The sequence below is a fragment of the Stigmatopora nigra genome, chromosome 12 (genome assembly GCF_051989575.1).
Source record: "Stigmatopora nigra isolate UIUO_SnigA chromosome 12, RoL_Snig_1.1, whole genome shotgun sequence".
In the NCBI taxonomy this organism is placed as follows: Eukaryota; Metazoa; Chordata; class Actinopteri; order Syngnathiformes; family Syngnathidae; genus Stigmatopora; species Stigmatopora nigra.
In genome coordinates this window covers 9,926,899-10,205,052 of record NC_135519.1, presented here as the reverse complement: position 1 = coordinate 10,205,052, position 278,154 = coordinate 9,926,899, and the positions used below count along the sequence as shown (strand labels likewise).

At 40.0% G+C, this 278,154-nt stretch overlaps 14 protein-coding genes and 1 long non-coding RNA gene across 44 annotated transcripts; 8 read left to right on the top strand and 7 right to left on the bottom strand.

The window, feature by feature from the left end:
- Nucleotides 1–25,836: 25,836 nt before the first annotated feature.
- On the bottom strand, nt 25,837–32,152 carry rtkn2 (rhotekin 2). 2 transcript variants are annotated; one of them, XM_077729984.1, is made up of 13 exons: nt 31,968–32,152; nt 31,136–31,335; nt 30,901–30,947; nt 30,729–30,782; nt 30,511–30,628; nt 29,788–29,988; nt 29,535–29,629; nt 29,158–29,264; nt 28,763–28,894; nt 28,346–28,517; nt 27,952–28,059; nt 27,136–27,325; nt 25,837–27,090 (listed from the first exon to the last, which is right to left on the bottom strand). In XM_077729984.1, exons 1-13 carry the CDS (start codon nt 32,142–32,144, stop codon nt 26,694–26,696), a joined length of 1,998 nt encoding a protein of 665 aa, XP_077586110.1. In that variant the 5' UTR covers nt 32,145–32,152; the 3' UTR covers nt 25,837–26,693. The 2 variants fall into 2 exon arrangements, with proteins under 2 accessions (XP_077586110.1, XP_077586109.1); XM_077729983.1 differs by having other exon boundaries at nt 25,837–27,325.
- Nucleotides 32,153–33,489: 1,337 nt separating this feature from the next.
- On the top strand, nt 33,490–58,736 carry cep170aa (centrosomal protein 170Aa). Of its 5 annotated transcripts, none has more exons than XM_077729978.1 (22): nt 33,490–33,649; nt 40,176–40,313; nt 41,626–41,715; nt 43,094–43,175; nt 43,290–43,345; nt 43,407–43,623; nt 45,167–45,298; nt 46,932–47,078; nt 47,474–47,779; nt 49,856–50,206; nt 50,931–51,220; nt 51,350–51,439; nt 52,371–52,488; nt 52,596–54,137; nt 54,241–54,291; nt 55,469–55,754; nt 55,857–56,067; nt 56,564–56,731; nt 56,813–56,901; nt 56,987–57,080; nt 57,154–57,205; nt 57,440–58,736. In XM_077729978.1, the coding sequence occupies exons 2-22, from the start codon at nt 40,209–40,211 to the stop codon at nt 57,706–57,708; spliced, it is 4,746 nt and encodes a 1,581-aa protein (XP_077586104.1). In that variant the 5' UTR covers nt 33,490–33,649; nt 40,176–40,208; the 3' UTR covers nt 57,709–58,736. The 5 variants fall into 5 exon arrangements, with proteins under 5 accessions (XP_077586104.1, XP_077586103.1, XP_077586106.1 ...); XM_077729977.1 differs by having other exon boundaries at nt 33,491–33,649; nt 55,836–56,067; XM_077729980.1 differs by lacking the exon at nt 54,241–54,291 and having other exon boundaries at nt 33,496–33,649.
- Nucleotides 58,737–58,970: 234 nt separating this feature from the next.
- Nucleotides 58,971–60,018, bottom strand: hint1 (histidine triad nucleotide binding protein 1). The gene is made up of 3 exons (XM_077729614.1): nt 59,850–60,018; nt 59,277–59,381; nt 58,971–59,197 (listed from the first exon to the last, which is right to left on the bottom strand). The coding sequence occupies exons 1-3, from the start codon at nt 59,958–59,960 to the stop codon at nt 59,033–59,035; spliced, it is 381 nt and encodes a 126-aa protein (XP_077585740.1). The 5' UTR covers nt 59,961–60,018; the 3' UTR covers nt 58,971–59,032.
- Nucleotides 59,963–65,004, top strand: lyrm7 (LYR motif containing 7). 3 transcript variants are annotated; one of them, XM_077729615.1, is made up of 13 exons: nt 59,963–60,126; nt 60,249–60,321; nt 60,655–60,725; nt 60,809–60,890; nt 60,981–61,483; nt 61,847–62,438; nt 62,610–62,695; nt 63,816–63,887; nt 63,953–64,109; nt 64,173–64,329; nt 64,394–64,550; nt 64,614–64,770; nt 64,835–65,004. In XM_077729615.1, the coding sequence occupies exons 1-5, from the start codon at nt 60,109–60,111 to the stop codon at nt 61,049–61,051; spliced, it is 315 nt and encodes a 104-aa protein (XP_077585741.1). In that variant the 5' UTR covers nt 59,963–60,108; the 3' UTR covers nt 61,052–61,483; nt 61,847–62,438; nt 62,610–62,695; nt 63,816–63,887; nt 63,953–64,109; nt 64,173–64,329; nt 64,394–64,550; nt 64,614–64,770; nt 64,835–65,004. The 3 variants fall into 3 exon arrangements, with proteins under 3 accessions (XP_077585741.1, XP_077585742.1, XP_077585743.1); XM_077729616.1 differs by lacking the exon at nt 63,953–64,109; XM_077729617.1 differs by lacking the exons at nt 63,953–64,109; nt 64,173–64,329.
- A 636-nt stretch (nt 65,005–65,640) lies between these two features.
- LOC144205752 (uncharacterized) lies at nt 65,641–67,189 on the bottom strand. The gene is made up of 3 exons (XR_013328197.1): nt 67,059–67,189; nt 65,826–65,887; nt 65,641–65,743 (listed from the first exon to the last, which is right to left on the bottom strand). It is a non-coding gene; the product is annotated as an uncharacterized LOC144205752 (long non-coding RNA).
- Nucleotides 67,190–67,413: 224 nt separating this feature from the next.
- Nucleotides 67,414–70,234, top strand: dync2li1 (dynein, cytoplasmic 2, light intermediate chain 1). The gene is made up of 13 exons (XM_077730228.1): nt 67,414–67,504; nt 67,606–67,741; nt 67,824–67,858; nt 67,929–67,998; nt 68,219–68,307; nt 68,376–68,574; nt 68,646–68,714; nt 68,797–68,874; nt 68,946–69,025; nt 69,235–69,305; nt 69,393–69,490; nt 69,552–69,644; nt 70,098–70,234. Exons 1-13 carry the CDS (start codon nt 67,491–67,493, stop codon nt 70,158–70,160), a joined length of 1,095 nt encoding a protein of 364 aa, XP_077586354.1. The 5' UTR covers nt 67,414–67,490; the 3' UTR covers nt 70,161–70,234.
- Nucleotides 69,092–82,339, bottom strand: abcg5 (ATP-binding cassette, sub-family G (WHITE), member 5). Of its 2 annotated transcripts, XM_077730225.1 has the most exons (16): nt 81,902–82,339; nt 81,583–81,698; nt 77,124–77,314; nt 76,781–76,902; nt 76,155–76,291; nt 75,125–75,223; nt 74,640–74,772; nt 74,087–74,226; nt 73,674–73,803; nt 73,388–73,601; nt 72,717–72,922; nt 71,563–71,701; nt 71,324–71,397; nt 71,133–71,244; nt 70,675–70,787; nt 69,092–70,602 (listed from the first exon to the last, which is right to left on the bottom strand). In XM_077730225.1, the coding sequence occupies exons 2-16, from the start codon at nt 81,598–81,600 to the stop codon at nt 70,418–70,420; spliced, it is 2,013 nt and encodes a 670-aa protein (XP_077586351.1). In that variant the 5' UTR covers nt 81,601–81,698; nt 81,902–82,339; the 3' UTR covers nt 69,092–70,417. The 2 variants fall into 2 exon arrangements, with proteins under 2 accessions (XP_077586351.1, XP_077586353.1); XM_077730227.1 differs by lacking the exons at nt 69,092–70,602; nt 70,675–70,787 and adding an exon at nt 70,897–71,098 and having other exon boundaries at nt 71,185–71,244.
- On the top strand, nt 77,136–82,362 carry abcg8 (ATP-binding cassette, sub-family G (WHITE), member 8). Of its 2 annotated transcripts, none has more exons than XM_077730224.1 (14): nt 77,136–77,399; nt 77,480–77,660; nt 78,179–78,280; nt 78,361–78,508; nt 78,755–78,993; nt 79,136–79,268; nt 79,335–79,604; nt 79,678–79,828; nt 79,901–80,005; nt 80,078–80,277; nt 80,582–80,658; nt 80,943–81,210; nt 81,592–81,719; nt 81,854–82,362. In XM_077730224.1, the coding sequence occupies exons 1-14, from the start codon at nt 77,395–77,397 to the stop codon at nt 81,989–81,991; spliced, it is 2,145 nt and encodes a 714-aa protein (XP_077586350.1). In that variant the 5' UTR covers nt 77,136–77,394; the 3' UTR covers nt 81,992–82,362. The 2 variants fall into 2 exon arrangements, with proteins under 2 accessions (XP_077586350.1, XP_077586349.1); XM_077730223.1 differs by having other exon boundaries at nt 79,898–80,005.
- Nucleotides 82,363–82,850: 488 nt separating this feature from the next.
- On the bottom strand, nt 82,851–125,686 carry lrpprc (leucine-rich pentatricopeptide repeat containing). Its single transcript, XM_077730062.1, has 38 exons — nt 125,478–125,686; nt 124,499–124,701; nt 124,208–124,330; nt 123,489–123,610; nt 123,277–123,335; nt 123,075–123,161; nt 122,487–122,613; nt 122,262–122,406; nt 122,000–122,157; nt 121,815–121,920; nt 121,632–121,739; nt 116,226–116,344; nt 115,563–115,653; nt 114,689–114,758; nt 112,901–112,928; nt 112,192–112,249; nt 111,407–111,513; nt 110,898–110,975; nt 110,600–110,671; nt 110,408–110,521; nt 110,066–110,196; nt 109,705–109,790; nt 105,833–106,040; nt 100,714–100,838; nt 100,201–100,307; nt 95,730–95,798; nt 95,554–95,644; nt 95,180–95,322; nt 93,292–93,415; nt 92,792–92,918; nt 90,799–90,887; nt 90,517–90,721; nt 89,135–89,262; nt 88,938–89,053; nt 85,952–86,026; nt 85,483–85,567; nt 84,349–84,491; nt 82,851–83,060 (listed from the first exon to the last, which is right to left on the bottom strand). Exons 1-38 carry the CDS (start codon nt 125,654–125,656, stop codon nt 82,992–82,994), a joined length of 4,275 nt encoding a protein of 1,424 aa, XP_077586188.1. The 5' UTR covers nt 125,657–125,686; the 3' UTR covers nt 82,851–82,991.
- A 360-nt stretch (nt 125,687–126,046) lies between these two features.
- Nucleotides 126,047–128,288, bottom strand: znhit2 (zinc finger, HIT-type containing 2). 2 transcript variants are annotated; one of them, XM_077729673.1, is made up of 2 exons: nt 128,173–128,288; nt 126,047–127,687 (listed from the first exon to the last, which is right to left on the bottom strand). In XM_077729673.1, exon 2 carries the CDS (start codon nt 127,630–127,632, stop codon nt 126,088–126,090), a length of 1,545 nt encoding a protein of 514 aa, XP_077585799.1. In that variant the 5' UTR covers nt 127,633–127,687; nt 128,173–128,288; the 3' UTR covers nt 126,047–126,087. The 2 variants fall into 2 exon arrangements, with proteins under 2 accessions (XP_077585799.1, XP_077585798.1); XM_077729672.1 differs by lacking the exon at nt 128,173–128,288 and adding an exon at nt 127,868–128,072 and having other exon boundaries at nt 126,048–127,687.
- Nucleotides 128,289–138,635: 10,347 nt separating this feature from the next.
- Nucleotides 138,636–147,005, top strand: ppm1ba (protein phosphatase, Mg2+/Mn2+ dependent, 1Ba). 6 transcript variants are annotated; one of them, XR_013328071.1, is made up of 7 exons: nt 138,636–139,060; nt 141,306–142,222; nt 142,718–142,835; nt 143,051–143,198; nt 143,538–143,595; nt 144,580–144,596; nt 145,117–147,005. XR_013328071.1 is itself a non-coding variant. In XM_077729745.1 (7 exons), coding segments are annotated over exons 2-7 (1,197 nt in total). In that variant the 5' UTR covers nt 138,637–139,060; nt 141,306–141,334; the 3' UTR covers nt 145,118–147,005. The 6 variants fall into 6 exon arrangements, 4 of the variants coding, with proteins under 4 accessions (XP_077585872.1, XP_077585871.1, XP_077585870.1 ...); XM_077729745.1 differs by having other exon boundaries at nt 138,637–139,060; nt 143,051–143,165; XR_013328072.1 differs by lacking the exon at nt 144,580–144,596.
- Nucleotides 147,006–147,498: 493 nt separating this feature from the next.
- On the top strand, nt 147,499–151,503 carry slc3a1 (solute carrier family 3 member 1). Its single transcript, XM_077729742.1, has 10 exons — nt 147,499–147,939; nt 148,094–148,273; nt 148,345–148,490; nt 148,549–148,674; nt 149,075–149,194; nt 149,436–149,560; nt 149,691–149,892; nt 149,961–150,143; nt 150,841–150,966; nt 151,032–151,503. The coding sequence occupies exons 1-10, from the start codon at nt 147,564–147,566 to the stop codon at nt 151,461–151,463; spliced, it is 2,016 nt and encodes a 671-aa protein (XP_077585868.1). The 5' UTR covers nt 147,499–147,563; the 3' UTR covers nt 151,464–151,503.
- Nucleotides 150,688–156,876, bottom strand: prepl (prolyl endopeptidase like). 2 transcript variants are annotated; one of them, XM_077729740.1, is made up of 15 exons: nt 156,394–156,876; nt 156,170–156,289; nt 155,975–156,041; nt 155,551–155,698; nt 155,408–155,469; nt 155,192–155,318; nt 154,737–154,953; nt 154,367–154,558; nt 154,081–154,293; nt 153,533–153,702; nt 153,251–153,467; nt 152,971–153,120; nt 152,615–152,741; nt 151,841–151,923; nt 150,688–151,625 (listed from the first exon to the last, which is right to left on the bottom strand). In XM_077729740.1, the coding sequence occupies exons 1-15, from the start codon at nt 156,565–156,567 to the stop codon at nt 151,548–151,550; spliced, it is 2,145 nt and encodes a 714-aa protein (XP_077585866.1). In that variant the 5' UTR covers nt 156,568–156,876; the 3' UTR covers nt 150,688–151,547. The 2 variants fall into 2 exon arrangements, with proteins under 2 accessions (XP_077585866.1, XP_077585867.1); XM_077729741.1 differs by lacking the exon at nt 155,975–156,041 and having other exon boundaries at nt 156,394–156,872.
- On the top strand, nt 156,621–271,650 carry camkmt (calmodulin-lysine N-methyltransferase). Of its 14 annotated transcripts, XR_013328074.1 has the most exons (17): nt 156,621–156,747; nt 156,850–156,952; nt 157,871–158,049; nt 158,119–158,183; nt 198,707–198,767; nt 199,501–199,552; nt 201,874–201,937; nt 205,118–205,184; nt 207,316–207,390; nt 211,627–211,690; nt 214,057–214,188; nt 218,516–218,611; nt 228,257–228,337; nt 236,458–236,534; nt 238,175–238,350; nt 246,553–246,648; nt 262,926–271,650. XR_013328074.1 is itself a non-coding variant. In XM_077729750.1 (13 exons), exons 2-12 carry the CDS (start codon nt 156,857–156,859, stop codon nt 218,600–218,602), a joined length of 942 nt encoding a protein of 313 aa, XP_077585876.1. In that variant the 5' UTR covers nt 156,621–156,747; nt 156,850–156,856; the 3' UTR covers nt 218,603–218,611; nt 233,698–234,448. The 14 variants fall into 14 exon arrangements, 7 of the variants coding, with proteins under 7 accessions (XP_077585876.1, XP_077585875.1, XP_077585881.1 ...); XR_013328078.1 differs by lacking the exon at nt 211,627–211,690; XR_013328073.1 differs by lacking the exon at nt 228,257–228,337.
- A 2,689-nt stretch (nt 271,651–274,339) lies between these two features.
- six3a (SIX homeobox 3a) lies at nt 274,340–277,864 on the top strand. Its single transcript, XM_077729756.1, has 2 exons — nt 274,340–275,443; nt 276,723–277,864. Exons 1-2 carry the CDS (start codon nt 274,752–274,754, stop codon nt 276,913–276,915), a joined length of 885 nt encoding a protein of 294 aa, XP_077585882.1. The 5' UTR covers nt 274,340–274,751; the 3' UTR covers nt 276,916–277,864.
- Nucleotides 277,865–278,154: the final 290 nt, after the last annotated feature.

Genomic DNA, 278,154 nt, shown 5'->3' with positions numbered 1-278,154 from the left:
ATAACTGGATGTCATATTTAGTAATGCTCTTATATTTGCTTGGAGCAAAACAAGCATAGAAAGGAAACGGGGGAATTGAAGGAACCATAAGATGGTGCACATTTTTAATGGGAAACTGGAGGTATACTGAATTAAACATTAGAACCAGTATCATGCATTGAGCCTTTCTACCTATGTGTATTATAAGTAAGTGGATGTATGTGCAGGGTGTTTCAGGCCACACATTCACTATGGAGCAACCTTTCAGTTTCATGAATATTGATGACTTCTGGTGAGAAATTCCCAAAGTAGTTGCCCGAATACCGGTGGTCTCTGTGGAAAGTGATTAAGGATTTGACTTGATCACACTTTATAATGGTTTCTGATTTTCAGAAGAAAAGTTGGAAAAGAATTGAAGTATTTTCTACCCAAGGGCCTTTGATTCCCTTAGCTGGTTAATGGTTTTACTAGATTCGTTCCTTAAATCATCTAAAGTCCAGTAGAATGATCAATAAAGGTTACCTATACTTGTGTTATCTTTTGATGCACAGAACAAGTGCAGTAGAAAAGCATTGTTAATCATTTTAATGTGTCAGATTCAGAAGAGACAATCCCATGCTTCTCCTAATGTATCTCTCACTGTATTACATATGGAGATGGTTGCCAACTGCAAAACCTCTCCTTCTCGTAAAAGCTTTTCACTGTTGCTGCTACAAGGCTGGAGAGAAGTGCTTTAATTAAAATGCTGAACTGACACCTCCACTGTGACAGGCCCAGAATGTGTGTGTATGCCTGTGTGCGTGAATATGAAGTCACAATGTGTTTGCATGTATCAAGCACAGGTGGGCTATCTTTTGCATATTAATGTCGATGTAAGTGTAAGAGTTTTGATTCATTGTGAACGCTGTGGTTGTGGGTATGTGTATGTGTGGGTGGGTGTGCCAGATTTGGCCATGAAATAATTATTACAAAGAGCAGGCACCATCTAAACCAGTTTCCACCATCTGCAGACATAACACGGTTCTTTGCTCCTAATAAAATTTGGATTGACTAAAATCTGCTCATCAGAACTTTTCAATTAATGAGAAAGTAAGTTTCTGGTCTTAATAGTCTTAGCTGGAGACTTAATGTACTTTCACAAAACTAGGGGGAAACTAAATTTAGTTTTTGGGAAAGAACTAGTGTATTCTTAAAATCTAATATTTTTTTTAGATTGTCATTTGATTTAATCAAATGCTGATTTATTTGGATTGATAGAGTAATTAGGGAAGAGTGAAAAAATAAATAAAGTCTATATATATATAGTCCCTATCTCTCTTCTGGACATGCCCAAACCATCCAACCCTGGTCTCGCTGCCCTTGAAATACTTAAAAGGAGTGCTTGAATTCTCAATAAAATACAACTTAACATTGAATTTACATTGTATGTAAACAGATACATAAGTGATCCAAAATCCAAATTCAAAAGCATCCAAATTCCTCAGTTCCGAAGTCAACTGTATATAAAGTGGGTGAGGGAAGCAAGGCAGCATTTGGCCTAATCCTGTATGTATCTGGGCCTCTACTCAGGAGGGGAACAGCCAGAGTAATAAGTATGTCTGTCATTTGACAGCTACATCTGATGTCCCAACCCCATGTGACTGCTGTCATCTTGACAACCACAGCCGCCGAGAACCAAAATCTAAATTTGTAACACACACATACACGAAAAACTACATGACCAAACCCTAGCTATTGGTAAATCTAAATTTGTAACACACACACACACACACATGTAAAACTACATGACCAAACCCTCGCTATCGGTAAAATTTGTTTGTCAAAGCCAATAGGCAGATAGTCAAGTCCTCTGTCTCCTTCTCAATTCCCAGATGTACTTTGAAAAGATTAGAAATGAACATTGAGCATGACAAATTCATCCACGCTGGGATTCAATCCCGGGTTCCTCTGCACGCGGTGGGTGTGGCTACGTCCTTCTCTCGCATCATACCTGAAGTTGCTCAGCTACTGACACACAATTTAAGCTCCTGGGAATCACTTTCTCTTCGCTAGTGGATTTCCTGACCTTTGCCTGTCTTCAACAGTTGCCATCCAGAAACCTGTAAATATATTTACCCACTATTACTCATACTTTTAAAAGGTAAACTTTCAAAACGAAAAACATATTGTTTATTATGAGCGTTGTCAGTGGCCTGTAACAAAGATAGATCATGGAAGATTAAATCCTTGAAAAGTAGATCTTGGAGAAAAATAGCGTTAAATTAAATTTGAAATTAAATAAAAATGTAAATAAAAATTGTTATCTCTTCATACTGTTAATGTGGAACACTTTACTCTGGTATTAAAGTTATCCTCAACCAAACGTGTTTTCCCCTCACAAGACGAATAAATAATATACAAAAACTATAGATATGCATGTAGTTTAGACACTATATATTAAGTTTTCATTCGTGCCCACGTGCCATGAAATAGTATGCAACAAAGTCTTGGATAAAACTGAAATGCAGAAAAAAAAAGACACAAATTCAATTAAAAGTTTCAGCTAAGCAGAAAATTACCTTTGCAGGGACATTAAAGCAGCAGTTTGCTTTAATGGATCAGCGTTATGGAGGAGGAAAAAAGTGAAAAGTGGTCAAGCGGTGAAAAATTGACCATGTTGTACAGCATTGATATAAAAAACATTTGGTCAAAAACTCTAAGGTTTTTTCAAGCCTTAGTAAATAGCAAAGATCTACTCAGTCCCTTGACAAGCAAATAGTCTGATAGCCTAAAAACCTTTATTATAAAGTTGTCTCATTTGGGCCCTGGTCTGTACTTCATGATCCATGCTACAATGCAGTGTTAAATTGATTGCAACACTAATAACACCAGCTCACTAGGGTCATGTCAAAATTCAGACATTAAATCTTTCCAGCGTGAAGCAGTTCATCCTTTTAATGTGCATAGGGTTGCATGGAAATAAATGATTAAAAACTAAAGTTAATTTACCATTCTCTTCATCTAATGATACAGGGCATATCATCTTCTCAAACCAAAGCAGTTAAAACCATGAATGAAGCAGTCTATTAATAAGGCACAGTTGTACTAGTATATTAAAGAAACTCAAAATCACTTAGCATTCACTCAAGGAGGAAAACGCTTGTCGATAAAGTCGATATGTCAAGGTCAAGGTAGCCGGCTTCAAACTAGTGAAGCAGAATTACTGGTACTGTCAAGTTGTGCTGCTGGCCTGCTTGTGTTTTTTCCCATTACACAGCCCAGGTGTGTGGCCGTGGGCAGAGCTCCCTGCATCAAGCCTATCTTCCAGCTCGTCAGCACAGCATTTAAATACAACCAGCCAAGAGAAGAGTGCTGAGATATTGCATTGCCAGTAGCAGCTTCATATTAAATCCCTCTGATTGGCTAGCAACCAATTCAGCATGTACCCTGCCTACTGCCCATTGTTAGCTGGGAAAGACTCCAGCACACCTGCAACCTTTGAGGAAAAGTGAAACAAAAAACGGATTCATAATTAAATTATGAAAGTAGAGATGTTCGGTTACAGATACCAAAGTGTTATTAATTTTGTAGCTTGGTGGCATTGAAAGAAACCTGAAGGACACCATATGGCTTAGGATCTGAAAACCTGCAGGTGGGTTGACATCTATGCAGTTGACAGTTTTCTTATGAGTGTCACTTTAAGGATGTCAACACAGCTAAGCAAAGTCAACAGAAGAGTAAACACAATTTCAAGCACGCATTAGTCACTCTCCCACAATCTTTTGACAGGTGGCATCATGCATCAGTTTACAGTCGTCACTGCTGTCTTAGGCGTCCCACTCAGTAATATCAACGGAACCTACTTGATTATATATGAAATATAAATTAATACACTTGTTTTTAATTGACCACCATGGAAGTGTTTCTTCATATGGTTGGTTGAATATATCCAGTCAGCCGTAGGGCAGACAGGGAGAGAGACAACCATTTACACTCAATCATACCGCCACCAGCGGGAATCGATCCCGCACCTGCCCATAACCATCCATCTATGACTTTCCTGTGTGGATTATGCATGTTCTCTCTAAGCTTACATGGGGTTTCTGTGTGTATATATACAGTAACCATGTTCATGTGCCTTTCCTTTAATAACTGTTTGGCAACAAACTAGAACAAATTAATTCTTCTGAAATACGGAGCTCATTACTCCCTAGTGTTCACATTTAGCTCTGTCTAGCAATCTATGTTCAACACCTGGGCTATGCCACTTTTGTTCAAACAATTAGTTATGCAAGGTCGATAAATGAATTCAAGACGGAATTGTCTCTCGAATGTGTTGACCTCGTCTCGGCTTGTTGCCTCGCCGCCGGGTCATGATGGGAATCAGGTGACAGAGGTCAGCTTTGAGACAGCGGGATTAGCTCCATCAGGCTGTCATCTCTTGATAAGACAACACTCCACCCCAAAGGATCATGTGATCAAGCGGAGGCTTTTCCGCATAATGCACGGACATCCCAAGTGTGTGTACTTTGAGTAAGCCGTTCCAAATTCATCCTGGCTTGACAGTGACCTCGCTGTGTTGCCACCTGTCTCTGCCTCCCCACAGTTTGAATGTCAGTGCTGTCAATTAACCTCACTACCACGTCCACCATTGCTTTACTTCAGGGACTATTCTAGCGACATCCCCGATGCATCAAAATGCAGCTGCTGTGATCGATTCTGTCATTAGAGCTGCAAGACTGTAGTCTTGTATGCATACCTTAGGCATGACTGTATTTAAAAATATCCTCCAGGCTTTTTACTTTTCTTTTTTAAAAGCAGCCCTGAGCCAAGCAATACTTTGAAATAAATTCTACCGAATGTGTACGACTGATTGGCCACCATTTGCCTGAAGTCAGCTGGAAATAGGCTCCAGCATCCTATGACCTTGAATAGGATAAGTGGTGTTGAAAATGAATTAATCTACAGGAATCCCAATTTACAAAAAAATCTGATTTATTTTTGTTTTCTAGTTACTCTTCGTATATAGAAAACAACTGACAATTATATGATAACCTAACAAATTTGATTTAGCATTATTATAGTCTTTTGTAATTCTTCCACCATTTTTTGCATCCTTTACTCTAAAAATATGCGTATAACATCAATATGTCAAACTATTCTATATCAGAATATGCAACTTGTTTTTGCATGCTTTTCATTTGTAATCCAACTTGTTTCCCCCTTTTTTTGTACACCAAAGCTGCTAACAAACAGTTTTGCAGAAAACACAACTTCCTGGGGAAGTACAGAACAGGTAAATAAATACGGGAAAACACACAGCAAAAAGCCATCTTGGAGGGGGTCGATCAAACATTTAATTTTGCTCTGGTTGCTGACAGAGGTCTCTCACACCGGCCACAGAGACTAGCAGCACTTTATCGACTGGTGCGTAGAGTGGCCCAGCAGCTATTACAGCAGCCATGAGTGACTGGCCGAGTCAATAGACTTTCTATTAGCATAGTACTCCCTCAGCCGCATGTCAGCACACACCCACATACACACACACACTCACACTTACATCAATGGACACTCACAGGCCATCGGAAGGTCAACATTAGGTATAAACCCATCAGGCTAATGTGTCATATTAGTAAAACAGAGGACAAACATTGGATCAATAATACATCAAATAAACTCCACTAAATGTACAGGACTTGACTCCTCCTCACTTATCATGACACAAAAAGAGGAAGAAAAAATAGGGCAATTTTGTCCACACCCATAGTGACATTTTTGGTACACTTTTTCAAGGCACCTTTGGGCCAAGTGCGCTGTGCAGTGCTCATGCTGTTTCTCTCCAACAGAGGAAATAATTGCCTGGGCAAAGAGCCACATTGGTGCCAGAATATTCTACACCCTTGCAGTCTTTATCGTTAACGATGGCACAACATTTAAACAACGATTATTTTATATCATTGCATATCATAAATACTGTCGAGGAAGCAAGTATTTTAGGACCTACAATTATCTACGATTACACAAACATCATCAGATATGAACTAATACCTGCAATGCTGGGAAAAACAACAAATAACAGTGTTTATCTATTAAATAATCTCTTGTCAATTGAGGCAAAAATAACATGAGACATCATGTTAAGCAGTTCAAGCTTGCAGGGATGAAATCAACAAAACATTTTTTTTATGTACTTGGAGGGGGGGAAGCAGTTTTAAACACATAACATCCTCGCCCAGCGTTGACATTTTCAATGAATATGTATTTACTTTGAAGGGCCTCGCATGTTTCCTGCACACATAATGGGATAGGGCAGCAGCGGCTGAGCACAAGGACATAGCAAAAGAGAGTAAAATTGGGAAAGACAGAACAGTCACTTGAATTCATTGTGACAAGAGCTGCACGATCTGAAATCACCCAAATAAAATCTATTGTTTATCCAGTGTAATACTCTTTTACCTTTTCTCACGTAATCTCCTTCATATTTTCTATAACACTTGACCTCATTAAATAATGGATCACCACTCTGAACTGGTTAAGAGCCAATTGAAGGACACGCATTGACAGTAAGCCCAGTTGGACTCATCACGCAATCGACAGTTTAGCTGCTACGTACATTACTTACAGTTTTATGTGCATGGACATTTTTTTTAATAATCAAGCTCTCATTTTTATACCCAGGCTCCTACCCCCTTATATTTAATACTAATATATTCCAAATTATTGACACTTTGACTTTATAGATCGCACTGTAAGTATTTCTGCTGCATTTTCTTGTAGAGGTGCCAATAGAGTTTTAATAGTCATTAAAAATGACCATAATGTCATTTAATGTGAAGCTCAGCTGGCAAGGGAGGATAATGTATTTTGCTACCGTCTTACAACCCCACATGCATGACTCTGTAGCATCATTTTAGACATTAGGCTATAATTTTAGCTAAGCATAAAGCAATACCTTGAAAAAAAATGAGTCAAAAGCAAAACCTTTGTGGGAAATTTTGGGGGAGGAAACAAGCAAATGAGACCATAGAAGCATTGCAGATTGTTTGAAAAAAGAAATCTTAATTTAAAAGAAAATTCGGACCTAATTTACAGATTCAATGCACCAGGGGATGCACAAAAATCCACATCCAAAAACATTTTCATGCCTGAAACTGGTCCCTGGTGCAAAAAAAAAGGTTGGGGATCCCTGCTCTGGTGCCATTGCGTCTTCTTGAAAAGTAAAGGGCAAATCAACATTGGCATTTACAAATGAGGAATACGCTGACAGACTTTTTCAAGGTTGTCTTCATTCATGTCACATTATATTGATAGAAAGTGCTTGCAAAAACACTGCAAGCGCTCCAAACACACTAAACAGCTGATGGCAGCTAAAATGCTATTCCCAAGGAATCTACCTAATTTTAGGAAAAGCAGGATGTTGTTTATTTATGGATGTTCTTTCTTTCCATATTCTCGCTCGCTCGCTCGCAGTAAGACATTTTTCCCCCCCGCGGGCTGCACAAAAGCAACAACCTTGTGACGTCTTAATCATGCAAGCGGAAAAGTGATGAGAAGGACACATCAGGAACATTGTGGCAGACACTCACATAGTCTGCACAGCATATGTTATGTCTTTTTTATTCTTCTTTCAAGGATGTCATCTTTTCATCTCATCAGGCTGGGCATTGGGATTTGGGGGTAGGAAGAATTCACTGATTTGCTATGCTCTCAAATGTTTTCAGGCAAGGAAAAAGAAGAACCAAGAACATTTAAATACATAGCAAAACATGATTAGATTTTTTTTTTACTTAATGTTAAAGTGAAGAATCCAATGTAGTAAATTGTAGCTATTATTGATTCATTGAATCATAATTTAGAGCAAAATCGCACCTTACTATTAACTTCCTCAGCCACACGTGATATGCGAAAGATGACTCCTATTAGTGGTGACGGCTAACATTTGCAAACTTGAGCCTTTAAGTGTATTTAATTGGCTGTGTCTTAATGAATTAGAAGAGTCATCGGTCATGTCCAGACAGTTGGTTTGTTGTGTTCCTGTATTAAATGGCACAGCTGAAGTACAACTCATCCAAATGTAGATCCTTATCTGAAATGGAAAAAGAATGTACTTTGGTTGATCTTTATCGGCGTGGAAACAAACCAAGTGACACAAACGAGGTTTCACACTAACAAATACTAAAGGCTCAAATCTGTCCACGAAACAGCTGCCAGTGTCCTATCACAGAGAGCTGGAGCAAAGTGAAAATCCCTCCACATCACCTCTTCTTTTATTCAGCTGCTCTGGCGGATGGCTCAGGGAAGACGAGTGTAATTGTTGTTGGTTTGAGGTAATCCTTTGCTTTTCCAGCCAATTTCCACATCCCCGAAATGGCTTGGCAAAGGGAGAAGAGTATCAGGGAGTAGCTGGGATGGTGTGCAAGCCCATGAAAGCAGAAAGAGAGGGAAGCGAGACCAGGGGCACTTTGACTTCTATGCAGACTAGCATGACAAAAGTAAAAGTGGAACAACCGCAGGATGAAGCATGGAGGTGAGGAGAAATAAGGAACATGCATGAGAAATGGGCCTGTCATCCAGCGCTGGTGTTTATGTGCACCAGACTGGGTAAGCCTCCCTTTATTAGCAGTCAGGATTAAGGGGACAGCTCCGACACATGCACATTCTCGGTCTTAACGCAGTTCCACACTTGCTCACGACTGGCAGGGGATATCCGAGAGGGAGGAATGGAGGGAACGGTTGCTGCACACACAACTTAAAAAATGGCGAGCACATGCAACAGCTCATGTTGAAAGGTCCGCAGCGGGATCAGAAACGGCGACAAAGACGGATCCTAATACGCTGAGCGAGACACTTTGAAGGCCGACACATGCTAATGACTTTTCCAGAAGGCCAGTGTGCGATTAGCAGCAGGATCATGCTGAAACCTCATAGCTTATGACAGGCGACTTTGTTCCCATTTTGAAAGTTCTATTTGGAAATGGAAATATTTGCCATTTTTCAAAAGCCTGGGACAATCATTACTGATTTTAAAATGTGACAGAATCTACACGAGGAAAAGGAAGTTGTCTGTTGCATTTCTTGTAGTGCATTTTATTAATATTAGTATTTTTTAACAGTATAATAGTATGTCACTAAACAATATTGATAGGGCCCTTATAGTTAGTAAGGTAACCTTGAGAAATCATAATAAAACTAATGAATTTATTTATTTGTGTATTGCGTGGGGGACAAAGGCAAATGACTGATTATGTTACTCACTTGCAAGAAGCATCGTTGTCACAAAACCAGAATAACTTTGAAAACGCTGTGCAAGCCTTACTTTTGCCTGAAGCACACATTCATCTGTTGTCCTGATTCAGTTTGACCATGACTTCAGTGATCAACTTGTCTGGAGGTGTCTCATCCCACTAAGGAGAGGCAGCTCAAGGCTCTTTCCTGCACTGATTTTCATTTAGTTACTTGACTTTTGGAGCACAACACTGCCCCCATGTATTCTATGCACACACACTTTGCAAACAGTCTCGTGACCTACATATAAAATACAGCAGCGAGTCTTTCAATTAAAATTCCAAACAATCTCTGTTCTATCTATTACTGGTGCTAATCCTCTTTGATTAGCACATTTTCCCAAAAGGTGTTTAAGAAGGTTGTGTCCTTCAATTGGAAAGTTAAACAAAGATGTTTTTTTTCTAGGAGTGTTCCCCTAGATTTACAGCTGATCAAAGAATGCCTTGCAGAGTGAAACATTTGGGAGGGTTTTGAGTCTGAAGTCCTGCAATACATTGGATTGGAAACTGCTGCCACACAATCTATTCAGTGTATATATAAAAAACTGACCTTGGGCAGGTGTTTTCTATTTTCCTTTGGACCTGTTGTGACACAACTGACATGAAAAGAAGGCACACAATAAGTTTTATAAATTAAGCAGACTTAATGTGAGTAACTTAGCTACTTACAATATCTGCAAGCAAATCAAACCTTTAATTGGTCTTATTTTTTTAATTGTTTGGATATAGTGTGCTTCTTTTGGGTTACAAACTCAGATAAAAACATACATTAAAAAAAGAGCTTGATTTTTTTAATAATAAGAGGTTTATTTGTATATTTTTCATAAACATCATAAGATGTTTCCGGTCCAGACTCGTCACAATGTTGGAGTGGTCAGCCCACTGAAATGTGGTAGTCCCCACTTAAAGTGCAGAGTTGTTAAAAAAACAAAGAACTTACTTTATCCTCCATACATAACATAAAGGTTAACTGAGGCAGAGTTCCTTTAGCCCACCCCCAGTGTACCTGCCACCCATCTTGATTGACGATGATGACAGCAAGTCAGATCTTATCACGTCGCGTGATGCATACAAAATTAATCGCTACTGGCAGTTTTACAACGGGATCTTCATATTTCTGGGTCAGAAAGGGGAAAAGTATTAGAGCAAGTGCCAATTTAAGTAACTGTTCCTGTTCTCAAAATGAATATCAGATTAAATATTATAATAATAACACTGGAGCACTTTCCGACATTTCTTGACACGGTGACAAAAACTAATAGGAGAAAACTGGCAAACCTGTATGCAAATAGAAACACATAACACATTGGATACGCTGTCATATATCCAGCTAAAAGTTACAAGGCAGTATTTAGAAAGAATGCAAACCTAGACTAATAGTGGGCAGCTCTAAAACAACATATTTGGATAGGAAAATGGGTACATTTAAGAGGCTACAGTATTCAACATAGACAATGATGATTTGTTAAATAGTGACAGTAAGTAACCAACTACAGACCAACTAAAAATGCTCAAGCCAGGAAAATGTTTGGATCGAGATCTGTGAAAATGTCCTCGACCGAGCACGATGAAACTCACATCGAAAGAGAATAAACATATCATGCTATCCCTTAGTTCTACTTCCATCAATCACATCCCCAGGGAGGGAAGGCAAGGAAACACAACTATAGGTAAAATGAAAAATGTAAAGTAAAAACTGTTCTCTGATGCTCAGCCTTCTCCTGTCACATCTGCCAGTGATGGTATAACGCCAAGCTGTCCCTTTGCACTTTTCCTTCAAGGTTGCTGTCACTCTTATAAGATAAATTATTCAGAAATTCAGATTTTTCTTTTAAGGTAGATTTTCAAAACCAAGGTAGTGCAAACTTGATTTGACATTTTGAAGGATAGTTACCTCCCTTTATGACTTTAAGGACATCAATTATAACTCCAATCAAGGTAGATTTATGTGGAGATTATTATAAATTCTTTACTTCATTGCATCCAGGTGGCAATGTAAACTACTGATCTTAATAATGTTTGATTATTTTGAATTGATTTGTTGACGAGCAAACAATAGCAGACAATAGCTTCATTATGCGCATAAAATGGGAAAAAAACAGCAGAATCACTCACTGATGGGGACCAAGCATAGGTATAGTAAAAACCAGGCAGACATGAGTCATTCAAGTCAGAAACAGAGCCAGATTTCGAGCTCAGGGATGAAAGGAAAGTGAGTTATAAGGAGGTCGATAAGGAGAGCAGATCAGGAAAAAACAGAGTAAACACACTGGACACCATCTGAAAGACCCTACAACGTCATTAGTGTATTCCTCACTTCCTTTAATCTTATCAAAAGAAAAAAATAATTGCCTTGCAAATCGATTATCACTGTCTGTGACACCCTAATCTAGTATAACTGTTGAAGAACAAGAATAAATAATATTGCGCTTTTCTGTCAAAAGTTAATTTGTTTTGAAATATTAAATTGGACAAATCATTGCAATTATTGTACATAGTAAAAACAAAACCTTCTAGTTTACAATCTGAACATATTGTATAGAAGTTTGTACCAAATAGTTTTGAGTGTGTAAAGTCAACGGCAGACTGATTTTTTTATAGCATCCTTCCGATTAATTTCCCAGTTGCACAGCCTTTTGAGTGTGCATATCATGAATGTTGGTTTCTTGTTGATTTTCTGAGACGTTACTGCACCTAATGGGAGCTTGTTTGACATGTAGCAATATAAAAATATACTGAAAATGTTGGATTAATCTGGTTAGTCAGATAGAACTGCCATTATTTTGAACACTACTGGAGGACACCATTTAATGACCATGAAAAAAAATCAAAGTACAAAGTTGAAACCAGTTGAGAAAGTATGATTTCGACCTATTAATAATGGTCTGAATATGGTACTACCTTAACAGTGCACAACCCATTAAAAATAATTGCTGGCAGTGGCCAATGGGCAAATGTTGACGTGAGCTGCACATAGAAATGGTCTAGGTCATCCAACTATCCATTGTCTCCTGAAAAAATATAAAATTCTAACCCTGAATTGAGATGTATGTACTTCTCCAATTTCATGGAATTCATGTATATGAAAACAGCATGCTTTTCTTCTATTTGGGTAAACCAGCCTACCTGCAAGCCCAGGGAGAACATGCAAACCCTCAATCTCAGAACTGGAAGGCAGATCTGCTAACCACTTTCCCACCTGGGGGCACCTCATGTAAGGTCAATGCTTAAATTTCTTCTAAAAGGACAGATATTTTTGCCATTGCCCTTTAATGTATCACAGCTGATTTTGGCTGAAAGACGGACCATGCCATGGACTGCTTCCCAATTTCCACCACATTTAAATAGACAAATATTTGCAATCACTCTTTCACAGCCACTGAATGAGAATCGGATTTGTAGACAGTTGAACCACCAGAGATTCATAATCCAGGGCAAATAAATGGCATTTAATTTCTTCATCTAATTTTCTATGTCGTCGCAGTATTTTGCGTGCATTGTTTCTTACAACGTCTCAAAAGGTTCCAAGTTGTGAGACACTTTTTCATGTATCCATTTGAATGCTGTCATTAAAAAAGGATGTAAACATCAGAATTGGCAGTAAATCTGAATTATGCCCTGAGCTACTTGATTGGGCCATGTGGAACTCATTACCATTGAGGTCATGTAAGGGACATAGAGTATGCAAATGAAAGCACTTAGAAGGACTATAGTATACTACCATTCATAACCCTCCTGTAATGAGTGTGCATAGACTACACATTTACACCACACCAGTTTCTTCATCCTTGCCCAGTTTTAGGAGCCTTTTAGGGGGCTCAAGGAGACGGGGGTGTTATTTACTGTAGTTGCAGAGGATTAATGAAACTCTGCTCATCTAATCCTCATGTCAAGCATCTGTCAAAACAAGAGCTTTCACGTGAACTCACAAAGACCTCCACTTCTATCGCATACGTGTGCACACATGGATGCAGGAGAAACATGAAGGCCATAGCATACTTACTGGATTGAGATGCTGGCCTGTGATTATGGGCTTTGCAGTAGAGAGAATAAGCTAACTATAACGATCAAATGGGAGCAATAGTTCAAACCCACATTTGTAATTCAACCACTCTTTCAGCTGACCTCATTGACGTTTCCTCCTACTATAGCAAGTGATGCGTGTTCATTATCTAATGATATTTCTGTCTTCCAAATGTCAGTTTTTGGCAGGCAAATTAAGGAAGAACAATGGTGAATAAATTACTTGAACATAGCGTTAAAAAATAAACATCATCCCATTTACCAAAAGAACACTGTACAGAAAAATATACCTGAACAATTTGAATCACCTTTAAGGTTCTAACCTATGTCAATCTGGGATAAAATCCATTTCACCTCAATACATTAATGCAAGATGAAGGCAAATAAAATGATAGTAAAAGTTAATTAAAAGTTATTTTTTAGGTGTTTTTCAAATGTATCAGTTGGAGAACGAATGGCAGACTGATTTCATGACTAAAATAAGTCTTCTCCAGATGTTTTATATATAAATGAGTCATTTTAATCAATAAATCATCTACTCTCGGGGAAGAGTAATGAAAGCCTGTGAGACAGCCGTGATAGCAATGATGCTAAATACAAGCACATACTGGCAGGGGACGGAAACTAAGATATTTATTTAAATGTTTTTTTTTAGATTTGCAAGATTCAAATATTTAGCAATGTTTTAAAAAAATAATGACAGAAAATATAAAGGAGTTATTATTATAGGTTTTTAGAATATATCATTAGAATAAATGAAATATCTTTTTGTGTTTGAACAATCAAACACTTACCATGTGAGCACTAAAAGTTTTGTTTTGAAATAAGAATTCAAATGAAAGGAATACAAAGACTTCATGACATAATAAAAGAAAGATGACAAACAAAACCTGCTGAAGTCATACAAAATATTCAGCTGGGCCCTCATCAAAAGTTCATTGATTTGCATCTTTTCCCTTACAATACTTTCAGAAAGAAGGTGTAGGCGAAATCCAGAATAATCGACAGGAAGATGAATCACTCAGAAATATAGGAAAACAAAGAGCACACTCGCTGGAGCAAGATGAATGAGACAGAAACCTGACAATGACACTATCACAATAACAACCTCAGAGAGAGAGAGATTTGTTGTTGTTTTTGTGAGTTAAACATTGCTGAAAAAGTGGATTGCACTTGAATAGTTTCATTAGGTGCAATAGAAAATACAGGGATAGAAAGCTCAATAACAGCATTTGGATTCAAAACAGTTCATTATCGATGTTGTTGATTCATATTTAACAATCGTTAATATTTGCTCTTAAGTGCAAAAACAGAAATAGTTAAAATTTGAAACATTTTTAACAGAGTTGTAGAGTACATAGTAAAGCAGAGGTTTCATCTTTGCTTTCTTCCCGTTATTTCACTCTGTTGCTGATATAATTGCTGTATTACTTTAGGGCAGGCTTAAAAAAAATGTTGCTTTAACTCCAATTTGCAGAGTTCAGAGAAGAGCCATATTCTGAAAATTTTAGCTGAGGAAAGAGTCAAAACGACCTACAAATGTTGTCTGGATCAGATTTGAAACTGTCTTTTTCCATGCAATTTGGCCCATTTAGACAGCCGGAAGTAAAAACTAAAAATGTATTGGGTTTACATGTAGTACTAGATAATTTCCATGAGTACACAACCGTTACTTGGAGTGTGGTCAACTTTATAAAGCCATCAAGTGCACGAGTCGGAGCATTGGAGTGTTTCTCTTCCCGTCTCGGGAGTGGGAAGAAAAAGTGGCACATCTCGCCCGACATCTGCATCCCTCTCACTCACACCCTTACTTCCAAAACGATTGCGCTGTCAAATCATGAATATTTCATTTTTGTATTTCTGAAAAGAAGTATGCATTTTGTACTTGCACTTTTCTGCACACTAACGAAGCTATATCTGCTCTAAATGGGGGAGGATGATGTGGGATGAAGATCTGGTGAAGCCTAATCAGCAAAATATCTCTCAAAGATAAAGTTCTATTGTATTGCATCAAGTATGATGGTTCGAAACCAAAAAGACAGGTTTTATTCACATAATACGCTAGGAATGGAATAAGGGCTAAAATTTGCTTAGACATAGCAGATTCACTTGTCAAAAATGTCCTATGGAGATCCTGATGTATGTAGCCTCTCCGCTAAGAAATTTTGCATTTTTCATAATACAGTCTTGACCAATATGAGGTAATGCTTTCTTTTCAATATCTCGTCTACCCACATTCCTGAATATGAGTTTTAGTTTATATGTGTTTGCTCTATAGAGGGCGAATGTGGTGTGTTGCTGAAACGTAAATCTCTCTTGAACACTTAATTAAACTGAGGATTCATTGGTCCAAACTCATTAATGAACCAAAATACATTAACATACACACACTTTTATTATGCACACAATATCCCACATTTAAGATACCAATGCTGAAATACATCTCATCAATGACTACTTATTGTGAACCACTTAAGGAGGAGAATTGTTTCCAGTAAGCATTAACTCGGTTGTTACCGATTGGGCTTTAAAATTTAAATAATAGAATACAATAAACTAACCTGCATCGTTTCAAAGATAACCTGAATTCTGGCTAAATAGATCTTCAAATGACTGCGCAAATCCCTTTCTAAAACACTGAAAATAAATTGCAAATGCAGCTGTCATCCTCCTAATCAATTTTACTTCCTCAATTGAAACTGAAATAAATTTGAGTGCCAGAGGAGAGGACATGGACAGTATGAATGGATTTGTCATTTAGCTCTACTACATGTGTAATCATGTGTATTTGTGTGTCAGCGCTGCAGGAAACATTTGCCCCTCGAGGAGGCCACACAGATTGGTGTGAAGCTGGGAGCCAGCTCAGATCTTCTTAGCATCGCCACACGTGTCACATCGTGTCGGGCGGCGCCAAAGTTAAATGGCCATCACGTTAAACATCAACACTGTGACAAAGGCAGACGCCGCCCTTCTGTCAGATGGGTCAGAGGATCCACTTTGCCTCCTGTATCTTGACACATACAGTATAAAATAGCATGTTGTTTCAACCTACTCAAAAAGTGACTTCAACTGCACAGTCAAAATATCAGCAGAATAGAATGCAATGATAGCAAAACTTAAAAAAATAAACTGAATTCCTGAAGGCAAAATGAGATAGTTGTGTCATGGGATTTTTGCCAATATCCATACTCATACTTTTTTTCATTAAAGTGTGTATCTCCTTTGCATATTTTTATAGTGTTTAGGATTCTGTGCTTTTAGGGAACCATTCGCAAGTAACAAAAAATAGACCCAAAAAATAAACTTTTTTGATTTTTTTTTTTTTACCTCACTCTTTAATTGGTTACTTTGTAGCGAATTCTCTCAAATGAGTTGATTAATTTGAAACAATTATTATACCTCCAACACACACACACAGATTCTTAATCCTTAGATTTCCCAAAAAAGCAATAATAAGAAATTATGAAGCAGTGATGTTGAATCAGGACTTGAAGATGATAGCTGGATAATATCAGAGGGGAGAAAGAAGGGAATGTATAAGTAGATTAATGTGAAAGAAATAATATTGGATGGAAAGAGAGTGCGGGTGGGCAAGCCGTCATTTTATTGTTGTGCTGACTATTCAGATATGGACAGTAAAAGTTATAGAATGCAAGAGTCTGAAATGAGGAGACATCCTTTGCCGCAATGCAGGGAAACCTGGAAGGTTCGAATACCTTATTGAAAAACATTTGGGGCTCACTGGGCCATTATTTTGGAAATCTAAAAGTGATACAGTTTGGAGTATTTCTCAATTTTTAATCTGTGAGCATCCAATACAATTTCATTTGATTTGATTTATATTCACCACAAAGTACTTATTATTATTATTGTTGGCACAAGAAAATGGTTGACTAATGATAACCAGCAAATTGGAAATGGAATTTACCAAACTTGATACAGTTTGGGTTAATATAAGCTCTACATTTATCAGTTAAAAAAAAAAAAATAATATATATATATATATATATATATATATATATATATATATATATATATATATATATATATATATATATATATATATATATATATATATATATATATATATATATATATATATATATATATATATATATATATATATATATATATATATATATATATATATATATATATATATATATATATATATATATATATATATATATATATATATATATACATATGTTAAGAACTCTCAATGTTAAAAACAAAGATGAGGAAAGTTAAAAGGTGGGATGAAGATGTACTTGATTAAATTAAATTTGACAAGATCACAGAACGTATGGAGGAAGAGCATTTTATCCTTGCCTGACTTTCAAGATACCTGGCCATTTAATTAATCTTCATTCCCCCTTGGCGATTTGAACAGGAATGCAATCAAAGACACCTACAACTCCAATAAAATGTCAAACCTGAATAAGAAAAACCTCAAGCCAATTGTTGACACCAATAAGAGAAAAAGTAGGTGTTATTATTATCATCAACCTGATAGATAAACACCTATGCAGTGTAACAATTCCAGGACCAGTATCTTCACCTTCTGCATCTGCATCCACCAGTAGAAGCTAAGCTGAATAATTTAACAAGGAACAGAAGATTCATGAAAAGCTTAGTTTGCCAGAGCGCTGTAGGGAAGCCAGGGGGGAGGTGGCAAGAAGCCAAAATGCTCCATGGCGATATTCTCAAGGAGCTGCGAGAGGAAGCAACAGACTATTCTATACTTTCCATTTCATCACATTCCCTTTTTGGTGTGCAGAGTCAACCAGCAGGGAGCTGAAAGGAGCTTCAGCTTCCAAGTTTTCCATTTTAAATCTGTACGACTACAGAAACTGATTTGAAAAACTTTTTGTATTACACAGTGGCACGCTGACTCCATAATTGAAGACATGCCATTTTGTTTTTCATTCGGAAAATTGTTGTCAATGAAATTTCATTTAAGGGTATCTACCCACCCATCAAGCATGCCAGAATTGATTGTGAGAAAACATTGTATCAGGATATAATGCTGTTCTAAATTCGGAGGGTAATTGAGATTGACAAAGTCATGTTGATCATCACAATGGGTAATGTAAGAAATGTGTTAAATTCCGAATTCAAATTAAAAAGCACTTAGTCACTCAAAATTACCAGGAGCTGCTCTGATTTGTCGTCAGTTAATTTCTAAAGTCACTTATTTGCAGTCTTTGTCCTCTCTTTTGACCACTAGTACAAATGCCAAGTTAATTTAATATAATTTAATCCTTTGTGCCTTTAATACGTTCTACATATATAGTGCAATCATTTCTATTTTGTGAGGTCGCTGTCATTTCATAATCCTTCACAACTCCATTCTTTTATCTTCTTTTTTTCTCAAGGTGCGTCAATTTAATGCATACCATTTTCTTTCTATCCCCTTTATATTTGTGGTCCAAGACATGAAATATGCTCGCTATTACTCGATCAATGCAGCGTGTCATTTCACTAATTGTATTGTGTTCATCAGCTACTCCCTTGTTACTGTATGAAAGCGACAGTTTGTCATAAAGTGTGGGCAATCATTACAGTCTTTCATCACAAATGACATTGAGAATTACACATCAGTTTTTACCGTAGGTGTATTTTTAAGCTATGTGGATATTTGGCAGTAAAAAAAACAGTTATTGATTAAAATGGGCAGAACACAAAAATGACCTTTTTTTAATATAAATGAAGACGCTTTAAATGATGCATTTGTGATCCACTGCTGGAAGAAGATGATTTTGTATAATATGGTGCGGTATATATGGTGTGTCATGGTACATTTTTTTTACAAGAAATATATCCTAAATTCATAGTTGCGATTAAATATTTAAATTCTCATCTAATCTCATGAATATGATGACATGCTCCAATTTTTAAAAATCTTTAACGGTGATTAAGAAATAATGTCTGAGTGATGCACTTACACTGCATTATATACAGTATATACTGTACACGGCAGAGTTAATATTAATGAATGTTTCTATAAATGCCACATGCTAATAATGTCAGTCATTATTAATACACATGCTATTAAGGCCATCTTCAAGTGTCTAAAGTTGGAACTGTGACAGGCACAATCAATCTTATCCAATCAACATGATGTGCCATTTTTGAGAAAAAAAGAAGTGTAATTTTAATTGGACTGCTTGTCATGCCACCCTCAGATACTGTTCCTTAGTTTATTCTGAGCAATAATTCATATGCTTGTTCATTCTTTCACTACGTATTTTGAAAGTTCCCTAAGACCCTTCAAAGACCAATCAGTAAATGTGGTGAATGATCTTAGCCAGCATGTTACGACTATTCTCTTTGATTTAACACACAATAAGGTGTTCTGATCTAAAATCGCTTTTTGTAGACACAATTCAACCCTGCCTCTCCAGACTTAAATACTACACTAACTCTAGCACTAGTTTAAAATATTTAGTATTGCATATTTGTGTCACTTAGGGAAATAACATCCATAGAGTTAAAAAAAATATCACTTTCTGTTTTTAAATGCTGTCTGTCAAATGTCAATACGTACACCATTTTTCTCTAAGGTTTAGGTGAGTTTCAACCTATTCTGAAGCATCATATTCCTGTGTGGTAGTACTCAAATAAATAACGGCTCCTAATGTGACAATACCTACAGGGAAGTGTTCCAACATTTGCATTTTAAACATCAAAGTATGCCTTTTGAAGAAAGACTGAAGTAGAAAGTGATGAGGGGGGACTGTAGTTCATTTGAGCTTTTTTTTTAATTTTTTTTTTTACCGCTTATCCGCGGGAGACGTTCTTCCTGTCCCTACATTCAATGTCATGGTGGTTGAGGTTAAAACATGGGGAGGGGGTGCGCGGTAGAGAGCTTCGAGGGCGTTTTTTTTTCTATTAAGAATCTCATTCGTTTTAGCACCCTGTCATATCCACCCTTAGAAGTACAGGCTGACTTCAAAGGTGTTACTGGAAATGCTCTTAACAGGGTTCTATACTTGGCCTTCCAGCCTTTTAACTGCTGCCCTTGCATTTCTATTTCCCTGTACACTGGAATGTTTTGCTCACGTCATGAATTGTATGGAGGCTGGATAGTCTGTATGGACAGCAGACCAAATTAATTGCAATGAATGCCATCACATGACTTTTCGTGGGATTTTGCTTCGTACACTGATATTGAAATTGGAAATTTCTGCGAAGTTGTAAAAAAATTGTTGTAGTGCAAAAACTGAGAGGAGTCAGGCTTGATAAACATTTCATCATAAAGTTTCATTAATTTTGAACCTTAGGCTGATATGCACAAAATATTTCTAGGAGACCATTGGGATCCCATTTGCTGTAGGTCAATAATGAGTTTAAATCATTTTTAATCACAGTGGATGTTGCTCCAAAAACTTAGATTTTCACAAAACAAGTTGTAGAGAAAAATGATATATAGATTTTTTACATTGTAATGGCTTCAAAACATGAAGTAGTACTAATGTCCAAAATAAGTCAACTGATGGTAGTCACTCACCTGACTTTGGCGCGGAGGAAGCATGGAATTGATTTACACTTGATGTTAGTAGTCTGATTGGGTGCGCAAATTATTGTCTGTCTCTTTGTGTGCCCTACGGTTGACTGGTCACCAGACTACTGAATATGAAACTAATCTCACAATGTACTATATATGTGTATGTGTATGTCCTATGTCTCAAAATCACCTTCTTCAACCTGTATTTATTGGGATGATTCAACAGAAATAAAGAGTTTATATTTTGTTGTAGTAATATATTCCTTTTTTTGTGTTATTTTACATTAAATGGGAACAATGTGAAAATTCAATTCTGGAATTGCAAAATGGTATAGATTCAAATCTTAATCATTCATCTTCTGTGCCGCGCATCCTCGGAAGGGGGGCAAGGGGTGCCGTATCCTGTCCCAGCCGACTTTGGACGAAACCCAGAGTACACCCTAGACTGGTCGCCAGTCAGCCATAGGGCACACAGAGAGACAGACGACCATTTGCACTCCCAATCTTACCGGCGGCAGGTGGGATCGAGCTGGCAATGTAGTCACTACACCATCAGGCAGCTAGAATCTAATTATAGAATTTAATTATATTATTTGTTAATTATTTATTTAACTATTACAATCTTATTATTTTAAATCTTAAATCCAGAAATTATATACAGAAACTTTAAATGAATTGAAAATTAATAGGAATCTTTAACTATATTGCGAGGATCACTGAAGTTATTGGTTGTCTTTATATGAAGTTGTCCTATTTTTTTTTTGGAAATCAAAATATGGTCACCCTAGCTTTGCACTTAGCGCATCCACTCATGTAGAAACGTGATGAAAATGTCAATGGTTGACACCATTCTTGCACTTTTCTCTACGATCTCACGTGCTATAGCGTGCTATCACGGACCCAAAGTCTGCATGCACAGATGTGTGTGTGTGTGTGTGTATGTATGTGTGTGTATGGGGGGGTTGTAGTTGCGTGCAAATTTGCTCATTAGCTCAAGGTTATGCTCTGCATACTGTGTCACTGGCTCAGAGGTCTGTTTTGAACTGAATTATTAAGATGTGCTTTTCCTCTTTAGTTCCAACTCAGTGGGAACATGTTAATGTGAATTTGTCCCACTTTAGCCTGCTGATCTTTATGTGACGCACGCTGTTATCGACCGTCACAATAAAGCAGTTCTAAATGCAAGCAGATTGCTGAATAAATTATAAGAAATTGTGGGAGTCAGTGGGAGAGTAAATTTTACTCACTATAGGGTTTTTCCCCCAACCATTCTTCCCATAGAGACGAGGCGGCCAATTGCAGTGAAGGTATTCAATGGAGCTCGAATGGAGCTCGAATGGAGTTGACATTTACGTAGAAACAATGCTGCTGCCACTGTTGAGAGTGATAGCTTACATGCACCAATTAAATATTTAGAAGGTTTAAAAAACAGTTTAACAGAGGCAGATCAGCATGACCTTTATCATCCGGCATCATGTTGTGTTAAAGGAAGATAAAGGTATTGTAAATTGTAAGTGTAGTTTTAAAACATGAAACTACAAACACCTTATAATTAAATAAACTGCACCTTTATGTAGTACGGGGATATATATTGGGGTTGGGGTTAGGATTTATTTAAATGTACATGTGGTTGAAAACCTCAACCAACCACTCAGACAATCTTTGAAATTTTAGCCACCAAAAAATGCATTATTCTCGTCATGGGTGAAATGAAATGGAATGGAAAATACATAATATGATCTGGGGTTTTACAATACTTCAAATTCGCTAAATACATCACTCTTTTAGCTACAGTCCAATGAAATCAATTTGACTATAAAACATCGATCAACATCATTTTTATGTTTCATTAATAAAAGTGTCACACTATTTTTGGGGTAAAAAAATCTAATTGTTTCAAGTGTATAGCTATAAATGTATTGAATTGAAGGCCTTTGAATCCAATCAATATAAATTGGATGACACTTGTAATATCGGTATTGTTCAAATGATTTAGTATATTGTATGGTGTTATCACAAAATCGGTATTTATACCTTTAGCTGTGACATCCACAATGGTGTAGGATCACTTAGGCAAAAGAAAAATGAAGCTATTGGCTGAATGACCTCATCTTTGTAACAAGTCCACTCTTATCCTCGACTCACCTGAACGCATTGTGAGCAGTGTAATATGATGCAATGTGAAGTTGGCCTAACATGTCATTTCTCGGCCCAGAACAAGCCCGAAGGCAGCAAAGCGTGAAGGCGGACAGGGAAGGTTTCACATGTGGATAGGAGTTTGACCTTCTGTATAAGGACGAGTGTACCAGCTAGGCAGTCCTGTTTTATTGATGTGACAACCCTCATTGGTGACTTCGCATTAGGGTCGAGATGGGAGTTCGACCCACTAGTTTGCACAGAAAGATTCATCCACTTACCATTTTCAGCTTCTTTTTCTTCAAGGTCATTTCAAGGTTCAAGGACTGATCGGCACTCAATTGCAGGGAACATGGATAGGAGAGAAACAAAAACAGATGGTAGACAAACAAGTAATCATTGGACAACATTGGAGCAAAAAAGAAAAACAACTATGTTTTAATTTAAAATTTGCAGTGATATAATTCCAATGTCAATCGTGTCTGTTTCTGCTTGATTTATTTTCCAAGCAATAAGAGGCTTGTTAAAAGTGTATAATGAAAAGGCAAGAAAATAACTCACGTCTGTGGGTCTAATCAATGTGATTCATACCATCGCTTCGGATTATTATTTTTGGTACAAAAAGACATTAAATACAAGAATGTATCAATAAAAACAACCATGACTTGAGTTTACATAACTAATGAGACACTGTTAGTCACTTTTCACTATTTCTGTCCATTTATGGGATCAACAAGGTTTCTAGATATACACTAGACTATTTTATATTTCTTTCAGGTTCTGAAATTTAAAACTCCTGGATCATATGACTCTACCCTAATTTTCCTGAAATTTGCCAACTTATAATTTTCACCTCTGAAAAGCCACTTCTCTGCTATTCCAAGCCATTGAATTGAAACTTCAAGAGCTCCTATCAGTACCACAGTAAAAGTGCACGTGGGTTCAATAGGATCAACTTAAGTGTCCTTTTGTGTGAGTCCCTTGAAATGGCGCCAGGAGAGGGGTGAAAAAAGGTGCTCAGCTCAGCAGGACTATTCTTCTGTCTCACATCTGGTGCTTACCTGAGAGACGAGCATGGGCATATTTTTGTTATTTATGTTTTTGTCTGGGACCTTTAAAACCAGCAAGCATCTGAACTGGAAATAGGAACAAAGGCACACAATGGCACAGAGGAAGGAACAACGGAGTGATGTGCTGTTGTGCTCAATTACGTGTTTCCACGAATAGACACAGAACCAGTGTGCACTATATATATATGTGTGCGTGTGCACACTGCTTAGCTCTTTGAATTATTATCAGAGTATGAATATATCAGTCCACTAATTACCACTCGGTGCTCTAATCACGATGCAATGGGGACACAAGCAGACTAAGATCTGTACTCATGCATAATCTCTATGCCACTTTCCTTGTCAATCACAGACAGAAACACACACACACACACACGGAGCAACATAAAGTGTATCACTTCCTTTTCTTTTCTGTTTCCTCTGCTCCCTTGCACCTGTCATTCCATTCTGACCTGGAGTCACATTGCATGTTGAGAAAAGAAAACACTCTTAAAGAAGAAGTAAGAACATCAAAGTATGAACTTTCACATTTTGGGGGTAGATGTACAAAAGAGAATACTCACAATGTCATAGGCCAAAAAAAGAACTGGTGCTGGAAACAAATCCTACCAAACTGAATGAACAGACTTTAATTTGCCAAAGATGCAGTTACCTCCATGCACACTTCCATTTGTCTTATTTGTTCTTAATTTGTGTAGCCTTGCAATATCTGAATCTTTCCAAGTGTCTGTAACTTTTTTCTGGCAACAACAGTGAAGAATAAGGCGGAGATTTAGATGAAGCTTCATCCCAGTGCCATCATCAGTCAAAATGTCATGAGTAATATTTAAAGCATCCAGCCAGCGACTATGCGACAGACTAAGAGTCTGCATCCCAAGTTAGGGAAGTTGAGAAGGATTACCTCATAGGCAGGCTAAAGTATTCAACAGTTGCCTGCGTGTCCCCAAACACAAACAGCAGACATTGGAAACTGAACAAAGTATAAATCGTCTATCTGTCCTACACTGCTACCAGGAGGCCAAGAGGGGAAGCATGTGCTTCCACTTATTTATTCCTCTCGCCCCTTCAGGATCGATAACTAAAACCACAGTTTTGTCATGAATTGAGTGCTGTCCATTATTTTAGAATTCAAACACGTTTTAAAAGGAAATCAAATGGGCATTGAGGAGAAACAGCCATATAGGCCACTATTACATCTGCATATATGACTTCTAATCATGTTCCCAAGGGTGAGTATTCATTCATTTTTCATCTCACATTTCCTCTTAAGGGTTGTCAAGGCCCTGGAGCCCATCCAAGCAAACTATAGCCAGTGGACAGGGGACACCCTGAATTGGTGGCCTGCCAATCACATGGCAAAAGCAAGCAAACAACTATTTACGCTCACACTCCAAAGCCAAGGATGATTTACGGCAGGGGTTGGCAAATAATTCCACAAAGGGCCGTAGTGGATGCAGGTTTTCATTCCAACTCATAAGAGGAAACTATTCCACCAATCTGGTATTTTAGATATACGATCAGTGGATTGCACTTCAGCAGAAATCTAATTGGTTAAACTGTCTGTGTTGGATCAGTTGGAACAAAACCTGCACCCACAGTGGCCCTCAAGGACCGGACTGCCCACCCCTGATTTCAAGTGCCCAATCAGCCTACTATGAATGTGGAGGAAATGATAATACCTGAAAAAAAACCCAAGCAGGCAAGGGGAAAACATGCAAACTCCACACATGAAGCTCAAAAAACACCGACAATTGAGCCCCTAATCTAAAAAATGTTAGGTGAACGTTGAGATATAAATGAAATTAGAATTTTAAAAGCCACCATTATATAAAGAAACAAAAAACTATAATAATAATCGGAGTATACATTACTTTAATTAATACAATTAAGATATTCAATTATTAAGCAACCACCTGAGCCAAAAGCAATACATTGACAATTGGCTTTACAGATTCACCTCACCCATAATACTTACTATAATACATAGTATAAAAATTTGATAAAAATGTTATTAATACAAAAATACTAAACACTATATTACGTAACTCAGTCTTTTTACTGTTCAGCCTTATTTCAATAAATGCCTAAAAAGTGGGTCACAATTGTTTCTTATATTGTGAAAATTACAGTATTTTCTATGACATCTCCTATCCTATTGCAATGCTCACATTATCCACGGCGTTTTATGAAAAAAGTTCATCAGTCGTAAAGTTTCTCTTCTGGTAGAAGATTCTCATTAAATCTTTAAAAAAGTTCAAACCATCTGTCAGCACACTGCCCTCAAAGTATCATCAGAGATTCCAAAGGTACATGCAACAAGTTAGCAATTAATTAATGCACATTGAGAATTTTTAAAAGCTCTGAGAATTCATTTTACATTATTCTAATGTATCCACCAAATTTCATTCCTTTCTGACACACTCGGTCATTATAGTTGGTGTCCTCAACAAAATGACATTTTGAGCTCTCCCTCCAAGCAGTGAACAAATGAAATGTGGTCATGACAAAAAGTATGGCTGCCTCTGGTTAGACTCCTTGTAGTGTCATCTGTGCTACGCTGAGCTCATTTAAATCATCTAAATGCAACTTCACGTTGTTATTACGGTTTGGCCCTGTTAACTAATTCACAGTAGAAAATGTCAAACGTCTGAAATTGAAATGCCATCCCCCGTGGCACAATCGACAGGTTAATGTGGTAATTACCATTCAATATCATATGTTGGCTTTGAAGTTCATCCTCTCTCTAAACGACTTTCTCAAATTGCTCCTCGGTGCAGGAGCATCAGTGACTTGATCGTCAACCTGAGGCAAGGCAAGTGGTGCGTTTTTACGTCCCAGCGCGGGAGCTCCGTGTTTGTTATTGTGCTGCAATTGCTGGATGATGGCAGAGAATTTGGCATCCAGGGATGGTCGTCCCGTTTTGGTTTTTGGCCGTGAAGTGTTTTCTTTCCCTAGGTGTGAGAGAGGAGGAGGCCGGGGAGGTCTCTCAGGACGGAGAGGAGGAGCAACTGTGGTGTATGGGCTCATAGGGGGAGGTGGGGCACGGCGTTTCTTCCCACTATTGGGCGTGGAGCTAGAACATGGCTTGGGGCTTGAACATGGGGTGTAGGTTTCACTCTGTGACAGAACATTAGCACTTGCCTTTTGTGGGTAGGTTTCACTCTGTGACAGAACATTAGCACTTGCCTTTTGTGGTATAATCGTGTGGGTGCCATCAAACAGAGTGGACCACATAGGAGGTTGCCTGGCCTCTTGGTGACCAATCAGGAACTGGCCGTCAGTCTCCTCGATCTTGCTATGGATGATGTCGGTGATGCTCTCCAACTTGCCTGGAGAATTGATACCTGAAATAAACAGCAATGCCTTGAAATGTGAAAATAATTGGTCATGTGTCAACTGCCACTATCCTATTATCTTCCCCACCAAAAATAGTTTCATAACTATTGTGAGTCACACAATAAACTGCTATTACAGTCATTTTCCCAAAATAATAAAGAATGATTTCTTAGAGTAATGTTGGATTGTGTTCCTTCACATATTAAACATTTTTTTAGGTTTGCACTTTCATTCATTTAGTTTTGTCCAGTAGCATTTACGTAATGGCTTGAACTAAGAGAGGTACTAAATGTCTCATGACTAAACCCACAAAAGGGATTTACTTAAAATGCATCTGTGACAGCAAGAATAACTTTTAAAACATGATAGTTGGAATTTAAAACATGCTAAATGTATTCAAACTATTAAGTTGTCAATTGTAAGTTTGAAAGTCTTTTGGGGGTAAAAATTAACTAATGCACACAGGTTTTAACCAAATAAATTAAAAAAAAACTCATAATAAAACAAGAATGGCACATGTAAAACCATTGTCACTATAAAAATCATGTGAAAAAGATATTCCAACAAATGGGTGCCGTTTGTTTGCAGCACTTTCTATAAATAAACAATAAGGAATTAAACACAAAGCACTCACTGAGCTCATCATAAACAGAGTCAGCTTGTTTGGTGAGGAAGAGAGACGGTTTCCGTGGTGACACCACCTCGATTTTCATGAGCTTCTGGCAGCAGTGCAGCCACTGACCTGGTGTTCAATACACAATGTTGAGAAGTGTTTATTTGGACACACTAGTGCATACATTAAGAGGTATCACACCACTATTTTATTTCCTTTCCTACCACTGAACACACACACACACACAATAAATTGGTGTCTTAAATGCAGTAAAATTTGTAAAGGAACAGTATAAATGCATTCAATATGCAGGGTAAACAACTGTAAGCATTATTGTGGATTTTGAACTATTTGTTGTGGGTCAGCAACACATCTTTATGCTGTAAACAAGCATCACCACAATAAGAATACTCACTCTGATCATAGATATGCTGATGAAGCGCATCCTGCCACTCATCCAGCTCCTCCCTAGTATCTGCTGTGAAGACCTCAATGTGGTATCCCTCTACTGAAGGATTAATGATGGAAAGACTCCTGGATGATTTTTTTCCACCTGACTGCTTTTCCATCACTCGGATGCGGGTGTCCTGCAGGAATCACACAAATAATTAACTTGTGCTGCAATTAGATAGTAGCCGAGTGAATGATAATCACAGGGTCTAGTAGCACTTTGTTGAAGAGCTCTTACGAATCATAAAATCTTTTTTTTCTTTTCTCAAACCTGCTCCTTCATTGGCAATATTGCACTCATTTTTAATGAGCGTACAACATCGAGCATGAAATTAAAAAGTATAGTGTGTTGCATGTGAATACCAGGGCTGTATTTTATCACCTTGTTTATTGCCAGGCAGAGCGTCGGCTGAACTTTGGCCTCCACCTCCTCGGGACTGAAGTAGCATGAAAAAGTACTGGCACTCAGGATGCAATAGAATCTGCAATAGCGCTCAAAGCCCTCCATACTTTGCTTGGGGACCCAGTGGAGGAAAAGTGAAAATAAGCAAACAAGTTCTTTTTTTTAATATATATTCTTAATCAAAATATTATAGGTACTCAACGAAAGCTTCATGGGCTTAATTCAGTCTGCCACAATATATTATGTCTCTCTATTATCTGCTTATACTTCCGATTTCTTGTTAAATCATTACATTGAAAAATAAGTCATAAGAAGCAAGTCAGGTCTAATCACCAGGCCAAACTTGGAAGAAAAACAAACAAAATAGAGGTTACCTTCTGGTTAAGATATCCGGTCATCACACTTTGCGTCATACACACAGGCTGGGCCACCAAGCGGCAACACAGGTTACCATAAAGTGGAAGCCAGGAGGACCAATCAGCTGATAGGGGGAAAAATGGCAAATGTGTCAATTGAACCCCCAAAATATGGGGAAAAACTACATATTCATAACTTTGCTGTATAGAAGTAGCCTTTTTCATCCATCATGCAATACATGACAAATCTCTATTAAACTGTTTTGACTCATAACTAACTCATTGGGCAAAATGCAAGACAGATTTTATTAATCCAGGTTAGATACAAGTATTGGGGGGTTGAAATAGATTTTAGGTATATAAATGAAAACAATTTGCATATTTGTATTTCTTACAATTTTGGAGGACGACCAGTGAATGAGACTGAAAGCTGCCTTCCGCCTCAGGCAGTCTCATTGTGGAGTAGGCCAGGAGGGTGTACTTTGCTCCTCTGGAAAAGAAAAACATAATAAAGCTATTCAACACACTTGTTGTCATTCATTTAAACAACCTTGATGAGCAAACTGAATTTGTAAAGCATGCATATTTCTGAGATCTCGTTCAATGTAGGTTTGACAAATAAGACAGTATTTGTAATACAATACATACACCGGCACTGGGTTGGACTGGAGGAATGTGTCAGGATCAGAAGTATCTAGCAGAGGGCCGAGCTTCTTGCCTGCACTCTTCCCTAATGAATTCCGTAGCTTCTTAGCCAGCTTTTTTGGCGTGTTGACTAGGTTGAGCTCTTCCTCCAAGGCGCAACTCCACAGCTCTACTCGCAGCTTAAATCCAGGAACTGCATCTTGACTATCAAAAAAAAAAACGCATTTTATTATGCATAGAAATTATTCAATATTTTTTTTGTATTTAATTGCATATGAGATGAAGAGTTGTGCACATGTGAATACTGCAACCAAATGAGTGTAATACTGTTGAGATTTGTAAAATCTGGAGTGGCTATTTTTCCACAAAGAACGATCTTTATTTACTTTTCTCCCTTATTTCATGCAATATGCTTCCATGTTGCATTATAGTGTGAAGTGTGTTCTCTGTATGAGTAAAGCAAGCTTAGCATATTAATGTGGCCCTCAACAAAATGAATAGCTCAACAGGGTTAAGTTCTTAAATGTATATTCTGCCATCTAGTGACATTTTAGTGTAAGTGGCGATCAAATTGCTGCCATATAGATGGTTGAAGAAAGATATACAGAAGTATTTGGAATGGGTATTGGAGTATATAAGAACCGCAAACTACACAATTGTGTACATCTATGGATCATTTTGAGATATAAGATTGATGGATTAGTATAACACACTACAAGGACTTACAAGATAGCGACTTCATCAAAGCAGACATCTGTGATGGTTCTGTCCACCACTGCCATCTTTGTATCAAACACTTGGGAGCCCATCTTCATGAGACAGAAGATGGCTACACGGCGCGAGCCTAAAGCAAATCAGCACAATGTTAATACACAAAGATCAGAACACAGTAAAATCCAGAAATAACTATAAAATAAGAATGAGAACAAGAACAAAAACCTCACTTCCTCTGTTGTTAAAGTGATCTTGATCCTTCCACATCAAGGGAATACGAAGACCTATCAATGAGAATAGGCAATGTATTGAATAATAACTATTGTAAAGATTAAATGAAAAATGTGACTGTCTATTAAATAAGTTAGCGATGGCAGAAAAAAGAAGTGACATTTAACTCACCAGACAGAGCAACCGTTCCTCTACAGGGAACACGTTCCTCTATATTTCTGCAAAAATGCATTTATTTCCCATACAGATTATTATAACTTCAAAAATAAGGTCATAACATTACAACAAAACAAATAGGTTTGAAGAGTAAAATGCACCCACCTAAACTACAAAAATAACATTTGCCGTATTTTTAAAACCCAATCTTCACCTATTGGAACAAATTATTTATTTATTTACTCTGTACCTGCTGACTTTTCCTGCCATATCCCACTCCTCGTTTGTCTTCTGCATATGACCCATGTATGCTTTAATTCTAGCATTGCAGGTCAGCAGGTTCTTGGAGGCGTTGAGGATTTGTTCTCTGTTACTGCAGGCCAACAGCAGCTTGTAGGCGCCCTCTCGCATTCGCAGCTCAAAGTCTAACTTCTTTTCAATGCTGGCATTCTTGGAAGAGAATATTTGAAAATGTATTGATGTGGGAAAAGATCACTGTTGGGTTACATCATATTGAGAGAAATGTGTTTCCTCAGTCCCCAACAAACTAGAAAAAGTCATCAAAACATTAGAAACAGATTTCCGCGCAATTATACTGATTGCATATTAAAAATAGATTTGATTGGTTATGGTCATCATCATATGTGAGAAATGGCTATATTTCCAGGGGGATCTGTATAGATAAGTGATTTTTTTTATCTTTAAATCAACCATCAGCATTTTTCAAGCAGCTAGATTTCATTATTATAGCTCGTTTATTTAGTAAAACACATTTCTTTGCATATTAAAATAAGGGATTTCTTCAAGTAGTTGAGTGTTCAAAGAACACTATGGCAGGTACTATAATGCATTGCTTTGAATTCAAAATAGGGGTGGGGGGGCATTCTATCAATAGCCGGATTTTTACGTTAAACACCATATATAAATCCGTTCTATTGTTTTGCAGGTTTTAAGGCACGGACTTTTTTTGTTGTTGTGTGTTTAGGATCTATATTTTAGATCAATTTAAATTCGGGCGTCACCCGACATGTCAACGTGACTCGATAAGATCAGCATGAAATACTGGATCATCACCATCTTACCTCGTTTTGCTGGAATAATGTACTTTGTCGAATTTTCTTTCTTTTGATCTCCATGGCCACTGCTGAACTACCCGATAAATCGAGGATGGAGTTTTTGTTTCGTTTAGGATTTTGAACGTCCCGCTGATCATCCATGTTGTTTTTCATTCGCTGCTTGAGGGGGCGTGTACATTCCATACAGCAACTTCAAATGCAGGGAGATGTTCGATTTGCTTTACCGTGGCAACCGTAAATTTAATAATAAATACTGAAACAATGTTGTTGTTGTTTTTCTCTTAATATATCAGACAGACGGTGTCTATTTACTATTATTTGTTGGATGACTACAAGTTTTACACGTATACATTCAATTGATTTTGAATGTTTTTAATAACCCGTATCGAATGGCAGATAGATGGCACACTTAAACTACCTATGTGCACGTAATTTTATACACCAATTTTGAGAAACATTATGCAATGCATTATTCTAAAATACGTGTTTAATGTTATTCAACTATAGTACAGTAATGAAACGACCTGACCTTCACGCCGGCACGTACAAGTCAACACAACAAGTACCTTTCTGCTGACATTGTCTGACGTCATTATGTTAATGTGAAACAAAACTACTGATATCCCAGACTGACTGTCAGTGTGCGTGTGTGAGCGTGTGTGAGCGCGTGTGTATGAGCGTGTGCGTGCGTGTGAGCGTGTGTGCGTGTGTGCGTGTGAGCGTGTGTGCGTGTGTGCGTGTGAGCGTGTGTGCGCGTGAGAGTGTGTGTGCGTGTGTGAGCGTGAGGTAATTCTTTTATAATCACCTCCTACTTTATAAATGATTAGGCTCAATTACTAATCGTTAGTTGTTTTGTATTTGTATTTTTACATGCATATATATTCATCCTTACGTCTTTATCTGTTGTAATTATTTTTACAAAGTTGACTTGGAAAATGAATGATTCACGATTTTGAATTGACGATTTTATTGAACAAATTTGCTTCAGAAAATGTTTTTAGTCCTTTTATAATACTCTTCTTGGTATATATTTAACACACGTTGCATGGTACTTTTTCTTATGTTTTGTTATTTCATTTAAAACATCAATTGAAATGCACTTAATTAAACTCATTAGAATCTAATGAGTTTAATTAAGTGCATTTCAATTGATGTTTTAAACTGATGATTTATCTAATGATTAGATACATCATCAGTGATGCATCCCTGCTCCAGACCCAATACTGCAGGGATGCGCAAGACTAGTCCATAAGGGTTTATAGATATTCTTACGAAACTTCTGGTCGAGTTACAGTCCCTGATTATCGTAATTGACCTTAAAAAAATACAAAATGAAGAAAAAAAGAGTGGGGGGAGTTCCATGGCTGAAAGTGTTGACGCAGACTCTTGCTGAGGGAGGAGGATGAAAAAGCTGCATCAATTTACATTCAAAACACAGGAAACCGTAAGGTGTGACTTTCACAGTTAAACAAAGATCCAACACTTCACATGTGGGCTAATCGAGCTACAACGACTGAAACATTTGGGAGCTCAGTTGGATTTTATTTTGAAACCAAAAAACTCGGAATTTCTCTCCCATTTTGTTGACGTCTTCGGGACGCCTCTCTCCGGTGGCTCCCGGTTTCGCAGCGAGTTGGAGCCGCGCGAGAGGAGGCCGGAGCCTGCGAGACGTTACTGCGGCAGCAACGGTAGGGCTGGGCACAACTCCCTCAAACACAAACACAGATAAGAAAACGAGCCACATCATTGAAAAAAACGCATCGCTTTCCATTAAGCGTTAAAAGAACACATTCTGGGACGGGTAATATCCAACAATTAACGGGCACGTGAAGTTGACTATCGCGACAACGAGAAGGCGAAGACAACGAAAGTCTCCTCGTTGATGCTCATCTATGACGTCATTTACATTATCAGTGCTTCTACCACTTCACATTTTAAGCGCAGTAAATGTTCCGATCGTCCGCAAAAACATTTTTTTCCAGGTTTGGACTCATATCTAAGCGGGGAAAATAGGTTAGCTAAATGAAACCCCGTGCGATGGCCGACGATGGCGAACCCAAAGCGTCGCCTTTTTGTCAACGCTTCTCATCATTCACGCAACAACAACAAAAAAACACTAGCTATTATTGGTACTACCGTGATTTGTCCAATTCAGGGTCAGCTACGCAAAAATTAAACCCACATCATCCATAATTTGTGAGAATTGAAACACGATAGTCCCCATAATTGCCTTTGTATATCTATGTCTATTCTGTCATAATAGGTATTTGCTGTAGGATGCCCCCTCCTATAGGAGGAGTGCTTTGTTTTCATAAAGCAGATGGAGATGCCAGCCTGAATGCAACTCCTCATTGTGCTCATGTTTGCTGTCAACACTCAGCATTTTCACTAAACAGCAACGCAGTATACAGTTACAATATTTAAATTGTGATACATCATTTACCATGTGTTTTTTAACAGTGCTGCATCGTGATAACAGTGAATTTGTGAAGTGACCACTACCCAAGTGCATTATTTCTTTAAATTCAGTCCTGCATGGTTGATGTTTATCTCTCGGATCTGCTATGTTCTCCTAAAAAAAACCTCTAAAACCAGCAAGATTGTAACAGGACTATTTATTTGCCCATTGGTGCAAATGTTCCTTTGTTGATTCTTGGACTCATTGTCATAGTAAAAAGTAAAATTGCATTCCCTTTTCAGATGAGAGGTCAAAATTGGAATTCTTCAGTGGAGCCAGCAATGACAGCACAAAAAAAAAAACAGTAGTGTATATAGCTAATGTGATGTCCTTGTGATGGGAAAATAGTGAACATTCAAGTGTATTTTTAATTCAATGTCTTATAAACAAATGCATTTGTTGGTTAAACTTTATAAGCAAGTATTACTCATGAATGTTTTTGTAGGACTTTACATTGCATAATACTGACTACTGTGTGCTGGAAACTTTTTGGATGGGTGCCGTATAATATTGAGAATATGCCATCCGTATCTATTTTTTTTTTCTTTCTGTCCTTTCTGCAAACGTTGTCATTTGGTGGACTGGGTGACTGTGATGAGATATTACATTGAAAAAAAAGAAAAGAACATGGGTAGTAACTCACCCTATAATTGTATTCTTATCGTGGGTCATCTGATCTCAGACCAGTTTAGATGTTGACTGTAAAGAACATTCGTAGCTGAAGATCATGTGCAAAGGTCAGGTTCTAACACAAATATTAGACTTCTGCAATAACAATTTAGTTTTTCTGTATAGGAGAACTTCATTTTTGTGTGACTTGCCCACACCATTGTGTAAGAAAGGAAGTTTGGGAAGTGACTTGACTGTTGCTAGTTTACCTCCAAGTTATTTGAACTTCACATTTCAAATAAGAAATAAATGAATTACATTGTGCTACGCTTTAACTGTTATCATCATAAAATATAGCAGAACTACTAGCAATACAGTACATGCATTCGGGACATTTTATGCTTGACACCATTTACAAAGCATGGTTAGATTTTTACCATGTTATAAAGTATAAGTGTTGGGAGCAGCATAAGACTCCTCATCAACTGGAGTGAAGCATTGTGGTGACAGTAGGGCTATTTTTCCTTTTGCTGCAACATGGATATTAGACATAGGTAATATGGTCATTTTTTTAAAAATAGCAGTCAGTTTTAGCACAAAAGCCTTTGGCAAGGGAGCAATATATTTCCAGAGGAGCCCCTAAGAAGAGCAAATTTTCATTTTGAGTTATGTAGAGGCACTTTTAACAAGTAACACATGAAATATTTACTTAGCTGAGATTTTGTGATGTTTGACAGGTTTTACTTCAGGTTATTTTTGACTTTTTGGGGTATAGTTGAAAGAGCTCATAAGCTTCACCTCCCAAAATGAGTGTCTGGCACTAGAATTGTTAACTTTTTGTTTTTGTTTTTAATCTGCGGTGTGTTTTCCACAACCGGATCAATTGGGAAGTGAGCAGTGTAAAATATTTTAACCGCCCTTGCTTTGGAACATCATGGGTGTTTCTCCACATTTTTCTCCTGAATTTAACTTAAAAAAAACAAATAACGTCAATGACTCTCACAGTCACATCTGTTTCAGGGTGTGACATGATCCCGTCCTACTCTGTTATTTCTTTTCCCTCAGATATTGATCTTGTATCCATACATGCCATGGTTCTGGTCTTATTCTGATTATTATTATACAAATGTTGACAAAGCCCAATAATGTGAATACTATATCTTTACAATATTTTCATTCCAGATTTAGCTCAAGGCATCTCAGATACTTAATGTCTAAACCCTCGAGACATATGTCACATTACCTTTGTTTAATAACTCAAAAGTAAAAAGAGTAGGGCGAAATCTACTATTGTTGTTTGAGTATACTGCATGGCAAGCTACTAAACCCAACAGAATAACTGAAGTGATAATTTGTCACATCACTTCTCTTTTCTTAATGATGTTCTGCATCAAACCACGTCACAAACTGACGTTTGCGATGGGGCGGAGGGCTGCTTACTCCTCCAGAGTTCCTCATCCGTTTTATTACGTGTATTTTATGAGGCAATTTGCAAAACGGTTCACATAAGTGTTTTGTACATGTGGCTAATACTCCGCCTGATATTTTGGGATGTAAAGAGGTATCAGTGTGATAGTCTGTGGAGCTTCATGAGCTGGAAGATAATATGATCATGTCAATGAGGCACAGTGATGGGATTCTGCACAGTTAATAATGAACGGCTTAGTTTCCATATGTGGGGTGTGGGACTTGATGTAGGCAAATTTTCACTGAGCATGTGGCACAGTGTCTTGTAACCTCATTGCCTATTTTCTTTCCGTAGTATCATGGACCAAGGGAAATAGGTGCTGGCAAAATAGAGTTGCATGCTTGTTTTTTTCCTTTCACCAAGTGCTCATTATACTCGACTGCTTTTTCACCCCACATGGCTATTTGAGACAACTTCCATTGCTATATTTGTAACCCGCAAAAGAACACCACTGCATTACATACTGTAACATGCACACCAAAAACGAAATGCTAGAACTGCAGTGGTTTTTTTTTCTTGCACAAATCTTCACAACATTTTTCACTGAGACATTTATTGATCTTTTTGTGTGTTGTGTGTGTGTAAGTTTTCACCAGGTACTCCAGTTTCCTCCCACATCCCAAAAACTTGCCTGTGCAGTGCCTGTAGTTAACCGGGATAGGCTCCAGCACCCCCTGCGGCCCTTGTGAGGATGACTAATTTATAAAATGACTGAATGGATGTCTATTATTTCACAGTTTGATTTTGATTTAAAAAACATCCAAAAAAAACACTGAGAAATCACTGTTTTATAGGGAGTCTTCATCTACAAAGTTTAAAAAAGGCAAACTATAAATACAAAAATGTCTTCCAAAAATCTCTATAATTTGATAAACTCAAGGTCAGCAACAAAATTATGGACATCTGAGTTCATCTTACAGGCTGACCCCTGACAGTGATTGATTTTTCTTACCTTCTTAAGGCAATAATAGATCAATTAATCAATTTTATACAGTGCATCTTGTAATTAAAGGTCATGAGTACTGACACTTATGTTAAAAAGAATACCCCTCTGACAAGTAAAACACTTTTTTACTTGTCAGAGGGGTATTCAAGATGCTATGTCTCTAGAAAAAGTTTTAATTTTGCATCTTGTGTTCTCTTCTATGGTGTGCATGTTTACCCAACAAAATGTTCACTGGGGTTAAATGCCTACAAGCTTCCTAGCTGAGTTATTATTTTGTGAATCACTGTAATTGTGGATTTTAGATAGAATGGTGGCTTGTACTCTTGCCAACTACGCCCTTATTTGAGGGAAAAGTCTGGTGAGTCTCAGTACTGTGTGATTTAGACATTCTTCCTCCTAAATTTCTCTGACTCCAATTGTCTGTAGTGAGTGTGTTATTCGTCAACTTTGTGAGTCAACTTATAATGGTGCTGAATCAAATACCCTGATATTCATCATCAGAGCAGACTGCTTGCAGAGCAAGAAACAACACACTGTGCTGGAAAGCTGTTAAGTGATTGTAGTAAATAAATTCCCATGTGGTATTTTTAAGAGGACACAGATTTCTAGATGAAGAATAATACAAATATATTGTATAGCAGCTTTCGGAGCGCAAAGTCCTTAAGTCGAATCAACTATACCGAGTTTGAAAATATAATAGAAACACTAACTTTCTATGATTACATTTTATATTTACATTTCTTGTATGACTGTTGACTGGTATAGTTGGCCATTGATTTTAAATTCCAAAAGCTCAACAAAGATTAGTGTCCCCCTTCATAGGAAGTGGACTTCTTACTTCCTGACTCCCCAGATCCTCCACACAAAGAATTCAGTCATCTCGGAATAATCTCTCATTCATTCACCAGTGTGTATCTTGGGGTGTGCACGTGAGTGTTTTTGTGTTTGAGATGGGAGAGGAGGGGGAGAAACTATTTGTTGGGTTCTGTTGGTTAAGGAATTCCTTACAAAAGCATGAGATTATGTTTAATTTTCATGGGCCCTATAAAACTGTTGCTTGTACAGTTGCAAAAAAATGGAAATGAAGGACTATGGGATAATAACAGCTGTTAAATTAATGTCACAGCATAATTTGTTACAATAATGGTTTATACATATTTGACCAGACCTTTGTTGAATTCAGTCGAAAGAGGGATAAATGGTGAAATTTAAGTCGATCATACAGTGTAATCCTCTGAAACAAAAATCCAGCTGTGCCATGTGTTCATGTGTGGTCGCCACTAGTAAATGAGGGGCTTGGGTTAATGAAGCCGCACAAAGCAGGAGAACTTACTTCCCATTCTGCCTACTTAGTGTATGGATTCTTGGTAATTTGTCATTTTTTTTGTCTCTTGCAGGCTTGGGGGAGGAGTCCGTAAACTTTATGCCATTGCAGGAATCTGTTCCCCTCGCGATGATTGTTTTTTTTTTTTGTCTTTGTGGGTTAGAATTGACATATTTTTATACATACTACCTATTTATACAATAATTACAGCTTTTCACTCTACAATAACCATTTTAGTCCAAGCCCCTCAAACAAACACTCAGAAACCAAGTGCTTGTTTCGGTTCTGCTGATTTTGTGCAAGGGTTCCGGTTGATTAAAAAATGTCTACCCGAGGGATTATTGATTTGGTATACTAAGTACTTATGAGGTCAAGTGAACACGGTCTTAGCTCAGTAATCGTTAATTCCTTTTTTTGACGAGCCTTTCTTGGCACATTTACTGTGCATACACACGAGCACTCTTATTCGATTATTTCTTTAAAATATAGAATAATTCTCAGGATGGGGATTTAAACTAACCATGGATCTGACTTGTTTTCTTCCAACTTTTTTTCACCGCCATCTTGTGACACAGCCACAGATAATTTAATAACGGGGAAAAAAAAGTCCTTTCATGTGCCTTGACTGCAAAGAGATGACTTCAATTAAACTCATGGTATACATGATGTTTGATCTATGATCACAGAAAAATATAGATTATTGTTAATCAGTCGTTGCACAAAAGGCTGTGAAACCTTTGCGTTATCTTGCCAGTCAGCGGGTTTTTGTTTGACCTCCTTTCTAGCTAATGTGAAGGAGAGAGGCGGTGGTGGGAGGGAAAATAACTGTCCTGCTGGGAAGGCCAGCCAACATTCCTACATCACTTCCTCTCTCGACATCTGGCAGTGATCAGGGCAAATGCAGGAGAGAACGTGAGGATGTGTAATATAGGCTGGATTGTTTTTTGCTGCTGAGCTGGGCGTCATATTGCAGCACTGCTCAATTTCATTCCACCTACTGGCCAAGCATATTGGAAATCAGCAAGTGTACTAGAGAGAAATTTCTTTCTAAATATTCCATCTGTTACCTTCTTCAACTTGACCCGTGTTGCGATTTTTCTTGTGAAAGAGTAACACTGGCTTTTTTCAGCTTTCACAGGACAAATAGAGGGAGAATAATATTATATTTCAGCCATTTTTGCACTTTATTTATATTTGTGATCAACCTTAAATTGTTTTTTAATTTAAATTTGTTTTGAACCTTGTTTTTATTTCTTTTTGTCTCCTTAAAAATTATGGGGTCAGGAAATCACATTTTGGTGAAAGAAAAAAAAATATTTTATTTTTTGGCCGCCCCTATTATTACTGATTATTAACTAATGATCACATACTATGGGCTAATGATATATGTATTTTTTTCCCCATTTTAGGTGTGTAGCACAAGCAGCTGCAGCAGTGCAGACATGAGCGTTACCTCCTGGTTCCTGGTGAGCAGCGGGGGGACTCGCCACCGACTCCCCCGCGAAATGATCTTTGTCGGGCGGGACGACTGCGAACTTATGCTGCAGGTGACTACAACGTTTTTAGACTGGGATTTAGCTATTAAGCTTGCTTTTCATCTACACAGGCAAGGATTACGGATACTAATTTGAGGTTTCGTGCTTGTAACATCTTCATTAGCATGAAGACTGAGTCAGGGTTCACTGATGGAAGCGAGACATTGCCAATGAGCTTGCAAATACCTCTCTCTGGTCAGTGAACTAATAATAGAAAGTGGGGCAGATATTTATCTGCTGCTGGGTAAAGCTACAGTACTTTTTGCAATGACTTTACTTCAACTTTAGCACTACCAGTGCATGGGTCTTGGAAATGTTTCCCTGTTTATTTAATTTTTTTAAAAAAAATTCACTGCCATAAATAACATTGTGCAGTGGTGGTGCTGGAGACAATCCGATACTAACCAAAATGATCATACTTTTTATCAGATATCTTAACTACACTGAAAAAACATGGAATTGTAAACACAACAAATGTCTCGAAAATGTTCATATTTGAATGGAAAACTGAAACAATAATATAGTTAACACTGTAAATAAGTTACTTGGAATGTATTATTTACAAGGCACATTTGGCTGTTTTTAATGAGCACATTTAACTGTCCACCTCTAACGTCCATATAACAATACACTTTCAATTCTGCTTCCATCAGTAGTTCACTCATTGCAGATTGCGCAGATAGACTCAGACCTGTTTTACAAGAGACCACAAACGTTAATGAGTTTGTTTGCTTCTGGCTATACAAATGCTTGTGAACGTGTTAGGCAGCTGGCAACAAAAGTCGTCTTAATCTAAGTGTGAGGTCAAACAAACTGTTCAATCTGCCTCTATCCCATTGATCCAGCCTAATCTCGCTAAAGTAATCTGTATTTTGGTTGGCTTGCTTGAGGTGCTTCCCTCAAGGCCTTCTTACCACCACCACGTTTTTGTGCTTCAGGCAATGCTGGCTCAAAAGGTTAAACGATGGCAAAAATCAAGATGTGAGTTTTACATGCTGGTGGGAGTTCCTCAAAGAACATAATGTGTATGAGGAAAAGCAAATCTCAAAATGTGTTTTTTCGTGGCATTGAGACCTGATGGCATTTTTTTATGTAACCTCGGCATACCCTAAGAAAAATTAATGGCATTCTTCATAAAGTTCCCTAAAAAATAGCTGGATGGGAGAATGCACAGCCTTCATAGTTTATGTCCAAAATTGTTTTCATTTCTCACTCATGCAGATTCATCACAACTGGTGAAGAATCTGCACTCATCAACATGATGAAATGATTGATCAGCCTGTGATTATAACCTCTGGGCCATGTTTTATTTCTTCACTTACAGTCACGTAGTGTGGACAAGCAGCACGCCGTCATCAACTACGAGACTGGCTCGGACGAACACAAGGTCAAGGACCTCGGCAGCCTAAATGGGGTGAGTGCCAAAATTTATATGGAAATGAAACTGGACAGATTAACTTGTTTTCAGAATTTCAATTAAACCTACTAATTGTCTTTTCTTAATCAATTAGACCGGAGATCTTATTTTATTTTACAAATTCGAACTCAATTATTATAATCCCCAGCAATCGATTTGGTAAACCCACCATTTTACAGACAACCTTGAAACCAGCATTGCTATTGATTGCCACTATATGGAAGAGACATACTAAAGTAGGAATAGGAAAATATGCCCGAATTTATCTTCATATATAAATTAGGTGTTTACACTTGTACAAGAGTATTTGAATAGGTATTAGAGTGTTTTTATTGTCTCAACTGCATACCTGTCAACCTCGAACCATTTGTGATCTTACCAAATTTTGTTTTCGCCCTTACATATATGTATAAATACATGGAAAATCTTACCACTTTACTTTTTTGTAAAAAATCACGAACAACAAGTAGAAAATGTATGTTTATGTGTTTATTGCTTTCAAAGTTCCACTACAACAGCTTCCTACAAAAATTGTTCCAATACCTGGTGCATTCAATAATATTTTAATGTGCGTTCAGGAAACGGAAACGGAAATCACATGGTGAAAGTGTTACAAAACGAAATGTTTATCATGATCTTTTTTTTTTAGCCAATCAGAGGCGCCGGTACATATATCACTTGGCAGACATGCGTTTCCGGGAAGAAACAATGGCGGATGGTGAAAAATGGCTAGAAAGTGCCTTAATTTATTTTTTTTTCTCAAAATCACCGTTTAGCGTACCATTTTCATGTGTACAGCGTACCAATATAAAAATGGGCTTTCAGTTGTACCAATTACGGCGAGAACGTACCAGTTGACAGGTATGCAACTGTAGATCTGACTGGCTCACTTGTCTTATGTATAGATTTTTTTCAAACATCAATGGTATTTTGTCAAAAGCAAACTAAATTTTCTCAAGTTCAATATATTAATGTGTAGATGGTTCCCACATCAAACATACTTTATTTTTTGTTGTAATGTTCACCAGTATAAAATGAAAAAAACTAACTTTATTGTAACACATGTGGTGTTTTGTCATGTGCAGTGATTACACCCCTTCTAATCCTCCCAGTAGGGAGTTATGTGTAGCAGACCACACATCTTATACAGATTTTTGACAGGAAGTTTGAGTCAGAGATGCTTCCTGCTGTGTGTGTCATCCACCTCTGACTTGTTTGAATGGATTGACGGGGAAATTTCTGGGCTGCTGACTCAGCAGATTTGTAGAGTCTGTTTGGGCCATTTTCTGTCCGTTGTGCCTCATTTACTGTGATGTTAAGAACAATTATTTTGCGGATGCAAAGTAATGGATAATCTACCTTGTTCTCCCTGCAGACCTTTGTAAACGATGTCCGCATTCAAGAGCAAATGTATATCACCCTCAAGTTGGAGGACAAACTGAGGTTTGGCTATGATATCCTTTACTCATACCCTCACATCCGCCTGCCGATTCATAATTTCATTTACATTACCGTGTAAATTGTCTGTTTATATGATAACTTGCGTATCCTTAACCTGCGTCCCTCACATACCAACTGGTTCACTGTGGAGAAAGGCGAGCTCACCGTTCCCGAGGAGGCTCTGAAGGTGAAAAAGGCAGCATAGTTTCGCTTTCTTTGAAGAATCTCAATCCATTTTCAATTTGCAGCATGAAAAATTCACCAGTGGCCTCCAGCTGAGCAAGAAACCGGCCAAAGGTGAAACCACCACGAGCAAGTCTCCCATTAAGACCCCATCAAAGACACCAAAATCTCCCAGTGGCGGCACCCCTAAGCCTGGCCAAACACCAACAGATGGGGTCTCTCCCACTAAAGAAGCCCCACCCAAACCAGCAGATTCTCACAAAGCGGAAGAAAGGATTAAAGGTAAGAACAAAAGAAAATATTGGAACAAACTCGAAGGGAAGACCTCTTCTAACTCTTTGTAACACAAATGATTTAACTAAGAATTAATTCAATAATTACTGAGAAATTAAAGAAAACCAGTATTGTTTTTGGGATATGCTCCATAATTAATAATCCTAGAGCCAAAAGATATCCTTTTTTTTAATTGCTTTTCTATGAAACAGGGAGCTGTTGTTTCCCAGTCGCTATTATTGATGTACTATCAATATGAAGTATACAACAGTTTTATCACTTGGTTTCAACTATAGCATAAAAAAATCCATGAATATCTGACATTAATAATATAGTGAAAAGAGATTTTATGCTCTATAAACTTTTTAGATGACTGTGTAGTATTGAAATCTAGATTTTTTTTTTCCTTGAGGACACAGAGAGTTTATCTAAGTGGGGGTTTCATGGTCACCAAGGGGGGGGGCTTTCCCCCTTTTCCAACGTGCATTTACGTTGTTTCAACATGCGTATTTCCATTCTAAATCATAGTGATCACTAATCAGCAGGGATCCTTTTTAAGATCCAGATGTTGAAGCCACATGTCGAGGCTGCGTTATTATTTGAGATTAGGCAATTCTAAGGCTATTATAAAATTCAAATTCATATGCCACTAATGCTTTTTATTCACATGGTTTCAGAATCACAGATGCACACATAAATGTTTATGCCACAATACCGAAGCACACAGTTTAATGTCTGCCCATCTGCAAAATAAGAGGCTCTTGTGGTTGTACAGACCTACCATGTTATTGCTTTAATGAATGCCTAAGGTAGGTTTTAAACCTTTCACGAGACATTCAATTGTTTTTAGATAGGCCAGTTTGCAACATATAACTGGCAGTTTGGCAAGCAACAACTATAATTATCCAGGTATACAATGATTAGTAGAAATGAGGGGCACTAAAATAAAAAGGATGTAAAATGTAAGGATTCAGTTTAAATAATAATCATATTATATTAATCAATTTAATACCTACATGTTTTAATTCATTCATTCATTTACAGGTAAATCAGTCATTTTATACTTGGCATTGATGGCAATGATTATAATAATTGTAATATCACAACCTCATGTTGTAAAAATACAACTTTATATGTCAATCTAAAATGTCTGCTTCTGCCAAGACTATATATTTTTTTCTGAAAAATAATATACATAGATTTCCGACCACATGACAATTTTGTTCACTTGAACATTTTAATTTATGAAACAACATTATTATATATAACAATATTAATTTTCCCTACTGCTTTTTCTCACTAACTAACCCTGAATTTGTTGCCAGCCAAATGAGTTAATTTGGTAAATATTTAAATGACCATAGAATTTAAAGTTGGACATTGGATCTATGTTTAATTGTCGTTAGGATTTACTGGGCCCCTCAAAAGTAATTCTATCTCCAATGGTATTCAGCCACCATGAACACATTGTGGATGATACCCTTTTAAAATATGACATTAAAATTTGTCACACATTCCAACCCGGTTTAATAATCCATACGCTGTCTTCCAGTTGATGCTGCAGCCCTGCCTCGCGGGACCCCCCTCTACGGCCAGCCAGCATGGTGGGGATACAAAGAAGTGGATGACAAGAACTCTTTGAAGCAGGAAAGCAAGACATCAGGCAAAAAACATGACTTCACAGGTAGAATGTCCACACTTAACCTCGTAACATAGTCTGACATTTTTTCAAGTTATAGTTTATATAAGGGTAATATATATGTGTGTATGTGTGTATATATATATAAAGCAATGCCTCATCTGCCCTCTTGTTTGTATCCACACAGACTGTGTTTGTGTCTGCACATAGGTAATGCACATTCAAAGTCACACAAAGAGCTTTTTCTGAGAACTAGCTATATATGTGTGCTTGGCCATCTGATTGTAGGGTCACATTAACTGATGTTGCCTAGCCAGAGTAACAAGATTAGGAATACACCAATGGTAAAAGAGCTTAGTGATATCAAATCAGTTTGGCCCAGGCTGGTTTAGAGGGTAAGGGGGGTGGGTAGGTTACCCTGAAACAGCCTTAAATCTCTCATTTCATCTGAATGGATACTTTGCCGACATCTTCAGCAGCCCGGCTGATTTTAAAGGTGGATTCTCTAGTGATTTTAGCCCTTTTTTGTTGCTTTGTGATGTAAAGAGTGATAGTATCCAGTCTGTGCAGACGAATGGGATCGACAACGTCTGTAATAGAAGTGGGTGAGTGAAGTTGGCTTAATTAGTAAGGCAGCATTTATCTCCAGTGATTGTCAAAAAAAGTGTGTGTCTGTGTGTGTGTGTGGGGTGGGGGGCGTGTTCTGTTGTATTGTGTGTTCGTCCTTTTCTCCTTCGGTAACGTTGACGGAGCTCCCTACCTCTTGCTGCCTGCTTTGCTCGATTGGTTTACGCTGTAGCTCAAGGAGCTTCCCGTTATTACCATTACGCATACACGCACACAAGTCACATGGATTTATCTTTTTGGATCATAACCGTAGCATGTGGTAATACATCAAGGTATAACTTTTAAACCCTTTTCTATCCAGAGTTTTTACATGTAATAGGGGCTTATATGTTGGTGAGATTTAAGGCTAGTGCTAAGTAAATTATTGTTTTTATAGTGCTTTGAAAGCTGAGCTGTTTCATAACACCATTTAAGAAGAGAAAAATGGTTTCAGGAAAAATAACAATGCATCATTGAAAAAAATAAAGATACACTCATGGCCAAAGGATATTACTCTGCTGAAATGCATGCCACCAGATCAGTTCCAAACTTTCAGCACACCATAAACGTACACCACATTGGTTCAAATATTAGTTTAATTTGATTGGTTTGTTTGCCATGTAAAGCCCCCATCGCTACAGTGCCATAAATGCTCATCAGCATAAAGAAAATGCCCCCTCAAATTTTCTTACATGATCTATTATCATATATAGATCCTGCAGCGGTTTTCTTTGTTTCTACTAACAGAATTACAAGCAGATTTTTTAAATTATCCACCAGCACGTCTCTCTCAGCATTTCTCACATTTGGTTGTGTTATTTATTTGAGTCACCCAAGGGACACCAAAGGCTTATTTTCATAGACTAGTAGATGGAAACTGGATTTGGGATGTTTTCTTATAGAAGTCATTATCTCAAAACGGAGTGTATAAGTCATAGAGGGGTGATCCACCTGACAGTAAAGGCAAGAGAAACCATACAGTGATTAATGCTTTAAGTATTACTATACTAACTGCATTTTTAGTATTGACAACAAAAACACTTACTGTCTTTATTTTGTTCTTCATTCGCAGATGGCAAAGAGGTTCGCCGTGGAGAGGAGAGTCACAATCCAGGTTACACAGAGATCCCCACCAAGGAAAATCCTCTTGTTGCTACCAATGGCATCCATGAGATACCCACCAAGGACACGGAAGAGACAGGCTCTCAGAGTAGTGCAGGTGAGAATGTCAGTCTTAAATTTGGATTCTTGAAAAGCTGAGATACAATTCCAAAATCTAACGACCCAGACCGAACACAACAGCTTTAACCTCTTTCCTCCCTTACCTGGCTGGTGGAGGGTCATACCAAGCAAGTCGTTTCAGTTGATTAAAATGTTTACCAAACAACATCTTGGGAACGAAGGCAATATTCAGCCACAGATTAAAACCGGAGCCCTCAAGGTGATGTAATGCTGAGCAGGAACTACACCTATGCCTTAACTGACATCTACAGAGTCGATACTGTGGCAAAACCATAGGAACACCACACGTCCTTGAAAAGCAAAATTACGGGGACAAAGCTGGTACACATTATTCATTTTGAGTGAATAACAAAAACTGCCTATGCTTCACAGCTCAAGGCCACGCCTCCTTCACAATAGAGTTTGACAACAATTCTTCTGGGAGGGTTACCATCAAAGACCATGTCTCCAAGTTGATGCCCAGCCAGCATAGGTCTCGCACCAAGAGGAGTGGCCCCAGCAGCGGTGGGACGGGAAGCAGGGACCTGAGCACGTTGCAGGTGGCCATGATGGCATCAGAAAGCAAGGTCGCTGATTGGCTGGCACAAAACGACCCCACGATGATCCGAGGCGAGTCTACAGAGGACGACAGCAAGAGCAACAAAAGTGACGTGCCGGTGCATCTCAAAAGGCTGAAAGGTGAGAAATTGCGCAGTATGGAGGTCAGTCAGTAACAAGCTCTGAAACGCTTCAACTGCTCGTCTGAGTTACTGCAGAGAGCTCATTTAATTAAATGGAGGCCAATTTTATAATGATGCATGGGGGAGGGGTTGTCCGACACAAGCTGATGAAATTGGCTTGAGTGGAGAATAGGGATGTCCATTCCACAAGGGGGGGGTTTACATCATGCCACCCATAGGTCTGACACAGAGTGTGCCATTTAATTGGTGGTTATATTTGATAACCGATTTGGGAACTGTTAAATACTCCCCAAAAAAATTTAGCTCCAAAAGATGGTTGAACTAATGAAATGAATTTGATTGGAGGAGGAGACAAGCGGAGAGAAAACCTTGAATATTGCTGACTGGATCAAGGGGAGAAAAAACGCGGTCAATGGACCTCCCCACAATGACTGTCTGCTGCTGCAAGAACACCAACGCTGATTGGACAAAGATAGGAAGTAGAGCGGGGTTAGTCACCAGGGCTGCCATGTGGTAGAAAGAGAGGCAATTCAGCAAGTGATGGGAAGGTTACACCGAATGAAAGCTACATTAAAACATTGACAGATTTGGGACCGTCTGGAGGTAAGTCATTTAGTAGCCGATGTAGGGCACCTGTCAATCATTTGTTACACGGATGTTGGCTATGCAGGAAAGGAGCAAAGGCAGCTCAGGCGGAAAGAAGTGATGTTAGAACTCAGAATAGCTGCATTTTTTTATTATCTCAGTGAGTTTGATTGTTGTTTGACGTGAATTGTTAGGATCTACATCTGTTGATGTTGTCAGGCGAATGTCTGAATAAGTAGGCAGAATTACTCCTGAATGGTTAAAGCTCAATTGACCCAAAACAATGGAAGAACAAAAATAACATGACCAGCTCCCAACCCAGAATAATTTTAAATTGTGACTGTTTGCTAAAGAGATTTTTTTGGCTCTGAATTGCTGTCCCGAATCTCTCTTTTTGCCCCTCTCATTTCACCTCCAGATCCATGTGCATGTTTTTTTTGAAGTCTTTTTAAATTTAAGTTGTGATTTGTATTTGATAGGATACATGGCGTCTGCATATTTTTGTTCAGCCAAGCATTTACAGTGTGTCTTTCTGGGTTAGTACAAGGATTGACAAGGTGATATGTCCGTTGTGTCACTTCTCATTCAAATTCAGGACAGCCAAAGCATTCAGAGGTACCAAAAACTGGCTTTGCATTTGAAAAGCTTAGTTGATGTTAGCTGCTGTTTATTTTTGCTGTACACGTGTATTAGTATTTGTGTATTATGAATGTAGGCAGACACTATCATGACTCATGTGGTGGCAAGCAGTGCAGAGCGCCCATCTCTCATAAGTGACACCTCTGTTCTCTACAAGCAGCGTCTTTGTGTTGGGGGACAAAACAATAAAGCCATTTGTTTATCTACTCAATTGGCTTACCTATTATACTTTTTTGCTTTGTTTTGAATGAACTGGAAACATTTTTTTCACAAAAACATAAATCATAACTGGGTTTTCAGATAGACGTAATGAAAATTTTTCTTGGATTAAAATTTTAGAACTTTACACTAAGCCCCCTCATACTAGCCTTTTCTAATGTCTTAGCCCCAGACATGTCCTCCTTCCTTCGCATTCCGCCCTCAATCTTCCCTTTTCCAATCTGGTGGCACCACCCCCTCCATTCATTTTTATCCCCAAAGCTTTTCCTCCCCCATTGCTTCTGCGGCCTCCTCATTGTCATCCCCCTCTATTTCTTTGAGGTCGTAGCCATGTGCTGAGCTACCCTGGCACTTTGTCTACCATGGCACATCTGAATGTAAATTGTAGAAAGAAAAATTTGGGTTCAGAAAACCTGAAAACCGCACATACGACGTCAAACCACCAATATATAGATGTGTGCATATACCACACAGTTTACGGGGTATTATTTTTTTAAGGTAATATTGTTAGATACATTCGAAATCAATAGATAGACTTTTTCATAATTTGTGGCAGGGCTTATTGGAGTATAATATATCTTGCAGGATTCTTCTTTCATAATGAATCTGTTTCAACTTCTCATTCTCTTAGGTAGTAAACATGAAGATGGCACTCAAAGCGACTCGGAGAATGGACTGGGCTTGCGTTTCGCCAGCCGGCGCCACGCCCTCGAGGAACGCTTGAAAGCATCGCACTCCCACGCAGGATTAGGAGTAGGAGGGGCAGGAGCAGTTGCGAGCGGGTCTCGGGGAGGCAGTAGCCGGACGGCCTTTATGATTGAATTCTACGACGAGGAGAACCCCCGCAAGCGCCGCTCCTATTCGTTTTCTCAGACTGCGCCGCTGTTGAGTGGAGCCTGCGGTGAAGGGCTATACCCGCAGCCCCCATCTCAGCCCAAGGTGTTTAGCATTTCCACATCGGCGACAACAACCTCAGACTCAGGTAACTGATTTGCCCGGCTACACACTAGTGGTGATGGATGCTAAACAGTACAGAGAAGAAGGATGGGCTTATTTCACGACTGCAAGTCAGAATGTTCACATTTTTATTTACTCCCACATCCCAAAAACATGCATGATAGGCTGGTTGAGCCCTCTAAATTGTCCCTAGATATGAGTTTGAATGGTTATTCAACTTCTTGTGAGCTGTGGTTGGCTGGCAACCAATTGAGGGTGTGTTTGTGCCCCGCCTACTGCCGACAGTTGGCATGTATAGGCTCCAACACCTAGTATGGAACATGGATCAATTCATTTCACATTTTGTAGAGGATGAAAGTACAACATTAAATACAAGTGAAAGTGTAAGGTTTAAAATTGTACTCAACTTTTATATTTGTGGTAATTTGTGAAATAATTATTGGAGGATTGAATTATGAATTATTTTGCAACAGCATTTAACACAATACAGCAAGTTTATATGTGAGACATTATCATTTTTGTAAATACAGAAAATGCCCATCTCCTATTCTGCGAAAGTGAATGCAAAAATATGCACTACAGCAATAATATTACAGCTTCTGTCCATTTGTTTTTGCTTTGATGTGATGTCTTGGCATCGTTGTTGCATCACTGCTTTCTGTGCATGATATCATAATTGATCTTCTCTTTTAAAATATCATGCTGACATTCTCTTCTTTGTATTTTTATATTGTGGTTATCCTCCCTAGGTAAAGTCCCAGCACCTATATCGGCGACAGTGGCTGCTGGAGCCCCTACAGCGGCCCGCGTGCTCCTCAAACAAAGGTCCGAAGACCCGAGCATTGGTCGAAGCTCAATCAGCACGGGGCTGGCGACGGGAAGCCCTAGTAGTCCCAGCGAAGACACTTCAATTGCAGGGCAAGCTGCTGTGGCAGCAGGTAGGGAGGTGGGTGACAACCAGAGTGATAACGGGACCTACACCATTGAGCTGGAAAACAAGAACCTAGAAGAAGAGGAGGCTAGGCGCATGATTGATAAGGTAGGGAAATGATCTATAGTCACTTTTATGGCCCCTGTTTACTGTTATTGTACAATCTAAGAAGTTATTATCAGCCTGTGTTCATTTCACTAGAAATAGCAAGTTTTATGTTCATACTTGTGTTCTTAGGTGTTTGGAGTGCAGCAGAAGCAGGAAACCTGCATATCAAATGTGCAGAGCGAAGGACAAGGAAAGGATATAGCAGAGAAAATAAATGAGGTAAAACTGACTGTTTATTTTTTGATGGCAACTCAATTTGTGAGATGTATATATTTCACTCATTTTGTCCTAGATTCTTTTCAGATTTGCATGACATATCATTTTATCATTAAACAATAAGCACTTGAAAGTTTTAACCCAAAAAAATGAATGTTTGTCCAAGTTGTTTACTAGCATATAGTTGGAAAATGTCGCATTTGTACCGTTCAGATATTTGATTCTTAGTTAAAAATGACAGCAACAATTGCTGCCACTTTGGCTGAAAGGGTTAACACTTTATTATTAGGGTGTAAACCACACTGCAACATGAAGCTCTTTCTTACTCTTTCATTGAATACCCCAAAGCAGACTGCTATATTTGCTTCGTAACTTTCTATTATGCAGCTCTCCGATTGGATCTCATGAGGCTTGTGTTTAAGTAAATAGCTCAACGAGTCATGGTGGAGTCTATAAACGAGTGTCATAGTCGCGCACCCACGGCTGTATGCCTTCACTCTCCTTTCCAATCCATGGGAGTAGACATACCCTACCCTGGGAATGACCTAGATCACACTAACACGACCAAAGTCTTTCTGCCCTGCAGGCAGTTGCAATGAAGAAGAAAGGGGTGTGGGGGTGTATATGAGCCTCAGTATTTTGTATTTAATTTTTGACTAAGGAGAACGAAAAGCCATTTCATAGTTGTCATTCCAGTCCCCCAGAGGGAGAATTTGATCCCAAATTGACAAGAGTCAGTTTTGTTTAAATATAAGATGGGAGTCATGTTCCATTTTATTCTAACAAACAAGCACATTGTGTGAGAGCACCCCTATGAACAAGTACCACATTATAAATGAATGTTGTTAACACCACTCACTATCTGTGCAGAAGTATTTGCTGTTGGTCCACATTCTGACATGGACAACTCTTCTTTTTTTTTTTTTTTTTAAAGGGTCATCCAAGAGACTCAAGTTGGGTCTCCCAGTGGGCAAGTTTAGCTGCCAACCACACCCGGACCGATCCTGAAGGTTCTGGAGCAGAGACTGCTGCCTTTCTGGACAAAGAAATAGGTACAAACGTAGACAATAACCTTGCGCTATAGCTGTCTCACCCAGCTCTTTGTTGTGTCTCCATTTCAATGTCCCTAAAATGCTACTTTCTTTCATTCTTTTTGAAGAGGATGCCTTAAAGCCAGACCCACCCCTCAGCCGAGGTGAATCCTCGTCAAGTCTGACCGACCGTAAGCGCAGGACCCTCCCCCCTCTCCCCGTCGACTCTCGCACGAAACCCAACTACCAACCAGCAAAAGCTCAGACTCTCAGGACAGAGATCGGAGAAAAGCAGGACACAGAACCCCAAGAGAAAGAGAACAAGGGAGACGGGGAATCCCCACCGCCTCCCATGGAGAACGGTGTCATGTCTAGCAAACGCAAGCCAAGCGCCACCTCTTCTCCGTGTAAGGCCACCCAACTGCGCTCTGTCAGTGCTGAGCGCCGGAAAAGAGCCGAGAAAAGAAAGGAAGAGGCTGAAGAAAGTGGGGACATGTCCGGAAAGCCCCTCGTGCGCCAAGGCAGCTTCACAATCGAGAAATCCAGCAGCAGTGTCCCCACGGAGCTCATCCCGCGGATCAACAGAAGTGGCGCTGCAAGCCGGGAGCGCAGTGACTCAGTGGGAAGCATGGACACTGCCACACTTCTGAAGGACACGGAAGCCGTCATGGCCTTCTTGGAGGCCAAACTGAGGGATGAAAACAAGCTCGAATCGAAAACTGCAAAAAACAGCAGCAGTGTCAGCAGTCAGATCTCTGGCTGCGGCTTTAACCCACGAACCGGCTCCGTTTCCCCGGAGTCTGACGTGGACACAGCCAGCACCACTAGTCACGTAGCTGGCGGGGCCGAGGGAAAGGCCGGCGGCACACACAAAAGGCGCTCCCTAAGTAGCATGCACCGAGAGAAGAGCAACATAAGCACGGCCTCCAAGTCTAGCGTTTCCGCCAGTGCGCGAGACCGCTTGGAAAGGAAAGCCAAAAGTAAAACCGCCGAAACAACGGGTCGGACAGAAGTGCGTCGCTCGGTTCACGGGTCTTCCAGAGGACGTCAACCGTCTCTGGATCTCACTGACGACGACCAGACTTCCTCCTTCCCCATTTCAGACATCCTCTCTTCAGACCAAGAGACCTACTCTGGCTATGGATTGGATACCAAACATGATAGCCGGTCTGTAAAGAACACCACAAACAGTTCCTCCAGAAACAACCGTACTCTCCAGACCGCTGCGTCGTCCCCAGCGCACAAACAGGCCGCGCTTCCCAAGCCGCGGCCCACCAGAGCTTCCCTTCTTCGCCGAGCCCGACTTGGAGATACATCTGACACAGATTTAGCCGATGCGGACCGCGTGTCAGTGGCATCTGAGGTCTCCACCACCAGCTCCACCTCCCGACAGACCTCCGGCCGAACTGGATTGTCACGATTAGACATGCTGGCCCAGCCACGTCGCAACCGGGTGGGCTCCATGTCTACAAGGAGCGACTCAGAGTGCACGCCAGCTCGTAGCTCCACCGCATCACCGCGCCTCTCGACTGAAACGGCTCTGCGTCTGGGCTTGCGTTCGTCCACACCCAGCGAGGGCAAGCTGAGCCCCAGGATGAGGGCCAACAGCGTGTCTAAGCTGAACGAAGCTAGAACCAAGACTACCACATCTGGTTACTGCTCTCCTACAGGTGAGCAGGCATAACTTAAACACACTTTTGATGTTGTTGGCCATTTGTCTGTTGTCTTGATCATTGTGTTGTGACAATGTTTACGCTGGTTCTCATCATCCAGAGAGCTCTCCTCCAGAGCCCGCTGGTGCAGATACAGATGAAGAACTTGTTGGTACTGTACTGGTTCTGCAAAATATTCTTAGAGCTGTGCTAGTGTGTGTGTTAAGATCTGGATCGAATCAACAGGAACACCTTCATTAAGAAAGGGTTTCCACTTTCACAATTAATGTGAGAGAAACTTACAAGAAATCCTCACAAGTCACTTCAATGGGTACATTTTTTTCCCTAAGTGCCTTAGTTGGGTACACACTCTAAGGCCCAAAAATTAGAAATTCCTTATTCTGATCTCAGTTCAAACTGAAACGGCATTTTATTTTCCTGCATCTGGGTTTTCACCGTCTCTCTAGTGCAACAAGGTGAATTTCCCGAATACGGGAACAATAAAGTTTAATCTAATCTAATTATGTTAAATTATACCCTTTCTTCCTTGCTACTATCGGTAGCATTTCTGAAAGTAGAATTTACCATTCATCATATGTAATTTTAAAAATCTAAATCTTTTTTTAATTTTACATTTTAAAAATAGTTTTTAGGATTTTTTTTTATCTTTATTTTTTGTCATAACGTTTGAGGGGGTTATTGATTTTTTTTAATATATTTTTGCATTGATACAACAATCTCGTTTTCTAAAATATTCTAGTATTAATAGTTTTTTTTATTATATTTTGTTCTTGATGCATTTATCCACATATTCTAGGATTTTATTTAAAAAAATATTTTGTGAAAACTACAACCACAATTGATTATTGGGAGCGTACCTAATGAAGTGACCAGATTCTAACCAAGGTCTGGCATTCTGCTGCAATGAATGTCCTCCTTAATTCATCAGTTTAAAACTGATGAAGGTCCAAAATGAGATGAGTATGAAATGAGTTTGGAGTTTTCTGTATCAGACATCACCCGCCATTATCTCATCTTGATGAAGGCGGCATCATTAATATAGTTTTTTGCTATGGCTTTCTTGTTTGTTTGTTGCCGTGTGTGGTTATTTTAAGACTGATTCCATAACGCTTTGCTTTACTGAGCTGCCATTTTACAACTATTTTTATTTTTTTCCCCAAGAGGAAAATAATAGATACTAGCATAGAATTTCTTAGTAGTATTCTAGTTCCACAAATATGTAACAGACTCCCAAGCCTGCTTTTTTATTAACGTTATTAATATGACCTATTTTTGAGTGATGTAATGTCTTTAAGTTAGACTAAAACTTCTTTTTTCCGCTTTGCCAGTGTCCAGTAGCAACCGCTGGAGACGTCTGCCACCTGAGTACGCATCCACCTCGGAGGAAGAGTTCGGCTCAGGTCGCAATTCTTCCAAGCACGGCGGACGCCCTCACACGCGGCCGCATCACATCGTGCCGGCTCGCGGTTCAAGACCCGGTACCACCGCAACGCCGGGATCCGGATCTGGATCCAGCGCAGTGCCAGGTGTGGGCGGAGTGGTACTAAAACACCGTATGAAGGAGCAAGACGAGTACATCAGGGATTGGACGGCGCATAGCGAAGAGATAGCCAGGTATTGATCTGTTATTCAATGCATATTTAATGTTGCTTGTGTTTGATGATGTTCTAAAGCACCTTATCTGACGGTTAACAGGTTATTCCCATGTGTGCGCAGGATCAGCCAAGACCTGGCAAAGGATCTAGCCACCTTGGCGCGCGAGATCCACGACGTGGCCGGTAAGATCGACTCGGTCAGCTCCTCCGACACGGCGCCAAGCACCACCGCCAGTACGGCCGCCACCACGCCGGGTTCGGCCATCGACACCCGTGAAGAAGTTGGCCCAGCAATTCCCACGCGGCCGGACTTGCAGGAGAGCATGAGACAGGTGCCCAATTTGATGTTTTTCTTCTCCTCACTTTTCCACTCACTCATTTCTTATTTAGCTGTGCTCCTTTAATCACGTCACATCTTCTCACAGTCAAAACCAAAAATTGTGCTGCACCTTAAAATATGTGCAATGTACAGGATAATTTTCATACTTCTACATTTTTTGTACATATTTGTATTTTTTCAAAAGTTTGGAACGGGATTTTCCCTTTCAGCTAATCAGTACATTGGCTGAAAAAGTACTCCGAAAATGGGAATATCCCATCTCAGCCAACCTAAGACTAACTTCTTAAAGCTCTGGTGTTTTGAATTACACATGTATACAACTATGTACCAAACCAAAGCTATTTTTATAATATTCTAATTTTCTGTGCACTTTTATATGTAGTTGTTCTCATCCAAAATACATTGCATTACATTGTTCTTCTTATTGAGTGCATTTTGTCTCTCAATAACTTTTCTCTTCTTTCACGGCTGCTTCCTCACGATTCCAGCTGGTGGATCGAGTGTTTGACGAGAGCCTGAAATTCCAGAAGAACCCTCCCGTTATCGATTCAGCCAAGACAACGGAGATCAACGGCAGGCCGGTGGAGCTCCGTCCCCGCGCCCACGACTCCCACGAAGCGCGTGCGCTCAGGAGACGCACGTGGAATCGAGAAGAAGTAAGAAAACAAGAACAATCGTGCACATAGCACCACCGTGTGGCAAACATCTTGCATTGACACTTTTCTCTGTCCACACAGGCCGTGTTGGACAGCCTTCTGATCCATTCCGTCTCTCAGCTATCCACCAAGATCAGACACTCTACTGACAAAACCGCTCGGAAAATCCGGTAATGCACCTTTCATGAATATAACAACAGTATTCCTTATGATTATGTGTTAGTATTTCTTACTGATGTATTTAATACTTTTCAGGATATTGTTTAAGGATCAGGATAGGAACTGGGCGGACATTGAGAAGAAACTGACATCTGACAGCGATGTACCGCTTTTAAAGGCATCCAATAAGGTATGCAAGCATCCAAAACAATTCGCAACTGAACTAATAAAGGTATGTAAGGCAACTTACCGTGTTTTTTCAGGAGATCTCCTCTGTGCTGCTGGAGCTCAGAAGAGTCGAAAAACAGCTTGAAGGTAAAACACTATTCCGTCTACAGATACTATGAGGAAGATTATAGGGGGAAAAAATTTAGTAAATTAATATTTGTTCCAAACAATATTAAACTAAAAGACATTCAAAATGACCAAAGATGAGAATCATTAAACATGATACTTGTTGTCTCTGCAGGTGCACTCAAAGTTGTGTTTACAAACACAAAAGCTAGTCAAGCAAGTCCAACTCTTTCTGTGTTTTTGTGTGCGTTTTAGTGATCAACCTGATGCTGGACCCTGACGGGACTCTGGAGGTCACAGCCGGCCCCACCTCGCCCACCAAAGCTCAGAGCGTCAAAACGCCTCCTGTTGCCGGACTCCAGCACCCAGCCGCCAAAGATCCCCTGGCAGAGATCCTCCCAGCGTCCGGAGATTGCGCCGGCGTTCCACCGGACGTCTCCGTTGGTCTCGGCATGGCTCCAATCTGCGGTCTGCCTTTCGCCCGCGTAAGGCCCAGTGGGAATGAGGCCCTCGTGCAGAAGTGAGACAGTCATCTGTGTCTCATTTATTCTTATCTCAAGAATGAATGCCACACAGATTCCAAAAGAAACCACTAGTGAACTTGAGCATTTCATCTAATCCTTCTCTTCCTTCCAATGTTCAAACTCTTCTTCACTAAGGTCATGCCTTAAAAAAAAAAAATCCTCTCTCTAATGAGACTCACCCATGTACTTTTCAGACCAACAGAATGCAGATTTTCTTTTTTTCTATAGTTCAATCTCAAACAACTGCCGCCTTATTGTGACACTCCAAAACAGATACTTTATACAAAAAGTGGTCCCCATGTTACATTTCAACCACTAGTTTTAAACAAACTTTTTTTATTTCTTTAAAAAAACAACGCTTTTTTATCTGACCCAATAGTTGGACCTATAGTAGCAAGTGAAGAACTGAGCCTGGTCTCCCAAAGTGTATTACCCAATGTGCAGGTTTTGACTTGGATTCTTGCTGCCTTATTTTTATTTGGCCTCCTAAATATGTGCCACAAAGCTTGTAGCAGCATGGAAGTCCTATGATTTACAATTACTTTTTCTATTTCAATTTTGGAAGAAAAAACAAAAGTATTAACTTGGTATTTTATAACATTTGGATACTGGTGTTGTTTTGTAGTAACATTAGTCACTTGCTCCGTCCATTCCTTCCCCTTTTTCTCAATATGTGGCTTACTTATTATGTAAAGATTTACATTTTTGTGTTCAACAAGAAGAGCCTGCTGCAGTTTTTGTCTACATTGTTTACTTGTCCTAAGATATCACTTCCAATCCTGCACGCTATTTTTATTTTCTTTTTTTACAAAAAAAAGAAAAAAACTATTTGAAGTAAAGATTCGGTAGGTTTTTGTTTGTATTTAACGCTCCTTGTTTGGTCAGTTGGTTTTGTTTTACTTTGTAAAGAGAAAGAAAAAGCTAAGTTTTATTTATTTTTATCATTTGTTTTGTGAATGTTGTGTATTTTGTATTTGTTCAAACATAGGTTTTAATGTCAATAAAACGAGCCGTCCGACTTTCCTGAATGTTCTAGTTTCTGTTTGATGATCGCAATGCAGTTACATTTGGATTTTTTTGTGGCATAATAGATGGTTTCCCTCTAAATAATAAGAAAGTATTATTAACAAGATGAAGTGTAATTTACAGGGGGAAAAAAGCTAATAATTCCTTTGTATTATGAGTACTTAGTTTTCCTAAGTGTTGAGGTACCCTAAGAACCGAGCCAAATGTATTATTAAATAACCAACAACAGTCCCTCTAGGTGGATCACATTTTATTACCACTATTGAACAGCCACATTTGGTTTGACTTCATCCACAGCTTAGCCAGGGGGCCACTTCATGCCACGACCACCTAGTACATGGACGTGGATATGATAGACGGATTGGCCGCCGTCGGGCCCATCATTGATGACAATCCTGTATCCTTTTTCTAGACCCGCCTCCTGGGCACATTTCTTGGCCACAATCAGTAAGTGGCCCAGCAGCTGCAAGAGGGAGAATTCAGGTGGTTAAAATAAGCATGGCATCATTTTGCATTTTGGATAGACCATAATTCAGCTTTACATCAGCATCAGCATCCTCTGCTTTGGAAAGTTGGACAATGGGCTTCTTCGGGACCACCAGGATGTGAGTGGGCGCTTGGGGAGAAATATCAGGAAAGGCCACACACTAAACAAACAAAAGATTACTAATTGAGGATAAAATTAACTTGTTTATAGAGCCTGTGATTGGTTTTGGTAGTTGAAAATATACGTTATTTAAAAATATATATTAGCGATTACAAAGAAAAATACACAATTATTTTTTTAATCTAATAAGGAGACGTAAAAAAGCACACGAATGTACAAATATTTTCTTTTATAATTATTACGCAAATAAACCTAAGTGAAAAGAATGCAGTTGGCTTTAATGTCCAATTTAGATAAGTGTAATAAAGCAAATCCCTTTCCAGATCGGGGACATATTGATCAGGTTTCTAATCAAATATTTGATACAGAATATGACCTTTATACATATACACTTCAATAGTACTTATGAATTCCATTTTTATGCACAAAGCTAACATCAGCACGTTTATTCTCAAGCCTCGCTGCAGTAAATGTTTGGAGAATTGAGGGACGTTTATCGAAGACCTACCTGATCGTCCTCGTAGAGAAGGTTTGCAGGGATTTCCTTTCGAATAATTTTGCCAAATATTGTGTCTCCGCCAGCTTTGGCCACTTGCGCTTTTGCTGTTTCGTCAGCCATGTTTGCGCAGAAGCACGTTGACTGAGAGGTGGGGTCCAATGCGTACCAAAAAGCCGAAAGATGATTGGGTTACAGATGCGCAACATTTGCTGATTGGTCAACTGTCATTCCATTGCGGAAGTCAGAAGCAACAACAGCACAAATCAAGATGGGTACTCGAGTGAAGGTGAGCTGCAAGCAAGTCTTATTGCAATTTTAATGTTTTACACTTTATCTCGTAAAAAATATATATGTTTATATGTGAGTTGACATTTTGGTTAGTTAAATACATGATTTGCCTTTTTGCAGGTCCTGAATGTGTTCAAATCACTACACAGAGCAAGGATGACTGTGTTTAAAGATGACGAAAGAGCACTGACAGGTCAGTTTGTTTACATCACAGATCAAAAAAGTTGTCTGCCTAAGTAGAAATAGAGTGACTTTGTCCAAGTTGATCTGCTTCAATCAAAACAACTGGGAAAGTAGAAGTATTTTTATCAAATGCTCCACTTGTGTAAAAAGCAAAATGTACAGACTGAAAAATGCACCTCACTCTGATGCATGTGAGGATAAGCAATACAGAAAATGAATGCTATCTGAGTAGAGTATGACACAAATATTGAGCCAGGGTCCAAAATGTTTAGGTGGCAGAACAGGTTTAAAATGGTATTACATAAATAAAGCTCAATTCCTAACTTGTCTTCTTATTTTACAGCGGCAAGATCAAAAATAAATGAGGAGTTCAAAAAAAATAAACAGGAAACATCAAAAGAAAACATTGATAAGGTTATTATTCCTTGTTTGCACCCAAATGTGCAACTGTTTCTTTATTGCTTGAGTCAAGTCAATGAAAATTGTGTTTATCGTAGATGATCAAAATGGGTTCAGATGTTGAAAAAGTCCTACTTAGGGGTGTGCTTCAAATGGAGCATGTCGGCGACAATAAGCTTTGTGAGTTGATTATTCTATTTTGGATTTCACACCAATGTATATCTGAGTGTTTTTTACTATTCAATTGACTTTTCTTTTATTCTTTTACAGTGATTCGACCAAGAAAGGATCTGCTATTAGAAAATGTGCCCTATTGTGACCAGCCCAGGAAAACGTCATGACGGCATGCAATTTTTATACACAATTCCTGTGAGATGGGACTGAATTTTGTTTGACCTTGATCTGGCCCAGTCTCCACTCCGGTAACCTCAAGGGTGTACTGGGCAGGTCCGAAAAGCTGCAAAGTTGGGTTAACAATTTTAGTATAAATTATATTTTGTGTGAAAACGGAACAATTACAAATAGGAAATGGGTATTTAGCACTCGCCGTGAAAATTATCATTGCATACAACACACCAGGAACTAAGTCATACCTCTGGATGTCATTTTTGAGTGAGTCATTACTCAGCAAACTGTCTGTTGATGTCTCGGTTTTGTTTGATTAAATTAAAAGGCTTCAATAATGAAGAGAAAATGGACAACATACTTTTGAAGTCAAATGGCAAGCATCATTGTGCATGTCCGGTGGGGGAAAGGAGCCCAAACTTAAACTGGTGGGTGCATTGACGTAACTCCAACTTTTTTCCTTTGTATTAGTCACTCATACTAATAATTAGTGCAAATAATGAGTAAATTATCAATATGTTTATTAACAGAATTTTCCTTTTACAATATGAACAATATATTATGAACAAGAGAATAACATAAGAACATAAATAAAGTATTTGCAATTTTAACAACACTTTTACACAGTTAAACATATATTTTAGTGTGTTGTACATAAAACTGATCACAGAAATAGTAACAATGTCTTGCTTTCATGTTGTCTGTACGTACTAAAACACTGTGCCCCCTAGTGGATAATACAAGAACTACACATTTAAAAGAAAATTCATTTTTTTTTATATACAATGCAGCTTTCTTCCCCGGGCCGTACCAAACCACCAGACGGGCCGGATCCGACCCGCGGGCCGTATGTTTGACACCACTGGTCTAGAAGTAAAAAAACAAACACCAAAGTGCATGTCATCACAATGTTCATAATGTGCAATACTACTGTGTTTTAAAGGATTAAAGCCCAACCAAAAAGTATTTACAGCTTCTCCCACAGACGTTAGGATGAATACAATGTATTTTTTTAAGTATGAAAGCCCATCATCACGTATTTACAGCCCCGCCCTCGCCCCACCCATTGACTAATGCAAGTTATTAAGAAAACAATGTATTTTTCTTTTAAGTATTAAAGTCCAACCAAAAAGCATTTACAGCCCCATCCACACAAACATATACTGACTAATGCACGTTATTATGAAAAAAAATATTTTCTATGTGACCTTTTTTTTAATAGGCGTGGCCAGGCCGGAGTACAAATAGCCGACGTCAAACCGCAAAACCCCTGATGAGCCAGGCGGCAAGATGGACGTTGGCGTGCACTGCAGAGCAACGCAAATGTGACAATTTGCGGACGAAATGCTGCCAAACTTCTCACAGAACGATGCTGCACATTTGGTACGTTGTCATTTGGGGATTTCTAAACCCCAGTTCTCGTCTTAAGAGTGATTTTTGACGCGATGTAGCCCCATGTGTATGCAGACAGCAAAATGTTTGCAAACAAGTTGGCTACATTACGTTACCGATCGCTCCTTGTTTAAAAAGAAATCATTCCATTGTGTGTTTCAGTCACTTGGCGAGCTCGGACTGCTGGGAAACATCAAGAATGTGGCCAAAACGACCAGAAAGGAACAGCCGGTCGACGCCATAACAAAGTGAGTCATTTTTAAATAGTTGCAATTTTCTCTGTGTGTAATATTTAAACCCCAGCGTTCTGTGTTCAGGGCTTTGCGCAATTGGCTCGATTTTCATCATGATACATTCAAATAAATGTAAATAACGAAAACTGGATACGTCACCCGCATTCATTTTTTTAAAATAACAAAAAACTGCGGATAAGTCACCCACTCAATTGTAATTAGTGGATGTGTAAGGAATAAACAGTAATCCCTCGATTATCGTGGTTAATGTAGACCAGACATGGCTGTGATAAATGATAAACCGTAAAGTAGGCTCATCCATAGAAGTAAATTAAAAAAAAATACTGTAGTGCCAAGTGAAGGAGTAGCTTCTGCTTGTGAGTTTCTGTGTTTTTTCACATCTTTATGAACTTACAAAAAATTTGCCATGTAGTGGAACTGAACATAAATAAATTATAAACTTTCAGCCCCTTAACTTTTTCATATTAGTTTTAAATGTGGTTTTGACAAAACAGATTTATATAATAATTGTGCAGGTTTCATTTTTGACTATATCAACATAATGAGAAAAACAGGAGCTCTTTGTATATTTATTTTTTAAGAATGAATGTATTTGAAATAATTGACAGAAAACTTGAGGCAGAAGTAAGATTTATTTTAACCTTGTAGGCCCCTGTCCAGTGTTTTCAAATTTCCCACCACATGATCCTGATATATTTTCGTGGAGGAAAACAGACGGATGTTTTTTTTTTAGTTTCTACAGTAGACCGTCTAATATTGCCTTTTGATGTTTTATAGAAAAAAAGCTAAATGGGGGTAGTTTTGTCAAATTTTGACGTTTGGCACTAGTCTGTACTTAAATTTAATCTATTGTGGTTTCCTGCCCATGTACAAATGGGTTCAGGCACAGGGCAGAACCAATTGGAGTTTTTTTCCATTTAACTGTGTATTGACCCTTTTTTTTCCAGAAATTCTGAAAAACAGCATTTCCAAGGTCTTACCTTTTATTTTGAAAAAAAAACTTGATTTGTTCTGCCTGAGCATATGAGGTTTTTTTTTTTCAAAATAAAAGGTAAGCACTTGCAAATGTCTTTTTAACTAACTTTGTTCCTTAACACTTTTTTTTGTTTTCCAGAATTCTATAAGGGGACCTGATTTCTGCCTATGAACAGATAGGCTCAGACACCTTAATTTTTCAAAATAAAAGGTAAGCCCTTCCCATTGTTTTTTTTAATATAACTCTGTACTGACCCCCCTTTTTTTGTTTTCCAGAATTCCACCAGGGGGCGGAGGAGAATTCATTTTTTACGATGCTGGAGCACCAACGGGAACCAGTCTATGAACTTTTTCAAAATAAAAGCTGGAGCTTTTATTTTCCAGATTTCCTGCTGGTGACAAGAGGAACTACTTCATCTTTTCAAAATAAAAGGTGAGCTGCACTCAATGTTTTTTTATTTAACTGTGTACTGACCCCCTTTTTTTTGTTTTCCAGAATTCCACCAGGGGGTGGAGGAGATTTCATTTTTTACGATGCTGGAGCACCAACGGGAACCCGTCTATGAACTTTTTCAAAATAAAAGCTGGAGCTTTTATTTTCCAGATTTCCTGCTGGTGACAAGAGGAACTACTTCATCTTTTCAAAATAAAAGGTGAGCTGCACTCAATGTTTTTTTATTTAACTGTGTACTGACCCCCTTTTTTTTTGTTTTCCAGAATTCCACCAGGGGGTGGAGGAGATTTCATTTTTTACGATGCTGGAGCACCAACGGGAACCAGTCTATGAACTTTTTCAAAATAAAAGCTGGAGCTTTTATTTTCCAGATTTCCTGCTGGTGACAAGAGGAACTACTTCATCTTTTCAAAATAAAAGGTGAGCTGCACTCAATGTTTTTTTATTTAACTGTGTACTGACCCCCTTTTTTTTGTTTTCCAGAATTCCACCAGGGGGTGGAGGAGATTTCATTTTTTACGATGCTGGAGCACCAACGGGAACCCGTCTATGAACTTTTTCAAAATAAAAGCTGGAGCTTTTATTTTCCAGATTTCCTGCTGGTGACAAGAGGAACTACTTCATCTTTTCAAAATAAAAGGTGAGCTGCACTCAATGTTTTTTTATTTAACTGTGTACTGACCCCCTTTTTTTTTGTTTTCCAGAATTCCACCAGGGGGTGGAGGAGATTTCATTTTTTACGATGCTGGAGCACCAACGGGAACCAGTCTATGAACTTTTTCAAAATAAAAGCTGATATCCTGTTTTTCCAGATTTCCACCTAGTGACAAGAGGAACTACTTCGAGTTTTTCAAAATAAAAGTTTTGAAATGTATACTTGTGTTGGTCTTTATCTAACAAAAATGCAAGTCTCAGTCAAAGTAAAAAAATGTATTTACAAGTAAACATTTGAACTTCTGCATACTTAAAAAAACATTTGTAGATTAACAAAAAACAGCAAAACACTTAGAAAATAAAATTTGGAAAAAGTAGGGGGGATAAACACTTAGAAAAAAAATCTGGCAAAAAGCAGGGGGGATAAACACTTAGAAAAAAAATTTGGCAAAAAGCAGGGGGGATAAGCACTTAAAAAAAAAATCTGGCAAAAAGCAGGGGGGGATGAATTTAGAAAATAAACTATGGAAAAAGTAGGGGGGATGAACTTAGAAAATAAAATTTGGAAAAAGTAGGGGAGATAAACACTTAGAAAATAAAATATGGAAAAAGCAGGGGGGGATAAACACTTAGAAAATAAAAAGCAGGGGGGATAAAATTAGGAAAAAGGAAGGATCATTACTCAGAAAATAAGGCTTTAAAATTGAGGATAAAAAAACTTGGAAAATAAAATTCAGAATAAAAAGCTTACCACTTATAAAATTAGAAGAAAAAAATACTGCCTCCAACATTAAATGACAACCTTCTTACCTTAAAGATCTAGTCAAAAAGCTGTGGAAATGAAGGGCCAGTGAAATGTCATGATTTAGGCTTTTATTGAATTTGGATTTTCAGAAATACAGAGACACCATATGATGCAAGAGAGACATCTTCAAGTGGGCAACCAAGATACCTCAGGCCTGTTGCATGCAAGAAAAATAGCAAAAGTTAGAATATATAGAGACTGGAGATTCAACTTTTTTTTTGAGGGGTAAGTTTTACCTTGATCAGTCCCAGTCTCCCCTTCTGTAACTTCTAGGCACACAGAAAGCTGCATCTTGGTGCTAAACAGAGAAAAATTGCACACAAAAAAAGGACAAATTAGCATATATACAGCCTGGAGATTCAACAGGTAGGCCTAGTTTTTTTTTTTTTTTAAATGGGAAGTAGTTTTATCTTGATGCTAAAAAGTGAAAACTTGATTTAACCAAGGCATTTGGAGTTGCCAACCAATTATAGCATAGAGAAATCTTACAAGAATTTTAACCATGAAGATAAAGAATGAAAATAAGTTAGCGAGTGCTATTTCCCCTTTTCCAGACATGATTAAATATACAGCCTGAAAACTTGATTTCACGCGAGCTGTACTATTTTTTTTTAAATAATTATATTTTTTTCTATTTAAATTGGATTTAAAAAACTGCATCGAAAGCCCTAAATATTCAGTTTTTTTATAGATCTAAAACAAATGTTTGAGCTTTTTTTTCTCTTCATGAGGGAAAATATCTTGGAATAATTTGTTTTTCATTTCAAAAGGAAACAAAATATTTTGGGGAAAATGTTGATTAGCGTGGAAATAATTTTTAAAATAAATTGATTTTTAGATTTTATAATATGCTTTTTTAACTTAAAAACACAAAAAGTAAAAAATTGATTAAAAAATACAATTATTGATTTAAAAAGGAGGAAGATGAGGTAAAATAATATACATGTATAATCTTCATTTAAATTTGATCCTAACAGAAAGTAAGCACTCATGATTTACTTTCTCAGGCCGCACAAAATGACCGGGTGGGCCATATTTGGCCCCCGAGCCGCTTCTTTGACACCAGTGAGCTAGGAGAAACTTGGCTTAAATTTGGTATACGTGATTTTTTTGCAAAAACTGAAAAATTACAGAATGAAAACGATTACATACAAAACAACAGGAACTAAGTTGTGCCCCTGGATCTCATTATAGTTGCTTGATTAAATTTAAAGTCTGGCTACACGACTCAATAATGGAGAGAAAACAGAGAACATGCTTTTTAAGTCAAATCGTGACGCCAACACTAATGCTGACTAGTAACATGTGGCACAAAGCCGGTCGAGAAAAGAAGCCTATACTTAAATTGTCGACGGTGTGTTAAACCTGGCATTAAACTAAGATATTTGTTGGCGTTTTGGGCTCATTTAAAAATCTCCCGATCGCGTGATAAAAACGCATTTAGGCCAGTGAATTGCTCGATTCCTTACCTGGCGTGTTGGTCCACCATCAGCGCGGGGAAAAAGCGTTCCAAAAGGAAGGGTTACTGCGCATGCACTCAATTAGTAACTACTCTACGTCGACAATAGGGGCGTAACCACGCCCATATTGTCCCGATATATTGAAAGTGGAATAGATGGTGAGTTGCTTTCCGCGTCTATGTTGAGAAGGTGACCAAGAATAGTCGTGAGTTGTGTGGTCTTGATGTTATAAAACACTGTAAGGGTGTATTATATTTTGATTATTCTTCATTATTTTGTATTGATGCTGTAACAGATAATGTCAACATTTGAATTTTTAAAAATCGAAATCAAAAAAGGCGGAAGTGCGTCAGTATTGTGCGTCGGTTACTATGACAACGTTCACGCGCCTTCTTGTCTTGCTGGATCAATGTTATCATCTGATTGAACGTGCCCTCTACAATGGCAAAAACATAGTGAGAAAACATTTTTGATAGTTTGTTTTGGTCTGTCTTCTGCTCGTGTATAATATGCTACATTTGATTTTAAAATGACTTGTTTGTGTCGTGTATCTCAGCACTGACAAGTTATGGGAGCTTGCAGCCGCCGAGGTCCTTAGTCAAGAGAGCGGGGACGGTGAAGACACCGGTGATGCTGAAGGGGGAGAAGCAGCCGGAGAGAGGACCGTCTTTCTCATGGGAAGCAAGGCTGGGGTACGTTTTTCTTATGTTATTTATTAAGTTTTTTGGAGCAATGTGTTGCTCATTAATCAACCGTGATCCTTCTTATGGACAGGGTAAAACTTCTATTCTTCTCAGATGCCTCGACAGGTTAGTACTAAATATTATTAGTACATGAAATTACGCATTGACATTGTTATTTACTTTCTCTACACGCCAGAGATGAAGCAGCTAAGCCCACTTTGGCTTTGGAGTACACGTTTGGCAGGCGAGCAGCAGGACACAACACGGTTTGGAACACTTTTTATGCAGTATATGTGAAAATCACCTATAAGAAATGATGACATGTGGATTAAAAGAACAAAAGAGGCAATGTGGATAATTAAAATCAGCTTTTTATACGGATATTCTGGTTCATGAGTCCAAATGCTCAATACAAAAAGTCAAGAAATGTTTTTTGCTGTCATCTTTTTTTTTTATACCTGGCTTTTTCACACATAACATGTTTAGCCCAAAAACATAGCCCACCTGTGGGAGCTGGGTGGAGGAACCTCCTTATCAGATCTGGTGCAGATCCCCATCACTGCTACCAGCATCAGGTAGCTCACGCAAACACTCCAAATAAGGGCATGCCGGGATAGACAACCCTCACCTTCCTTTTTCACAGATCACTGTCCGTCATTGTGGTGGTGGATCTTTCTGCTCCATGTGCTCTGTGGGCCACATTGGAAACACTGCTGCAGGCAGCACAGTTCCACGTCGAGCAAGGAGCGTCTCAGGCCCGACAAGTCGGGAAAAGCCGAACAGGAGCCAAACATCGGGCACCCGCACCCTTTACTGCACGTGTCTTGCCTAAAGACTACCCAGTAAGCACATGCAATAAATACTACAACATATATCAATACTGCTCATGGAATGACACTAAGTGATTGGATAGGACCGAGAGCTAATCAGCCCGTTTCCGGTCCCTCTTCTCATCATTGGAAGCAAGTATGACCTCTTTCAGGTAAAATGGCTAATTATATACATCATGTCAATCAGTATTTGGAAAGAAATAGCAAAAGGCTCATATTTTGAATCTATTGCAGGATTTGCCGTCGGACAAGAGGAAAGTGGTGTGCAAGACTTTGCGTTTTGTCGCTCACTATCACGCCGCCTCACTCGTCGTAAGAATACTCATCACGTACGCGGCAGTCATATTGCAGTATTTCATTTTGCGGTTTGTATTGCTCGACAGTTTAGCAGCATCAAGTCTGAGAGTCTCATGTCCAAGACCAAGAGCTTCTTCTCCCATCTGGCTTTCAACGCAGATATGGGGTAAACTTCTTTTCTCATACAACTAATGTATTATTTATGATGGCATATATTTTTAGGTTAACAAAAAGAGCATATTGATGCTATTCTGGAATCAAAACAAGAAAAGGAAAATACAGTGATTGAATGTTTAACTTTTTTTTGACAGGAGAAAATGTCCTTCTTAAAAGTTGTAGTAATATACAGAGTTTTTTTGGCTTTGTTCTTTCCAGAAAGACTGTATCGTTCGACTCCACTAAGCCCTTCATCATTCCAGCTGGCTCGGACTCCCTCAGCCAAATCGGTTAGTGTTGCAGCTAGGGAATGATTAGGTGTCATTCAATAAAATAATTTGATTTATAGTAGTACCATACTTTTTCCTCTGTAAAAGGCTCTCCTCCCATGACGGATGTGGACATCACTTCTCTACATGCAAGGAACCCTAAAGACCTTTGGATGAAAGTCTACGAGCGCATCTTCCCTCCAGAGGTATGATGTCTATCTGCCTAAACTTAAAAACAATATCCAGTTTTTTTTCCTATGCTTGTAGAATACTAGTGAGAAGAAGGAGGTAAAAGATCCAGCCAAAGATCCGCAATACAGCGAGCAGCAGATTGACGCCATGCGGGCACAGAAAGATCAGGTAACAACACAAGTAACTCTTTTTTTAGGATAACAATCTCATAAAAAAAGGGAAAATGTCCAAAAGAATGTTTGTGGAGGATTAGCATAATGAGTCTCGACCTGTAGTTACTTCTCTGAGTCACGTGATGCTTACCTTTGACTTCCTCAGGCCTCTTTATGATACTCATATCGGATTAAGTCATTTGTAACATTACTGGCTGGATTCATTATTACCAAGCCTGCTTCAACAACATTGTGGTAAAATATCAAACTGGTGAAAGAAGAGTGAAGAACATAAATATTGATGAAAAAGGAAAAAAAGAAAAATGTCTGTCAGACCTAAAACGAAAACAGGGATTGGGATTTGCCTCAGATCACCAATTAGTGAATCTATTGAGGGCATGAGAAATTGTAGGGATCCACAGAATATTTTCACTTTTTTGGTTCTTAAAACTGCATTTTGTGTCTGCAGGAGTTGGAAGAATACAAGAAAAATGCAACAAAGTCTTGGAAAGGCCTGGAACTGGACACATAACACAATTAAAATAACTGTATTTACTGTATATTACTATATTTGTTCCTTTTTTTAACATAAAGTGAAATTTCAAAGATTGTGTTTTCAAGTTATTGATCATGTGTTGCAAATATATACAAAAAAATGACATGAAGAAACATCAGGAGCTGTTTGTAAGCATTGGAGTACATATTGTTCTTTGCTCATAACACACATCTATATAATATATATTTTTAAGTCATTCTTTTGCACTCAAGTGTACCTTAAGTTGTGTTCGGTCAATGGAGCGCCAGTCTGTCTCTGATCTTGAACGTGATGACGCCCAGCAGGAGGAGGGCAGGCAAGAAGGAGTAGAGCAGCACAAAGTCCAACGTGTAACGGGTTAATGCACCCGGGTAGCCTTCATCCACGATTTGATCGCCCTGTGTGATAAGGCATTGTTCTGGGAGGAGACCGGAGTGATCTGTGGAAAACCAGGAGAGCAACTTGACAACCAGAGGACTAGTAACGATAATTGCGCCTGGGCTCAACTCACTGCACGTGAAGTGAAGACCGTGGAACTCTGTGACGATGAGCAGTTCGCAGCTGTACTTCTGGAACGTCAAGTAGCTCAGCCATTGGAACACAATCGGCATCTGAGCCGTGCTTCTGTTCACATAGAAAGAAACACGTTTTGTTGAAAAGAATGAAGCATTACATCTAAAAATGACAGAGAATAGACAAGAAAAAAATGATCATATCAAAACAATTAATGCAATAAAGCATCTCACACAGAACTCACTATACACTACAAATCAACCTCACCTGATTTCCAAATGAACTAAGGGCACTCACAAAAGATAAATAAATATACAAATAACACCAAAACTCTCAGAGGGAGTGCTGGTTCTTGGTTCAGCTGAACCATAGGACCCCTTCCCACTAATCCGGTGTCTTAATCATTTGATTGCAGTCAGATGCTGTACACAAAATGAAAAAGCACTTTTATCGTACCGGAGAAACCCAGAGCCCACTAGAATCCCTGCTATGTTTAGGAGAGCCACACCAGTGTTGACCATGTTAGGATCCTGGACCACCCCCAAGAGGACCACTGTCAGAAGCTCTCCTGGAAGACACAGCCATTCTATCAAAATTAGAATATGGCTTTGGGGAAACAGATGCCAGCGTGGATGTAATTCTGGGACCTGTAATGTGAGGAACCATCACCACGGCTGTGAAACACAAAAAGCGCCACGTCTCTGGATGCATCCCTACCGTCCTAAAAAGGAAAAGAAGTTGGGTCAGTGTGTACCTCATTTATTATAGACTCCAATGGAAAGTAAAATAACGTATTCCCTCAATAATTAAGGACTATCATTAATTTTTAGTATCAATGAGTACATTTCTAGTATAGAGTTTGAGTTCTTTCAGCAGCTCGCCATACCAGTAGAGGAAGGATGTGAAAATGAAGACGCTGATGATGCTGAACGGCAGAATGTGGAAGATGTAGGCCAAGAACATTTGCCATTTGCCGTATAAGCCATCCTGACTTTCCTGATCACCAATGGCACGCAAGGCGGGAACTACAAAAAAAAAAAAGGCAACAGTGAGATCGTATTAGAAACTAAATACAAGCCTGGCTGTAGTGACAGTTTTTTTTTCCTGCCCACAAATCCAATGTATAAGCACCACATCCTCCACCAGCCTGTTTGGGTGAGGGTGAAGTCTTGTTATCTTATATCAGCAGTACCTGACTATGTAGTTCACTGATAACAATTATTCTTCAGCTGATTAAGAGTTTAAGCAAGGTTAAGGAAGGCATAACAGAAGCATCACGTCAAGAGAAGCACCACCAATTTCAATCATACGTAGCTGGGTATGGTGACAATTAGGCTTTTGTCGAGTCAATGATAATGACAAAGCCTATGTCTGATTATTATTATTGATTATCAAATAGCAAGACCCTATGAAGCGTCTTTACTGATATACAGGAATAGGGGATGCATCTACAGTACTGTCACATTAATATTGACCTTTGGATTTAATCTATTGTATTGAATCAGGCTCACTGTCCAATGTTATAATCTGAGGTTACTTCAGTTCACAAGGAGCACCATAAAAAGCTAACCTTGTACACAGTAACTCCGGCAGGCTCATATAGTGAACAGACATTGATAACGCAAAAGACATACGTGAGAACTGCATAGAAAGTGTAGGTTTCTAGGTTAAAAAGGTGCTGAGGTTCGTCGTTTATATCTGAAAGCATGCAGCAAGCACTTCTCAACTGTAATGTCTATATTTGGACAGAGCAATATATATATAGCATAAATGCAGGTTCTACAATCTAATGTTTTTGGAGTCCAAAATGAAAAAAATATGAATGAAATATATGGAAGTTCATTAGCTACATTGATTTTTTTTTTCATAATGAATACATAATGACTAGCAACTGAAATGTGTTGTGATACATTGAACTGCATCTATTTGCAGATATTCTCATCAGGCTTTCTATCTAGAAGCAGTCACAATTGAACTTTTGATTGACTGCGCCATGCAACAAGTGATCATCAACAGGATGCGATTATGGCCATTTCTTACATAGGGCGACGGCGTTGAGCATCCCAGTGTAGGGCGAGGCACCGACACTCTGGTATATGATGCCGATGCGGTCCTGCACCGCGCCTTTAGCTACATCGTCGTCCAAACGCATGACGAAAAAGGCTACGAAAAGGCCGTAGATGAGATTCTGAGAGAGACGCATTAGGATCCCCATCCGATCTCTGGACAGGTTCCTCATGGTCCGCCTGTGGAAAACAGAAAAAATATAACATACTCTGCGTGTCTATCTATATATGCATACCGGGCCCAGTTTTTGTTTTTAGTTATTTGATCATAACATTTTCAATATTTGAATATTGATACAATATTCATCAAATACTTTGAATGGTATCAAAATCCCATTGAAAATCATTGTTTTTTTTTTCTTCCAACTTTTGTAGGACCTCTTAAAGAAGGACTTAATATATTGTGTATTAGGCTTTCATTTTGTATGATTCTGAAGTCAACATTACCCGTTTTCATTGATTGGCTGGTAGTTGATTGAATTTACCAAATAAAACCCAAGACACATACAGTAGTAGCCTGTGGCGAGTGCCACAACAATATATTACTACATTTTTGAATAATTCATGCTTATTAAAGCTGCCATTAAAAAATTGAATCCGACAAAAGTAGTTACTATAAAAGGAATCGGGTTAAAAGAAAAATACCTGAGCAGTACGGCCAGCTTGGCAACGCCTCCAGGCGACTCTTTGCTCTTGAAGGGGATAGCAGCCTTGTTTTGGCCATTTAAAGTCTCCTGCATCTTGGCCAACATGGAGTTGTAGATGGCCGATGTCCTGTAGGAGCATGTGATATCATGCATGCGGCGGAAGGTAGCTGCCTCGCGATCGCTGTTGCGTGTGTCCACAGAAGTGAAGTCAACTGTTTTGGGACGTAACCGTTCTTATTTTTACAATGTTGATCACGGCACGTACGAGTCTACTACATACGTACCGTAGGTATCAAAAGGGTTGCAGTATTCCGGACATTCGTAACCGCACTGGCTGAAGAAGTCCACCATTTCATTGGGTTGGCCACAGAAAACTAACTCGCCACGACTCATCACTGCAATCCTGCTGAACACCTGCACAAATGAATGATGAGAGATCGGGCATGAGACACCATACCACTGTCTAAGAAATGCATTCTTTTTGGCCCTGTGACCTTTGACCTCATGATGCGAATAGAAAATGCCACTCATTCGCTGCAAAAACCTCCTTGGCAAAATTGATTGGACATTTATCTCCATCCACAGAACATAAAAAGCCAATGTAATGCCAGCCCTCCCATATATATATGAAATTGACCATTATTATTAGAAAATGATGTTTTTAATTCAACTGAGAGACATTAGACAGTGTTTTTACCGTAAAGAGCTCCGAGCGAGGCTGATGAATGGTGACGATGACCACACGGTTCCGTCGGGCCAACTCGGCCAACAGCACTACGATCTGATTGGCCGTCATGCTGTCCAAACCGGTGGTGGGCTCGTCCAATAGGATCACCCCTGCAGATAATGACATCATGCCAGGTTGAAACTTTTAAACTTGAGTCGCTGTGGATAAGCCCTCATGACCCTTCACGACTTAATTAGTTTAATGAGGACAATTAAAAGATTGTCTCGCAAAATACAATTAAACAGAGATTAATTCATTTTCTGCTTGATTGCAGGGGAAGCGAATAGGAACTCCTCACACAATGTGTGTGTGTGTGTGTGTGTACGGTATTTCTAATCCTGAATGATGAGGACGAGGGCCTCCGTCCTCGGTGGAGTTCCCCAGACAAGATAAAACCAGCCCTGAGCTCTCTGGTGCTTTTTCATTCTGCCTTTTGATAACTGTGGACTTGATTTTTTCCCTGTCCACTTTATGGCATTTCTAAGTGAGCCCCCTGACCCCTTTTCCCTCAGCGCTGACTTACTGGGGTCCTGAAGGAGCTGGCTGGCGATGGAGACCCTTCTCCTCTCGCCTCCGGAGATTCCAGGAAAAACCCGTCCGCCAATGACACTGCGGGCCACGTGGGTCAGACTTAGTTCGGCCAGGACTGCTGAAACCTTTAGAAACATGTGAAATGCACCCAAACACCATTCCATATTAGTATGTTTATACTGCATGAGACTAGTATATTTTTCCTTGTATAACTCAATCACTGATATTGACAACAAACAACATTTAATCCTTGGTGAGTCCAAAATTGGAATACACATTTATTGTCATCAAAGGTAAAGCTTGTGAGATTTAACTATTGTTTTACTTAATTTCTTCTACTTGTTTTTAAGATTGCTGACTAGACAGGGACCTGTTCATTGCCTACATTAAATTAACCAACATGTGATTATATTTAACAATCGTGAATATTATATTCTAAGTCTGATTTGGAATTCATTTGTACAAAATTAGTCAAACCTTGTTTTGGATTGCTTGGGCAGAATGCTTTTTGAGGGCCAGCTGGGCTGTGTAGGTCAAAGTCTCTTCCACGGTTAGATAACTCAGAAGGTTGTCACTCTGGTATTAAAAAACAAAAAAACAAACAGAATATTTCTTTAAAACACAGTGACTCTCACTTTGTTCATTGACAGGACGACTACATCATTTGAGAACAGAACTCACCAATACAAGAGCAAGAACGAGAGAAGTGGACTCTGGTGCCAGTGTGTTGTGTGACTTTACAATTTTTGTAAACGGTGCATCACAAGAGATTAAATATGTATGGATGAAACTCTTTAGGGATGACATGACAATGTATGTTTCCTCAAAGGATGTGAAGTCAATCAACAGGAATAACTTGTAGTAATGTGATCTTTGTGTAGTTAGTCTTTTTAATGTTTTTATTTTGGTTAATGAATGTGGTAAAAATGTCATTGCAGTTTTTCTCCATTTTTCACTTGTTGAGGATCCTAGGATGCCAAAATGTCCAGAATTTCAATGATTTATGATATGGACGTGTTTGATGGTGGTGAAGTGCATCATGAAATGTGTTCATGTCATGTAATGCATCAACATAGGGTCTTCACATTGAACACCCATGTTGCTGCAGCCTAATGCCTCCTTCAATTAACACACAGTCCAATTGCGTTCTTCCACAGAGTCTCTCATGTGAATGACTTTAATATCAGGTGCTCATATCGGGCCCTCATCTGCAGCTTAGCCGTCAAAGTTAATGACAAGGCATAAGAGTCAATGAACAGCATGTGGGGTGTGCGTCTGTTATCAGCAAGCGGGAAGATAATTTGAAAGGGGCTGTTTTAAGACCGTTTTTAATTCAGGCTTTGGATACACTTGAGCACCTCTCACTGTGAGATTGGGAATATGAGGAGGCCACGGAGGATTTCAAAGTTAATTTAAGTATTGAGGAACCCTTGGCGAGACTTTCTTCGAGAAGTTTACTAACCCAAATATATATAGAGTTTGTTCAAATGTTTATGGCGTGCATTACCTGCAGCACATAAGAGAAGCAGTCCTGGTACTCTTCTCTTGCCAGTTTTCTGCCATTAACGAAGACTTCACCCAAAAGGGTCCCAGTGTTCCTGATTCTTCCCGAGACAGCATCCAACAACGTGGTCTTTCCAGAACCTGTGAAATACACAACCACACACACTTCAAAAAGAACACTATTTTTCTCATCAATTTGCTTCGGCGGCAAGATTTTGAGTGCCCCATCAATTCTTGCCAGCTGAAAAGTCAGTGAAAAAGATATTCACATGCTTAATATTCTTTTTAACTGCATCCAGCACGAAAATAGGACACTTTTCCATCACATGGGTCATCAGATGTAAGAGTTCTAGTGAACTACGAGTCGAATAACTATCAAGGGTGGGCAAACCGGTCCTGGAGGGCCGCTGTGGGTGCACGTTTTTGTTCCAACTGATCCAGCACAGACACTTTAACCAATGAGATTTCCACAGAAAACCACTGATTGCACTTGTAGGACACCAAATTGGTGAAAAAGTGTCTTCTTATGGGTTTGAATGGAAACCAACACCCACTGTGGCCCTTGGTGGAGTAGTTTGACCACCTCTTTTGCTAGCATTACCATTAAAAAAATTGTACCAGGAATCCCACCTGAGTTGCCTAGGATGCCCATAATTTCTCCACTCTCCACGTGGAAGGAGACGTCGTTAAGGATTTGCCGAGTCCATCGCTTCCTGTAAGAGGGCAAGTCCCACCAGGGGCCTATTCGCTCACTTCAAGAAAGCAGAGAAAAGAAAATATCAGGTCAGGACAATCTGTTGATGGAAATTTAGAAAGGAGGGATAATGGTATGACAATGGTTAAAATGGCATATTGTAAAGCAAACTAGGCTTAGGGTCAGCTACTATGGTTGGGGACTTACAGGCGGAGTTTTACAGACAGTATGGGTAGACAACTAATAGTGACGTTAGAAGTAGACCACTGCAGCGCTTACCTGACCGTGTAAGTGATCTTGCTGACACTGAGGGTGCATCGAGGCTCACCCATCTCCTTTCTGCCATCTTTCATGGACTCAGAGGAGAATTTAAAGGATTCAATGCCTCCGCGGTCCTGGTCGCGACGCTCCAGCTGCAGCGATTGCCGTCGATTCATCGTCAACCCGCGTCCACATGAGCTTGCTGCATACTAAACACAGAGAGCCATAAACATCTCTTGGGCATGCATCCTTATCACAAGGAACTTTGATCCAAGCTGGCATAAAGCAGATGAGGTGAACGGTGTGTCCGTGAATGCACCATGGAACAGGTGAGCTGAGGGAACATTGTTTTGTAAGAGACTTTGCCTTGGCAGGACGCAAGGAAAACGGGACATATCCTTACGAGTGGAGAAAAAGACCAAAAAAAGAAGGGGAAAGGCGTGGAGTTATTGCATAGCGGGTGCATTGACCATTTGGCCAGACAAACATCAGCCCACATCTTGCATCATCATGGAGACAAATAATAGCCCCACTCGCACTAACGGAACCTCACAGGTGAGTCAATGACACTAATTGGACAACCCTAACAGAATTCATGTGCTTGTGATATTGTTTTCTTTTTATTGGGCTACTTACTACTTGATCCATTCACAACGGGGTTAGAAAACTCCATCGGGTTTTGGACCAGGGGATTCAAAGGTTAAAGAACTTGAACTGAAGTTACAAGTAGATAAAGACATGTTCATGGTAAAATTGTGACCACCTTGATGTGCCTGTGCTTACCAGGCCGGAAACGGAGTTGAGGGTGTTGTATTCTGTTACTGTTGATTCTTCAGATCCAGACTACTGAGGGACTGCGTGTATAATCTTGGAATTGTGATTCTGCATATTTAACCTCAGTCGCAGTTTGCAGAAGGTCCACCTTGTGGAATTCCTGTGTAAAACTCCAGTTTTTTTTTTTACCTAGGTCAACAATGTCTTGTGTGTCTGTCTTGCTTATGCAACCAAGGAGATTTCCCGAATATGAGATGACATAAAGTTCTAATCTAATTTAGTTTGTTCCCCTGCGGCAGCATCCAAATACACAGTTGTTCTCTTCAGAGGAGGACAGCAGCCTCTACTTTACGTACAGAGGTGACTGCAACCAGCTGGAAGTGAAAAACCTGCACTACGAGGTGACAACACCAAGGTCACTCAAGTGCGTGCCTGCTGTCTATACTGCAGGATCCAAGTGTGTACTTGTCTGTGATGACAGGTGGACACAGCAGCACAGATTCCCTGGTACGAGAGGTTGTCAGAGTTCAAACTGCCATGGGAAATTAAAGGCGACAGGCAGACAGCCATCGATAAACTGAGTTTGCGTGTCCGCAGCGGCCAAATGTTGGCCATCATCGGAAGCTCTGGTAATAATTGACAATAATCTCCTTTTAAATGGCCATTTTAGAAATTATGTTACCCAAGTAAAAAAAGATAACTGACATTGTATGATTTGAAAGGCTACGGTTTTATTTTACATCATTAGTTTTCAAATAAACCTTATTTTAATTTTTTTTTTAAACATGACAGAAAATGACAAGATTAGGCAAACCCTCTTGGTAAAACTACCAAATTGTACCTCTAATTCTAAATGTTTGGCTGATTTGCTGCAGGATGCGGTAAAACGTCGCTGCTTGACATCATCACATGTCGAGATGAGGGTGGCGGTGTGACCTCTGGCCAGATTCTGATAAACGGTCGCCCCAACACGGCTCAGCTAGTAAAGAAGAGCATTGCGCATGTGCGCCAGGACGACCGCCTTCTACCACACCTCACCGTGCGCGAGACCCTCGCCTTCGTGGCCAAACTCAGACTGCCAACACATTTCACACAGGCCCAGCGAGACCAACGGGTAACATGGGGTCAACCAAGTAGGGCTGAAATAGCATAATTTCGGATTGGTCGCCAGTTTAATCACAGAAACATTTCACATTATTCACTTAACAAGAATTCCATTCAGGCCTGACCCAATTTTGGTCGTTTTGCTCTCTCAGGTGGACGACGTCATTGCTGAACTGCGACTGAGACAGTGTGCCCACACCAGGGTGGGGAACGAATACGTAAGGGGAATTTCTGGGGGCGAGCGGAGGCGGGTCAGCATTGCAGTCCAACTCCTCTGGAACCCAGGTAAGAAAACCCTTTCAATCTCTGGGTCTCAGTTATTAGACAGAAACCAACCATGCAAGGCTTCAGGTATTTTGATTCTGGACGAGCCCACATCAGGCCTGGACAGCTTCACGGCCCACAACCTGGTCATTACGCTGTCGCGCCTGGCCAGGGGGAACCGTCTAGTTTTGCTGTCGCTCCACCAGCCGCGTTCCGACATCTTCCAACTCTTCGACCTGGTGGTCTTACTCTCTTCGGGCTCCGCTGTGTACTGCGGTGCCGCTCGAGACATGGTACCGTATTTCACCGCACTGGGTCACCCGTGCCCGCGTTACTGCAACCCCTCAGACTTCTACGGTAGGACAAAGTGCCTTCTTCACCATGTAAATTCAAAGCACCACTGACAAGCTACTTCTTGTGTACTCGGCAGTGGACCTGATCAGTATAGACCGTCGTAGTGCAGAGAAAGAGGCCCAGGGTCTGGAGCGAGCTCGGGTATTGGCAGAGCAATTTTCAGAACATGTCCGCGATACCGATGACCACATGTGGAAGAGCAGCTCCCCAATGACACACTCGGACAGGTTGCTTGGTTCTTAGCATTTAATCAGCCCTAATTAGAAATCAATCTGACAATAAAATCTGTTTTATAGCAGCAGTTTGCTGCAGCCAGACAAGACAGACGGTGACCAAGCCGTCGTCATCTCTAAAGAGAGAGAGCGACTGCCAGGCAGAGTCCAACAGTTTTCTATCCTCATAAGGTAAGTGCACACAGGCATTCCTCTCTAGCAAAATTTGGGGAAAATATCTCCAACAATCTCTCTGATCACCAGGCGTCATATGTACAATGACTACCGAGACCTTGTCACTCTACTGGTCCACGGCATGGAGGCCCTGCTCATGTCCCTGCTGGTGGGATTCCTATACTACGGTGCCGGAGACCAGCCTCTGTCCATCCAGGACACAGTGGCACTGCTCTACATGATCGGAGCACTCACTCCCTTCGCTGTGGTGCTGGATGTCATAGCCAAATGTGAGGATACACATGCAGAACTTTGGAATTGAATGCCTGATCAAGTTTAAAGTTCAATGTCATTCAATGCCCTCAGGCATGCCATATAATTTAATATAGTTATCAGTTTATATTCCACTTAAAATGATACAGTTGATTGACTGTTCAGATAATGACTTGAGCAGCCAGCATGTCTTGAAATCCAAAGTCCATTATCAACCTTGGTAATGGAACACGACCAAAAACCTAGACGTAATAATATTGTCAAATATCAGATAGGTGACAATATTGTAAGGCTATAAAAGTTTCTAAATGCTCTTTCTAGGTCACGCAGAGAGAGCTATGCTATACCATGAGCTGGAGGACGGCATGTACTCAGTCACCTCATACTTCTTTGCTAAGGTGATCATTCTTTTTTATTATATTAATAATTATCAGTCTGTATAAACATGATTTAACTGTACACAAAGCACACAATGCCACAGCTAGAGGGCAGTCTTGCCACATGCTGGACACAGTCTGCATACACCATAAACAGGCACTGAAAAATAAAAGCTGTAACCTCAAGTTGAATTTGAATTATACTTTACTAAAGAGCTAATTTTAAAAGTTGAAATTTAATTTGACTTGATTTAAAATGGTCAAATTTGCTCAGCTGTGAAAATATCCATTTGCATTCTCTCCAGGTGTTGGGGGAATTGCCTGAGCACTGCGTGTTCACTCTGGTCTATGCGCTGCCTATCTACTGGCTGGCAGGCCTGAACGAGGCTCCGGATCGATTCCTCCTCAACTTCATGCTAGTGTGGCTGATGGTGTACTGCAGCCGGGCAATGGCGCTCTTTGTGGCTGCCGCCCTGCCCACCTTGCAGACCTCTGCCTTCATGGGGAACTCGCTCTTTACGGTCTTCTACCTGACCGGAGGCTTCGTTATCAGCTTGGAGAACATGTGGTTGGGTACGCAAACGTAACAAATTACATTTTTTAGTAAGATATGCGCTCCACCAGGGGTGTCCAAACGTTTTTTTTGTCCGTGGACCACATTCAGACAAATCAAAGGATCCGAGGGCCAACTTTAAATCCTTATACGTTCATTTTTTTTAAATAGAGGTTCGGAATCCGATAAAAAAAAACGTAAATATGGAGACAATGACCGTCGACATTAACAAAAGCTACTCTGCATGTCATATTTAATATTTTCAGAATTTGCTGCAGGCCAATACAAACTGGGCAACGGACCAGAGTTGGCTCGCAGACCGTAGTTTACACACCACATAGCTAATGGTTTCTCAAATAGCCAGAATGAAGATGTTTAAAATTTGGTATTACCTCTTCCAGTGGCTTCATGGCTTTCTCACGCCTCCTTCATGCGTTGGGGCTTCGAGGGGCTTTTGCTGGTCCAGTTTAGAGGAAACAAGTATCCAATCTCCATTGGCAACTTCACCCTGCAGGTGGATGGAATATATGTAAGTGCTATTAAAACTCTTCTCATGTTAATGTCGTCATAAAAGTCATTAAAAAAACATACAGTATTTTCATGTTATGTTTGTAAATGTGCAATCCAATCCATGTCTCAAGAGAATTATGTGTATTCATTCAGGTGGTGGAGGCTATGAAAATGAATCAGTATCCTCTGTACTCATGTTACCTGGTGCTGCTGGCCATGTGTTTGGTCTTCATGGCGCTCTACTACCTCTGCCTGAAGTTCATCAAGCAGAAGTCCAGTCAGGACTGGTGATCCCCACAATCAACTCATCGCCAAAACAAAGGTTTAAGAATTGCAAAATTAGCCAGCTTCACCTCTGTGGAAACCAATCTATTGGAAAGAAACAATGTACAGAGTTAGTAACAGTGGACAACTGCCCAGTGTCCATAATTAGCTGGGATAGAATCCAGCACCCCCAGCAAGCCTTGTGAGGATAAGCAGTTCAGAAAATGAATGAACTTGTTAAGTAGTGAAGCAATAACTGCCATATAACAGTCTACTGCTTGGTGGCAGCAAAGCACCACAGTAACAAGAGAAGCCTATTCCATTTTGATGTGCTTGGCCCAAATTATTGTTTGTATACAGTATATGAAGGCTTACTAGTCTTTGTACTGTGCATGTGATTAAAAATAAATGAGACTTCGTATATATCTATTGATTAATAAAATATGCATATATTGAAAATAAGTGTTTTGTGTGTGTGTATATATATATATATATATATATATATATATATATATATATATATATATATATATATATATATATATATATATATATATATATATATATATATATATATATATATATATATATATATATATATATATATATATATATATATATATATATATATATATATATATATATATATATATATATATATAAATACATTCAGAAAAACATTTAAAGAAATGTATATTTTGGTCAACCTCTTACCAATGAAATTAATTTAACATTACTTTATGTGAGATTTTCAAATTGATTGTTCTTTAGTGTTAGTTAGATTTGAAAACTTCTTAATTTCAGTGAAAATTACACTTGAATTTTTTTTAAAGCCATATTCTCTATTTACATACAATGACTATTTGAAAATACTCACACAAGAATATTACTTCCTAACATCATTTATTAGCATAAATACTTCTGTACACAGTCCTCAATGTCATATCGAAAGCACAGGACAAAAGTGGAACACGTTACATAATGTATAAAAAAAAAACACAAAAAAGGAAGGATGACAACAGTGACTTTATTCTTCAACGGGTTGCAGTTTGATATTCCTCAGTTTCAATTTGTCGGCATAGAACTTGAACGACTCCTGCACACAGAAAAAAAGGAAAACAATAGGTGGGCCATAAATCCGAAATGGCGTTTGCGCAGGTGATGGAGGGCATTGTGAGTGCGCCCTCCTGGGAGTGTTTTAATAGCCTGCGCTCTCCAAACAGGTTTTCTCGTTTCATCTTTAAATACCCATTAATACGCAAAGAAGGGATTTAAAGCCCTCACACCAACACACACACACACACACAAAGATCTACACACACTGCTGGCCCCCTCTTGCTTAATTAATCAGTGTTTTGATCCACTCAAAGTGTTGTAAGTTTTTTTTTCTTGTGTGGCTGCACATTGGGTTTAGTGAAGAGTTCAATGTTACCGTAGCGTAAGATGTTCAGAATTTTTAGTGAAAAATGCTTTTTGCTCAGTGTTAGGGTCTTTAGTCTTACATTATTATATATTTGCTTGCAATGAAGAAAGTGCTTCGCTTACTACATATAAAATGCCTGCATGCAATGAAGTAAATGCTTAGCATGTTTTCTATGACCACCTGGCCTTGTTTAAGTCAATATTTAAATTCTTTGTGCAATTTTTACTCAATTTCTCATTGAATAACACACATCCTGAAAAGAAATGTCAGTGAGGGGAACTGTGTATTAACAAATTTGTATTTGAAATGACAAGATTTGAATTATCGGGACATGGTGGGAGTCGGTGAGTGTCATTTGAGAGTTTGGGAGGAGGTTTTATCAAGGCGTTCACATTTGCTTCCATCCAAAAGGCCAAGCGTCACCTAACTCCCCTGACGTGTGTTGAATAATATAAGAGGCCCTCTTTACTTCATCCCGCAGGTGAGTCAGGCTGCTGGTCCACCTGCCCCCAGGGGTCACAGCAGCAACATGAGAGCCTTCTCTAAGTGTGCAAGTGGATATCTGTATATGTCTGCCTAAAAATAGTCCTACATCAACTTACATAATGTGTCAAGTGCTAAAAGGCTAAAAAGTAGCAAAAACAGAGAGACAACACACATTGATACTATCTCACAGGCAAAATATGAGGAGAAAAATAAAATAAATTTAAAAAACAATACAAGCACAATAACAGTGCTATATTGTATTGAGCCCTACATGTTTGGTATCAATGTATTTGTTGCAACTATGACGATCTGACGATAGCATTAATGTTTAAATTCATGTTTTAAAATGTAATTATCCGAAAAATAAATGTTTGACTAAATTGTTTTTTAGGTTTTAATGCATTTTTCTTAATTAAGGGATGACACCTTGCGGACCAATTTATAGTTATTATGTTGAGTGTAAAGTGGGACTCACCGGAGGCTCAGCAAAGGGTGCATTCTCTCCAACTTCGCGATACAATACGGCCATACGCTTGAGTGACAGCTCGTCCACGTCCATCCCTTCCTCTTGCATGCGGTCGTACAGTGCCTTGGCCGAAGCCAGGTCTTTGTCATTGACTGCCACAAAAGATCAAAATATATTTGCTTAGTATGTCACAATTATGTAATTACACTTTAAAATGCATTTTAAAAGGATTGTAACATTCTTAAAGACAAATGTGACTTGATTATCAAGCTTTTCAAAAACCTTGTGCTGTACTGTGGATATTAAACGAACGTATAACAACAATAATAGACTAATAAAATCTGCTTCGTAATGAAGAAAACTATAAGCAGACCACGCTTTCTCCAGATTCCTTGAATATAGCAGAAATAAGAATTGAAATTACAACGAACCCTTTACAAACTCAGAGTCAAGAAGTTTTTTTTTCGATATTAATTATCATTTCAACTGCAAAACATTGTCTTTGTCATGACAAACTAAATTATAAAACAAAAAAATTAAATTTATCTTTTCTTTTTGCACACAAGAATGTGTTATGAGGTTGTTTCTCCTATTCCTCTATCCATATTTTATTAATAAAAAAAAAGAAGAACAAGGTTCTGACTATTGAAGAAGAAAGATGAAACCCAAGTGTACGAATGTTTCTTCTATGGGCATCTTGTTTGAGCTGCTGACTAATGCTAATGAAATAGTCATGTTCGCTAGTGTTTGCTGGGCAAATAGAGGAAATTTGTAGGAACTCTAGCCAAAAGATGGTCGGTCGTCATGTCGGACAAAAGAAGTACCAAATGGCAGGCCATGTAGAGATTAGAACGCAAGGCTAGACAGGGCAGCTAAGTCATTAGTGGGCATGTTCTTCAAAAAGGTCTGCATGTTCTACTTACTATGACTCCACTCATACGCGTATACACAAAGAGAACATTCACAATTCACAGGAGTTAAGGACCAAGAAGTTATCTTAATAGCAAAAATATACAAATGGAAGCCTGCTATGAATAGTGCAGTTGGTTGCAAGTAAGTATGGTTGCCAACTGACTGATTTTTTTTTAAATTAAAAAGTGACACCTCATTGGTAGAATTGAAAAAGTATAAAATTGCTCTTACCGTGACACTTCATTATATACGGGTAAAGTATTTCTTTCTCTGCAAAGTCAGGGATCAGAGCCAGCAAGGTATTGATTTTCTCTACCTGTGGAGTAAAACGTGAAAACAAATGTCTGTGAATTGTCATAATTATATCCAATGGTCATGGCAAATTCAATGACATGGCCAAAATAATTTAACAACAAGGCATATTTAATGTTGTTTCAGTGTGCCCTATGTTGTTAAGTTAAGATGTTGTCTTTCATAATAAAACAACTTGTGATTTACCAAGAGTATGTTTGGAATTTGTCATAAATAACGTTTTTTTATGGCTGGATGTCATTAGATTACAAAAGGTGCTTTGCCTCCATGGGAACACAACCCAGCATTTATATAGTATGTACAAATAAACGCAAAATGTACTTCTAAGAAATATTTCATGGCAAAGAAAACTACAGGGATTTTGAAAAAAAGATAAAGTGAAAAGGACCTGTCCAGGCCGCTGAGACGTTTTCGCCACGTAGGACAGCAGCGCTTCTTTCTGCTCAGCCAGGGCGTTGACTCTCTGCAGGAAGAAGTTGAAATGTATGGTAAATTAAGATTTAGAAGAAGAAAAAAGACCAATACTACTCCATTTAACATCAATCAAAAAAATAAATATTTGATGAAATAAAAAGTATTTAGTCCCCTGCCTTGGATTAATCTTAAAGGGCTTGTTTAGACATAAGCACATGGATAAAGATTAAACATGTGACGTAACAAGATTTGGAAACATACATGTTCTTAATCCAAAAGGAAAAGATTGTTTAATGTGTAGAAGAGATGCAGGCATTTACAGGAAATGTGGCTCTAAGCGCCTATTTCGCGTTTCTGTGCTCAGTGAGAGTATGTGTCTACTACTGAGAGAACAGCAGTGACACTTATAGTCATTGGCAAAGCAATGCATTCTGGTTTTATGGAATTCAAAGCAGGGTGCCTGCGAGGCTTAAAACACCATGCCCGCAAGCGTAGACTTGCGCATATAGACACACACAAGCGGAATGATGTGAGCACAATCAGGCAATTAGGGCGACACTATGGGCATTGGCTCCATCCCTGTTTATTTATTTATTTCATTCCCAGCCTTCCCCCCAAGTGACGCCAGAACTGACCCGGCGGCTCCTAAAAGCTCCGGATGCTCCCAGGGAACGTCTCATCTTTTCTCTCTACTTACATGTGTTCCTAGTTGTACTTCCTAATGACTTCACGCTCACCTCCCATTTGCCCACCCGCCGCCTCTCTTGATAGGCTCGTCACGGTTATTGTGCGCGTGTCTACTTAAAAGCTTTTCGGAGTTTTGTCGCTTCACTTTTTAAAGGGATGGCCCTGGTTGCTTTACTTTGCAGCGCAGCCCTCCACTGAGGCCTAGAAAAGACTACATACGAGGGATGTTAGATGTAAAACCCAAGCATTGGTAATGTTGTAATTTAGCTGAGTGCATTGCATGACTTTTTCAAGGCCTCATATTTGCTTACAATATACATATATTTACAGGAACGAACAATTTTAACCATTTATGATGATTTCATTGTTGAATCCCCTCAGTATCATTAAAAAAAGTGAACAAAAACATACAATTGGCAAACCAGAAAAACAACACTAACAAATTGTGGTTCTGTAGTAGAAAATATTTAGGAATGCATTATGGATTATACACAAAGACAATGTCTGCTATCATAGAGAACTAAAGTTATCTGTGACTATTTACTGTTAAATGGGAATGCAAATCAAGGATGTATGTAATGTAATCCACAGTTTGTTTAAATAGTGATGAAGGCTGAAAGCTATGAGTAGTAATGTATCTATTTTTAACTAAATTTAACTGATTGTTGACAATTAACTAATTTCTTTTGTTCCTTAAAAAAAGAAAATATACATTTAATGTCTTGTTAAGTGCTTGTTTTAGTTGAGGTAGATTAGTGTTTAAAGAATTATCTTAAATATGTTTTGTCTCTAATGCTGAGTTACATTCTAATTTAACAATGAGAAGTTTTCATGTACTGTATGTTAATTTGTCTCCTTGCCCCCAACTTTTTCTACCATCTTTCTATCACTTCCTGGTCTCTTAATAAAGAAATAAAAGGTGGCCATAACCAACGGCTGGGGAAAAGGCTGAATTGTAACTGATGTCTGTCTAAGAGCCTTCTAATTAAAAGGAATTATATTAACTTCTGCCTACTTTTTAGCTAGATGATGCTTAATAAAACTGCCAAGTTCACCTTAAATGTGAGTTTAAGTATCAATTGAGCACCAAATCCAATATTGCCCCCACTCCAAAAAATATTTTGTGTATTCCTGTTTAATTAGTGATAAAAGACGGAGGAAACATTTTCAGTACTATGAAGTCATAAAAAACTTGCACGCATTGAAAGGTGGGGTGGTCGCATAAAGTGAGACGAAATTACAATGAATTGCCATCAAGTTTCTCTAATTTACAGGCCTGCAAATGCAATCTCTGCGCAATTCTGTCAGTGTCTCGTCAACCCAGCTAGAGTCTCTTCATACTTGTGTTCATTTCCCAAAGCTCAAAGCAAAGCCAGCTAGCTGTAACGCATGAATTGCGCGTAAATAAGTTAAGTTGAAGTCAGAGGCGAGCAACCACAGACCATCAGACTCGAAGGGATGTGGGGTCTGGGACCCAAATGCAAGACAGATAAATTAATCAAAAACTGTGGTGGGTGAATGCATCCAGCTGTCACAAGATTTTGATGAGAGGGCATGAGGGACTTGTGATGGACTTTAAAAAAAATAAATCAACACTTGCTATTTTGTTTTTGCGGTCTATGTTTTTAATTGCCATTGCACAAAAAGCAGCAAGGCAAAGTGGTGTGTTTAATAAGGGAGGTAAAGAAGTCCTAAATACAAGTCAAGAGGAAGGCCATGAGACTAAATAAGTTATAGTGATCTATCATCAAAAAAAATAACGTGATCCCCGAGACAAGGCCCTGAAGAACACCAGTTTAAACGACTCAAAGATATGCAGAATAATGAGAACCACCGACAGAAGACCAGGTGTAGAAAACCTTTTTGACAGAAAACTCCCCCAAAAATAAATGAAAGGTCATTGAACGTAAGCTATATTGCTTGTTCTTCTCGCCCTTTTGTGAAGAATATTTTTATTATTGTTTTTGAAGGCGTCATCCGGCCCACCGTTAGGATAGTTTATGGTATCTGTGTTCTGCGATACAAAGGTGGAACTAGTTTCATCAGGGGGCTGAGAATATATGCATTCCCTGGACCGCTTACCAACCAGGAGGTGAAGATTGAATTAGATATTTAGATGGACACGGTCTGAAACAAAAGCGTAAAGTGGCATTGTGTTTTTACTTTTGGTGTTGAAAATTGTGTGCACATGGAGACACAAGAGTGCATGAAACTTGTAGTAAGCATTTTGATTCAGGGCACATGGTTAGTTATTAAAATTAAGACAGACTTACAGCCAGCATGAACTTGGCATCTTCTACTTTGCCCAAGTCCAGAAGATTCAGGAAGAGATCCGAAGCTGGTCTGTAACATGCAAAGTGGTTGGCCAGCCGCTCGGCCATAGAACTCACTGAAAAATACATAGGCACCTTCCGTCATTGAGTGTTTCTGGTAATATTTGTGATTGTATATTGCGTGTTTTCTGTCATACATTTGTCGATGGCTTTTTCATTGTCTTCCTCCAATATCCTCCGGAACACATATGACATACTGGGGTTTTTGCTGTCTTGATTGGTGTAAACTTCCTCCAACATCTCCACTGCTGACTCCAAATTCCCTCTAGGGATGAAAACAAGTGTTAACGTCAGAAAAATGTCTTTTAACTGTGCAAACTTCTGCGGCTTTGTTCGAGTGGTGAAATGTTGGTGCAAAATAGCATGAAAATCGAAAGCTCTACAGATATCTGCCAACTTAATCTGGCAACCTCGCCTGGCCACTACACTTAACTGTGCCTGCCTCCTTCACCGTCGCTATTGTGATGAATATTTAACTGCGGCGGCATGCGCGCAAGTATATGTGCGAGTGTCCAGAGGTGGGTGAACATATCCACCCTGATTGTTGCGACTGGGACCATGTGAATAATTCAGCGAGAGCCCCCGCAAAATGCGTCTCTCTTTGCTTTCCTGCCCCACTCGCTTCCCCACCCGGGCTCTTAAACAGTCAGGTTGACTCAAGCACGGCGGGGACACATGCGTCAGAGAAGCTCAGGGCACCGCTTCCTGAGGTCAAGGTTCAAGCTGACAGGGCCAAGCAACAATGGCTAACCGGGCGTGAGGCCGTCTTGCGATTTCTTCCACTTTTTGCTGCGCTGCCGAGTTGGCACGGGGACGCCTGTCGCGCTAATGTGGCAAATGGTGTGATGAAAGTTTGATGCACAATGTGTTTTATATTTTGTTCGCTGTTGTTTGAGAAGCTATGCAACAGCAATGGAGGATGGGTGTTTTCATGACATTAAAAGGAACCCATGAATAATCCTTTTATGCCCGTGTCTCCTATTTGTTCTTGATGTAATTTTCTCGCTAAGCTTTTATGCTAAGAGTGCGTCATAGTATGTCTTGTCACGTACTTGCCTGGCGGTAATGTGGTTAAAATAGTTCATTGTGATTTTGCCAGACTACGGTTGATTCTTAGTTTGTTCAACAACAAGTTGACAAGTTGGGATATATGCAGAAGCACTGGTATACAGAAGGGATTATTATTTGCTTATTTATTTAGTAAATGTAAAGATTAAAAAAAAATGCTACTACTGTGAGGGGTTTCTTCTTTTTCCAAACACATGAACTTGAAGATGAAATAGGATTAACATGAAGTTTAAACATGCATGGTAAATCAATTGAACACTGCCAATAGTAATGATTTACAGAAAACTTTTAACTTTTAACCATTACATTAACATTCTGTATGTTTACTTGCTTCATGGTTGGAAAATATCGACAAAACATTTGAAAATAAAAAAATACATTTTCACGGCAGTCAAGAAATTAAATGTGCCAATTGTAGGATTTCAATGACGGAATGGACTCAGTAACTTACTGCTGGATGTGAGCCAGGACTTTGTTGTTGGTGAACAGCATGGTGGACAGGTTGAGATCCGTGCCGAGACTTTCCATGAGAGTCTGCACCTCCATAATTCCAGTAATGTCCCCTTTGCTGCCAAGGGCCTGCACCAGTCTGGTAATAGAGAGTTGTGAGGGTATCTGGTCCTGCTGCTGCATTGACTTCAGGGTGGCAAAGGCCTCTGTAGGTGAGAATAGTGCAATCTGATATTATATTTGGCTAAATCTTGTATATGTAGAGTGGATAGAGAATTCTTACCTTCAGTCTGGCCTCGCTTGCTCTGCGTAACTATAAGCAAACTGGTTGCAATTTCACTAAGATGAAACCCAGGGATTTGAGTCTGGGAACTGAAAGAGTTGATAGATTTTTAAACATAAATTTTCAAACAAAGAAGATCACATGCAATCCCTACCGGGCACTGTTCCTAATTGTTTACAATTGTGCATGTACCCTACAGAAGTTCAACCGAACCGATGTTATATTCATGTACACGCAGAGCAGCCAAAACCTTATGGTTATCTGCACAACATCATCCGTTTTGACTGTAATTGTCAGAAAAGCACAAGTATTTTGTTATAGGGAAAATAAAATTGCATTAGGATTCTCAAAATTAACCTTTGTTGGAATACAAATAATAATTCTCGTTTTTTATTGCAACCTTTCATACTAGTCTTTACTTGTATGAACACTGCTTTGGTACATAATGGGTGGTGATAGACATGGCACAGTCAACTGACAGCATTATGATAAATATGGACAACCGCACTACAGATGGAGGTTTACCAGTCTAATGTGTATCGTGGGAGCTCAACCGGACAGGCTGCTGACTTTCAACAAGATAGGGATTTGTCGACATTGAAAGCAAATCTTTTTATAAAAACTGGATCGAGACTGTTAATATCTGTCTGTGGTGTCTTGAAACTTTGCAATATTAGAAGGCATTGCATTTGGGAAAACTAATCTTGTACACAGAGTACAGACAATGCAAAGTCCATGATGGGTGGCATGTCTGAGCCTCTTATGTGACCCTGACACTAATACAAACATGAATGGCATGATTGATGCCTCTCTGCATTAAATGTTTTGTTCTTCTTGAGCCAGAGTGCACGTGACTGGAGTGTCATTTATGAGATAAATGTTCTCCAAATCTCCTCCACATCCTCATACTCATTTCTCCTCCCTATTTCTTTTCCATGAAAACCTCAATCAGACTAACCTCTCTCTCTCTCTTCTTTTTTTATACTTATTATGAAAGCCCTGCAAGCAGATTAATCTCTGTGCTCGATTAAGCATCAGGCAAGGCAGTCCTTATCATCAGGACGACACCGGGGGCCAAGCGGCATCCGGGAGCCACATGCGACAGGGTCACAGCAGGAACAAGGTCAGTTGGTAGGATCTGAATTACTCTTATCAGGTTAGAAAAAAACCTCAAGAGGCTCTCTCCCGCACATACACACTTTCCCTGTGCCTGGCCCTTCCATGCATAGTATATTTGCACTTCAGCCAACATCTTTCTTATCATCACACCCTCAAACCCTTAATCTGGCCATAAATGCTCCCTTTCCAATACTCAATTCTGTTCAGATTATCCCAAAACAAATGCTCAAAGAATTAATGCCTATAGCGTCTTCATTAAACTTCTTCCTGATTAAATCTAGATGTCCTCCCCGTTTTCCCCCATTTCTTTCCCCCCCACACTTAGCTCCTTTTATCTCCTTATTCCGTGCCATTATCACCTTGCCCAGTCCATCTCTACTCTCAGCTCAGTCACCTCCTCAGCACGAGCACAGATTAAAAAACACATAAAAAGAAGCCTTCACGCAGTGCAGTGCAGGCTGTAAACTAAGTTTAAATGAGCAGATATTGTATTCCGTATTGTGCATGTTTTTCTAAGCACTGTAGTGGAGAAACATGTAAGCCAATAAAAACACAAGAGATGTTTTTTTTTTTTTCCAATCCTGTGCAGATGTGAAAGAGCCTTACACATTAAGTGGTTCCTTGTTTTCATAAGTAGTAGCTTGTTTTCCTCTGAAGTACAAATAGCAAAATAAGAGACTTAAAAAAAATGGTAGGACTAAGCTAAATCTCTAATAACGCTCTACATGCTCCTACACGGCCACGCAACACAATACATTACTATTACTCTACTGGACTATTTTACTTAACAAGTAGACAATGTTACATATCCACCCATGAAAAAATAACAATCCAGAACACGGTCATTTTTGACAGTGTCAGTTAGGCTACTTACATGTCTTTGACTGCCATGGCCTCATCAAGAGCTCCTGCAGCCAGCAGGGAGCGGATCACATGGTCGTATGCAGCAGCGCCCAAAGCTACACCTTGTTTGTTCGCTTCTTTTATCAGCCTGTGGGCCTCTGACAGTGAGAACAAAAGCAGTTATATTGGGCTCAATACTCAAATGAAGATAAAGTACTTCTCCTTTTAGTCTTAAACTAAGTTTAGATCCCACAAGGCATTATGCACAATCTTTGATCTTATTTTTCTCTTTTAGGGTTGGTTAATTTGGTTAGACACATTTTTTTCATGGATTTCATTCATATACGTCAAAATAATTTTATTTACCGTTTTATCTGATTATCTTTTCTCTACTTTGAAATATTAATACAGCTTAATAATAATTAATAAAGCTTAATTTGGAAGGGAAAATAGTCCCTCTTTCAATCCAATTGAAAAAGGAGTTCAATGTAAATTCTGGGCTTAATTAATAATTGACTTTGTGCATCTTACCGTTTGCTTGTCCTTTCTTGCAAAGGGCTAAAAGTCGAACTTCATACTGTGAGTTACTTTCCACAGCTCGATATGGTGTTTCTGGTTTGACATGCGCTGTGTTAGCAGCTTGTTGACACCACGTCTGTAAAAAGACATACACAAACACACAAGATCAAACGCAGGCTGATGTTTCCATCAAAACACTGCAACACTCTTTAGGCTCTAACAAGTTGCTACACATATTCAGTTTGTGTATGTGATGTGGGGCAGCCAGGCCAGGGTCCGCTGATGCTCACTCACCCATGTAGCAGCAAGGGGAGGGGGTTAAGCTGTATTGGCTGGGGGCAAATTAGGGCTAGTACCCAGGGGGGGAAGAGTGTGTTAAGAGTGCGGGGACCGAGGACATCAACTGGAGTGCCCCTGGGGTCATCTAGTTCAACGCTCGGGGCAACAGTGATCACTTCCTGTCTCGTCAAGGCTTGGGGCGATGGGGAGGAATGAAAAGAATATTTCATACTAATTGTTAACCCTTTTTTTCACTGGTTTTATTGTCCAATTCCATCCCTTCATAATTTTATCTTTTCAGTGAGCATGTACATCCGAGAGCAAGATAGAGAAAGAGAGACATATGGTGGCATTTAGCTGCTGGCTTAATTAGTTAGGCATTAGAGATTTGAACACACATCCAGCTGTAACTCATTTCACCAGTCACCCGTTCTGTTTGACCACACTACAATCCTGTTTGCCTTGCTCCATGTAATGAACAGAGGCTTACAAAAGTGGAGCATGGCAGGCACCCACAGCAGTTGATAAGAGTATTTCTTACCCCTCGACCTCCATTTAAAAGAGGTCGCTGAATATAGAAGAGGGGGTGAGGTCAACATGCTCTTAAAGTGATCCGGTTAACTGAACGCTAATTATGCATCTTTATAGTTGGATATTTAAATGGGCTATTATGACACAGATCGATATGACCACAGTGATGAGAATAAAAGGTCTTCATTCAATTATCTGCTACTTTTTTAAGTGACTTTCTACTTGCATCGAGCCAACTGAAGGCAATGACTGGCCTTACTGTCTTAATACAGCTAAAGCCCAAATATTTAGTTCAGCATTTGAGTTAAAACCCATTTCCAGTATTGGTATTCAGGCCGGACTTCCATATTTTTAGCAAGCCAACTATACGCGAGTGAGTCATTTAGACAAAAGTTGTGATTTGTGGCCATTTTCTAGATAGGGAATGTTAAACCTTTTTTAAGTCAATTATATGCTGATGTTCACTATATAAAAGGTAGTGCCTTAAGTCCTTAACCCGGGTGGAAAAGGGGTTTCTCTATATATTATTTTCTATTCATAAACTATGAATTTTATGATTATTTTGGCCTTAGTGCAGGTTAGTGTTCCTCTGTGCTGCCCTGCTGTTTTCACCAACCTGTTTATTTTTTTCTATTTCAATATTAAAAAACTAGTCCAGCCTCGTTCTGTCTTGAAAGATATCTGTGACAAACTGCCTCAATTTTAGCTGTCATGATAAATGTCCATTGAAATGGCAAAGTGAAGTTACATAATTTTAAGAGCAACAACTGGTTACATATTTTTTGTGATGCAAGTCTCTAAGGCACCTCAAGTCTTATTGGGAAAAACAGCTCTAACCAACCAAATCAGAGGAAATTGCATTAGATTATTTATTTGTCCTTTTCCCTTTGGAATGAATGTTTACCGTGCTGGTTACGTGTCACATTAGGCCTGAGGCATGTTTAAACTCCTCCTGGGAATCTCAAGATTTCTCTGCTCCATCGCCTCCCTTCCCCACGAGGAGCCTTCTGGCTATTTTTCTTCTGAATAATCTCGTTATTACAGTTAGCACGATGTGTAGGCTCTATCACACAGCAGGGTTTTTTTTTACCTCAGGCACCTCAAATGGTACCTCCTGGCCATTACTCTTCAGGACTTCAGCCAGCATTCGCAGTGTCCTTTCCCGGGGAATGATGTTTTCTTCCTGGATCTTGGTCCACACAGCTTCAGCCTTTTTCCAGTCATTTGTTTCCTCTAGAGGAGGGATGGAATAAGATTTATTTTGTGATGAAGATTACCATACTTTTACTTAACAGTAGAAGGCAAATCTGATCAATTGACCCGATTGTGTCAATCCCATCGTATGGAAAACATTGGTAATATTGAAGTTTGACAATCAGGTTTAATTGGTCCAATAAACATTGATGCGATCACATGATGGTGCTCTGTGTAGGTCCCAAACCCAATAAAACTAAAAGTACTTACTGCAGAGAGTAAGGATGTAACAGTACATCTCATCACGGTCACACTCAAATAACTTGGATGTCATTTCCACCATTTGTTCCAGTGGCTCCATCTATGAGCACAAGTATTTTTAGGCGGGGGACTTTCATTGACTTTATTTCTCTGTTGTACATTTTTCAGTGCAATGCTGCTAGTACCTGTTGGTTAGAGATGCATTTTTCAGCATACCACTGCAGTCGCCCAGGTCTTGCCCTAATTCCAGGGGTCTTTGAAGGTAAAAAAGAAAAAGGAAAAAAGGTAAATAAAATATGTGATCATGAACATTTTCGTGGATTTTGCTATTTAGCTTGGATTTTAAATACCAGACTTAAATTCCAGTTTCACGTGATAACCTGTACAAAAAGGTATATGTAATGTGTATGTAATGCAATTCTATTCAAATGTAAATTGATTTTGGAAATGATATAATTATGCAACTAAAAGGAACAAATTGACAAACAGATTACATTACTAAAAAGTTAGGTTTTTTTAGTCTTTTCTTATTTCATTATTTTAATCAGGAGACCCACAGTTAGGAAGGTAGAGATATTTATCTTATTTGTTTATGATTTATTTGTTTTAAATGATTAGCAAATGAAGATGTAAATAGGTCCAGTATTTTTTTTCCATTTCCCAAGGCAAGTAACAAGATCTTTGAAATATCGAATGCAAAATGCGCTTCACAGTATTCTGTATTTGGAAACTGTTGCGCATTCAGGCCAGAAAGATTTTGACAGAGGCCAACAAGCTGTCAAATACCAGCTGACATAGATTGATCTAGGGGCTCGTGTAGCACAGATTTAGTCTGATACGTGGAGTGACAAGGTGATTATTACGAAAGAACAGCGATCAGGATTTCATCTGTCTCATGGGACTTGGATACAATCTGAATAAGACTAGGATTGAGAGATCTCGCTCTCGCTATGTGGTAATCTGAGACGGGGGGGTAAAATAGAAGAGAAAAAGAACGAGCCAAAAAGTTAATCTGAAAGACGGAGGGGATCAACGGTGCTCAATCCCCGCTGGCCCTTTTTGATGGGAGCAGAGTCAAGAAAAGACTGGCTTCATCCCCCACTGCTGTTTCCTTTTCCAATCTCTCTCAATCCTGGCCTCTTCCTACAAATCTCCCCTGTTCCTTCTCCTCTTTTACCCCTAACTCAACCTCTCCATCCCTCCACCCATCCCAGGCGGAGGCATTATGCGCTTACCCGAGCAGCCAAAGGGACAAATTAAAATGTGTTGCACTCACTCTCTCCCTCAGTCTGTCTAATCTTCTTAGAGACCAAAGCCTAGTGCAAATTCTCCCATCTTTCCCTCCCATTCAATTCCTTTTTATTTTGTTTGTAAGTCTCCCTGTGCAAATACACCATCCATGCACATCCCCACGCATACCTCTATTAGAATCCCTGAAGGCCCACAGCCCTAATCTTAGTGTTTGAAAAATGTTGTTTTTAATTGTACATATCACAAAATAAGCACGGAGATATAGCTAAATCTCATTTTCTGAACCGCTTTATCTTCACTAGGGTTGTGGGGGTGCTGGAGCCAATCCCAGCTGTCTCTGGCCAGAGGCAGGGTACGAGCAGAGGGACAACCATGCACACTCGCACCCATACCTAGGGGCAGATTAGAGTGTCCAATCAGCCTACCATGCATGTTTTTGGAATGTGGGAGGAAACCGGAGTACCCGAGTAAACCTACGCAAGCCCGGGGAGAACATGCAAACTCCACAGTTGGATCGACCTGGACTTGAACCCAGCACCCCAGAGCTATGACGCCGACGGGCTAACCACTCACTCCACCATGTAGTAAAATAGTAGATAGAAAAAGAAATGCATGCTTACAAATCCATTACAACATTTAGAATTTCAAAATATTCACCACTTTTACATAGAAAAAAATGATAAACAAGTTTTCTGAATGGTTGTTTTTGAAAGGGTGTGTAAAAAAAAAAAAGTTAAAACTGAAATATATTTCTTGCTTATATTTTTAAAAAGAATACTTAACTCCACTCAACAATCAATCTCCATCTCACTTCCTGCTTTAATGCCCTTGATCACCCCGACCACTTAAATCTAATGACACGCACAGATTTACACCCATGCACACAGCAACACACAAGCATGGCTGAACCCTCTCCCTAACATAAAAACACAATGATTCACTACTCTTTAGCAATGCTACCTAACCTGGACCACATACACAGACACCAAGTCGTCAGCCATTATAATGGCCCCCACAATAATCTCCTACCTAACCACGACCATTTAGCACCAAATTGGCCACCTTTTTCTATCATTACATTTAATTAGCTGTGATTAATCAGCTGCCAATTATACCAAACACAGCCTAAAGAGAGTCATCACTCACTGGGAATACCACTTGAAACCCTTGACGCCTGTGTCTTTCTGCACGATTATTACTTTTTATGCTTTAGTGACTGTACCACAAATATCCATTATGGTCTCAAGTATTAAAGATATTACAGATGACAGCAGTGAGGTCAGCTTACTTGACTGGAAATTTTAAAAACTTATTGCAAATGGGTGACAGAGAGTTATTAATTGAAAGGTGTTAGCTGACTCATTTGTGAGCGATTTAACCAGAGTGTGAATAGCTTTTAAGGAGATATTTTTAGAGCCAGCGGCCTCAAAATGTCTCACTTTGTTCATGTTTTATCAGGAGAATAAAGGCAGGGATCAATGGAGCTTTGCAGTAAATATTAACCTCCCGGACAAAGTAAGATGAAATGGTTATTTGGGTTCAGTATGTTATTTCTAGGTGGTCCGGTGGGCAAATGCGTTCTTAGCATGTTGGCTTCAGTTCTGGGGTTGAGGGTTCGATCCCTTTTTGGTTCGTGGACTTTGTTCTCCCTGGGTTTGTGTGGGTTTTCTCAGGCTACTCCGGTTTCCTCCCACATCACAAAAACATGCATGTTAGGATGGTTGAACACTAAAAATTGTCTCCGAGTGTGAGTGTAAACGTGAATGGTTGCCCATCTCCTTTTGCCCTGCCTTAACATGATTTTGGAAGGGTTAGACTATTTAACTCATACTCAGACAAATACAAGGTAAACACGCAAACTTGAAAGAAGATAAAAGATTACAGAGAAATAGAATGATTCCATGTCATTCACAATGGTCCCAAACGACGGCTCCCACTTTAAGAAATGACCTTCATTCTAGGTGCAATGCATTAACTGACGCTGTTACTTGGCAACTACATTATTTAACAAAAAGGAGGACATACAGCACATCTAAAACAATTAATGTTTTAATGTATGTTTCTAGGCTGCCTTTACTGATTGTTGAAGTGAGCGGAACAAAGTCACTGTATAATTTACAGTGCTACATGTTTCAATACCCTCTGAGGGACAACTTCAGTCTAACATATGGAAAATGTCTGTTTTTATGTGTGCTAGGGGCATTTTTGACAGCTCAAAACACACATCCTTGACTGTAATCTGTAATAGGGCTTTTCCCCTAGAACACACTGCTGGCATTTACAGTAGCTGACACCGGTGTAAGAAGGATGAGGGATGTACAGACACAATAACATGTCGATAGCACTTCAGAGAGTTGGAAAATCCTCAAGAGGCCCAAATCCCTTTTTTAGTACACACGAGACGGATGAACAGGGGCATCCTTTGGCTGAAAGCAAATAATGGCCTTGTTATCTCTGATGTCTCATATTCTGATCTCTTTTTTCATCAATCTCCCTGTGCTGATATGCATATCCTTGCCACTCTCTTTTACACTAATCTACAAGCCCATTACAGGGCAATGTTTTTCTACATATTTCTCTGTGGAACATGTATGCTTGATTGTGGATTGATATTAAAAGTAGTAGCAATACGAAAGTCAAAGCAGGACACAGAATGACCTAGAACAGTGATTTTCAAACTTTTTTGGCCACCGCCCCCTTCACCGCCGGGCCAAAATGCCAACGCCCCCCTCTTTACCCCTTTCCAACGAACGAAGCTTAAATAAATAGAAGACAGGCGCCTCAGATATTATTCGCTAATTTCGTTTCTTTTAATAGACCAATGCGCAGTTCACCTCGAATCATAAAAATTGATAGCTGATGCATTAAGCCGGTCGCTGTGCGCATACGTCTGTGGTTAAGCGTTGCCGGCGCGCTATTGTGTGCTCCTCTGCGGCTGACTGGATGGTGGTGGTTTCCCCAGTCGCCTGCATCGACGATAAACTCGCGACAATTAGTGATATACGGTATATGCGCGCTGCTCGTGAGCGCTCGAGCAGACAACGTTTCTTGTTTCAATAAAGCTTGTTTTTTTGTCGACTTTTTATTACAGACAATCAATTTTTCCGGTCTTTCTACAAACACCAACGTCACATTTTACTGTAATTGCTCCATCGCCCCCTTCACTATTTCAACGCCCCCCATTCGCCTGTTTATTCGTCAGCGCCCCCCTGAAAGTTCACACCGCCCCCCGGGGGGCGGTACCGCCCACTTTGAAAACCACTGACCTAGAATAAACAAAACCCCCTAAAAATTAAAAGAAACAAAGCGTACTATTTTTATTTTAAATTTAAAGCTATTTTTGTTCAGTCAGTGGTATCATCTGGTGTCCCCGTATTTAAGATGTTGTATTTTTAACTTTATTACCTCAATGATCTTGCGAGCCTCACGGTAGCGGCCTGTCTGCAAGAAGGCGAAGAACAGGTCGTACAACATGGTCATCTCCCCGCGCTCTTGGCTCACTATGTCCATAGCTGAGGGTGATTACAACAAAGATAAAGGTTAAAAACAATCTATAGTTGGACTAAAATCAGCTTGATATGTCCTGTAATTCAAATAAAAATATATAGCAATTTTTTTAGTGTTAAAAAAGGTCTAAAGGAACACTAAGGTTACAATTTATTTGGAAAAACAATTGCTTTATGAACTATAAATGGGCAGGACTGATACAAAGATATTGCGAGGACATCAAGGCATGGCTGAAAACCAAATACAAAGAACACCCCATGCTTTATATGGTGTGACGCATAGTAGTTATCAATTCAGTTTTTTCTTTAGACTCTCCACATTTCTTATCATCAAAGAGAGTAGACGATGAATTAATTTGTTCATCACTTCAATTCCCACAGTAAAAAGGTAACTAAAATGGTACATTGAGACCTTTCTGCAAAAGCTCCGTGTCTCCCTTCTCCACCAGGCTGACAATGATGTCATGGATGCGTGGCAGGTGGTTGTAGCGCTTCTGACACTCCAGCGCTGCGTCGAGAGCTCCGGGGAGGTCATTACTGTCAGCACGCCATCCAAATCACACATGCAAACACAAAGGGAAAAGAGAGAGAGTGAGCGAGTTAGATGTGCAATCAGTTAGCGTTGTATGGGGAGAAAATACAGAGCGTTAACCTCCTGCCCTCGCATTCATCTACAATGACCCGCTGCAACAATACGTGCCGTTTAATGTGTGACAGCACAACTACAGGTGATGAGGCCTTTTGACCCCAATACATCATTGTCACACAATCGAGCACTCTTTCTCCCCATGTTGGCGTGCAGGGGGCTAATGTCTCTCTGGACAAGCTTTTATGGGAGCTTGATGCAACACAGTAGAGAAAAGAGTCAATCTTTAGCCTCCATGCTCATATTTTACTTCTATTGTCCCGTTTGGAAACTTTTCCTCACCTCAACCTTCTATCCCAATTGCCTCTGACCCTCCACCTTCTATTTGCTTGGACATAAAAAAAGAAATCATCATAGGAAAGAATTTGTTCCAGTGACAAACTGACTTCTCGTCAAACCAGAACTTGATATTGTCAACTACGACACAAGTGTTCATAAAAAATGTTGAATTCTATGAATGTAATAACATTACTTTTTCACAAAATGTTCCTATGCGGCCTACATTTTGCCTTAAGTTGAGATATTCATTCTAACGGGCTACGTCATGTTATGATATTCAAATACGCATTTGTCTGGATAAATTATTGATAGTAGTGGAGTGCAAAAAGCACATGGAGGAAAGAGATGTAAAGACCAGTGCTAAAACAATAGTGTGGACTTATGCGTTGCAAATTTAACAGCAAAGAAATTTGCTAAAGGCGTTTGAACAATGGCGTGACATCACTTTGAAGATAAATGTGCGATACTACTAACCTGTGGTCCTCAAACTCTTGCATGTTTTATGCCCAACTTTCCTGCCTGTTTTTTGTTTATTTTTGCAGACATGCAAGTTGTATGTACTTAGAACAGTACGGTTGTAATAAAATATTAATTGTGAAGGAAGTCATTCATTTTGGCATATTTTTTTTACATTTGTGACCTACATTTTTAAAACATGTCTAAAATATTATTTATTATTCTTTAGTCCTATTATTATCAATATATGATTTTACTTTATTCTAAGCTATAATATTCACCATATCATTATAATTAATCAGTTGTAGCTCTAGCTCATATATGCAGTTTTTCAAGGCATGCTTAGAAGTAAATAAACTAAAAGCCTCCGTCAGTGTTTCCTTCTAAATATACTTTGCATTTTCCTTTTTCATCCACTTGGAAGTTATTTAAGAGATTTCCCAGTTTTTATATCAGTTTTACAAATTTAATTCACAAAATGCCTATTATTAAAAAAAACTTCCTGCTAAAATACTTTGGGTAACCACATAATAATACCTATTAAAATCTACACACCAATAAACAAAATACCGCAATATGCCACGGTACATTTATTTACAAAACTCATGGCCCGGCAAAAGAACCTTAGAGCCAATAGCTGCGTTGGTGGGAGGAAACGTGTGTCTGACGGATTGATAAAGAAACTGTAAAGCTGAAGACTAGTTGAGGGAAAGAAAGGGAGCATGAGAGACTATTTCACTTCAATCCAGAGTGTTGTGACAGCGCCGCTGTGATTGGGTAATTACCATGTCAATCACACAGAGGGCAAAGCACAGAGGTCTTGGACGGTGAGTGAAGAGAAAAGTTAAATGTTACGGCAATCATAGTTGACTTTTTTTATACGATTTTTTTATAGGCAGTCAATAAACATTCACTTTTTGAATACAAGAAGCCAAAAGATGAATGTTTTTTCCTGTAAATTTCTGAACCATGAGCTAAAAAGGATACCTATCCTTAGCCAATACACTGAAGGGACTGACAATAAAGTGTAGTATTCATTTTTCGTATACTCTTAGTTACTTGGATACATTTGCTGAAAACTCAACCTACCAGACTTAAATTCTATAAGAGAAAGCTAAAAAAGACCCATCACTTGGCCTGGCATTGCAATTACCCCTCCACCCCCACAAAAAAAAGAAGCCAAGGATGTCAAAAGATGGATAATTTCCCCTTGGTACAATTTAAATGTCACTTTGCATTGCCATTTACTACAGTACAGCCCTGTTAATGTCCCCAGCTTTGCATGTCAGCCACTTTCCAACCAATTAAGTCCTGAAAAAAATATATAACCAGGGGCTTTGCTACAAGAAACCTGAAGGATTAGACAAGGAAGCTAATTGTGCCTCATCTTTTCTCTGATGCCCTCTTTTGCGTGACGAAGACGGACAGGCCTGTTATCAAGCCACTGTCCCCGTACGAGGGAGGACGGGGGATGTCTGGAAAACACAAATGATACGCTGATCATGACACCAGTAGCCTGCTGTTATGTGTATGCAAGAACGGCATTTAGTTACACTTACACTCTAAATTATTCAACCCCATTGCTTTGAAATGTTTTAGCAAATTTGAAATCCATTTCTATTCATATATATCATTAGATATGGACTTTGTGATTTTCCCAAATGGGAAATCACAGAGAACAAGTTTCAATCAAGTGAAAGAAACGGTTGTTGACGTCAAAACAAGCAACAGGCCTCAAGTATGCGATTTAAAATGATGGCAATACTCTGGTCAGACAATTACAGCAACATGTTAACACACATTTTCATCAATTATTTTATAAATGAAAAGCAGATGTATGGAAGAGGCTTATAATGAAGCGAATAAAATGCCGGCATGTTAGGCTTGCCAACTCTCTGAAAAAAGAAGATAGGGGGACGCCTGATTGGCAGAGCCAGGCGGGCCGATCACTGTGACCCTTTGGTTATTATTAGTAAAACCCTCATTTAAATATCCACAGCTTTAGGCATAAACCAAATTTTGGAAAGATTCCTATCTGCTTCCTATAAAAGTATAACAACATTTCCAAAGATTCTTCCAATATCTTGAATGAGTTATGTTAAATTGCTCCCAATTGTCCCGGAATGCCTTGCAATGGCAGCCGCACAACTGACCACAGATGAACCAAGTGTGTTTCAATGGGTGAAACAGATTCAATCTAAAATGCTTTAGGCATAGCAAAAAACATTTATATGAAATCTCTATACAACCATTTTCCATTTATGTCCCTCCGAGTTTCTCTGCACTTCGCCTTTGGATGCCATTTGAAACTCTTTTTTTTTTTTTAATTATCATTCATGTGCTGCCATATTCCCACTCGATTTCTGTTGCTAATCACTTTTAGAAACAAGTGGCAGCCGCCGGCACTGGCTGCCAGGCAGAGTGGTAGCAGGTTACTTCAGACAATACGGAGCGGACGGGCGGGAATGCTAACGGGGCGGCGCATATGATGGGCTGTCAAGGGCTAATCTGCCGCAGAAGTGTTCATTAAGTCATTAAGCGGCAACGCAGCGGATGAGACTGGCGCGGGCGAGACTGATGCCTGCTTTGTCCTCATGTATCGGCGTGCTTCCTCCACCTCCTTTCAACAATCAGTTTGTCCCCTGAGTGACGGAATGAAAACAGATGAAGAGGGGAAGTAGACTCTCCTGTCAAGGAAGTTGGAAGCTGATGTCTGGCAATGGATCGGACAGGCATCAAATCTTAAACATGTTTGCATTATCAAGTATTTTTGCCAGTATTTCATCCAATTACCTAGAGTGCCACTAACATTGTACACACTGGCAAAACGAAGTACAGATTGGTGAGGTTTGAAACATCTGTAATCCAAAATAATCTGTGTGGTGAGCCTTCTACTGCTACCACCGATGTTCATTACAAATATTTATGGTGATTGTCTTAACTTTGGGCCAGAGGCGATGAATTGGGTGCCAGCTAATCGCAGGGCAAAGGAGGCAGACAACCCTTCATGCTCACACTCATACCTCAAAATGTAAACAAGATTTTTATAAACTACAATTTTAGAGCCACATTAAACCATGGTGAATTGAAAGACTTAGTTTATTGTATATGGGAAGATTGGCTGGCTACCAATTGAGCCTTGTGCTAGTAGTTCGCTGGAATAGGCTTTTGCACCCCCCACGGAGGATAAGCAGTATGGATAATGAATGAACGAACATACTAAAAGTCGATCTACCCACAATAGGGTGCCGAAAGCCGTAAGAACAGAACTCTGTTGAATACTGGGCACCCCCTATTGTATAAAACCAATAACTACTGTAGCATCATTTGATGAAACCCCAACTTGCATTTACTGGGTACAGACAGAGACATTTAGATGCAACGCGCTAATGTGTGTTTATGCATTGGTATACCAATGATGACCCAAGAGTAAATTAGTCGGCTAATCTCTCCAAGGCAGCAATTAACAGGTCAACTTGGCAACTGCTTGTGCCAGAATTACTATAAAAACAAGCAGTGGCTGGGGAGAACCTGCAAAGTAGTACTTTTGAGGTAAACACAGTATGAAAGAATGTGTACTGTGTTTATGAATCCCCTAATACCATGGCTGGGCTAAATCTGGCAATTAGTGGTCTGTCCATAATTAACATGCTAATGAGTTGATCTACTTAAAATCTCCTCTGATAAGTAGAGCACACATACGTAGGCATACACACAGGAGTTGAATGGCACATAGGCATTGAGGAGGCAGCCTGATATGCGCGACATGCGGCCAACGTTTCATAACACTGAACTGCATTTTGGATAAACAGTGTGCCACACACGCAGTCCATACATCGACACACACCTTGGGAATATAGCAATGGGCGAGTAGGGGTGGAGTTTCATGAGAGAGATTGCAGCTGCTGATTCCAAAACAACAAAGCCGCACGCACCCGGGAACAAAAACGCACACAAATGAGCAATTTGAAAATCCTCTCTCTCTCTCTCTCTCTGAGCCACTGAACCAGAATGTAACCTCCGCTATGATCACAGAGAGGGATGAAGGACACGCCCAGATATGCACTTAGATGCATCAACACCTGCCAAATGGATGTGGCTCAACAATACACAGCAACATCCTTACATAAAAAGGGCAAATTGGTGTTACCTGTTCAAATAGGCGCTGACTAGGGGCGCACACATATTGGAGGTAGGCTTGGCCAGTCCGAGTGTGAAGATGGTTTCCTGGAGGCGCTGGACTGTGGCGGGACCGCCTTTTGGTATGGCAGCATTAAGAGTGTGGAAAAGCATGGAAACATGACTGTCGTTCAGCACCGAATCTTTCTCCTTCATCTCTTTCAGAACATCCACGGCCTCTGAAGAGAAATTAGAGAGAAAGTTGCCAGTCAACACACAATATAACAAATAAAGACAGAGAACTAGTAGAGTAGGAACAAAGTTGGTTGTGCGAGTGTTTTAATAAAAAGCCCTTTTACCTAATTTGACGTGGGGAAAACAAACCCATATTAAAACAGCATTTTGCTCTCAGCAGGGGATGGAAATGCAACTCTAGATAAATGCCAACTCTGTGCTAATTGCTATGTGCGCTTTTCTAAACGAGACTACAATTACCAGACCCCTACAACGAAGTCCATCCATTTGCTTTGCCCAGGCGAAAAAGGGGTGTAGGTAGACTAAATTATAGGTATTGCAGCCACATGGACTAGCCATGGCCTCGATGAGATCTTCGTAAATGGGATGAGGGGACCCCCCATTTTCCATGGTAATGGAGGGCTATTTACCTCACCAAGGACCCATCTGGCCAACACAAGAGAGGGTTGAATGGTGTCCACATGTGCTTGTGCGTATTACGAGGATAAAGTAATTAAGAGGTATTTACCATCTATTTAGACAACTGCTAATGGGTTGATAGCGATATAGCTGCTTTGCAACACAGATACTAATCTATACAACATGACTGGAGGGCATAATGTGAATGTGCGCCAAACACAGTTCAAGAATTGAACGTGCAGTTGAAGCAAAACTTTGTTTTTGTGTAAAAAGTTCTACATAATGTTGGAATTATAAATTTTCTACTTCAATAACTACTTTTATAAACCATATGTGAATGATTACTTGTGTACCACCTGTATTGACTGTAAGTCAATTAATTTTGTGCACCACTTGATAGACTACAGTAAAAATTACTTGTAGTAGTCTGATGTACTCCCAAAGACAGTAGGTTCCATGCGGAAAAGGTTAGGCTTCTACTCTCAACTACACTGAAAAACCGGAATATGAACTGCATATTTTAGCAATAGTTATAGGAGAATAACCACCTTGATTAACATCTCATGAAAGTGTTAGTGTACAGGATTACATGAATAACTGAGCCAACAAATTTAGTTGGATGTACTAGTGTACCCTTGAATTTCACCTTAATTTTCATGGCCAAGTATGTATTCTTGGTGGATAAAGTCATTCAATCATCACCTCCATCCCAGTCTCCATTCTCCAATTCAAAATCTCCATCACCCTGTGACACACCCGTTAATCACTGAGGCCAATGGCTCGGAGTTGATTTGCCCAAATGGAGTGGTTGTGCTGCCATTCAAACTACCTTACACCTCCCAGCATCCATCACTGCTTTTACCCGTTCGTTTAGCCAGTATGCATATCCATCAGCTCAACCAAGCATCGAGGCCAGCTCAGCGAGCCAGACCTCTCTCACAAACACACACACGGGCAAGCAAACATCAAGAGACAAGAAAGAGGACAAGTCAGGCAAACAAACATCACACACCCCAGTGGTTCATCTAATGTTTCATGACTCGGCTGCAGGTGAAAACATACAAAGAGCACCTACTCACAGCATCTTGCTGAAAAGACAGATGTAACGGTAGCCAAGGGCAGGTCAAAGAGACAATTGGTGATGGAGAGGTATATTTAAAAAGAGACCGAGATAGTTACAGTGTGTATAGGAGGTTCCTTATTAAAATGTCAGGGTTTTTCAGGCGTCTACCCCAGTGTCTTTGAGTTGTTTTTTGTTTTGGGGAAAATATGGTTACTCCACCTCTTTTGACAGCTGGCAGTGGCCCAAATTTTTCAGTGCAAGTTTTGCAATTTAATCATCCTTATGTGATATGGGCCATCTTAGGAAAACTCTCACATCAATCATCCAATCATTATACCCTTAATGTACAACAATAAATAAATGTCATAAATGCAATGTGTAGTGTATGTTCTCTGAAAGATGAGGGAGGGGGGGGGGGGGGTGACTTCTGCAATTATTTTAAAAAGATGCATGGTTTATGTTTACTTTGATTTCCGTTCAGTAAATACATGAAATCCATGTAAAAAAAACTATAAAAGGGTTAAATGAAAACAGTCTGATTAATGTCCACGGTATGTTTTGTAATTATACCATATATCAATTTTAGTTGATCGATGAACTGCAATTAATTTTAAGCACAAGCGATTGTGCAAGAGATCAATTGGGTGCTTGAAAGGGAGTGTCAAGTGTTCTTACACTTGAAAATACTAAATTTACACAATGCACTATACAAAAAATTGTTTTTTGTCACGGTGTGACAAGAAATCATACTAAACCTTTCGTATCAATCATGATTTGAAATATACGATGTCATATGATTTTGAGTACAAAGGACAGACCAAGACGATTAACAGATGTGAAGACAGATGTAAAGACAGATGAAGATTAAAGGGCCGAAACAGACATGGCAATTGAGCAACAGACATAACTAATTCAATAAAGAAATATCAAGTGTAAAAAAGTAGGGTTATAGGCATAACGGAAGCAAATTAGAAAAACAAAAAGTAAATAAAGCCAAACATAAAAATCTGCAAGGCCAGTCAGCATTATCCTCTGGGGGCTGGTGTGTGTGCTGTGAGCCGCACAGATCACCAGCGACTGGGTGGGGGGACAGGCTAACATCAAGGTTAGCCAAGTGTGCTAATGTGGGTGACAAGCTTCTCGCCCAGTGCATGCACTCTGGCTAATGGGGAACGCTTTAGCACTGCCTACGCGCAAGCCGGTACACACAGACGGACGCACCAACTGTCGTGCCCAACAAATGCTTTTTGCTTGAATTCACATGCAAATGCACACGTGTGTGTGTGTGTATGGGGGGGTGGTCTACTGCTCAGGCACTTCGGTGGGCATGATCTGCCATGAGCATCAAGGCGGATTTCAATAATTCCAGAAAAATACACACAGTCCTGTAATTTTCCCCCTCTCATTTCTCACTGATGCAGGGGTGCGTGCACATATGCATGCCTATATGTATCTGGGGATGTCGACAGCCAGCCCAAGGGGAGGACAGGAGAAAGGAAAAGCACGGGGAAAAATGTGGCTGTCATAGAGTGCAAAAACAAAAAACAAAAAAACTAACACTTATGGTAATTGGCTCCTCGACAGACTAAAGGAAATCCACCGTAGTATTGTGAAAATGGACATCTAATATGCTTTGAGAAAGGTAGACAAACTAGTAGCTCAAACACAGGAACACACACAATTATCAACATTTTTCCAAATTGTTTGATAGCGCCTGTAAAAATATCTGGTCTTTACATTATCTATCAATTAAACTACGAGTAGTGTTTTTTTTTTTTTTTTTTTTAAGATTCATCAAACAATTTCACCTCAGCAAATCAATCCATGGTGAAAGAGCGCAATATGGTTACTTTGAGTTACCCCTCTCCCATTTTCTCTCTTTTATATATCTTAAAAGTACCTTAAAATTGCCCAAATAAATTACTTTCATATGTATTTATACACATAAACATCAATTTGTTTTCTTGGCTGACGACTATTTTTATCAATTTTTCCATTCACATATTGTAAAAAAACAAAAAATCTAAACCTCTAAAAATTATTTAAAGGTTTGTTGTGTGCATCCAAATGCGAGCCAAAACCTTTACTAGTATCAAATTGGGGGAACATTTGTCGTTTTAGTTGAGAACCCTTGTTCTTCCTGACATAATGAATGGTACCCTTACATCATGTTGACAACTGCTTACCTTCTACTCGGCCCTCCTTGGCGAGGATCTTGACAAGTCCAATATATTTATTGGAATCCAACCCCACTGATGAGTCTTGACGATTCCTGTAAAAACAACAAAGAGACATAGTGGATTAATATAGTCCTATTTATTTGACTAACAGTGAAGCAACTCATGTGATTGTAGTCAGATGCTGAGAGAAGGTGATGTCTAAAAGAAACATGAGTGTCTCTTGTGTTCGACGCAGCCAAAAGAACGAACAGGCTCTTGCATTAACGCCTCTCCTAATACAAGTCAAGTTAAAATTTAATGGCGTCCTACAGGTTGCAACGCATGTAAAGCAATCTGCGTGAATGCGAGTGCATCCTGTTCCACTCACATCTCGCTCTTCAGGTTGAGCGCCTCCTCTACATTGTTGTGGCGGCAACAGAGGTTGATGAGGACAGCGTAGGCCCCAGCGGTCATCTCGTCCTGGTGTTGCTGCTTCAGCTCAAGGGCGCGCTCCAGGTTCTGCAAATAGTTGAAAACTCTTGAGACTAGGCCGACCAATGAAAATACAGCAGAAACTCAAAATCCTAGCATGCTTATGTAGGAAAAAGGGAAAAGGTTATTCAAAAGATAATTAATAGCCCTTTAAAAGGCAAAGTGATGTATACAATTACCTGCTTGCTTCTTTAAGTATGCTAGAATTTATTCAAATAATAATAGAAAAATAGAGTACCTCCTCATTTGCAAGGGCTTGGATGATTTGCTTCAACGTTGATGACAGAGGTTTGTTTTCTGCTTTTAGCTCTGCCAACTTAGCTTCCAGAAATGTCACTTTACCCTCGAGTCCCTAAATGGTGAGCAAAAGAGTAAAGATTAACTCAAAGTAGAGGATACTAAAAAGCAAAATGGTATTTTCCTCACTTACAGCTGGACGGGGGGTTGTTGAAAAAGGTCCGTTTGAATTCGGCTCGTTTGGGTCCACCAATGCAATGACATCCTGAAACAAAGAGAAGTTAAATAAGTAGAGCCAACGGTGAAGTTACCATGACGTGTTTTGGAGTTCTGTCACATGTGTACATTTACTTATTGACAGTGTGTAATGCATGAAAGAGTCTAAAAAACTTTGCATCTCTCAAAATGTTGAAGTTAAGACGTGGGAACTGCTGTAAATTTAAACAAACACACACAGATTATTTTCTTTGAAGTTTTTCACATGTTTGCACCTTGATAAGCTCCGGAACGTGGCAAGACTCCAGCAGGTTTCTTATGCCTCTGTAGATATTTGCAGAGATGAATATATTCTGTAAAATACAAATGATACAATTGATCACGAACCTGTTAATTTTCCATGCTTATTAGAGTATCAAAGAACTGAAAATAATGAAGCCATATGAATGAAACAGATAAGTTCATCATAGTGTTAATTTATATAGGCGAAGATTGACAATTAGAGGCTGTCACGGAGCCTGCATTTGAATTAATACATAAACGAGGATGGATATTAAAAGTTGAATTTAAGTGCTCTTGGGATGGCCGACAAGAAAGACCATTCAAAAAGAAAAACGAAGCAGTAAAATCGATTGGGAAATTCAAACCTAATCCTAACCCTGCACTTTAATGACTGGGAGAAACTCCACAGAAGCTTTCAAATCTACAAATCTTGCTGTTTTTTTCTTCTCAGCTCCCATCCATATATCTGGATTAATATAGGATTAAAATCAGATATGTATACCTGGGCCTTCAGCCTGTTGAAGTAATTGCGTAGTTTGTCTTCCTGCGATTGAACATCGCTCTCAGCCATGCTGTCGATCAGATTGTAAAGGAAGTAGGAGACCGTATCTAGATGTGAAAACACACACACAGTCACAAAGGTGTACTGGGAATCGATTTCATTTGCCACCACGTCAGTCAGTGCATCTATTTGTGTGTTTATGTGATGTTTCTGTTTGTTTCCGTCCTACTGACAGAGGCTGCTTTGGGGCCGAAGTGTAAGTGAGTGTGCAACGGCTGGCGGTGACAACTGTGCCTTACATCAAGACACACACAAACAGAGTGGGGCTCGCAGATGTTGTCTAACGGGATGTGACACGGATAACAATCTCCATCGCTAGCACCAGCAGACACACCAGTTTCAGCACTGGGACATACAAACACACATACACACACGCTGACACAGAGCGACACTAACACCTCAAAAGGCACGTCGTACCGCAGACATTTTACGCTCTTTACACGCTGCACACACATACTTTTACCACTCAGCGCTGTGTCAGCAGTCAGGCTCCATTTTTGCAAATGGAGAAATAGGACTTTTTTGTGTACTCTGTAGCTAAAGTGCATACATGCATTTACACACATGAACATAAACGTACAAGGTTTCATGGCGAGCAGAGGCACAGTCAACATTCTAGTGCCATAGAGACTGGAAACTTGCAGATTTAGGTTATTCATGTCTTTCAAATTAAAGTAAAAAGAGGCTGACGCTTTAACCTTGAATGCAGAATGACAAAAACTTACCCGCAAGCTTGGTGTTGGCTTTTGAGAAGCGTTGGTCCTCATACAAAAGCTGAGTTATCTGCCATAAGACATAAAAAGCTGTTAGATCTCGCTAATATATATAGGTTGGGTTGATATGCACTGTAACAAATCAATTGTTATATATTTATTTTTATCAACTTGGGAAACTGATTTTTAGTCATACATCATTTATTTTCTATCAGTCTTGTTTAGTGCAGAATGGTCGAACTTTATGGCATATAATTCTGGAACAGTTTTGCTGAATAGGGGGAGAGTTTATTATACACTACTCTAATCTACACCATTCATTCAATGTGGAAGAGACCTGACAAGCAGGAAATGGAGAGAGAACAAAAAGAGAAAGGACAGAACCATTGAACCAGACAGTGCTCAACTATTAATAACCATTTGTTCCATTCATACCTTTTGTTTTCCAGCTGGCATTTAATCATTTGCATGTTCGCTGTGATGTGAATAATTCAAGAAAAAGCAGCAGATGGCCATTGTCATGTCAAATATTCTCACTAAATATATCTAGTTAAAGCAGGCAGCATCCGGTAAAATAATAGCTGGCTATTGTAATATTTTCTTGCAATGCTTCATTGAGGTTTAAATTTGGAACTTTCTCTTTTTCTTAATTTCCTCACAGCAGGATAGCTTGTGAGTATTTAATCACACCAGAAAAAAAATTAGGACATTTGGCACTTACCTTCACCATACTCTCCACGTCATCAGACCTACAGTAGGGGGCAGTGGAGGACAAGGCATTAGATACAATTCCACACATGCATGACAGACCACATAGTTTAATTTATCAACCCACAAAACAGTAAATGAAGTGACATGAATACTATTGGGAAAAAAAGATCCATTCAAATCAGTGATGTTACAACCATCCTCACAAAATTCCAAATATCTGACCTTGGTAAACTACGTTAATTGAATGAAATTCTCAAACATTTTTGGTGAAACGGCCCAACTTTTTAAAAAGCAATGAGTTAATTGACTACTTTTGCTGACTGCACAGCACTGTCAAATCACCCAACAATGAAGGCATGTTGCTATAGCAACAAAAGTGACAAGTATGACATAAAACACGACACGTGACTGGGAGACAAGACTTGACGCCCTTTAGCACACAGGGAAAGAGAGATGAGACGGTAGTACAAAACCACAGAAAATCACAAAAGACACAAAATCACACACAAGCTAAATGACGACAACACGTGACATCTCTGGTACTGTCAGCAAATCGGAGAGAGGAAAAGAAGAGGTCTTTAATGATTAAATTATCCCTTGACCTTGTCTTTGACAGGTCCCGCACCACAATGGTACGCACACATAAAAACACACAGACACTTCCCATATGACGAGCCCAATTATGACCCTGTCAAGGAGGTTCATAGAGTGCACGGGTGAGTATGCACGCAAGTAGGTGAGGTAAAAAAAAAAAATCTAATTTCAAAATGACTGCCAAAGATTAAAAAAATATGCAGAATGTAAAGCTTTATACACATGAACAGTCAAGTTACCACTGTATACTCCACGTTAACAGTTATTTTTACCCATCATGTCATCTTGTTTTTGGTTTAAAAAATGTTCTCATTTGTAAAGAAAATAATTTTACAAATTGCCCAGAGATGAGCTTTAAATTAATGAGAAATGCAGTTTCACGTTATGTATGTTAAACTACATCACCATAAAAAATGTAGTCCAGAAAACTATGTAAGAAAATGTGCAACAAGGCTTTATATGGAAAAGTACCTCACATTGCAAGGTATTTAAAGTAACTTTCCCAGCAACTTTTAGATTTTACATGTTGAAAATCAGCTGAACTTCTTTACATTTTATCTTTTTTTTTGCCTTGGTCTCAGTAGACAAGTCTGCACTTAGCTAACTTTGCTCCAGGTTTGCACACAAAAGTATGGGGGTAGGGAGCAGGAACACTATTTGTGTGCATCTATGTAGTGTTAAAACACTAAATATTCATTAAAAACTCAGTTTCAACTGAAGCCTGCAGGTCCGACGGGGGTCCTGAGGCTAACACTTGGAGTCTTTGCATGCATGCTAGAAAGAAACCAAGGGAGACCACTAGACTGGTTCAGGCTATTTGGGAGGAGGGGGATGTTTAGGAGTTAAGGGCAGCGGTGGGCATCTGCTTATTTGCATATCTCCCACGGTGCTTTGGGGTGAAGGCCAGTGGCTGAAGCCTCCATATGCATGAGGCAGCCGTGTGTGTTTGCTGCATTTCTCCCTGCAGCTGCGCACACACAAATACTGTACACGCATAAACACACACACGCAAAGTCTTTGAGTTGGTGTGATAGGCAACACATGTTGTATGCAAAACATACTGCTGCGACCTCCAGAGTGCTATGGGGCTCCCTAAAACACTAGACCGGTGTTGTGAAGCTAAATATGGAGATGTAGTAACATGCATAGTGTAGACAAATGCACAAAACACACACACACACGTACACGAGGTTAATTGACTCACTTTCTGAAGCCTTGGATGAGGCTGGCGCGGAAAACGCCCAGGTCCATTGGGGGGATGGAGGGGTCTGACACTGGAAAAGAGGGGGAATGAATAAATGTTTATGCCTTATTTAATGGGCACTGTTGATTCGTTTTACAATACACATTTAACTCTTCTTTTCTTTGTTGTCCATTTGTATAGATTAGCCTCAATAATAACTGGATAGCACACAAAGTTGAAAATTATGTTCTATTGACAAAACCTCTTGCCAAATAAAATCAATCATTTTGTTTTACATGTCGTTTTTTTTTCTTACACTTGCTACCATAATTCTCCAAAATAATGTGGATTGTAATACATGTCTGGAGCTGGCGATAATTTTATAGTGGAATTTGTTTCTTGTTTTGCTTTTTCCCATTTCTACCCATGCCAGGTTTTACAGGTTGCACTCAATGATTGGACACTAGGCATTTAGAGATTAAAATGACAAGATGGGGTGATGAAATGTTGGGATCTATTTAAATTAAAATTGATAATATTCTTAAAAAACATTAAATACAAAAATGAGCAACAGACTAAAACACAGTAAAAAGACAAACACTGGAAGCGTTATCCATTATTTAACTGGGCCCGCTTTACTTTGTGCACTTCTGCCTGGCTGAGGTGCCTCCCGTCCTTCGCTCTTTACATATTCACACACACTAATCTCTTAAAAGGACTGATGAGCACCGAAAAGTGTGTGTGTGTATGTTTTTTTTTTTTCGATAGCATTGGGCCAATTAGCCCGCAGGCGTAGCAGCAATTTTCATAAAGACAGGAGCTTAAGATGCAGGGCAAGCTTGGTTGGAGTGTGTAGAAGAAGTGTGTCAGGATGTGTATCTTTGTGTGTACCTACACATTGTATAGAGTTGAGCCAAGTTGGTATTAGCAATCAAACGAATCTCCGAGGTTATGAAACCCTCAGAGTCCTGCGAGATGCCTGCTTCCTGAAAAAAAATGGAACATTAAATCTAGTTTCCTATGAAGAGGAAAATATAAGAATCTGCAAGAAAGTGAGCATAAAAACCTAAAATACATTTTCTCCTCTACCATATGCTTTAAACACACAAACTAACTTTAATACACCAACCGCATTTTCTACTTAAGTCACGCTCTTTTCCAATAGTAATTTTTTTTTTCCTCTTTGTTGCTTAATCTTTGGCTGATGTGAAATATATCGTGAGCTAATAAAAACACACTTTTTAAAGTATTCCTTAATGCCTGTTTCTAACTTAATCGCTTCTAATAAAAAAGAAACGTGAAAACTTTTCTCTGGGAGAAGAAAAAAAGCCATTTCTGACTTGTAGTTCAAATTTATAATAAAACTGGTAACTCAAACAGGGGATTACACATTATGGAAGCGAACAATAAATAGGTAATATAAAACACAGTATAATTAATCTAAAAATTGCCTACTGCCAATACGTTACTTTGACTTGTCTTTATGCATCTTATATAAAAAAAACCCACAAAAACTACAGTGCATTGTGTTCAATATCTAAACAAACATAAAAATTACCTTGAGGGCATGTCGAGCTGCTTCAACACTAGGAAAGACTGGATGGATGTAGTTGGATATAGTGTCAAGGTCCGGGTGGACATCGAGTTCCTGCATGCCCTTCAAAATCTCCACCACACCTTCAAATAAAAAAACAAAACATTAAACATCATTGTCAAAAAATATACACAAAACATAACTATGTAAAAACTTTTTTGCCAACAAAAAGTTCATGGAGGTTAACTGCTCCAGCTTTGACTACAGTGGAATAGACAAACACGCAATTGGCCTAAAGTGGACTCTTGTAACCATTGCCTTGTTCGCCAGCAGAGCCCTAAGGTCCTGCCCCAGGGTAGTGAGGCCTAAACAGCCACATGCATATGGAAGAGCCCCAGTCACAAAGAAACACACATGCAAACAAACTTGGGGGCATGTGTCTGTGTGCACATCTATCAATGTGTGTCCATTTGCATGGAGGTAGCAACAGACGCAAAACTTTGCATATATCTGCAAGCCAGGGCGAATGAGTCAAATGATTACTAAAAAAAAAGAATATACCATGTGTATACATAGTCACTTTAAGTGCGGTTTTGTGACAAAAATATTCTTCCATCTATATGATCACACAGAGCACATACCACCCTCCCATGTGGCCTTCTGCAAACTGCCTAAAAGTGCTTGAGTTGGAATACCTCAAGATGTCGTGTGTATTTATGCTCCACACTCAGGTTTCACAACACACACAAGGACACGCACACCCGTATTTGTGAGAGGTCCGTTTCTGTATCCTCCTGGGATGTATGTGCTCACCTGGCAGTCTCGCTCTTTAGCTCAATAATAGATGAGTGCTAGGCTTTTATACACCATTAAACCTGCAGCTGCCTTATGGCAGGTATGGCTACCTGAACTAGCTCAGTCCATTTATACGCCTCGGTCCATATCGCTCAATCATCTGGCCCTCTCACTATCCATCTTCTTCACTCTCAACGCCATATTTTCATGAAAAAAAAGGTAAACAAGTGATCTTTTTACTTCTCAATGGACTATCTCGCCATTCACCCACCAGCACATCCATTCTTATCCCTCACCTAATCGCTTTCCCGCCTCTTTTTTTTTTTATGAAAGAGAAGCACTTCCTGCTGAATAATCCATAATCAATTTCACCATAGGAGCAAAACAGAAAACAAGTGAATGAGTGGTAGGAGAATAAGGTAAGAGTGCCCACACAAGCCATTCCAGTCATAAGCACTTTAAAAGGAGGTAGTTGGATACTCTTAAGACCACCATAACGTTTCATAACAGAACATTTATATAGGTATTTTTCTTCATAATTTGAAATATGTATATATTATATGTTAGTTTATGCATCGCTCATAATTTTAAAGATCATTGAATTAAATAAGGCAGGTTATTATACAATTTACACTGCAATGAGTATAGATAGTTTCTTTGTGAACAATATAACTGAAAAGAACCAGGGACTTTCACTTTAAATTTCTATTAATCACCTCCTATGATTAAATGTGGTGGTATCGATCTCACTTGTTTTCTGATAATCTTGTCAAGTGAAAGGGATTTTCCTTTGTTTGGTGGAAAGAAAAATGAAAGAGAAAACAACTACTGAAGCATCAACAAGAGATCTCCAACTGAATTGGCTAGAACAAGACCAGAATACTCCGAAGAAATTAAAAAGCAGATGAAGACAGCACATAAAATTGATTCTAATATCACGTAGCATCTAGATCTTAAACAAGTGACACTCTCAGCTTTAGGCCTTGTCTGAACAACTTAAATTTTGACAAAGGGCCTGGGAGTGGAGTGGAGGGAGGGAAGTGTGGTGAAGGGGCCTCTCCAGGTTGGTTAGTGTGAAGCCTGACACAAATCCGGGAGAGAAGTATCAAAGTAGCGAGTTACGGAAGGCAGCGGTCACAAGATATCATCATCAGCTTCATGTCTGCAGGTTAACTGTCAAAAGATGAGAAGTGTGCGCAGATTCAGAAGAGCAGCAGCAGAGTGGAGCCAACTGGTAACGGTCGTCTATGTCCGCAACCTTGGACATGAGTACCTGTCACTTCACCTCTTTTGACCCCGTTAAGCCACGCCAACGCCATCTCACCATGTGCCCCATTCACCCGTTTCACTGGGTGCGGCACTAGACAGATGTACTCACTTTTGCAGATAAGCAAATGTTGGCATGTAAACAACAAGACCGAGACCAATTGCTCTGTTTTAGACAAGTTTTGGGTCAAGGCTAAAGTAGATCAATTAAAGCAGTAAAATGTTCCTATAGGTTTAAATTCTTGCTCTCCTTTTGCTGTGTGGCAACTTCATGTTCTAGCACTGAACAATATACATTTTCCATAGCTCTTATGTTTCTTTATACAATCTGTGACTTATGATCCCTAATCAACTAGGATTGACATTAAATACCAAGACATCAGGTTGTAGAGTAACTAAGTATTTGCACTTGTTACTTTACACAGATGCTTGAGCACAAGTAGGCGAAATTGCTAAGTGGAAATTAAGATGGACAGAATAAGAGGGTTCAAGGTGAGGTCGGACATGCAAGCAGGTGCATACCGGACAAAACAGAGACAGAAATCCCCCTTTTCCTCTTCAGTATCCTGAAACCCTCTCCCCCCCATGTTCTACTATGTCAGAAGTGATAAAAAGTGCACCGTGTCGCTAGTTCTGACAAGCGATGACTAGCTGGCGGCAGGTGGGCAGTGCGAGCCGGCATATGCTTCCGCTAAATCTACCAAATCCACACCTCATCAAAATGCACCCCTCCCAACTGCACAGCCCTGGATTGCTCTGCCCGCTAGTGACACCTGTGGACAAAAAGTGACACGGCGCTTAATATTTCATAGGCCGTGCACAGTGGGGCGCGTAATCCAAAGTGAATTCCCTCAGAGCGCTTGCATTTACATGAAATCAAGTCACTCCGCATCAGTCACATCACCTGCAAAGCGCCGGCCCCGCTTCCTCCCTCTGTAAGGCCACCCTCCCTTGCACATACACACACCTCCCACAGCCGGGAAGTGTGTGAGAGTGAGCAGAGGGGAAGAGGCTGAATCATTCATGAGGGTTAAGGCCAACCAGCAAGTGAGTGAAAGAGCAGTTTCTCCACTTTCTCTCCTTCCGTTTTACACAAGGCTGACTAAATGGAAGCCGACCCTGAGTTTTTCAAGATGCGGTTAAGCCAGAGTAGGCGTGTGTCTGCGTGTGCGCGTATGTGCATGTATGTGTGCATGTGACTTAGTCATGCCAAGTTAGGTGCCTAGGCATCACATCAACGATCTGTCTCGACCGCACAAGAAGAGTTGATCCTACGGAGAAGTGAGCGCTTCCTCCTCCCTGTCAATTAGCTGACAGCGGCAAAATACATCATTTATTAATCACAAAAAAAACCAAAGAGAGCGGAGAAAGACAGCGCTTGGCAAAAATAAAGCACTTAAAAGCCAAGCCGCCGCAGATGACATTCATTTGACAGCAAGACCGCTAACGAGTGGTGCATTTTGACAATGTTGACTATCTGTCACTGAGACGATTCCACCACTACTCCTGCACACAACCCCCCCTTAAGCTCATCCTTGACAAAAACACATGGAAGGCAGAAAATAAGCATCAAGTAGGAGTGGAAATATTACTTATTTTTACTCAATTTCTGACTGCGATCCAAATGCAATGAATTCTCCAGGTAATAGAGGAATTATAATCTCTAATTTTTCAATGATCATCATTACTAAAATATTAGCACCTAGACTCACATTTGAAATCAAAGGTGCCCTAGATGTCAAAACCCCAACTTTAACATTTTTTCTGTCAACCATTGTATGTATTTGCTCCCTACATTGTAAGCGATGTTTATGGCCTTCGGTTTAACCACAATACATGTATTTCTTTTAGCCGGGTTAAGCACTGGTGAAATAGAATAAGGAGACTACATTCACAGTTAACATTTCTCAAAAGCCAAGTCTTTAGTGGAATTGGAAAGTTAAGCTCTCCTCTAACAACTTTGCGATCTCTTCGCAGAACCCTCAAGAGAGTGCACGTGTTTGGTTCATCTCCTCTCGCTCAAGTGCTCTCACGCGGGGATCGGACCTCTTCGCCCTTGGTTGCCCCGGTCCGGTGAAATCCGTCCCAGTTGGCATTAATATTTGAGCTGAAATGCTCCTTTTAAAAGCTCTTCCTGCTACAAAATACCTCTCATAATCCTTTTCCTCTCCATTGCAAAAATAACACAAAATGCTCTTTCAAATGGGTTATATGGTCAGCTCGTTTGCAGGTTTGTGCCTATCTTTGACATTTTCAGGGTTTCACAGCAGCACCTACGTAACTAATGCAATCAAACAATACCTCCCTTCTAAAAGTTGAACCATAGCAGTATCTTTTAACTAGAAGTAAGACATTAAATTACGTGCCAACTCAAGAGTAGATGGGAAATACAACGGAAAAATGCCCTAATATGCCACAAGACGGTGCCAAAGATCTGGCAAACAGGAAAAATGTAGTCTTAGGTCCTGTGCATGCAGATGACTAAACAGATGCAAATTAGCAGCACTGATGCACTCCTTGCTATTTATCTTCCAATAATGTTGGCTGTGTTACAATACAGTACAAACCAGCAGCGCAAAAACATCTCACCAGAAAGCTCGGTTTTTGTCCGCAACGTGGTGTGAACCAATTCCGAAATCACATCTTTTTGCCTTGTGTAGCCACGGGCATTTTGGGATATGTTGTTTGGTTAGCATTAAAGCGCTGTGATTTGTACTACTTTATTTGAACATGTCACCCTGCCCAAACGTTTTGTCCAATGATTGCACATGCATGGGTTTTTTTTTTTGTCAAGTCTTGGGACACTTGCAAAAATTGCCATATGAAAAAGCCACAGCAAACCAAAAAGGGTCACATGTATTGAGATGCAGACCAAAGTGAATTATGGATTTTGTTAGTGTGAATATACCCCAAGATAGCTTTCAACATGGCACATATTTTGAAAAATCTAATTGGCATGTAGTGAGGGCATGTAATAATTTGATAACAGTAAAAGAAAAGAAAAAAGGCATTTCCCTTTTACCTTCATTAATTTTGACAAAAAATGTCTGGGACTTTATAATTGAGACATTAAAAGCGCTTTTAAATTTTAGAGCAAAAAATGGTCATTTGAAATAATAACAATGTCAATAATAGCAATGTCGCAAATGTACACAATTCAAAATAAAGCATGATGCAGTACTTCTGGTGCCTTATTATAAAATTACACTGAATTAAACACACTATTGTGAGTATTTTAAAGTGTTTGAGTGTTTGCAAACTCATTAAAACAATCTTGTTTAAAATGTCGAATGCATCGTTCCAACAATGTCTTCCTTTTACATTAATGTGTGTGTGTTGCAGAGAGCATGTGTGCGTGCATACACATACCTGCTGCATTGTTGTCCTTGGTGTATTGAGTCAGCAAGGGCCAGAAATAGTGGGGTCTGACGGGCAAATTCTCATCTTTCAGCATCCTCATTAGGTTCAAAGACAGATCTTCAAAAACAAAGTTTTTATTAGACATTTTTGGCATATTATTGTTGACAACATAATCTGTGTTGAGTGGCATACCGATCTTCTTAGCATCCAAGGCACACGACAGCGTAAAAATGAGCGACGATGAGTGCAAGTTGGCGTCCTGTAGCTCCTTACAGTAGTGTGTGATCTTCTCCAAAGACTAGTGAAAACAGAAAATGAATCAATACAATGTTGAAATGTAAAATGCAGATATTTCATCATTTAGAAATGTATGGTACCGTGTCCGTGTTGACGCAGTGCCTCAGGAAGAAATTTCCTAGGTTGGCCGAGTCGGCATTGAAGTCATCCGTCTGCAAGCTGGGAAAGGTTTTCAGGATGAGGAAAGCTGTGTCATCATGACCTTGAGTGATTAGGCTAAGACACAAGTTCATCGCATCTGCAAAGACAAAGAACATTGTTCCACCATTTTTCCTCAGTAACTAACAGAACTTTTGCCAGAAAAGTAGATGGAAAAAGTGGTTGTTGCATACACAGACGAACCTGGAATGTAACCCCTCTCATGCCTTAAGCGCTCAACCATTTCAGGGATGTTCTGCTTATGTCCGGCCCTGGCCAGCGTGAAGATCACCTCCATGACATCTCTGTCCATCAGGCTACAGTCAGCACTCTCCGCATCCTCCAGGGTCTGGCATGTTCCAATAGTATTTATTAGTTAAAAAAACAAAACATTTGAGTAGTGAATGGACCTTTTAATGAAGTTCAAACCTTTTTCAAGCTATCCATGTCTCCCTTCTCAGCATGAGCATTCATCAAAGCTATAAATGTTTCTGGACCAGGGTCGATTCCCGTTCCCCGCATGATAGACAGGATGTTCTTTGCACTTTCAATGTCACTACAACACAAAAATAAATTCAAATTGTAATTGAAGTTGCCAGATATGTGAAGTTGCTGTATATTCACAAATGTATTAGAGAATATAATGAGCAATGTAATCATGCAATAAGTAATTGTTGAATCAGGACCATAGTTGTTTCTGACATTTTTGATAGTCAAACTATAAACCAAGCAACATTTGAAATATGATTTCAGTTTCTGAGAAAATCAACATACTAGAAGTGTTAAATATGGGTTTAAGCAAAGTATATGCGTTTGTGATGAGGCAGAAAAAATAAAGAGAATGAGCCTACATTTGCACCCCCATCCCAAAAGAAAAATTATGTGTCCCAATCATTTTTTGTGTATTGAATCATTGTTAGCTAATTATGTTTTTTTTTTAAATAATAAATAATAAAAAGGAAAGTGTAATAACACGCCATTCTCAATAAATAAAATTTCTAAATTAGTAGTGCTTACCCTGCACGTGCGTGGCCCGTAATCAGAGCGTTGAAAACAGCTTCGGTGATGGGAAGGTCTTTGCTCTTCATAAAACCCAAAATTGTGCTAGAAATAATGCCAGTGAAAAGCCATTACTGGTGATCAAGTAAAATACTGAATTTGGAAATTGAGAAATTGTACATGTCTCTTGATTGATTAGAAAATACTTTCAAAAGCTCACCTGGCACCTTCAATGTCTCCATTTTGGCAGTACGCTGCAATAAGTCTCTGGTAGGTAACCTATAAAGAAAAACGACTGAGTTGAAACAGTGTCACATGCATTGAAATGTGTGAATTTCAATGCACTTAACAAAAAATAACCACAATTATAAGAGACTGGCAGAATGAAACAATCTAATATGTGCTTCACAGGTTATATTTTCTATTTCTCACTCTGTTTGGCAGTGTGCTGGCTGCCTCCATCTTGGCCAGGAAGTCGGTGGGTGAGAACTTGAACTCATTTTGCAGGTAGACCTTGAGTAAAGCGTTGTAGTGACTCACATCATATTGTGCACCTTTGGGGACAACAATAGAATTGAGTTTAATGCTTCCTTTTTCATTATACGAGTATAATGAGATTTAAAGCTTCATCACCAACTCCACAAATAACATTAAACAAACAGACAAACAAATAATCAATACATAGTAACAATAGACAATAGTGTTCAATAACATGACTATGAATATGTTCATTCATATGTGCTGTCCCTTATTAAAAAATAAACTCAAACAAATAATCAATAAATAATAATAATTAAAAATAATAAATAAGTAATAATAATGAGTCAACATAATAAATAAGTAACAATAATAAGTAGTCAACATAATAAGTAATAATAATAAGTAGTCAACATAATAAATAAGTAATAATTATAAGTAGTCAACATAATAAATAAGTAATAATAATAAGTAGTCAATATAATAAATAAGTAGTAGTCAACATAATAAATAAGTAGTAGTCAACATAATAACCCTTTGATGGAGGTTTGCTTTTCAGTGTCTTTTGTCTTTAAAAGTGTCTACTAAGTGGTTTACAAAGTTGCAGAGGTAGTTAGAACACATTACAATAAACTGAATTTCATTAAAAATGTACAATATGTGATTTCACTCACCGAGCTCCTGCAGTTTATCCCAAATGCGGTGGGCCAGCTCGGAGCGCTCCTCAGGAGCCATTTCTGGGAGGAGAGAGCCACAGCTACGCAATAGGAGAAGCGCCTGGTTTCCACTTGGACAACCTGTAATAACCCAGTGTTTTATTCTCATTAGTTCATATGAGAATTATGAAGTGCCTCTGAAGTCATTAACAGAAGAAGTGGAAAAAATACAACCTTCACCCTTACTTCTGCTTACTTCTGTATTTGATATTATTAAAACATGGGTATGTATATATATGTCGTACTTACCCGTCCTACAAATGTCATGGAAGATGCGCAGCAGCAGGGTCTTGGTGATTCGACCTGTCCTTCTCACTGAAGTATCCAGCTTGTCCAGGGCCCAGTCAAACTGTTGCGCCTGTTTGGATCGCACCGCAACACTGGGCTCATCATTTTTCATGTCGGCGATGGCGTAGCTGCGCACAGATCCCGTAGCATGTGGCCAAACAGAACTGGGAAAGAAAAGCAATGAATACACCAACAATTACTTTTGTTAAATGTTTACTTTCAACAACCTAAACCAATCTGATTCCCTATTATGGACATTTTGGATCAGTGATAGAAAGCACACTGGAGTGCTGAAGAGGTCTGTGTTGCTGAGGGAAATTAACAGTTTTCCCTTAATTGGAATAAAAATGACCTCTTTCATTCATGTTTCATTTTGCCTATACTCACGAGGATCCCGGGGTTGCCGGAGCATATCCCAGCTAACTATTGGGCAATTTCTGGGGTACACTTCATGACAACTAATAAATTCACCAGTAGTTACAAGTAACTTGTGCATCACCTAGTTGGCATTCATTATAGTCTATTCATAACAGTAAAAGGTTGCGATCTTCAGGACAATTGAGAAGTTTACCAGTAGGTACAGGTAAATTGTGCATCATCTAGTTGACAATCACTATTCAGCAGAATAATATCGTTGAAGTGACCCAAATAGGCTTGGATTTCTGTCAGTCTTAGTAAATGTTTAATTACTGCAAAACAATGAAGGCATATTGCGCAAGTTTTATTTAACCTGGTGATGTAAAAGGGCATTTGCATCTTTATTTTATTCAGTGGCGTGATCAACAGGGTCAAACAAGTACTTTCATCAGGATATCATTATAATAACATGACTGCAAGTCAAAGCTCAAATCACGCTTTTTTGTAACTGTCATTGAACCTCAATGACATTTGCGCATCAGGCTAACTCGCGTGGATAGCGGCGAGCGCAGCTAACCCTTACCTGGTGACATTTTGCACGATCGGGCGCTTATGTGAGCTCCAAACGCCCGTCCTACAAACACCAAGACATCCGCCATACAGCCTACTGGGTGGCGGTCCATTTCTCCTTGTCCCGGCGATTTGGAGCAAGCCCGAAGGCGAAAACCTGAGGAACCGGGCTGATCTCAAGAGCGCAGCCATGTTTCCTGTGTCGCAGGCGTGAATGGAGAGCGAGACTTCTGCACCACGTGACCAAAGTACCGCGATATTTAAGAAGTATTTTGGTGAAGTTTTTTTTCATAGTAGTGGACTGCTCAAAAGGTTTAATATGATAATGTATTGGTACACCTATGTGATTCTATTGTTATTTTTCTTAAACTGAACATGAAAGTAAAACGTCTTTGGTAATGACCTAGATATACATTGGAAAATCTGAAATAAACAGGCATATTTTATATTTTTGAAACACTTTATCCTTACAAGGGTCACGGGGGTGGTGGAGCCGATTTCAAGACTCCTCAAGACAATTATATTGAATAATAATTATAATAAAATAAGGAACAACACAATTGTAAAGCCTTGACTGACTTTATTCCACGTAAAATAGGGTTATGAATATTGGCACATTGGTTTTAATTAATTTCTTGGATTAACATACTATTTCTCCCTTTTCCCTTTTTTAATTGTTCCTCAACTAGTCTCTTGGTTTCCTCCACACTTTTCCTTTCGCCCTCTCGACGACTGTGCTCGTTCCACAGCTCCAAAGCCAACTCGCTACAGCGATGCGCCTGATCCAGTGTCCAGGCTTGAAAGAATTCACACTTTTTCAAGGCCTGAAAGTATTTTTGCCTCTTAGTGCCTTCTTCACCCTCTTTTGAGAGCGCAGTTCTAGCTCGGGAGAGAGCCAAACGGATCTGACTCAAGGCAGACACGCTATATCCTGTAGCGTTGTCCTTGTCTCTACCCATCAGAATGTGAGCAGCAGCTTCCACTGCCAAGTCTGTGGCACGTGATTCTTGTTTGCTGAGATATCCTCCTTCTAAGATGAGTGTCTCTCCACTGCAAATGGCCTCTTGAACAGAATTGAAAACCTTGCAGGAGCTCAGGGCCTCAGACAATGTGATCATCATGTCACAGAACTCAAACAGGAGCGTATCAGCGTCACCGTTGAAAAGCTGCAACGTAAAAGTATAGCAATATAGAGTGTTGATTATGCTGTAGCAGACCAAAGGAGACGGATTTGGACACAAAGAGCTAAGTTTGGGGATTTTAGCAGAAATGACAGGCACAGCAGAGATGCTCAAGTTGCCTTTTGTATTCCTGCTTTGAGTGTCTTTGACTTTTTGGTCTGGATTCTGGACCTCGTTCTCCATCACCTCTACTAGCGTTCTCTCTTCCTTGTCGTGGTCCTCCCACCACGGCTTCCACACAGGGATCAAAACATTAAGTGCGCCGCCTTTCAATAGAGCAGTGAACTTCTCCTTCTCCCGGCTGTCAAGGAGTGCCCACAGCTCCTCTTCTGACAATTTGTCAAGGTCGAGCTCGGACATGTGTTGGGCCACACTTTCTAAAGGCTCCTCATCTGCTTCCTGGCCACCGAGATCTTCTAGCATTCTCATTATGTCCTCGATCTCATCCACGTTATCTCCTTCCGACTCCTGAAGTTCAGCCAATCTGGACAGGAGCTCCATTGCCTCCACCGACTTCTCTTCAGCTATCCCCATTTCTGTTAATACACTTTTCATTCCACCATTTGTCACCCGCGCCTTTTGTCTTAGCCCGAGAAGAATGTCCTGCATTTTTTTCCTGCCCTCTAGGTCAGATTCCCCCATGTTCTTCAGCTCCCCAAGGACAGACTCTTTGTAGAACTCCTCTGAGCACAAGGAGTGATCCGGGCTGCGGTAGCAAACAACGCCGCAGTAATGCAAGTTGCACCGCGGGCAAGTGTAGCATGCTGGTTGGCAGTTGCAAAGCATACAAACTTTTGGGTTGTTCTTGTCAGATTCTGTGATGAATTCCTCTTGTACTGAAGAAGCCCCTCTCCCAGGTAGCAGTATTCCATCCCTGCACACTGACGAGGCATCATCTTTATTTTCACACTCATCCTTGGGACCGATGTTTGTCAAAAGACTCCTCACGGACGGAGGTAGTAGTGTCCTTCTAATAATTGGATTCATTGGAAATGATAAAACACAGGAGAAACAAGCGTCTGTCTTACTTCAAGCCGAAAATCTGAAATGTAAAAAAAAACAAAAAACAGGCTTACATCAGATACTCAATAACACGAACAAAAACATTAATTTAAGGTCTTAATAACGTCACTTTCAGATTTCCGATGTTAAATGATAAATATGTTTTTTTAAATAACGTATATTAATGTATTTGTTGGGAAAACGTTGATATTTCGCTCACTTATTTGCATCAGGAGCCGCACATGAGCTTGTTTTCCACGGGCACAGATATCACATACATACGGCTAGATGTCTGATGGGGCTGTGAGTCAAAAATGACGGAGATCGTCAATTATTAGCCATTTTGCAACAGAACCTTTAAAAATACTTTAGTTAATGGTTTACTTTGAAATAGCAGTGGATTTCTCAATTTCTACACATTTATTTCTCATGAACCTAAGGGATATAGCTATGATAATGCCGATTTAAAAGTATTTATTATTTTTTTTTTGCAATCCAGCCTAAAGCACTATATTTGTTACAAACCATTTGTAAATGTGTCAAAGATTCAGGGGGTTAATAGCATTTAAGGTCGGAAAACAACATTTACGTCAGGTAGCGCCTCCAAGAGAAGCCCACCGACACAAGATGACCGCTGCTTATTTAAGACACTAAATCCACTTTCAGTAATCTAGCCTTATATATGTGTTATCTATTGTCGCATGACGCAGTCTTAAAGTCGCAGTGGATCTCTAGGAAGGTATTGTGATAGGTAAAAACTGCATTTAATTTCTTGACTGAATGTTCATAGTTTTTAGTGCAACAGCAGTACAATGTCTAAAACAGGTGGGTAGTTCATTGATAGTTTATAATTTTGTTTAAAATTATGTTTTATGCTTATTACATAGTTTATGTTCCATATCCATATTATTATTACAAAAAAATAGTACACATGTCTAATTGGAGCTCCTCAATCAACAAAGACACAGGATGGCTGTACAGAACTTTTCTTTTCTAAATGAAGTTTCTTAACTTATTTCATCATACATTACAAAACAACAAATAACCAAGTACTTGTGCTTTGACAAAAAGAGAATAGATGAGCAAATGACTTAATCAGTTAGAAATCAGACTGTCTCCGGTAATTATATATTTGAGTTTATTTTATATGTCTCTCTTTTGAGTCTCTGTGTGTCCACACTCCACAGTCCCATAGGCCTGTTTATTTTGAGGTGATTGTCCCCTGCGGAGGAGTCAACCACAGTAAAGGTCACACAGGTGGGGAGTTGTCACATGGTTGGCCACCCCTCGCCGGGCAAACGGGTCCCTGTGATGCCTGACATGCCCTACGGGGGCAAGATGGAATACAACAAAGGGGTCTAAAGTTGACGTGTGCCATGCTGTCTTGCACCCCTCTTCCCCTTTCTGTGCCCCTGGCTGCTCTCCTAGCATTCCTGGGCAGACTGCAGCCTTCTTGTTCATCTTCTATCCCAACATGGCGTGTCCTGTGACATCACATCTCGCTGGGATGGACAACACGCTAAATAACTAGTAAAAATATATCATCCTGGTATACGTATATTAGAAAGTTTTTCTTCCAAGACAGTTTAATCTATGAAGTTTTGCGGAAACAAAAAATACCCATCAGTTGGAATTAGTTGGAGTTTGGAAAAAACAATAAACTTGAACATGAAGCTATCCATTTCCAGGAATAATGACACAGACCAGGAAATGTATTAATAATAAAACAACAGGACTGATGCATTCTTGCATAAAGCCACAAATAGACAGAAAAGTCACACACCACATATAGTACACATAAAATACACATCTTCCTATGGAGTGGTAGTCATTCATTCCTTTTCTGAACCACTTTATACTCACAAGGGTCGCGGGGGGTGCAGGAGCTTATCCCAGCTGACACCCATACCTAGGGGCTATTTAGAGTGTCCAATCAGCCTACCACGCATGTTTTTTAAATTGTGGGAGGAAACTGGAGTACACCCATGCGGGCTCAGGCCTGGAGTGGTAGTATCATTGAGTATTGTTGCAAAGTGTGTAGTAGTCAGCACGACCTCTTTCATTCCCATTTCACCCTATTTTTTCATGAATGAACCCTGAAATGTTGGTTCAGCTCCCCCCGGCCTGAAAGCATCAATGTACCATATCAATAATTCAAACACCCAGATCCATTATTTACTTAATAATTGGTACTTCCTCTACTTTCATAAAAACATCAGCACATGGAGATACTGTACATCCTACAAACTGACCCAAAAGTGGAACAGGATGTTAAAAATAAAATAAATGATGATCCATCATCGACAGCACATGCTATAGTTTCATTCATTCAATCTAACATTTAGCCTAGAGAAGAAACTGTCTATGATTTTGAATGATTGTTTCATTTATGTCATTTTTCAGTTCTATTTTTACATTATTCAATTCATCTATATAATTTTTCATTTTTCTATATTTTATTTCTTTTTTTTTTTTCAAACCAAGCATAATTTCTTTATCTTCTCCTGGGTTACTTCCATGTTTTGCTTTCTATACTGCTCCTTTCATCCCTTGCCACTCAATCACAGCATTTTTGAAGGATCTAACCATAGAGTACCAGTTTATCGGTGTTTCTCTGACCACCTAACCTCCGGTCATCCCGCTGCCGCCTTCACGCAAGGTGGAGGCAGAGAGAAGCTAGAAAGCGAGAGAAATGCAGCTGAATCCCAGAGGATCAGTGTCTGTCTTTCCTCATCACAAAGTGAGAATGTGATGGTGCCACAGTCGTGCAAAGGCCGTGTCAGACGACTGGCCCTCAGTGAACTGAGGTGTCATATGTGTGAAGATCACAGCTTCACGCTACTGGCAAGCGGGTTTGATGCTCTAAATTGCTGAAATGCTGCAAACAAGTGTGCTGTGATATGTTCTGTGTCTGCTGGGACTCTAAAAGCTTCCTGTTGGCTGAATTCACATTGCGCCTCCTTGTGCACCAAGTCCAGTTTTTGCTGAAAGCCACTACATTAATTTGGTTATCTCTGTTAGCACTTATTGTGTGGTTTGGCCTGGACCTGAACCTTTTTACCCTCAAGGTTCAAAAGACAGTGTCAGGTTTGCCATTAGACATCCACAAAAACATGCATAAATATCAAAAGGAACGACAACCTTCTGTGCTACAACGCCATTCTGCCTTTTATTTTATTTTGTCTAGTTTTATTAGTATATTCTTAAGCCCTGATTACATGGACATCCAAATTGTTGAACTCCTGGGTGAGCAATAGTCAGTTCTCATTTGATTGTACTTTCTAGGAGGCACTATTGAATATTATTGTCTAGCGTATCACCTTGACGCTGACACCCATGAAATCGTACACCATAGCTTTCACTCCTATCAAAAGAAACCATAGGGAGTACCCTGTGTTGTCTCCTCCTGTTTGTCATCCACTGCCTCTCGTTCCCCCCATCTACCTTGAACTCTCTTTCGGGAGGTGTGAGTCATGAGAAAATGTCCAGCAGATCAGGCAATACACATGTTTGCATTAGCAGGGACAAGCTTTTCACGCTCCAAAGCCCACCTGTCTCTGCCGTGTGCTTTCGCCAGTGTTGAGTTTTTGTGGTAACACATTTGTGGCGCATCAGTGTGTCGACTCCAAACTGTCAAGGCCGTACGTTCAGTTATCATCAAAATCTATTCGGAACTAGCTCTTGAAATGTGGAATTTGAAACTTTTTTTTAGATCTCTTGCCAACTTTCCTGGTCAAAATGTGTTACAGGCTTTTCTAACACAACACTCCAAAACTCATTATGGAGCACCATGAACAGTTAATCATTTGATTGAGGAACATGAAAGTTGTTATTTCTATCACCATAACACTCTGAAAACGAACCAAAGAAAGGCATTTTTTTAGGATTTGTGAAGCATAATGTGTTGTTAGTGCATGTGTATTATTGCTGATACATTTGATTGATAAATCATTGGGAATAAAAGAAGAATTTAATTATAATCTTACTTTTTTTTTCATTACGCCCAATAAATTTGCTTGAATGTATCATATATAATAATTAAGTTTCTCTGAAATTAGCCAAAATATTGTATTCTTGTAAATGAAGTATTTTAGTCATTGGATTAACATAGCAAAATATTCTCAAGGTTCCTAGTTGTTTTTTTCAATTAATACATTTCATGAAATCATTTATGCAATGATGTATGCATGAAAATATTGTTGAAACTGAAATATGAAATATTATATTATTGACAGTGAATTACAAATAAAAAATAAAAATGAACAGGATTATTGAGCATGCACTAATTTCAGCCCTATTTGCAAATTATGCTTTTTGTTTGTTTATAGTTTTTTTGTTCATTTCAACCAGTTTACCCTGCTCAACTTTAAAGGGTATATATAGGGTTATGTAGTGCGAAATCGAAAATAACCGCAAGGTGAAATATGGCAGAACAGCTTTGGAAAATGTTTCTCATATCCTAAGTGAAAAGATCACACGGTTTAGCCTCACAATAGGGGAACCGTGTGATTATTTTGGGAGAAACAGGGGAGCTTTTGGCATTTTTGGGAAAGGGTGGGTGGATTATCGTTGGAATAATCCCAGACACTTGCTGCCTTAACGTCGTCGGCTCATAAAGGTTGCGCGTTAGCTTGTTTGACAGTGTTCAGGCCCTGGCTGTGATGTTGACGTTAGTGCATGAGGACACATCACCTCTGCTTTGGGAAAAAGGCCTACAGTGAGTTTGTACCTCCTCCAAGCGTGACAAGGGGGGGTTCTTCTGCTTCCCAAATATTCTGTTCCAATCAAGTTGTGCTTTCACACATCCAACCTGATGGAAAGAACAGATGTGGACGGCTAAACCCAAACAAATGAGAACATAGGTGAACAGCTGTCATCATAAGTGACCTCATGTTGCCCCCATAGAAAATAATGAGTGCCTTGCTGTCGTATTTTTGGGAGCTAGTGTGTGTCAGAGTTTGGAACGTCAAAATACCGCCTGCCATTGTGCTCTAACGAAGGCACCTACCTACACATTCTTTTCCGTCACTACATTTTTGGCACCTTTATTTTAAGAAAGTCATAGGCTGGGAATAATGCCGAGTTATTCGGAATCGCTGTTCATAATTCTTCATTCCAAACCCACACCATAGGTGAAAATTAATGAGAAATTGTATTTAAAAAGAGCTTAAATATGTGACCCATGTACAGATAAGAGGTATGGAAAATAAGCGAATGCATATTTGTAAAAGTCTGCATCTTGCGTTATACATATTTAAACTTACTGGTAGTACTTCAATAAATAGCAAACTACAGAACTTCTTCTGCCTAAACCATCAGTTTCAAGCACTGCTGACAAGAAACAGGCCTTTTTTTTAAATCTGGGACATTTTGACTATATCTTGAATACAAATTTCACCTATAGGCAGGAAGGTTCCCACCTTACGCATAAGTAACTAGTATCAATATGATTTTATATTTTGTCTACCAGTATTTTCACTCACCAAATTTGGAAGTTGAACATTTTTCGAGGTCATATTGGTTGAGATTACCAAATTAGAGAGATGGCTCAATCTAAATTGAATTGTATTGCTCAACAAGATTGTTGTAACCATTTATATCCATAGAGACCTATGTTCTGGTCTTCAGCCTGAGGGCCAGTCCTTCTCGGCTTGATCCACATCAACCCCTCCCTTTCTTGTTGAGCCAATCCTTTTGATTGTCAGCTGACTTTTTGACATCCACCAGGCTTTTGATGTCTTGTCCATCTGTGTATCTGTCTAGTCTCTGACCCCGAGTCGCTCCATCCTAACCTCGCTTCTTCGTCCTCTGGCCTGCTGTCAATGAGTGCGGCTGCAAAAGCTGCCATTTGCTATGTGTGTGTGGGTGGGGGGTGTATAAAAAGAGGGGGTGCGAAGACAGCTATCATGCTGTCTCAGGATCATATGATGGCTGTCAGACATGTTGTAAAGTAACTGAAATTCTACAACCCAACTACACCATCGGCATTTCCTTATTCTAGAAGAACATAGACATGCAATTTTATTTACAAATCATAATACAATTGTATTACTATAAATATTATGATTATAATTTTTACAAGAAATGGCATTCAATTAAAAGCAAGGGATTAAGTCAATCATTTTATAATGACCAACCAATTTATGACTGACGAGGTTGTCTTTCTTCATTGCCTGCCTATTACTAAAAGGACTGAACACATCATTGATCTATTTTGTACTATTCTTGTTACCTTCTGGTTGGCGGGTCTTTGTCTGACCCGGCACAGCTGTCGTTTCGAGTTAGAACACTTTCTGAAGGGAGCTAAAGGATAAATAAGTGACGAGGCCACATATTGATTCATGTTATTTGGAGAGTGGAGAAACAACCACAACTGGGTTCTTGTTTAGGTCTTTATATGACAAAGTATATGACTTGACTTATGCACATAACCAAAAACAGGAGACCTGCTGCATTTCACGCTGAGCTTCTAATTACACACACACACACACACACACACACACACACACACACACACACACACACACACACACACACACACACACACACACACACACACACACACACACACACACACACACACACACACACACACACACACTAGGTCTGTATCTCTCTCTCACTTAGACCTCCCCTCCAACACACACATACACACACATACAGGACCCTGGAGAGAGGCCTCAAACCTGCCTGTCAGCTGCAGTTAGATCACAGATGAACGGGGGTCACCACACATACACCCCTCTACAAACACACACCTGGTTCAGTGTGAAGTTGTGCTTCACATTCATAATTTATTTTCAATAAATTGACTAAACTGTCACAAATCAAATATAATCACAGAGGAGTTCATGTCAAATACTCAGATACATTTGGTGGGTCACTGGGTAAGTTAAAAGGTCAGTATTTATAGGTAAGTCAGTGGGTACAGAAATGGGAGGGTTGTGTGGGTAGATAGGTAGGGTGGTAAAAATGTAAAATGCAATAATAATTATAATAGCAACAACAAGATTTGCTATGTCAGTAAGTCTTTACTATCAGCTTGGAAAGACTAATGAAGCAAAACAATTTAACCATCCATCTTGAAGCCTCCATTGGGAGTAAAATCGACTTGAGATGCTGCCAACTCAGGCTTGGGTAAACAGAACAAGACTACGATGAGAAGGATGAGAAAAAAGTGGAAAGCACAGTGGCCTTCTTCATGCCTGCTCAAGGAGAAGATCGTCCTTGCTTTGTCAAAAGATTTGTTCCAGCTGAAGCCTGCCTTCTAATATTATTTGCTTGTACACTATTGTTATTCCCCAAGTCACCTTGGCCTATAAGGCTCAGGCAGTCTGTCAATCAATGCCTCTTTATTGCCTTCTCACTAGCTAAGTTGTTAACCACTTGCTACTACAAAAAAGCTAGGATTTTAAGGCATTTATTGCTGGGTTATGCAGCAATGCACACAAATATACTGCAATATGGCATACAAAGCCAGGAAAGGTAATATTGCCTTTGTATATTCTAAAATCAAGGTTGAGCGCTTGAATGGATCCAATGTGGGTAAAGAATGCTTATTTTTGGATAGTGTGTGAGCAAATAAAGCATATAGTTGCATAAAGTGAAAATATTTTGGGTGTGTATGTAAGGTGGGTGAGAAGGTGAGTTAAGTAGGATAAGCTTTAATAAAAGAAAGAAATGAAAAAAATAGTTGTATTATATAAGTATATTTCCTTTTTGGGTTTATTCTAAATGTCGGCCCAGTGATGCGATTGGTCAGTGTGTCGGCCTCACAGCTCTGGGGTCCTGGGTTCAAATCCAGGCCGGAGTTTACATGTTCTATCCGGGCCAGCGTGGGTTTCCTTTGGGTACTCTGGTTTCCTCTCACATTCCAAAAACATGCATGTCAGGCTGATTGGATACACTTACTTGCTCCTAGGTATGGGTGTGATTGCGTCTCCTTGTGCCTTGCAATTGGCTGACCACCGATTCAGGGTGTTCCCAGCCTCTGGCGTGGAGTCAGCTGAGATAGGCTCCAGCACCCCACGTGGCCCTAATGAGGATGAAGCAGGTCAGAAACAAATTTTGGAATGGAATGGCCCATTGTTACAATTTTGAAATCAGATGAGGCCTATTTTTTCCACAAATGTTCTCATTCCGACTCCACATAATAATGTAAAATACAGTTGAATAGTAGTACGGCTTTCTGGCACTAGATGGAAGTGTGTTCCCACTATTGCCAGTAACCAGTTAACCCCCGACCCAAGAACAGCAGGTGCACTAAACCAGGACTATTTATTTACCAACTCAGGGCGACCTATCTTTGCTGCAGTATTTGATAGCAGTGGTGTAATACACCTAAACCTGTAAGGGGTTGGATATGATAGTATATGTCTTAAGGGCATATCTGAAGGGGGAGCACTATTACTGGAATCCAGGTAACCCCAAAATATTAAGCACCCCAAAATAGTATGGCACACAAAGGCATAATATTGCTATATATATTATAATTGTGGTGGAAAGTGCTAAATTACAAAGATTCCTTAATTTAGGCAAGTGTGTGGAGATATAAAGTACACACTATGGATGACTGGCGACCAGTCTAGGGTGTAGTCTGCCTTTTGCCTAAAGTAAGCTGGGATAGACTCCAGCACCCCCGCAACCCTTACAATAGTACGCAGTATGGAACATGGATGAATGAATAGTTTAAGAGTACATTTCATACAAATTGGTCAGTTAGAACGTGAGGAGCCAACGAAAAATTAAAAAATATATATTTTCTGTAAAATACTAGCAGCTGTGGTTGCTAGAATTGGACCATTATATAAAAACTTGAAAACAAACCACCGCAAAAATAACTATATTTATAGATGTTGTTTTACAGAATAAAAACTAAAAAGTATGTATGTGCAACCAGTCTGATGGTGGTGAGGTCTAAGTGCTGTTGTGAAAGCTAGGGCGAAGAAAGGACGTTGGCTATATGAGAGTAAAACTATCGATCTACAAGTAATGCAATTCAGTATTATTATCTGTATACATTCAAAATGTTATTAGAATTATATATACATAGTTCTTCTCACCTAAATAAACAGTTAGTGATGATTTACTGCAGTTTGACCCATACAGATTAATGTGTATGCTACCCCTCTTCTTACAACCAGTAAAGGCACACATCCACACCCATACATTAGTCAGAGTGGCTTCATAAAGAGCAACAACAAAAATTATTCAGACACAAATTGACATGCAGATCAAATGAGCATTGTAGTACATTTTGACAACAATTATTGTTCCGACTCCTCTCCACGGTGGACAAAAGCTACGAGCCCTCTGAGGAGGCAGGAAATCAGTTTTTCAAGAGCTCTTGTGCTTGAAAAGCGAAAGGGCAAGGTGAGGCGTGATTGCTCAGTGATTGGGCCGGCGAAAAAGGGAAGACTCCCAACTGTGTGTTCCACCTCCTTTGCACACAGACTGTATGATAAACAAAAAACGGCACTTGACTCTGTTGATCCACTCAGTTGTTTTTAGACAAACATCATTAAGAAAATTGATCTCACCCCTGCTGTAAAAGTAAGCTTTTTGCAGCCTGCTTCTGTACATAACAGTTAATTAACGTAACAAAGCTAGCAGAGCATATACAGACTCTTCTCTTGGATGTCGTCACTCTCAATCTGTGTTAAAAAAATGCTTATGTCTTAATTTTCAATGAACCCATGGACTATTGATTAATCCGATTGGTTTATATAAGAAGTCCTGTGTAGTTCTTTCAATGTATTATGTGATAATATTCATTCCTTTTCTGTATCGCTTATCCACACAAGGGTCATTGGGGTCCTGGAGCCAATTCATTTGCTACAACCAACTAGTCGGTATTTTACTCGAAGAGCCCGGTGGCCCATCGGATAAGTGATTAATACGCGGCCTCACAGTTCTCGGGTACTGGGTTCGAATCTAGGTTGGTCCTCACTGTGTGAAGTTTGGATGTTTTCCCTTGACTTGTGTGGATTTTCTCTGGGTGTGCTCTGGTTTCCCCCACATCCCAAAAACATGCATGTAAGCTGGTTGAACACTCTAAAATTCCGCTGTGATTGGGTGGCCACCAATTTAGATTTGCAAACAAGACACTCAGGCGCGGACACAGTTCAGCTACATTATACAGTGATGAGTGTCAGTTAATGATCTGAGCACCACATAAGTGTATGTTTATGAGCATGAGTGGGGAATATAACTCTAATGCTGCAGCAGATCATTATTTTATGTGCATTTGCTTTCTGTCAGTCATCCCGCTCATGCAGAAAGGACCACTTATAGTTAGCTTCCCAGTGGGCTAAGAATAACTTGGATATGTCTTGATGAGGTATCTCACTTAGATTATAGAACTACCTATTGCATGCTGACTGAGATAAAAAAAAATGGAACATACTGCCATTTTAATAATGTAATACCAGGATGCCTAAATACGAGATAACTTATACTGGAGCCTTTAGGGGACTTTGATTTAGCTACATTTACAGTCAGATGCCACAACTTCCATACACTTGCACAATGTATATGAATATATATGTGGGCAGCCTGGTGGGAGAGTGGTTAGCGCGTCAGCTGACAGTTCTGAGATCGAGCGTTCCATCCTGGGTGCGGATCTTCCCGTGTAGTTTGTATGTTCTGTGACCTGCGTGATGGGTTTTGTCTGGGTATTTCGGTTTCCTCCCACATCCCCAAAAATCATGAATGGCAGGCTGCATATTACCCGTACAATGAGTATATGTGCGTGCGTCGTCAATTAGTCTCCATGTGCCATACAACCCGTCGTTGGCTGGGATCGGCTCCAGCAACCTCGCGAACCTTGCTCGGAAAATGAATAAATGTATGAATCTATAGTACAAATGGTTTTGTACACGTGTATCTAATGAAGTGTCCACACACCCACTAAAACAAGCACGCCAGATGTCGAGTGTTTACAGTGCGTCAGAGGAACGATGAGTGACATACCAAGCGGCCATTCAAAGCGCAATCTCAAATCAGTGTTTGTGCAATCGGAGACGACGAGCGAGCAGGTTCCTCCTCCTCTCTCTGGACGTTAAAAAGAACGTCATCTGCCTCATACATTTAACTTAGCTTTAGCCAATATTAGCCGATCGGTTACGTCGTGTGGCCAAAAAAAAGTATCTTCAATGTCAACCGATAGCCCTACTGTATCTGACATTGCTTTCAAATATGCCTTCAACAGACTTACCCCGATACGGAGATCTACGGAGAAAGGAATTGACTGGCTAGCTTTCTCTTCATGCTAGGGGGCTAGCGGCCGCTGGACGAAAGAGCCTAATGTTTAAAGAACGCTAAGCCCATCACACCAAGCCCAGCTCCTTTAAACACAACCTGCCTCTGTGCCACCTAAACAACGACGCTCCGAGTCCCAGCATCTCCTTAAACAGTAAGTACACATCGGGGTTAGACTACCTCGCACGAACGTGTCATGCCACTCTCGTGTGTAATATACAATTTGACACTTCTTAAGTAAGCCTCGTCTAAATCTGTGTCCATTCCAGCCAAGGGATGATCAATGGCATTTTTCTACGATCAAGTAGTAGTCATCATATAACGCTTTTTTGTATGGTTAGATAACTGTTGATTTTGAGGAATTGGGTAATTCAATAATTATGTGGTATGAGTGACATCCTTTTTCATGGATGTTAGTTGCAGAATCTGCTTTATCCATGCTAAGAAGGCCTTTTACCCGTTTGTTTTTTATTTCGTTTATAGATGTGACGTCATTTGGCGTCAAAGGCAGTATTTTGTAGGTGAGCTGTGATTGGCTGCTTGATGACATGCCCCCATAGCTTGGGCTGCATGCATAGTAGTAAAATGATATTCACTGGGAAACCCCAAAACAGCTTACAAGAAAATATCTCATCTCATTTTCTGAACCAAATTATTCTCATTAGGGTTGTGAGGGGTGCTGGTGCTTATCCCAGCTGATTCCGCGCCAAACGCGGGGGACACCCTGAATCAGTGGCCAGCCGAGCACAAGGAGACGGACAACCATGCACACTCCCACCCATACCTAGGGGCAATTTAGAGTGTCCAATCAGCCTATCGTGCATGTTTTTGGAATTTGGGAGGAAACCGGAGTACCTGGAGGAAACAAAGGACATGCAAACGTCACCCAGGTGGACCAACCTGTATTTGAACCCAGGACCCCAGAGCTGTGAGGCCGATACACTAACCAATCGCGCCACCAGGCTGCCCACAAGAAAATAAGTCATCCTAAAAAAAATAATTGTGACAGGCCTTAGTGTGAAGATTACACATGTCGGAATTATGATTCCATATAAAGCTAACTGCACCTAGATGGGAGTGAATATATCGAATGATAGTTGAATATATCGAATACATTATCTCTGGACAATTAGTATTCAGTTGCTAACCATTCACCTTTGTTCCACTGAGATGTACTTCCTGTTTCTATCATCTGCTAAACACCCGTCTAGTTTCATTTGACATTCCCAACGGTGCTAGGCTGACCATGACTGACGACGTCTAGATACAAAGTGCTCCCCTTCCAGGAAATTGACCGCTTCAGTTGCAACTTATGATGAGTCATCAACCAAAGAGGGTTTACGATATTCTTGGCGAGTCCTCTTTGCAAGTAAAAGCCTTAAATATGTACTTTGATTTGATTATTTGTAATGGGCCTAACTATAGATGTAGCTGGGTAAAGTCCAATTTCCGAGACCCCTAAACTTAATGTGCTTAATCGTAACAAGCATTAGAGAGACCTGAGTATATGGATTAGACGCATGTGTTCATCTGCATTTGACAGGCTGTTCTCAGCCTCTCTGAGCGCATCTCATTCACCAGCAAACTTTCCAATTGACTTAGCTTGTTAAAAGAGCCCTGCTTGTATGACTTCACTAACCCTTCTTTATCTCGGTGGACCAACTTTCAAACAAATCTTGGATTGACATGTCACCCACATGAATCCTACGAGTACTGTGAATGTCGCTAGATATAAAATATTCAGGTTACGAAAGACCCAAGAACACTTGGGATGAACAAAAGTGCTTCATGTAAATTGTGTCTATATACTTTTACATGACTTTCACTGTGAAAAAAATTCAAGTTATGAAACCACTTTAGGAATGAATTAATTTTGTAAGTAGAAGTAGCACTGTCCATGGTACTGTTTTTCAAAGTTTCCACTCCAACCTACATATCTATGGATTTGGTCCTAAATTATCAATAGAATTGGTTTAGTAAAAGTTTGACATCTCACATGCATATTGTTGACAGTTGATGATCTTATTATAGAGTATGCCAGATAAGAAGTGCACTCTTGATAATTCTAACGGTGTATATTTAGCTAATGCAGTTGAAGAATAAATGGACCGGTAATAACTACAACATTCAACAGAGTCATCTTAACATCCTGTTGTGCCAAGGAAGCGTTTAAACAGATGTCTCTCTGTTTAAGCATAAACAAAAGTGTGGGTGTTTTTTCATCTTTGAGGGATTATCGCTGTAGCTGGGTTAAGGTATGTCTTTAAGGCTTTTTAAATAACTGCTGAGGTAAACTGAGCGAGGTGTGATCTATTCTCTTTGTAGCAGTGCCAATGGCACTTTGTGTACATTTTGTTTTCATATTTATTTGATCCCCTCTTGTTTGTCTTCTCTTTTAGGCAGCTGTGGGTCTCTACAGAGCAGCACCATGGGTGCCTTCCTGGACAAGCCCAAGACAGAGAAGCACAACGCCCACGGCGAAGGGAATGGTATCCGTTATGGGCTAAGCTCCATGCAGGGGTGGCGAGTGGAAATGGAAGATGCTCACACTGCTGCACTGGGGCTACCTGCTCCCGGCCTTATGAACTGGTCCTTTTTTGCAGTCTACGATGGGCACGCAGGGTCCAGGGTTGCCAACTACTGCTCCAAGCACCTTCTGGAACACATAATCAGTGCTAGTTTTGGGGCCGGAGGGCAGCAGAACTCACTAGCTGGTTCAGAGAGCAATACTGATGCCCCTATAGCAGAGGTTGCCTCCACAGTGGAGGCTGTGAAAACAGGCATCCGGACAGGCTTCCTGAGGATTGATGAGCACATGCGCAGCTTCTCCGATCTGCGAAATGGCATGGACCGTAGTGGCTCCACAGCCGTGGGTGTCCTTTTGTCACCTGAGCATTTCTTTTTCATGAACTGCGGCGACTCTCGAGCTGTTTTGTACCGAAACTCTCAAGTGTGCTTCTCAACGCATGACCACAAGCCTTGCAATCCACGCGAGAGGGAGCGCATCCAGAATGCCGGCGGGTCCGTCATGATCCAACGGGTGAATGGCTCGTTAGCTGTCTCCCGGGCCTTGGGAGACTACGACTACAAGTGCGTGGTTGGCAGAGGCCCCACTGAACAGCTTGTGAGTCCAGAGCCCGAGGTTTATGCATTGGTTCGGACCCCAGAGCAAGATCAGTTTGTGATTCTGGCATGTGATGGAATCTGGGATGTCATGTCTAACGAGGAGCTGTGCGAGTTTGTCAAATCGCGGCTTGAGGTGTCTGATGACCTGGAGAGAGTTTGTAACGAAGTGGTGGACACCTGCCTTCACAAGGTGAGTACAAGTTACTATATTGGCTTCTTTTTATTCCAACATTGATCAGTTTTTTTCTCCGTTGTACTTGATAGTAATTACAAACAATCCGGACATGTGTATTTTAGATGTTTTTTATTTTGATCATTATAACTGCCAAAATTAGTATCTCAGAAAATGTGTGTGTTGCTTATGACTTAGAGATACGTTGGCCAACTACTCCACTCATCAGTTTTTAAGGAAATCCCAGCTTCCTTTAATAGTGGCCTTCAGGTCCAGTTTTGCTTTTTGAATGGAATTACTATTTTCATGATATTCACATTTGTTTTGTTCTTTTCATTTTTTAAAAACATTTTGGCTTACTACAATAATATATTTTAATGTTGGACTTGATGGTAGTATTCGAAGACATAAGTGTACTTTGTTGTTTTACTTGCTCTATGATGTTTATATTGTACAGCATTAAATGGATCTTTATAACAATGACTTATAACTCTTCCTGCTTTTATTGCTTAGGGGAGCCGAGATAACATGAGTGTTGTGTTAGTGTGTCTGCCCAACACCCCCAAAGTGTCTGAGGAAGCTGTGAGGAGAGATGCTGAGCTCAACCAATACCTGGAGTCTCGCGTGGAAGGTGAGGGCGATGGTTTTATTGTGTTATTAACCATCTTTTTCTGCTTAAAGTTGCTCCATTCTCACGCCCAATACCCCAACATTTTTTAAAAAAAAAATCAGGCCAAAAATATTAGCTTTGGTAATATAAATTCTACAAAAATTGCCACCAATGAGTGACACCTGAGATCACCACTTAGGGACCAAATGTAACGCACTCTCCGCTATTGTTTTTAGCGATGCTGTCCCGGCCAGCTGACGAGGGTTTTCCTGATCTGGTGACTGTAATGAGGACCCTGGCCACTGACAGCGGCATGCCAGCTCTGCCACCGGGGGGAGGCCTTGCCAGCAAGTAAGAGCCCCCTCCCCCCTACGCCACCATAAGGTGTTTTAATCACTGGGCAAACCTCAAACACGCCACCACGTAATGGCTACATATTACAGAAAATAAACTTGAATTTCCTTTATCCAATTAGTTGCACCCTTGGTGTACATGCCTTCAGATGAAGTTTTAAACTAAACCTGCTTCCACAAAAGTGGCGGCTTGGGGTTTAAAAAGCTATATCTCAGATTGTTTTAGGTTTTTGCATGTTATTACATTGTTTACCTGCAGACATTTTTCATGTATTTTGAAACCAATCATTAAAATGAATGCACAGTCAGTTTGAAAAGTTACACTGCTTGAGAGAAAACACTGGGTTTAATTTAATTGTTTTTCTTGCAGACAAAGCGTTATTGAAGCAGTCTACAACAGCCTAAGTCCATACAGAGAAGAAGAAGGGGTCAGTATCCACCGTGCTATCCAAGACTTTGTATCTTCTACATTTGACAAGTCTAAGTGATTTGGTCCCATATGGGTGATGACATTGTGCCATTGAGCCAGTTCCACTTGGAAGTTTGGTGTAATGTTAGTATGTATGTGTCTATAAAAAAGCATGTTTGAATTTATTTTGCTGTTGTTGCTTCAAACAGTTGACTCAGATCTTACACCTTTGGAATATAATTCAGTTTCATGTTCTAAGGTATTTCTTTAATATTTTAGGCATATAGCACACTGCCATGTTGAACTTATTTGTGTGTTTGCACTGAATGTGTCACTTTTTGGACCTCAACCCAGGTCAAAATATCAGGCCCCCTACACTTTGCAATATAAAAGTTAGGTGTTTCTAAAGAATGTGTTTCTGAGAAAGTACAACATACTCACAAACATACAAACAATTGAGTTTTCTTCATGGATGAATACAGTTTACATTAAACCCATTGTTTTGGATGGCTAGATGGTGTTGATTTCATGGTAAAACATAGAAGCCACTACGTTCACTCGTTCGGATATTTGGGTTTTCATCAATTGCTTTCGTCAACTCTAATACAATACGTATTTTACATGACATTTTTAGAACAATCTATCCATATTTAAAATTAGACATTTAATATGCCTGTTTCAATTAATGTACCACATGAAAACAACCTCTTACAACGTCAACAGAGGTTGGTACCGGAAATTCATAAACCCCCAAATCTATGTATCTACATCGCATATAATGGCTCTTCCATGAGGCTGACTCTTTTCTGTATTTGTAAAAAAAAAAAATAGTCAATTTAAATTAATTCTATTTATATTTTATAAGTGACGTTCGCTGCATTTGAATAATCTCCAGATTGCATTTACCACAAATATAAAAAAAGGGCTTGGAGTTTCAACTAATTCAGTGTATATATACATCAAGCCATATTGTCTAATTGTGTTCACCCTCTGATTAATGCAGCCCTCCTGTTTCATTTGGTAAGTGATCGCATTATGTAAGTGACCCACCTTGCCCCCCCCCCCCCACTTTCTTTATTCCCTCTGACTTTCTCTCAACTCCACACATACGACCTCACACAGTTTTACAGGCATGTCGACCGACCACCTCTGTTGACTCCCCTCTTCCCATCAGTGTTCACTCAACAATAGCATGCGGAGGCGCGTCTTGTGCGTCTTCTGCCGACAATGAAGTCCCCCCCCCCCCTTCTGACTAGCCCTGTGCGCTCAAACATGCATGTACAGCCCCATCACAACAGGCTGTTCTTGATCTACATGCACGCACACAACAGCAGTTTCTGTCACTTGCCCTCAACAAAACCAACATCCTCTGCAGGCTGAAGAAAATTTGAAGTGTGTTGAGCCTGCTTTGTAATTTATTTTGTGTTCAGGTTGCTCACTGGAAGCTCTCTAAATCTCCTTTTCCTCCCTCTGTTTCTAATTTGACTTCTCCTCTGTTTTTTCACCTCTTTCTCCTCTTTTGACGTCTGTCCTCTCCCAGAGTGGCGCTGACTTGGAGTGTCACTGGTAGAAGTTCCCGATCTCCTTGATGGACTTTAAAACGACAAAAGAGCTCCAGGATCTATACTTAAGTTCTTGTGCTACTGGTTTCTGTACCCTTTGCTCCACTGAGATTTTACAAGAAGATGATGATGATGATGCAGGCTTAAAAATAGGAGGATTACTGATAGGTTAGAGGGAAAACAAGCACACTACTTTGTGCTATCTAGCTAAATTTCTTATGCGCCAAAGCACTACCACTTCTTGAAGACTATTTGAGAAGTGTGGATCTTATCACATGTCAGTCAACGGTCTATAAAGCTGCTGGACTCTGAACCGGACTGAGGCTCTTCACTCGCTTGAAACACAAAAATGTTTGATGAACTATTAAATGCCATGCCTTTTATTTTATTTAAATTCAACGACAAACACACCTGATCACTTGAGGGAGTTTACCACAGTGGGACAATTTAGAAACTGCAGCCCAAAATGAGATCAGGCCAGTGTGGTTTTATTTTGGGTGAATCTCTCTTGCACGTGCTTTATACAGTTCTGTGGTAGTCATCGAACCCCACACATTTTGTCATGTGGGATAACTGTCATCAATAATAATTCCTATTTTAATTCTTGATTAATATAATCCATATAAAGGCACTCTATTTTGTGTTCTTTCATCTTCTAACAAGTTTTGTGGCCTAATCGGTGCATATGTGATTTCTTTTTCGTACATACGTGCTAATCTAATTGTTTTGTTGAACAGAAATGCACAAGGTTGTGCATGGTATTCCAAGTTACCGTTCCAAAGAGGGTGTGTGTGAATAAAAGGAGATTGACCTTTCCTTTTGACATACACTCAAATCCTGCTTGTGCTGCCAATTACATTTGTGATTTTGATTTGTAAAATCAAATTAGAAAAAAAAATGCCAAAATGTCAGTTTACCTAGTAAATGTTGGTTTTGTTACCTGACTCCTTCCAGTTGAGGTGCCATTACAGATTGAAAATCTGGTGATTAGTTTTTGGAGGTTTTTTTGTTTTTTTGTTAACTAAGGAAGTTTTTTTGTGTCAAATCTGCTGATATAGTTACGATGAATTTTTATCATCCCATCATAGCGTTTTTTTTGTAGAAAAAAACATTTCAACTCGATAATTCATAAGTATTGCATTTAAACCATGTTAATACTAATGAAAATGAAAATCAGACATAGGCATTGTCGTCATCATTGACTTGATAAAAAGCCTCTTAGTCATCATACCCTCAGCAGCGTATGACGAAATTGTATAGTTTTTACATTAACAAGCTCCACAAAATGTCCCTAGATGCAAAAACGTAGCTTTCCAAGGATTCTTTTTTAATTTAAGTTTTTGATTAATACTGTTTTGTATAAACCTGTCTAAATTATGGAGACTTATCAATGATATATGTGAACATACATTTTCACAATTTGGTTACCCTCAAAAGCCTTTTTTTTTTTTTGAAAACCTTAAGACAATACTGGCTGATGTTGCAGCAAATCAGCCAATGGGACATAGTATATTTGTTTCCTGTTTCATTGTGTTACTTGTGTATACATTTTAAATTAATAGTTTTTCTTTAAAAAAAAACAATGAATTTCAGAGTAATTTATTGATTTCACCTATTCTGGCATGACTGGTAGTAGTCCAAAATGACCCCACAGATGCATGTTTGTATACATTACAAGGTTTAGCAGGCAGATAGATGGACACAAGCTCTCTACAATGTCACTTTCTACACCGGTACATTATTTGATAAGACATTACACTGCTTAAGAGTTGCAGTTTATCTGGGTGTGCAATGAAATGTCACCAAATCCCCAGGTTCTCTTGTACCTGATATTGTGACTAAATGTAATAAAAAGATTTTAATTTCAAACAAAGCTTGATCCTTTTAGTCAGTCGCAATGACACTAAATGAAACCTAGATCTATGTGTTGCCAAATTTTACAATGCTCAACATGATCTGGCCATATCATTACAATACAATGTAACTAAAAATGTATGTATTTAAGTGGCTGCTTTAAGAAAATCAAACTTGTATATTAAAGTTATTAGAATATGTTATTACCCGTTTTATGGAATTACATTATGATTAAACAAACAAAATCCAAAAGTACCTGAAAACAACCCACGGTTTCTACATTATGGCAAGTCGTACTCACCCAGGTAAATGTGTTAAAATTTCATTTCACAATTCTGCAGTAAGTGCTGAATTATCAATATACAACCAAATAACATAACACACTGACTGATCCAAGCCCTTTTTCCTGCGACCAGTCAGTCTAATCTCTAACCAGCCCCGTGCATTCCTCAGGTTGGACTAGCAGTGCGCATGTGTGTAATAAAGATAAAGGAGAGAACCCTGACTTTCTCCACAGACACACGCACACCAAGAAGCAACACAACTCTTGCATTCGGACATTAACGACGATATGGAGCTGGGCACCATGAATCCGGCCTTCCAGCAGGTGGAAGAGGAAAAGCCAATAGCGGACAAAACAACCACCCCCGTGGAGTTAGATGTGAAGTTGATAGACTCCCCCGCCGAGGAATACACGCAGATCAAGCCATACGCCGGCATGCCCAAAGAGGTCCTGCTGCTACACTCCTCGCAGGCTTGCTATCGAGTCCCACGTGAGATCCTCTTCTGGCTGATTGTGGTTTGCACACTGTCACTAGTGGGCCTCACCGTTAGTATGGTGGCATTGTCACCCCACTGCCTCAGCTGGTGGCAGGTATCCCCCGTTTATCATGTGTATCCCCGCTCCTTCAAGGATTCCAATGGAGATGGAGTGGGAGACCTAAAAGGTAAGTTGGCAATATTGCACTTTTATGAACGTGTGTTGGTAGAATTAAAAGAAAGTGACACGCTCTCATGAATATAACAGCTAATTAAAAGAAAATTTGCGATAACTTGGTTGTTTTTGTGGCGGTTGATGCTTCGTCTGCTGCACTGGGTAAGGCATTCAAGAGAAGTTGGGATATTTTGAGTACCTGAACATCAAATCAGTGTGGGTCAGCCCTTTCTACCGCTCTCCCATGAGGGACTTGGGCTATGATGTGGAAGATTTCCAGGCCATTGACCCACTTTTCGGCACCATGAAAGACTTTGAAGACCTCTTGGCTGGGATGCACAAATTAGGTGAAGCCCTTTTAAACTAAACTTTACAGTGGCAGCACACTTCACATGATGTTTGTCTCTGCTTGTACCAGGTTTGAAGCTGATCATGGACCTCATTCCAAATCACACTAGTGATAAGCATCGCTGGTTCAACTTAAGTCGCACAGGAGATCCACATTACAAAGACTATTACGTCTGGGCTGACTGTACTGCCACGGGACCCAAGCCCAATAACTGGGTAAATTGAGTTTAGGACTTCACAAACTGACACGGTTTACTCCATCTTCTTCTTTCAGGTGAGCGTGTTTGGGAACTCTTCGTGGACATATGATGCAGTTCGAGGACAGTGTTACCTCCATCAATTTCTCAAGGAACAACCTGACCTCAACTTTAGAAGCCCCCGTGTCCGCCAAGAAATGTTTGTAAGCTGAAACCAGAGAGCACCATTATTGTTGTTTTCTATGGTTACCTTAAGTGAGCAGTGCAAAAGTGTGAAGGTAGAGAAAATTCTGCTATAACAATGTGTCCACTCAATGACATTTGGGGGAAAAAGATGTCAATGCACACGGGAAAGTACAGTGAAAATGGGATATATATATATATTTTTTTCTTTTCTTATATATATGTATATATATTTATATTTAGTGTAGGCCCTCACTGAAATCAATTCCATCATATGATGACTTGAGAGATTCAAAGTCTGCCTTGTTATGCCTGACAATATTATACATTAACTTAAGTTTATGTGCTTTTAACAACAAGAAGCTCAAAGTGCAAGTGACGGTTGTGTCCATTTTAATAGTTTAATAACTTTTATTTCAGGATATAATTAGCTTCTGGCTGGACAAGGGAGTGGATGGCTTCAGGATGGATGCAGTAAGGCACCTGCTGGAGTCCACACACTTGAGGGACGAGCCTCAGGTGGACCCAGACAAGCCTCCTGTGAGTTTTATTACCATAAACGCTTTGTATAAGACTGGCATTCTGTCACAAAATCAGCTTTTTCTTGGTGCCGTTAGATTGGGAAGATTACAGGCATACTTTTGTCAGATAATTCACTGTTCTAAATCACTTTTAAATTCCTACAATATTCTACTCACAGCCAATTTCCACTTAATTCGAGTGTGATGGCTTAAAAGGTGCACATTTGTACAGTTGTGCTATTTGTTCCCTCTTCTTCCAGGAGTTGATTACTTCAAAGTGGGACCTCCACCATGACTTTACCACAACTCAGGTGGGTCTGCATGACCTACTGAGAGAGTGGAGGGCTCACATGGACGTCTACAGCCGGGAACCTGGCAGATACAGGTAGAATTATCGCTTTCTGTTACGTGGCTCTTTGTCAGGAATATTTCCCTTGCAATGATTGGGGGTTTGCTGTACAGTGTTTGCATTATAGTTAGTTTTTGGACAACTAAATGTTGCTTCTGCACTTTAGGTTAATGATGACAGAATCAAATGATGGACCTGAGGTGGAAAAAACCATGATGTACTATGGAACACGTTTAGTGAAAGAAAGCGACTTCCCCATTAACTTCTACCTCTTGGATCTGCCGCACAACAACAGTGGATTGTGGGTTAACCATCTGGTGAATCTCTGGATGGCCAACATGCCGACAGGGCATTGGCCTAACTGGCTGGTGATTTGCATTACTGACATATTATTGCTCACAACTGAAACACTAATTAAGCATTTCCCTCTGATCAGGTTGGGAATCACAACACGCCCCGCGTCGCCTCAAGGGCTGGTTCGCACTACTCGCGGATCATCAACATGCTTCTGCTGACTCTTCCTGGTACGCCCACCACCTACTATGGCGAGGAGATAGGCATGGAGAACATCAATGTGACAGAGAGTCAGATTCAGGACCCAGCAGGCAAAAACAACAGGGTAAAATATTTACATTACAAAACACATAACATGTGAACTGTACACAGTGAGGACCACGCTGGGATCAAAACCTCAACCTCAGAACTGTGAGACCGATGCATAAACCACTTATTCAGTGGACATTTACATGATAATGTAAGATATGCCATCGCACAGGATGTATTTTTTTCTAATTCGTGGAAGAAAAATATTGTGTGCCTTACACTACTCATTTGGAGGCCAAAGTGCATATAAAAGAAAAAAATCATCTTTTTTTGTGCAAATGGAAAAAGGTTATTCTGATGGATAAGAGGTGTTATTCATTCCTTCAGTCATCATCTGTGCTGCACATCCTCCCAAGGGTTGCTGGAGCTTTTTCCAGCTGACTTCAGGCGAAAGGCAGACTACATCTTAGACTGGTCGTCAGTCAACCATTCACTCGCAATCACAAAGCACAAATCGATCTCATGCTTGCCCCGAAGTCAGCAAAGTGAACCACTACACCAAGCGGTCTTATATTTGAATGGAATTTATTTCATGTAGAAAACCATTATTTTTTTGACATAATTATGTGCACACATTAAAAAGACATATGAAAGAAACTAATACACTGCAGCAATACAACAATTAAAAAATATATTTTAGTATCTTTTTAAAGGCAAAATTCTTGAATTAGATCTAGACGATGTCCATTTACATTGAAATGTGTTTAATGCAGAGTGCCAGTCGAGATCCTCAGCGTTCTCCAATGCAGTGGAGTGATGACCTCAATGCAGGCTTCAACGACAAGACCAATGTCACTTGGTTGCCTGTGCATCCTAACTACAGCAATGTCAATGTAGAGGTACAAAAAATAAAAAAATAAAACGTATGAACAGCACAACAACTAATCCACACGTCTTCTTTTAGGTCCAGAAGCAAAACGACAGCTCTGTGTTGTCACAGTATCGCTTCCTAAGCAAGCTACGTCAGACTGAGCTGGCCCTTCAACGGGGCTGGTTTTGTTTCATTTACACTGACGGCAGCGTCTTCGCCTACTTGCGAGAGTTGGACGGGCTGGACCACGCTTTCCTCATGGTGCTCAACTTCGGCCGTGAGTCGACCGTGTCTGACCTCTCCGTGGTCGTGGAGCTGCCCGAGCGTCTGCGGGTTCTGATGAGCACAAACCCGGTAAACGACGGTAAAATGGTCAGCAAATCTCGGATCCCCACTGAGGCCGGAGAGGGTTTAATAATTGAGTTCTCTGCACATGTTTCCTTTAACGCCAACCCACTGAGGTTGTGTTATATCTCTGAGAAGGCCTGTTATTTGAGTGCCTTTGACATTCTCTATACATGCTAAGAAATAAACTAATGCATGTGTATTTGTCAAAAAGAAACTGCAGTTATTCTTTCTTGTCCCGTTGTTTGTTTTCTAAAACAACTTTTAGATCTTCTTCCTATAGGGAGGACGAGGAGGCTCCAAGTCCAGCTCGTTGTAGAGAAACGCCAGTTGGAGGGCTTCCTATTTCAGGGAGGAAATGCAGTTAGAGTTGTATTTGTAGGAGACAAAAAATGGAAAGACTGTTAATGTGACTAATTCAATCTTAAAGCTGAGAAGTTTAGCATAGCTTGAATTTAAGACTCCTGTGCGGGCCATATTCAATTATATTTTCCAAATGGTTTATATTGAACACTTTGATTCACCCATTCTGCCTCTTATATGTATATATGCTTTACCTCATCCAACATGGACTCCCACTCATCTGGTCCCACGTGACTAGATCCAGGTTGGATATTCACCACTATATTTGGTTCACCATCTAGGAGATTTGAAATGGCAACACAAAAGCCAAATTAAACAATATCTCACCTGCCTAACTCTCCCTAGAGCCTGACTCCACCACTGAGTCTCTTCTGTCTCTCATCCCTCCTCTTTTAATTCAGAAGATCTTTCCCCCCCAGTGCTCTCCTCCACCTCCCCATCTCGGCGGTCATGGCTGTTTCACAAGCACGGTCTTGACCTTGACAGCTCCCAGTCTGGCGTCTAATCTGTTGCTCTGAGACACTATCTCTTCACCATGCTAATGGGTCTCTACCGCCCGGTCTCTACGCCATCAGCACTTTATCAAATAGACTCAAGAGAGCCGAGATTATGCGCACGTACGGACAACCCCCCCCTCATGGTCTGCCTTGCGCCGCTATGGGCGTATGAACAACTGAAGCCGGGTGATGTGATGCGGTCCGATTAGAAACGAGAGGGAGGAGAGAGCCCGTCTGCGGGGAAATGAGTGCAATTAGCGAGCACGCGCATCCACATAATACCGCAAGGTGACCTGCACTATACATTGGTTGTGAACTTAAAATGACTCACATGACAGACGGCTGTTTTCAGTGTGCTGACATGGACGGAATGGGATCTAACAGGGCAAACATTCCCTTAACAGTATATGTAATGGTACACTCTGCTGCACCTACTGTTCAAGTTAGTGCAAAAGAGCTGTCTGATTGTACCTGATTCGGACGTCACATTGGAGTGAGTTTGTACAGCTTGCTTTAGCTTCTTGACATACTTAAGGACCCCCACCAGAGGTGCCCTGTTGTCATCTGCGTAGGCTGTAAGCAGCATTGACGGGTAGCGCTAAAATAGGGTTGAGGAAGGAAGAAACCACGTTAAAATACAGACTCAAGCATATTTTTTTGGACAACTCTTCACATCATAAAGTGTATCATTGACTGATTCACAATACAACTCACATGCATTGCTTCCATACCTAAAGAAGTTGGATCCTGTATTTCTTATGCTTTTCAGCAGTATTCAGTGCAGTTTAAATATGAATGGGTCAATAGGACAGTTGTAAGGTGTCTACCTGAGGAGTGATATTGTAGACTGGGCAATAGGAGGCGATGGTGATCCTCTGTTCTGGGTTTTCCATGGGATTCCCCCACTCTTCCCTATCCTCCACTGTTAGAGGCAGTTTGGGGTCCTCCATTGTACCGAGTACATCCAGGAAAGGGCTCTGGCATAGCCATATAATGAAAAATGCCAGCATGTTAAAAGAGTACAGTGCCTCACCATATGGCATCTATGTAAGAATCGACATATCCACAACATGATGTGAAGTGATTATCTTTGGAATGCAAGTGTACCTGCAGTGTAACTGCCCTCATCATATCTGGCCATACGTTACACAGAGCCCCAACCGGCACGGCTCCGGCGCTGCATGCGGTGAGGGCGGTCCGCGAAGGGCTGGAGACTCCCGTAGAAAAGAGGTAACTGAGGCAGGCTCGAAGATCTTCCACTCCTCTGTGCTTCCCCTTGACGCGGGCTTGTCTCTGCCATGCCAGCCCACGCTCTCCACCCCCTCTACACGACATGTCCATTAATACAAATGTTTGTATCCGTTGATTTGCAATCTTGGTGAAGGTTACCTTATATGGCAATATGCCAGAGCCCAGCCTTGCTCCAGCAGAAGCCTTTTTACCGGATTGAACTGCATGTTGACATCCTCACCGTAAGCTCCATACACGTGCACAAGCAGAGGTGTGTCTCTTTTGCAATCCAAGCTGTGGAGCAGTGTTACTGGTACTAAGGTACCATCCTATACCATGGAAGTGATTTGAATTAAAACCTCTAACAGCATTCTAATCCATGTTAGAAAACCAATGCTTCCATTGAAAATATAAAAAGCCTCCAATGTAGTTGGCCAATGCAGGTGTCCCCTGCCTGGTGCCTGTAGTTAGCTGGGATAGGCTCCAGCACCCCTGTGACAGTTGTGAGGATAGACGGAATGGAATATGAATGAAAAATGAAAAAAAGTTCAATATATTTTTTATGGATCTTTGCGAGTCTTTATCATGGCTTTTTGAATACCTTTAAACAATTGTTCAATTAGAGAGAAAAATTACTCTGACAATAAGACAATTATGATTTTGTATTAAAAACACTGTCTTACCAGATTCCACTATAAACTTCTTACCTCACTGCAGGCCGTCACACGTGTCGTGATATAATTCCTCTGCTGCTTTTTAAAACGAGAGGGCATGTCTCCTGATGAAAGATGGCCTTCCTCTGGGTAAAGACAGTAGGCTACTGGAGGGCGGACTGGAGAGGAGATCAGGAATTCGAAGGTGTTGAGATGGTCTTTAAGGCCAGGGCGCTTTGTTTCAATGACACATGCCCACATGGGGAGCTTGAAGTATACAAACCAGAGTGTTTAGCATTGTAAAAGTTGTACAGAAACTGTGTGTGGTTTTATATTTCACCTGCAAACTATATGCTTCCCTTGATCGCGACAGTGGAACGACAATCAGTTCAAGCTCGTTGTTTGCCGTCATCGCAACCAGAATGCAGTGTCCACCAACCACATCCATATCTTTTAGCACAGTCCCAGGAGACGGAGTGAATACTTTGTCCCATGAGACCATGGAGGGTTTTGAGAGGGGCGCCATTACCACCTGGACAAGAGACTTATATTAAACTAAGTCAAAAGTGATAAACCGTCTAATCTTTCTAATCACTGATTGATCAGCAGAAATATATTCGATATTTTTCTTGAGCTAATAATTGAAGTAAATGGCACTCAACTTCCACTGGACTGGGACAAATTTTGCATCTATTTGTTTTTCACACTACCTGATATTCCTGTCCTAGCCCAGTGTTGGCAAGAATGATCAAGTTCTGTCTCCAGTGTTCCACATGATACAAAAGCTCAGGCTGGCGCGCCTGAACAAGGATGGGCTTCAGACGGGGGTCCGACAAATCTACGAGATACACCTCGGAGCTGCTCCTGCTGCTGCAGGTGATGATCAGCACTTGACGGTCCCTAGAGAGGGACACCTCTACAAACACACTGAGTAGGAAAGAAAAGCACTTGCGTTAAAGGCATTTGGGAAATTACCCTATCACACTCATATATGACTGACTCGCCCTCCTTTTTCTGAGCCTTCTGGTTATAAGATGTATTGATTTTTTTAAATTTTGGCAACTCTAAACACCAATGGGATTTTTAAGGATGCTGAAATACTATACTTGTAAATGACAAGTGCTTTGACCACAGAAGTGCAGAATTAAAAATGTTCAGTACTCACTCCGGCTCCAATTCCTCGTACACTGTGCAAATGCCACTTCCATTTTTAGTCAAGTCCAAACGATACACTTTTTGGCACTTCAAACTTTCCTGGATGGTGTAAAAAAACACCTCATCTGTGGCCCACTCTTAGATGAGACAATCATAATATGTGTTGCAATTGCTATTATGATTTTTTCATAAATACAGTTTTTAGTATGTGTAAAAAAAAGCTCACCAAAGCTCAAGACGTCTTCTAGAGTCAATATATCTCTTTGGTCAAGTGTCACAATCACACACCTGGGTTAAAGGACACATCACATTGTTGTTTATTATGAGTGTAAAGAGAAATGCAGAAATGGGCTTTCCTACAACATTAACCTTAATTTTTCTGTGTCATTTTTCTTCAAGGTGGCAGCAAGACGCTTCTCCTCAGGGGAGAGTCGTATTCTTTGTATGGTCCACCTTTGCATATCCTCATAATCTGAGATGCATCCAAGGTTGAGAACCTGCTCTGGTTCTGTCTTACCTGTTGACAAAATAATTGTAAGGCATATAATGTTTTACACAAGGAAAGTTGTCATGGATAGGTTTAATAGACGTATATATAAGAACACACAAGATGATTGAATGATTGATTGATTCATTCATTAATTTTCTTTGACTTTCCTTAGAATAACAACCACTCATGCTCATACTTGATGAATTTTAGAGTGTTCAACCATGCATATTTTGGAGATGTGGCTGCAAACCGGAGTACCCAGAGAAAACCTATGCAGGCCCAGGGAAGAATCTCATTGCTTACGCTGTCTATTTTTCATTCTGTAGATGCCATCTCCTTCCACAAAGTAAATATTTTGACGTCCATAAACCTATGTGAAGACAGAATCTACATCGTTCATTTCCACTGACAGAAATATACATCATATGGATATTAAGGACGGTAGCTGGCATTGAATGATCCTTATTTTAGTACCCCCAAACCTGGGAAAACACTTACCACTGAGTGGTCAGGTTCGTTTGAGAACCTGCTATATGTTGCCCTTAGGTGTCTCTTGAATTGAGACTGTAACTCCTTGTACTGTCCGAGACCACGATCCGGGAGATCCTTGTGTATATCCTTCATAAATAAAATTGTTGAAACTTTTTAAATGTGAGAAAACAGTACATTTTACAATTTTATTATAGTCATTAAACGCAGCATCAAATATCGACAACGCTTACCTTAGTGTAGAAACGACATTGGATGCGCCTGCAGATACAGTGCAAGAGGAAAGTCCCTTTTAAATGTGGATGGAATTCCACTAAACGTGCAGGTAATCGAAGCACAGTTAATGCAGCCATTCTGCATGTCATTCTACAATGACACCATTGAGCCACTACGGAGATGTTCACCATGTGAGATACTTCCTAAACAAAGCCAGTTGTGGATGACGTAGATTCAAATTCAGACAAAACTAATCAAAAACAGAGTAAACCTCAGCACAATTCACCTAAAAATCCAGATCGGTAGTTTTGCTATCTACTGATATGTCTCGGGCATCAAAGGATACGGAAGAAGCAAAACTCCTTGAGCAGGTGATCATACTGATTTTGTATTGTAATGAAATAAAACCCATCCTTTTTATATCACTTTTATCGAGAAGTCTTTCGCAAACGCGCCGGTGTTTTTTTTAACAGGGGAAACATGAACGATGATCCGTCTTGTGCCGCAAATGCCTCAAAGTCTCACGATGGTGTCACTGCCGACGTTGCACGAGCCAGGTGGACGCTTCTCAGACAGGTAATTCATCCATTCATTTTAGAATCGCGGCCCAGTGAGTGGTTAGCGCGTCAACCTCACAGCTCTGTGTTCCTGGGTTCAAATCCAGATCATGTCCATCTGTGTGGAGTTTGTATGTTCTCGCCAAGCCTGCGTGTGTTTCCTCCAGGTACTCCGGTTTACTCCCACATTCCAAACACAATCATGGTAGGCTGATTTGACACTCTAAATTGCCCTTAGGTATGGATGTGAGCGTGCATAGTTATCCGTCTCCTTGTGCCCTGTGATCGGCTGGCCCCCGATTCAAGGTGTCCCCTGCCTCTGGCCCTGAGTCAGCTTGGATTGGCTCCAGCACCCCCGCGACCCTAATGAGGATAAAGCTGTTCAGAAAATTAGATGGTAAAGAAGGAAAATGTAACAGACTAACAGCACTCATCGGTCCTTGGCAAGAGAGCTCCATTCCTGAATTTATTGTTTATGGCTTTGGGTTTACTGATTTTAATCATTTCACACAAATACAAAGATGCTGCTTAGTGACACTTCTCCAATTTGCCTGGTTTTAATAATAGTGGTTATTTATTGTATTTGAAAATCTTGAGTGTGAGCATCCAAACTAAAACCAAAATTTGGGTGCCATGCCCACTCTGAAATGTAATATCTCGATATATCACAGAATCAATTTTTAAAAACACCCTCACACTATATGCAGATTTACCAAATTGTGCATGGGGATCTGGCCTTTGATATTTGCTGAAGAAGGTGCAAACACTATTTCGTCAGTCCTTGTATAAGTATAAATAAAATGTAACGCAATTTTTTGCCAACCTTCCAATAATTTTACAATTGAATTGGATGTTTATAAGTTCATTCTTTTAATCTCATTCCAGGTCAGCTAAAATGCTGCTTTTCAAAAGGAATTAATTTTTTCTTCTTATTCAGGTTTTACGTAAGAAACAAGTAGACAACCCGGAGGTCAAACAGGCTTCCGTCCGCAGGTTTGCGACATTCAACCTATTTGAAAGGACAAGGCCTGTGTGCCACGACTCTGTTGACACTTCAGAGGAGCATTGGGTCGAGTACACAAGTGTCTTCTTTCCTCAGTACAGTGCCTTCTTAAGGTGCGCAAATTGTCAATATCAATGTGTGCTTGAATTGAAATCTGATCAGGTTTATGTTCCATGTCATAGAGACAATCTGGGACCTCCACAAATTAATGAAGTGCTCAACAGCTTTGACAACACCGGCAATGTCTGTGAGTACTCTTTGACTTGCTTACTTTATTAACTGTCATGTGTTATTATACGCTATTATCTACCTGGCACCTTGTCTAAACCTCAATGTTAAATGAGCTACATGCATGTTCAACTAAGCAAATGATTGACACTTTGATGTTGTTTGGTGTATCATGTGCTCCACTTCAAATGGCTTTTTCCACAGAAGTAGTCAGGATTTATTTATTTTTCATTCAAGTGCACAACGCTTGTACTCCACTTTAAATATGGAACCATTTTCATACATCCAATCTGTTTTCCGATCCGAATGGGGAGGATCAAAAAAGTCTCTTAACACAACCAACCCCAGTGAACAATCAGTCATGATAATCTAAGCCTTTTCTGATTTTGACTTAGTTCTGGTGTTGGCAGAAATGAAGTCTCAATTGTCCCTCAAAAAATCTGTAGTTTTTTGCATGTTAACTTTGGTTGAGATTCATTTTAAGATGTAAACTCTCCTCACTTCCAATCGCGTCAAAGTGCAATTTTGCTTGATAGGCTCCCCTCACTTGCGGTCCATTGATGAAATGCCTCCTTCTGTGCCCAGCCATGCTTAAAAGCCATGCCATGTCAAAGATTATATAGGTTAGCGTTAACCAGCCAGATGGCACCACAGGAGTCTGGGTCAAGGGTGAATGCCGTGGCCAGAGGCGGGTTCCCCCCTGAAAACAACACCAGCCGTCCACAAAATGGTTCTGTTTTACGTTTAATCTCTGCCAAGGAGACAATACTCTCAAATAAAAATACAAATGTCATTGTGGCTCTTAGGAGTTGAGGGCAAATCTTATAGCATCATCTCGCTTTTAGTATTCCGGTGTGTTTCTACTTCCTCTCAGCTGGTGTTATGCTTGGACAGATGGGTGAGTGAGTTCCTCACTCGACTGGTGGATTAGCACAGCCGGAGATGGGAGCATCTATTGAACAAGGGAGAAGAAGGCTGGGTCGGTGGGGGTGTGGGGGGGACATGCCAGAGGTGATTCGCCTTTCTTTACCTCTGCATGGACGCATCACTATAGCGAAGTCATTTACAGATCCGTTTAAAATTTGGTTGAGAGCACATCTACAGTAAATTACTCCAAATGCAAGTGGATGTGTGTTAATTAGGAGTTCTGGAAAAAGCCCACTCCTAAAACCCCTTTAATAGAAATTGGCACCCAATTGGGAAAATTTTGGATGCACAACATTGGCAACATAATGCTTGAGGGTAGTTTTGCAATGATTATGTTATTTTATAATGCTCAGTTTAATGGCAAGTGGTACAGAGTGTAATTTTACGTTTGTCCAAAAGAAAACTGACAGGCTGACATTATTACCATTTTTCTGCTAGAAGTATTTAAAACAATGTTGTTTGTCTGCACAGACAAACGGAGCTCAGCAAGATGTTGTAAAGAAAGTTTCTGTATTGGCTGTCGTATTGTAAAACTGCACTGCCCTCTCCTGCATGTCATAGACACTATCTATTCATGCATGTGGTGTCGTTTGAATGGAGATCAAAATCAGGCTCTGGTCACGTGCTCGAACATGTTTGCTGAACATTTGAACAATTCAGCAAAAAGATGATGTTGTTTCATAAAAATGACAGAATCCATACTTATGAATAATTCTAATTGTCTAATTTTCTCATTGAAGACTGTGTTGTGTAACTGATTGCTTTTTGACAAAAAGCTTTTTGCCTTCTCTATTTATCGTGGGTAGTTGAGGTGACTAAGTTTGATGACCATTTCAAGTATTCGGCATGAAAAAAGAAACCTTAATTAAGCTCCTTCACAAGATCATATCTGTATCAAACATCAAAGAAAACAGAGCTGACCATCCACAAGGTTCTGTTGAACCAACTTTCCATTTGGTGAAAGCACTCTTAGTTTAAGATGACGGTAATGCACCATGTTAAGGAGGGTCCTCACACCTAAATGCCCATGTATGTATGTGTGCGGAGGAGATCTTGTTCCTCAGACAATGAGCCAACCGTGTCCCCCCCTTGCCTCGTCGTCATCCCATGTTTGGGACTAGCAATGCGTGAGATCAATTAGACCTGGTTGAGAGGAGGCTCTGAAAAGACCAGAGGTGACCCTGTCACAGCCCTGGGGTATGCTTGTGTTTCTGCTGGAAATAGGAGAGGAACCCCTCTAAGTACACACATACCTCCTGATCTACACCCCTCAGAATGACATGCACTCTCCCCCTCCATCACAAAAAAAGTGTCACACATCTACCAATTCATCTGGTCTACCTTCACCACCTTCCCCTTCTATCTTGCTAATCCCTCACCCCTGAGGTGTGGACAAGCCTGGATCCTTGGGGGTCCTTGTCCTGTTCAATAGATGGCTAAAAAGCTCGGCCGGATTAACCCACTACCCCTAAAATGCCGACTCAGCTTTAAATTGCCACCCCCTGTCGACATGACCTAGTCTCTCTCTTTCTCAGTCCTCTGTGCTTTTGTGTTAATGCCACTACTGGGCATGTATGCTAACAATATGATGTCTTAGCTTACAATAACCCAAAGTCAGTGGTTTCAATTCCACACATGGAGAGTTGACGGTGAGTTGCGACCAAAGGCGATCGAAAGGGTAACATCAGTTTTGTGAAGGATTAGTTGTTATTGATCTGCTTGACTATTTATATGCATATTTTCATGCATTTTTAAACAAATGGACTACCACAGTACATGACATCTTTTTAATTTCCCTACCATCAAAACAATATCACTCATAGAGTAGTTGGAGACATTCACAGGATTCAAGATCAAACTATGCTTTATCATGGAATTTCAATTAAATAAAACTTTGTATTACATTTACTAATAACACTGAATAGCAGTAATCAAGGAAGAAGAAATTGATTATACAATATGTAATAAATACAACCATAGGCATCACTGGAAAGCTTAAAAAATCATTTTAGTCTAGGAAAGAATTTTAATTAAGTTTAGAAAGCCAATCCTGATACTATTTTTTGACTTGTGTCGTTCCTTTAATATACCAACAGCTGTGATGTGGTACTAAAAGAGTGGAGAGAGTGACACAACCACCTGCTGATAGGTTGATTGGATAGTTTCTTCTGGTTAATAAAAAAATAAACTAGCAATTGGATGAAACTCAGTGGCCTGATGGCTAAGTAGTGGGCACGTTGGCCTCACAGTACAGTCAATGGAAGCACAGTTTATACCGATTAATGGGTAAACCAACATCACGGATTCAAAACTTTGAAAAAAAGTTACATAGTTCCCTTGAATGCGAGTTTCAGTACTATGTATACTTTGTATTGGCAGTCCTGTGTTTGTTCCAAGAAACTATTCAGCAATTGAAAACTCCTATAATTGGCATTACTTTTGTAGCTCATTACCTGTAACCAGCTGGAGGGTCTTTTTTTTCACCGTGTTGATCACATAGAACTTTTTGAACTCTAATGAACTCTGAACTTGTGACCTCCCTCAGCTTTCCTGGCTGTCAGTGGGAGCTTGTGATTGTGTGTGTGTGTGTGTGTGTGTGTTGGGGGTAGTCTGTTGTTCAATGGGTAGTTTTAGGTGTGTTTAGTTCCTGCGACTGGCTCACCCTAAGGGCTTGGACCACAAAGAATACACTACGGGTGTGTTTGTGCATCTGGATTTGAGAGAAAGAACCTTGTTGATGTAGCAAGGCTTTTGGTCAGGAAGACCTGGGTAAGGTTTGGGTATGACCTCCATCAAAGATCAAAAGATTAGTAAACATTTGCTCTTTGAAAGCAGTCACAGGAAGCCAGTTGTCCAATCATATAGTTTCCCTTCTATTTTCTTGTTGTCACCCATGATCTTCATAGGTTGTCTCACAATCTTTTGAAAATTAGAATTGTCTTAGGCCTCGAAATACACACCATCGCTATGGCCTCCACAATTTTACGCATTTGATTAAACTGCACTGTAAACCGGATGAATTCAGTAACACGAGTGAATTGTGAATCATCCAAGCGTGAAAATTATAATTTGATTCAAATTCTCCTACGATATTTATTTTTTTAAATTTTATATCGATTGTGCATGAATCGTATTCACTCCTGATGAAAATATCACATATATACGTATATCCATTTGCGATTTCTCATGCACAATCATCTTGTTTTTAATGTTATCTGTCAGGTGTGACTTCACCCATCATGTTCAGAAGTACCTTGTTTGCATAATTATGTCGACTCACGGTAGCTCAATGCTAATTATACCTCGTTAGATAATAGTACATGACGGGGAGCTGGCAGATGCACACTTACATACGCCCCCCCCCCCCCTCCACACACACACACACACACACACACACACACACACACACACACACACACACACACACACACACACACACACATCTACACACATCTACACACACCATGACACATTCAGACAGTTGTGTCATTGACAAGGTTTTCGCTCCCCTGTTGCGCTGTTTATAACACGTTCTCTATAATAAGGGCTTGTGTGCTGGTGGTTTTCATACAACATGTAAAAAAAAATCCATGCTCAACAAGAACTTCCTGGTGCTACATTTATTCGACAAACTTGTTTAGCACATGTCAGGTTATTTTCCTTATTTTCAACATCATAATTCTCATGGAAAGTTTCCAGTACAGAACACCGTGCTCTCCAAATAACATTATATGGCTATTTATTGAAAAAAAAATCCATGTGCAGTTTTCAAATTTCAAACGTGTCAAAATGAATTCAATAGGTATTGTTTATCATTATCAAGCATGTTTTTTTTTTGCGCACACATGTCGGAGATCGTGGCATTATGCTCTTGAAGTGAGGCTCTCTAGTGCAGTGTTGCTGCTCGGGGGCACATTGAGAAAGAGTTGCCTGAGTTGACTTAATTGAAAGTAATTGATTTTCTCCTCAGCATCGTCCTCACCGGAGGCCAAAATGTTGAGGGGCAAGGACTCGCCTGACTGTGGTGGTGTGTTGTCCTCATGCACTCTGGGTTGTTAACAGTTTAGTGCTGAATGCAAGCTGACGGGATGAAACCACACACACTTAAAAAAGTCCCTGCAGTAAATCACCATGTGGCTTTGAGCACAATAGGGATTGAAGGTGAGCTCTTGGGTGTAGCTTTGCCCAGGAGGCCCCCACCAACCCCATTAGACTTGATAGAATACATGGTTGTGTGTGTGGGTGTGTACGGGCATTATTACCAGCAAGCAGCAGGGAGTAAGGTCAGGAAATGAGTAGAGCGTAAAAAGGGGGGCTTCCCTTCTCAGCGCTGTTGTATTGTGACCGCCGCTAATACTAGGCTAATTACAAGGACATACTTTAACAGCAAGCATTTCTCCTTCCTTTTCTTAGACCCAACATCAAATCCCACCCCCACTCTACTCACCGTGGAATTAGGTGATGGAGAAAAGCAAGAGTAATAATTACAGGTCGATCCCCTTTTTCCTCCTAAAAGCAAAGCTGGCCTTCCCTCCGGATAGTTACAATTATTGGATTTTTCTCCATTTCAATCACCCAAACACAGTGTTACCTCAAAACCTATATATTACCTGTTAGGTTTTAAAAGTGAAAAGCCTGTGTTTTGCATTGTGCATGTCTCACAAAATAGTTTGCCTTCTCATAATCATTTAGAGCAGGGGTGCTCTAATTGCAGTTCTTTTTAAAACATGCATTAATTATGCGCTAAATCACAGTTTGTAGATGAGTTTTGAACTGTAGCATTAGTGATCCCCAAAAAAAGCCTATCAAGGAAAATTGCATTCCACTGTGCTTTGTGCAAACATCAGAACAAACTTAAAAAAAACTCACCGAAATTTTCTGTTTGAACCTTAAACACTTGTGTATTCCGGCTCTGCAAGGTGCAATATGGTTTGAGAGTTTCTTTTTTTAGAGGTGAAATGTATTACTTTTGTGCCTTGTGAGGACAATAAACCAAGTTCTCTTTATTACTGAATAAGGATTTCACTCACACCCACACCCACACACACCTGTTCATACCACACATGCACAGTTGCAGACTTCCTCCTTCATTTCGTTCATTCTGTCTCCATCTGCCCACAGCAGGTGATGGCGCCACAGACCTTTTGTGTTTGACCATTGAGTATGAAAACATGCACACAACACGCACCCTTACACTCATACGTGCAGACCCCCGCCAACTTACACACACACACACTAATTGCACTAATATTGCCTAATTATTCAAATGGTCAAGGAATGTATGGTTTCTGCTCGAGGAAAAGCATAATGTCCAATAATTGAGGTAGAAAAAAACAATAAACAGCTATGTGTGACAATATTTCTCAACACTTGTTTTTCTTACAATTTCCTATGACACTTCTATTTTATATACTCACTCTGGATCAAGGATTCACTCCCACGTTTGGGAGGGCTACAGTATTGACCAAAAATTGCTGCAGCAGTTATACGCAAGTAAGCAACGCAGGCAGTGTTGATTTTAGTATGGAAACCGTAAATGTGAGCTGCCAATGCCTGCCAGGCTGCGGTTTGCACAATTCTGGCGTATAGTATGTACTGTATGGTGTACAAGATGTATTTTGAATTGAATCACCATTTCACACTTGTATTAGTACTGGGACAACTTTGTTTAATCAAGCAATTAGGGTATTACTACTATAAGGTTTAATGGTCCGGTTATTGTTCTTGTAACAAAAAATAAACAGAAGGTCTGTTTGGGAATTATTACTGCAGGTTACCAATGTCCATTTTTCTCTTTCTGTGCTTGCTAACTCCTCCGGACGCTTGGCACTCTCTTTCAGCAGCCCTCTTCACCATCCACTGGTGATTGCCACTGAAGTCTTCCCATCATTCCTACTACAATCACGATAACGGCAGTCTGTGCCAATCTACTGCTAACCCCAACACACACACACACACACACACACATCCTGGAGAAGAAACACTTTTTAGGCTTTTACGTTGTATTCCCAAGTGGTTGTTTTTGAATACAACCACAATGGAGGGCCTAATGCGGATTTGTTTAGAGAGCTGGTTAATTGGAGTGGGATGCTCTAATTGCCCCTCTTTCATGGCATGTGCATGGGTGCGTTTGGCCATGGCTCGTGTTTAGGTGTGTGTGAGAGAGCCCGCATCACCTGGCCTTTGCACTGTGTGTGGGACAACATTTGCTTGGATTTAAACTGTCTCATATGAAGTGTGAAATCACAGTTTGAGCGTCAGAAACAATGCTCACAAGCACGTTACGATGATCGTGATAAAAGGTATCAGCATCCTCCTAGCTCGCCTTGTTTATGTAAATACGCACCTGCCCCTGCGCACGTGTGGCCCGTTCCCCAGTGGGGGGCACTCTAAGTCTGCATTTGAATATGACTCTTGTGTTTGTTTCTTTGAAACATAACCCTGACAGTTGGTGTAATAAGGCTCTTGTGGTTGGTTATATGGTTGTCATACCACTTTGACATTATTTAACTTATTGACCCACTCACAAACACATGCATATTGCGCCTCAGGTTTTACGTGTCAACTTGTGTGTCTTTAAATTGATATTTGAATTTTAGTGTTGTGTTATGTGCAGAGCCATGCCAAATGAAATATCGTTTGATCACAACAAATGGCGTTCTAATGGAATCGTTCTTGGATTGCTTGACTTGATAAAAATGCTTAACCCGTTTAATGCAATAGTAGTGACAAATTTTCTTTCCCCAGACTAAATATAATATTCAACGCACCTGCAATACAAAGCACAACAACAACAAACAAGCAAAAATGGGCTTTATTGGCTTTATTCTCAAAAGAGAAAGACAGCAGCACACATAGATAACCGCGTGGGCAGACCATCAAACAATCATAGATGTTGCAGTCAAAAAAGCACCCATATGCATTTCTACTTTACCCTATACTGTGGTCATTGTGGACAAAAATGAAACTTAAGAAAGTCATTAGAAAATTAGATAATATTGAGCTTTGTTTTTGTATGCGTTGCTGGTAAATGCCACCAACAAAAAGGCTCACCAAATCTGAAAATTCTCTTCACCCACTACAAAATGGCCTTTCTTTCATTGCATTCCACTTGTCAAGAGGAGGGCTTACTAAAGGGATGACTATGAGTGCTGACATGGTTTGCATTTTCAGTTGCATTCTGAGTGGCATCACTCTTATGTTATGTTTATTTGTGAGAAGCCTCTTTCATTGTCAGCATTGCTGACTGTGATTGACTTTATTCTTATATATTACGTCATCATTTTACCTATTATACATTCCAGAATGGAAATTCTTTAGGGCTGATAAATTGTTAAATATTACAGAACTTCTTCATCTTATTAAATTTACCTTTTTTTCACTTGCTTTAGACTAAACACCATTTTAGACTCCCGGAGAAACATTCAAACCATAAACGATTCAAACGAACACTGGCGGTTTGACTCCCTCGGTAGTGTAAAAGAAGGCGGGGACAGCAGAGGGTGATGCTGCGCTCTGATTTGGTGAGTATCTCAGTGCTTACATTTGAGGCATGGAGTCTGTGCATAAGAAAAATTATCTGTAGTTCGTGGGGCCACAATTTACCTGTCTGTGCGCTATTGTCATTTTGAATTTAATTATTTGTTCATTTGAGAAGAGAGGCAGAGCTCGACTCCAAGGTGGCCTTGTATGTCTATGCACCTGTGTGAATGCAAGTGCATTATGTTCCAGGTGGGCCTTTGGCCTAAGTCTAATCAATCCCCATCATATAGCCCATCATCTAGACTTTTTCTGAAGTGCTGCTTTGTGAAGATGCAAAAGTGAAAGTGCAAATATCTACCAGAAAGTAATGCTATATCATCACCCTTTCAGATGTGTCATCTTGTCTTACTATCTGATCTGCTGTGACATGGTTTTGGTAGTAGAAAATAAATGTCTGCACACATGCTGTGTCTCCAGTGGGGCTGTAATAGTGGGTGTGAGTATATTAGTCACTGCAGTCTAAGTGTTAAGTGCTGGCCTGGTGTGTGAGATCGATGACAGATACACCCACACATTAATACATTCTATACACACACGTACACTCACGCAAACAGGTCGGTAGTGAAGTGTTCCGTCTCTCAAACATAAGTGATGTAACTTTTTTTAATGTGTCTTCCATTGTTTGTATATATTATAGTTTCGCTGTCATCGACACAAACATGGACGCGAGCACACACAAAGACACACCCCCCTAGACACACCCCAACAGCTAGTATATGCCCACCCTGCTCTGTGGCAACAGGGTTTGGCCGCTGTCAAGTACTGTAGTTCTATTGATACTCAGTAGGGCACTAATGCCCGCTGTCTGGTGATGGACCTTGGCCTCCCTCCAGGGACCATTAGAGAGATCGAGAGAGGGCGAGAGGGAGAGATGGAGGGAGAGAGATACAATTTCAATTGTAGAAACAGTTACAAAGTTATGCTGGAGTATTTTTGGCCTTACTTACTCATCATCATTCAGGGATAACCTTATACTAAAATCAAGTATTCCGTATATATTGTGTCCTAATGGTAAAGTGACCTGTGGGGCTTATACACGTGCAATTGAGCATAAAATTATAATGGGAATACAATAACACAGCACAGGACACATGCTACTATGTGGACTGCAGTACATAAATATTTATACAAGTGAGAGTGAATGTTTCATGTGAGCAAGACTCATCAATTTGCTAAAAAACAAAACCTCAGTGATCCAGATCCTATCCTATCTCTAAAAAAAATAAATCAAGGTCTCAGAAAAGTAGCAGTTTCTTTATATTGAAGTTAAATGATTTGAATCATTAGAAACTGTATTGCTTTCTTATCCCAGAATAAAAGTGAGTAGCAATTTAATTAAAGCCATGGAGTAATTACAGCTTAAGAAACTATCCAAAAGGTGGTTGTCAGCAAGTTAAAGCAATGCTTCTATCTTATTTTCTTTGATTCCCTCATTAGACGACTAATTACCAGCACCAACAATGGTTTTCTTTCTTTCTTTCATTCTTTATTTTAGGCCCGCTTTCATTTTCTAAGAGTCCACAGAGTGCAGAAAAAAAATAGTAACATAATAACATGAAATGTGTCACTAATAAAGCCACAGATGTTATTTGTACTAATCCTATGTTAGAAGTTGACATCTTTTGTTTTCAAGGTGACAGGCTTTGTCGCTATAGCGAACTCCATTTATCGGGTCAAATTATTTCTAGATCTACCTGCCTCAGTTTGTTGAGGAAAAAAAAAAAAAAAACTAAATCTACCAAAACAAAATGAATGGGTAGGCGGTGGTGTGGCAGAAAGGAGTAGATGCAATAAAAAGGAGAGTTGTGATCCACAAAGTGCAGATGTAAACAAAGTGAAGGACGTTGGGCAAGCAGGGTGAACACAGGAGGACACCTTGAAAGGAATAGATGAGAGTGAGATGGGCCTTGACAGGAGCTAGAGAAGAGCTCTGTCTACACATTCGCCCGCATCGGATCCAGGCGCCTGTGGGCATCATCAAAACGTGCACACACACAAAACCCCGTAACCTCCCCCCAACACACACACACGGATGCGCCGTGATAACCCATCAAGTGTTGTTTAATCCAACCTGACTTGCACTCGACAGAAAAAAGCAAATTCACTTCCACTCATAGTCTGCAAAACGGAGCACTCTTCACATAAATGGCAGTGCTTGGAATTACTCCTGTTTGTGTGTGTCGCTGCATACGTTTGTGAGTGCGCACACTCCTCAGTTTTTGTGTAATCATTTTTTTTGTTGTTGTAGTGCTGCTGCATGTATTGGTGGTGACAGCCTACTGAGCAGCCATGTGACATGTAGATAGCCGGGCTGCTCTGCTATCTATTGTTAGGAAGCTGTCATCAAATCCTGCTCGTGTAGCCATTTATACCCTCTGTGGGTGGTTTTGCTTGTCTGCATCATCATGTGAGCTAAATGCACCCAGACTTACCATGTTTCTTGCCTTAAAAGTATTGAATTAATATCTGTAAAAGTCATTAGGACAATGTAAAGTCAAGTTGATGGTTTCCTTTTCAATATAGGAAATCTGTGTGTCAATGAGAACAAGTGAGGTCTGAATTTCTGAGTTAAAGGCAGAAACTCTTTTGGTCTGACATTTTAAGTTTTGGAGAAATGGGTGTTTAAAATGCCAGCGATTGTCGACACCTTTTCAAAAAGTGGCGTTACTCTTTGTGATCTGAATAACATGCCAGGTTGTAAATTCAGTTGTCATCATATCGAACTGCTTTACAGTTAAGTCCATTCCTCTGCAAATACTAGTCAGCGTCCCATAATTTTGTACAGAAAATGAAAACGGCTATCTGAGCAGTTTTGCAAACAAATTGGACGTGACAAAAATATGTTTTTTGCTTTGAAACATTGTCTGGAGTTTGCTCAAGTAAACCAAGAACCATTCTTCATTCTGATGAATAATATTAAAATACAAGTCGGGTCCGATTTGCAAGCTGTTTATTGTTAACATCCATCTCTTATTTTAACTATGGCTCCACATTAAATCCCTAGTGGTCACATAAAAAGCTTCATAAAAAGATCCTTTTTGCATCTGTTCATGCTTTCATGCTTTGTGTCATTTTGAGAGCATTTGCGTGTTTTGATTTGTTTACTAGAAAGGAGAGATGAGAGGTTTAGGTATTGTTTGATACACTGAGAGTTGAACACTACACTGTAAGCTGGGCTCCTCGGCATTGTTATGCCCACTTATCATTAAGCCCTTGTTGGCTGGCCCAAACGTGTGTGAGTGTTCATCGCCCACCGTATTGCCATTTGTGAAGGGCAGGACAAATGTGCACAGGAGGCTGTGAGCGGATGTTGCAGATGTGAAAAGTGACCCCCCCGCCTCCCATCCCCCTCTATAACCCACAGTGCTGGACTCGTTATTAACATTCACACGGAGTCCTGTTGAAAAGACTCAAGCTGTGTTGAAAAATAGGGGAGAGTCGCGCAGTGCTAGGCGAGTTATGGAGAACATTTTGCACACTTTTCAATAGAATTAATCCGCCTCGGGAATAGATTGTTCATCCAGCCTACCGTGCAGGTTTCTGGGAAGTGGGAGGAAACCACAGTACCCCAAGAAAACCCACACAAGCCTAGGGAAAACATGCAAACTCCACACATTGTGGACTGACCTGGGATCAAACCCTTGACCTCAGAACTGTGAGGCCGATGCACTAAACACTTGCTCACCAGTAAACGTCATGTATCAAATATTCTGACCCTTTTGTGAGTTTGTAGTAAATACAACCTGCTTTGAAGGAGAAATACACAATTTTTGTTATGCTTCCCATTGAAGAATAATTATTTTCAAACTTTTTACTGACAGAATTCTGGATATATTGATATACGCGTGAGACGGACATGCTATGGTGCGCATATGCGGGTGGCTTCTCAAGCAGATAATGTTTCGTAATAAAAGAAACATCGACACATTCACAGGCCGACAAGCCGGTGTCCTCAGTTCGATTTCCTGCGCCGAGCAGGAAATGGACAAACATTTGGCGTCATGTCCTGTGCAGGACAATCACACAGGAACAGGCTGGGATCCACCGAAAGTTTCTGTCACAACCATAACAATACTCAGCACCAGAAAGCACCTTTACAAACAGCTACAGAAACATGGCAATTGTTTGGTCTGATTGTCGATAAGATCCGTTTATTGACAGAAATTTGAGGCATTGTGTCTGTCAGTTTGTCATTCAGGTCTCTGAAAGTTTCTAGTCATGCTTCTTAGAAGATAAAAAAACTAAATCTGACAGACTATAATGGATTTTAAAATTGTTACACATACACATATATACATATACACATATACACATATACACATATACACATATACACACATATACACGCATATACACATATACAAACATATACACATATACTCATATACTTATATACACATACACATATACTCATATACGTATATATACATATACATATATTATTGGGTTATATTCAATTCCCCTCTTCTGAATGGAATGTTCATGAAGTGACTCCAATAAAAAGGAGGGCTGAACACTTGATTACACATTGTCACCCTTGATATAGTCACCTTTTGATTTGCACTCTTAATTGATTGACCTCTCATTATAGATTGCCATGCACCTCCCCCTCCTATCCTTCAGTCAATACCACCAGGCCTCAAAATTCCTAGGTGGGAAAGATGTGTTGTGCGTGCGTATGTGTTTGGTTGAAGAGGCGGAAGATATTGATCAGGTTGCAGTAGTGTTCCTGAGTTTACCCGACCTTCCAAACTGCTGGCATCATCAGCCGCACATGTCCTGCTGATGCCGCTTTCTTCGTCCTTTTTCTTCTTCTCGTCACTTTGTCCTTTTTTTCCCTGATTCCTGCCTGTCTGTGTGTGTGTGCACGCGTGGGTGTGTGTGCGCGTGTGTCTGTTTATTTGCATGCTTGAGCTGCAGATAAAGCCTAAATTGAACTGTTTTGATTTTTCAGCGGTAGTGCCTGCAGCACATGGCAGGCCCCATAGCGGAGAAGCACACACATACACGTACACGCACAAACACTAGACTGTAAATTTTATTGTTAAGTGGTGTTGGCAACAGCGGCGGAAATTCTTTTAATTACTCGTCAGAAGAAGTCGATGTCTGCGTAAACCAGGCAAGCCATTTGCTCACACTGCATACACACACGCACGCACACTCTTGCGCGTTTTAATGTCTCAGCGCGGCTAATCTAGCTTTATACGTCTTGTTGTTCCAGCCAAGATTAGCTGCAGGCCTTTTATGCAAGGACCTCCCCATGCAGCCATTTATAGAGACCTGAGAGATCATGTTGTGTAGCCAGAGTCACACTGTTCATGTTACCAGAATAATTACTTTAGTCTGTTTTATGTTTTAATTGGAAACAACACGTATAGTATTTGTATTAAGTCATTACTCGGTTTGAGAGACTTCATGAAAGAGAATGATAATCATAAGTTTATATACAGTTTACATTTGTGTGATGATTTTAAATATTGAAGCAGAAAAATATAGCAATTTGAGAGAGAATTTCTACTTTTTGGCGTCTGCCTGATAGTTTCATGATAGATACACTATTAGTTATACCAGACATTACGAGGAAATTGATTTTATTTTTTTATTTTTTTAAAAGCAATTCAATTCAATTGCTGCATTATGCAAGTAAAAACATTTTTGAAATTTTCTTTTTAGAATTGTACACAAAGACCTTGGACCTTGTTGAATAATCTCACTTTATTTGTCTGAAGGCACTCTGACATTACATCTTTGCATTATTTATAACATGCTTGGGTGACTTGACCCAAACATAGAAGTCATTCCCATTGAATGCAGTGTGCCTTCAAATGCAAATACTTACAACTATAACTTGACCCTTACTATACAAAGTATGGCCTAATGGCAATGACAGAAATGAAAAAAAAACATTTTCTTTTTGTACCTGATCACAACTCCAATGATACAATGCAATTATCCAAATGGGCACTCAAAAATCAACTGCAAACGATTTGGCTCACAGAAGTTGCTTGTGTCCTTGTCCTCTCTGCCCAAAATGTGTGGACATTGTTCTGTGGATGGCATAAACATACACGCACACTGGGGATGATGTCTGGCGAGGTGGATAAAGTGGTGCTATTGTAATTCGATAGATTGCTTCCCCCTAGATAATCTGCCTTAAACAGATGATCATTTTGGGACTAGATTTGATTGATGTGGGACTGGGAGTGAAGCAACCAGAGAAGATGTGTAATTTCAGGCTCTCTTTGGTTGTGTTTGAGCAACACAGGACACTAGATAACATTTGAAAAGGCGAGCATGGTGAGAAACATCATTTCCAGCTGGCTGAGGAACCGATGTATGTATTGCATTGGAGGTGGGGGTCCTCAACAGCCACAAAAACTCATACATTTTTGCAAATATATAATTCCTGGTCAAAATGGATGTCTTTTAGGAATAAAAAAAAAGTTAGAATGTGGAAAAAATAACTCAATGAGGATTCTAAAGAAACAAGTCAAACATGACTGCAATCAACCGATTAGACTTGTGAAGCACCAAATTGGCATTTGATGGACATAGCTGTTATAATAAGACATGAAAAAGCCCAAAGGAGACATAGCCATACATTTTTAAAATTTATTTATTTCAACTAAAGTTAAAAAAAACACGTAGGAGCAATTTTATTGATTTAAATGAATTGCCTGAAAAAGTTGACCCGAAGAGGTTTCAAATAAGCTCCAGTCCAAATGAGTATACTCGACAGCTGGGTGATCCTAAATTGCAAAGCATTATCGCCTAAGCCGTTTAATGTTGACTCCATCACACCAAATGTATATAATTGGTTGTTGTAAATGTATTATCTACTGTATTGTTTTGATGATCATTCTCTCATATTTTTAGATCTTCTTGTGTTTTGCTTCTCAGACAGAGCAGTATACGTTTACCCAAATATTTTGCTTGCGATCAATGCTCACCTTGATCATTGTCATGCTTCTTTCTCTCTCTTCTTCTCTTCTCTTCATTTTCTATCTCGTTCTTTCTCTTTCTCTCTGTATCCCTTTATTTCTCCCTCTCTTTCTCTCTGTCTTTCTCTCCCCTGCTTCTCTCGATCATTCGCTCTCAATCACATTCTCTTTCTTGCTCTTTTTCTGTCATTTTGTACTGCTGTAATCCTCAACTCGACGGGCCAGGTTGCCGTAGAAACGTCAATAACATTCCTGCTTGACAGCATCTTAGTGCTTCAAAGTGCTCTCGGACAAAACTGTTAGCCTTTTCTGCCACAATGGATGACATAAAAATGGCAACCATTCCTGCAACTAAACACAAAAGAGTTAAATTATATTTCAATAAAAGTATTTAGTTTTCAGCGCACATGCAAAGTTTCTCCCCTGTAAACGCACAGTTCTGGAATACAATGATACAATTTGCTGTGGGATAGTCACTTATACCTACGTTATCACATAGTTATGCGTTAATTTTCAACCGTAATATTTTAGTCATTTCGATTAACTGAAGACCCTTTTTATGGACCTCAGTTCTTTCAATCAATGGGGGCCGATTGGTTTCTATAATGACGGATGGGCGATGCCTGGTGGTGGAAATAATTGGATTTTTATCATATATATTTTTAGCGCAGTTATTCTAAGGGCATTTCTTGACATATTGTTTAAAAAATATAACCTTTTTTCTGCTGCACAAGATGCACCCGCCCACCATGTTTGCTGACCTTGCGATGCATAATCTCTAAATAAAGGCGGCTAAATAGACAGGCAGTAAAACAGACAAAAACATTCCAGTGAATTACATTATAAAAATGATGATTAATGTGTGCTATACCCCTTACCAAGCAATTGATTTTTTTACTGTTATCCTCTCAAAGGCAAAGTAAAAATTGCATATCTAAATTGGTTTGCAAATGAGTAGAAATAAAATGTCTAGTCAGCAGTAGGAAATATGTTGGGTCGTGGGGGGTGCTGCAGACTATCCCAGCCAACTATGGGCACCAGTTGAAAGACACCCTGAATTAGTAGCCAGCCAATCACATGGCATTGGTATTACATGCAACTTTTTTTAACCACTTAGGAATACATTTGTTGGAAAAAAAGTGGCATTTTATGTTCAGATTTGTATGCAGGTCTGATTACATTTATTCAAGTATGAACATTATCATCCCTGGTTTTGATTCACTTTTTCATTATGATTTTGTTTCCCTTTTAAACATATTTTTTTATATTAAGTATAGTTTTTTTGTGTGATTGTGTTTGTATCTAATTATTTCTATCTCCATTCTCCAGTATTAAGTGGTATTATAAAATGATTGATTTTCCTATTAATAACAAACTTTTTGAAATATCGTTATGATCCATTTTTCCCACAACATCGTAATTTATTCAAAGTAAGGCATATGGTAAAATCATAACTTATTTTTGTTTAATCATGTTTTAATGTGCTCATTAGTTTTCTCATTTGTTTATGCATATGTTTGTACTAGTATTATACCATTTTTTTATCTTTGCGATTGTGTGTGAGTGACAGCATCCACTAGAGTCCACTCTCGGCCTGTTGTAACAACACTTTTTGACACTTCTCCCTCCTACTGCCCTTCTTCGTCCATCTCAATTAATAGTCTCCCACCACTCCCTTGGTAGGCCTTTTATACATTATCCCTCCTAAATCCAATTCCACAAAAAGGGCTAAAGAGACAAACATTTTTATCCGTTTGACTGAGACGTGACTGTATTTGTATTCGAAACAAAACAATCATGCTGTCTCATGCGCATGCACACCTGTCCGGTAGAAGTGAGGACTTGGACACATACGTAAATGTCAGCAACGCATACGTTTGTGCACAAGTGTGCGCGTGAAGCGATAACAACGCTTTCTTGGTGACATCAGCTTTAGATTGTACTTTGGACAGACCTGTCATCATCGCGGTCAAATTATTATGATTGGCTGCTGATTTCCTCACTGTGTGTGTGCTTTTGATTGAGGCCCCCGCATCCTTGCATTTGTGCATAAGTGATTTGCCCGGGTTCCCATTGTGTGATTTCTTGATGGAATCCCCACACGTTATCGTCTTGTTTTGGTGTCTCCCAAAGGTTTCGCCACAGTAACTTGGCGGCATCTAATCACTTGATGTGATTTGTGTCTGTAAAACAAACGCACCTTGCACTGATGAGGGCCTTCCCTGCTGTGTGACTGTGTGTATATGAGGAGTTATCTGTTTGATTCAGGAACCCTCCACAGCCTTCAAATCAACATTGTCAAGATCCCGCTGTCCTATTTATAAAAGACAAACCGCTTTACTCGACACCCTGGAGCACATTGGCAGACCACTTTGTGCAGTTGTCATATGAAGGAATCAGGAAGGCTCTGAGAGAAACTCGTAACATCACAGTTTATCATTTGTTGCAACAGTTTCTTTTTTCCAGTTTAAACAAATATGTATACATTGCAGACTAGTCCATATTTAGAGTTGCACACCCAAGAAGAAGACATTATACTCAATCTATATCTATAATTTATCATTTGTCTATAAGACTAACATTATTGGGAATGTTCTCAATGAAAAATTTCAAGTGATTTTATGAGCATGATTGGCGTGTACTGTTTGTAAGTGACACCTTATTTTTAGATTAGATTCAATAACTGTATTCATCCCATATCCGTGAAATTTCACTGGCAGAGTAGCAAGCTTCATGCTGTCAGCTGTCAACATTTTTCATCATCCAGTCATGCCTTTTCTTTTCATTACTGTGTAGATTTCTGTGAAGGAATTTGTTTTCACAAACAAAATTAAACCAAAAAAATGTATGCTGTCAAAATTATCTTCCTGTTGTGCCATAATGCACATCTCTATCTACTTGGTCTCAAGTGATAGCTAAAACAGCTTTGTGTCTTCTTATAATGGCACTTCAGGATGTCAGCAAACAAATGACTCCATTTTATCACTTTTCTTCCCCCACTCTCCTTTTCCCCATTCCTACTCCTCACCCAGGAGACTATATGTTGCCAATCTGTGCCAGGCTGTGAAACATTAGCGCCATGCAATATTCACAAGGACTAAGTCAGGCTTTTAGCCTCAGTCGGGTGTAGCCCCCTTATGTTTAGAGGCGAGGCCTTCAGCAAAAACAATCTGATTAACAAGCGAGAGCTTTCACCATTTCCTTAGATGGGAACTTTCGCTCTTGTTAAAGAGCGTTTTTCTGGGACTGGAAAGAACCACTGCTTTAGTCTAGTGACTCTAGTCATTGGGTGAAATGGTGTAGAAATAACAAGGATCGGATGGAAGATTTAAGCCATTGACAGTTAAGAAGAAATTACAGAGAATGCCTTATTACAAAGTCAAAGTTTATAGTGTTGTCAGCATAATGTTGCTCTATATATTACACTTTTTTTCAACGGTAAGTCATCAGATAACTTTTCATTCCAATATAATAACATCATATTGTATCATAAGCACCGCTTACACACTGACTCTCTCTCTCTCTCTCCCGTCATTACCTTCACAGTTCTTTCTTTTCATTTCCCATCGGTCTGTAAGCGTGTCTCCTCCTCACAGGGCACCCCGTTAGTAAATGTTGTCCAGATGATTTGTATTGTTACTTGTAGCAAGGTAGCTAATATATTCATTCATTTGTCTCTGTCACATTTCTTCCTTTATGTTCTGTTATTTTCTCTTCTGCCCAGCTGCATTGTCTGAATAAACAACCACAATACTAACCACCACAAAACACACATTAAAACTATTACACTAATAAATGACAATCAAGTGTAACATTCTGTGTCTAACAGCTAAAAAAAGAAGAAAAAGAAAGTTATTTGTAAAGCAAGTGTGACCTGGCGTACATGCTTCCGAGATAAGTCAAGATCTTTTTGCAGACTAAAGGACCGCACACAGGCTTTTGTACTGTCGATCTGCGACACTTGCACACATTATTCCCACCGACTGTCGTGACAATGTGGCGTGAATTCGCTCGTAAAATGGAAAATGTACAAAACCCCAGCCAGGCTCCTTCATACAACTGTTGATAATAGTCAGATCTCTGAAAGACGGTGCAATACAAGTTACAAATGAAACTTTTTGGTTTATGTTTTGGTAGGAAACCGTTTATTGTAAAAGGTGACAAACGTTGGCTCGACTGATTCTTGCAGGTTATTTTCTGATGCTAAACCTTTGTCCTTCCTTTCGCATTCAGCGATATGTTCAAAATACCTCCTGTGCATTCAAGGTCTTCTCTGCATTGTCAATATGTGGACAACTTTGTGCTCTGACAACATTATCTAGTGTTTGTTTGCGCTAGACAGTGCACGTGGACCCACTTTGTCATCTGTAAATTGCCTCTAAGTGAAAAACCGACCTCCGACAAGGCCGAACCACCACAAATATGTTACTCTCGTGTGGAAGAAAAAAAATCATAACATACTATCCAATACACTTAAACACCTGTATCATCTAACACCTAAACAAACAATTTTGCTCAATTGCATTTACTGAATATTAGAAAATATGGAATAACCATGTAAGCAGTTGGAAACAAAATTTAAACCAAAGTTTTAAATTGAGGTTTTGGGAGATATATCCCTTTTTGTGACATATGAGGTAAATACAGTGAGAGATTTCTCATTCCTGTTCAAATTGCATTGCAAAGTCTCAGAATTTCAAATAATTGATGCTGAGTTGTTTCACTGGTGTAGTTGAGGGCCATCACAAAAAATTTGCTGGTGCGATGGCAACACACCACCCTTGCCAATCTAACCTTCCCTTAATCCTCCTACCACTCTGCTCTTGCTTTTCACCGCTTCCTGTCCAACAGCCGGTCTTGAATAATTTCAGTGAGGAGGATTTTTCTCCTTTTTCTTCTTCTTTTTTTTAATGCATACGTGATGGACTCTCTGAAGCGCCTCTCTCGGCGCTCTTAATCCCACCTCATCTAACTGAAGGGTCTGGTTGCAGGCATCCATGCATAGACGAAAAACAAGTGCAATCATTTGGCCAATTGCTGTTCGTAACACGACCTTAATGTGGGGGGGGGGGGGGGGGGGGTGGGTTCTGTATAACAAAACATTTGATGTCCATCACTCCACGCTAAGGGTGTGTGAGGCTGATTTTTTTTTCCATTCCAAAAGTGAAGCTATTTAAATGGCATAATTAGGGCAACTATTTGTTGTCTAGTAAGGAGTAGTTGTCAACATCATTACTCCATTGCATTGCTTGTTGAGTTCTTCTATGTTTTGACAAACAATATACAGTGGTACCTCGAGATACGAGCTTAATACTGAGCTCGTATGTCGATTTTGCCAGGTGTTTGTAGTGTCACAACGGCATGCATACATGTGAAAATACGTCAATGTGAACAGTTTTAAGTCAAAGTGGTAAATATTGCCAGGGGAGGAATTGTGTCTCATGAACTCACTTGAATCTCAAGACTCTCTTGTACTTTATTGTTGAATTTTCCGCTATTTTTCATACTTTATCTTTAAAATTGCTTTGATGGTCTATTAGGTAACAGTAATCATCATTCGAGTAGTAAAAACAGTTCTTGTGTGCACTGATACGTAAATAAAAAGCTTACTTTGCAAAGGGGTTGTTTTCATTTGTTTAGCACTGCGCTAATGCAAAAAAAAAAAGCCCAAATAAACCCACTGTTCCCTCCAGCTGTGCAATCACAATTTAAAGGTGTATAATTTCTTAGGATTATGCGATTAGGAAGCTATTGTGGTAGATTAATGTGTCAATGAGGTTAACGCGTGATGAAATGGCCTTTGTCAGCCCCCTGTGGCCTACTGGGATGCTTTGTCCTTGCATCCGTTTCCTGTGCGTGTATGCAACAGGACAGGTGGGCACTGCAAAGCCTTCTTATCTAAGCCACAGTATTTATTCATGATCATATGTGTCAATTTAGTCAGTTACTGTAATTCCTGCACGTCACGAACAGCACAACCCGAAAACTCTACGCCAGGCCTGCATTGAGATGCACGAACAAGGCAATGGCCGTTGAGTGCCACAGCCCGGAGCCAGCTGTCACAAATATTCCATTTGATAGCGGCTCTCTCTCTCTCTCCCTCTGTTCCACCCTGTTCTCTTGTGCCGAGCTGGTCCGCTGTCGGATCGGGTCATTCCAGATAGGACTCTATCTTAGAATGATCTCAATGACAGCACCCACTTTAGACTAATCACTCCGTTTAGACTCGAGTGGCCCTGCGGTGGGAGAGAGAGAACGTGGGGTGATAGCAGGAGAGGCAAAAAAAATAAATAGATAAAAGATGACACAGATGAAGAGTTAGTAGCCCGAAGGAGGAGAGGCAAATAAGGGGAGATGTAAACTGTTAACACTGAGAGAAGGGAAGTTTATTTTTAAGTGAAGCGAAGAGTCTTCAGTATCTCTGGTCTGTTTGTGTTAAATCACAGTAGAAAGTATCTTTCCATTTATGAAAGCCTGATAGTTTATGCAAACTGTAGAAAATGTTTTAACATTTAACATTTACCTTGTTAATTAGTCACTTTTGACCCTCAATCGGTGGCCAACCATTCACGCTCACACTCATACCTAAGGACAATTTCGATTGTCCAACCAGCATACCCTGCATGTTTTTGGGATGTGGGAGGAAACCAGAGTCCAACTTGGGATCGAACCCCAGAACTGTGATGCTCACGCACTAACCACTCTACCACCTTCTGTGTTAAATATTTTCAGATAATATTGTGTGATGTAAATGACATAGTGACTTCATCAGAAAGCTTCCTACTCAATGCAAGCGATGACGATTGCAAGTACTTTAGTGAAGTGAATGCATACACAGAAGCTGTTTTTGTGCATGTCTGAGGTCTTTCTCCCTCTCTCCCTGCTGTATCCAAGATTATATTGTACAATAGTTTCTTTCTCCCCCTCAATTGCAAGATAACCTCCACCTGTCGCTCCTTATCCCGTGCCTATGCTCTCCCATTTTCCCATCTCCTTTGCCACCCATTCATGCCTTCGTGTGCCTATTCAGTCACCGTAATGGACTCATCCTGACTTGCCACTGCATTTCAATGCAGCGAGCACATACACACACTGGTTTTGTGTTGGGCCACCCATTTACCTGACTCAATGCCTCTATTCTGACGCTCCAGACTGACCATTGACTGGACAGGTGGATGGCTGACCCCCAAGTTTGTCCTGCTTTCCCAGAGGTGTGCTCAAAGAATGGTGCTTTGCCTCTTTGTTCATCAAAAATGTGATCTACGGAAACATTAGTTTTCCTGCTATGGATGGAACAATCAATTATTTTTCCAAGATGCAATTTAAGAAACTTTATGCATCCCGTGTGACATTTAATTTAACGTCCCTAAGACTTCAGTATTGGTACAGTAGAAACACGTTGTTGTCCACTATATGTTTTGTCATAGTTGGCATTGAATGTAACTGGGGAAAAAGTATTACTATTCTACTTTGCATACCCTTGTTTGGGGAAAAAGACAACCTTCATGCTATCCCTCTCCATCTTAAGGTACATTAGGTTGATGAAAGACTCACTGCTATTGTGACAACTCGGTTCAGAAAATAGCCAGTTATCTGCTACTCTGGGGATATTCAAAGGGAAAACAAATACGTACTTGACTTGAAAATGTACTTATAGGAACAATTTGGCAAAAAAACTAGCCATTGTTGCTGATACATCCAGTATAAGTATTTATCATTTTAGATAGATGTCCTAGATTAGCTAAATTTTATTTTCAATGACATTCTGTTTCTGTAAGCTTTTATGCATAAATGTTGCAATTTTATGCTGGAAAAAAAAGAAAAAAAGATATTGTTCATTTCTTATCGCGATAGTTTCCAGGAAAAAAAATGTTATCGTGACAAACCCTGTGCACATGATCTGTACTATATCTATATAAAGGTCTGGCCTCAACATGGCATGCTCTCATACAGTATCATACACAGCAATAGATTCGTCAATAGTCCGCTTGCCAGATCTTTTCTATCTCAGGTTAATCCCTCCGAGAGCGAGTGCAATCCCAAACCAAGAATATTACCGCTGCTCACATCTCCTCGCCGTCGGACGCCACTCCTCACATCTCACACCTTCGCACTCGGGGGGTTTGCATGTCAAGATAAGTGGAAAAAGAGAGACAAACACACACAGGAAGGCGCGCACTGAGGGGAGCGCTCATGTACAGTATGAATACATAGACATGAATACCGACAGTGGGGCTCATCTGTGCGCCACTATCTTTCTCCATTTTCTCTGCAGTAGGCAGATAAATGGCACGGTGGAAGCAGCGAGGGAGAAACACTGCGCTAGCACCCTGCGGTGACCTGGTGTGTTTGTGTTGAAGGCCACTGGCGCGCACGTGAATAGGAAATGTCTGCCAATCTTTCTTCCACAACCTGGGTATAAAATTTATGAGCTTCCATGCATTCACTTATAACTTAATATTGTTACAATTCACAACAATTGTTTTCTGTGTTTTTGGCGATCACCAACTATTATTATTAATGGGAATGTTGTAGGGAAACATGTTCTCCCCGGGCCTGCTTGGGTGTATTCCGGTTTCCTTCCACTTTCCAAAATCATGCACGGTAGGCTAATTAGACACTCAAAATTTCCCCTAGGTATGAGTGTGAGTGTGTATGGTTGTCTGTCTCCTTTTGCCCTTCAATCAGCTGGCCACCGATTCAGGGTGTCTGTCTCCCGCCTCTGGCCCGGAGTCAACCGAGATAGGCTCCAGCATCCCTGCGACCTTAATGAGGATAAAGTGCTTCAGAAAATAAGATGAGATGATATTTAATGGCTGACATTGAATCTGCAGATTTTTTTGGGGGCTATATGGCCCTCTATGATAAACAATTGGAAACACCTGATTTTGATGTTGCAATGGTCTGTTGTTGCCATGGTGACCTCTTGTCACTTAGAGAAAACAATTGTTGTTTACTGCAGCTTTTAAGCTTATTGCTGGTATCCATATTATAGTGGCCCTTTTGCTCCCAGCTTTGCCCACATACTCTCTCATTATTGTATAAAGCTCTTTACGGTCTGTACATGGATTAAAAGGTCTCCTGTAGACGACTAACAGCCAATAATGTGAATGCTTTTGGTCACAGCCACACACGTGCTTTGATATTTCAAATTCCGCTATTTGTTTTTGAGTCGAATTAACACACCAATGGTCATTATGGACTGCCGTAGTTGTAAATCCACTCAATGGAGTACGGTATTGCATATATTGCATTCATAGCAGGAATGCACGCAGTGTTGTTTTAACACTGAATCCGCAATTTTTTTAGGATTATAGTGTGCACTGGAGTGACCTGATAAAGTATGCGCGACTGTGAAAGGACACAGTGGAGGTTTGAGCTGAGCCCCACCTCACAATGGTGGGTCCAAAAAATAAGCAAGATTATTCTTTTTTGAGAACCGACAAACACTTGAAGTGCTTGGCTATATGTGCTCGCTTGTGTCTCAGCGGGCCTTGTGTCTGTCCATCTCTCTTTCGACCATTCCGGATAAAAGCCTTTCAGCTGTGACTGGCTGACCAAATCAGCCTTCTGCCATCGTACTGCTGCACCACTCGAGCACCAGTTAACTGCTTCACTGCTGTCATTAGAAGTAGTGTATCGGGCTGTGTGTGCATATAACTGTGTGAGGGATAGAGGGAAGTGGAGAATGAGTGAGGAGGCTCAGCGATGATGGGTTGTAGGATTCAGATGAGTGAGCAGCAGTGATACGGTTCTGATCCGTCTTGTTTCTTCCAGACTCCCCCGACTTACTGTGACACATGCGAGCGAACATGCCAATCTACCAAAGGACATGTTGTCTTTTCTGCTCTGCTCAGGGAGATTGAAATGTCATTTTAGAAGCGTAAAAAAAATGTAATTTGAAACCAACTGCATGTCCACATGAAAAACCCAATAGATACAAATATGTCTTTTGTAACTTGAGGTGGAGCAATGGCAATTACTGTGGCTTCTGAACCTTAAATTCAAGAAGAAATTAGTCATTCTATTATTGGTGGGGGTTCGGCGATCTGGACACGGGATACCATTGTTCAAATCTGGAAAGGGAGGATCGCTGATTTGAAATGGTTCTGTCTAGATGAAATTGCTTTAGGCTACGATGAATAATGTTATATTTTGCATCTAACATTTTAAGCAGTGCTCTTGGCACCATGACAAGCAGAACCTACATTTGCCACAGACTATCAATATGTGAAAATTCATTGGATGAAGAGGTTTGGTCACCCCTGACTGTTTCCTTTGTTGTCCGGCTGTATAATTGTAGTTAAATGAACAACTTATCAGTAAATTGTAATATTTAAGAGGTGATAAAAAGTTATAGGTGTTACGTAAAGTATGGAGCACAGAAAACTCTTGAAAAGAAGCCTATAGCAAAACAAAATGGTACTCAGTAATTTCAATAGGGAACCATTTTGAGCATTGCTCAATATAATTTTGTCGGGGGAGAAGTGCTGGCGGCACCTCTCTGATTATTATGATGCAGTCCACTTCTCAAAGCTATTTGATAGGAAACACATCAGCACATTAGTCAAATTTGTACTTGGAATCAAATACAAACAAAGTCCCAGAGATAAACGCATGCAACGTCGGCCTGTAAATGAGTCCGGACCACACAATTCGGACTGAAGTCACCTTATCTCCCATCAGAGTCAAACACGGACCTATTTTTCTCAGAGACTGTTTACAGTTCCCATGAAGTCACGTCAATGAATGACGTGCTCTCGCTCTTTGCACCAGTGTGTATGCTTTAACCAATAAATCCAATTTTGAAGACACAACGTTAAACATTTGTATTATTTTTCATTTGCTCTTGTCTCATCTTTAATGAAATGGGTAAAATGAATAGCCTTCTATCACGCTCGTCAAAGTTAATGGTTGAAAATGTAAGAAGGCAATCACAAAGAATGTGCAGGACACGACAGGAGATAGGTGTGCTTACTGAAAGCAGAGGTCAGGTTTCTGATGGAGTCATCACCTGTGTAATTTTCAGTCCTAAGCCATTTGTCTGTTTGTTTTTAATATTCTGAATCGTTTGGTGTATGGTGGGTGAGATCGAAAGTGCACCTTTGCTTATTTATATGCCGTATGTGAGGCAATTGTTGTATTTTATCTAGATTCCTGCAGGTGAGGGGTTAACAAGATGCATTTGCTTGAAGATATCGCTGCACTTCCCCTCTCTTTCCGCCAACCTTTTCGCTCCCTTGTCAATCATGCCTGTTGCCAAGGTGATGGGAAACCATTGCATTAACATGGAAAAAAATAGGCATGCTTGGGTTTGTGTGCTGGGAATCTGGCGTACGTAAGTTTACTCAATTGTTTCTACGGCATTTTGATATGGACCAAACACGTATGTGCATGTATACGCGCAGACACACATATACATGCAAATTGTTTGTTTTTGTTGTTGTTGTTTTGAATTTGGAAATACTGTAGTATGAATATGTGGGGGATTTTTTCTAAAGCATACTGTGTGGTTTGTGTGTCCCAATTGAATTTTGAATCTGGCTCATGGAAGAAGGCCAGTGTGAACCCTTGAACCTAGAATGTGCTAACACTGTCCCAAACTGCAAACCTTTTCTTTAAATTGAATTTCTAAAATAGTAAATAAAAAAAAAGAATAGAGAGCAACATCGAATTGTTCATGTAGATTTTCTGTTGACTTCAGTTGGTCAAATTAGATAGTAAATCAAAGTGCTGCTTGTCTTGCCGTCACTTTCCAGCTGCTTTTTAATAACTTGCAATATTACTCTAAGCAGTTTTGACTGTCTGCCGCCTCCCTCGCTGGTGTGTTTAAACTCCAAAAGGTTCTATCAGTATCCATACAACACTGGCAATCGTGGCACTTCGGGAGACTGTGAGGGTAAGGCAATTTGAGTGAGAGAAAATGATACCTCCTGGAGAAAGAGAAGGAAAATTGAGCGCACAGACGAGAAAGACGCATTGAAAGAAAAGAAAATGCATGGTTATTTACGCAAAAGTCCAAATGACACGGAATTGGCACACAGGCACCTGACTGTGTTATTATATCAGCACCAACAACAGCATGCTCGTCTACTCTGGGGAAGGGGGAGATCATGGCGAGATGCAAGGAGGAAAATTAAATAAGGGAAAATCTCTTGGCAACGCATACAAAAGCCAAATGTGCATCTTTTTTTCTTTGCTTGTGATGAATATTATTCAACTTTCAATCCCCCGCTCCATTTTGCCAATGTGGCTCTGCTCTCTTTGTTGTCTTGTATTGTTTGTTGGGGTCAGGAGGAGGAGGTGGTATCAAGATGAAGAAGGGCCAATTTGATGGATGTTTGTTGATATCTCCACCACTAGGCCTCTGATTGCTAAACATTAAACCAGCAATAACAGACCAATCATCCCACTTACACCTCCGCACACCCAGCAACCCAATTGGATCAAACCACCCGTTCCCTTCCTTTCTCTGCCTCTGTCACTTTCTCGCTCAGTCGATTCTTTGCTCTTTTCTCCTCTCTCCTGACATGCTTATTAGCTGATATTGATCCAGCCTGGTCAATTGTCAGCTCTTCTCATCCGCAAAGTATTGATGGCATAATCAGCCAGAGAGGAATGCTGCTAGAGATGTTGGAAGGGTGCTGAGGGACAGAAGGACGGTGGGTGGTTTGAGTGCGTTGAGGCAGCGTATGATAGGCAGATCAAAATTTTGAAATTATTGGCTCTTTGGCGTGTTGACCCACAATGTTCTCCGTATGTCTTAAGAGCACACGTGGGATAAAAACACACCACAATCCATCTTTTCGAAAATGAGTTTAAAAAAAATGATAAGGAACATTTCATTTTGAGTGGAGGTGTAAAGATAAAGCGATTGGAATTGGTTATCGGTCTGTGATGTGTGACATCTGAGTGCATCGATCGGTGAGGTTTCGAATGGTCTGTTGGCCCAGATTTGCCGCTACGAATCGGTTTACTGACCAAGCTCTTTTACCTGTTATAGGTGTGATGTTAGCTGTGTAGATAAAAATGAGACAGAATCCAACAGCTATATTTTGCCGTTCACAAGGCTGTAAGGATCAATTTTCCTGATTTATTTTGTAAACTCTGGCATATGAGTCGTGTGGAAATGATCATTCTAAAATTCAATTTGCTTTAATAAGATGGAGTGCCACGTCGCATATGCCACTAGTGTTTTGCGACGATGTGGCGGGCCCCAGTAGAGTCCTCCACTGACTGTGCTGCCTCGCTGCCCAGCTTCGGGGCTTTGTCTCCGGGGAGTGAAGCAGCTGGCATGGCCTCTCGCTCGCTGGAGGGGTGGCGGCCATCTCTCGTTGTGTGACCAATACACACACACTCCATACACTAAAACACACACACGCCATGAGCGGCGCATGCTTCTGCGCGGCTCGTTCTGCACATTAACTTTTAATCAAGCACTTAGCCTGGCATCTGTTACGGCTCTGTCCACACGGCGCGTTAAGGACCTGTCGCCGCAGGTTACGAGCCCAACAGATCCGCTCACTGATAGACGCCTGGCCCACTTCGGCACTCGTATATGTGGCCTCTCTGATGAACTGCCCTAACTCTGTTGTTTATAAAGATATCTGCTAGGTTCAGCTTTAAACAACAGACATTTTGGGCTCATCAAATATCAACACAAGCCCACTAAAGCGCCTTAACTTTATTTGGAGTTGATATGGCATGGAAAAAAAACACTTGTTTTTCCCTCTGTCATGTGATATCGAGGCAATTTCAATCAAACTTTGTGTCTAACCTCCACCAATGTATTTGTTACAATGCAGCTTTATGTAGACTGACAGGGCACCAAGGTCCATGTGTTTTTTCTTCTTCTTCTTATGTATCTACCATAAAGTCGCAGCCAAACCAGACTGCTGTGACTCGACACTGACTTGGCAATAACAGGTTGAGCGATTGAGCTGTGTTTATTTTGTACCAAGGAGTCAGAGAAGGTTGCAATGGAAACAGACATACTAACGTATTCATACAGTCTGGAAGGCTCAATCATGCCATTTGCTCTTTACATTGACTGGATGATATCTAGCTGGTCACTTTTCACATAGGTCTTTCTTTTTCCAAGGACCGTGACAGCTGATCTCAGTGTTTTGCTTGATATGTAGGTAGCCCCAATGCATTTTGTATTTTCAATTTCTTGCGCTGGATCCAATCTATACTGCCAAATACAGGCAACCTGAATAGGTGGCCAGCCAATTGAAGGGCACAAGGAGACAAACAACCATTCATGCTCATCTCTTTGGAGATGTGGGAGGAAATCGGAGTACCTGATGTAAACTCGCCCATGCCTGTGGTGCTTGCAATTAGAAAATGCACAGCAATTTGATGCTAATGAAAATGTTGTTAATGAGCAATTTGAATGAAAAATATTCTTTATAACAAAACAACAGAGACATGGACAGACACACACACTTATATATGGGAGAGGCTCCAGCACCCCCACGATTCTTGTGAGGATAATCATCATCCTTATCTACTTTGGCACAGAGAATGGTGGTGAATTGAGTGTTTTTAAACACTGGGACAGTTTTAACGTGTGACATTTGGAGGTTGGTGCACTCCCTTTGTGGTTGTTTATATTGTTAATTCAGAGATTGTGGTGTGACATAAAAACATTAAAGGAGTATGTTGTTGCCAACTGGGGACAGAATGAAACACTAGCTACTGCCCCTTCTGATGGACAGTTGACTTTGTATCAAGTGCTGCTGGTAACTGGTAGGAACAAATTGGCCTTGTCTTACAGGATGATGTGTGTAAATGGGAGGGAAAGCTGGCGATCCAGTGATGGTGAGGGAGGAGCAGGCAAACAGAAAGAGGGAGATAGTATTCCTCCCACTCAATTACTGACCCACGTCGTCCCCTCCCCACTCCCACTCATCCGAAGCCTCTGACAGTTGTCTATTGTCTGGCTGCCTCTGTCTCACGTCTAAACCTACCACAGCATCTAAAAAACAGACAAATGACATCATAACTACTCCCAATAATTAATTCTTGCTGACTATTCATTCCCGTTGGGCTTTATGCATCCATATGCCTTACCAGTTTTTTTTTATATTCATTATTCATGGACTTGTATACTGCTTCTGTCATTTTTCTCCATCTCTTAGTCGGGTATGTGTATTAAAATTTCCATTTTCATCTACAATAGGGAAAATATGAGAATTAAAGGATACAGCAAGGCATTGATATATAACTAGTTATGTAAGTATATCATAAAAACAGTCTTTGACTGGTTAGTACAGCGCCTCATAGTTCTGATATCAAGGGTTCAAGGCTCTGATCTTCCTGTGTTGCTTTTTACAGTATGAGAATGTATAATTATCTTTCTTATTGGCTCAAAGAAACGCAACACTTTTGAAACTTGGATTATACAGGTGCAATATTTTCATGTAATCTATATTATAATATTTGTATGCTTGATTCAGCTTGGTTGTAGTGGGGTATCTATCATCTCCCTGGAGTTCTCCTGTCCCTGCTTGAGTTGAATTCCACCTCCTCTTTTCACCTGAAAAGTGGTTGTTTTTTTCTGATGAAAAAAAAATATATATATATAATGAGGAGACAAACGTTTTCAACGTATAGAGAATATTTAATGGTTCTTTCAGGACTTTTTTAAAACAATATTTTATGCGTTTGTTTCTGAACAATTGTGGTAGGAATGAACATACAAAATTGGAAACATTTTTGGTTGTATGGAGTGAACTCTGTCCCCTATTAGTACATGGCATTAGCACGACATTGTTTTTTTTATTTTAGAAAGTGCCACGTTGTTAGAACAAGAGAGCGTGTGAACGAAAACTTGCAATGGTTCATTTTCAGTTGACTAGGTCGGTGCGTCACTGTAAACGGACCTTGAGTCAGGAACATATTCTACAGTGACGTATCCGGAACAAAAGTTCACTCTCCGTCCCCCAGTGAAGACACTCCCCTCCTGACCGATTGAAAAGAGGCATGGGGGCAATGAGGAAATGGGCCAAGCTTAGCCACACTACATGCTAGCTGTGCTCAGACAATCACTGAATAGACTCATCACCGCTGTTGGACCCTAGGGAGCCAGTGATCTGCCTGCGGGCTCTATGAAAAGTGGGGGCCCCGCAGAGATGCAGTGGGCCCAAATGGAGGCCAGTGTGAGAATGTGTGTGTCCTTAGGCTACCCGACCACGTCCTACTTCCTATGCGCCATTGTACGGAGAGTCTGTCCGTCATTGTTGGCTCGTCAATAACAAGATCACCCAGAGAGAGACTGCAGACTTGTACTAAGGCTATTGTTATGTGCACGTTCTCACTACAACTAAATAGAAGGTTGGCTTTTGGTTTTCCAACAAAAATCCAGTCTAAGACACTTTAGTGTTAATTTTTTTTAAAACATCAAATCCCTAGAAGAAGGAAAGAAAATGTTTATATTAATTATTCCTCTGGGTAATAGCTATGTAAACTAGTGGTGTCAAACTCTATTTATCATTAGGGCACTGTAGTCTGTCAGTAGGCTTAGGTGAGTGTGGGCCACACCATTAACTTAAATTTCTGTTCTTTCTCTCTTCTCGTTTGCATTTATGTCCCCTTTCAGGATTCCTCACATCTTCTGTTAATGAAGTTAAGTTCAGCTAAAACCCTTTCCTTTCCCTTTGTAGCACTATTTAATTCCCACCCTTATAGCCAAGGTGGGTCTAGAGTGTTTCTTGTGGTTGACAAAAGGAGGAGGAGTAACATAGATGCCATCTCTGCCGGTGTGATAATGGCTCAGATTGCAGAGGACATGTGAGAGTTAGTAGACGCTCCTCACCGCTGTGTAAAACCCACCCCCTGCTAAGATAATGCAATGGAACACGACTTAACACCAGTGGTTCCTGCAGATTTAGGATAGTTTCACTGTACCGTATGACACTGTGCCATGGCCACCTAAAATGAAGTCCTTTGAGGTTGAAATAAGAAAGATTAGTAGTATTTTTTATATGAATTTGGAAAATTATCAGTATGCATTAGATAATTTATTTAAAAAATATATACCCTAGACTGGTCACCAGGTAGATAGAGAGACAAACTACCATCCGCACTCCTAATCATACCGCCACCAGCGGGAATTGAGCCTGTGCCTGCCCGCACCGAAGTCAGGCGAGTGAACCTTTACACCATGAGGCGGCAATTATGACATTAAAATTCTTATATTACTCGCATTTCGCCAACTGGATGTTGTTTGGAGTCATTAACTTTTGTTGACTTGAGGCTGATGGGAAAATTTAAATATTGAAATACTTTGTTGTGTTTATTTAATTCCGGTTACTAATACTTTAGAATGTGCGGCCCGGTGGAGTGAGTGAGTGGTTGGCGCATCTGGCCTGGAGAATGCTGGGATTGGCTCCAGAATCCCCTGTGACCCCTAATGAGGATGAAGCGGTTCAGAAAATAAGAAGGGATGACTACTTTAGAATTGCTTTACATTGTTAATATTGGCACAGAATTGTACATTTTTAGGATTTTCAGATAATAGGATGCATTCAGCTTTTCTCACTGCAAAAAAGATTGTGATCAGCATTGTTAATATATGTACTAGAAAAATATAAATCTAGTTGTACCCTTTCTACTACAATTTGTAAACAATTTGGATCAACTTACTGTACTTTATTGTGTTGAGCTGACATTGCGATTTTCACAGTGACAGGCGGCTGCATTCAAGTGTTTTTAATTTTTGTTTAAACATTTCTTTCTCCATTATTTAAAAAAAAATCAGATTTGCATACTTAAATAGTCTTTCACATGAAGGTCATTTATACTAGGTGTTTTATTTGGCTTTAAGGCAGAAGAAGCTGACAATGTGTGAGCTGACATTGCTGCGAGGTTAGCGCTCCAAAACCAAGTGCTAAAAATCATTTCAGCTCCGATAAAGCTCCGAAGCGCCCTGGGATGTGTGCCCCCCTCTCATATGTCTCTCTGGTGAAACGCCAGTGCACTGACAGCCTTGAGGCGAACCGCATCACCCTCACAACTCCTTAAAAACTCCTACTTAATGTGAATGGAACACACACACATACACAGAATCATGCCAAGGCTGAAGATGTGCCGTTTGGTTTCAGGGTGAGGATGCTGATCTGAGAACCCCCAGGTCTCATTTCCCTCCCTAAATCTCCAAATGAAAATTCTCCCACACTTGCACCAGGCAAAGCCACTATATTTTATCGATGCAACTAAAATTATTAGGATAATACAGCATTGAAAGTTTGGTAAATTTATAAGTACATTAGTTCCAATGTTCTAATTGTTATAACTTTCTCACCCTCCAAGATAGCCAAGTGCAGGTGAGACCCTGTCATTTGACACATTCACATTCCTCCAAGTAGGGCGACAGAAACTTTAGCATGATGCGAGCGTGTAGAATTTAATCTCTGCTTGTCAATGCCAAACTGCGAGCGAAGCTGTCGTCTTCCCGCCAAAGCACAATGCTGATGTCTATTAGCCGCGTGTGTGTTTCTCCTGCATGTCAGCCCTATTTATTCCTTTCTAGTTCTTACTTCGTCTCAGTTAGACTCCCTCATTTTCACTCTTGTCATAGCTGCACAATGGACAAAGTGAGAACAAAATGAAGTCTAACTTTACTTTTATATGCATTACTTTTATAACTCTATAACTTTGTATTCATTGCGTTCCCAAAATAACTGTTCCGTATGTATTAATAATTGCATTTACTATCAAATTTGAATCCCTCTTAGGAAGTGCATTTTGGAAATGATTCACTATTTTAATATAGGTCCTCATATAAGATCTTAATCTTGATCTTTTTGGGTAAAAGCCAGTAACCTTTATTAACAGTTGTGAAAAGCGATCATCGTAATCAGAAGATTAATTATTTGTAAAGACTTATTTAATTATTTATACCTGTATGTTATTGTATTTGAATTCTCTGTGTTCTTTGCTGAAATATCAGAATATAGAAAAAATGCACTGTTAGGGACACACATCTTAGTTACCACTTGAGATCCTTAAATCAGTCAAATGATAATTAATTGTGGTGATAGATACAAGGTAAATCACCCAATCCTAATACTGCAGCTCCACTGCATCATGAGAAAAAAAATAAAGCGAGTCTCCAGACAGACGTAATGACAGGAGGCAGTGGATGGATAGAGGGAATGTGTACTTGTACCTTTTTTTTGTCTTTCTGCGCTCTTGACAGATGGAGAGACAGGTGTGTGGCTCGAGAGACTGCCACGGCAGGGACAGTTAGACAGGCCAGTCGGCCCAGCCTGGCATTTTGTCGCCGATAAGTAAGCTATCAGAAGAGGGGGAAAAATAGCGGAGTAAAGATTGGTGCCGGCCCCCTCGGAGATGAACTAGCTGGGGGAGGGTGTTACGATTTGGGGTGCCACAATGCAGGCGTGGTGGGCAGATAGCCCCCTGCTCTCATTATACTCTCCCTAATCCAAAACGCTGTTTACTCAGAGAGAGCGAGAGAGAGAGAGAGAGAAAGAGAGAGAGAGAGAGAGAGAGAGAGAGAGAGAGAGAGAGAGAGAGAGAGAGAGAGAGAGAGAGAGAGAGAGAGAGGCCACGCTTATCGAAGCCCTGCACAGTCCTCCAAGAGTGTGAAGCGAGCGCACGTCAAAATGAGCCTATTCCAATGGAAAAAGGGATCAGCGGCGTCTCCTGGGCAGACTTTGTCGGCCACAATGTCGATGCTTATCACCCCGCTGCCTGCTCCTCTCGGTGAAAGGCGACGAGGCTATCTCGGCTGCCTGTTCACGCCACTGGCTCATAATTGCTCCCATTGTTGGTTTTATTAATAGTGTCCTGTGCCTAATAGGCATTAAAAGCGCATACATGCATGCCAAGAGGTACCTGAATGTTAAGGCAACAGCTACTCAAACGGGGGGGACTACAAACCTAACCGGTTTATCCGTGTTTATCTTTTTCACTTAAATTATCGTACTGAAGACAACCAATACTTTGTTCCAGAATTTTTACTATTATCAATTTGCTTTACTAACCAGTGGTTTGGCAACGTTTTGATTTATGTATCTATTTGATGATAACTGTTCAGACAACATAAAAAAGTAATATCCTGCATCAAATCACATTTCCCATGATCAATATTTATTCCCTCTTAACCCTTGCCCCATCCCTGAAAAAAACCCACTTAATTCTATCTATCATACAAAACTCAATGCTGCAATTTTCCCCCTTTTCACACATCTTTCTGCAATTGGTCACAACAACACTCACAAGGTGGTCCTGTGAAGTGTGTGTTCCCCGTTGAGGCTGGCTGGGGTAATCCCGGCCTCCAACTAAAGTAGCCGTGTGAGAGGACAGATTGTCAGTTGATCATGGCCAGCCGAGAGCCTTATCCCTTATTGGATCGGCCATGGAGGAGGCTTAGGAATTATCTGAGGCCTCGCTTAATGTGGAGTCGGATCACCGCCAGAGAGCCGCACGGCCCCAAGACACACATCAGGTTTGAAGAGAGACACTGAGTGTGTGTTGGGGTGTACAACATGAAGGTGTGCGTGCACAAAGCAACGGCATGGTACACTTAACCTCATCTTGACACCATCTCGCCTGCAACGCTCCCTTGTTTATGTTTCACTATCCAATAGCGTTGTCTTCCTCGACAAGCCCCCGCTCTCCTCCTATTCCTCCCTCTAGCATATTATTTTTTTATGCAACACCCAGTAGTTTCCTCTACAAGTTAAGGTTGGTTCTTTTTTTCTCCCGTTGGAGATTACAATCTTCCACCCTGTTTTTTTCTTTTCTTTTATTTTCTTAAGTTTCCCAATTTATTCTAACTATATAATACATTTTTTTAATTTTGAAGTGTCAATTTGTTTGAATCAATTTTATTATTACCATGTTTTATTTAATAGCATTTTTAGACATTTTGTCTTGTATTTTTTTATATAAACATATCGTACACTAAAAAATAATTTCAAATGCAAATTGTACATTCTCCCATAATATTTGTTTTGATTTCTTTTAGTATTCTGTTTGAATCTTTTTTGTTTTGCCAGTTTGTTCCCTGTGTTTTTTTAGCTGTCTTATTGTGAGATGCATAGTTTTTAATTTAAATAGTAGTATTTTAGTGGTTTATGGTATAATTTCGTCGTTTTTTAAATTACTGAAATGCATTTGACAAATAATACATTGATTAACAAAAAAGATATCATAGATTTGGATACGTTTTTGGCTGTTTTTTTTTTTTTTAAAACATTCACCACGAGATTCCCAATCATATTATTGTTTCAAAATAAGGCAAACCACTATTTTGTTGCAAAATGATGTGGCAAACAAGAACAGGGCAATCCCTCACGTCTTAGGTTGCGCTGACTTAAAGTGGCTTAGCTCCGGAGTTATTTCAGGTGCTCTTCCCCTAAAATGGACCTGGATCGCCTTCACTCTTTTGCTAATTCCCTCAGCTGAGAGGATGTCTGGGTTACCGGGTTACTTTTTGTTTATCAGCACAAGACAACAAGAGGCATGAACGGGTAATCCCACCACCTTTGCTTGTGATTACCGACAACTACTAAAGGTCAGATTAGCTGTTGGCTGGGCGAAGCCATAAGTCCTGTGGAGTTCCCAGGGTGATCGGCGGGTTAAGACAAGCCACGGATGGATGAGGCCTCAAGACCACGGCCTTTGCGTTAGTCTTCATTGAGAGCTTGAACCTTCTTGCACATAGTCCGCTATCCTTTTACAGTTGTACCACGTTGAGTGTTGAGTGACTTTACTAATGAAGTTTTCAAGATATGAGCCTTTGCCTGGCTCACACGGATATGTGCAATACAACCAGTTTCCAACCCCTTATAGCTCTCACGAGGCCAAGCATTTTAAAGGAACATACCCAACACATGAGTACTACTGTACAATCTCTGCAGAAGTTTTACAGTATAAATCTGGTATTTCTCATTGTACTCATTTGTTCTTCCTACAATAGTACAAATTTTAAAAATATTTTATTTTTTTGCCGATAAAATCGATAAATAGGGTTAATACAGAGTGGAATTAATTTTATATTACAAACAAATTGAGTTTCAACTTTGTTCATGGAACAAATAAAACACATTAGTTAACATCCCACTCTCTTGGGAATTTGTTCCTGAATAATGTATAGGACCTCATGCATATATTATGATATTTACAATTTGCTCCTGATCCAAATTGAAGTGGTTCCAGCCTTTGTGGATGTCAATTTATTTTTCCACCCTAATAAGTAGCCCTTAATCTACCAAAATTTGATGACTTGATTATCAGTTTATAATTACGATGGGAAAAAATGAGGATTTTTAGATATTCTTAATTTTTACATATCATAGATAGAAAACAAATCTTCCCTTGCATAAGGTCAAACTCAAAATTTTAATTTTTAAGAAGCACATTGTGTTTATTTTCATTTATATTTTTTTATTATCTTGACAGTAAATTAAGCCAAGCTTGTACTATTAGGCTAAAAAAAAAAAAAACGGTCTGAACTCTATGACGTTGGCTGCCTTATAGTCATTTCTCAATTAACATTGTACTTTTTTTTCCCTGCGTGCAACCTCATTAATTCACACATATGCTTTTGAAGTTATAACTCGACAGGTTAGTGCCTGCCACTGATTACTTACCACACTCAGGTGACACATACACACACGCACACACAGACACACGCACACACTAAAACACAGTACCCCAATCTCGTAATTGAAGGTGAGAAATAATTTCATTATCCGCAGGAAAGAGTAATCTGCTCTCGACTCCTGATCCCTTCATTTCCTGCAGAGCACCTCTACCTCGGAGGTGAACACACGCACACACACACACACACACACACACACACACACACACACACACACACACACACACACACACACACACACACACACACACACACACACACACACACACACACACACAACACTTATGCATAGTTCCTATCACCCAGGGCTGTTAATGTTATTGGAATCCAGGATTAACCATCAAATTCACATATGCTTTACAAAGCTTTATAACTTAACACTGCTTTCACACACGAACCGTTTTTGTCGGACAAAGTATTCACTCGATTAAGCGGCATTTAAATGATTGGGAATATAGACAGTTGTAGTATACTATTTGTGTGTGCCAGTGTATCATTGTCTTTTTGTTGTACCTTGGTTCAATCATGGTTTATGTTTCTTTACCACCCTCTGCTGTTCATCCGCTGGCCCTCTTTTGGGAGTCATGGTGACACATTTGGGGAGGGGCAGATCCATCAATGCAGGGTTCAGAGGGCACTGTCAGTTTCATGGTCTGCGGGGCTACTAACAGAAGGTGGAGGAGGCGGGTGGGAGGAATCAGGACAATGGAGAACATGCACTCATTGTAAAAGATGAACTGTGAAGTGTTCACATTAAGTCTAAACATAAGCTATTTGACCTTTACAAATTGAACAGATCAAAAATAATTGTTTACAACGTGCGACTCAAGATAATAACACATAAAATTGTATTTCATAATAAGAATCTAAAATGCAATTTGAATAATTCTCAACAGTCCTCAGCAGGTACTTGACGTAACGGCAAGCTTTTTTTTTAATTGCTAAGGTTAAATGGGGGGTTTTAATTAGAGATGTTTTGTTTTTGTTTTTCATTAATATAGCGTCTTGTCTTGTAACTGTTTTTTTTCCTCCTTATCAAGTTAGATATATTTTTATCTGGGAAAACTGAAAATCATTATATTGAGGTTATTCGTGTGTCATTTAACAACTATGTGCCGTTCATGTTTTGTTTAGATTATTAGTATAATAATTAAGGCAATATTGTCTTATTGTGCTATTTTTTGTCAGATTTGTGAACAATATTTAAGAAATTTGGGATATTACTTAGGAAATATTTTAGACATTTTAATTCAGCTTATTAAATATGAAAAAGACAGAGAAGAAAAATAGTTTTATTATTTTCTCACTATCCAACTTTTTAGTCCTCCAAGTCTTTGACCTTATTCTATTTGTATTGCCTCAAACTACAAGGACAGTATCTCAATTATTTCTGCAGCAGTCGTTGAATCAGATGTCTTCAGCATGCTGCCACGCTGTGGCCTGAAGTCCAGATATGGACAACAGCATTCAAAATGTCACCATGTTCACATCTGTACATGCATATCTTGACACTCTCTAGATGCATGCTTCTCCTTTGGCTGTCATTGCCAGTTTGAATGTGTGTACAGTGTCCAGTTTGTGTGTGTATGTGTTGTTTTTTTTTTCTAATGACAAAAATGAATATTTGGACACTTTATCAATAGGCATTATTAAATCCTGCTTGCTCCAGCTAATCTTGGCAAGCAGCAGCAAGTGCACAAAGGTGACACACACTTACACTTACACACACACACACACACACACACACACACACACACACACACACACACACACGCACGCATGCACTGATGTCTGCCCCATGACTTGAAGAGAGAGCGTTTGTAAGCCGCTTACTATATTGACCAGCTCCTTCTCTGGCAGATGCCCTCCCTCACTGCTTTTTGCTCCTCTTCTTCATTCTCTCACTTTTCTAAGCCCCCCAACACACCGCGTTATACGTTGTTCTCAGCCCACACAACTTCTTCCCACTTCCCCACACACACATGCGGGTTGCTCGTGACGCCAAAGCTGCAGCATCTTCTACTTCAAAGCCAGAAACCCGAAGTTTTATTCAAATGAATGCTTGCTTCTTCTGCTGCCAAGGCGTGTTTTTATATGCGTGTCTATGTGTTTGAGTGAGTGACATGGTGGGGCTGAGCATCCAAGTGTGTGTTACATGCACAGCAGAAGGAGAAGGGCTGACGGTAGGTGATAAGCCAGATAGGCCTGCATGCTGTGATTATCACCCAGTGGACCTTCACTCCCGTGCACACACACACACACACACACACATTTACACAATGAGTGAGAGTGTTTGTGAGGATTTAGGGCAGACTACAGACGGATAGAGGAATAAGACTTGGATGACAAGGCAAGGTGGAAGCCACCAGAGAAGCAGGCTTGGGCTGGCAAATGAACTTTCTCTGATTGAAAGCCATAAGTAGCAAATTTATTGGAAGCAATAATAATTATACGATTCTTTTACCAAATTTTCTTTATGTGTGTGTTTGTTTCCAGGTGTGTGGCCATCAGAAGAGACCATGGCTCATTACTGCCTGAAAAACAGTCACCTGTTTACGTGAGTTCTCCATCAAGCTGGAGTATACTTTATCATTAAATTACAAGTGACACTGACACACAGCACATGAATTTTAAACAGCTGTTTGCAAATGCGGCAGTATTCCACTTAATATACTCCTGATTGATCTGGAGTCATTTATTCAATTTGAATCATAGACAAAGGCCCTCGAGACTGGAGCTAGGCACCCTCCACCCCCTAGAATATATATGTGTAGTCAAATTTGAAGCAAATGCTTGGAATAGCCTCAGATCATGCATCTTCTCTGAAAAATTGCCTAATAATGGAAATTTTTGTCCTGTCTGGATGTAATTGTTGGATCTCATTTGTTGACACTTGCAAAAAAAAGTGTTGTTCTTTCCTTTTGCCGATCAACGGGTCGTCACCCACCGGCCTTAAATGTGCCTAAAGCACACTTTGATTTATAATGAAGGTGAGACCTCACCCTTTGATTTCCTGTTTTAACATTCAAGAGGCAGGTGGTGAGCTTTGGGGGGCGGAGGGAAAAGAGGGCTATTGATTATTGTAAAAGGTAGTGAAGGTCAGCGAGACAGAAAGAGAAAGGAAAAGAGAGGGAGGGATGAAGGCGCTTGGGATGAAAGTGGACAAGGCCTAAGATGGAGTTGAAGGCCAGATAAAAGTGGCATGAGGGTGGAGAAAAAGTTTATGTGTATGTGTACATGTGTCAAACTGTCAAAAGTAGCTAAATGTCCTTCTCACTCTGTCCTACCAGGGGCACCGTTTGTGAGTTGGGAGGAGGCATGACTTGTCTAGGTGGACTCATGGTAAGTGAAACATTGACACACAGAAAAGCAATCATTATATATGATTTATCATTGAAGCAAAGTTTAACTCTGTGTTGATGCAACAGAGTGGTGAAAATGTCCCCTCAAACATTTTATTTGGAATGTGTTGCGGTCATCAATTCCTAACACAACATTAAGTACACAAAGAAAAAAGATGTTTATTGAGTTGAATATGCAATATTTTGTCTGCGTTCAGTCGAATATAGTTTGAAATGTATTTGCAAATTCCTGCTTTAAATCAAATTTTATACAACACACAGATTTCCCTAAATTGGGAATGAAAAGTTAGGTTTTTAAAAGTGATTTGATTTAACAATAATATTTTGGATGAATTCCGACATACTTGTAATATCTTGCTCCAATGCATCATCCTTATACAGCAAACACATCTTTTCCCTCTTTGTATGAATTATTATGAACTCATATCAACACTTTAGCACATTATGAACATGACACCTTAAGCAGACAAACAGGATATAAATAGTTATTCATCATTTTTACCTTTCTTCGAGGTCAAATGTTTTCTTTCTTAGCCAAGTTGTGAAACAGTCTCAAGAGTGAAAACTGTGAATCAAACCAAAGGGCTCAAATAGAACATATACCTCTTTGCGTCATGCCATCAGCTTGTACGATGTACCAGCTAGTCCTGAACACTTCCCACACACATTGACACGAAAAGGCTTTATTAGCCGGCGTCTTAACGGCCCCTTCACATAGCAGGCGTCGGTGTCCCATCGATCTGGCGCGTGCGTGTGTGAACGTGTGGTCAAAAGCACATTTTTTTTTATCTCTCTCAAGTCAATACACCGTGTTTTGACATTGCTGGCTTGAGATGGAATCCTCTTTTCACCCTTCTCCTTTTCCCTGACCCTCATAGATGTGCGTGCGTGTTACTGACACTGCAATCATTACTTCTATTTTCAAGGGCCGAACCATGTGTTTAATTTTTTGATTACTACATTTTTGTCTTTTAAAATGTTTTCTATGTATCTATTTTGTAGCTACCATATGAAATACAAAATAACTTAGTTCAATTGAAGGTAAGCTCCATTTCATACAACTGGCTGCCATCAGCAAATATTTTCCTTTTTTTGTCCACTGCCAAACCATAAAGGCCTTCTGCCAACGAACCTTGTTTGTGTCAATAAGAACACAAGAGTTTGCAGTTTATCCATTGTTGTGATTTTTGTGTGTGCGTGTCAGTTGCAGACTGCCAAAATTGCCTTAGAGTCATCTTGCTTGATCTGCAACTGGTCTAGTTTACTGAATAAGGGTCAAGGGTAAGGGTAATCAAATGTAACCAAAGAACCCAAAACATAAAATAATAGAAACATAAACTGGTAGAATGGGTGGCAAGCCACTACTCCTGTGGTGCCAGTTTGGGTTCCTGATCTTTTACTTGGCCTGGTCTAGCCTGCAGGTCACTTCTTGCATTGGAGCAGATGTTGGGATACACATAGCTTGGTGTCCCAAACAATCCCCCCCACTCAAACATGTGCGTGCACACACGCTGCAGGCCGTGGACAGGGGTGTGTGAAAGCATGCATATATAAAATAGTGTGTGTGTGTCTTTGCATGCTTCACTTATGACTATTCTTTATTTCCTCTGTGCCATATGGTGACAGATAACACTGACTTGGCTTAGTGTACATGCATCGCAACACTTGCACTCGCATCCACACAATAACTGACAGCCTGACACATAGTGACTGATCTATTCAGGAATGAGGAAAGAGAATGTGAAAAAGGGTTATGGTTAAGCACACACCTCTTTATCTATATCTGTCTGTCTCTCTCTCTCTCTCCCACACACACATTGTGCTCATGCACTACATCCACTCTCCTCTCTTTCCCTCCCATTTCTTTTCCCTCTCCGACGCCTCTCTCAGTCTGAACCGCAAAGTTATGTGAAGGGCATCAGGCAGGCCCGGTGAGCCGAGTGCAGAGTGACAGCGGCAAACGGGAGTGATCGCTCAGGCTGATAAACAGCCGGCGTCAAATGAAAAGGCTCAGCGCTTGCCATCATCCCCCTGTCACAATGCAATTACTGAACAGAGTGATAGCAAGATAGCACCCCCCACCGCTAGCCACAATGATAAAAGTATTGACTGATTTGATTGAATGATTAAAATAATGCAGACATAGAAATGGGCTGAAGATAGAAAGAAAAAGAGGGGCTGGGGGGTGGGTAGTTGCAGGGAGGCCATTGCACGTTCGCGTGTGCAGATATGTCATTATTGTGCAAGTGTTCTCCTCATCTAAGGCCTTTTCATGCTTTTGTTTCATTTTTTTTTTCCCAGGTTGCTGTTTGTGCTGACGTGAAGGAAGTGTTGCTGTCAGACGGCAATGAGAAGTGCATTCATAGTATCCTTTCTTCCTGCTGGGAAGCTCCAGTGTTACAACTGTACTACTCTGCTGGGCTTTGAAATGAACTCCTCCAAATCCTCCCTGTAGGATCTCTAGCAATAAGTGGGCCTAGCAAAAGTAACATTTTACAAATACAATGTCACACCTAGTAAAAAAATGAAAATACATGAAAAATAGATTACTAATACTACTGCATTTACATAGTATACAAGCTTGATAGGATAGTGCTCAAGTAAAATAATACATACACTTGCTCTCCCTTCCACTTATTATTTCTGGCGGAATATCTATTGTGGCAGAAGTATTGAGGCATACTTTTGCCACACTATGTACATACATGCTTTACATTTTCAGATAATATTGGAGTCTATATTTAGGGATATTATTTTTCATCTTCATATTTTTTTCAAATATTGTGTTGTCATTCTTATTTTCTTTCATTGAATATTTATCCATCAGTCATTGCATAAATTATTTTCCGATTTTAACTATTTGTGGCCAATCTATTAGTGTATTTATACAGTGCAATACAGTACAGTATACATACTAGTACTACTACTTACTTTCATTATAGATACTAGTTACTTTCATTAGTTAGTTTTATCATGTTTTTTGTTTACCGCATTTGTCCGCATTTTTTATTTACACCTATTTGTAGTTTAGGGTTTTTACATTACTTAGTTGCCACTGATTCCAAATGCGTTTTAGATTTTTCATGAACATTTATTTAACCTCTCGTTCATCTTGCTTGTCTTTCCCACCGACTCAAAATCTCGCCTATCATTTTGCATCATTCCTGTTCCTTTTCCTTTCCCTTCTGGTATTTCATTGCATTCATTCAACAGCTACAAAAACAAGAAACACAAGTTTTTGTCTGACAAAAGCAGGAAACGTCCTAAACTGCACATTTCTTCTCCACTGACCAATATACTACTTCCATATTTAGCTCTGTCTGCTTACAATATTTCCAAGCGTCTCAGCCGGCGGCGATCACAATAAGACCAAACAATAACACTGCACAGACTGTAACCTACCCACACTTCCACCAACAATGCACCATTGACTGGCCCACTTTGTTTCACAAAAACAAAAAAACACAGAAATTATAAGATTTCTTTTGCTCTCCTGTGAAGGCCCTGGTTTGAGGCTACAATTGAAGCAGATGTGAGGCAATTCATGTGACTAGATGAATTATATAGGCAGTTTTTGACCTCATTCATAGTGCGCACACACACACACACGCACACCCGGACTCCAGACTGCCACGACCTTCAACAATCATTTAGAAAAATCAATGGAAATATTCCTTTAAGCGTGATTGATGGCTGTGACTTGACTGATTTAAAAGATGGCTGCATATATTCCCCCACAATGTCCAAGAGTAAATTGAAGCCCCTCAGGTCGACTGTGATTCAATTTTTTCAATGGGACACAACAGAAATAATGTCTTCGGGGGTCAAGCTCCCGCCAACGTTAAACCTTTATTAACTCTCACCACAATGGTTAAAGTCATATTTTTAAACATTGTTAACTGCCATCCAACTGAAAAAGAAATTGGTGTAAAACTGACCTTGCATAGCACAACATGGCATTCATCGCACAGCAGCAAATGAAGAGGTACTTAGCAGCCAGAGCAGAAGAGTCACTTTGACTCTCTGTTATCATTGTGTATCATTTTACCATTCAGATTCTTATTACATGCTTTGTGGGAACTACACAATATCAAAAGCAAAGCTAGAGAAAAAGTTGAAATAATTTTATCCTTACACTCCACCATCTTTTTGCATCTCAGTTGTGTGTGTGTGTGTGTGTGTGTGTGTGTGGTGTGTGTACGTGACCTCTCCCCTAGTGGTGTGTTGGTGACGAGATTACAGTAAGCCTCTCTGTCATCACTGTGCAAAACAGTGATGCACAGGTGTGTCTGAAAGGTTTTCTGTGGTTGCTTACTGTCTTCTTCCCCTAACCTACATACCGTTATATCTTAACCTACGGATGCTGCAAACTAATCACTATGCATTCTTTGTCATGTTGCTTTGTAGATTTTTTTTTTTTAATTAATAGAAATAATGGACTTTTTTGTTGTCTGCTGCAAATGGGTATATTCACATACCTTTTGTTTTATACAGTACTGGGCTATTTATATTGAATACAACGACTTAACAAAAATGTATTGTGAATGGCACAAGGGCCTTATTCAATTATGTTCATTTTTAATGGAGAAAATTGATCTGAGAAGTTAGGCAATGGAAATAGGAGCTTTTCATCAATTTTGCTTTTTATATTAGACTACCAATATAGTTTTGTTTCCTATCATGTTTGATTTTTGTAATTACTATTTCGAACACTCATACTTGGTAACTATTATGATATATGAACAAGTGTCCCTAGTCTCGCTCTCTTGGTTGTTGTATGCCTATCTCGGCCCAGCGTCTTTGTCGATTGGATTTGTCTCTTTGCGGGCTTTAAAGACAAGCAAATCCTAATTGAATTGCGGTGCAACTCCACAGGCTAGTGTATTAATAGACAACTTGACATCAATCGCCCTGCTTTTGTGTGCGCGCTCATCTGTGTCTGTGTGAGTGAGTAGACCGTGTGTTTTCGTGCGCGTGCGTGGGGGTTAAAAGCCTTTCAATTGATCCAGTGATGGGGTGAGGAGGGTGCTGTGATCTGCTCAACAGCTTGGGATCTGTCACATAGTGTTTGTCCTTTAGATTGGCGTGTTTTATAAAATTTTAATGACATTACAAGTTGTCATCTAATGATGTCTTTGTTTAAATGAACTCATTATACATTTTTTCATTTTTTGCGATCACACAATTGTGCTAAGTAAGGAAAAATCAAGCGAGGTTTTTCTATTGTATACATAGAATAACCTGTGTAACAGATAGTATACATGTATTATTTTTAATATACCTTTCCATGTCAGGCTGCTCTTTACTAACCTGTAGTCTTACTCAAGACTGTACGGAAGTCTATAAGAGTTCAACAACAACAGTAATTCCACAGCCTTGAAAGTGACATTTATCATAGAAAGCTCTTCATAAAAGTCACCCACTTAAAGGGATCATCAGTGGCATAGATGATGCACTCTGTACACTTAGTTTTCTCTGTGTTTGCAATGCATTACTTTCATGTTTTTTCTTTTGCGAGCACGAGTCCTTGACTGTTGCCCATCAGATGTACAAGGGATTGTCGAGAGAAACATGCAAGCGGGGAAATTTGGATCAACACATGTTTCTACCAGGTAAATTATAAAAAAGAGGTATACACTATTATTATTATGCCTTGTCTCAAGAAATTTTGCAGCCTTTTTGTTAGGTTTATTTGATGAGAGGTAGGCAGAATGAAATTGGTAGTATGGCAGGGATCTGGAGGAAAATTCTGGTATATTAACATTCAGGCTGTGAGCCTAATGTAGTATTGAAGGCCCAGTTGCAATTCATTTTAAAAATCAATAACAACAAAATACAGTAGGACTGCCTGGAAAGTTGGATGAAATCAGTGCCCAACCTGCTTTTTGTCTGCTTTTTAAATCAACAGAAACTGAGTTGAAATGCCAACCATAAGAGCATTTTTGAAAATGTCTAAATGAACAATCAATGAAACTGTCATATTGGAAAGAATTTAAGGACCCCCACAAGTGAATTTTCCCCAAGTAGTCAGAAACAGGCATCGGACAGACAGAAATTTATTTGAATGTATTTCTCCATATACTGTATATCTTGCACAAATGCTGTATACAAAATCAGTTTCGTAAATTCAAGTTATTTACTGTGTATACATATATACAGTGAACCACAATTTGTGAAAAACAATGATTGACATATAGATTGCATATAGTAAAGGGCAATTGATCCCTCCCTTCTATAAAACACCCTGGACTAGTCGCCAGTAAGTCATAGGGCACAAGGAGAGACAGACAACCAGTCACTCTCACAATCACACTGCCACCGAGTGGGAATAGAACCCAGACTGCCCGCACCAAAGTCAGGGAGAAGAACCACTGCACCATCGGGTTGCTTCTGTTTAAATGATCTATGCACAATTATTCTTCTTAATGGGAACCTCTCATCCAGAAAGCACACGAGTCACATCATATGAGAGGACAAGAATGTATTTTAATTTTTGTGCTGCTGCACCTCTCCTCTTGTTTTCCTCCCTCCTCTGCATATTTTCACAAGTGGTAGACGAAGATAAAAACTCAACATATAATTATTCCACATTACTTTAATTGTTTTCCTTGTAGTTTACGGCAGTCCGCGATGTGATTGGACGAGATATGGAAGGGACGGTTGTTAGGGGGATGTAGTGTAATGGTGTGTGTTTAGGACCCCCTATTGAGATTTGGGATTGTGTTTTTCACGGGGCCTAATGTTTTGTTTACAAAGTGTTAATAATGCCTATTTATTAATCCCACCAATCTGAGCAAGAGAAGTGGAAAGCAAAAATTGCTAAATGCTGACCATCAATTCAGCTCCCTAAACTCATTAGAGCTTAAAACCCAACCAAAAAATGCCCGCCACTTCTTTGCATCTGATACTTAAAAGAAAATAATATTTACAGATGGCATGAAGTCCCTGCATCCAGGCATGTACATGATGAAAAGGCACTCTGCTGCTGTTAAAAGCAAATTTCAGAATGAAAGAGAACCGATTTTAGTGACTTTAAACAAACACTGCATGCCTGTTAGTGACTTAAATGCTAGTCTGAGTATTTCAGAAACTGATTATCTCCTTGTATTCTAATTTATCTCACACAACCATCTCTATAGTTTACAGAGAATGGTCTAAGAATCAGGAAAACATCCATCACACATTTACTTAATAATGTCCCCTTCAACCCCGTAGGCTGGTACCTATGTCATCCTCCAGCTCAGGTCTTCTACCAGTTTACTGACAGTTTATGGATTCCATGCAAAATTCTAACTGTTGTTCCTGGAACCTGCTGGAACAATTATTTCACTTTGAGGATTACTCCTGTTAAAAAAATTGTGGTCCCCTGGACGTCATATGGACCCCACAGTGTTGACCCGTCAATCACTTAATGACCCATTATGGCCTATGACCTCATATATGTGCATTTTTCAAATGAGTATAAGCTCTATTTAACATTTGCTTCCTGTTCTCACTTGTTAATTTTTACACCATTTTTTGACGTTAATTAAATTAACAGTGAAGAAAAAGTTTTTGAGTTGTTAGTTATTTCTTTTTCTCACCAACTAATGACTGCTCCTTTTGATGAAATGTCATTTAGTTTTTTGCTAGTGTAGTCATAATGAAATTGAATTTGAATAGATATGAAAGAAAATTTGGCGTGTCGGGTAATATATATAATTGATTCCAAAAGTTTTTAAACTTTCCAACATTTTGTTGCAGGGTGCTGAGGTGGGACTGTAACCCGGACATTTCAGCGTTAGAATCCCATTTTGATGTTGTCATTTGTGCAGACTGGTAAGTTCACCACTGGTGTTCTTTTAAGATTTTTATCAGATTTTACTAGCAAAGATTTTTATGATAGACGCCAATATAATTTATGTCAATTTTTTTCAATCATTGTTTTTCTATAGCAGTGACCATTATAGCAGTGACCATGCTAACGTTACTAAATTAATCCATCTTTCTGCTTCTGTATATATGGGAAAGCATATTTTGATGGTTCCTATGCTCTCATCAAAAATAATGCTCCCATCAAAATAATGCTCCCATTACGCAATGATAGATCGCTGATAGTCACCTCAATACCTCTGTGCCAGTAATCACACCTCCTTTGGATTCATTTTTAATTGTTACTTTTCAGCAGCAACATATTTCCACATCAGTTGTGTTCAGTGCTCTAGTCACTGCTGTTTTTCAGAGCTTCTAGACAAAGGTAGCAAATATTATGGGTGAAATAAATGTAAGCGCACATGTACAGAACAGTAAAGTAACAATTTCTGATGTGTAGCGAAATATGACGGAAGACCACCACCCTTTCCTTGCCTCCCACTACCACCACACACACAGGTTTATCTTCACATTAGGCTGACACTTTTTGCATAGCCCCCCTACCGCCTTGGACCTTCCCTTGTCTGGATCCATCTCAAACATTCACACTTACATAAATGTGCTCCAATAGCCGCCTGTCTTCATTTTACACTAAATTGCCTCATTTTCATGCTCGGATGGATGACATAGGCAAATTGCAAATAATTGCGTCTGAACAAGAAAAATGGGTGAAGGAAGATCAGGTAGGAGTTTCAGGGGTGATCGCGGGAAGGGGGAGGAGACGAAGAAATGATTGAAATGGAGCAGTAAACGATAATGTAAACATCTGAAAGTAGCTTATCTGTCATTCCTGTACAGTAAATCAGGTAACTAATGTAGCACCAAATCTTCAAATGTAATATTAAGATGTCTGTGCGTGTTATGGAATATGATCCAACTGTTTTGAAACAAAGTTAACACAATACAAAATGTAAAAACTGTCAACATTAGACTCCCAAAGTTGTAATTGATATTTCATTTTTATTGTCATCATTTGAATTTGTACTACTGTAATACAACTCCATCTATTTCTTTCTCTTCCCCGGAGTTCGCCACAGTGAAACAGTCAATTCATATGATACATTTTTACATTGTTGTCCCTTCCTGGCGCATGGGAGACAACTAATACTACTACTAATATAAATTTAAGAAAATACCATTTGCAAATGAACACCATTACAAGGAACAAATATATTTGTCCCTCTGACCATCAGCCTTTGGCTTAAATACATTAAAAAAACAGAGAACCTTCTGTATGTAGGTACATTACGCACAGATTGACAGGCATTGGTATCGTTGTAATGTCATTGTCCTCCCTGCCAGGTAAAAAAAAAAGATACCTGGCTCGAATAGCAAAAGATGCCTCAATTGAATGTAGTTTTCATTTACATGCAATCAAGCGAGAATGGAGTCAGTTACACGTGAAGTTCCTACATTGAGGACAGCCATCACACTTTCCGTGTGTGCGCGGATGTCAGGTGCTTCCTGCAGAATCCATCCGTGAGTGATTGTGTGATAATTGCTGCGCTGCGTGTTGAAGAGTGACGGCTGACCGATTAATGGATGCTTCATTGTGATGATCACCTGCATAAAGGTCAACAACGCGCCATCCACTTTGATTAATTATATCTCCAACTGTGAACAGGGAAAGCGTAACTCCACGTACAGTGTATACGTGCTCCTTTTCGTAATGTTATCAGATATGTCCCTTAGTCTTCCCGTTGCTTGGACAAAGGATATATCATATATATTGTATCTCAGTATTCCTTTTGATCATGTTGAGTAAAGTTGAAATGTGTCGACAGTACAGACATTAATTGTTGCAAAAGGAAAACGGGACAATAATAATATATGAATATGATCACAAAATTTGAAAGATATTAAAGCTCTTCATGTTTCCTGCATGAGGTATTGTTGAATGAATTGATGGATTATATATATAAAGACAGTCTCACCAACTAAATTGCAATATTACTGGCTGGCTTATGTTTAATGTCTAAATTGTTGGGAGAGTTTTGCATTGATGATTAAATGGTTGTTTGTCTGAGCATGTGAGAATGAGGAATTCCTATGTGGGAAGGAGGGTGGCACAGAATTCTTGGCTCCGTAATTCAGCCAGCTTGATTCTTCCAAAAATCCTACCATGTGTAGACCCAGAGATAAAAGCCTGAGTACAGTGTTTACTGTGCTGTGATTCTATGGTATGAGACAAATGTATTGGGAGGCCTTGTCAGCCAAAAAACTTGCCATATCCAGTTGGTAGAATCGAGACAGGATAGTCTATGAATTATGTCATTCATTTTATACCCTACTGATTATCCTCTCAATGGTCGCTGGGCTTTTTGGAGCCTGTCCGAGGTATCTATGGGTAGAAGGCAAGAGTACACCCTGAACTGATTGCTTGCCAATTGCAGAACAGACAACTTTTCGCTGAGACTTTTGGCAGTGTATCAATGTACAAAAATACTTTCAGCGTTAAATCCGAAAAATCACGAAAATTACAGTCATTATATTTCTTATTTTTATGGAAAATCTTAGGTGACCTAAAGGTTAGTGTGAACACAAAACAGCGTAGCCAGCAACCCATTGTCACAAGACAAAATGCAACCGATTTGACTGCTGCATTACATACAAAACACTCTCACTGATGAACTGCAGCACCGCCAATGATATCATTTGTTTCCCACATATCAGTGATGAGCCTCCTGAACGTGACAAAAATAGATACAAATGTAGCCACAGACGTCATGTCCTTTGACAATTTCTGCAATGCGCCTGTGTCCTGGGTTGGGTGGGGAAGGGCTAGTGCGAGACAATAGGGTGGTCTCAAAGGGCAAGGCCAGTCCATGTGCAAATATAAGGCCAACACCTGTAACAGCTCATTTTCCCAATGCCTAGTTGCTGACATTTGATTAAAAAAATATCCAAGCATTCCATGTGAAGACCAATTACACTTACTGTCACCCCTCGCCAGTAATCAGCTGCAGTCGATCGCAGTATTTTTCAAGTATCCCAAATTTTGTAGCCTTCTAGAACGACGGCAGGCCACTGAAGAAGTATAAGGATGACTGCCGGCGTTAGACTTGGAATAATACTCAATAACCTGTGCAGTAATTGTTCATTATTACTATTTTTTTTAAAGATGTAGTAGTAATGCCCATTTTATCATATGCCCTCCCAATGACACACTGTCCTTCCTTTGAACTTGTGTGTACACGCACGCACCCATCCATGTGTATTTTAGACTCACTGCCACCACCCAACAGCTCACTTCCCTGTTGTTCCTGGTTGCTCGCTTTTCCTCTCCAAGTCGATACGCGTGGCAAACTAAACCAAACACAAACTTCTCACCTTTCAAGGAAATAAGCTCACACCGCCATCCACCCTACCAGAATAATAAACTATGTTTGCGCACATCCTGGTTTTGCATAAAAGCTCTAGGTGAGTTGCTCCATATATGAACATTATGAATAAGCATTACAATAATACTAGTATCTTGCTGCCAATTAAAGTAACATTCAGCAAAATCATTGGAGTTTTGCACATCCATATTGCAGCTGTGTTCTCCAGATGGGTGTTAAGGATTAAGCCAAATCTGTATTGTTGCATTTTAGTAAAATTAATCACATTTCATCTTGCATAATTAGCCTGCGCTCAATTTTTTTAAGTGGCTGATTTCAGTTTATTTTAGGCACTTTATGGTCACCAATGTAATGAGTGTTTGCATTAGGTTGAAATTATTGTGTTATGTGGCGAAAAGGTTTGCGATGCTATTTTGCATGAATAGCACATTTTAAAATGTGTTTCCTTGTGCTTTTACTAGAGGCTTCTACCTTTTTTTTTCTCCAATTCAACATGTTTGAATACAAACTGTGTATCACATTTTGTTTATGTATGTGCACGCTTTTGGGCTATTCTTCATTCCTCTCAATGCTTCGATAACAGGTTAAGCCCCAATACACACTCTGCGCCCCACTCGTAAACTCATGCAAATTGTTTTTTGCCTTCCCTCTTTCCCGTTGTGCCAGTTTATTTGTCAACAAAATAAAAATAAACATGCTGCTGCCTTATCTCCGGCTGCCATCTCGACGATGCATGCTAACCTCTCTCTTTCTTTTTCTGTCACTCTTTCTCATTTTCTCTGTTGCTCTCTCTCTCTTTCAGTTTGTTCTTTGACCAGTACAGAAGCAGCCTGGTTGATGCTATAAGGAGATTACTGCAACCTAATGTAAGTGTGTGTGTGTGTTCTTACTGCATACGTACTATATCTGTGATTATCCTCCATTCCTCTAAATTGCCTCCCCTCTCTCACAATCATAATTAGACCTCAGCACACGTTAATAGTGTGACAGGATTAATATCATGTAATGCTTTAATGCTTATGCACAGCTCTGATCTTCGTGGTGGTGCCTTCTGGCCTCGCCTTCATCATAAATCCTAGGCAACTTCTCCCTTTTGGCCCCGCGATAAGACCCCATGCTGTGACAGCCAAAGCAGATGGGGGAGTGTATGTGTGTGTTCTGTTGGGAATAAAGCAAAAAGGCTGCAAGAGATAGGGTTGAGATTTTTCTTCATCTGAAGGAAGCAGGTCATGTTTTAAGTACAGAGGCCAGGCTGGTGGAGGGAGTTTGTGTAAAAGGAGATGAAAACGGCACTGATGGAAGGAAGGAAGAGCACACGCACACTTGAAGGCGAGCGACACATCACACAAAAAGCTGTGTAGCTTTTATTTTCAAGCAGATCATTTGTACTGGAGCATGGAAAGAGAATGTCCAAGTAATATCATTTGGAAATTCTGACCAAAAAGAAATTCATTTGGAATTAATCATTTCATAATCAAGCTGGCACAGTCGACAAATGGTTAGCACTTCCACCTCGCAGTTCTCAGAAAGGCATTGCTAAAAAAGGTAGCTGTTAACAGAGTGCAATATCCAACCAATGTAGGGGAGGGATAAAAAAGTAGTACGAAAAGACACTAAATTTTTTAATTCATTCATTTTCTGATCCACTTATCTTCTCAAAGTTTGCGGGGGTGCTGGAGCCTCCAGGGAACTATGGGCACCAGGAGGGGGCCACCCTGAATTAGTGGTCAGCCAATCACCAGGCACAAAGTGATTGGACAACCTTAGAGGCTTGCACTCATACCTAGGGGCAATTTAGAGTGTCCAATCAGCCTACCATGCATTTCGTTGGAATGAGGGAGGAAACCGTAGCACCTGGAGAAAACCCACGCAGTCCCATAGAGAACATGCAAACTCCATCCAGGTGGACCGATCTGAATTTGAACCACTCAAGCCAGTTGGGTTTCACTTTCCTGACCAAAATATTGAACTTTTTGATGATGTCCTTATTACGAGGTTCATTTCATAGAACAATAGCTGTCGGTTCTGAAATCATCAATTCTCTCCTTAATTATCTATTTGTACTTTACCATAGAAACACATCATAAATTTAAAAACATCATTGCAAACAATTATGGTTCACAACGACTGCGTCAAGGTGTTCATCAAGTCACAAAACATGATATTTCTATGCTATTTATTGAAATATTTGTGTATCATTGTGCTTTGATATACTTTGTGCAGAGTGTCACAATGCCTTCCCTTTCACTCACACAAAAGTAGGATCATCTGAGCATTGATAATAGAATGACAAATATATTTACTGATAATTGTGGCACACTGCTGTGTTGTAACAATGGCAAGCAAGTGTGCCTTCACTGTCATACATCTGTGTTTCGTCTCTAATCATATCTCCCTCTTTAATCCTACCGAGATAATTCGGCAGCTAATATGATTTGAGTGGTGGCCATCAGACACAACATCTCTGCCACACGAAGCCTCACCAAATATTTATTAATTTGCTAAGCTGATTAAACAATTAAACAAAAGCCTGACTTCTCTCTTGTAATGGCACTAATTTGTTGTTTGTGACCAAGGTGCTCCATCCGGGTGGCAAGATCCTCTTAATCAGATGATTAATGTCTGGGTGGTGTGTGTGTGTGTGTGTGTGTGTGTGTGTGTGTGTGTGTGTGTGTGTGTGTGTGTGTGTTTTGCCTGTTTGATTTCTCATTGGAGGGGCTTACAAATAAACCACTGCACGTTTGGATTAATATTAAAAAAAACAAAACCTCCAACGGACAGTCACCCCGCTGTTTTCCTGTGCTTTTGTGTTAATTTGCCTGTTTGTACGTGCTTGTCTCTGTGCTCCGTTTAATTAGAACAATAACAACACGATCAGCATGAAATAAAACTCAAAGCTGGAGGATTTCAAAGAAACTTTGAACCTGTTGTTAATCCTCTTAGTACTTGCAGGACGTCGGTGGTGCGCGTGCCCATACAAACACACGCAAACACACACACACACACACACACACACACACACAAGCATTCATTTTTCCAGACTAGTGTGCACATCTCACGCCTTGTGACATTCAAGATACAATTTCATAGTCTGCGTGTGCATGCTCATATTTCTTCTGTGCTTTGTTTTGTTTTGTTGTGGCGTTTTTAAATAAAGGGTTGTTTATTTTCATGGCAAAAATTTTAATTTGCAAATATGTTTGACATTATTGATGCTCTTATCCTCTGTCAGGGCGTGGCCTTTGTGTTTGCTCCACTTCGAGGTGACACCTTGCAGATGTTCTCTCAGCTGGCGCAGCAGGCTGGACTCCTGGTCGCTAGGCATCAGCAGTATGATGTCCAGGTGTGGGATGTGCATCAAAAGGTAGGCCTCCTGTTTATTCTGTTATAGCGGTTTACAGAGGAACGTACACCTGTCAGCAGATTACTTCCAAGCACATAATTTCCTGATTCTATAGTGTTCTCTAGACTGTTAACGCAACTGTTAATGCATGCCCAAAAGATTCATCATACTAACGACCATATACTCTACATTTATTTTTACTTACATAAATATTGGAATACTTTTACACATGAGCTAGGGTACAATCATTTGCACCCTCAGTCACTTTATGTACCATTGGTTCCATTGGCTAATGGCCTTTTAAGCTGCATTTTGAGATTTATCATGGCCCAAAACCAGCTGCTTTAACTTGGTGGTCGAAGGAAACCAGCATCAAAACCACCTGAGTTAAAAGAAGTGCATCCCGCTGGTACCTCCATTTACGCACACAGCTACTGAAGAAGTGGCCAGCGAAACAGCCCAATTGGGTGAGCGTGTGGTTACCGGCACTGCTGGGAGAATTGGACAGTTCAGTGCACGTTAAAGTGACTCACAGAGAACGCTTTACTCATTAAACGTTATTTCAGAGTTTTTACACGCGATTTTTGGACAACCTATTGTTTATTTTTATAGTATACGGTCCTAGCATCTTGTACTGTCTTTACATATGGTGAAGGGGAACCCCAGAAAGACCTAAAACACATTAACAGACCTTATTGACAGGCTGCTGTCAGCCATAGCTCTGACCTAGACGCACTCACACAAGCATAGGGGTCAAGGTGCTGAATGCAAATGAAAGGACAACTTGGAGTATACCCCTCATATGTGTAGGTGATTAAGTCTCCATTGCTTATCTTCTGATAAACACACCGAAAGCGAGAGAGAGGTAGACGGTCTGTGTGTGGATGCGTATGGGCTCGACTGACCATTGCAACACATTGCGAAGAAAAAAAGGAGTTATATCACCAGCACCAGCTCACACAGACCAGACATCACTTAAACGGCATATTGGCGAGACATGACACACGAACGCACCACGTGATGATATCACACCCAAACATACATGGATGAAACACACACACACATACACAAATGAATGAACAGCTGCTTCTCATTTGCGCTACAGATTAGCTTTCCTAGATGTGTCCGCTTGCTTTGGGAGTACCAAGGAACACGACAAGGGAATATATTTTAACTTGGAACAAAACACACACACATTGGCGATTTGCAAGTCATGACAGCTTAAGACAAAGAAAATAATCTAAATGCTTCTTTTTTTTTTGCTCAAACGCCTACATACTGGCAGGCCAAGAGATGTCTTGCAGCCGCATGAGTTGGCCATTGAGGTGAGAAGAATTGTCGAGACGTCAACCGATCACCTCCTGGTTGTAGTATTTATATTAGCAACAAAGTACAATCCAACGATGGACTGGAAAATTGGATGAAAACCCTTGTTACAGGGTAAAGAATAACATTTTTACGACATTAAAAACACCCCATTTTACTACACACCATCAAATAAAATGTATCTATATGGGGCTAGGAGATTACTTCCTTACCATTAATTCCCCTGGGTTTCTGCCACGATACCTCTTAGTGTTTTCCGGATGTCATTTATTGTACACATTTTAATCCCTTAAGAGAAATTCAATTTCATAATGGCCATATTCAGATTTTTCACGCACAGTATACAGGTCACATCTGGAGGATGCCAAGTGTTCATCTGCAACCTTGCAATTTTAGTTCAAAAAGTAACACCCAAAAATGTAAGCATGTGTGTGTGTGTTTGTGTGTGTATTTTTGTGACAGGCAGACAGGGCGAGTGCGTTATCCTCTTATCCCCACTGTTGTGGAATAGAGAGGCAAGCAGCTGGAGGGACTGCAAGCAGCCTGATAATGCCAGTGCTATTTTCTAACCCGCCATCTTAATCTTGTTACTCAAATGGTTGTGAAGAGAGAGTCATGAATTTTAATTTCTCTCTTTCACACGAGCACACATGCGGCACACGAGTACATCCCCTGTCTTTTGCACATGCAGAAATATCCTCACCATACTTCAGCATGCTCTCACTTTCCCAGTGCCCCCATCTCTTAACATTTTCTCCATCAAAACACCTTTGTTTACTTTCAGCAAAATGGAAACAAACCAATCGTCTTCCCCTTATCGCATGCTCCTGGCCCAATTTGCCTTGGTTGGCCTTGTTCTAGTCATCAGCGCACAGAACGCCTATTTTTGGGCGAAAAAAGTGAGTGAATGGCCAATTATTGGACCGTCGCAAGTGGAATTCTCCACCTGTTACCTATTTCCAATTTGGGCTTATTATACCCTGTCTATATTAATTTCCCATTATCTCCTCCATCAAAATCGTAAAACAACCAAGAAGAGCATTTTATCAGGATTTGTGGCAAAATTGTTTTATCAAATCAATATCCAAAAAGCTATCATATTCACAAATCTTGGTTTGAAATGCTTAACCTTGAGATCCTAATCTTATCGAGACCTATTTGATCCAGAATACATAAGAATGTTTTGAAATGTTAGTCCGATGTACTAGCAAGAAAGAGTGTCCTGCCTGAATTATCATGCATTACTCTTTGGTCAATCTCAAGTCGTCTTACCAAGTCTTGGTTTTCTTATGCCCAGCCAATTAGGGGAAAGAGGCAGGAAATGCAGCCGAGCATCTCGTCGGTTCAATACAATGGCATGTGCAAAGAGGTTTTTGTAGATAGGTCAAGCCCAGTTTTGTCAGAAATACACTTAAGTATCAAGAACTATATGTACAAAAAAAATGACGGCACATGGACTGTAAAGCGAATGGCTAAAGGTACAAAAAAGCTCTCATTATCACTAAGTAGCATGGTAAGGAAATTGACTAGATTTTGGCACCTCTTCCCGCAATAAAATGCAATGTTTTGGCAAATTGAACTGAACAGCACATCATGATAAGAAAAACTAGCTTCTTTTCTTTCTGAGATCCCCAACTGCAACTCTGTTGAGCCAAGTAGAGATGTTGAAATGTCGGGGCCCACAAAAGAGTGAGAGGGGGGATAGAATCGGTAGTGAAAGTGGCACAAAATAGATGACTTGCACCTTGGAAAGAAGAAGAAAAAAAAACGGACAGCGACAGAAAGAAAAGGTTGAAGGGGCGCTGGTTTGGGGTGGAGGTTTGGGTTTGAGAGGCGATTTAGGCAGCCACCCATGAAGCTGATTAAGCAGCCTGCGATCAGGAGGAACAGCTTTGCTTGTTAAACTTTTCACCTCTGCCAGCTCTCAGCCTCCATTGCCTCCTCCCTCACCTTTTTCTTTGCTTCCTACCCGACTCCCACCACCTTGTATTGCCTTCTCCTCTTCTTTTGCCTGGCAGAATTTCAATGTGAATGCTGCTCAACATGGCGCTTTTTGGGGTTTTTTTTTGGAGTATTACCGCCAGCTGCCCTTCCACGCCCATTAGCCCCTATGCCTGCTGGGTCTTCCTCTTTTCTTTTTTATATTTTTGTATTTTTTTTATCTTTTTGCGTGGGGGGGCGTCACAGGTTGAACAAATGTCCTGTGCCTGGAGGGGAGATAACGTACATGAAGGGCAATGAAGAGAGGGGAGTCCAATGTAACTAGTTACCTTAATAACTGAGTACCAAAATAAAATCCACATAAGAAGCTAGTTGGATAACAATCATCTAAAATAGAAAAGCCTGTACAAAATTAACCAGGTACTCAGAATAACTAGGCACATACCAAGTTACAGAAATATACAGGCACCAAAACAACCACACTAAGAATACACACAAAGTCTGCTGTTCTATTTATGTTTCAACCTGTAAATGACTTTTCATTTATTTTCATTTAACCTTTAACTAGCAATGTTCATAGGAGCTGTTTAGTTTATCTACTACTAGACATATTCTCAGTTTGACATTGTTATAATTTTTTTTAGCCTAACTTATTTTTCTTAAATGAATTGCTGTACACGTTTATTAAAAATGAAATTGTAAAGATCATTGTTAATATTGGCAAGCCTACCTATAGTTTTCATTGTTTCACTCACCTTTGCCAGTATCAATCACCAGGTGAAGGGGCGCAGAGACATGTCAGCAGGCCGTGACATCATCGCTATGAGTCCAGGGACTCCTCGATGATGTCCTCAGTCTACAACTTATTGGACTTTATGATGCCTGTGTTTTATCCACCAAATAGTCCTTTTTTTAGTGTTTTCTTTTGCTTTGCATAGTGGTTTTCTGTGTTAATATGTTGGGAGTATCTTTGCTGGTTGTAAATGTGAAAATAGTGCAAGAAACTTTTAAAAATCAATTTTAAATTTCACCCAAAATCAAAGACAACTAAACTGACAAGGTTCCCCTCTTCCACGTACAGATGCTGCAAGAAGGAAAAGAAGCGTACGATGAGAACATCCACTACCCGTTGCTCCTAACATTGACCAAAGGATCTCAAGTGCAGTAAAGTAACCAAGTATGAACTCACCTTCACATTAGCATTTTATCAACACTATGATTCCCTCTTGATCCAAATGTGAAATGCTGTCAAGTCCCTCTTTTGACCTGAGCGTACGATATTTATAAAAAAGGCTATGTAATAGTATTACTAGCATCTAGGGTCTTTAACAAATGTATTAGGCTACCTGTCATACAGCATCATCAGTTGTTTTAATGAGGACTCTACTTCAATGAGCTCTTAACATATTACCTCTTTAAACTTTCTAGTCATCCTCACCTTCCACTAGATAATAATACATTTCATTAATCATTCACATTATTAAAATTAAAATGTGTCACACAAATGTGACTTTATTTAACATACCCTAGTTATTGCAATCAAAATGCATCAGAGAATACCCAGTTTACCTGAATCCTGCTTGTGACCTCACAACCAGAATTGATGATCAGCCCTATCTTTCTAGTCTTGTGCTAGCTAGTACATGTCAACAGAAAGACAGAACAGTGAAATGGCAACAAGAAAATACAATGCTAATCAATAGTAGACTGCTCATTCTCGGTTTCACACCGTCTTCCGTCTTCTGTGAAAGGAAGACTAATTATGATCTAATTTTTCATTTTCAAAGCCCTTTCTCTCACTTTTCTGAATTAATTTGTATCCACAATATCTACCTGACTAACAGGAAAAAATATGTTGTCCAATAACATTTATGTTGAAATTCCCCAATCTATGTGAAGTTTATTGAAATACTGTAAAATAATTTGGTATCATTGGAAAGCTCTGAACAACAAAAGGATGTGATTGGGTGGACTGGCTGGTATAGATATTTAGGTTTGAACTACTGGTAATCAGGAGGATACGGTGTCCTATCATTTCATAGAAACTTGAGCTAGTATTTCATAGTACTTTTTGAGGGAGAAAGGTAAGATTATAACAACTATGACACAATGAATGGGTTTGTCCACACAAGGTACACCCTTCTATTTGTGTGAAAAGGCCTTAAATCCTATAATCATATTTGTAATATAATCATATTACAAGTATATCAAATTGGTCAAACTGTCTTAAGGAAACATGCTCATTTTCAGTTACCTAAAATGCAGTTAATATGACAAACCAGACTACAGCATTGTTATTTATATTACAGTTGTATTTAATAGTTCAGCAAATCATTGAAATGTAGGACAAAATAATTTTGTAAAGAAGACATGCAGTCAAGAAAACATAAGAGAGAAGCACAGGTTGACAGTCTTTATGTTTTGACAAAGTGGTCATGTTCCCAACTGTTTTTTATTAAGATTGAGGGGTCAGGATTACTTTTTGTTTTTGAAATAGTAGAAACATTTTGTTTTTTGACTTTATGTTGCCTATATTCATCCAGTCTCTTATCTCCATGGGCCCCCAAATAAATTGAGTTTGAGACCCCCTGATCTCGATGTAGTATGTCTTAACGCACCACTTGAGGCAAAAAAAGCAAGCATTTGTCATTGTGGAGCGACGTCCTTTTTGGCAGAGGCGGCATGTCGACACCTGTGTGTTCTTTTTGTCAAGAGTTAAGGCGTTAAATGCTTAGAGATGTAATAAAGTTTCCTCAGGCCCTCCTTGATTGGCTGCGGCCTGCGTTTCAAACACAATGGCCTCCTGCAGGCTAAGCTGGTGCCAGACAAGCTAACGCACACACACATATCAAGCCCAGTCAACCGTCTTCCCCTCCTCGGGAATAAAAGAGAGAGGGATAAAGAACGGAGGGAGTGCAGCTAATCCTGCAGCCTCACTCTTCTGTTTATCAGCAAGAAGGAGGAGGCAGGGGGAGAGTTGTCAGAGAGGGAGGGACTACAGTGAGGCCTCCAGATCTGTCTTTTGATATTTTAAAGAGCTCTGCATTGTCCTCCCCTGCCTCTCAGTCTCTGGACAGAACTAAATGAAGAGGGAAGCAAAAAAAAAGAGAGAAGACCGAGGAAAGAAAGTGCGCAAGGCTGGATCGAATGAGCGGGCTTCAGAAAAATGAAACAGAGGGAAAGCAAGTGATTGAGTGTCAGAGCGAGTGATCGAACGCCGGCTGGAAAGAAAGGGAGACAGAGTGCTCCCCGACTCGACACAAGGGCCCCATTAACTTGACCACTTGCCCTTTGCACACAAAGGCAGGGCCAGCCCACCACCACTCCCACCCAATTATCCACAATTAGGCTCAGTGCACTGTGTCAAGATGGAGGAGGAAGGGAAGACAGAGGGATGGAGAGAGAGGAGAGACAGAGAGTGAGCAAAGTGCCTCAGAAATAGAGGATGGACAGAGAAAGAAAACATTAAGGTGGGCAAAAAGCTTCAATCTTAATTGAAGATTTTGTAGCCAATGTCACATGTGCACTCACTGGACACTTCATTATTTACACTACTCCTCCAGTGGACGACATCCAACACTTGGGCTGTCACAATAACAAAATTCGGAGTTTGGTACGGTACCCGGATGAAGTAAATCGATACCAATAGCAAAACTGTACCAAAGCAAAAAGCTAAATTAATAAAGAAAATCTAAATTGTTTTGAAATAAACTGGGAAGTTAATTCATGTAACAAAGAAATTATTGCAGTTACAAAAAAAGGCAAAAGAACATGAGACAATTTCGCAGTGAATAGAAAAATATCAAACACACAGATGGTTTAGTGTTGCCTACATCAAAAATACTTCAAAATGCATGCTATAAAGTTGACTTAACTTAAATAACATAACAATATTGAACCACATCCAATAAAAAAATGTTTGGTTGTTACTTTTTTATTGTCCTATTAGATGCAATAGTCTGACCAAAGCCTAAAGAAGACCATTTTGAACATTTTCTCGTTCACCAAAAAGATGCCTGCTTTTACCCCTACACACACACACACACAACCACACACACACACACACACACACACACACACACACGCACACACACAGACACAGAGACACACACGTGCACGCGTGCAAACCCATACATTCTCTTATCTGCCCTCCACGGCTCCACACAGCACCACAAGCACCATCTTTCCCCCACAGAATGGCTTTTGCTCCGTTTGTTTGTGCTCATGAAGTGGAATGCAGAGAAATCCCTGAGAGCATTTTTCCTTTTCTTTCTTTCTTACTGTGTGTTGCTGTGGCCCCCACCTCACCTGCCACACACACACATGCACCCCCACAAACTGTAACATGGTCTACAAGTCTGGCCTTGATGACAATAATGTTTTCCATTACAAGGAACGTATTTGAGGAGTAAGTGGAGGTGAAATTCACTGGTATTAATGCAGTAATGGAATGGAATGGTGCCTGTGCACTGCCGGAAAAAGCTTCGCTCTTATTGTGTTTATTATGATCTGTTTTAAACAAACAAACAAACACCTTTTGTCGCTTGTAGATGCTTTTAAAAGACATAAATACGGAAAAACTGCCGGGTGATGCTATTTTTGGGTTTTCCCCGGTTCTTCTTCCTCAGTTGCATACAAAAAATTGACTTCTCTATTTCAATATGCAGGCCATAAAACTTACATTAGTAGATGGCTCTTGTATGGAAATGCCAGGCTAGAAAATTTATATTGATTTTGATCATCAAATGAGATGGGATATTCAATTTGCACTGGTTATTAATAATGCTACAAAACATGTTGGGGTTTTTTGTTATTTGTAACTATGTCAGCTTGAATATTAACTTTGGTTTTTGTGCGTTGCGCTTCCAGCAAGTCATTTTGCCTTTTTTTTAGCGTGTTGCTTCTATAATGCTCGTCTCTGTGTACCCTTGGTCACCGCAGCAACTGCTCCAACCTCCCAACCCATGTTTCGTTCGGGCCATTAGGAGCCAGTCAATGAGCCTCTCTTCCTGTTACAAGTGGCAATGGCGGGATGGAGAGGACCCTCATCTGAGCTTTGAAGGTCAATGAGGCTGTCGACTCTTTCGATGCTCTCTGGTTCTGACTCTTGCTTTAGCTTCACCTGCCCATCATCCTTCCCAATTCATCCAACTTGGCAATGATGTCCAACTTTTTTTCAAGTACAACTCATTAAATTTGGCTTTTTAAAAAGTGCGTACGTCATCGATGTTAAATTAAATTAAAAGTTACATTTTATTTGTCCCTTTAAAGGTTCCCAGTACGTTTTTGTGGGCAAAGTTGCACTTGGGGTCTAGGTGAATTTGTCCTATCAAGTTTTTTTTATTGAATCTAGCTTTAATGGAACACAGGATGGTATGCACCTGTTCTTAACAAATTTGCGATGACTCCCACTCCTTCTGTCTGGAAGGGTGGGTCGGCAACTTGGTAGAACTGGAAGGATTGCGGTTGGGGGTGGTCAAATCCTCCAATAACCACTTGTGTGTCTCCTGAGGGGGGAAATGTACATAGATTATGTCCAAGCTAATCCTTGTGTGACAAAAAGGCATTTTGCTCCAATGATTAAGTGTTTCAGCAGATACACTCAGCCCAGCAAACACACACAGACACACACCATTTCCCGTCCGTATGTGCACAAGGACTCTGTTGCAATTAACCTTTAGCTGATTCAGTCCTCGTAGCCTGATTGAATAGAGTTGGAGTGTTCCCTAAGCCACAAGCACAACCTTGTGTATGTGAGTGAGTGTCTGAGAAAGTGTGTGTGCGTGTTCCAAAATGTGTGTTTGTCAAACTTTGAGCTCCACGTAACGAAAATAGAAGAGTGGGGCTACTTTATCCTGTCTCTGGTTTACCTTTCAGTCTGTCTGCCTTTAAATCTGTCTGAGTGCATTTGCCCTTGCGACCGTGGTTTGCATTCAATTCCTCATGACAGTTTGTTCATTTTTAAACATAATCACTATCACCTTCACTTTTTGACTCGACATCTTAGTTTGCACTCCTCTTTTTTGATGAAGAATCATTCCAGTATTGTTTTGGTTTTGGTGACTAATTCAGTTGGTTAATTAAATAAAATATGTAATGTTCCCGCAATGTTAAATGTTTTAACATTTTAATCAATGATATATGTGCTTGTGCACATGTTCATAATGTTTGGCAACATGGTGCTAATTAGGCAGCTCTAGTCTCGTGTTGCTCAGACCTAGCAGGGTGCAAGTGCAAGACGAGAGGCAGAAAAGTGTCTGTATTTGACATTTCCCTTCTATTTGATGAATGTTTGCAGGTTAATTGTCAGCGTGCCGCCAACATGGCCGCTCCATCAGGCTCCACTCGGTGGCAGCGTGCCGCGCCGCGTTTTTCACCGCTCGCGCAGCTCCATTAATTAGCTGTTTGATGCTGTTAATTGGGCTCCCACTGCTGCGCTAATTGATAACGGCATTGCCATTGACGACGGCGTGAACACAAACACGGAGGGGGGGGAGCCATTCAAACCGAGAGAAAAGCAGGCGGACGTGAAGGATGAGAGTCGTAGTGGCAGCGCAAGGTTGGTGCCAAACAAAGAGATTGGGGTTGGGGGTTGTGTAGTACTGTATGTGTTTTGCAGCGGTGACAAGTAACATGATTCAGGTATTTGCACTTCAATCTTACTGTATTTAAGTTGGCTATGTGCTTCTACTTAAAAGTAAAGAATGTACGAAATTTTGCGGCAAGTTGTGTTCCGTATTGAAGATGTTGCTCGTGTTTGGAAATCTGCATCTTTTATTTATTTAGATTTTCTGATTCAGTATGTGGCTGATAATGCCCGTTTGGGATTCCACCGCTTGGAAATGTAAATCAAATCTGACAGGACAAGGCGGAAATAGCAATATCATCTTCTTATTACCGCTCACATCTGCATCACCTTGATAATGGCACTACTCAACTATTCATGGAAATGTCGCCCTTCACAAATAACATCCAGCTGTCATCACTTCACACTATGCATAAAGGCAAACAAAAAAAAACAATATTGCTATGCTGTACAAAGGCGCAACATCTTTAGAATTGACAAGCGATGTAATTGTCACAGAAGGGAAGAATGTAAACATATTTCACATAAACTTTTCAGGGTGAGTTGAGAAAACATTTTCCGCATCATAAATCTATGTATGGTTGCTTTTTATTTATTCATTCATTCTGTCATCTTCTGAACCAATTATCCTCACAAGGGTAGCGGGGGTGCTGGAGCCTATCTCAGCTGACTTTGGGCCAATGGCGGGGGACACCCTGAATCGGTGGCTAGCCAATCAGAGCGAGACCTGATTGGATATTCAAATCAGGAAATTATTTTGATTTGGCGCGACATAAAAGTAATGAAAGTGATGCTCTATGAAGATTAGAAAGATGAAAAATAATAATATGTATATATATATATTTATAATTTATTGTAATTCTCTATCACACAAAAGGACTACAGCTATCAACTGGACCTTTTCGTGTACCTCACACACACACACGCTTTGAACGTCTGGACACGCACCCTATGCTCTATTACATGTGTGTGCACATTTATTTTATCCCAGTTGGAGATTTTCATCCATTTTCTAAAGAAAAGTACTCTCACTCTTCAACTGGTATATGGCCTTCCTCCTCGCCTGCTATTATACGTCTTTCCATTAAGAGCAATTACTGCTTAGCCTCCAGCATCGGCTCTGACATTCTCATGCTGTTTTTTTCCACTTTTGGTCAAAGAGCTGACTCACTCGTGTCAAGTAAGCTTTGTGGATCCCAGAAAACAACTTCCAGAATCTTTCCTGTCCTTAATGAAAGCCTCATGAGAAATAATTTACCTGTGTTCTTCCTTCATGATTCTCTTTCCCCATGTGCCATTATTTTAGAGTGGATAGGTGGGAAAAGGATAATACTAGTCAATCTGCAACAAAATGCTAGAAAAACCTGAAATATTATATTAGATATTCATTCATTTTCTCCACCGTTTATCCTCACAAGGGTTGCGGAGGGTGCTGGAGCCTACTACTCACTAACCCAGCCGGCCATATATTAGATACACCTGCATAATGTAATATCTGTGTATATTACTCACTTTAGAGTCACCTTATTCAGTTAATGTTTATACAAAAATATAATTATAGTAATATAATCTACCAGTTTAATTCGTGCTCCTGCTGCTTAAAAAAAATTCAAACCATTATTCGTTCACTTAAGCATATATCCTTACAATTTATTACATTAATACCAACAAAAATTAAGAAAAGTCTGAAAGACGTGATTTTCTACAAATCAAATTTCTGTCATTGTTAATTCAGTGGCAAAATGTGTCTTACATCACTTTTTGGTCTATTGGATTGTTCACAAGTTCCCATAATTTTCTATAAATCAACCCAACAAGCTATTGTTAAATGTCCTGGGCTCCTTTGAGTGCCAAAATATGCTATATTTTCTTTTTAGATTACTTTGAATATATAGTTGCATTTTCCACTGTATCATGACGAGAGCTGCTCCAAATATTAGGTTGTTTTTATGGAGAGTAGCAAGTGTCACTTCAAGTGCATTCGTGTTTCCGTGTGAACTCCTGAGAGACTCGTAAACCCGCCATGACCTGTCAAATTGGCCGTCCGGCGACATGAAAGACAACTTCCTGTATTTGGCTCCTGGTGGGCCAATGGTAAGCAGGGGCTGTTAAACATCAAAAGGCTACCCAATGTCGAAGAAACTACCCCCACCCCCCATCCGCTTCGTGCAGAGACAATAGGAACCTTGACGCTGCAAACAGCGCATGCAAAGGTCGATGCGATCCGGATGGGCCGCTCTTATTATGATCACACTTCAGACAGTTGAACTTCCTGTGCTTCCACAATGTGTTTCCTGGGTTACCTGTGTTCTGGTGCACCCTTTACACATATGATAACAGGAACAATTGTTGAGGGCTATAAAAGCCTGTCAAAACATTTAATGGCAATCTAGTGTTCAGCCATTTGGTTTTGCTCAATTGTGTTTATTGTTATGTGTTGTTATTATGGATATGATTGTAAGATAGCTTTGTTGATGGCTCTCGCAGGAGGTAAAGAAAATGTATGGGTGAGTGGACCAGAAGTTCCAATGAATGTGATAAGTGAAGATTATTGCTTCTGTTGATTAAGAATACAGTATCTGAACCATAGACCTATTGGTTAAGGTCATGAAAAGCATTGGTATAACTGTGGAGGATTCACTTGTGCTATAGTGTCATTAGTGAGAACATTGTAATCCTTTTTTTGATTTATTTTTGTTTAAACCACAAAACTGAACACATCTGAGTCATAAGATACATGTAAGAAAAGATGTATGTAATTCAATTTCTGTGTTGAAGATTTTGCTTTTTTTAGATTTGTTCTTTTCGAAACACACGTTCGTGCCTGGAGCTCCTTGCCGTGGTCACTCATGAAATATTTCTCCAATATTGTCCAAGGTTATAGTTTAATTAGATGTATTCCACCTCTTTCAAAACATATCCACTTAATGAATTTGTTGTGGTTGGGAAAATAGGACGAGAGCATCTGGAGCCAGGTTGAGTAAATACAAATATTGAGAGGTTTTTCTTAGTCTGGAATTGTCAAATGTCCAGGTCATGCCACAACACTTAGCTCCTTTTGTGCTCTTGTGCTGGTTCATAATCTGGCCCTTGAAGGGGAATTTGTGTTTCTTAATTTGACTTATAAATATATCTTTAGTGACATCAATTGGCAAACTTTTCTCATACACCTCATGTTTGAGGTTTGCACGTTATGGTAGGAAATTGCACCTCCTGCTATTATAGGGGACAAGGCAAGTAACCCAATTTAGCCACTCTTGAAGTCCTGGGAATCACATTTGCATTGGCACCCCGCCTTCCGACAGCCATCGCGCTGCTCTCCTGACAGGCTTAATGAACTCGTAGTTTAAGCGGTCAAATTAGGCACTCATCCCTTTTGTATCTCTACACTATCCTGAGCTCAGGTGTAATGTAATGGTAACTTTGCCCATTGATTTGAGCTCACGTCCCCTCCATCCTGGCAAGTGGTTCAACCTCACTCCCTGCCTTGATATTAGCGGAGAGTGCCAGCATTCACCAGGCACCGCTCTGAGGCCCTTTTGTGGAGAGAAATCATGTCGGAAAATAGAGCGAGTAGAGAGGTAGCAGGGAGGCTGTCACGGACCTCAATGGCGGCATTATGTAAATGGCTGACATCCCCTGATGTAAAGCTGAATAGAGGCACATTAATGTCTTGTGTATATTTAAAAAGCCTGCGCCCAAGTTCTCAGGATTGCGAGCGGCAGATCCCGTAATCATGTTGACGAAGTAATGGCAGAGAATTAGTTGTCCATTAAAGTATATTATGCACCACGCTGGCACATGAAATTACTCTCAAATAGTGCACAAGTTGTGGGTGGGTGGGGGCTTGCAGGGCACTGGCAGCCTGGATGTGTGTTTGTGCGTGTGTGGCATACCGATTCTCAATTTGAGCTGCTGATGACAGGTGATTGACATCTTTAGACTGTTCAGTATCAAAGCAGCTTGACTTTGTGTGGATGTGTGCACAGCAGGGCCTGAAAGCTTCTAATGAGGTTATAGAGGGCTGAGTGTATGCTCATTAGCATGCACACACACACACACACACACACACACGCACATACACACCCGTGCAGATATGTGACAAGTTAAGTCGTTGCCCCCATGATATCACACTGCAACCCTGCGCTTTTCTGCATTTTGAAGTTTTTACATTATTTTTTTTCTAGATTGTCGTATTATACAGGTAGTTCTGACTTTATAATTGTACTCTTTCAGTGTAAAACCACCATGCTAGATGACATGCTTGGCCCTAACCTTAAGACAGCGGAAAAAAATTCTACTTGAAGAACTGTACAAGTGAGTGAGAACAGCCACTACTTCAATAAATTTGATTGTGTTTCAATGGGTACAACTTGCAAGACTTCAAGGAGAAAAAGTCACTGTTACAATATACATAAAATTTACATATTCATGCATTTTAACCATGTAGTGTTCCTGATTGAGCAATACGTTATATTCATACACACTTAACCACATATTTGCAATTTGATACTCATTTTATAATGTCAGACCTTTTAGAATTTTCATTCATTCATTTTTCATGCCACTTATCCTCGCAGGGCTTTTAGATTGTCTAACTTGCACTAAACTGTGAATGTGTAACTATGCATTGTACCTTGTGGGCCAGTGAATAAATGTTTGCAATTAAGACAGAGCAGTAACCCATGCATTCTGCTGTTGACACTTTACTAACATTTTATGTTACATTTTGCACTGAGTGGAAGTAGCAAGCGACACAATACATTTCACCTTTGTTCAAGACTTGGAATGTACACTTGAAGACAGTGTAGATCTGTGAAGGAGTGACAAATGCACAGAATGAATTTAATACTATTCATTTTCTGAACCGTTTACCCTCAAAATGTCATGGTGGACACTGAAGCCTATCCGAGCTGACTTAGGCCACCCTGAATCGGTGGCCAGCCAATCACTGAATTTAATAATCCCCCTTAATACTAATATGAATGGATCTGTCCAGTAGCAAGAACAACCAACAGACAAGAACTGTAATAGAAAATGAGAACAACAAGGAATAAGAAGGAGAGTTATGTGCAGGTAGTGTCAGTTATCTGCTATCAGCTATGTGTGAGTGGCAGCCTTTATAATGTGCTGTCAAATTTGTCACACGGCCTCATGTGTGGCTGCCGCCCTCCCTACATGTGTGTGAGCAACTGAATTCCTCTGTGTCACTTTTTTCTCCTTTCAGGCAATTTTCAGAGTTTTTTTTACGTCAGACAAATAGGGTGAAGTTAAAATAAACATCCAAGCTCCCACCCCTCCATCCAGCACTATCTTCTTTTCTGTCCCGTCTTCTGGAGGCAATGGAAATGCAATTCACATGTCAAAGAAGCCGCCACGCTCGCCTGTGTCTTCCTCTTTCTCCTCTGTCGTTTATTTCTTCATCTGTCGTTCTCATTGTTCCCAAACGCCGCTCTTTTATCGACGTCGCCGAGAGCAGCCAGGGAAAAAAAAGGACAAAGATGACATGCTTTCTTCTCAGCCTGTTGCGGCAAGAGTGTTCTTGTCACGGCGCGGACGGGACGACTGACAGCTTCTACTGTAGCAGGAACACCCCTGCGCGATAATGGCTGCCACCAAGCTGTCAGTCAAGAGCTGTCCGTCAGCTTGTGACAAGACGCCGACCTGTCTTCTTCCTGGTCGGGGCCACTTTGCGGATCAGTCGTCATGTTGAATAACTCATCAGTCTCTTCTTCTGCATCAGGGGTGGACAAACTATTCTACAAAGGACAGCGGGGCTCATTTTTATTCTAACCAAGAGGACACCTTCTTACTATTTGGAAGTCTTAGAAGTGGAATCACTTGAGTGCAGTCAGGTGGTAACCTCATTCATTAAACTGTCTGTTCTGCATTAGTTGAAACAGAAACCTACACACATAACGGCCCTGAAGGACCACGTTTGCCCACCTCTGTTCTAGGAGAAGTTTATTGGGGTGTCTTTTTCCTCAAGAAGAAGCACCGTATAATGATTATTGCGATGTCTTGGAAAAACTCAAGGTATTTTCAGGAAAATTACTTTATTAGTACATATGTAGTCTTAATGATTAAATAAATGTATGTACTGGAAGTTTAAAGATGGTTCTGTTTTGGTGGGGTGGTCATTGTCATCCCTCCCCCAAGAGCCTTTCAGTCCATTAGGAGACATGTCCCAAGACTTACATATATCAAGTGACTCACTTCCATCTCTCCTATGATCTTTCTGCAATTTCATTTGCTATCAAATTACCTTTTTTACTTCCATGGCCACTTAATCGTTGTGACATTTCAGTAGATGTTCCATTGTGCCCGCCCCCTTGCTGTATATGACATATAAAATAATGAGAATCACATACTCCACTAGCCTCCTCATCACCTACTAGTACAAAATGACGCACTTCTTGCATGTGACTCAAATGCGCTCACAAGGTTATTGTACAAAAGGATAATGGTGGAAATCAATGGCGAACATCCCCTTATTTATTATTCCAATATTAATATTAATTAATTCAGAATGACAAAAAGGCCTTCTCCCAAAAAAACTTTTAATTGGATTTACACCTTTTTGTTTTATTCATTTTTAAATTTCAAATAACATTTCATAGGTCATGCAGTGACATAATTTAAAAAACAAATAAATAAATAAATACATTTTTGGTAGAAAACTTTACATATCTGACAGAATAACAATAACAGAGCCTTTCAGTTGCTCAATTAATTATTTGCAAAATAATAATTTTGGCCTATCCTTTGGGTGACAGCAGGGATGAGGGGGTTAGGATCTATTCTGGGTGAGATTTTGTTTGTTTTCTTGTACTAGAAAAATGAAAAAGATCCTCTCTTGTTGTTTATCTCTTTATATGACACATGATGATACCTAATACATAGTTGAAACATTCTGTTTATTGAATTAGATACAGCATGAATCCCCTGCCAACTTATTTATCTGAACACTCATTTTACTGCATTGGTTTATAGGAGTGGAAGAATGATCTAAAGTAGAACCTGTTTTTCAGGGATACAAATTGACATCATCTGTCCCCTGAATTGCTAACACCATATTCTTGAAAAATGTGGCCCAAATAAAATTTCGATCTTCATATGAAGTGGCCTCGATCAAATTTGAAATTATTTGCTTCCCCTCAACACGGTGCCTCAGACCGTCAATAAAGAATCTCACTGAAGTTGGATGAAGGCACCAAAATAACATTTGGTCCCTATGCCAGGTTTTCAAGTTTTTTTCCTTAGCTCACTCACCCCCTTATTTTTACCCCTTCCATTTCCCGCCTCATTCCCTCTCCTCCTCGCCCGTCTAGCAACTACAATGGCCAATCGGAGGGAGGCCAATGGGGCACAAAAGGCACAACGGAAATGAGGGCTAACTTCTGGGAAGTCTGGCCTCTCCCGCTCATTACCTCTATGTGGCCCTCAGTGTTCCTTTCCACAATCACTCTCTCCCCCATTCTGCCTTTTGTCTTGGGGGAGAACTGGTGGGTCAGGTTGGACATGGCTGCTTCACTTCTTTCCATTCATTCATTCATCCAATCATCCATCCCTTTTCAGATGCCAGTAGCTCTTTATTTTAAAACAACCACTATTTTTGGTAACTATTATTGTGATTTTCAGACTTACAATTCAATGGAAGTTACATCTGTATCCATTACTGTATTGTGATTACCTTGAACTTTGCTGTAGAGTCTTACTTACAATCTCAACTAGTTGTCAATAGCTATCTAGATACCTCACAAAAAAGATGTGCGTCCAATTCCCTGTTGAGATAAACGCATGTAAGTTTTTGAATTAGAAATGACTCATCTGCCGCATTGCCTCCCGCGGTACATTGACTCGTGAAATCATCAAATTTGCAGCTTGCAGTTAGTGATATATTTATATACTTTTTTTCTATTGTTTCCTTTTTCTAAAGTAAACTAGTATTTTGTTCCCTTATCATGCCTCAGATACCGTATTTTCTCGCATATACGCCGTATTTGTAACAAAAAAATGATGACTCAATCAAGGGTACGGCTTATGGGCACACACATTTTTTTATCCTTGATTTGTTTGTGGGATGTACCTTTCCTATCACCATCCTTATGACTTATCTTTTCATTGTGTTGTTGCCAATTTTTTCAAGTCCCTGAAGGCATAGTATTCATTGTTGTAAACTCGGAATGTTTGTTTTTTTTCTCTCAAATCATTGTGTAAACACCACCTTATAATGACCCTACGTTTATCTGCTTGTAAAAGACTAAAATGCATATTAAGAGAAAGTGTTGTTCAGTTGGAGGACACTTCAAGCGCCAATTCCTGAATAGATTCCTCTAGCGCTTTGTCGGCTGTTTTCCATCCATAAAGAATATTTGTCCCAGTTTAGTGACGAGGTGGACAAAGGCGAAGATGTGCGGCGTGCGCTGAGTATGTCGATTCAACGCTCGTCTCCATTCTCTGGGACTGACCTGGCCTCTCCCGGAATAACAGGCAGTTTGTGTTAGGTGTACTCCGCTGAGAGTCGGGGGGGCAGGGTGGGGGAGAGTGTCTGTGGAGAGATTGGATTTGGGTGGAGTGGTGGTGGTGGGGTGGTCCGCCTCCCATTAATCTACCGCATATGGTAGATCTGCAAATGACATATCCTTCATGGTAAACATTGACGGATAGAGTTGTGCTTGTTTCTATTGGCGAGCTGGATGGCGACACTTGTGATAAGTGCTCCATTGCCTCGCCAAGAAATGGTGTAAATGGGCCGGGAGAATACCACTAATAAAGCTTCCCAACATAACCACCCCAACCCAACCTACCCGCGACCACCGGCTCTTCCTTGCGCCTCCTCAAGCCAGACCTTTTGTCCCACCTGCTATTCTGTGCCTGCACTCCCCCTTTTCCCCTATACCCCTCCTCTTCCTTTCTTTATCAACCTCTTTTCCTTTTGGCTGAGCGGCCATGTGAAGAGGTTCATTACCGCCATGGCTGTCCCCACTCAGGTATGGTGGGTCTCTTCCCACCATAGCGGCCCCACCGGCTCCCTGGAAAAGGGAAACATGACAGACAAAGGTCCTGTTAGCACTTCCTACAATATTAGACATTCTCTCCAGAGTTGCAGCTTTCCAATTACCCAGGAGGATATTGCAACCCCCTCACTCCTCCCTCTACTGCACACATACATTGCATACACATACAACATAAGGGCCTTGAGCCAAATAATAAAGGCCCTATGCTAGGTGGCTAATTAGCACTAAGGACTCCTGTGCCATTTTTTGTGCAATCTTGCCTTTACATACCCTCCTCTCCTTATCGAAGAAATTCGAAGGGGGGACCCCAAAAGAAGGGCCCTTCAACTACTGAAGATGCATCTAGAAGAGCTTTTACTTGTTGCAGACACTGCACTCTTCTGGGATACCCTGAAGCGCCATACAACAAACTCTCCTGAATAGTCCAATGATAGCAACTATAATTGGTCACTATAGACATATATGGGACATCCAGAAATTGTACAGTTTAATGAGAGAGATGACGAATTCAAATAACTTCCATCCATGGTGTTTTTCGGAAACAATCATGTATTCACCTGTCGCCTCAATGGAATGTAGATGGTCTGTAGGGAGAGTAGAGGAAAATGTATTCTGCTTTAAGAAGGGTGGATGAATCTCCCTTTTACAATTCCACAGGTGTAAAAGGTGAAGTAGGAGGAATGAGAAGCAGCCCTTCTATTGCTCAATTCTTTTTCCAAAACAAGTACAGGTGTGGTACAGTAAACGACAGGCTGAAGGCTCTACCCTTGTACCCTCCAGGCAAGTATATGTCTGCAAATATTCATTCAGCCTTGATACAAAAATGAAAATTGGCCTCAGATGATTAACAGATAATGCCCCATGCTACAAGGTTAACAAGTTTCGAGGCAATCGCTTCGTGAATATCGGAGAAGTAGGACTTCAAAGTTAGTTTTCACAAGAACAACCAAAACTACTTGAGTGAATAATATTATTAATGAATGAATCTATTTCTAAACAATGGAATTATTATGGTCATTATTTGTGTCTTTAGCAAGAAGAGAGTAAATAAATAGTTATTGGGTGAGAACTGTAATCATCAAGAAATGCTAGTGTCATGCCATCTAAAATAGTTTCTTAATCATTTCATCTTCTTGGTCAATCATCAAGCACTAACCAGATTATCCAGCACCGGTTAATACATGCACACAGAAGCGCTAAAATAGGAATACAGTACAGTATTATGACCAGCACATTATCACTAATGGTGTTGAAGGAGAGTTATCCCATCTCACTTGCTCTCATATCTCTCGATGGGATTATGGATCCCCGAATGTGATGCCCGAATTAAAGTACACCCCAACTCCACCTATGACACAAACACATGCATGATTATTTTCTTGAAGTTTGCAGTGGTCTCAAAGCATCAAAATTCGAAATATATATATCTCAATCCAGCTTTACTGTTATGAAGAAAATCTCCCATGTTGGTCAAGATATGTGCATAAGACATCAATAATCTAATACCGATATACATCCAGTCAAATCTAGTTGTATGCGCATTAAGGCATCAATAATCGAATGTAATTTTTGAAAACCCCGTCACGCCTCACTGTGCTAAGAGTGATTTTCGATCAGTGTCAACTTTCGATCAGAAATTGAAATGGCCAACAGGCCACTGTTGCATTAACAAATTGAAAACAAAAACATTTGCTCGAAAATTGAGCAAAAACATGGAAATCCTTACAGCTTCTTGTCATCTTGCAGACTCGTAATTAACACACTTAATGTCCTCCTAAGGAAAGACCTTTCCTCTTCCTGTAGTTAAAACTCCTGAATTTTCTCTCCAAATGCATGAAATTACCTAGGTTAGTTCTTTTCGATTTTAGTGTCACGTCTGACTTCCTGTCGAGTATAAAGAAATGTTTTGCAGCTCAGCGGCACGAGTGATTAAGCAAGAGAGGATTATTGTGAATGAGGTCAGCGTTGCCGTGAATTAAAACGGCGTCTCCACCGAAGGCCCAGTCGAGCAGGAGGAGGCTTGTATTAGAAGAGGAGGTGCTCCATTCCATTTCCTCACCGACGCTCACACACATAAGCTGCGCAACTGTGCCGTTAAATATTGAAGCGAAAACACCAAATCCATATGAAAGATTAAGGGTGCATGAAAATAATTAAGGATTATGGCGATGGAAAATGCATCCAGGGTGTAACCTAGGAGTTCATGATAGGAACAATGCATCATTAATGGTGTGAGTGCTGTAGCCTCATTAAAAGAAATGTGTTTGTGTTCTGACCGCTTGCAAAGCTGCAAGCTACTGATACCGGATCAGCTCCGGTCACACAGCCACCAAATTAAACAAGGTAATGAGAGCATGGTGGGTAATAAGGTGATGTGTGAACAAGACGCTATTTGAGTGAACCAACATAAACCATTTTCAAACTCATGAAACATTCAGGATTTGGCTAAAAAAAATCAAAATAGGGAAATACAATGTTTTCTAGCTACATTTCAAACTTCCCTTCTCTTTGCATGTTTCACAACAGTACACTGTTAAGATCTGGATGTTTTGAAGACTAGTTTAATTCAAGATTAATGTATAAAAGAAACACTTTGTCAGAGAAATTAATATTAATACAAAAAGCATCTACTGATGCAAAATATGTCAGGTTCTTTCATTCACTACCGGTATATAAAAATCAAATTTCGGCCTGCCCAAGTTTTTTTTTTGCCTCATTTTCCCAAGTCTCCTTTCTACAATGCAGGTGGTACACAGCATTAAAGGGGAAATGCAACACTTTAAATTGCATTACAGCGAATAGGCTCGTTTTATATCCATATATGCATAGATACAAAAAGAAACTCATCTATCTTTTACGTGCGTGGCCCCATTTTTAAGGCGAGGCATGCTCTTTTTTCCTCTTGGGGACATTGATATTTTAACAGTCTTTTAATTACTATAATGAGTGCTCTCCTCACATCGCTGCTTCCCTTCAATTTCAGCTCTCTGACACATTTCCTCTTCATTCGCCCATGCAAGAAATACAAATGAAACCCATCGCCTGTATAAGGTATCAATCATGGACAGCGGGGGAGAGAATAGCGGGGAGGCCCACAACGGAAGAATTTGGGTTTGATTGACCTCTTGTGAGAAGCGAGGATTAGAGGCCAAACATAATAATGGGAAAGTCATTGTGTCAGCGGATTACGCAACTATCTTCATTTGACAGCCAGTTCCCTTGTGTGTGTTGGGAGGGAGAGGTTTAAAATGGGAACACAGTAACTTTTTTTGTTATATTTTCATATTTGAATATGTGACAATTCTACTTGATCTTTGATGAAAGAAATTTTATAGAATTGTGAGGTGCTTAATTCACAGCTCACATTTTCTCTTCATCTCTTTTTATACTTTTACATATGTACTTTATTTCACTCAGGTGTGGGAATACCAGAAGACCAACACCAAAAAAAAATCTGGATAAAATCTCATCCATTATGAATTTTTCCTCTAAAGGTATTTTTAAAGAATAACTATCTTATTTATCCTACAGGATAACTAAATGCAAAGGGAACTGCACCCAACTCTAAACATGACTATATAGCATATTCACACCCGAACCAAGAGCGACAATCTTTGCTGTAGTTAGAACAGAGAGACTGTAACATCACAAAATTACCCACCTTCCAGTTTATCATCAGTAGTCATAATTGGCCTTTTTAACAATTTCAGAAATCCTATTATTGTATCCACCTTTACTGCCTAATGGAATTGTTCAGAGATCACACCGTGGCATTTATCTCCAATCTGGCATAATCCGTATTTTAAAATGAATCAAATTCCTTTTCCTTTTTAGCACATTAGGTCCAAGAGAATAAATTAACTACATCACATATTCAAAACTAATGCATTTTTATGATGTAAAACATCCCCAGGTATCAACTTTCTTTGAAACGATTAAATCAGGTCGGCACTCACAATAAAGAGTCAACATTCGAGGTCACCTTAGACCTATCATTTTTTTGTAAACAAAATAATGGATGTCCTTCCACAAATGTCAACATTGGAGATCACCTTAGACCAATAATTCTTTGTAAACAAAATAATGGATATCCCTCCACGAAACAAAAGTGATGGTTCTCCACTCTAAAATATTGGTCGCTGTGTCTCAGCGAAACTTGGGGACTGCTTAGGGTCCTGAGATGTGGATGGGTTCACTTAATTTGTGGTTGGCCCAGAGGGTGGTCTCGGTTTATCAAAGGTGGCTGAAATAGTCCCTTTCCTCTGTTGCCAGCGCAGCGATTTGTTACACTGCATGACTAACATGCACCTAAGAATGAGTACACTTACAAATAGGCATTCATAAGCACATATCGAAATATACTGTTACAAATATATAGTTTTTGGTGCTTGGCCTAACAATAATGACACAGTGAATATTAGCATATGTACTAATTCTCACAAGTCATTTGTCTAAATGTTGGTTCCCTATTTGGGGATTTTTATTATCAAAGAATTGTCCAGTAAAAAGCACAGATGTCTTATGATATTTTAATCAGGGGTCCAACTTGAAAATAGACTCGTACAGTTAAATATGGACTCTGTGTTTGGAAGAGGGCACTCTCACACACATTCACTAATATCAGTCCTAAAAGCTCCCACTAGCCTTTGCTCCAAAGAGGCAAAAAGGCAATAAGGTTCTGTTAAGCCAGGAGTGGGCAAACCATTCCATAAAGGGCCGCAGTGGGTGCAGGTTTTCATTCCAAGCTATAAAGAGGACACCATTTCACCAATCTGAGGTCCAACAAATGCAATCAGTGGATTGCAATCAGGTGCTTCTTGTTTTCTGCAGAAATTTTATTGGTCAAAGCATCTGTGCTTGATCGGTTGGAACAAAAACCTGCACCCACAGTGGCCCTAGAGGACCGGCTTGGCCACCCTTGTGCTAAGCTATGTTCCTACTACAGGCCAGGGATTTACCTCGTCCTTTAAGCTAGAGCAGTGGTGGGCAACTATTCCATAAAGTGATAATGTGATAATGCCACAGTGGGTGCAGGTTTTCAGTCCAACTCATTAAGATGACACCTTTTCCACCAATCTGGTGCCTTACATTTGCAATCAGTGGATTGCAGTCAGGTGATTTTTGTTTCCTGCAGAAACCTCATTGGTTAAACTGTCTGTACTGGATGGGTTGGAACAAAGCCATGCACTCACTGTGTACCTTGAAGACCAGTTTGCCCACCCCTGAATTATAGGCTGGCTTCATCTCAGTTGTGAAAAATGGACAATAATAAGAAGAGCCTTGAGCTTGAAAATTCCAGGATCTCTTTCTGTGAGTATGTGTATTTCTTATCTTCCTTCCATAAAGAGACTGATGCCTATAAGTAGGTGCACTCACTTTAGGGCACTTGGGGAAGTAAAAGGTTGCAAGGCTAACCTGCTAGCTTTCAATTCGTCATAATTCTGTGTGCATCCCTTGCTACACTTCACGTGGGGTGTCCACATGGCAAATGAAATCTTGCTGTATTTGTAATGTGTATTCAATCATGTTTCTGTATCTACTTCCCCATTTCCTCTTAAAGCCATTTCTGTGACCTTCATTTTTTTACATCCCATTACAAACAACAACTATGTATCATAGTAAAACAGTTGCCCATTTAAAATGCACTCAAATATACCATTCTCAATGCTCTAGGAGCATCATGAAATCATGATGTTGTATTTCCTAATAACTTTCACACATCTTTAAATGCCACAACTGACTAAAAACCTTCCATAACAATGCACCATCTTCAGAGCCTCACATTCCGCTAATATGATTTTCAATGCAATCTTGCAGTGAGTGAAGGGAACTATTGCAATAGGTCACGGACCGCCGCGATAATGGTGCCGGGAGCGGTCAGTGGCTCTGACAAGAGCATATTGAACACAGGTTAAAAGTTAACACAATGATCAAATGGCCAAGAGTCGCACGCTTGCCTGCGTGATGTGATAATAAGCAAGTCAGGGAAGAGGGCGCTTGTTATTGGACATGCAATTGCCCCTTATTGCAATAAGACTGCCTTATCGTCTGATGCATAACTAAAATGGCTGCAAGGGACTAGATTGAATAAGAAATCCCATTTAGTCAATTTTATTTAATTACACGGCAACATACTGACATAGTGTATATTCTCATTTGTCAGTAGGAGCAACACTTTTTATTGAACAACTAGTACTTCAACCTCTATTACAGTTAAGGGACAGAAAATACCAAGATCATGTGCATCTCAGTGAAATAAATTGGTTTTAAAAAAACTGAAAAGAAAACAATACATGCAATTTTCTAATCTATAAATGTGTGTGTGTGGGGGGGAATATAAATAAAAGACAGTCTTTGCAGACATTATTTCATCAATATCAGTATAGCATTTGCCAATATAATGCAAGTAACCCAAATCGTCCACCCTCACTTGTGACATGAATAATAAAAATAATAAGAATAATAAGAATAATAAGAATAATAAGAATAATAAGAATAATAAGAATAATAAGAATAATAAGAATAATAAGAATAATAAGAATAATAAGAATAATAAGAATAATAAGAATAATAAGAATAATAAGAATAATAAGAATAATAAGAATAATAAGAATAATAAGAATAATAAGAATAATAAGAATAATAAGAATAATAAGAATAATAAGAATAATAAGAATAATAAGAATAATAAGGATAATAAGAATAGGAATAAAGTCCTCGGTGGTGAGACTCCATTAAAACATCGCAGCGCGATACCAATCTGCAACTTTATTATTAACAGCCGCTGCCGCTCTCCATTTTGTATTATCAGAAAACACAGTCATTAAAAAGCATTTGACCTTTTTGCAGTGAGCGCCGAGAAATTAGCTCCTGTGTCGGCCCTCCTTCCCCCCGCTCCCTCACCGCCGCGCGAATAAATCACTTGACTGCCAATTGTAATGAAACGCCTCCTTTTAGCTCCGAGTAGCGTTACGGCGCGCCTCTGCCTCAACTCCGCCCGAGGAGATAGCAGCGTAATTAAATGTTACATCTGCCAATTGTCTCACTGCGACAATGAGGAGGAGGAGGAGGCGGAGGCGCAGGCGGATGAGGAGTAGACAAGTCAGGTGAGAGGAATGAAAAAGAGACAGGTAGAAGGGAATGTACAAATGAGACTTTTGGCCTTGTTGTCATTGTCCTGCTCTCTATTGATTTGCTATGTCTGGAATGAGAGGCGTTGGCCACACTCTGTACTTGGATATTTGGCCTCACAGGACTTGATTTTAATGAAGATGCAATTAACTTCTTTTCCTCTTTATGTAATTTGTTGCCATATCCCCCCCCCCCCCACCCCCCCCCCCTCGGATATAAAAAAAAATACCCTGGCTATTCCAACAAAATGAGTTTAAAGTACAGAAGTTTTTAACTGGAGAATAAAATTCAAAATTCAACAGAAAGATACATTATCGTTTAAAAAACACAGAATTCTGCAAATAAATATTTGTATTTAATTCCGTCATTATGAAATGATCTGGTCAGAAAGCCAATTTTTTTTTGCATATTTATCGTTTTACACCACAGTAAGCATGCTAAACGTAATACTATGCTGCATTTGTTTACCACCGCTGAAATGAGTCGCTACAGATCTGCCTGAGCAATTAGCAAAGAGCTCCAGGGGGTGCAGCCAACACACACACACACACACACACTTGCCAATCATTTATTTATTTAATACTGTGTTAATGGAAGGCATGTCTGCATTTTGGATAGATTCACCTTTTTATCAATTTACCGCCTGGTCTGTTAACATCATAATATTTATTGACCTGTTTCTTTGTTTATCAACTCTTATTCATTACTCAAATTGACCTGCTTTCAGGATTTTAAAAAAACATACAAAAATACAATTTCTTTATCATTTAAGATTTGAGAAATGAAATTGTTTGGTCCGTTTGTTATTTTTAGGAGATGTTGTATTATCTCATGTGATTTAAAATAAAAACAAAACACCTTAAATTCATTCAAGTATTTCAGCCTCCCAACACTGCAGTCAGCGATTGAGCAATTTATTTCAATAATTTAACAGTTAACAGTACTAAAAAGGTTATCACACACCAAGACAGTTTAACAAATGAAAGCTTTGACCTGTTATTGACCTAAAATTGAACATTTTTAATTTGAATTTCTGCCTAAGCACAAATAAAATTATAATCATTCCATACATTTGCAGTAAAACGTACTCCACGACCAACCCTAAAACTAAAGTTACCAACCTAATGATACTCCCCAATCCTATAACCCCTCTGTATTACTACATGATGCTACTTTATTCAAAATATACTACCTATAGATTTATACGAAAATACTTTATAGTGAATCTGTAGGCCTGACTGTTTAAAGCGCGCTAGCCTGGCAAAAGAACAGGAACGTGAAAGGCGGATCAACGGAGGGCTGAGCCGCAACATGCCTTAGGGAAGACACACATTTTCACTACAGCGCTAAATTGGATTTAACGGCAAATCATAGACAACAATAGTGGAGGTCTGCCCCACCCTAAAGCATGATTGTTTATGTGTGTAAGTGTAGTCTCATGAGCTCCATCTTGGTGAAGGTATGAAATCGTTCCGACTGTAAGCACCTTTTCTGAGCAGCCGTGTCTTGTTATCCGTTTAGCGGGGGACCTGGTGGGGGGTGGCCGCGGGCGTGTGCCACCTCCAACACATATCCGGAATATGGCCCGCCAGGCTTGCATGGCCTGTTGCGGCAGTGTGCTTACAGGTGCCATACATGCCAAAAATCACTGCTATGGTGGGATATTAGTGCCTGTTTTTGGATCATATTTATTATATTTCATTTTCTTCACAATTTGATCTGAGGTTATTTAACGGAGAATTAAAACTGGTCATTTTCGAATTACATTTACAGTGTGTACATTTAGGCACTCACACTTACTGAGAAAATGCCAAAACTTCAATCTTTTAATTCAATTGTTAATTTAAGTTTTAATGACATTATCAGTATTATTTTGGAATGACTCAGTTTAACAAAAAGATTCAAACAGCATATTTGACATTATACTTTCTTTGAGATGTACTCATCATAAGACATGTAACATTTCTATATCATTGTACAACTAAAAACATGTTCGACAATTGATCTAAATAAATTATAATCTTTTGTTTATAGTACATATTACTAATTGTTGCCCTAGGCGGGACTTTGCAAAACTTAATTTAATCCGAGTGGGCTAACTCTCACGAAGCAAAACCATGCCAATTGTCAACAAGCTGTAAATGGCAAGACCACCGCCACCACACACAGACGCAAACACAAACACACCCTCAACCTCCTTCTGACTGTGATTGCAAACAAGCGATTAGCATGTGAAACAACTCAGACGGTGTGTAAGCAAGCAGATGTCTTTTGTCTTAGCAGGACGGTGTGTGCGTGTGAATGCTTCGTGGGGGTGCGTGTGTGGGTGTCTCACTCAATGACACACCCAAGGCCACCCTTGCAGAACCTGGCTCATCTTTGCGCCAATTCCACCCACCCTCCTAGAAAACAAACATGCAATCAAAAAACACTGAGCCAATTTCCTCCCTTTCTTAAGCTTAGCCTCTCGCTTCCTCTATTTCTCTCTCTTTCTCTTATGCTCTCTCAGTATGGAAATGTCTGAAGTTTATGAAGCTCCCCCGACAACGTTGGTTCTGATCCGGCATGCAGGCCCGCAGCCAAATTATTTTATCTCTTGAATGCATTAGAGTGATCTTCCAATTAGCCCTCATGCTCATAATACAAGCCCCAAAGTATGTGTGAAATTCTGCGAGGTGTGTGTTATTATGCGTTGACGGGAAGCGAGGAAAGTGAAGTGGCAAGGATGTGTGCTAGGTGGTGGTGTTGTGATAGTTCTGCTCGAGAGGTGAAATGAGGTGCTTATTGTGCACGCGGCGGCGGCGGTGGTGGTGAGGGGCTGCGCGGGTATTAGGGAGGAGGGGGTGTTAGTCCAGGGCTCCTGTTGTAAAGTTTGCTGATAAGGAGAACCTGGCCCTTGAGCATCCATTCTCCTCGGTGTATTAGCGCCGCCTTATCAGGGTCCAGATAAAAACCAGCATGCCATTTGCCTTCGCTGGAATTAAGCCCTCCTGCTCCGCTTCCTCCTCCTCCTCCTCTTCTTCCTCCTCTTGTCTGGCTAGAATAAACCGGGCGGGCCACGATTAACCTCGACACTGTCCAATATCCTCGGCAGACTCCAGCCCGAAGATTAGCTGCCATTAGTTATGACCAACTAAATTAACCGCTGCCACCTTCCTGAGGGTGAAACCCGCACACAGCCCTACCATGTGTTTAGCCTCTCTAGTCATGCATTTTTACTGCATTTTAAGCACAAATATATGATATATGAGTTCCAGGGTGACATGACTAGCAATGTGGTATTTTAAATGTGTTCTTGCAAATATCAAATCATCTTCTCCTTTTTACACACACTAAGAAATTCGAGGTACATCACCATGGTTTTATGTGACCCAGTGGTGTGGGGCCTTTTGGGAACAACTGTGGTAAACACACTGTACTGCTAAATAAATATAATTTGGTGTTATTTTTCAAATGATGGCAGAGCTCTTCTATAGGATATCATCAAAATTTGGGAGGCTAAGAAATAAAGTGGCCACTGCAAGAGAACGAAATGAGTCGAAAAGACACATCCTGGAATTTTCTGTCACATCTCCTGCCACACAACACATGGCTTAGAGTTTAATTGTGAACTGGCCACTGTGTGTGCATGTATTTGTGAGTAATGCAGTCACATGTTCAGCTAAATATATTTAAAAGCTAAAAAAAAGATATAAAATATTTCTACGATAAAACCCAACATTATTAGCTTGTATAATAATCAAGTTCATACACCAATACATAATAAATGTGATTCATATGCAATAAACTTTATATTATTTTTATGCACATCCCCAGCTTTTTCACTATGCAATTAGAATTAGATTTAATACACTCACAAAATAGAACGGAATTCTATTTTTTTTTAATGAAAGAAAAAATAGCCCCGCTTTGATTGGATCCACTCAATTTACTTATTTATTTTGAATATCTTTTTAGATTACTCAAATATTAATCAAAACTCCTTTTTGCATTTTAACGACAAATATTTATGAAGTATATTTTTTTACAATTTTGAAATATATTTAATGTAATATTCTTAATGGCCTTGTTAAATATTCAGCTCACTCCAAATAACTAAATAGCTGGGAGGCGGAACTTGGTTAGTAAATAAGTAAATGATAGGCATTGAATTATTTATTCTGAAATAAAGAAATACAAAAATACAAAGCAAAGAGATAAGAGTGAATTCATTATCCAGACCGCTTAATCTAAAGGCTAGCGGGGGTGCCATACCTTATCCCAGCTGGCTATGGGTTGGTGTTGTGGTACACCCAAGTTTTCTGCTTATGTTTGGTCTACAGAAAATTAGAGTTTTTTTTTAGGGGACGTGGCAGTAAACTGAATGGCCTGGAGAAAACATTTGCCAACATTTTTTCATAAAATACAAAAATATATGATGCTATATTGACTGTGGCAATTGCTACATCATTGATATAGTGACAACTAATTCCCCCAAGCATCCACCACCTTTCCTTTTTTCTTGGTCCATGCCTGCCACTCTTTCGGCTTGGCGTGCTAGATAATACAGTTGAAAAACATATCGTCATTTTCCCGTCCGAGTGCGCGGCTTCAAAAGCAGATGAGATTTACTGCTCTCCATCGTGTAAAAACCACAACCGGACAACAAAGCCAAGAGGCGCACCCCCCCCCCCCCCCCCCCCCACTGCCCCCTAACACGCGCCACCCTCTTCCCTGGTTTCATCTCCCATCGGCACTTGGCTCTATAGTGGAGAACCTGTTTATCTCTGTGTACAATTAAGAGTGTGAAATTTGAACATGCTGAATTAAGTTGCAGGGGGGGAAAATCCCGCTTTTGTTCCAAATGCAACCTCAGGAGAGCTCGGAACCAAAACAGCCATGCAGAAACATAAACAGGCTCTTTCTCAGTCTCTTGACCACAATTGAGTTGTTTTTATCACACTGTCATGCACCCGCAAAAGCTAGTGGAGAATCTCATGTGACCTTTACTGTTTTCAAACAACCAATACAGGGTAATACATGAGCCCTATCAAAAGTGTAGCCTTTAGAAAGTTAATAATGCAAAGTAGTGATTGACACAAGTGCCACCGTCACACATTTTTACCAACTAATTAAATGATAGAATCTTGTCAAGGAGTATTGAAAAACTACATGATCAAGACACACAGATCCATAAGCATTGAAAAAAATTCTAACACTGGCTCATCATAGTTAATAATTGATGACTTGAGTGAAAGTCCGGATCCACCAGAGGGCGTATGACTCACTGAAAAATTAGCAGGTAGTCGAGAACACTCGTTGTGTTTATCTTACGATGCGTTGAAATATGAAATTGAAAGTGGGTCAGAGGAGGAACTAAGTCCTGAATAACATAATTCCCTGTAGATAACCTTCGAAAATATAACCAGTATTTTTTTTACTGGTGCACATTGGGGGATGCTGGCTGGGATCAAAAACTCTTGCTTTATGAAGCCTTGGTGGGTTTTTTTTTCTATGTATTTCTTAATAATGACAGCTCGATCCCATGATAACCATATAACACCAGTATATTTTCCTGCAGTTTAGTCTAATGACAACCCAAATCTTTGGCAGGATTTCATTTGTCAGTAAAATATTTGATCGAAACAACAGAAACGTTGTCTTGTATGTGTTCAATCCACTCAGCTCACTGCTTGGTCAGGCAGAAAAAAATAGAGACTTAAATTGAAAGTGTTTGTGTTGGAGCAATTACCTACAAGCACACATTAACCACTTTTCCGATAAAACGACTGAATTTATTCTTCACAGAAAACCATAGCGTTGGTCGTCACAGTAATGAAACTAAACGGAAGGGAAGAGGCGCAGTGTGTGAAGAAGCCGTTTTTTTTTTGTGTGATTTCAATAGTAAGTAATGTGACACTCTCACTTTAAAACATTAAAAACATGACTTAATAATTGTCACTGGTATTGAGTGACACATCAGTGTTTATACATTTTGCCTTATCTTTCATATTTCTGTATTCTAAAACAAAAATATCATTTTCCACAAAACGTGTTATAATTTTAAGGCAAATATGGAAACACCTGTTGATTATTGTGGTCACTTTTAATTTCTTTGGAAATATCAAAGAGAAATTGGTTTAACAATATGTTACTTGCATTTTCATTTAGATGACATGCAAAGATATGTGTTTGCATAGCAATAGACTGGCTATCATGGTGTAATTGTACAACCTTGTCCCCTCAAACAAATGGGTTGTTTCCTTATAGTTTAAAGTTTGTAGTTTGTTGGTAGTATATATTACAGCGAACAATGTAAGGCTACAGGGTCAAAATGCACAACATATGTTTGAGTTTGCTCCTAGTCAATAACCGGTCCACATTCATTCAATTCTGTTTTAGCTGACCCCATGGCAACTGAATTTGAGCCTGACACGGAGCCCACCGCGGCCACCAACAGAGCAACCATCTCGCCGTGGCGGCCTCCCCCTCAAAAGCGTGAGTAAACCGTCTTCCGACTGTCACTCAAACTTCCCCCGAGCCTACCGCCGTCCTACTCGCTATCACACCTCCGGGTGGCGGCGAGCCCACCGTCGCCATACTCGCTATCACACCTCCGCCTGGCGCCGAGCCCCCCGTTCCCCTCCTCACCTCTAATACCAATTTAAATCGTTTGCGACGTGCCTTTTCCTCCTGCTGCCATTATTCAAAAAGATCATAATAGTTTTCCCTCTGCCCAAAGCACAAAAAATCAATTATTTCCCCACAAAGACTTGAAAGTACTTAGCTCGGGCCTGCGAGGGGAAAAGCTGTGGGTTATATCAAATTGAAACTGCACTCATTACACAGGCACACAATTAGTTACCTCTGGTCTGCCTGCCGCGCTTTAATTTCTGTGGACTGCATATCTGTATTATAACAGAAACAAGCATGCAAATGCTATTGTTGGGGATTTAGAGAAATCAATAGGATGGCTGGCGAGCAGCGTTTGGTGGCGCTGTCACTCAAAATCTGCTGCCGGCAACAGATAAAGGTCTGAATTCAAATTAGCGCCAAAGCAGGCCTGTGACATCACAAGTGACATCCCGAATAAAAGGGACAGCTTCATGATATATGTAATTATTCTCCCTCGCATTTGCACCCCATTTTCTTCTTTGCCTGCCTCACTTTCTGCTCATTGTGTATACTTGTGTAACTGTGTTTTGCATAAAGGGATTAGGAGAGCCTTAATGAGAAACTGTAATTGTTTTTTCTTCTCCCCTCCTTCCTCCCAGCACTGGCTCAGTGAATATGTTTGTGCTGGTGAGAGAGAGAGAGAGAGAGAGAGACAGTGAAAATATGTCTTGAATGAATGTTTAATGCGGGATGAATGCGCTGTTGAAATCATATTGTTGTGTGTGCGTTTGTTTTATTTCTATCAGAAGAGGGCTGGTGTGAAAGCTACCAAGGTCTATGAGAACATCTTCTGTACGCTATGAAATACGTCCAAGTATTGAGCCATGAGTTGCTAGTTACCAATCCTTTACGACTGTTACTGAGCTTCTCTGCACACACACACACATGCGGCTGCTAATTTAAAACCTAGCCAGTGCATAATACACTCAGATTATCCCACGAGTATTTATATACCGAATACAGCAGCTCACCGTGTTTTAATGCGGTGAAAACTTTGTTTTTTTAACCAGGTATAGCAAAATGAAAGAAAAATAAATGAAATATACATTTTTCAAATTTTTTATTAAATATTACATCAGACCTTTTTTTAAATCAACAATTCTATGTCATTATGATATAAAGTTAGGCATCTTATGTGGAAGGAATGCATCAGTATTTTCAATTCTACTACTACTGAATGACAAAAGAAACCATTAATTTTGAGGTATTAGAGAACGACAATAGCGCTGGTGAACTTGGAAATGATGGAGGCGATGGTGAAATCATTCAAAAGGACAATAATTAGTCCGTTTTTGGACAGAAATCATTCGATTAAGTTTTCACCATGAATTAAGTACGTCTGTACGCTGTAGACTTTGTCATGTTGTATTATTCTGGACTCTCTGGATAAGAGTGAGATGACAATTGAAGACATAAACTGCAAAATCTGAAACTAATTTGAAAAAAAATTGTGCACCTATTTTCGATCAAGTGTCTAATAAGTGTATATCAAATGTAGGTTATGGAGGTTGATTGAGACATGTCAGGGGTAACACCACCTCACCCCCCCCTGCACTCTCTCCACTTTGCCCTTTCACCTTGTGTGCCAACGAGAAGTTCACTTTGGCAGCCATGTTTCTGCCTCGTCCCGCAAACAAAAGCCCTGTGCCCTGGGCTGAGCCAGAATGAAGTGGGCCAAAGTATGTAGGGGAGGGGAGAATGTGCCCTTTGTTGCCCTCTGGGCCATTCTCTCCATCGCTCATATCCTGCCCCCACCCGCCTCCCGCTTCCCACAGTAGCGAGTGGACTAGGGAGGGGCGGCGGCGGCCTTCATTGAGCAGCGGTTAAACGTTTTCACAGCGGCACAAAGCCTAGGCGGAGCAGGCAGGTGCACGCCAGGCCCGGAAAGGAATGGAGGCAGAACAACAGGTTGACCTTAAAGGGACTGTAATCATGTAGCACCATTAACCCCACCAGACCCCACACCCCATCACCACCCTACCACTCACTCCATCTCCTCCATGCTCTGGTCCTCTTTCTTCCTGTCCCTCACTGGCATGTGCACGGCTCACACTAGCTGGCATACTCACACCCTCATTGGTGCTCATTTCACATAGCTGTCCGGTCAAGTGCAAGTAAAAAAGACACACACATGCGCCAGAGTGGCATTTATACGTCAAATAACACGTGCTAAGATAAGCACTTACGGACACGATCAGGTAGACGTGCACTTTGTCTTCAAGTCAGGATGCATGAGAGAGGAGTGGTCACTGTCGTTTAACAGTACCAAATCTTAACTAGTATTTAGGGATCTTTTAGAATTAATCCCTACATTTGCAAATATGCTGTTGGTCTGTCTATTTGTCTCTTCACCTGTCTATCAATCTACTTCTTTGAAGAGATCAGCAATCCAGACAGGGCCAGATAATTACAGCACTTTCTCAGAACGTGTCCAGACAACCACACCGTACCCATTAATAGTTGTTCACATCAGAAAATATTCCTAATTGAGTTAAGAGGGGATTCCCACAGTCTAAAACCTCATTCGACTCGAGCAATAATGACTTGTTCTCCAAAGTGCAGATTTTTCTTGTGGATTGGCATTTAAAGGATTAGCCAGGTTACATTCCTGTGTAATTAGACACCACAGCCGTCAGTCATTCAGAAGAGAGTTGGTTTGGCCAAGAGTTGATTGGTCAAGTGCACCCCCACCCCCTTCCTTGTAATGAAGGCAACTGATCGCCAAAGAGACCATCAACAACAACAAAGTTAAATCCAAAAATATTGTCGCAGGATAAAGGAAAGGGATACTCAAAGCTAAATGCAGTTTTTCCGATTTGGATCATACCGTCAGCGATGATGAATGATAGATGAGAAGAGCATCACCACCCCAGTGCCGCAGCCTCAAAAATATACAAACAACACAAAAACAGTCACGCTTATCCACAGAATACGTTGTCCTACAGTTGACCCAAACATAAGAGGGATTTGGGAGATTCATCATGTTGTTGAGCCATGCTCCGTCTTTGAAAACATGGAAAATGTATTTGTCATTAATTCTAGTCAGGAAACCTCCTGGTACCTTTTGAAAGTTTCTTTCCTAAGTACTTGTTTTTAATGTTGCCAAGTAAATGAGCTCTGATAACTGATAGGAAAATGCTGAAAGGTATTAGAAACATCTGCCACAAGGTGTGGAATTACACTGTCACACGGAAACCATTATCTCCTGGTAACGTCCCTAGAATCCACTGGCCTTTATGAATTTAGACTGTCAGTCGCCATTTTTTTTGTTCGTTTTTTTTCTTTTTTGCCATGACATTTAAAGCAGTGGCAGAAATTGTCAAAGCTAATGGAAGCGTGAAACAAGGAAGGAAGCTGCAAAAATGAAGTAGCCCATTTATTTAAACATTTCTCTATAATAAAATAATTCTTCTACAATCCAACCATAAGCTTGAATCAGTTTAAAACAGGAAAGAAACATCTCACAATAATTAAAAAACCTGGGAATTTTTTTTTACATGAAATAATGCATACATTTCCAGAAATACATTTGCAAAGTCACCCTAATTTCCCTAAAGTGGTAAGAACATTTACCTACTGCCTTTGACACATAGCGCTCATCGATTCACAGAATGTACAATCAGCCCAACATTTTTTTGTGTCCGATTGTTCGCTTTTCCTTTTTTCTTTCTTTTATTATACCAGACATTCTTAACCACTGTGATAATTACAGTACAACGGAGAGTGAGTGGCGGACGTGCAACGAGAGAAAAGATCACTGATTGAATAACAGCACCTGGATGGCAATGAGTCACGATGATGCCCATTATTATGTTAGACCCCAAAAAGGTCGTTAAGATACGGCAGCATTAAGATAGTGCAGGTGAAAGCTAAAATGCGAAAATTAAGTGCGTACAAGGACGCCCCCCCCCCCATTTTTCCCCCCAACGCTTGCCTTGCTTCTCTCTTACCATGCCAATCTCGCTGTGAAATCTACTCTTGCCACCAGTAATTACAATGAACAACTTCATCTGGCTGCAGCCCCGATAAGGCCGTGAAGCGCAGAGCGCCACCCCCGCGATCTTTATCGCCGTCATCACAGAACAAATGCCTCCTGCCCAATTCTACTCTAATCTTCCGCGTAAACAATACCGATATTTCACCATGGCCAGGGAGAAGGAGCAGGAGGGAGGGGGCAGCATATGGATTGGAATAAGGACTAGGGCAGTAAAGATGGCACTAAAAGCTGATAGCATCATTCCCTGATTCCAATTGCATGGAAAAAAGATATTGAGGCCCAACTCTTGTAGAATACGTAAACTATTTTTTAATGAAAGTCTTGTTTTGCTTGAAACACGCCGTTGAATAGACATCACAATGTCTAAATCATTGGAATTGGGAGGGCAGGATGTCAATGGCAGAGAATTAATGAATATATGTAGAATTAATAATTATATGTATATATAATTGTAAAATTACATAGGAAATTAATGTAAGATTGTATTTCAGCAAAGGAAATCTTTAAAACACACACATACTCCACTGTAGTCTTATCTTAAAGAACTAAGTTTTCAAGAGGATATTTTTTTAACCTCTGGATTATGTGAGACTTTATAATTGTAAAAAAAAAGCAGTACTTTTGTTTTTACTCTATTTTGTGGTTTTAAAAGGCACCCTAATATAATAATAATATTACAGCATGGATTATATTTAAATAAATGATATGATCAGTGTTTTGGTTGGCAGTTAATTAATCTATCATGTGATTAACCTATAATCCTTGTGTGCAAGCATGTTTGAGTATGTTTTTTTTGTGTACTTTGAAACATCACAACAGGCTCACAAAATGACCGGCTTATTGGCCGTCCCTTGAGGGTTGAGTGCCTGTTTTGCATTGTGAAAACATCATACTCAGTAAATACTTCATTAGGTAGACTCTTAGATATTTTGCAGCTGACTCCTGTAAACTTACTGAGAATTGTGTGGCTCAGAATCCCTTGAATAAGGCATTTTCCTACAAAACAGCTCATATCTCAGTTTCAAGAGTAAAAACACGAGACAATAAAGGTGTCTACTCAGAAACTTTGGCTTCAGTGCTGACGTCATGTTATTGTAGAGATGGACGGTGACACTCGTTGACGATCAGTAAGCCCTTTGCTGAGGCATGCAAACGACCCCCTTTGAACTGCTCTGCCTCTGTTTCATAGATCTGTCATCGTCCCACGACAAAAGCATCCAGGCAGGATGACTAATGTACGATGGGCTCGCTGTCCTAGCTGACACTGACTTCCTTGTCGATTCTATTTCAGACGTGACTCAGCGAGTGCTGAGGGAATCTCTGATTGGAATGGAGACTAGTCTCACAAAGGCGAGGTGGACAGAAAGGGGAACTGAGCTTGGAGGGGTCCAAGAATCGCTGTCAGTGCGATGACAGCAAAGTCTCGCATAGCTGACGAGGGCAAGCGACGGCCCACCTCAACTTGGCCCAGAAATACTTGCTTTGCTTCTTGAGTCATTGAGAATCAGTTGCAGTATCTATACTTTTCCTTCGATAAAACCCTTCCCATTTTGTAAGCAGTTTCTCCCTATTTTGGAACAAACATGTTTGTTGTTCTTTTTTTTTTCCAATATGCACACATGTTGAAACTAAAATACTATTATGCAAAAGAAAAGCCAAGGTACATAATCTAATTATATGGACAGAACATCATACTTTTCTTTCTTAACAACACGGCAGTTTCTGTGTGTTTTCGGCTTGATCCAGATTGCCCAACCCAAGCAATAAATAGGTCGCCATGCAAAAAAAATTCCAAAAAGTAATTGGCGGCCAGAACTTCACCTAAAAACCTATCCATTTGCATTCCCAGATAGTACCAGTTATTGAAAATGGAAATTTGCCCAACATTCTGCGGAAAGGTTTTGCACAGTAAGGATTTTTCTAAAATGCGTTGAAATCCAGTCTCTCTTCAGGAAGGATAACGACTGTATGTTTTAGTGACAAAAGGTAATGAAACTAAAAGCTGGATTGCTGTTCAGTGAGTCGTCGTCTCGTCTTGGCTGTACTCCTTCAATTATTCACATCATGCAATGGCGAGGAGTGGAACGAGAAAAGCTGTGCAAGGCCAAGCTAATTAAAGTCGCAGTATTAAAAGTGGACCGGTGTCTCATCCGGCATGGGAGGAAAAAGAGATCAACGGTGATACCTTTCCCCTCTCTTCTCCTTCCTCCCCCTCTCTCGCTTCACTTATCCTCCGCTCCCCTCGGCTTTCTCGGGAAAATTACAACCTGACTGCTCTCTTTAATATTTCAGCATCTAAGTGAGTGTGACAGGCTCTTCTTTGTGTCACCCCTTCGCCGCCACCGTTGCCCAACCTCCTCGTGTCGCTTTCTTATCACTGGCCCAATGCTTCAACTTTTACCGTGTGACAGGACAAGTGGGTCTGGCGAGGACGAGGGTGGGGGTGAAGTAAAAACAAATCAGCCTCAAAGCCCAGCTATCAGGCCGTCTCTCCTTTTCCTTGTGACACAAACACGACAACGAGCCCGCAATGAGCAGCGCCAGGTATCGCCGGCCCCCGATGTGTGCCACTCACGCTCAGGCATGAATGCACACGGGCAGCGCTCGGCCGTGACAGGCCGTGAAGTGATCTCATCCGCCGAGACAGACATTCATTCGGCATGGAGGTTTGTGCAAGTCACCTCTGTGGCTCGAGACACTTCCTCTAAAAAGACTGCAGACAAAATGCACCCTGAGCCAAATAATAATGCACGGACCGTAGGATTTAATGCTTTCACTTTGTTTAGTAATCCTACTAGTCAAATGTGTAGTATTACCCTATTTCACAAGCCACTTTAATAAACATGACTTCATTTTTATCAACCTTTTTTATGACTACATATTTACATGTGCACTTTATGGTGAAGCTTGAAATCTCATTATACTTGTATAATGACAACAAAAGCATTCAATTCAATTCAAAGAGCCAAGGGCAAGATTTTGTTGGTTGATAGATTTCTTTATTGGAAGTCATTTCCTAAAAGACAACATTGGAAGAAAAAAAACATCCTACTATAGAATCTATGGCAGCATGTTGCACCTATAACATTACCAGTACCTGTATCAATACCGATACAGCACTAAAATAACATTATCCACATCAAGCAGCACTGAGAAATTACATGCCGTATATTTAAAAAATAAAACAAAAATATGGCACCTGGCTGTGTTGTTTCAGTCAAAAAATAGTACCAGAATCATGCCAGCTTTATTTTTCACTGAAAATGTAATGGAATTATTTCCAGGTTAAGTGAAACACTAAAAGCAACTGTATCACTTTACAGTGTGTTTACTATTTTCCTCCAACTGTTTGGCATCATTTTAGGAGAGTTACATTTTGAGTACTTTAGCACAAAAAAAATTGTGTTATATTCATGAGCACCCCTTTGTTGTGGCAGTACTACCGTTGTAGATCAAAATATTGTATTCACTTTAAATCACATTAGCTATTCAGGAAACTCAAGCAAAACATCTCATCCTCAATCATTTGGAATCCTGAGTAAAGACATTCTACATTATACATGTTGCGGCATGGCACTTGTCGGCGGCGAGATAGCAGTGTGTTATGGGAGGTGAATTGCCAGGAACGATGGCTCGTTGTGTTGTGTGTTCACAGGCATTATGATACGCATCAATAATTTAGCTCGTCTGCCGACCGCCGCATCGTTCTATTTTAATCTCTGCCATTTGATAGCTTCGTCTACTTCCACTTCTCTGAAAAGATGGCGTCTATTAGCGTCCATGCAAACAGACCCCGAGGAACCGTGTGCCTTTTATTTGAATAATCAGGAGAGGAACAACACAACAGCATCTATGGATTACACTCAACTCCTGAAAAAAGTGAGCATTGATCATATAATTTACTCCTCTCTAGCGGGCCACAATGCTATTGATCAAATAATTCCATATGCGGCCCAAATTGCTAAAATGGGGCTGCTGTGCTTAAAGCGTGTCCCGTAATGGTTTTGGGATTGATTGCAGCTCTGCCTCCCGCACTGCCCCACACCAACAAACAAAGACAACGCTTTCGAACTTATGCTTCAACATACGTGCACGTGAATTTGCACAAGCACTGGAGGTGGGGGTTGTTATCTTTGCGATTTATGTGCTGATCAAATCTTTTTTTTTTATTCTTGCTTTGAGTTCCGGAGTGGAGCAGTTGAGTGGCAGGCAAGTTTTTAGGAATGACTGGAAGATTAAGCCGCAGTTGAGTGGCCAATTTGACCCCGTTTTCACTGGGCTGACCGATTTCCTGGCGGCAGTCGCCTGCAGTCACACACAGATGTACAGTTAGTGGAAATGTGCGTGTGATGGGGTAGTTGCTCACATCAGCACAGTGTGTGGTACCTGTAGACATGTACACGCAAACAAACACACACTGGTCTCAGTTGCTGTTTTGGCTGAGGTGTGGGTTGAGAGTCAGATGATTCGTTTTCCTGCTAAACATACTACTTAGAAGTTCATTTGAGATGTTCTTAACCACAAAGAGGACTTCTTACTCATCGACAAAATTGAGGATATTCCCTTCAGTCGGGTAGGCTCTACTCAAATAGCCATTTGGGCAAAAAGAAAATCTAGCACAAATCAGTTGGATGATGAGCTTGGAAAGCAGTGGGCATTCAGTATAGGGGGTGGAAGATGGAGTGTGACAGAAAAGGAGAGAGGGTGAGAGGCCAGCTGGTGGCGAGACATCCGAGTATGACACCTCCTGTCTCGCTGCACTGGTTCTCCGCTGGCCGGCCTTGCAACATACATGACAGCACTGTCATGCCATGTTATGATCTTTTCCATTGCGATAACATTTGGGTGAGGCCAACGTTGAAGTCACGGGAGGCAGGAAAGCCAGAGGACAAATGAAAATTTAGTACTTTTGAGACCCTTATTGGATATTTTTGCCTGAAAAAAAAATTCTTTAATTTAGCTGTAAGGGATTTTCTTCAGTTGGGAAGAAAAACACATTCCTCAATCATGTCCTATAATACCCTCAACTTTCTTGACACTTTGACTGGGAAAAGTTACTCATAATTACTTAATAATGTGTCTTTTAATAAATACAATTGTGTTTAGGGCTATAGGGATTGCAGATGTGACAAATACTACTTATCTATATATATATATGTGTGTATATATATTCATATACATATATATTTACATTTCACGGGCTGCAGTTGCCCCATAGACTGCAGGTTTTATCTTGTACAACAGTTTATGTATGCCAATGTTTTTAGTGCAAATCTACTATGAGTAAGTGACATTATTTGCCACGACATCAAGTGAAATTGTCTTATTTAGATTTGTTGAAAATCATAGATAGGCTTTCTTAAGATGGAAATAGAATAAAATTAATGAAATACAAAGAAAAATGGTTCTAAAAACATTTAACAGACCTTTCCCATTCTTTCCCCATTACCTTAATCCCCATTCTTAGATCTGGTGGCAGTATTCTCTACCTGTTGCTTAGTCTTAATCTTGCTCGTATATATTGTTTTTCAATTTTTAGTGATTTGATTTGAAACATACACAATATTGGATTGTTTTTTTGTGTTCTTTTACCAGAAGGATAAGATGTTTGTGTACGGATGTATAGGCAAGCACGCTCCAGTGTTAAAAGCGATAGTACTCTGCTGCTGTTGTTCTGAAAGTCATGTGCCCTACACAAACAGTGCGCTGTTGTAATCTTTGAGGCATTAATCTGCTGGAAAAACAGACCCAACTTTTCTGGAAGGGCTTTCCATCAGATTTCTGAGCCCGCCACAGGCTGTAGAGGATTTGCATCCATTCAGCCTCAGATTATTTTCTCCACAGTACAAAGTAAAAAGGACAAAAAAAGAATGCACACATACAAAATATGCTGTTCTGCCAGCCTTGTAGGATTAGAGGACACTTTGAGTTGGATGTCTCCACAGTTGTTTTTTTGTTTTTATCCTCAATGGATGCAAAAACACATCTTATTTTTTTATTGTACTCATGTCGCATACAAAACATTATCCGTGATAATATTGAGACGATACAATGCCACCTTCTATTCCTCATTAGGGTCATGTGATCAAGGGAAGAGTCTTCAAAGAACCTAAGATGATGTTTTTGGAAAGTGGAAGGAAGTAGACGTATGGTGGCGAAAGAAAGGAAACTCGTTAGAGAGTTAAATTTTCATTCAAAATCTTTTCATCCTAAGCCAACATGCTAATAACTCAGTTCACTGTATTACAGTGATGTAAAATGTGGGACTCTTTTATATTGACATTTTCGTAACATATTTTTGCTCCAAAATGTCTTGCATTTTTTTACATATTGAGCAATTTTCTCTCTAACCACTTAAAAATGTAGAAAACTGACTTTTCCAGTATTCCCTAATCACATTATTTTGACTCAACACTCAATTCTAATGGAACTTTATACAAAGCAAACATCTGCTACTTATATTACACTATACAACAATAAAAAATACCAAAAGCATCTCAATTGAGAGCATATTGACCATCATATTCAAATCAACAACAAAAAACACAATTTGGAGAATATGGATGTCCATATTGTCCTTCTGCATAACCTCCAGTGCATCCATATTCATGCATATGGAAACAGCACAAAGATTGAACTGTGTGTCTCATTTGCATGTGATAAATAAATAACGCGAGCCACTCTAGTGTACCGTGTGATTGTGCATGTTTTGTATGAATGTGTGTGTGTGTGTCATTGCCGTCAGCTGGTTAAAATTGCATGGCAGGAGGCGGACATGTATGCAGATGAGACTTGTGATTGGTCCAGTCAGGTGTCCCCGTCTCACCCCCTTCTTTTTTTACGTGAGGAGACAACAATGAGTGTGCGCCAAAGAAAGACAAGACCAGGAAACGCTGCACATGGGAGAGCACCCTTCTCCGCCACCCTCAACATAATAATGAATTTCAAATAAGTTGTTCACTTCAGGAGTAAGTAGCAGCCACTCCTTATAGCTGCTTTGTGAAGATAATTGATTTTCAAATAGTTTGGAGAATGAGGAAGCACGAGAGAGAGAGGAGAGAGATGGAGGGCTAGTGGGTTTATGTGTCAATTGTATGTGTGTGTGTGTTGTAGGTATGATTTAAATGTTAAAAAGAGGCCGAGGCAAGGGCGCAAGCTGTAATTACAAAGATACAGCTCTGTCCACGCATACAAACCAGTGCAGGGGAGATGAATTTTTCACTTCTTGCGCATGGGCTTCATCTCCACCGCCTCTCTCGCTCCTGCTCGCTCAAGCAGACCAACCAGTGCGGTCAACATGGCCGCTCTCCTCTCCTGTCCGCACAGATAACCGAGCGCAAGGCAGCACGGCGACACACTCTCAATGAAATGCATTAGTGGCACCATTTGAATTGACAATGTAATTTGCCACCTCTTCTTCTGCTCTCTATCGGTCCGCGCCACTCAGCCTTCGTTTACTTGGGAACGAGAAGAAGCAGGCGAGGCCTGCGGCAGCCTGAGTTTCCGTCATGAATATGTTTAACACTGGAATCATTGCTCTTCCCAATTTAGGGGGGAAAAAGTCTAGCTCGTTTTAGAATTACTCTCATTTCTTTGATTAAAATTACAAAGTGACTTTTTAAGTGATCTTAAATGGTAACGCTACAAAACACAAAGCTGCAGCCCACATTTGATGGATTTTGCAAACTCCAGTTCAAAACGTGCTTAATTTGTACATTTAATTTTAACTTTCCTTAGACCGATTTGATCTTTTAAAATGGATGGCTCTTTTCTATTGAAAATTCATCATCCTGTAAAAGGCGAACTTGCATAAGTTGTTTTTTTCTCTTTCATTTCTACACATACATCTGCTGAAGACTTTGATATGTTTTGTGTTATTTTTATTGTTATTTTATTACGGGAAAAATTGGTGTGTATATGCAAAAGGTAATCGTTTCACAGCAAAATCACGCCCCCAAAAAGTTTTTGAAACCGACGATTAATACGATAAATGTTATGCTTTGTTCAACAAACCCTATTTTTCTTTTCTTCTTTCTTATCTATTTTTTTTTAATCAACTGACCATGAACACCGAAACTGACTAGGGACAAATCCTCTGCGAATGAAGAACATTTTAATTTGAACTCATGTCAAAGTCCAACTGCGTTCGAGCCCTCATAAAAGTGTGTCACGTGACCACGCATGTGCAGTGTGCCATCACGGTCGATGGTTGCCACGCACGTCAGCTAGAGTTATTTGACAGGTGAGACACAGGAATACACCTCTCCTCCATTTTCCTCATTTGACTGCCACTAACTCTCCCTCTTGACAGCTTTGGCCTTGGGCCCGGATCCTCATTTCACAGCATAATTGAGCTATACGAGCTACATAAGCTAAAAAGCGTAATCGTCGCTCCCTGTTGTTTAAGCGACTGATTGTCGGTCTTGAGTGCGAGAAACCCAAACCGGCCCATTGTGCAAGAGGTGCGGCGAGACGCTGACTGGCTCTGTGTAGACACGCACGCGCCGTCTCTGGAGCCAAATTGTTGAGATTGAATACACACGCACATGTATGATGATTACACATGCTTGACAGCACACACTCTCAGCAAAACTTGGTGTTTGTGTGTGCGGGTGTCTTCCAATCTGATTCAGATGGACAGGATGCTTAGGAGGCTTGCTGCTCACTGTAATTACACACACTTGAGAAATGTCGACTCTCTACATTGGAGAGGAGGGTGTAAACAATGCTCTCCCTCTCTCTCTCTCTCTCTCTCTCTCTCTCTGTCTCACACACACACACACACGTTTGTACTCACACCTGACATTCTTGCAAAGATTAGCAGTACACACCTTTTTGTTGCTATGGAATCCAATCTGGGGGATGGAGAAAATCAGACATACTACATGTAAAGAAGAATCTCTCTTTAATCAGATTTGACAACTTCTTGAGGCTCATTAAAAGTTGCGAGGGTTTTCGTCGTAGCAACGGCCAGACACAGATTATTGTCTGGAAAAAGACATATACACATTTCAAGGAAGGTGCCATTTGATATTATGTCTAACCCTCAAATTAAGCTTTAGCCTCATCAAATTACTAAGAAAGGAAGCCAAAACCATAGAAACAGCTCTCAACAGGTGAAATACCGTGCAATTAAAATATGCATAGTGTCTAACCACAATTTGTGGTTGGAATGAGCAATCTGATGCGACAATTTGTGGTTTTGTTATCATCCGGTCATGCAGATCACATTGGAAATATTGTTTTTGTCATTTTTCTTGAGGAAAAACTCCAGTGTGCTATTTGAGTGAAGCAAAACAACTTAGAAAATTTGCTTTGTATATTTTGAAACCCACATCTTCATTTTTCTTTACTTTAATTTGCCTGTCACCTGCACATAAGTAAAATGTGTCACTGGATTAAGAGAGACAAAAGCATTGTTTTTTCAGTGTCAAATGACCCCAAGCTTTATTTATATAACTGTAAACCTAAAGGCAGACATTTGATACGCAAATCCTAAAGTATAATATCATTAATACTTTTATTATTATTATGCTGTATTTTTATACCCTGCAATATGTACAGTCATTTTTTTGTTAAAATTGCTAATTCTGTATTTTTAATTTGCGTTGGAGGGATTGTGCACCATAAGGATTTTCTTGTAAATGTTGGTAAACACAGCGCTATAAGAGTGCCAGCATGCCTTAAGGGTAGAAAAAGGACGACTGCATAGTGTGCAAAAACATCCTGAAATTCAGTCACTGACTTCTTTATCTTCATTGTTCATTCTCGTCAGCACCTTCATGTCAGCCACGTACGTTTACACGTACTTATTAAGACCCAGTAGCGTGTCCCTTCCCTGTGTTTATGCATGTCCCTGACCTCCCGCCCCGAGGCAAACGCTCTCGCCTTTTAGCATAACAAGTGTGCGCCTTGCCGTCCGGGGTCCACGGTCATTATACAGCACCCCACCGTCCGTGCATTCCCAGGCTCCTCCCCGCCACCCCCGGGTGTCCCGCATGGCACAGTTGTCAAAAGTGTTTTCATTAAGGCGCTCCATTTTGCGTACCACTGTGATTTGCATGTGTTCTTTTTAAATAGTTTTTAAAAGGCCAGTCGCCCACCCCCCCTCGAGTTGAATGCCGCTTCGGTACAACTATTAAGTAGCGAGGCACTGCCGAACGAACGGACGATGTCGTGCCATTTCAATTTCGTGACGACGGGATGGCGGCATGATGCACTGACTCGCCACCTCGGCCCCCGTGGAGCCATTGCACCACATTTCCATGGCCTTATTGCTTTTGCATAGTGTTTGTGATTGCTCGGTTGCCCCCCTTGCTGAACTCTCAAAACAAATTAATTGCGTCTCTCTTGATCTAGAAACAATTACCATTCCGCTGACTTCTTCTCTGGTTGTCGGGGTGGCTGTTCCCAAAGTCCTTGAAGCAGCACGCCGGCGTTTTATCGCTTTAAGATGCCGTGACCCCTCCGCAACTAGGGCCCTTCTCCACTTATAATGAACAATTATGCAACCTCACTTATATGAAGACATTATTAAGAGATGAAGGGACTTAATTTCATTTACGTCATTTAAAACTGCAATTGCGCAGTTTGTCTCACACATGGATTACAGTTCGGTCCCAAGCTACTTAAATTCAAGATTATTCATTACATTTTAAAGGGGACATAAAGTATTGTAAATGTAGTTTTTCTTTTGAACCCTTTTGGGGATAGTAGTAGTCATTACAGTAGACAGCTATTCAAAAGTTGACGCTTACAACTTTTAACCCTTTATAGTCCCCCTATCAACCGAGGGGGTACTTTACTAAATTAGATAAATTAGACTTCCCTGACGATTGTATGATAGTTAAAGATGTTACAAAGCATTCTTATGTCTGAAGCCTTTCTTTTTAATCCAATCAATTAATGATACTTCTCCAATTGTAGTGATTTTTGTGGTTATTAGTTGATGCAGTCATTACCCATTAGATAATAGGGTTCAACTTTAGTTGTTGTACCCTAAATGTGGCGAAATATTGTAATACTATTGTAAGTATTTGATGTCTTCTATTTATATTAATTTAATGGAATCTTTGGTGTTAAATATCCCAGCCTCCATCTTTTTGCATAGTAATGAGATTGTCTGTCTTCAAGAGTGTAAACCGCTGGCTCAATAAGCCTTATCAGCTCTGAACTACTATGTGATCTTTGTCAACACATAGGCTTTGTCTCACTAACACTATTGTGTGTGCGGCAGAGCTTTTTCGTTGTATATGATGAAACCTGTTTTCGTAAATAAGTCGATGTGTGCTCCCACGCGCACGTGTCCGGGATTAAAACACAGGAAAGCACTACATGGTTGGATCGCTTGGGGAATCTGTGGAAGACATCTGGTGGCCTTTTCTGATATGTCTTCACACACAAACATACTCAGAAACAGTCTTAATCTACACTCACATGTAGACTCATCTTTGATATCCTACGCGTCGCACATGAAGTAAGAGACCCCCATCCCTACAAGACCCATGCCCCTATTTGTGCTGTCCTACTTAGGTTTGAGAAAACTGCAACTCCCTTTACTCTCTCAAATGCCCTCGAATGTTCCTGATTGTTCTCAAGTCTTTGTTTGGTGGACGAGGCAGAGCGCTTTGAAAAACAAAATATCAAAAAACAAAAAAATCAGAGAGCAGAACAAAGACTGACTTTTAGACCTTCCACTTTTTCTGTCAATGCCACACAATATGATTCATATTATCTATGTGTGCATGTGTTTTATTGATGCTTCTCTGGATTCACTCTCTTAAGTTCTCAATTAGGTTGAAGTCAGGGAACAATGGCCGCACTTGGGCCTTTCTTCTTTGATAACATTAAGATTCAACAATATTTTTGGGGTTGTAGAATAGTTTCTTGCCCTGTGCTCACATTGTTTCACTGCAGTAGCTTACAGTTCTTCAAAACATACCAGCAAATGTTAAGTATTATTTGGGAAACGTCAAGAGGGGTCAATCAAATGCACCTCAATCACTTCTAAACCAGCTGTACTGACAATTGGGCTATTGGGTGGTTTATCTTCTAGTCTAGACTGACTTCTTTTCACCAAATTTTCATTCCATCTCCTTTCAAGGACACACCTTTGTTGCACTGGAAGACAGATCTCGGATCAAAGAAAAGCATTGTGTCAAAAATTGACAAAGAGATGGTGACGAAAGACAAATTCAGATGTGGTAAGTGGAGATTTTGCACTCAGAATTTTATTTTTTTGTTTTGTTTTAACAAATTCCTTGTGACTTGAGATCTCTTAAATCTTTGAAAATAGTTCTCCATTGGTGTAGCTCCTAATTGTTTTTAATTAAAACTCTTTTGGATCGTGACGACCATAATTTGCTTTTTAAACCTGCCTAAAAATCTGAAAATCATTCAAAAATCAGACCACAAGAGTTTCTACCTATAACTCATAAATTGTGAACCCAATTGTTCTCAGTTTGTGCCTATACACTTACTTTCAAACATATCTCATGCATTTAAAAGAAAATCAACAAAATGACCTTATAGAACCTTTAAAGGTGAAGATACTGTATCTATCTGTGGTTTTAATGCCAAATTGTCCGCCAAACTACACTCAGAAGTACATGCGTTCTCTTTCTAATGTGCAAGTCGGGCTAAAGCAGATTTTATTCAGTAAAACCTTAAGTACAAAAATTGCTGGAGAAGTTTACAGTAGGATTCCTCAAAAAGGTCATGTCCATCAATCAGTTCTTTTCTTGTCACTTCCACTTGGTCTTAACATTTTGCCTGCGGGGAGCTAATATTATTTGCAACCAGGGGGGCTTTTCACGGTTTTGCATGCACTTAACACTTAACAGGTATGTGTGTGTATATGTGGGCATGTGCATGCTTCTATAGTAGTGGAGATGTGTTTAGCTTCTGCCTGTCTGCCTCCAGCAATCTGCTTGTTGAAACATATCTGCCTCATATCCAGCCATATATTATGGAAAAGGGATATTATGCTGATTATTAGCGTCATTATTAATGTTCGTTTGTTTTTTCTTGTTGATTTTTTTGTGGAGATTTCTACATTTGGTATTTTTGTTATCAAAAGTACATTGATTTAAAACTAGACAACTGAAATTAATTGGTTTTCATCATTATCATGATAAGTCAAATTAATTCCTTTACATTGTATTGCTGTAAAATTATAGTTGTAATTGATTAGACAATATTTTTAAATAGGGCCATTTTTTTTTTCATTTAAACTTCCAAGTTAAGGTTTAAATTATCTATTCATGTTGCTGCTTTGTTGTGTCTCTTCCTACAAAGCTCAAGGCTTTAATTTCCATATTATTTTCAGCTTTTTTAGGTATCACAGAGTTTCATTTCCGTAATATTATCATTGTGTTTGCATTGTAATGAAATCTGTCAGTCATTTAAAAATGACATTGGTAGAAAAGTCATAAGCATACTTTTGTAATATGATGTTATGTGATTCAACTTAGTTTGTGCATTGTTTCAAACTCAGACACAGTGTCTGTTGTGTTGTCAATCTGAGGACATGAACAACAGACTCCGTCTTGTACTTTGTAACAAGAAGCGCTAATGTGCCACATCGCTCAGGTATCAGGACTTACCAAACTTTGCACTTGTATCTGGAAGATGCATGACGTGTTGTGAAAATGCATTAACAAGTGAAACGGCATTCTAGTTGAATCATGCAATATTTTCAATCATTTTTCAAGAAACTAGTGATACATTCTACATCCAGCCATTTGTGATTGGGATTTTAGATATAGCACTTGTAACAGAAGTCCTAAAACTCCTTGGAAATACAACATAGGAAGGTTTCGTCAGTTGTCTGAGTACTGTGGGTCAACGAAATTTGCGACTGTGTTGCCATAGTGTCACCGCTACTTTCACTTACATGAAATTTGCACCACTTAGAAAAAGAAGTGTCATGCTGCGGCTTTAGGTGATAATGACCGGGCTAAACATATTCAGTCTCTACAACGAGCACGAGGATATGAGACTTGTACAGGCTCAGATTGTTTCACGTGGTGATTAGTGGTTTGGCCTTTGAGGAGAGAACTGGCGATTTCTCATTACCTGCCTAGCCGCCACTGGAAAAGGCTACACTTAGTCCATTACAGATTGTTTTTTTCCTCCACATTTCTTCACCGTGACATTTGAGAGTTGCGGCGAAAGCACGCACCGCCTCGGATTCCCCCTCCCCACTTACATGGTTTCCACTTAGGCTAGGTAGGGAAAGCCGGACCACCATCGCTTCGTAGAAATGTACTTCATTCACCAAGGTGAACTGTACTCAGCTGATAAATACACTTGCCTGAATGTCAGCAAATGTCACTCAAGAAGACATTTGCCGCTACTTTAATAGCCTCTCCCGGCAACACGCTGACTGGTGAAAATAAAAGAGGGAGGAGTTATAGTCCAGATGCACCTGTACAGCAAGACGTTACTAAACAACTAAGACGAACGTTTCTGCATGCTTGAGCAATGAAGCCACCTGAGACTCTCCAGACGAGTTTGTACGCGCACATTAAACACAGATGAAATGATCTTACCTTTTCTACTTACATACTTAAACATGAGACTTTGATGAAGGAAAAGTACATGAGTACACAAGTTTCTGCCTTTCTAAATTTCCAGGTTTTGAATGACATGGCCATTATGTACAATGAAGCAGAAATTAAAGATAATAAGGAAATTATCTGGCTCAAACCTGGTTTTACTTTTAAAGTTCCAAGGAAAAGTTTGAGTTCTCAAATTTGGCTTTAAAATTGGAGATTTAAGCGAGCATTAAAAGTCACCTTGCATTAGTTTTTTTACATCACTTTTCTCAACCGAGTGGCCTAGTGGCCGAGTGGTTGGAGCGTCGGCCTCACACTTCTTGGGTTTTAACCCTTTTTCAACATTAAACTCTATCAGTCTTCCATTGTCACTATCCAAAGTGAAAGAGTATTTCAGATAAAGTGCCAATATATGATTTTATTATCATAGCCAACCTAATATGACGCTGTTTATGTTGGCTTGACTTCATCATCTCTTTAATAACAAGCCATTAGGCAATAAAACACTAAAACAGGGTAAAAGGTGAATGTTTTGAGTTGAGGAAAATGAACACGGATTAAACAATACGAGAGAACTATTATGAACTATTATTATGTATTGGGGCTAAGGTGATACGGTGTGGCAGCATATTCCGAGAACAAGTGTATAAACTCTCGTGTTAATCCTAAATTAAATATGTATTCAAAAAAGGGATTATGGTGTCCAGTTTCAGAAAAGAAACCACTCACTTGCACCAAAGGTAATTTGTAACCTTAGCAACCGCTTGTGGAAAATGAATAGGGGATTAGAATTGGCTGTGCCTAACACAATGTTCTTGCTCAAAGTAACTATAAAAGAAAAGTAATGAATGTCATGAAAAATTGCATGATTTAATTTCATAAAATACTCGCTCATCTTGAGTTGAATGGGTTTTCTAGTTTGTGTGCGCGCATGTTTTTCATTTTCAAGTCCTCTAAGTAGATGGTGTATTTTACCGTTGATTATTAGTCAAGGCAACAGCACGCACTGGGACCATAGCTTTTGTTAAGTGCTCTCATCGTGGTTGGAAAATGTGTCATTTAAACAAAATGTGCTTTTCTCACATTGCAGTGATTCATCTATACCAAAGAGACTTTGCGTACATTCTGTTAGGATATGTATATAATTTTATCTTTGATACAATCCACAGTAAAAATTATGAATCACAAAGTACTTTTGTGCTGAATGCACTATAGGTATCACAGTTTGGGGACATCCTTCAGATTTAATTCATTCAATCGCAGTGGCAGTCCGGGAATTTCCTAGTGACGCCTTCAGCTGTCGGAATCAACCCAACCCTCAAAACTATTTTATGGCTATAAAACCTCTACTCCAGCTACAGCTGCGACACATAAAAAGTTCAATAATAACCTCATACAATTGAAATATTGTAATTTCATCTTTGGGAAAACACATTTTCTCTCAAAGTAAGTCATGAATGAGTTTAGTGAGGACAAAAAAGCAGGAGTTTTGATTAATTTCATCATTCAATGAGAAAATTAAGACAAACATTTGTCTATTTGTGGATGTACTGCATGTACTTGATATGTTTTTGTAAAATGTATTTGTTTTGTTGCCTTATCTTTTGATGTAGTGCATGTGAATACAGTAAAGCCGCTTATTGAATTTTTATTAACACATGCTGTATTCACAAGGAATACTCTGTGTGTATGTATATAATAACAGTGGCAAGAAACCACATAACATGAAAGATCAGTATGATTTTCCAGTAAGCCTTCACAAATTGTTACTGTGCGTGCATGTGTTTGATTGGTCATCACTTTCTATAAGGATAGAACATCTCTGCATTTGTGAACTTTATTAAGGGAGGGTCTTCACTTGCATCCTCACGCACGAGTCTCATATTTCAGAAGTGTGTATTCAGTAGTGGCGAGCTTAACTTGGGCCTTCATTTCTTGGGCCTTGGGTGGGATCTTGGGTTCCGACCTAATTTTCTGAAAATACAATTAATATATTAAATAAAATCAGCATGTGAAATTAGGAAAAGAGATTTCTAGGAATTAATAATCCAATTTAATGGTACAATTGAGTAACAAAAACATGTCAATGTTTCTGAAATTGTATGAACCAGAAGAGAAGGCCTTATAAGATCCATGTGATGCCCAAAATGTGAGCCAACTGCACACATTTTAAAATCTAGCCATGAATTGAAACATTTTTCATGTCTAAAAAATACTGAATCTTGGCCTTAACACAATTTCTTACAAACTATTACAGCAGAATTATATCTTTTGTCAATTAATTCCTTTAAAACACTTTTTGAAAGAATCCAAGCAATTATACGTGATGAAAAAAATATATATTGATTTGGGCTTTGTCATCTGTCACCCACGATAAACTATGCAACCACAAATAGTCACAGAGCTGATTATGCATAGGTTTTATTACCCTTATATTTAAATATTTTCTATTAATTTTAAATACATAATGCAGTTAGTTTTTGAACCAAGTAAGGTTAATCCTCTTGACCTGGTCATAATTATCATAAAGACATAGTAACAGTTTCTCTGAGATATAACATGTATACACAAAAATGGCAATGATAAAAATGAATTGCAAATTTCCAAGAGAAAATTGTGCAAATAGATCAATATCACTGATTGTTATTCTCTTTACATATATGTGGATGTGTTTCATTAAAAATGCATTACTCACTCTTTATAATGAATCATACATACATCATAAAACCTTGAGGGTGAGCAGCAAGTTGCATGCCACACCAGCTAAAAATAGAAGTAACAAACAAAAAATTTCTCAGGGATGTCGAATGCTAAGCTGCCTTGTCCTGCATGACGTGTGGATGATGCTCAGTTTCCTGTCGGTAGGCTTGGTGGGGGTTGGTGGTGGGGAGTGGAGGACATTTCATAAACGCTCCAAAACAAACACGGGCCTGTGGGGTGGAGAAGAGTGGAAAGACATCCGTCTGTATAGGAAGGAAGGTTACTTGTGGGGGTTGTTTGGGTGGGTTGGCTGGCTGGTTGGTTGTGTGGGGGTCACATAGAAGTCTGGGTTTAACCTCGCCATGAACCCATGACCTCACCTTCCGACGACTTCCCATTACCTCTGCACGACATTTACAAGGGGCTTGGGGAGGGGGTTCATCCCCAGAGATCATGGTGCTGCAAACACCATATCTTTCCTTGTTTAAAATGTATTAATGCAATTGAAAATTCATGCACATGTAAAACAGAATAGAACTAGTTAAGTCAAAACATTTGACAAAAAAACATGACTAAGTTAAGTTTTTTTTTTCCCCAATCAACATCATAAGGACACCTATAATCACGAAGGCCCTTCTCAAAATCCCACTCAGGTGCCATTTCTCCTTTGCTCATAGTCAGCAGGCGTTCATTCATGAATTATATTTTTTGCACATGTAGTCAATCCATTATATCAGTTGTGTGGACAGTTCTGCACGCCTTAAAACACTGACAATTATGATCATTTTACATGACCTGTAAAAAAGGATCTCCCATGTATTCACGTCACGTGATTCATGCTTGTATAATTGATGATTTTTTCTTCTTAATGACCAAAATATTACAACCCACTCTACCCTGTAGTATAAAAGCACAACAATATGGTTTTATTAGTATGAATATTTATGTTTGGTCTTGTATTTTAGCCCATATGTCACACACTGGAGGGTTTTTTTATGTGTGAAATGTTAAAAGAGGACGAGTCAAGTGGGTGTAAAAATGGTTGTGGGCGCCTGATGATGAGACGTGGAGGTGGAGGTGGGGGTCGCCAACGGGAGACGCACAAGTGCAGCTGCCACGCATCAATGTTTGATAAGCGTTCAGGATAATGGCTCGTCTCTTAAATGCCCGTAAATATTCTCGGTCGCGCTATGACATCTGCCACGGACACTCAAGATGAATCAACACCTTGCAATAAGAAGCCAAATGTGTCAATGAGTCCACGCTGCAGGTCCACGGCGAGTTGAGCATTGAAGCCAGGCGGGCTTATCGCAGTGCACGCGTGAACGAGCCTCACGCGTGCAGGAAAACATGCTGGTTTCAATGGCAGCAAGAAAGACACACGCATGCACATACTACACACACAAACCTCGGTCAAACCGGCGGCCGAGTGGTTACCTCCAGCACCCCACCCCCTCCCATACTCCCTTGTGAGGATTTTTTTTTTTTTTAAATGAGGGTTTTTTCTCGGCACGGTAACATTAAAAAAGTTAGTTTCTGGATGAATTAGAAAATCCTTCTATATTTTTCAGATCTGTGGGGCCTTTTATTATTATTATTATAAAAATGCGTCAATTTCAAACACCATACTATTAATTTCTGCCAATTTCCATTATAATCCCATTAGCAGACTCATAATCAGTATCAATTATCATTTCTGTTTGTATTTATATATTTTTCCTGTGGTTTTTTTCCCTAAAGCGTCAGCTGTATGGTTTTTGAGATGACTAATCACACAGTACTATATATCAATTCACATTATTATTATTGTACAAAAATCGTACAAATAGTATTCAAATAATAATCAATAATAGCACTACAGTATACAATTTGGCAACAAAAGGTATAGTGTTTTTATTTTTGCTGCAGCAGCACTGCAAACCCCAACCATATCAATAAGCATATTGAAATAAAAAGCCCAACATAATTGGGAATATAAATCCCCAGGAGCTGTTCTTAACCTGAAGACGTAAAACGCTTGTGATTGCTTCTGATTGGCTGCTTGAACTCCGCGTTGATTTGATGAATAATTTCATTACTATGACTCTTATTCCACGAGAAGAAAACAGGAGTACCTAGAGGAAACCCACACCAGAACAGTGAGGCCGACGCATGTCATTCAACCCTGAACTTTCCTTTCTTGGTTGGAAAATAAATTCACAGTCGATCACGTGTTACTGAGCATCATATGTAAAGCTGGGGGCCCCTCATCTGATGTGTTTACTTGGGTGTCTCCACATCAGAGCATTTACCTGGAAGAGTGAGCACCATGCAAACACCCTACAGGCTCTTCATGGTCGTTTTCATGATATTGTTTTGGTTATTGTTATGATATTGCTACATTTGCATGCTCTGATTTTTAAGTGCATCAGTTCAACTTTCTAAATTCTAAATATCTAAATCGATAACAGAATTCTTGGACTTAATCCAAATCCTGAACTTATTTTTATATGTGATTTTTCTCTTTAGAGGAGTTATAGTGTTAGTAACTCAACATTGTTGTATTCTCCTCATGTACTGTTAAAATAGACTCCAATGTGACCCGATCACCTGTGTTTCTTGTGGTGGGGCCAACCGAGCATTGGAACGGTGGGGCCTAATTGATTTTTAAGTGGAGAGGTAAAGAAGGGGAAGTACAAGAGGGGGCGATGATTGAGGGGCCAACACTCAAACCTGCAGACCCAAACTCTGTGTCTCTACCTGAATTTATGCACTATCATGGAGGGATGGGTACAACCCCCTGATCCAACTGCCGACATATACCACCAAATACTAACGTGACTGCAGCTCCCAGGGTGTGTCACAAAATCGTATAGAAAGAGGATTAATAGTCCGGCGCTTGCATGGTGCAGGTTGAGTTAAATTAAACGTCCTTTTGCAAGGGCATTGAGTCAGCTTGTCAAGCCTTATTCCGCACACAATGGTGGATCCATCACGTTGCTGACCCACCACACTGCAAAGAACCCCACTCCCATGCCCAAATGTCTCCCTCCCAGAAAAAAACAAACAGAGAAATACATGCCAATCTTTTCTGTAAATGACTTTCAGATCGGCAATAATAAGACCTAAGACACCTTTATTGTGTGTATATATATATTAATATATATATATATATATATGTATGTGGGTGTGTATTCTGGAGATACAGTATACATACAGCATGTACAAATATGCATCATTACATCACTTTAGAAGTTGCCACAAATTACATCTTAATGTTGAGAATAGAATTTCTTTTTCGTGAGTTGGGTAGGGTGGGCTCATTAATTGTCGCTAACAAGCCGTGTAAATACACTGATTGGACAGCTCCAATACAAGCGCACGGCCCTGCCAGGAAGTGCCCCTAATGAGAGCACACAATGCAAACTATACAGAAGAAGGAGGCGGAGGAGGTAGAGGAGGAGGAGAGAGAAATGAGAAGAAGAAAAGAGGTAGAGCAATTTTAGAAACTTTTGTTGCATGTTCTATAGACGTCATCAAATGTACTTTTTTTTAAAAAAACATTTTGCTTGCTTTTTGATAATCATGTGTAGACAATGTGATTAAATAAAAATCAAAAAGGCAAGTAAATGTTTAATAAAACAAAAACAATATATATAATATATATATATTTATACATACACATACATATACATACATATATATATATACATACATATATATACATATATATACATACACATATATATACAACAATAAATAAATGAGCATTAAAGTGACATTGTAGCATGGACATTTTATGTACTGGAAAATGATGGAAGACTTGAACGTTGCAGAATTATGTTTAAATATTTTATTGAATTAACACTAGTGATAATACACATCCAAACCTAAAAAAAAAAACGATTACAATAAAAATAACCAATTGTAGGCGTCGCCTTGATTTTGTCGTATTTTTGCATCCATTACAGAATTTTACATAGCAATGAAGCAGCAAAAAAAGTTGACTTTGTCAGCGATACTCACATGGTGACGCTCTCGAAATGAAAATGCAGCCGAGTCCACACAAAGCGGGTTCAGGGTCAGACTTCAACACAAAAGCTGGATTAATTACTCTTAAATTAATTATTCATATAGGCACATAAGGAGAAAATAGCAACACCAAAATGGGCACTCAAAGTTGCATTAAACCACTTTCTTGCAATACTGAGCATTAAATAAAATATTTGGAAGAAACGCTATGATGATTGTGTCTTACCTTCTCTGCATGCTGCTGCGTCCATGTGTGCAAGATGATGTGGCCATGCAAGCAGACCCCTCTCTCATGTGTGTGTGTGTGTGCTTACACACACACATACACACACGAGAGGGGGGGGGGGTCTTACATCTCTTGCCTGCACTTTTTTCCCTCATAGCACTTTTTTGTTAACTCTCTCTATCAGCATTGCCTGTTTGCCCAGCAATTAAAGTAAAGAGATGCTCTTGCAGGGTGTGTGTATGAGAGGGTTGGGGTGGGGGGCTCAAATGTGTGACAAGATTTTAGTCACAAGCCACATCTTAACACACTTTTGCAATAGTCTAACGACTATAACAATAGTTGTCCCATCCAGTATAGGGCATGTGTTTGTGTTCCATATAAATCCAGTGTGTGTGTGTGTGTGCATTGTGGAACGAGTCAGAGGCAAAACCCCCGCCCGGACCCCCCGCACCCCCTGCTGTTCACAACATTGAGCAAGCCTTCGGATAAACACACAATTAGCGGCAGGTGAATAAACTTGTTTGGTGGGGGTGTTAATTACATGCTTAACGTAAACAAAAGGGGCGTAGAAGAATGTGAATTATTAGCAGAGCCCTCCACCATCGCCGCCCCCCTCTCCATTCAGGTTTTACATTTCAACTCTTGTCCACTCCAGCAGCGATTTCCGAATTGCCTGCGAGGGGTTGAACGCGACCACTAACACCCCCCCAAAAGAGGCTCCACTAAAACATAATGCTAGATAATACCTGCGGCTTTCCTCTGAATGGTGGACCACTAAATTGGTGCACCAGGAGAGCCGGTCAGGTAGGAGGCTTTGCATTAGGAGGGCTAAGCCCTTCACTTGTAACTTCATTTGGGTGAGGCGCATAGAAGGCTTGCAGGGTTTAAACCCAGCGTGAAAATACCAGCCTTTTACTTCCACTCCACGGAGCCCCCCGCCCCCTCTTTCCAAGCGCTGCTATTTGGAATGACTTGGTAGAATGTGGAAACTCACCGAAAGTGTCCTGCCGGTGCAACCGGATGGCCCCGATTTGCGAAAAAAGTCCGTGCGCTTGTCCGTGCCTCAGTTGCGTTTTTTTTTTTTGCACACGCTGCTGTCTCGTCCATCCTTGTCCGGGCTGTAAGAAAAGAAGGGAACAAGTTTTGAATTCCACCACGATTTGCAGCAAAGGCGGCTTAGGATCATTATGTCAGCTTTCTGCAGGTCGGATTAGGCGTCTGGAATCGCGTCGGGCCCCCACGCAGTAGAACCAGCAGCAAAAAGGACGGCTCACAATGCCCCGGTGCGATTTTAACACCCTTGTCTAAATATGAGCCGCAAACATGAAAATCACACCGTCGCGGCTACCGCACTAAGCTGAGTCCTGTGACCGTGGATGTGGACATGGATCGCGTCTTTAGCCTTTGGATCACGCTGAGGGGAGGAGGCGTGCGGGGAAGGGGGGCGTTGTTTCCACCAAAAGTCACACATGAACACAGCTCTTTCCTATTTGGTATTGATTTTTGAGGTTTGTTCATGTTTCTTGGGAGGAGCGAGAGAAAGAGGTAGGAGGGACCGACCGATGCGAGCGTCGCGGCCCGGGACGCGAAGCACAGGAGGCGGCGTCACTTTGCAGAGTGCGCCGGTAATAACAGCCGCTCCGGAAGACGCACCTATCACGGATAACACACACAAAAACACAAGAAATAAACATTAAAAGCATTTTTTAAGTAAAACTCTCCTCCCCAGTTGGAAGCACTGAAAAAAATACAGCAGAAATAAACATTAAAAGCATTTTTATGGCAAACTCTCCTCCCTAGTTAGAAGCTATTGGCCGTCCACTTGCCCCCCTTATTTAAAAAGCCCCTTTTTGCCGTCACCCACCCCACCGTGCACATCCTCCCATTTTTTGGGGCGCTTTAACGAGCCTCGTTAAAGATGGCAGTAATATTCCAGCCTCTAATTGCTCATTCCGTGCAGCAGATAGGCTCTGATGGAGGCTGGGATGTATAAAAGGGAGGGAGTGGGGGACGGGCCGGGGGCGGGGGTTGCCGTGGCGATGGAAGACTCCGATAACCCCCGTGCGCGCGGCACTGGTGGTGAAAGCCTCGCGCTACGTACTGGCTAATGATTGGCACGCTTGACAGTGATTGGCAGCGCTGCCATGGTAACGGCGCGGCGACACCAAGAAGACCAATAGAAAAGGGAAACAAAATGTTTCAATGCTACACTCAACGGCGGATTTAGGGGGGAGATATTATGAGGCTGGTGTCATTAGGCGATAGCCATTGAATCATTCGATCTGCTTTTTTTTCTTCCTCCTCTCCTCTCCTTCTTTTTCTCTTCTTCTTCTTCTTCTTCCTCACGAGCGCAACTTCGCCGTGGCTCCTCTGCAAGGGGTTTTCGCCCCCTCTTTTTTCTCCGTAATTTGGCTTTCTCTCTCAGGTCATTTCCATGGTTTTCCGATCGCCTTTAGAGCTTTATCCCTCCCATTTCTTCCTGCCAAACTTCGCTGATCGCCCCCTGCTCCTGGCGAACAGCGCACCCGCCGCCAGGTCCCCGGAAGACTTGTCCATGTTCCAGCTACCCACCCTCAACTTCTCGCCGGAGCAGGTGGCGAGCGTCTGCGAGACGCTGGAGGAAACCGGCGACATCGAGCGGCTGGGTCGCTTCCTCTGGTCCCTGCCCGTGGCTCCCGGAGCCTGCGAGGCCATCAACAAACATGAGTCCATCCTGCGCGCCCGCGCCGTGGTGGCTTTCCACACGGGCAACTTCAGGGACCTCTACCACATCCTGGAGAACCACAAGTTCACCAAAGACTCGCACGGCAAACTGCAGGCCATGTGGCTGGAGGCGCACTATCAGGAGGCCGAGAAGCTGCGCGGACGCCCACTCGGTCCCGTGGACAAGTACCGCGTGCGGAAGAAGTTCCCTCTGCCTCGGACCATCTGGGACGGCGAGCAGAAGACGCACTGTTTCAAGGAGCGAACGCGAAGCCTGTTGCGGGAGTGGTACCTGCAGGACCCTTACCCGAATCCCAGCAAGAAAAGGGAACTGGCGCAAGCCACTGGACTCACTCCCACACAGGTCGGAAACTGGTTTAAGAACCGGAGGCAACGAGACAGAGCCGCGGCAGCTAAAAACAGGTTGGTACTGGCCGATTTTAATCCTCACTTTCCACCCGTAAAACGGGAGACGACGGGCAGGCGCACAATCGAGGCTGTCCGGCTGGAGAGCAGCTTGAGGCGGTCACTGACTTGTTGAAAAGCGCTAGCGTTTTGTCGTCTAAAAAGAGAGAAAAGTCTAATCATTTACATTTTAACAACCAACAACATATTGCAATACGGTTGCATTTGATTCCCGTGGTTTATAAATGCATTTAAATTCATCCAACAGAAACACGGTTCAAAATAACAAGCGTAAAATTATAACTATCTAACTTTCTCATGTTTTGATGTAATTATAAATACAATATAGCTTTTTCTGATTTTGGTTTAGACAGCCAGTGCTCTTTATTTGTTTTTATTTTTTACTCAACCCATATATTAAATGATTTTAATATTTTTTTAAACTATAATAACTACAAAATACTGTTAGATGTTCACGTTACCTTGCTCAAATAATTGATTCACCCCCAGACCTTAATAAATCTAAAATCATTGTTGTCAATACTCAGTCGCTTTATTACTCATATGTATAAATATATGAATATATAAATAAATCAAAATACACATGCACACTATTTGCTGCACTTTAATGTCACTTTGCAGTTATCTAGGAAGATTATCCCGTCCAGAGGATAATAGAAATATCATTGAAATATTTAAAAGCATTTGCAGACTAGGCTGTATTCATACCATTAAGCATGGTATCACTGCACTGCAAAATAATTGATTAAAAAAGCAACAACAGTACAATAAGAGATGATCTGGAAGCCATATGAAAGGCATTCTTAATACTGCCTATATATTTCCTCACTGGTATCATTATATTATCCCATGCGCGGTGGAGTTATTATCATGAGTGGATTGCAGATACACATTTAGGATAATTGCAACAACCTCCACGTCACATATTCATGGCTCAAAAAATAAGAAAAACGTGTGCTACACTATTGTAGAATACAAGATGGAACAAATAATTCATATATTTCACATGCACCGACTTTTCCTGCAACATTGGCTCCAAACAGTGTCTTATTTTGTACCCCAAAAGCGGTTTAATAAGTGTCAGGCATGCATGCGTGGCTGCTTGGGGCCGGCTACAGGGTGGTATAAAGAAAAAAAGATTTGCACTCTTATTTTGCAAGAGGGGAGCCCAATGAGGAGGGGTGAAAAGGGGGCACATTCTCAAAAGTCTAATTGCCATTTCGCTCCCTGTTTGGCTGCTCAAAATGACGCTTTTCTGGCCCGTGTGCTTTTGCAGGCTTCAGCATCAAGCGATGGGACCGGCCGGGATGAGGTCCCTCTCTGAGGCCGGCCTCACCCCTCACAGCTCGGCCGAGTCGCCCTCGACGGCGGCCAGTCCGACCACTAGCGTGTCCAGCATGACGGAAAGGGTCGACACCGGCACCTCCATCTTGTCCGTCACCTCCAGTGACTCGGAGTGTGACGTATGATACGCAGAAACTTCAACAAAAACAAACAAACAAACACAAAAAAAGAACAAGAAAAAAGAGAATTATTTACAGGGGAAAATGGACCTGGAAGGAGAAAAAAGACTTGGATGGAGGAAGAAAGGACCGATGGCTATAAATATTACATAAAAAGAGATAAAGCACGTGTTCTTTTTTCTTTATTTTTTGCTTTTTCTTCTTTTCTTTGTTTTTTTTTAAATTAAAAGCGCTTTTGGGGGAAAAAAGGACCCGATGCTATTGTCCTCTCTTCTCCTCTTCATCGCCTTTTTACACATCAAGAATACTATTGCATGAATATTCATTTTTCATGTTTTTATTTGATTTTGATTTTTTTTTTGCATCTGAAGAGCATCGAGCAGAGGGATTAAAAGCTTTTATTTTGGTGATGACATCACACAGACGAGCTGCTTTTTGATTCTGTTCTTTGTTCATAAGACAATCATTTCAAATCGTAAGCACCTTTTTTTGTTTTGAAAAGGAGAAAAATAATATTCCATTGTCACTGCCTGTGTGGGGTCAAAACAATGTATCTTTTTTTTGTATTGTTTTTTTTAAAGATGGGATGATGTGTATCTGATAAAAAAAAAAACAATGCCATCATTCTCCCGCTGTGTAATATACGTGTAGAAATATGCTTGTACATAATTATGGCTGCCCAACTGTCCCACCCACTCATGCTCTTTTCTACCCTTCTCCCTCACTTTTCTCTACTTGGTGTTTCAAATCATACATAAAATATTTCTTCCAAACTGGAAAGATGACTCATGTGCTGAAGGCCTGTCTATTCTCTATGTGACATTTACGCATATCACAACGTGGACCCTCCTTCCTCTTTCTCCTCCTCCTCACCTTCAAACAATGTTTTTATATGTGAATATCATAGGATCTTATTTGTTTTTTTTAAATAATCAAATATAATATTTAATTGAAATATTTTTGCTTGATTTTGAGTGAGTCTCTCCATCCGATAAGTGGCTGAACACATGTTCATATTGGATGATTATTGGATTGTAGGAGCATTAACGCTCATCTCTGTAGGCTTAGGCTGGACCAGGTTACACTGTCAAGGGTTGTGTGTGTGTGTGTGTGTGTGTGTGTGTGTGTGTGTGTGTGTGTGTGTGTGTGTGTGTGTGTGTGTGTGTGTGTGTGTGTGTGTGTGTGTGTGTGTGTGTGTGTGTGTGTGTGTGTGTGTGTGTGTGTGTGTGTGTGTGTGTGTGTGTC

What these genes read in the sequence shown, in the direction of transcription:
- rtkn2 (XM_077729983.1), bottom strand. Translation starts at nt 32,144, where the DNA reads ATGGAATGTACACGCCCCCTCAAGCAGCGAATGAAAAACAACATGGAT. An exon ending in TCACTTTAACAACAGAGGAA is followed by an intron (nt 30,629 to 30,728) that starts GTGAGGTTTTTG and finishes GATTTGCTTTAG; the next exon opens with GCTCGCGCCGTGTAGCCATC. An exon ending in TCTGCCTGGCAATAAACAAG is followed by an intron (nt 28,518 to 28,762) that starts GTGATAAAATAC and finishes TGATTCCTGCAG; the next exon opens with GACACCCGCATCCGAGTGAT.
- cep170aa (XM_077729977.1), top strand. Translation starts at nt 40,209, where the DNA reads ATGAGCGTTACCTCCTGGTTCCTGGTGAGCAGCGGGGGGACTCGCCAC. An exon ending in TTCCCGAGGAGGCTCTGAAG is followed by an intron (nt 43,346 to 43,406) that starts GTGAAAAAGGCA and finishes TTCAATTTGCAG; the next exon opens with CATGAAAAATTCACCAGTGG. An exon ending in GACAACAACCTCAGACTCAG is followed by an intron (nt 50,207 to 50,930) that starts GTAACTGATTTG and finishes TATCCTCCCTAG; the next exon opens with GTAAAGTCCCAGCACCTATA.
- hint1 (XM_077729614.1), bottom strand. Translation starts at nt 59,960, where the DNA reads ATGGCTGACGAAACAGCAAAAGCGCAAGTGGCCAAAGCTGGCGGAGAC. An exon ending in TTCTCTACGAGGACGATCAG is followed by an intron (nt 59,382 to 59,849) that starts GTAGGTCTTCGA and finishes TTGTTTGTTTAG; the next exon opens with TGTGTGGCCTTTCCTGATAT. An exon ending in CAGAGGATGCTGATGCTGAT is followed by an intron (nt 59,198 to 59,276) that starts GTAAAGCTGAAT and finishes TCCCTCTTGCAG; the next exon opens with CTGCTGGGCCACTTACTGAT.
- lyrm7 (XM_077729617.1), top strand. An exon ending in TGACGAAAGAGCACTGACAG is followed by an intron (nt 60,322 to 60,654) that starts GTCAGTTTGTTT and finishes CTTATTTTACAG; the next exon opens with CGGCAAGATCAAAAATAAAT. An exon ending in TGTCGGCGACAATAAGCTTT is followed by an intron (nt 60,891 to 60,980) that starts GTGAGTTGATTA and finishes ATTCTTTTACAG; the next exon opens with TGATTCGACCAAGAAAGGAT.
- dync2li1 (XM_077730228.1), top strand. An exon ending in GCAAGTATGACCTCTTTCAG is followed by an intron (nt 68,715 to 68,796) that starts GTAAAATGGCTA and finishes AATCTATTGCAG; the next exon opens with GATTTGCCGTCGGACAAGAG. An exon ending in GCTTTCAACGCAGATATGGG is followed by an intron (nt 69,026 to 69,234) that starts GTAAACTTCTTT and finishes TGTTCTTTCCAG; the next exon opens with AAAGACTGTATCGTTCGACT.
- abcg8 (XM_077730223.1), top strand. An exon ending in CAGTTTTCTATCCTCATAAG is followed by an intron (nt 80,006 to 80,077) that starts GTAAGTGCACAC and finishes TCTGATCACCAG; the next exon opens with GCGTCATATGTACAATGACT. An exon ending in GCTGGATGTCATAGCCAAAT is followed by an intron (nt 80,278 to 80,581) that starts GTGAGGATACAC and finishes TGCTCTTTCTAG; the next exon opens with GTCACGCAGAGAGAGCTATG.
- abcg5 (XM_077730225.1), bottom strand. An exon ending in CCCAAGCAATCCAAAACAAG is followed by an intron (nt 74,773 to 75,124) that starts GTTTGACTAATT and finishes ATGTTTCTAAAG; the next exon opens with GTTTCAGCAGTCCTGGCCGA. An exon ending in CTCGCTCGGAGCTCTTTACG is followed by an intron (nt 73,804 to 74,086) that starts GTAAAAACACTG and finishes TCATTTGTGCAG; the next exon opens with GTGTTCAGCAGGATTGCAGT.
- lrpprc (XM_077730062.1), bottom strand. Translation starts at nt 125,656, where the DNA reads ATGGCTGCGCTCTTGAGATCAGCCCGGTTCCTCAGGTTTTCGCCTTCG. An exon ending in CCAGCACACTGCCAAACAGA is followed by an intron (nt 123,336 to 123,488) that starts GTGAGAAATAGA and finishes TTTTCTTTATAG; the next exon opens with GTTACCTACCAGAGACTTAT. An exon ending in AGGCTCGCAAGATCATTGAG is followed by an intron (nt 95,799 to 100,200) that starts GTAATAAAGTTA and finishes TTACCTTCAAAG; the next exon opens with ACCCCTGGAATTAGGGCAAG.
- znhit2 (XM_077729673.1), bottom strand. Translation starts at nt 127,632, where the DNA reads ATGAATCCAATTATTAGAAGGACACTACTACCTCCGTCCGTGAGGAGT.
- ppm1ba (XM_077729743.1), top strand. Translation starts at nt 141,335, where the DNA reads ATGGGTGCCTTCCTGGACAAGCCCAAGACAGAGAAGCACAACGCCCAC. An exon ending in TGGACACCTGCCTTCACAAG is followed by an intron (nt 142,223 to 142,717) that starts GTGAGTACAAGT and finishes TTTATTGCTTAG; the next exon opens with GGGAGCCGAGATAACATGAG. An exon ending in CCTGGAGTCTCGCGTGGAAG is followed by an intron (nt 142,836 to 143,050) that starts GTGAGGGCGATG and finishes TATTGTTTTTAG; the next exon opens with CGATGCTGTCCCGGCCAGCT.
- slc3a1 (XM_077729742.1), top strand. Translation starts at nt 147,564, where the DNA reads ATGGAGCTGGGCACCATGAATCCGGCCTTCCAGCAGGTGGAAGAGGAA. An exon ending in TGGAGTGGGAGACCTAAAAG is followed by an intron (nt 147,940 to 148,093) that starts GTAAGTTGGCAA and finishes GCACTGGGTAAG; the next exon opens with GCATTCAAGAGAAGTTGGGA. An exon ending in CGGGAACCTGGCAGATACAG is followed by an intron (nt 149,561 to 149,690) that starts GTAGAATTATCG and finishes TCTGCACTTTAG; the next exon opens with GTTAATGATGACAGAATCAA.
- prepl (XM_077729740.1), bottom strand. Translation starts at nt 156,567, where the DNA reads ATGGTGAACATCTCCGTAGTGGCTCAATGGTGTCATTGTAGAATGACA. An exon ending in CAGAATGAAAAATAGACAGC is followed by an intron (nt 155,699 to 155,974) that starts GTAAGCAATGAG and finishes TTTTGTCAACAG; the next exon opens with GTAAGACAGAACCAGAGCAG. An exon ending in TACGAGGAATTGGAGCCGGA is followed by an intron (nt 154,954 to 155,191) that starts GTGAGTACTGAA and finishes TTTCCTACTCAG; the next exon opens with TGTGTTTGTAGAGGTGTCCC.
- camkmt (XM_077729750.1), top strand. Translation starts at nt 156,857, where the DNA reads ATGAACGATGATCCGTCTTGTGCCGCAAATGCCTCAAAGTCTCACGAT. An exon ending in GGTGGACGCTTCTCAGACAG is followed by an intron (nt 156,953 to 157,870) that starts GTAATTCATCCA and finishes CTTCTTATTCAG; the next exon opens with GTTTTACGTAAGAAACAAGT. An exon ending in GGAGATTACTGCAACCTAAT is followed by an intron (nt 211,691 to 214,056) that starts GTAAGTGTGTGT and finishes ATCCTCTGTCAG; the next exon opens with GGCGTGGCCTTTGTGTTTGC.
- six3a (XM_077729756.1), top strand. Translation starts at nt 274,752, where the DNA reads ATGGTTTTCCGATCGCCTTTAGAGCTTTATCCCTCCCATTTCTTCCTG. An exon ending in GCCGCGGCAGCTAAAAACAG is followed by an intron (nt 275,444 to 276,722) that starts GTTGGTACTGGC and finishes GTGCTTTTGCAG; the next exon opens with GCTTCAGCATCAAGCGATGG.